This window comes from Anolis sagrei, chromosome 10 (assembly GCF_037176765.1).
Source record: "Anolis sagrei isolate rAnoSag1 chromosome 10, rAnoSag1.mat, whole genome shotgun sequence".
Classification (NCBI taxonomy): Eukaryota; Metazoa; Chordata; class Lepidosauria; order Squamata; family Dactyloidae; genus Anolis; species Anolis sagrei.
In genome coordinates, this window is record NC_090030.1 from 24,815,247 (window position 1) to 25,087,277 (window position 272,031).

General features: G+C 44.6%; 6 protein-coding genes across 6 annotated transcripts; all 6 read left to right on the forward strand.

The window, feature by feature from the left end:
• The first annotated feature begins 26,357 nt into the window (after positions 1 to 26,357).
• Positions 26,358 to 97,805, forward strand: ADGRG4 (adhesion G protein-coupled receptor G4). Its single transcript, XM_067471716.1, has 18 exons — positions 26,358 to 26,943; positions 28,350 to 28,406; positions 30,461 to 30,555; positions 31,883 to 31,947; positions 48,129 to 48,271; positions 52,958 to 53,090; positions 69,093 to 69,258; positions 69,387 to 69,536; positions 71,181 to 71,303; positions 78,889 to 78,934; positions 80,033 to 80,136; positions 83,157 to 83,281; positions 84,140 to 84,408; positions 86,954 to 87,050; positions 89,004 to 89,293; positions 91,249 to 91,347; positions 93,107 to 93,271; positions 97,777 to 97,805. The coding sequence occupies exons 1-18, from the start codon at positions 26,358 to 26,360 to the stop codon at positions 97,803 to 97,805; spliced, it is 2,742 nt and encodes a 913-aa protein (XP_067327817.1).
• Positions 97,806 to 112,537: 14,732 nt separating this feature from the next.
• BRS3 (bombesin receptor subtype 3) lies at positions 112,538 to 127,855 on the forward strand. Its single transcript, XM_060756554.2, has 3 exons — positions 112,538 to 113,081; positions 119,871 to 120,222; positions 126,806 to 127,855. Exons 1-3 carry the CDS (start codon positions 112,627 to 112,629, stop codon positions 127,202 to 127,204), a joined length of 1,206 nt encoding a protein of 401 aa, XP_060612537.2. The 5' UTR covers positions 112,538 to 112,626; the 3' UTR covers positions 127,205 to 127,855.
• Positions 127,856 to 138,350: 10,495 nt separating this feature from the next.
• HTATSF1 (HIV-1 Tat specific factor 1) lies at positions 138,351 to 162,475 on the forward strand. The gene is made up of 9 exons (XM_060756423.2): positions 138,351 to 138,648; positions 146,226 to 146,433; positions 149,604 to 149,651; positions 152,393 to 152,547; positions 152,797 to 152,960; positions 154,945 to 155,044; positions 155,140 to 155,229; positions 157,728 to 157,865; positions 159,695 to 162,475. Exons 1-9 carry the CDS (start codon positions 138,442 to 138,444, stop codon positions 159,974 to 159,976), a joined length of 1,392 nt encoding a protein of 463 aa, XP_060612406.2. The 5' UTR covers positions 138,351 to 138,441; the 3' UTR covers positions 159,977 to 162,475.
• A 5,317-nt stretch (positions 162,476 to 167,792) lies between these two features.
• Positions 167,793 to 190,346, forward strand: VGLL1 (vestigial like family member 1). Its single transcript, XM_060756424.2, has 4 exons — positions 167,793 to 168,243; positions 171,560 to 171,804; positions 178,002 to 178,382; positions 188,021 to 190,346. Exons 2-4 carry the CDS (start codon positions 171,591 to 171,593, stop codon positions 188,059 to 188,061), a joined length of 636 nt encoding a protein of 211 aa, XP_060612407.2. The 5' UTR covers positions 167,793 to 168,243; positions 171,560 to 171,590; the 3' UTR covers positions 188,062 to 190,346.
• Positions 190,347 to 204,269: 13,923 nt separating this feature from the next.
• Positions 204,270 to 229,132, forward strand: LOC132763069 (pinopsin-like). Its single transcript, XM_060756425.2, has 4 exons — positions 204,270 to 205,039; positions 212,276 to 212,607; positions 215,641 to 215,877; positions 228,630 to 229,132. Exons 1-4 carry the CDS (start codon positions 204,649 to 204,651, stop codon positions 228,924 to 228,926), a joined length of 1,257 nt encoding a protein of 418 aa, XP_060612408.2. The 5' UTR covers positions 204,270 to 204,648; the 3' UTR covers positions 228,927 to 229,132.
• Positions 229,133 to 243,834: 14,702 nt separating this feature from the next.
• CD40LG (CD40 ligand) lies at positions 243,835 to 263,019 on the forward strand. The gene is made up of 5 exons (XM_067471648.1): positions 243,835 to 244,131; positions 247,475 to 247,621; positions 257,111 to 257,144; positions 259,080 to 259,136; positions 262,366 to 263,019. Exons 1-5 carry the CDS (start codon positions 243,835 to 243,837, stop codon positions 262,734 to 262,736), a joined length of 906 nt encoding a protein of 301 aa, XP_067327749.1. The 3' UTR covers positions 262,737 to 263,019.
• Positions 263,020 to 272,031: the final 9,012 nt, after the last annotated feature.

Here is a 272,031-nt window from a genome sequence, read left to right on the forward strand (position 1 = left end):
GATTACCTGGGAAAGAATCCCACTTGAGCATTGCAGCGCACCCAAATACCTGGGAGTCACTCTGGACCATGCCCTGACCTACAAGAAGCACTGCCTGAATATCAAGCAAAAAGTGGGTGCCAGAAACAATATCATACGAAAGCTGACTGGCACAACCTGGGGATCACAACCAGACACAGTGAAGACATCTGCCCTTGCGCTATGCTACTCCGCTGCTGAGTATGCATGCCCAGTGTGGAACACACCTCACCACGCTAAAACAGTGGATGTGGCTCTGAATGAGACATGCCGCATTATCAGGGGGTGTCTGCGCCCTACACCACTGGAGAAATTACACTGCTTAGCCGGTATTGCACCGCCTGACATCTGCCGGGAAGTAGCAGGCAATAGTGAAAGGACCAAGGCAGAGACATGTCCAGCTCATCCCTTGTTTGGGTATCAGCCAGCACGTCAATGACTTAAATCTAGAAATAGTTTTCTAAGATCTACAGAGACACTTGCTGGAACACCTCAGCAAGTGAGAGTCCAAAGGTGGCAGGCTCAAACCCAAACCTCAACCAATGGCTGATACCAAATGAGAGACTCCCCCCTGGCCACACAGAAGACTGGGAGACTTGGAAGGCGCTGAACAGACTGCGCTCTGGCACCACGAGATGCAAAGCCAACCTTCAGAAATGGGGCCACAAAGTGGAATCCTCGACATGCGAGTGTGGAGAGGAGCCAACCACAGACCACCTGCTGCAATGCAACCTGAGCCCTGCCACATGCACAATGGAGGACCTCCTTGCGGCAACACCAGAGGCACTCCAAGTGGCCAGATACTGGTCAAAGGACATTTGATCAACTACCAAGCTTGCAAACTTTGTATTTTGTCTGTTTGTTTGCTTTGTTCTGTTAGAAATGTAATATAATATGACTGGTTGTCCTGACACGACAAATAAAATAAATAATACTGCATGGTAATACTACCATCTTTGCAGCTATAATACTCCTCCATGCAATCCTGTGACAAAGCCTTTAAATGGTGCTGTGCTACATCTGCATTTGTCACCTTGCATCGGGTGTCCTTGGCACCTAGACACCAGGAGATCTGTTTTTTCCCCATAGAAGGCAATATAATTCGGTGCATCCAGGCGGACAAAGGCGCTTCTCTTCATCTGGCGAACAAAGCCGAACACTGGAGCCTTGTAGCGACGATGACAACCACGTGCCGCCTTTTGGAGAAGCCGGGACAGAAGAGCCACAGAGAGACCCCCATATCCTACTTTCCTTCAGCTGTGCTTGAGGACAAGGCAGCATCTGTGACAAGGCAAGCACCACTGAATTGTGCATTGAAGCCTCAATCTGCTCCAAGGTCAGCCCCAAGTGATGCAAAGGACTATCCCTTCCTACAAACCCATCCATGTATGGCAGTGGTTCTCAGCGTTCCTAATGCCGCGACCCCTTAATTCAATTACTCATGTTGTGGTGACCCCCAACTCTAAAATTATTTTCGTTGCTACTTCATAACTGGAATTTTGCTACTGTTATGAATCGTCATGTAAATATCTGATAGGCAGGATGTATTTTCATTCTCTGGATCTTGGGAGTTGTAGTTGCTGGGATTTATAGTTCACCTACATTCAAACAGCATTCTGAACTCCACTAGAGATTGAATTGACCCAAACTTGGCACACAGAACACCCATGACCAGCAAAAAATAATGAAAGGGTTAGGTGAGCATTGGCCTTGAGTTTGGGAGTTGTAGTTCACCTATCTCCAGAAAGCACTGTGGACTCAAACAATGATAGATCTGGACTAAACGTGGCACGAATACGCAATACACCCAAATGTGAACACTGTGGGAGTTTGGGGAAAACAGACCTTGACATTTGGGAGTTGTAGTTGCTGGGATTTATAGTTCACCTACAATCAAAGAGCATTCTGAACTCCACCAGAGATGGAATTGACCCAAACTTGGCACACAGAACACCCATGACCAGCAAAAAATAATGAAAGGGTTAGGTGAGCATTGGCCTTGAGTTTGGGAGTTGTAGTTCACCTATCTCCAGAAAGCACTGTGGACTCAAACAATGATAGATCTGGACTAAACGTGGAACGAATACGCAATACACCCAAATGTGAACACTGTGGGAGTTTGGGGAAAACAGACCTTGACATTTGGGAGTTGTAGTTGCTGGGATTTATAGTTCACCTACAATCAAAGAGCATTCTGAACTCTACCAAAGATGGAATTGACCCAAACTTGGCACACAGAATGCCCATGACCAGCAAAAAATAATGAAAGGGTTAGCATTGGCTTTGAGTTTGGGAGTTGTAGTTCACCTATCTCCAGAAAGCACTGTAGACTCAAATTTATTATTATTACTACTATTATTATTATTTACAGCTTTTATATTCCACCCTTCTCACCCCGCAGGGGACTCAGGGCAGATTACAGTGGACACATATATGGCAAACATTCAATGCCAATTTTTGACATACAAACATATACAGACATACACAGAGGCTATTTAACTTTTTCTGGCCGCCAAGGGAGCTGTCGCTTTCTTCGTCCATCTGCGATGCTGATGAAGCACTTCCGCATTCCCCGCATGCTTCCCCACTTGAATGCTTTGCTGGAGTCTTCTTTATGGTCTCATAAATCAGTTAATTTAGCCTCCCCACACTTTAAGGTGGTACCTAATTTTCCTACTTGACAGATGCAACTGTCTTTCGGGTTGCAAAGGTCGACAACAGGCTACACACAATTGGTTGGAAACCCACTCCAACCCGGGCTGGCTTCGAACTCATGACCTTTTGGTCAGAGTGATCTTAATGCAGCTGACACTCAGCCAGCTGCGCCACAATCCCGGTGCAATGATAGATCTGGACTAAACTTGGCACGAATACTCAATATGCCCAAATGTGAACACTGTTGGAGTTTGGGGGAAATAGACCTTGACATTTGGGAGTTGTAGTTGCTGGGATTTATAGTTCACCTACAATCAGAGAGCATTCTGAACCCGACCAACGATGGAATTGGACCAAACTTGGCACACAGTTCTCCCATGACCAAGAAAATACTGGAAGGGATGGGGGGCAGTGTCCTTTGGTTTCGGAGTTGTAGTTCACCTACATCCAGAGAGCACTGTGGACTCAAACAATGATGGATCTGGACCAAACACGGCACAAATACTAAATATGCCCAAATGTGAACACTGTGGGAGTATGGGGAAAATAGACCTTGACATTTGGGAGTTGTAGTTGCTGGGATTTATAGTTCACCTACAATCAGAGAGCATTCTGAACCCCACCAACGATAGAATTGGATCAGACTTCCCACACAGAACTCCCATGACCAGTAGAAAATACTATGTATCCTGATGGTCTGTTTGGCCATCTTCGTGGGAACCTCTGACTGGAACATGGGAGAGGAAAGGTCTTGAATGCAGACCATAATAACAAAAACAACAGTGGTTTTTGACAGTGATGAAGAAGCTTGCAACCCTCCGTATCCATGGGTTTTTGTGCCCATGGATTCCACTATCCACAGCTTGAAAATATTCCCTAAAACAATGGATTCCACTATGGTTTGTGCATTTAGGCTGACCTTGGCACTACTCTTTTTTTGTGGATTTTGTTTTGTGTTTGACTGTGTTTTTTGGCTCAAAACAAATATATGCCGATGTGCGGAGACTTGACCAAATCTCGGGAGGAAGTCATTGACCATGACCACAGGAGGCGGTGAAGAACGGAAATGAGTCATGGAGTTTGCTTCCAACGGAAGCCCATTGAATAAATGAGTAGGGAGGATGGGGAAGGAAAAGAGGTAGAACTGAGAAAGCAAGGGGTTCCGGCAACATAGAATCATAGAATCAAAGAGTTGGAAGAGACCTCATGGGCCATCCAGTCCAACCCCTTGCCAAGAAGCAGGAATATTGCATTCAAATCACCCCTGACAGATGGCCATCCAGCCCCTGTTTAAAAGCTTCCAAAGAAGGAACCTCCACCACACTCCGGGGCAGAGAGTTCCACTGCTGAACGGCTCTCACAGTCAGGAAGTTCTTCCTCATGTTCAGATGGAATCTCCTCTCTTGTAGTTTGAAGCCATTGTTCCGCATCCTTGTCTCCAAGGAAGCAGAAAACAAGCTTGCTCCTGTGGCTTCCTCTCACATATTTATACATGGCTATCATATCTCCTCTCAGCCTTCTCTTCTTCAGGCTAAACATGCCCAACTCCTTAAGCCGCTCCTCATAGGGCTTGTCCTCCAGACCCTTGATCATTTTAGTCGCCCTCCTCTGGACACATTCCAGCTTGTCAATATCTCTCTTGAATTGTGGTGCCCAGAATTGGACACAACATTCCAGGTGTGGTCTAACCAAAGCAGAATAGAGGGGTAGCATTACTTCCTTAGATCTAGACACTATGCTCCTATTGATGCAGGCCAAAATCCCATTGGCTTTTTTTGCCACCACATCACATTGTTGGCTCATGCTTAACTTCTTGTCCACGAGGACTCCAAGATCTTTTTCACACGTACTGCTCTCGAGCCAGGCATCGTCCCCCATTCTGTATCTTTGCATTTCGTTTTTTCTGCCTAAGTGGAGTATCTTGCATTTGTCACTGTTAAACTTCATTTTGTTAGTTTTGGCTCATCTCTCTAATCTGTCAAGACAAGTCAAATCCGCATTTTGGACAGAAAAAACCAACCCGAGTCTCTGAAAAAAGCCCAAATTGGAGAGAAGAAAATGAACATCATGCCATACTGAAACTATCCATGAATGAAAATTTGGCAACAAAACGTCTCACTACACAAGGAGTGACCATCACTCATTTGGGAGTGTAGTTGCTGGGATTTATAGTTCACCTACAATCAAAGAGCATTCTGACCTCCACCAAAGATGGAATTGGACCAATCTTGGGACACAGGACTCCCATGACCAACGGAAAACACTGGGTTTGGTGGGCATGGTCCTTGAGTTTGGGAGTTGTAGTACACCTACATCCAGAGAGCACTGTAGACTCAAACAGTGATGGGTCTGGACCAAACTTGGCACAAATATTCCATATGCCAACTAGGAACACAGATGGAGCTTGGGGGAAATAGACCTTGACATTTGGGAGTTAAAGTTACTAGGATTTACAGTTCACCTAAAATCAAAGAGCATTCTGAACCCCACCAACGACAGAATAGGGGCAAACTTCCCACACAGAACCCCTATGACCAATAGAAAATACTTCAGACCATTCAGTCCAACTCCCTTCACCAGGGCAAGAAAATGTAATCAAATACTGTTTACCCACAAGCATAAAGAAATGACATATATTAGAAACCAACACTTTCTCATTACTTTATTTTCCAGATCACCAGACTGGGCCACAGCAACGCATGGTAGGGGACAGCTAGTCTAAAATAAGGCAAATGTGAGGACACATTATACAGTCTGGGACAGACGCTTCCAGCTGAATTCTGATATTCGCTGCTTTGCAAATCCTGTTTATGAATTTTGGGAACCAGAACTTTTGTGTAGCTGAAAGTGAGAAAAGGAAATCTTTCCAGATCTGTGTATGGAACTAAAGAGACTATAAGCTAATGGAAATTAGTACAACAGTGACCCCCGGAGGATAAAAGCAAAAAATGAGAATAAAATGATTTATTAAGCGCTTCAGTAACAGAAAAGCTCAGCTTTGCAGACCTTATAGATATTATTGCTTTCATTTTCCACTGCTGTGAGCCCAGCAAATTTTTCATACCAAAATATTAAGTTCAATTTCATTGCTGAATGTGTCTGCTTTATTGCTTGCTCAGTGTTTAGGCTATCAATACTGATCTTTCTTTCCTAAGAAATGGCAGCATCATGGGGGACCTTGTCAAAGGCCTTACTGAAATCCAGGTACGCTACATCCACGGCATTCCCCGCATCTACCCAGCTTGTAACTCTATCGAAAAAAAGAGATCAGATTAGTCTGGCAGGACTTATTTTTGATAATGACCGCAATCATTTCTAAGTGTTTGCAGACCACTTCCTTAACAATCTTTTCCAGAATCCTGCCTGGTGTCGATGTGAGGCTGACCAGACGGTAATTGTTTGGGTCATCCTTTTTCCCTTCTTGAAAATTGGGACCACTGCTGGTACTTATCCTGTTCTCCAAGAACTCTCAAAGATGATTGCCAATGGTTCTGAAATGACTTTCGCTAGTTCCTTCAGTACTCTTGGGTGTAGTTGATCTGGCCCCGGGGACTTGAACTCATTTAGAGTGGCCAGGTATTCCTGGACGACTTGTTTCCCAATTTGGGGTTGGATGTCCTCTAATCCCTCATCCACTCCATCTTGCTGAAGTTGAAGATGACTTTCTTTTTGTGAGAAGACCGAGGCAAAGAAGGCATTAAGTAGTTCTGCCTTTCCCTATCCCCTGTCAGCATTGCCCCATCTTCTCCTCAAAGAGGCCCTATCGCCTCCTTGTTCTTCCTTTTTCTACTGACATAAGAAAAAAACCCCTTTTATTGTTTTTAATATCCCTGGCAAGCCTGAGCTCATTTTGTGCTTTAGCCTTGCGAACCTTTTCCCTTCAGGAGTTGGCTATTTGTTTGAATTCTTCTTTGGTGATTTCTCTCTTTTTCCACTTCTTGTGCATGTCTCTTTTGAGTCTGAGCACAGTTAGAAGTTCTTTGGCCATCCATTCTGGCTTCTTTGCACTTTTCCTATTTTTTCTCTTTGTTGACACTGTTTGCAATTGCACCTTTAGTATTTCACTGTTGAAAAACTCCCATCCATCCCTTTTCTTTTAGTATCTGTGTCCACGGAATGCTGCTCAGTATTTCCTTCATTTTTTGGAAGTTAGCTGTCTTAGTTTCGGCCTTCCTTTGTACCCCAAACTGCAGGAGCACATGGTCACTTGCCCCTAAGGATCCGACCACTTCAACTGCATCGATCAGGTCCTCCACATTTGTTAGGATGAGATCGAGAGTAGCCCACCCCCTTGTTGCCTCTTCTACCTTCTGGACCATGAAACTGTCTACAAGGCAAGCAAGGAATTTGTTGGACTTTGTACTCTTGGCTGAGTTAGTTTTCCAGCAAATATCAGGATAGTTGAAATTGCCCATGACTACTACATCTCTTCTTTGTGCCTGTTTAGTCAACTGTTGACAGAAGACTTCATCAAGTTCTTCATCCTGGCTTGGAGGTCTGTAATAGATGCCTACAACGAGATCTTTTTGAGTCCCAGTTCCCTTGATTCTTATCCAGATGCTTTCAAGCTGGTTTCCTGGATTGCTGTCTTACATCTCTTCTACAGCATAACAGTTTTTGACATATAAGGCTATTCCTCCTCCTCTCTCCTTTGTTCTGTTTCCGTGGAAGAGGTATAGTCCTCAATGTCTACATTCCAGTGATAGGAGTCATCCCACCAGATTTCTGTGATGCCTATGACATCATATTTGTGGTGTTGTGCTAAAAGTTGGAGTTTGTCTTGTTTATTTCCTATGCTCTGTGCATTAGTGTAAAGACATGTGAGCCCCTGAGATCTTCCCCTGAGCTGTTTATTTGGGATTATTGTGCTTTCGGTACTTGGTCCTCGTGTTTGTGCAGCCCTCCGTTTAGCCTTCTGGCGGTTCCCTGACATTGTGGATAAAGTACTGTCTGCAAGGCTATTGTCCCCCTCCCCCGGTGGACGTAGTTTAAAGTGTGCTTAATGAGGTTTGCGAGTCTGTGAGCAAAAAGGTGTTTTCCTACTTGCGTGAGATACACCCTATCCCATGCCAGTAGGCCATCCCCCTGGAAAAGCAGGCCATGGTCAAGGAAGCCAAAGTGTTCCTCCTGACACCATTTTCTAAGCCAGTTATTGACCTGTATCAGCCAATATTATTATTATTTACACCATTACTATTACTATGGAACAACAAAATTATTGTATACCCACAATCATTATGAAATTACATATATTAGAAACCAGCTCTTCCTCTTGTCTTTCTTTTCCATTTAACCAGACTGAGCCACAGCAACGTGTGGCCGGTGACAACTAGTGTGTGTATATTTTATATATTTATGTATAAAAACATCTTTGGAGTATGAAGCCACCAATCACAACCTTGGTGACCTTTCGTCAGTACCTCATGACCCAGGAAACTCCTTTCAGCCATTTTCCTGGACATCAACTCAATCATAAAGGATCCAATAACCCATCACTCTTGGGGCCAATCCATTTCTCCTGGCCCCATAAATCCAGCTGTGCAGAGGACAACAGAAATTTGGGGTTCAGGCTGCCTGTCCTTTGTGCAGCTACTTGGACATTACAAAGACATCTTTCACCTGTCATGGCCACCCCAACACTGAGAAGGTCATGCCCTGTTTTCCACAATGACATTTCCCCTTTTCCCAGGACTGGATTTCTCATCCCATCCCTTTGGACGATACTCTGTAGGAAACACAATGGACATGGGCACTGTGAGTCACTCACATAAACAAAGGACATTCCATAAAATGCATGGGACCTATTGGCCCCTCTTTGTTTTGACCTTCATTGGGACAATGGTGACTCATTCGGAGTACTTACGATCCTTTGTTTTCTGGACCAGCCTGCTCCCTGTCAGCTATTGGAGGGTGAAAAACTGCATCTCTAAGAGAAAGGAAACTTTGAAACCATCAAGCTTCTGTACCTCAATAAACTTGTTACAGTTTCTTTTTAAAGTCAAGTCTATGTTACCATTCCCTTCCAAATCAAGTCATGCTACATATTGAAGAAAGACCAAAGCAACATTACAAGCTATTGGTTGTGACATCAATATAATAAGCCCTCACAAAGAGGTGACTCCTTTTACCAACTCTCTACATATTGGTAGCAGTTGTATTTATACATCCTTACAATTTTGTGGCATCATTACAAATTATCGGCCAAGCCTTTACAATTAGCAGCAGTAATATATGGGCTCCTTCACAGCATCCATTTCAGCTGACTTGAATAAAACACCTCGGTGGCTTCTTCTTCAACTTGGTAAGATTTCTTGATTGGGAATATTGGGTAGCTTCTTCGTCTCGCCAGGCACACAGATCCATGGGCGTCCCGCTGCTGGTATCCACTTATCAGAACTCTGAATCCATACTTAGGGTTTTGCTATCCACAGTCCAGATCTCACTATCCACGGTTGCTTTAAATTGCTCGATTTCAAGAGGGTTGATGCTCTAACAAACTACAACTCCCATAATTGTGTAGCATTAAAGTAGTATCAAACTAATTTGTTCCACTATTTCTCTATCCTCGCTGAACTTCCCTTTGGTTTTTATTGCATTATTACACTCATATAATAGTTTACAGCTATCTAGAAAGATTAGGTTTTATGGTCTAATACATCAGCTGTCATTGGTATAAACATGATTGTTTCAGCCTTTAATAGTGTTCATAGGTCAGAACCATCTGGTCTATTAATGTCACTCAGAAACTCACTTAGGGTGCATCTACACTGCAGAATTAATTCAGTTCAAGACCTCTTTCGCTGCCATGGCTCAATGCTATAGAAACCTGGGAGTTAAACTACAAGGTCCTTAGCCTTCTCTGCTAAAGAGGGCTGGTGCATCACCAAACTACAAATCCTAATATTCCATAGTATTGAGTTGTGGGTGTTAAAATGCTATCGAACTGGATCAATTCAACAATGTAGATGCACACATACTATCCAAGCTTTCCTTTGGCTTTTATTAGAACCAATGCCATCAAAGCCAGAATTGAAAAGTCGATGACAGATCCCAAGTGTAGGCTCTGCAAGGAAGCAGATGGAACAATAGATCCCATCCTCGCTGCTGCAAGAAGATTGCACAGACAGACTACAAGCAGAGGCACAACACCGTTGCTCATATGATTCATTGGAACTTGTGCCACAAATACCATCTGCCTGTGACAAAGAACTGGTGGGATAACAAGCCGGAAAAAGTTACAGAGGATGAACATGTCAAGCTACTCTGGGACTACCGAATTCAGACAGACAGAGTTTTGGAGCACAATACACCTGACCTCATGATCATGTTAAAAAACAAAGTGTGGATTGTCAATGTTGCAATCCCAGGTGACAGCAGGATTGAAGAGAAACAACTGGAAAAGCTGACATGATATGAGGATTTAGAGATCGAACTGCAAAGACTCTGGCACAAGCCAGTCAAGGTGGTCCCAGTGGTGATCGACACACTGGGTGCAGTGACTAAGGACCTTGGCCTGTACTTTAACACAATTGGCGCTGACACAATTACCATCTGCCAGCTGCAAAAGACCACCTTACTGGGATCTGCATGCGTTATTTGCCGATACATCACACAGTCCTAGACACTTGGGAAGTGTCCGACGTGTGATCCAATAAAACAGGCAGCAGAGTATTTGCTGTGGACTCATCTTGTTGTGTTTCAAATAATAATAATAATAATAATAATAATAATAATAATAATATGGTTTCAAAGGGAGCAAAAACATAATCTTAGAAATTTTTTACTTGCTGTAAGAGTTGTTGGAAAACTCCTTAAATGCCGCTTGCATCTTAATACAGAGATAAAAATAGGATACAAATTATTGTTATTGTTGTTGTTTATTTATTTATTTAAAACATTTATATTTCGCCCTTCTCACCCCGAAGAGGACTCAGGGCGGAGCACAGCATATACATGGCAAACATTCAATGCTGGGACACAAATTCACATACAATACATAAACATTAAAAAACATTTATCAAAATATTAAAATACACCATTTAAAAACCGTCCTAGTCATCCGTATCAAATCCAGTTGGCCCTGTCATCTTCCCTATTGCCGCTTCATTGCCTTGTCCTGAAAGCTTGGTTCCACAGTCAAGTTTTGACCATCCTTCTAAAGGACAGGAGGGAGAGGGCCGACCTGATCTCACCAGGAAGGGAGTTCCATAGCTGGGGAGCAATCACCGAGAAGGCCCTGTCTCTCGTTCCCACCAATCGTGCCTGTGACAATGGCAGGATGGAAAGCAGGGCTTCCCCGGAGGATCTTAATCTCAGCGATGGTTCATAGAGGGAGATGCGTTTGGACAGGTAATTTGGGCCGGGGCCGTTTAGGGCTTTATAGGCCAAAGCCAGCACTTTGAATTTTGCCCGGTAGCAAATTGGCAGCCAGTGGAGCTGGCGTAACATGGGAGTTGTATGCGCCCTGTATGCCGCCCCAGTTATTAACCTGGCTGCCTCTCGTTGGACTGTTTGAAGCAGTCTTCAAAGGCAACCCCACGTAGAGTGTGTTGCAGTAGTCTATCCTAGATGTAATGAGAGTGTGGACCACCGTGGCCAAGTCTGACTTCCCAAGGTATGGGCGCAGCTGGCGCACAAGTTTTAATTGTGCAAATGCTCCCCTGGCCACCGCTGCAACCTGGGATTCCAGGCTCAGTGATGAATCCAGGAGAACCGCCAACCTGTGAACCTGTGCCTTCAAGAGGACATCCAACCCCAAATTGGGAAACAAGTCGTCCAGGAATACCTGACTGCTCTAAACGAGTTCAAGTCCCCAGGCCCAGATCAACTACACCCAAGAGTATTGAAGGAACTAGCAGAAGTCATTTCGGAACCATTGGCAATCATCTTTGAGAGTTCTTGGAGAAGGGGAGAAGTCCAATCTTCAAGAAGGGAAAAAAGGATGACCCAAACAATTACTGTCCGGTCAGCCTCACGTCGATACCAGGCAAGATTCTGGAAAAGATTGTTAAGGAAGTGGTCTGCAAACACTTAGAAACAAATGCGGTCATCGCTAATAGTCAACATGGATTTATCAAAAACAAGACATGCCAGACTCATCTGATCTCTTTTTTCAATAGAGTTACAAGCTGGGCAGATGCTGGGAATGCCGTGGATGGAGCGTACCTGGATTTCAGGAAGGCCTTCGACAAGGTCCCCCATGACCTTCTGGCAAACAAACTAGTCCAATGTGGGCTGGGCAAAACTCCGGTGAGGTGGATCTGTAATTGGTTAAATGGACGAACCCAGAGGGTGATTCTCCCTAATGCTTCCTCTTCATCCTGGAAAGAAGTGACGAGCGGAGTGCCATCAACAGGGTTTCCTCCTGGGCCCAGTCCTGCTCAACATCTTTATTAATGACTTAGATGAAGGGTTAGAAGGCAGGATCATCAAGTTTGCAGACGACACCAAATTGAGAGGGATAGCCAATACTTCAGAGGACAGCAGCAGAATTCAAAATGATCTTGACAGATTAGAGAGATGGGCCAAAACTAACAAAATGAAGTTCAACAGTGACAAATGCAAGATACTCCACTTAGGCAGAAAAAACAAAATGCGAAGATACAGAATGGGGGACAATGCCTGGCTTGAGAGCAGTATGTGTGAAAAAGATCTTGGAGTTCTCGTGGACAACAAGTTAAACATGAGCCAACAATGTGATGTGGTGGCAAAAAAAGCCAATGGGATTTTGGCCTTCATCAATGGGAGTCTAGTGTCTAGATCCAGGGAAGTCATGCTACCCCTCTATTCTGCTTTGGTTAGGCCACACCTGGAATATTGTGTCCAATTCTGGGCACCACAATTCAAGAGAGATGTTGACAAGCTGGAATGTGTCCTGAGGCGGGCAACTAAAATGATCAAGGGTCTGGAGAACAAGCCGTATGAGGAGCAGCTTAAGGAGCTGGGCATGTTTAGCCTGAAGAAGAGAAGGCTGAGAGGAGATATGTTAGCCATGTATAAATATGTGAGAGGAAGCCACAGGGAGGAGGGAGCAAGCTTGTTTTCTGCTTCCTTGGAACCAGGACGTGGAACAATGGCTTCAAACTACAAGAGAGGAGATTCCATCTGAACATGAGGAAGAACTTCCTGACTGTGAGAGCCATTCAGCAGTGGAACTCTCTGCCCCGGAGTGTGTTGAGGCTCCTTCTTTGGAAGCTTTTAAACAGAGGCTGGATGGCCATTTGTCAGGTGATTTGAATGCAATATTCCTGCTTCTTGGCAGAATGGGGTTGGACTGGATGGCCCATGAGGTCTCTTCCAACTCTTTGATTCTATGATTCAAGGGGAGTGTAACCCCATCCAGCACAGGCTGTAACCTTATACCCTGTTTGGCCTTGCGACTCACCAGGAGGACCTCTGTCTTGTCTGGATTCAACTTCAATTTGCTCACCCTCATCCAGACCGTCACAGTGGCCAGGCACTGGTTCAGGACTTGGACAGCCTCCTTCGCATCTGGTGGAAATGAGTGATAGAGTTGGACGTCATCTACGTACAGATGGCATCAAACTCCAAAACTCCGGTTGATCTCACCCAGCGTCTTTATGTAGATGTTAAACATCATGGGGGACAATACTGAGCCCTCCGGGACCCCACAGGACAATGGCTGTGGGGCTGAGCAGGAGTCCCCCACCAACACCTTCTGGGTACGACCCTCCAGGAAGGACTGGAGCCACTGCAGAACAGGACCTCCAAGACCCATCCCCACAAGGCGCCCCAGAAGGATACCGAGGTCTACGGTATGGAAGGCCGCTGAGAGGTCCAGGAGAACCAGCAGGGACACACTCCCCCTGTCGAGCTCTCTGTTTTCTGAATCTTTCAAAATAATCCCAAAGCATTGCCATTTTGCTAGAGGAGAATTTTACTACTAGTCGTGGACCACAGCAGTAAAGTGGAACAACAGTGTGATAATTCTCCAGTGTGGACAAATCCCTTGTTGGATCACAGCCCGTATTTATGGCACCGCATTTAGAGTGGCTTCAGCCAAGGATGCGTTCTTCCTCTTTTATTATGGAGACAGCGTTATGGGCTGCTCATAAACAAGGAAACAAGGGTTTGAATGATGGAAAAGGGAAGAGAAGTCATAAAAGAGAAGTTGGACTGGAGACACACCACCTGGATTTCGTAGATCGCCTGAAAACTTTGCAGGAGAAACATTGTAGGCTGGAGAGGAACCTATTTTGAAAATATATGTGCACCAAAACTGCCCCAAACCAGACCTTTAAGTAAGAAATACTATTAGAGAGCATGGAAAACGCATTAGTTTTGGCAAAGTTGGATCACCGATCTCCTTAGCTGCTTTCTTGCCAGGTAAGCGCACTTCTTTCTTGGTAAGACTGATTGCTAAATTCATAAATGAAGAAGTAATGATGTGAATTAAACGTATGCAAGATGTATAGATTAATAAGAATGTTCAAAGGCCAACACTGCCACCAAAAATATTTTTATTTTTCATACTACAACTCCCAAAAGGCACGGCCATGTAGATTTTGGGAGTTGTTTTTTTTTTGTCGTGTCAGGAGCAACCTGAGAAACTGCAAATAGCTTCTGGTGTGAGAGAATTGGCCGTCTGCAAGGACGTTGCCCAGGAGGACGCCCAGATGATTTGATGTTTTATCATCCTTGTGGGAGGCTTCTCTCATGTCCCCACATGAGGAGCTGGAGCTGATAGAGGGAGCTCATCCGTCTCTCCCCGGATTCGAACCTGCGACCTGTCGGTCTTCAGTCCTGCCGGCACAAGGGTTTAACCCACTGTGACACCGGGGGCTCCTATTTTGGGAGTTGTAGTCCCCGCAAAATACATTTCCAAGTATTTGTTCTAACCTAAATAACAGAATAGTTACAAGATGGAAGAAATGTTCGATGTGCAAACTAAGACAGTTTTCCATGCGTTGGTTTGTCTTTATATTGTATTGTTTTTACCACTGTTCATCGTTTTGATTCCCTTCAAACAACAATAATGTGTTGTCGAAAGTTTTCATGGCTAGAGTCGCTGGGTTGCTATGAGTTTTCCAGGCTGTCTGGCCATGTTCCAGGAGCATTCTCTCCTGACGTTTCACCTGCATCTATGGCAGGCATCTGCAGAAGTTGTGAGGTCTGTTGGAAAGTAGGCAAGTGGGGTTTATATGTTTGTGGAATGAAGTCCAGCATAGGAGAAAGAACTCTTGTCTGTTGGAAGCAAGTGCAGCGCAGCTGCATTAAGATCACTCTGACCAAAAGGTCATGAGTTCGAAGCCAGCCCGGGCTGGAGTGGGTTTCCAACCAATTGTGTGTAGCCTGTTGTCGACCTTTGCAACCCGAAAGACAGTTGCATCTGTCAAGTACCCCATAACCATCAGAAAATATGAGGTCATGAGTTCGAAGCCAGCCCAGTTTGGAGTGGGTTTCCAACCAATTGTGTGTAGCCTGTTGTCGACCTTTGCAACTCGAAAGACAATTGCATCTGTCAAGTAGGAAAATAAGGTACCACCTTAAAGTGTGGGGAGGCTAAATTAACTGATTTATGAGGCCATAAAGAACACTCCAGCAAAGCATTCCAGCGGGAAGTATGCGGGGAATGCGGAAATGCTTCATCAGCGTCGCAGATGGACGATGAAAGCGACAGCTCCCCTGGCGGCCAGAAAAAGTTAAATAGCCTCTGTCTATGTCTGTATATGTTTGTATGTCAAAAATTGGCATTGAATGTTGCCATATATGTGTACATTGTAATCTGCCCTGAGTCCCCTGCGGGGTGAGAAGGGCGGAATATAAAAGCTGTTAATAAATAAATAAATAAGTGTGAATGTTGCAATTGGCCACCTTGTTTAGCATTGAATGGCCTTGCAGCTTGAAAGCCTGGTTGGTTACTGCCCAGGAAGATCCTTTGTTGGCAAGTGTTAGCTGGCCCTGATTGAGTCTTATCTGGAATTGCCCTGTTTTCTGACTGTTGCTCTTTATTTACTGTCCTGATTTTAGAGTTTTTAAATACTAGTAGCCAGATTTTCTTCACTTCCATGAACAATCCGGACAGTAAATAAAGAGCAAGACTGTGTGGTCTGTGTTCAGAGTTCCCCCCTTTCAGGACATTTCTGCCTCTTTTCAACCCTGGAACATGTGAAGAGCTCTGGGCTTTTCCTTGCTTGAAAAGATGCTAAACAGTGTCCTATCAGAGGGAAATGTCTCAGTGTGATGAGGTCGACTACTGGAGTTCCCTCCTTTCAGAACACTTCTGCCTCTTTTCAACCACGGAGAGCTACGCATGACGCCCAGAAGTAGTTTAACTAATGTGCCTCTCCATGCTTGGAAAGATGCTGAAGCATGCTAGGTAAAGGTTAAGGTTTCCCCCTGACATTAAGTCCAGTCATGTCCAACTCTGGGGGTTGGTGCTCATTTCCATTTCTAAGCTGAAGAGCCGGCATTGTCTGTAGACATCTCCAAAGTAATGTGGCCGACATGACTGCATGGAGCGCCAGTACCTTCTCGCTGGAGCGGTACCTATTAATCTACTCACATTTGCATGTTTTTGAACTGTTAGGTTGGCAGAAGCTGGGGCTAACAGCAGGAGCTCACACCGCTCCCTGGATTCGAACCACCAACCCTTTCACTTAGCAAGTTCAGCAAGACTGCATAACCCACTGCATCAGCAGGGGCTCCTGAAGTGTCCTGTTGTTGTTGTTCATTTGTTCAGTCGTTTACGACTCTTCATGACTTCATGGACCAGTCCATGCCAGAGCTCCCTGTCGGCCGTCACCACCCCCAGCTCCTTCAAAGTCAATCTAGTCACTTCAAGGATCCCATCCATCCATCTAGCCCTTGGTCGGCCCCTCTTCCTTTTTCCTTCCATTTTCCCCAGCATCATTGACTTCTCTAAGCTTTCCTTTCTTCTCATGATGTGGCCAGAGTACTTCATCTTGGCCTCTACTATTCTTCCCTCCGATGAGCAGTCAGGCTTTATTTCTTGAAGTATGGACTGGCTGGATCTTCTCGCAGTCCAAGGCACTCTCAGAACTTTCCTCCAGCACCACAGTTCAAAAGCACCTCTTCCTTCGCTCAGCGTTCCCTATGGTCCAGCTCTCACATCCGTAGATGACTATGGGGAATACCATGGCTTTGACTATGCGAATCTTTGTTGCCAGTGTGATGTCCCTACTCTTCACTATTTTATCAAGATTTGTGTCCTAAAATGGGGAAATTTCTCAATGTGAAAAGGTGGCTAGTCTCCAGAGCCATCATCCAAGGCACAAAACACAAAATATCTACAGGAGGGAAGTTCACGAATTATTCTTCTTGCTTCTAGATGATGCCTAGAGAATGGGAGGACAAGGGCTGTGTGTCGCCCGCATCCATCCGCTGAAGCTCCTTTGCGGCCTCCTCATCACTGCGGCTGCCTTGCTTCTTCTTGCAACCGGAGGTAAATTTTCTCAACTGGACAAATCCATGTGCATGTACCAAAACATGCTGGCTTAAGGTTAGGATCAATGCAGATTGATACCACTTGTAACTTTCATGGCTCAGTCCTATGGCATCTTTTGAGCTGCTATGTGGTCAAAGGACATTTAATCAACTACCAAGCTTGCAAACTCTGTTTTGTCTGTTTGTTAAAAAATTGTTAAAAATGTAATACAATTGTCTGGTTGATACTGACACGATAAATAAATAAATAAACCTCAGATAGGGTTAGGTTTCCCATAAGTCAGAAAGGACTTGATGGCACATAACACCAGAAAGTTCAACCATTCTCCTTTGAATTTGCAAAAAGATGTGGTGATAAAGGATCACACAAATGGGGGTACAATTTTCACGGTCGGTTTTCAACCTGCCATTCAAATGCATGGTTCCAAATGGACTGTGGCACCCAATAATATTGGGGGATATTTGCATTTGTTTTGAGTATCTCCTGGAAATGACGTGAGGCCACTCCTTTGATGAATGACTGATGTTCCGTCTCCCAGGTGTTTGATGTGCATTGCTCCATAGTTGTAGGAAATAGCACCCCTTTTCGCATTTCTTCCAGGGCTGTTACAGACTCAGCAACACCCTGATAGTTAACTATTAACAGAGGCTTGAAGCCTCTGTAAAGCCTTTGCTGCTGTTGGTTTGCAAAAGTATCTTTTTGATCTTGAGACCACTGTTGCAACTCAGAGTAAGCTTCGCCTTGCTTCCGAACACCACCACACAAGAGCTGTAGTTTTATAGTTTATTGAGGAAAAAGTCCAAGTCAGAATAAAGAATAAACATTGCAAAGTTCCAAAGATTTAGGTTAAATGCAGAATATAGTTCCAAAGATCTTCAGGTAAAAACAAGAAGCACAATCCTATAGGCAAAGTTCAAAACAGAGTCCAATATACAAGCAATGAAACAGTTGCCCCAAGAATCACAATGCAAGAAATCCCAAGCGTGCTGTTTTCCAGCTAAGGTTATTCCATGAAGCTTTCAAGCTAATAAGCTACGTTGAACTGACACTTTCACTCAGTTTGCAAGAAGCCTAAATACCTTTCTAACATGAAAACATTATGCTCTCACCAACATGAAAGCATTGCGATGACCTTTCCCCGAGCTGGCTAGGCAAGAACTTCTCCTGACCCGCAAATCAAGACGGACTTGCCAGGTCAGGTCACTATCAAGGCTTTCTGCACTTTCACTATCAGCGTGGGAAGGCTTCTCCACCTGTTCGCTATCTACTTCATTGTTGACATTCCTTTCTTCTGAGAACTGCTGTGTTGACTCCGCACTATCTGTGGGAGCCTCAGAAAAAGACCTAGAAGCAGGTCCATAGATCTGAGGCACAGAAAAAGAGCCAGGAATCTGAATCCCATCATCCTTATCATCAGAGAACATCTCAGCTACAACAACCGCCCCTTTTTCCTGGGGATGAAATCTCCATTTTGAGAAGCCCTTCTGCCTTCTACAGAATAGCAAAAGACTCAGATGTGCTTGTGGTCAAGCCAGGCCAGCTCAGACAAGCCATTGTAAGTACTAACCTCTTGCCTTTTAAACTAGTTCTGAGTTTAGATAGGGAAAGACCTGCTCTTTCTAAAATAGCAACTCAGCACTAGGGCAGAGAATATCCCAGGATTTCTCTGCCATTGGAAGAAACTCAAATTACTTTGCCTCTAGGCTAGCTTTTCCATGACCCAATCAATCCCTTCCACATCCAACACGAGTCCTGGACCTGATCCCATTTACCCTTTCCCCAACTCTTCCCTTCCCTATTCTACCCTACCTTCAATCCTAAAATCCCATTTCCCTCTTACTTTTAATTATACAACTGTAAGAAAACTCTTTAATAAAAAATTATATATAAAAAAATATAAGAAGCCACTCTCAGTGACCCTGGAAGGAGGAAATCTCCTGTTTGGAGAGAACTTTGTCAAAAGACATATTTGCATGGACAATACAATGGACTTTGACCCTGGGGCTCGGAGTATGGCCCCCCAGCAGAAGGTGCCCACTTGGCATGATTGATCATATCTCAACAGGACAAAGGGCCTTCGGAAAGCCACAATTTGTCCTGATCTGTTCTCTCAGTTATCTTCCATCCACCAAAACTACAGCCAGGATTACCCCATTGTCTCCATATCTCAGTTCAAGAAAAATCTGGATTCTGGCCATCTCGACAGACATCAACGTGGATTGCCACCCCTCAAGACAATAGGCTGGTTGGCTAGAAGGCCCCCTGAGGACTCGCTGACCACATGGACACCATATATTTCCATAATCCACTCCAGTTCTCATTGTTTCCCTCTCGTCTTGCCTCCTTCTCTCCTGATTGGCCAGGAGACCGAAGTGGCGTGAGCTCACCCATTGGTTAAGGAGCTCAGGAGGCGGCCAAGCCTCCTCCCAGCTATAGAGCGCCAACCAATCAGGCAGCTCTGTATATGTATAAAAAGGCTTTATTTTGTATTCAATGTATGCTTGCCTGATGAAATATCATGGCTTTGCGTCCTTTCCAGCTGGATCGCAATAAACAACTCAGTGGCTTTTCTTTAAGTTGGTGAGACCTTTTATTGGGAAAAATCAGGGAAAATATTGGGTGCTTCATTCTGTCTCGCCAGGGCAACGAACTCTTTGATGAGTCTGATAGGTCTCTGCCTCCTGGCAAAGACCCCTAAATTCTTGCTTGATATCAGTATTACGTAGCCATTGCATTGCGCCATTGCATATCATGGGCCTTGAGCGTCCATGGATTTGGGTATCCGCAAAGGGTTCTGGATCCAAATTCCAATGGATACCAGGGGCCCACTGTATAGCTAGGAGGACACTGATACGGAGATTAAAAACCCATCTAACTCTGTGAATGATGAATGATGCCAAATGTTGACATCCTATAAACTGCAAAGCCCCAACTCCAATCATACCTCTCTATCATTCCTTCATTTTTCAAAGCATCTGTATCCCTGTCTCTTGCAGTCTCTGTTGTGTCTATTTTCTGTATGAACAGCAAATAATCCAGTATGATTTACATTCTGGCAATGGACCCAGGCTTCTGTGGCGAGAGAATCAGCCGTCTACGAAGACGTTGCCTAGGGGACGCCCGGATGTCTTGCAATCCTGCGAGGAGGCCCCTCTCATGTCTACTGAATTGGGCATGGCCCTCAATAAATGTAAAAACGGCAAAGCAGCTGGCCTGGATGATCTACGGATGGAACAAATCAAGAACTTTGGCCCAAAAGCAAAGCGCTGGCTGCTGGAGCTGATGAACAACTGCACTGCATTCTGTCAGATCCCCAAAATCTGGAGGAAAGCAAGAGTCATCGCCATCTTGAAGCCAGGCAAAGACCACAATTACCCAAAAAGCTACAGACCAATCTCCCTGTTGTGCCACCTCTACAAAGTTCTGGAGAGACTTATTTTGCATAGAATTACGGAAAAAATAGACCCATGTCTGATCCCACAGCAAGCTGGCTTCAGGAAAGGCAAAAGCTGCACATCGCAAGTGCTGAACCTGACTCAGCACATAGAAGATGGCTTTGAAAGGCAGCAGATCACAGAAGCTGTCTTCATAGACCTGTCAGCAGCTTATGATACTGTAAACCACCACCTCTTCCTGAGAAAAATGTATAATATCACAAAGGATTACCACCTCACCCGCCTCATAGGAAACCTGCTACAAAACAGGAGCTTTTTTGTTGAGTGCCAGGGCCAGAGAAGCAGATGGCGGAAACAGAAGGACGGCCTGCCTCAGGGGAGTGTGCTTGCTCCATCCATGTTCAACATCTACACAAATGACCAGCCACTGCCAGAAGGGACAGAGAGTTTCATCTATGCTGATGATCGTGCCATCACCGCTCAAGCAGGGAGCTTTGAGATGGTAGAACAGAAGCTTTTGGAAGCTCTAGGTGCTCTTACTGCCTATTACAGGGAAAACCAGCTGATCCCCAACCCATCCAAAACACAGACATGTGCCTTTCATCTCAAGAACAGAGAAGCATCCTGAGCTCTGAAGATCACCTGGGAAGGAATCCCGCTGGAGCATTGCAGCACACCCAAATACCTGGGAGTCACTCTGGACTGTGCTCTTACCTACAAGAAGCACTGCCTGAACATCAAGCAAAAAGTGGGTGCTAGAAACAATATCATACGAAAGCTGACTGGCACAACCTGGGGATCACAACCAGATACAGTGAAGACATCTGCCCTTGCGTTGTGCTACTCTGCTGCTGAGTATGCATGCCCAGTGTGGAACACATCTCACCACACTAAAACAGTATATGTGGCTCTTAATGAGACATGCCGCATTATCACGGGGTGTCTGCGCCCTACACCACTGGAGAAATTACACTGCTTAGCTGGTATTGCACCACCTGACATCCACCGGGAAGTAGCAGCCAATAGTGAAAGGACCAAGGCAGAGACATGTCCAGCTCATCCCCTGTTTGGGAATCAGCCAGCACGTCAACGACTTAAATCTAGAAATAGTTTTTTAAGATCTACAGAGACACCAGCTGGAACACCTCAGCAAGCGAGAGTTCAAAAGTGGCAGGCTCAAACCCAGAACTTCAACCAATGGCTGATACCAGATCAGAGACTCCCCCCTGGGCACACAGAAGACTGGGCGACTTGGAAGGTGCTGAACAGACTGCGCTCTGGCAGCACGAGATGCAGAGCCAACCTTCAGAAATGGGGATACAAAGTGGAATCCTCGACATGCGAGTGTGGAGAAGAGCAAACCACTGACCACCTGCTGCAATGCAACCTGAGCCCTGCCACATGCACAATGGAGGACCTTCTTGCGGCAACACCAGAGGCACTCCAAGTGGCCAGCTACTGGTCAAAGGACGTTTAATCAACTACCAAACTCACAAATTATGTATTCTGTCTGTATGTTTGCTTTGTTCTGTTAGAAATATAATATAATATGACTGGTTGCCCTGACACGACAAATAAATGGACCCAGGGGTTTTAGAACGCCTTGTTCACTGGTCAAAGTTGGGATGGAGATGGATTGGAGAAAAACAGCCTTGAACCTGGCACCATAAAACCGTTCCCTGGCACTTCCCTTTTCAAAAACAAATGGTCTTTAATGGCCTTGATAAACTGCCGGGACAATCCCAGCTCGTTCAGTCTATGGCTGAAGGATAGTTTGCATTTCCAACCTTTCAAACTTTAGCAAGGAATGTGAGAAAGAGAGAGTGGAGAATGTGCTGTTGAAGGTTTTCATGGCCGGAATCACTTAGTTGTGGTGACTTTTCCGGGCTGCATGGCCATGTTCCCGAAGCATTATCTCCTGTTTTGCCCACATCTATGGTAGGAATCCTCAAAGTTGCAAGTTCTGTTGGAAATCCCACTTGCCTAGTTTCCAACAGATCTCACAACCTCTGAGGATGCCTACCATAGATGTGGGAGAAAGGTCAGGAGATAATGCTTCTGGAACATTTATTTATTTCGGTTTCTTCTACCCCGCCCTTCTCACCCTGAAGGGGACTCAGGGCGGCTTACAAAAGCAAAGGCACAATTCGATGCCCGCATCACATAACAGTCGTAAAACAAAATAGCATCAATTCACAGTTAAACAACAATTCCTGCATTACAACCATAAAACCAATAAAATCAAATAAAACCAATACAAACCCAATTCCTCCTCAAAAACGGTCAGCGTTCGCTATCTCATAGTTCCAATTTCAATTCCACATTGTCCGTCCTGTCAGTCTTACTCGTCTGATTGTCTTATCTAGTTGTCAGATTGCCCAAAGGCCTGGTCCCACAACCACATCTTTACCTTCCTCCTGAAGGAGAGGAGGGATGATGATGCCCTAATTTCCCCTGGAAGTGAGTTCCACAGGTGAGGGGCCACCACTGAGAAAGCCCTGCTCCTCGTCCCCACCAGCCTCACTTGTGACAGTGGTGGGGTCGAGAGCAGGGCCTCCCCAGATGATCTCAAACTCCGGGGTGGGACATAGAGGGAGATATGTTCGGACAGATACACTGGACCAGAACCGTACACAGTTTTGTAGGTCAAAACCAGCACCTTGAATTGTGCTCGGAACTGAACCGGCAGCCAGTGGAGCTGGCATAGCAAGGGGGTGGTGTGCTCCCTGTATGTCGCTCCGGTGAGCAATCTGGCTGCCGGTCGCTGGACCAGTTGAAGTTTCCGAACAGTCTTCAAGGGCAACCCCACGCAGAGTGCGTTGCAGTAGTCTATCCGGGATGTAACAAGAGCGTGGACCACTGTGGCCAGATCAGACTTCCCAAGAAACCTGGAAAACTCAAAGCAACCCAGGGAGGGGGGGACTTAGGATTGTTTTTTTAGCGATAGGATGGAGAAGAGGGGTACATCTACTGTAGAATGAATGTAGTTTGATGCTATTTTAATCACCATGGCTCAATGCAGTAGAATCATGAGATCTGTAGTTTGGTGAGGCACCAGCAGAGCTACGGAACAACTTTTGTTGTTCCATAGCATTGAGCCATGGCACTTAAAGTGGCACTAAACCACATTTATGCGGCGGTATAGAAATACCCTGTGTCTCCTTCCAGATATTGTTGGATTTCAGATTCCAACATCCCTACAGGATGATGGGAGCTTCATCCAAGCAATGCCTGGACAATGGTAATGGGGATGGTTCTTCTTCTTCATCTTCCTCGTCTTTCTTGTCTTCTTCCCCCTATTGCACCCCAGGCCTGGAAACACCTAGGACCACAGCGCCACACAAAAGTTCAGAATATAAGCAAACGGTATGTTGTAAAAACAAATAAAAGATATATAGAAAATCAGGAATAAAGAAAGAAGATGTATAATCCAAAAAAGGTTTAGCAACAGGTGGTAACCCAACAGGAATCCAAATATCTCATACAGATCCAAAGGCAACACAGTCTAGTTCAGGGGTCCTCAAACCTTTTGAACAGAGGGCCGGGTCACAGTCCCACAAACTGTTGGAGGGCCGGATTATAATTTGAAAAAAATATATGAATGAATTCCTATGAACTCTGCACATATATTATTTGCAGTGCAACCCCCCCCCAATAAAAAACAAAAACCCACACTTCTATATAAATAAAAATGTAATGTACGTTTGTGGGATTAACAGAACTCAAAAACCACTGGATGAATTGACACCAATTTTGGACACAAGACACCTAACAACCCAATGTATGTCCTTCACACAAAAAATTGATTTTGTCATTTGGGAGTTGTAGTTGCTGGGATTTATAGTTCAACTACAATCACAGAGCATTTTGAACCCCACCAACGATGGAATTGAACCAAACTTGGCACACATTTCTCCCATGACCAACTGAAAATACTGGAAGGGTTTGGTGGGCAGTGTCCTTTCGTCTTGGAGTTGTAGTTCACCTACATTCAGAGATCATTGTGGACTCAAACAATGATGGATCGGGATCAAACTTAGCACAAATACTCAATATGCCTAAATTTGAACACTGGTGGAGTTTGGGGAAAATAGAATCTTGACATTTGGGAGTTGTAGTTCCTGGGGTTTATAGTTCACCTACAATCAAAGAGCATTCTGAACCCCATCAACGATGGAATTGAACCAAACTTGGCACACAGTTCTCCCATGACCAACAGAAAATACTGGAAGGGTTTGGTGGGCAGTGTCCTTTGGTTTTGGAGTTGTAGTTCGCCTGCCTCCATAAATCACTGTGGACTCAATGATAGATCTGGACCAAACTTGGCACTGATACTCAATATGTCCAAATGTGAACACTGGTGGCGTTTGGGGGTTGTATTTGCTGGGATTTATAGTTCAATCAAAGAGCATTCTGAACTCCACCAATGATGGAATTGAACCACAGAACTCCCATGAACAACAGAAAATACTGGGTTTAGTGAGCATTGACCTTGAGTTTTGGAGTTGTAGTTCACCTGCCTTCACCATGCCGGCGTTCCCTGGCCACGCCCACCCAGTGCCACTCCGTCAATTGCGGACACCCTCTGTTCCGGCCGCTCTGCTCTGCAGAGGACCCACCTGGAAGGCTTCTCCCTCCCACACAGGCAGAGCGGCTGGAGCAGAGGGTGTCCGCAATTGACGGAGCAGCACCAGGTGGGCGTGGCCAGGCCAGGCCGCGCGGGCTGGAGAAATGCCTTCGGCGGGCCGCATACGGCCCACGCAGGGGCGGCTTGTCCATTACGCGAAGTAAGCGGTCGTAGAACACTTTTTTTTGCCAGGGGCACAGAGGCACCTCTGTAAATGCCCCTCGATCGCCACTTGAGGAGCACCCCCTCAGCTCACAACAGCCCTAGCAGTCCGGGGGGAGCCTCGGCTTTCTTGCCTCGTTGCCGGGCGATCCTCTTCCCAAAGGGGCCGGGCCCTTGAGCCTCGCCTCACCCCTCTCGTTCCTGCTCCACCCGGCCACCAGGTGTGCGAGCAGAGCCGGCACTCAATCGTTCTCCGCATTCGATCCCTTCCCCATAACTGGCTCCCTTTCCCGATCCCGCTGCACCTGGCTTGCTTCGGGGACGGAGGTGTGTCTGAAGACCCCAGCGTGCGCACCAAAAGTTGTCTCTTCTCCTGACTTTCTCTTCAGCCATTGGGACCAAGAGAGAGAGAGAGAGAGAGAGAGAGAGAGAGAGAGAGAGACCCTCCGGCTGGAGGTATCTCCCACCTCCGCTCCCTCCTTTGTTTTTGCGCCTACCTTCAGGAAAGGTGGGCATCTCCACCTCTCTCTCTCTCTTGGTCCCAATGGCTGAGGAGAAAGTCAGGAGATGAGGTGACTTTTGGTGCACACGCCAGGATCTTCAGGCACTCCTCCGGACCCAAAGCGGGCCAGGCAAGGGAGCAAGTGCGGCAAGTGTAGTCACTGGGATGTATAGTTCACCTACAATCAAAGAGCATTCTGAACTCCACCAATGATGGAATTGAACCAAATATGGCACACAGAACTCCCACAACAAACAGAAAATATATATCAATGATTGGGGTGGGGGGGGGTGCTAAAATACTGTTTGCTTACCGTTGAAAATTACCTAGGGCCGCCTCTGGGCCCACGGGCCGTAGTTTGGGGACCTCTGGTCTAGCTGATGTAATGAATTGAGGATGGAATATAAGAGTATTGAAGGTATTGATGTATTCTAAGAAAACCAAGAAAATATTTTTTTTTTAAAAAAAGAGTTGAGTAAAAGAGGGTTTTCTTTTCCCTTTCTTTCCTCCTGTTTATAAACAGAATGCAGCACCTCTCTCAAAGGGAAGCAGCTGGTTTATCATAACCAAATGGGGAAATACGCTTCCTTGCATGGTCACCCGGAGAATCAACTCTGCAGCTTTACGGTGTGCATTGATATTAACACAACCGATCGCAACCTGGCTACCTGGCCGGCATTTTCCTATGACGTCAACGGCTCCTCTGAGGACTTCACGAAGGCCGAACTGGCGCTGTCCATGAACAAGTCCACATTGCAAGTCTTCATCTTGGGCTACGTGGTCGAGATCAAGCAGAACCTCCCCGCCTTCAAGATGCACCGCCTCTGTTGCATTTGGGATGGTGAAAAGAGGCTGTTGGAAATCTTCCACGATGGGAGTAAGTTGAAGACCGTCAGACCCTGCAACGTGACACACGAGTGCCTCAGGCCCGGAGGGACGCTGGCATTGGGTCGCCTGCACAAGAACTTGAATGGAGTCATGGTCGCAGAGCAGTTATTTACCTTCACGGGCTTCCTGCACTATTTCCAAATGTGGGATTCCGTCAGGGACCAGCAGAAGATGACCCATTGTGACCGAGGGAATGTCATTAGCTGGCAGGACAGTTATTGGTGCTTGGATGGAATCCAAACAGAGTCTGCCCACGACCAACACTGCGGTGAGTCTCCTGACCGAATTTGGAACACTTCCAGTTGTCCTTATGGCCCCAGTTCCCATTGATCCCACAGTCAATGGTTAAGGATGATGGGAGTTGTATTTCAAAAATGTCTAAAGCAGGCATGGGCAACCTTTGGACCTCCAGGTGTTTTGGGCTTCAACTCCCACAACTCCACTTCCTGGGAGTTGAAGCCCAAAACACCTAGAGGGCCAAAGTCCAACGGGCGGCAGCTAGATTAGTAACTGGAGCGTCATACAGAGAGCATACCACCCCCCTGTTGTGTCAGCTCCACTGGCTGCCGATCCAATTCCGAGCATAATTCAAAGTGCTGGTTTTAACCTATAAAACTCTATACGGCTCCGGTCCAGCGTACCTGTCTGAACGTATTTCCTTCTACGTCCCACCTCGGAACTTAAGATCCTCTGGGGAGGCCCTGCTCTCGGCTCCGCCGTTGTCTCAAACACATTTGGCGGGGACAAGGGACAGGGCCTTCTCGGTGGTAGCCCCCGCCTGTGGAATAAGCTTCCCAGGGAAGGTAAAATCATGGTTGTGGGACCAGGCCTTCGGGCAATCAGGTTAAAGGACAATGGATAATATCTGAAGTGGATTTGGATAAGTGAAGCGGAGTTATCATTGTATTGTCGAAGGCTTTCATGGCTGGAATCACTAGGTTCTTGTGGGTTTTTTCGGGCTATAGGGCCATGTTCTAGAGGCATTTCTCCTGACGTTTCGCCTGCATCTATGGCAAGCATCCTCAGAGGTAGTGAGGTCTGTTGGAATTAGGACAATGGGTTTATATATCTGTGGAATGTCTGGGGTGGGGCAAAGAGCTCTTCTCTGCTGGAGCTAGGTGTGAATGTTTCAACTGACCACCTTCATTAGCATTTGAAGGCCTGGCTGAGCCTGGGAAAATCGTTTGTTGAGAGGTGTTAAGATGTGCCTGGTTGTTTCCTCTCTGCTGTTTTGCTGTTGTAATTTTAGAGTTTTTTAATACTGGTAGCCAGATTTTGTTCATTTTCATGGTCTCTTCCTTTCTGTTGAAATTGTCCACATGCTTGTGGACAATTTCAACAGAAACCAGGCACATCTTAACAGAGTTAAGTTAAGTTGGGGAGCCACCACCGAGGAGGCCCTCTCCCTCATCCCTACCAATCATGCCTGTGAAGGAGGTGGGAGCGTGAGCAGGGCTTCTCCAGATGATCGAAGAGATCGTGTGGGTTCGTACACAGAAATGCGGTCACGCAGGTAGGCGGGTCTCAAACCATCCATGTGTAGTAATATAGTCTTCAAAGTGTGGATTGGCACATTCTATTCTTTCCAATGTTTTATTGCAATGGCCAAATGCCTAATTTTGGTATATTATTGGTCTCTCTTTCCGCTCATGTGCTCTTTGTTCTCTCTGATAGGTAAAGAAGAAGCCACTCCACCACTCGCCAGCACAACACCTGGATCCGCAAGTACAGGTATGGATGGATGGAAGGGCTTGGGTGCATCTGCACTGTGGAAATAATGCAGTTTAAGGCTATGGAGTCCTGGAAGGTAAAAGGGAATGTCAACATTGATTCTTTTCATATAAAATACTAATTTATTGTATTTATCGTGTCAGGGGCGAATCAAATAGTTGCATTGCATTGTTTAACAAAACAAACAAACAAAACACAAAGTTTGCAAGTTTGGTAGCTGATTAAATGTCCTTCGACCAGTATCTGGCCACTTGGAGTGCCTCTGGTGTTGCCGCAAGGAGGTCCTCCATTGTGCATGTAGCAGGGCTCAGGTTGCATTGCAGCAGGTGGTCTGTACTTTGCTCTTCTCCACACTCGCATGTCGTGGATTCCACTTTGTAGCCCCATTTCTTAAGGTTGGCATCTCATGGTGCCAGAGCGCAGTCTGTTCAGTGCCTTCCAAGTCGCCCCGCCTTCTGTGTGCCCAGGAGGGAGTCTCTCATTTGGTATCAGCCATTGGTTGGGGTTCTGGGTTTGAGCCTGCCACTTTTGGACTCTCGCTTGCTGAGGTGTTTCAGCGAGTTTCTCTGTAGATCTTAGAAAACTATTTTTTGATTTAAGTCGTTGGCGTGCTGGATGATACCCAAATAGGGGGTGAGTCAGGGATGTCACTTACTTGGTCCTTTCACTATTGGTTGCTACTTCCCGGCGGATGTCAGGTGGTGCAATACCGGCTAAACAGTGTAATTTCTCCAGTGGTGTAGGGTGCAGACACCCCGTGATAATGCAGTATGTCTCATTAAGAGCCACATCCACCGTTTTAGTGTGGTGAGATGTGTTCCACACTGGACATGCATACTCAGCAGCAGAGTAGCATAGCGCAAGGGCAGATGTCTTCACTGTGTCTGGCTGTGATCCTCAGGTTGTGTCAGTCAGCTTTCGTATGATATTGTTTCTAGCGCCCACTTTTTGCTTGATGTTCAGGCAGTGCTTCTTGTAGGTCAGAGCACGGTCCAGAGTGACTCCCAGGTATTTGGGTGTTGTTGCAACCCAGAGCAGGAAACTGGACCCTCAGACAACCATCCACCACACTTGCCTTCAGGAAAATAATCCTTTTTTATTGATGAAAGATGAATACAAAATAGAGGAAAAATACAAAGGTAAAAAGTCACAGTAAAAATCAGCAACAAGAAATGTCCATAAACAAGATCATAAAACCCACAGCAAAACTGCTGAATCCTGGAACCTGTTAGCAATCCACTAACCGTACTCAGAACAACTGGAAAACCTCCGAGGAACAAGGCCACTTGAATCAGGAGACCTGCAAAAGCTTGTACATGAATCTGGAACGATGCCTGGTCTGAAGCTGCATTCAGGCCAGGCATACTTAAGGCCGAGAAATCTATTGCGAGACACGCCTGAAGTTTTTGTTTGTATTTCTCTCAATCTGTCTGACCTACATAAACTTTGGGCTTCTCCCCGGCTCGGCCAAATCTGCCCCCGCCTATCCTCATTAGGCAGACCAGGTGTCAGATTCTCTGGAGAACTAAGGCTGGGAGGAAAAGGGAGTTAAACTTCTCCGCTCGGAATGCATGTTCTCATGGGAATTTTGACTTTTACTTTCCAAGGCTGTAGGATTTTCACTACTCAAACCGTCATAATCTAAATTGGCTTTAGAATTCACATTGACATCTACATTGGCATCAGGAAATACAATCAGAGAATCAGGTTCAGGTTCAGGTTCACACACAGGCTGAACCCCAACAGGTGTGCTGCAATGTTCCAGTGGGATTCCTTCCCAGGTGATCCTCAGAGCTCGGGATGCTTGTCTGTTCTTAAGGTGAAAAGCACATGTCTGGGTTTTAGATGGATTAGGAATCAGCTGGTTTTCCCTGTAATAGGCAGTAAGAGCACCTAGAGCTTCAGAGAGCTTCTGTTCAACCATCTCAAATCTCCCTCCTTGAGCAGTGATGGCACAATCATCAGCATAGATGAAACTCTCTGTCCCTTCTGGCAGTGGCTGCTCATTTGTGTAAAATACTAATGAAAACTCATTTTCTTCTCCATTCTTGCAGAAACCTTCTATAAAATTCAAATGATATCTTCCATGTACTTCCCTTCTTCGGAGACATTTGATTATTATGATGCGATGGATCTTCTGAGAAAATTGGCAAGTTCTATTTCCCCAGTAAATGTAGAGGCTGGTTGTGTTCCTAGTAGAGGTTGGAAAAAAAAAGTATATTCCTGAACGACAACTCCCAAAATCCGTTTAGCTCCCTGGGGATTCTGAGAGTTGGAGTCTGAAAACAGAATTTCTCCGATCACCGATTATACCAATGAGGATTGTTGTTTTTAGAGAAATGGGGAATGATTTTCATCTTGGAATCAATTCAGGATCAAACTGCTTTGTGTCACAACAATAACAATTTAATAATAATAATAATAATAATAATTGTATTTATCATGTCTGAAGTGAATTGAGAATACAGTTATCTATATGAATAAAAATGTAATGTTCGTTTGTGGGATTAACAGAACTCAAAAACCACGGGATGAATTGACACCAAATTTGGACACAAGACACCTAACAACCCAATGTATGTCCTTCACTCAAAAAAATTGATTTTGTCATTTGGGAGTTGTAGTTGCTGGAATGTATAGTTCACCTACAATCAAAGAGCATTCTGAACCTCACCAACGATGCAATTGAACCAAAATTGGCACACAGTTCTCCCATGAACAACAGAAACTACTGGAAGGGTTTGGTGGGCAGTGTCCTTTGGTTTTGGAGTTGTAGTTCACCTACATCCAAAGATCACGGTGGACTCAAACAATGGTGAATCTGGACCAAACTTGGCACGAATACTCAATATGCCCAAATGTGAACACTGGTGGAGTTTGGCGAAAATAGTATATTGACATTTGGGAGTTGAAGTTGCTGGGAATTATAGTTCACCTACAATCACAGAGCATTCTGAACCCCACCAACGATAGAATGGGCCAAACCTCCCACACAAAACCCCCATGTGGGCCACAGCAACGTGTGGCAGGGGACGGCTAGTCTATATAAATAAAAATGTAGTGTTTGTGGGATTAACAGAACGCAAAAACCCCTGGACGAATTGAAGCTAAATTTGGCCACAACCCAAGGAGTGACCATCACTCAAAAAAAATGAACCTGTCATTGGGGAGTTGTAGTTGCTGGGATTTAAAGTTCACCTACTTTAAACTCTCTGTCCCTTCTAGCAGTGGCTGGTCGTTTGTGTAAATGTTAAACATTGATGGAGCAAGCATGCTTCCCTGAGGATATGAGAGAAACCTTCCCGTAGGATAGTAATACATTTGGGCAACGTCTTTGTAGATGGCCACATCAGAAGCGATTTGTAGTATGCAACCAACCAACCAAAAAAACCCTAATAATAATAATAATAATAATAATAATAATAATAATAATTTAATAATAATTTGTTTCTCTGTCTTCTCTTTCCCCTGTTCAGTTTCAGGAAAAACTCTATAATTTATCTTGCGTCATAATGAACATTCAAATCAAGCTAAATCTCGAGTAAGTATTTTATTCACTTTCAACAATGTCTAATCACTGCTTTTTGTCACTCAAATATCCATCAAGGAAAAAAAACTGAGGCGGGGGGGAGGGGGAGCCTTAGTTTGTTTGTGTCTGGAAGCTTCTTTCTTTTGATCTCCAATGGTGCCTCTACACTGCAGAATTAATGCAGTTTGATACCACTTTCACTACAATGGCACAAAGATATGGAATAATGGGATTATTCATTTGCAAGGTCTTTAGCCTTCGTTGCCAAAAAGGACTGATGCTTCACTAAACTATATTCCCATGATCTACAATGGTGCATATACACTGCAGAATTAATGCAGTTTGATACGACTTTGTAGTGAATCTTACCTAGTAGGCCAGAAAAGGAAGCCTGGATAACAGTATGGCAAACCTCCATTATGGGAGTGGAAGCCAGGGAGGCAGCCATCTTGAGTGAGGATAGATGGAAGAGGGGAGGTGTTTGAAGTCTCCTAGGATTGGCAGTTGAGAGGAGCTGTTGGGGTTCAGCCTGTGTGTGAACCTGGACCTGATTCTCTGATTGTAGTTCCTGATGTCCATGTAGATATCAATGTGAATTCTGAGGCCAATTTGGATGATGATGGTTTGAGTAGTGAAAATCCTTCAGCCTTGGAAAGCGAAAGTCAAGATTCCCATGAGAACATGCATTCCGAGCCGAGCGGAGACGTTTCACTCCCTTTTCCTCCCAGTCTTAGGTCTCCAGAGAATCTGACACCTGGCCTGCCTAATAAGGATAGGCGGGGGCAGATTTGGCAGAGTCGGGGAGAAGCACAATGTTTATGTAGGTCAGCTAGATTGAGAGAAATCCAAACAAAAACTTCAGGCGTGTCTCGCAATAGATTTCTTGGCCTTAAATATGCCTGGCCTGAATACAGCTTCAGACCAGTCATCGTTCCAGTTTCATGTGCCAGCGTTTGCAGGTCTCCTGATTCAAGTGGCCTTGTTCCTCGGAGGTTTTCTAGTTGTTCCAAGTACGGTTAGTGGATTGCTAACAGGTTCCAGGATTCAGCCGTTTTGCTGTGGGTTTTATGATCTTGTTTATGGACATTTCTTGTTGCTGATTTTTACTGTGACTTTTTACTTTTGCATTTTCCCTCTATTTTGTATTCATCTTTCATCAATAAAAAAGGATTGTTTTCCTGAAGCCAAGTGTGGTGGATTGTTGCCTGAGGGTCCAGTTTCCTGCTCTGGGTTGCAACAGGAGCCAAGTCTTAGGAGGGAAAAAGATTTCAGCTTCTGTGGTAGTTGAGAACTGGGAGCTGGTGTGTGAAGAAGGATTTTTTGAAACTGGGTTTTCAGGGAGAGAGTGTCTGTGTCAGACAGTGCTGTGAACTGACAGGAAAAAGGTCAGACAGCAATCTGATTTCTTGTGGGAGTTAGCACAAGAGATTGTCTCTCCAGGCTGGGTTAGTTACCTGGAAGAACTCTAGGGAAGAGTTAGTTAATAACCCAGGGGACTACCTAGGATAGGTTAGTCAGAACTCATTACTATTTCTCTGAAGTAGAGTGAGGGTTTTCATTACAAACAGGAAAATCTGTTTGGTTAGCTCTGTTTGTAACTAAGTGAAGAAACTTATTCAAGCAACCATCAAGCTGAAGTACTTTTGTAACAAGTCACGCTTGTTGTACCTCTCAGAAGTAGTTAGTTGTCTGTTTTTATAAAATAAATATTGTTCTATGTATTGTCGAAGGCTTTCATGGCCAGAATCACTGGGTTGTTGTAAGTTTTTTTGGGCTACATGGCCATGGTCTAGAGACGTTTCGCCTGCATCTATGGCAAGCATCCTCAGAGGTAGTGAGGTCTGTTGGAACTAGGAAAATGGGTTTATATATCTGTGGAATGACCAGGGTGGGACAAAGGACTCTTGTCTGCTGGAGCTAGGTGTGACTGTTTCAACTGACTGCCTTGATTAGCATTTGATGGCCTGGCAGTGTCTGGGGCAATCTTTTGTTGAGAGGTGATTAGATTTCCTTGTTTGTTTCCCCTCTGTTGTTTTGCTGTTTTAATTTTAGAGTTTTTTTTAATACTGGTAGCCAAATTTTGTTCATTTTCATGGTTTCCTCCTTTCTGTTGAAATTGTCCACATGCTTGTGGATTTCAATGGCTTCTCTGTGGAGTCTGACATGGTGGTTGTGAGAGTGGTCCAGCATTTCTGTGTTCTCAAATAATATGCTGTGTCCCGGTTGGTTCATCAGGTGCTCTGCTATGGCTGACTTCTCTGATTGAAGGAGTCTGCAGTGCCTTTCATGTTCCTTGATTCATGTCTGGGCAATGCTGTTGCGTTTGGTGGGCCCTATGTAGACTTGTCCACAGCTCCATGGTATACGGTAGACTCCTGCAGAGGTGAGAAGATCCCTCTTGTCCAGTATTTAAAAACTCTAAAATTAAAACAGCAAAATAGCAGAGGGAAAACAATCAGGGACATCTAATCACCTCTCAACAAAAGATTGCTCCAGGCACTGCCAGGCTATCAAATGCTAATCAAGGTGGTCAGTTGAAACATTCACACCTAGCTTCAGCAGACAAAAGTCCTTTGCCCCACCCTTGTCATTCCACAGATATATAAACTAGGGCTGGGCAATTCGTTTCGTTAATTCGTAATTCGTTAAAAAATTCGTTAATTTTTGAATTACAAAACGATTACAAAACTTATTTTTAAACCTGGAAGTGTTTTTAAATATCGAAACGGCAGGCGCCAAAAAATTTTGTATTTCTGTCCATTTCGGAAATACGTAAGATGGCCGCCTGGCTTGCTGGGAGCTCTCCTCTCTCGGCGCCGGCTGAGCAAGCGAGCGAGAGGGCGAGCGAGAGGGCGAGCGGCGAGCGAGAGGGCGAGCGAGAGGGCGAGCGGCGAGCGAGAGGGCGAGCGAGAGGGCAAGCGGCGAGTGAGAGGGCGAGTGAGAGGGCGAGCGGCAAGCGAGAGGGCGAGCGAGAGGGCGTGAGGGAGGTCTCCTTCTCTTTCTTTCCTTTTCTCTTCTTTCTCTCTCTCTCACCTTTCGCAGGGGGGTTCTGAGCTCTCTTCCAAAGAAGGCTCACTTGCTTCCTCTTCTCTCTCTCTCTCTCTCTCTCTCTCTCTCAATTCGAGGCAGGAAACCCCTCCATCCTGCAGCCATCTACACTGCAGCCTGGATGAGGTTTGGCACCACATTGGCTCAATGCTGTAGCATCCTGGGAGTTGTAGTTTGGCAGCCTGGGAAAAAGAGCCCCTCCTGGAAGGAACCCATCCTAGCGAGAGGGCGAGAGGGCGAGCGAGAGGGCGAGCGGCGAGCGAGAGGGCCCGCCAGAGTGAGTGCCTGCCTTCCCTCAATAATAATTTCTCCTCCCTATTCTACTAAATTAATAATTAAATTTAAAAAATATTGGAAAAAAAAGGGCGCCATCTTTACAAAATGTTTTGTAAATATTTACGAAATTTCGTAAATACCGAACTTTTTTTTTGGAAAATTTTGTAATTATTTTAAATATCGAAACAAAAAAACACCCCAATTACAAATCGATTTTAGAAACAAATTTTTGCGTTGTTACCCAGGCCTAATATAAACCCATTTTCGTACTTCCAACAGACCTCACTACCTCTGAGGATGCTTGCCATAGATGCAGGTGAAACGTCAGGAGAAAATGCCTCTAGAGACCATGGCCATATAGCCCAAAAAAACCTACAACAACCCAAATCTTGTTCTATTTAACTTTCAAAAGATCTCTATTGCGCATCAGTCAATCATCAAGCCTTTGTGATAGTTCCAGCATTTTAAACATCTTGTTACCACAGAAAAGCCTTAATAAAGAGTTGTTTGGGAGCCAGGGAAAAAGCAGTGTTGACAGGAGTGGGAAAAGTTTACCTCAAATACTTATTCATAAATCCTAAGGCAACTTAGGTTGGTGGCAGCTTTAATTCAAAAGGGAGATTATAGAAAAGCAGTGTTCACTTCGCTGTAGCACATATACTTCATCGTCTCGCTATCAGGGGTGGGATTTTTTTTGGAGAAAAGAAAATCTTTGGGGAAGATCCATCCTGCCCAGACATAATAATAATAATAATAATAATAATAATAATAATAATAATAAACCTTTATTTATACCCCGCTAACATCTCCCGAAGGACTCAGTGTGGCTTACAAGAGGCCGAGGCCCAACACATCAGTAAAACAAGAGCATAACAAATACAATAATAAATAAACTCATAAAAACAAAGCAATAAACATTAAAACAATAGCAATAAACATTAGACAATAACACCATGATGCATTTAAAAAACTAAGGCCAGGCCAAATGTAATGATTAGAAATCTTAAAAATGCTGGACATGACGAAGTGAAATGGATAGGTTTTTGGAGATAGGTGCAGTATGCAGACAATCTTAAATCTCTAGTAAAGTGCATTTGCTTGGAGTTTCCAATTCTGGGAAGGCACACTGGAACAACCACGTCTTCAAGTTTTTCCTAAAGACTGCCAACGTTGGGGCTTGTCTGATGTCCTTGGGGAGAGAGTTCCAGAGTCGGGGGGCCACCACAGAGAAGACCCTGTCCCTCGTCCCCACCAATCGCGCTTGCGACGCAGGTGGGATCGTGAGCAGGGCCTCTCCGGATGATCAAAGAGATTGTGTGGGTTTATATACAGAGATGTGGTCACGTAGGTAGGCGGGTCCCAAACCGTTTAGGGCTTTGTAGGTAAGCACCTGCACCTTGAATTGGGCTCGGAAAATGAACGGCAGCCAATGGAGCTCCTTAAACAGGAGGGTTGACCTCTCTCTGTAAGGAGCACCAGTTAATAACCTGGCCCCCGCCCGTTGGACCAGTTGGAATTTCCGGGCTGTTTTCAAGGGCAGCCCCACATATTATTATTATTATTATTATTATTATTATTATTATTACTTTATTTGTACCCCGCTAGCATCTCCCGAAGGACTCGATGCGGCTTACATAGGCCAAGGCCTCAAAACACAACACAACAATACAATACCTAAAGCAAATTAAAAACAGTTAAGCAGTATAAACAACAGCAATAAACAATACATCAAGACACTATAAAAACTGGGCCGGGCCAGAGTAATGGGTCCAAGATTAAAAGTGCTGATGTGGCAGGAGGTATGTAGGATTATAAAGTAAGTGCAGTGTGCGGTGTGCAGCAATCTTAGTTCTACTAAACTGCTTCTGGGACTTGGTATTGGAGATTCCTAATCTGGGAAGGCACATCGGAACAGCCAGGTCTTCAAGTTCTTTCTGAAGACTGCCAATGTAGGGGCCTGTCTAAGATCATTTGGGAGGGTGTTCCAGAGTCGGGGGGCCACCATAGAAAAGGCCCTGTCTCGAGTCCCCACCAAGCGTGCTTGCGACGCAGGCGGAATCACGAGCAGGGCCTCTCCGGATGAGCGAAGTGAACGTGTGGGTTCATAGACGGAGATGCGGTCACGCAGGTAGGATGGTCCCAAACGTAGAGTGCATTACAGTAGTCCAATCCGGATGTGACCAAGGCATGGACCACCCTGGCCAGATCCACCTTCACAAGGTACGATCGCAGCTGGCGCACGAATCTTAATTGTGCAAAGGCCCTCCCGGCCACTACTGACGCCTGAGCCTCAAGCGTAAGTGATGAATCCAGGAGGACACCCAAACTGCGGACCTGTGACTTCAGGGGGAGTGTAACCCCGTCCAACACAGGTTGCCTCCCTATACCCCGATCCGTTTTACGATCGACCAGGAGGACCTCTGTCTTGTTGGGATTAATCTTCAGTTTATTCGTCCTCATCCAGACAGCCACAGTGGCCAGGCACTCATCCAGCACTCGAGGGGCTTCCTTGGAATTAGGTGGAAAGGAGTAATAGAGTTGTGCGTCATCTGCATAGAGATGGCACCCAACTCCAAAACTCCGGATGACCTTATCAATAAGCCTCCAGCCTCTCGTCACCGGTTGTGATATACTCCTTCACAGTGGTGTTCAGCTGTGGGATATATATTATATATTATACATACTTCATTAAAGCAAGCAGCGTGATTTTATATTGATAATTCTTTATACACTTCCACTACAACGGCGCAAAGCTATGGAATAATGGAAGTTCTAGTTTTGTAAGGTCTTTAGCCTTCTCTGTCAAAGAGGGCTGATGCATCACTAAACTCCCATGTACTGAGCCATGTCTCCTTTATGGAGAGAAGAAGTATAATAATAATAATAATAATAATAATAATAATAATAATAATAATAATGGCAGTTAAAGTGGTGCCAAACTGCATTAATTAGACAGTGTAGATGCTCTCTAAAGTGGCCCATTGCATCTGGGATAAAATAGCAACAGCGTTACAATCATCCATCCCAAGTTTGTAACTTTGTCAATGTTACATATCACTTCTTTCTTTGATATCTCTCTTTATTATTATATTTATATTTATTATATTTATTTATATTATCTATATATATAAATCTGTTAGGTTGGTTCAACCGGACAGCAAAACTCCACAACCCCCCAACGAAACTGTACCAAAATTGCCATGCCCATAACACAACCCACAAGGTACAAACATATCTACTCAAAATGAAAAACAACACAACAACACACTCACAAAACGGCAAAACAACAAAACTCAAAAAAACCCAACGAAACTTAACCAAAATTGCCATGCCCATAACACAACCCACAAGGTACAAACATATCTACTCAAAATGAAAAACAACACAACAACACACTCACAAAACGGCAAAACAACAAAACTCAAAAAAACCCAACGAAACTTAACCAAAATTGCCATGCCCATAACACAACCCACAAGGTACAAACATATCTACTCAAAATGAAAAACAACACAACAACACACTCACAAAACGGCAAAACAACAAAACTCAAAAAAACCCAACGAAACTTAACCAAAATTGCCATGCCCATAACACAACCCACAAGGTACAAACATATCTACTCAAAATGAAAAACAACACAACAACACACTCACAAAACGGCAAAACAACAAAACTCCTAAACTCCCCAACGAAACTTAACCAAAATTCCCATGCCCATAACACAACCCACAGCAACGCGTGGCAGGGCACAGCTAGTTTATTATAAATATCTATATATATATAAATGTTCTGTGCATAATGAGTACCTTAAAAACAAAAGAACCAATGAACGAAATCACACCAAATTTGGCAACAAAACGTCTCACAACACAAGGAGTGACCATCACTCAAAAAATTATGATTTTGTCATTTGGGAGTTGTATTTGCTGGGATTTATAGTTCACCTACAATCAAAGAGCATTCTGAACTCCATCAACTATGGAATTGAACCAAACTTGACACACAGGACTCCCATGACCAACAGAACACACTAGAAAGGTTTGGTGGGCATTGACCTTGAGTTTTGGAGTTGTAGTTCACCTACATCTAGAGAGAACTGTGGACTCAAACAGTGATGGATCTGGACAAACTTGGCACGAATACTCCATATGCCCAAATATAAACATAGAAGGAGTTTGGGGGAAATAGACCTTGACATTTGGGAGTGTAGTTGCTGGGATTTATAGTTCACCTACAATCAAAAACCATTCTGAACTCCATCAATGTTGGAATTGAACCAAACTTGGCACACAGCACTCCCATGACCACCAGAAAATACTGGAAGTGTTTGGTGGGCATTGACCTTGAGTTTGGGAGTTGTAGTTCACCTTCATCCAGAGAGCACTGTGGACTCAAACAATGATGGATCTGGACCAAACTTGGCATGAATATTCCATATGCCCAAATATGAACACAGATGGAGTTTGGGGGAAATTGGCCTTGACATTTGGGAGTTGTAATTTATAGTTCACCTACAATCAAAGAGCATTCTGAACCCTACCAACGATAGAATTGGGCCAAATCTCCCACACAGAACCCCTATGTGGGCCACAGCAACACGTGGCAGGGGATGGCTAGTTTATTATATTTATTTATATTATTTATTATTTATTATATTTCCTTGTTTTTGATACAGAAGCATCCCACAAAGCGGTCTGCCTGCTAGAAACAAGGTAAATATTCTGTGTACTTTGAATAGAAGTAATCACCTGCATTTTTTCTTCCTCTTGTTTTTCGCACCTCTTAGAAATGAGTTTCACAGTTTGCCCTCCTTCCCTTTTTCTGTCTTGAGTTTCCTTGTCAAAGCAGAAGGAATTGCCATGGCAGCAGCGGGAAATATACCATGGCAACTAATATGGGGTGGTTAATAGTCACTTATGGCTTGGGATTTTGTGTGTGTGCGTGCATGTTGTTGATGTTGTTGTGTTTTCAAGTCGTTTCCGCCTCATGACAACTCTCCAATGAGGCTTAGTTGCCAATTTAGTTACTTACTAGCTTGGGGACCCGGCGCTGCCTGGGTTATTAGAGAAAGTGGGTAATGGAGGTTCTGTATGCCAAGTTTGGTCTTTATTGGTCATTGGATGACGGTTGCATTGTTTTCAGGAAGTGAGTGAAGTTGCTTGAAGTCCCATCATCCATGGTCCACCCTCCTTCAAACTGCAGGAGGATATAGAGTCGGTCATGGGGGCTCTGTGTGCCACGTTTGGTCTTGATCAGTCATTGGAAGAGGGTCGCAGTGGTTTCAGTCATTGAGTGAAGTTACTGCAAGTCCCATCATCCATGGTCCACCCTCCTCCAAACTGCAGCAGGATGTAGAGTGGGTCATGGGACTCTGTGTGCCAAGTTTGGTCTTGATCAGTCATTGGATGAAGGTCACAGTGGTTTCAGGAAGTGAGTAAAGGTACTACATGTCCCATCATCCATAGTCCATCCCCTTAAAACTGCATCAGGATGTAGAGTGGGCCATGAGTACTCTGTGTGCCAAGTTTGGACCTGGTCTATGATTTGTAGGAGCTACAACATTTTGTGGGAAGTGAATTGGGTGAAGGTACTGCAAATCCCATCATTCGTGGCCCATCCTGCCCTAAACCGCACCAGGTTGTAAAGTGTGCCAAGTTTGGTCCTGATCCGTCCTTGGTGTGGGCCACAGTGCTCTAAGGAAGTGAGTTAAAGTACTGCAAGTCCCATCATCCATGGTCCATCCTCGCTCAAACTACACCAGGAGGTTGATGTATTCTACGTGAACTATATTCTCAAGTTTATGGAACACTACTGTGTATTCCCAAGTTTGCTGAACACAATATGAATTGTTTCCACACCGAGTCCCTTGGGGAGATGGTAGCGGGGTACAAATAAAGTTATTATTATTATTATTATTATTATTATTATTATTATTATTGGAGTTCCTAAGACCATCAGAGATATAGATTTTCTGTTGGTCTTTGGCAAACCCTCTGAAACCCCCTCGTGACACCCCCCCCCAGGTGTCCCGAACCCCACATTGAGAAATGTGTTTGCATCACATATGGACTAATCTACAGTGACCGTATAATGCAGTTTGAAACTATAAGACTCAGATAATGCAGTTTGCCCCACACGGTGCCAATTCTGCAATGTAGACTGGAGATCTTCTGGAGGGGCCCTGCTCTCGGTCCCACCACCCTCGCAATCGCGTCTGGTGGGGACGAGGGACAGGGCCTTCTCGGTGGTGGCCCTTCAGCTCTGGAACTCTCTCCCGCTGGAGATTAGATCTGCCCCTTCCCTCCTGACTTTCAGAAAGCTGGTAAAATCTTGGCTTTGGAATATAGCATTTGCAGAATGATGATCGAGTCAATAACTGCTGACCACACTGCTGACCACACATGTTGATGAATTTGTGACTTTACTTTGACGACCTGGCTTTTTGTAATTGTATGATCTGTATTTTAATGTATTTTATGTATTAATGTATTACGATGCTATTATGTTTTATCCTACTTGTGTATGAATTTCCTGCTGTTAGCCGGCCTGAGTCTCTCTTCGGAGGTCGAGAAGACTGGGTTATAAAAGCTCTAAATCAATAAATATATAAATAATAATAGACGTACCCCAAATCATCATCATTGCACAGTGACTAACGTAAAGCTAGACTCTGCTGTTTATTTTGCTTAACACAGTTTGCCTCTTCTTCCTTCTTTCCTTCCTTTCTCTCTCCTGTGTTTTGCATCTTACAAACCGAAGAGGGAAGTCGCAGTGATCTCTCAAAGGTAGGGCTATTCATTTCCCAATGTTCTGTATTTTGGTGGTTTTTGCATTTTGGTGGCAATGCTGACAGGGGATAGGGAAAGGCAGAACTACTTAATGCCTTCTTCGCTTCAGTCTTCTCACAAAAAGAAAGTCATCTCCAACCTCAGCAAGATGGAGTGGATGAGGGATTAGAGGACATCCAACCCCAAATTGGGAAACATTATTATTACCTGGCCGCTCTAAATGAGTTCAAGTCCCCAGGGCCAGATCAACTACACCCAAGAGTATTGAAGGAACTAGCGGAAGCCATCTTGGAACCATTGGCAATCGTCTTTGAGAGTTCTTGGAGAACAGGATAAGTACCAGCAGTGGTCCCAATCTTCAAGAAGGGAAAAAGGATGACCCAAACAATTACCATCCGATCAGCCTCACATTTCCGAAACATTGGCAACCATCTTTGAGAGTTCTTGGAGAACGGGAGAAGTTCCAGCAGATTGGAGGAGGGCCAATGTGGTCCCAATCTTCAAGAAGGGAAAAAAGGATGACCCAAACAACTACCGTCCGGTCAGCCTCACGTCGATACCAGGCAAGATTCTGGAAAAGATTGTTAAGGAAGTGGTCTGCAAACACTTAGAAACGAATGCGGTCATCGCTAATAGTCAACATGGATTTATCAAAAACAAGTCATGCCAGACTCATCCGATCTTTTTTTTCCGATAGAGTTACAAGCTGGGTAGATGCGGGGAATGCTTGTATTGATGTATTGTGGGCTCGGCCTCATGTAAGCCGCACTGAGTCCCTTGGGGAGATGGTAGCGGGGTATAAATAAAGATTATTATTATTATTATTATTATTATTATTATTATTATAAACCTGGATTTCAGTAAGGCCTTCAACAAAGTCCCTCATGACCTTCTGCCAAGGAAACTAGTCCAATGTGGGCTGGGCAAAACTACAGTTATTGGTTAAGTGGACGAACCCAGAGGGTGATGCTCCCCAATATTTCCTCTTCATCCTGGAAAGAAGTGACGAGTGGAGTGCCACAAGCAGGGTTCCGTCCTGGGCCCGGTCCTGTTCAACATCCTTATTAATGACTTAGATGAAGGGTGAGAAGGCATGATCATCAAGTTTGCAGATGACACCAAATTGGGAGGGAGAGCCAATACTCCAGAGGATGGGAGCAGGATTCAAAACGATCTTGACAGATTAGAGATTGGCCCAAACTAACAAAATGAAGTTCAACAGTGACAAATGCAAGATACTCCACTTTATCAGGAAAAACAAAATGCAAAGATACAGAATGGGGGACAATGCCTGGCTCGAGAGCAGTACGTGTGAAAAAGATCTTGGAGTCCTCATGGACAACAAGTTAAACATGAGCCAACAATGTGATGTGGTGGCAAAAAAAGCAAATGGGATTTTGGCCTGCATCAATAGGAACATAGTGTCTAGGTCCAGGGAAGTCATGCTATCCTTCTATTCCGCCTTGGTTAGATCACACCTGGAAAATTGTGTCCAATTCTGGGCACCAGAATTGAAGAGAGATCTTGACAAGCTGGAATGTGTCCAGAGGAGGGCGACTCAAATGATCAAGGGTCTAGAGAACAAGCCCTATGAGGAGCGGCTTAAAGAGCTGGGCATGTTTAGCCTGAAGAAGAGAAGGCTGAGAGGAGATATGATAGCCATGTACAAATACGTGAGAGGAAGCCACAGGGAGGAGGGAGCAAGCTTGTTTTCTGCTTCCCTGGAGACTCCATTAATTTTGCAGCATAGATGCCGCCTTGGCTTCTATTAAACATGATGAAGGCAAGACTCGGAGCATCATGCAAGGCTGAGTAATATCCATTATGAATCACACCGATAAATGAACTCTGCTATCTATCCCGCCTTTAACAACACGAGAGTCAGAAGCTGGATTGTCCTCCTCCACATAAAACTTGCCTGGGATCTATACCAAACGTTAGATTTTCTTAACTGCTTTGAGCTTTGATGCCACATTGCCGGTGCTTCAAAAGATGTTCTTTCCAAAGAATCCTCTCTGTATGTGTGTTTCTACAAAGGGTGCATCTCCACTGTAGAGTTAATGCAGTTTTACACCATTTTAACTGCCATGGGTCAAAGCCATGGAATCGTGGAAGCTGCCATTTGACAAGGTCTTGAGCTTTGGCTTCCAAAGAGCATTTGGTACATCCTTAAATCCCCAGGCTTCCATAACATTAAGCCATAAACCTTAAAGTGGTGTCAAACTGCATTCATTGTATTGTCTGGACAACAGACTCTACTACAACATGGAAACACTGGGTTGTTGTGAGTTCTTTCCCCCATCCTGGACATTACACAGATATATGTAACAGCAGGGAGGAATCATAACTAAATTGGGTTGTTGTGAGTGTTCCGGGTTGTATGGCCATATTCCAGAGGCATTCTTTCCTGACGTTTTGCCTACATCTAGGGCAGTAATCCTCAGAGGTTGTGATGTCTGTCGGAAACTAGGCAAGTGAGGTTTATATATCTGTGGAATAATGCCCAGGGTGGGAGAAACAACTCTTGTCTGCTTGAGGCAGGTGTGAATGTTGCAATTGGCCACCTTGATTAGCACTGAATAGCCTGGCAACTTCAAAGACTAGCTGCTTCCTGTCACCCTGTACATTCCACAGATGTATACACCCCACTTGCCTTGTGCTGTTGCGCGCTGGGCCTATGACAATGTCTGTTTATAGGACGTGCTTTCTGTATGCCCAATGGGACGCCGGGGTGCCTCAGCTAAAGGGTCCCCAAAGGTTTCCCAATACAAAGTTCTGTAGAGGCTCAAAATAAGTCCAACAAAGTTCTTTATTAAGGCTTAAATTGTCGAACAAATGAATAAAATGTCACATAATCTTGAAAAACTGGTAGCTTTCTCGATCTGCCAACAAGGGACAGGCAACTGCTTGATCAACTGTTCCTGTCTTCTTTAGGGAAACCTTCCGACCCCTTCTTGGACAATCTTTCTTTACCCTGCTGGTGTGAGACTCCAACTCCCGGCTCCAAGCTGTGTTATGGATAGCCCGCGTGGTCCCTTACCAGGCAATGGTTGCTGCAGATCTGCCAGTCTGGTGTCCTTTTAGTTTCTCCACAAAGGATGTGGAACTGTAACTTTACTCTCCAGCAAAGCTGTAGAGCTTTTCCTTTTTCTCCAGCAAAAGTTGGCTGTAAATCTATATCTTTTGCCCCGGCAGAGCTTTAAGAAGCAAAGCTTTTTACAGGTGGGGTAGAGAAAAGCCCACACGTCCTACTGTAAGGCTCCAAACTGTGGGACTGAACTAAAAGTCCCCCTTTCCCTCCAAACCTGGGGAAAGGGGTGGGTGTAAAGGCTCTAACGATGATTGATAGGTTGTCGAAGGCTTTCATGGCCGGAATCACTGGGTTGTTGTAGATTTTTTTCGGGCTATATGGCCATGGACTAGAGGCATTCTCTCCTGACGTTCCGCCTGCATCTATGGCAAGCATCCTCAGAGGTAGTGAGGTCTGTTGGGACTAGGAAAAAGGGTTTATATATCTGTGGAATGACCAGGGTGAGACAAAGGACTCTTGTCTGCTGGAGCTAGGTGTGAATGTTTCAAATGACCACCTTGATTAGCGTATAATGACCTCTCAACAAAAGTTTGCTCTAGGCAATGTCATAGAATCATAGAATCAAAGAGTTGGAAGAGACCTCATGGGCCATCCAGTCCAACCCCCTGCCAAGAAGCAGGAATATTGCATTCAAATCAGGCCATTATATGCTAATCAAGGTGGTCAGTTGAAACATTCACACCTAGCTCCAGCAGACAAGAGTCCTTTGTCCCACCCTGGTCATTCCACAGATATATAAACCCTTTTTCTATAGATGCAAGCGAAACGTCAGGAGAGAATGCCTCTAGACCATGGCCATACAGCCCAAAAAACCCTACAACAACCCATTGATAGGTTGTTGGCCGTATGACTGCAACCTGGGGAAAGCTACCCAATCGCAAAATGCAAGGCCCAAATGGATTCATTCAAACTAATAGTGCAAGAAAAAGAAATTCAAATCTCCTGGCACAGCCATGCCAGCACATCGTTTCCAAGAGACCTCACAACCTCTGAAGATGCCTGCCATAGATGTGGGTGAAACATCAGGAGAGAATGCTTCTGGAACATGGCCAGACAACCCGGAAAACTCACAGCAACCCAGTTCAGTTATGATTCCTCCCTGCTACATATATCTGTGGAATGTCCAGGTTGGGAGAAAAAACTGGTCTGATTGAGGTAGGTATGAATGTTTCATTTGGCCACTTTGATTAGCATTTAATGGCTTGGCAGTTTCAAGGTCTGGCTTCTTACTGCCCAGGGGTATCCTTTGTTGGGAGGTGATTAGCTGGCCCTGATTGTTTCCTATTTATTTATTTATTTATTTACGACATTTATATGCTGCCCTTCTCAACCCGAAGGGGACTCAGAGCAGCTTACAAGGTATATATACACACAATACACTATACTATTAGCATAGTACAATATCAGAATTAAAAACTGCTATATTGTACTATGCCAATTATATTGTAATATTATTAGTAATATTACATGCAATATAAATGTATAATTACAATATATTATTATTATTAGTATTATATTGCATTACATTATAATATCATAAAGGTAAAGGTAAAGGTTGTCCCCTGACATTAAGTCCAGTCATGTCTGACTCTGGCGTGTGGTGCTCATCTCCATTTCTAAGCCGAAGAGCCGGCGTTGTCCATAGACACCTCCAAGGTCATGTGGCCAGCATGACTGCATGGAGCGCCGTTACCTTCCCGCCGGAGCGGTACCTATTGATCTACTCACATTTGCATGTTTTCAGACTGCTAGGTTGGCAGAAGCTAGGGCTGACAGCGGAAGCTCACGCCGCTCCCCGGAATCGAACCTGCGACCTTTCGATCAACATGCTCAGCAGCTCAGTGCTTTAACCCACTGCGCCACCGGGTTGTAAATGTATATACAATATATTATATTATATTGCTATCTGTTTTGAGTGTTGATCTTTATTTACTGTTATGATTTTAGAGGTTTTTTTTAAAATGTTGGTGACCAGATTTTGTTCATGTTCATGGTTTCTTCCTTTCTATTGACTGGACTGACCTTGAAGGAGCTGGGGGTGGTGACGGCCGACAGGGAGCTCTGGCGTGGGCTGATCCATGAGGTCACAAAGAGTCGGAGACGACTGAACGAATGAACAACAACAATTGAAATTGTGGATTTCGATGGCTTCTCTGTGTAGTCTGATATGAACTGCATTCATTTTACAGGGTAGATTGGGGAAAAACATCTTAACACACTAGAGAAAATAATCCACTTTAAATCCAGTTTCTGCCTCCTGCAGAATTCTGGGCTTTGTAGTTAAGAGAGGCTGTTAAAGTCTCCTCCCTAAACTAGGTTTTCCCCTGACATGAAGTCCAGTCGTGTCCGACTCTGGGGTGTGGTGCTCATCTCCATTTCTAAGCCGAAGAGCCGGCGTTGTCCGTAGACACCTCCAAGGTCATGTGGCCAGCATGACTGCATGGAGCACCCTAAACTACAAACCCCAAAATTATGCAGGAAGCAGAAACTAGATTTTAAGTGGATTTTATCTCTAGTGTGATTTTTTTTGTTGTGTCAGGAGCGACTTGAAAAACTGCAAGTCGCTTCTGGTGTGAGAGAATTGGCAGTCTGCAAGGACGTTGCCCAGGGGACACCCGGATGATTTGATGTTTTTATCATCCTTGTGGGAGGCTTCTCTCATGTCCCCGCATGAGGAGCTGGAGCTGATAGAGGGAGCTCATCCATCTCTCCCCGGATTTGAACCTGCAACCTGTCGGTCTTCAGTCCCGCCGGCACAGGGGTTTAACCCACTGCGCCACCGGGGGTTCCTCTAGTGTGATGAGACCCTGTATGCATTCAGTGAAACAGCCAAATAGTGTCCCATTTGGGATATGGAGACCATGCACTCTGCACATGCTCAGAGGTGCTTGCATTGACTTCATAGGATGTTAAGGTTTTTCCAAGGGGAAAAAAACCAACCATTGTTATCATTGGGTTTGTGTGTGTGTGTATTGTTGTGGTTTCAGATATTCCTCAAAGTCGATTGTCCGGATCACATCGAAAAAAACCAAAGATGAGATGAAAAAGAAGCTCGAAGACAGTCTAATCAGCGGTTGTGATGGATTTAATTGCTCAATGAAAGTGGAGGACATGAACATCTCTGACTTTGGTAAGAAGCCATCTGATTTCCCTATTGCTTTAAAAGAGTCATGAAGGATAACCTAGGACAGTGTTTCTCAACCTGGGGGTCGGGACCCGTGGGGGGTTCGTGAGGTGGTGTCAGAGGAGTCACCAAAGACCATCAGAGAATACAGTATTATGGTTGGTCATGGATATGCATGGGAGTTTTGACCTAATTCTATCGTTGGTGGGCTTCAGAATGCTCTTTGATTGTAGGTGAACTATAAATCCCAGCAACTACAACTCCCAAATGTCAAGGTCTATTTCCCCCAAACTCCACCAGAGTCCACATTTGGACATATTGAATGTTCGTGCCAAGTTTGGTCAAGATTGATCATTGTTTGAGTCCATAGTGCTCTCTGGATTTAGGTGAACTATAGCTCCCAAACTCAAGGTCAATGCCCTCCAAGCCGTTCTAGCATTTTCTGTTGGTCATGGGATTTCTGTGTGGTCAGGTCTGATTCAATTCCATCGTTGGTGTTCAGAAAGCTCTCTGATTGTAGGCGAACTATAAACCCCAGGAACTACAACTCCCAAATGACAACATTAATCTCCTCCAACCCCACCAGTATTGTGCGAAATTTGGTCCAGTGAATGAAAATCTATCCTGAATACCAGATATTTACATTACGATTCATGACAGTAGCAAAATTACAGTTATGGGGTAGCAACGAAAATAATGTTATGGTTGGCGGTCACCACAACATAAGGAACTGTATTAAGGGGTCGCGACATTAGGTAGGTTGAGAAACACTGACCTAGGACCTCATCCTATTTGGGGCAGAAAGTGTAGGAAATCGTCTTCTTTCCATAGCGTTTAGTTCCTTTTTGGTTTTAAGAAAACTTGATAATATATTCACCCCCATCACATACAGGTCAGTCCACATTATTTATATGTATACATACACACACACACACAAGCTGGGGGACCCAACAATGCCCAAGTTATTTGAGAAAGGCATTGTTTGTCTGTGCTCCAAGTTTAATCTAGATCCAATGTTGACTGGGTTTAGTGGGTGCAGGTGAACTATAGCTCCCATATGCAAGTCCCATCATCCATGGTCCATCCACCTCCAAACCACACCAAGATGTAGAGTCAGTCAGAGGGGCTCTGTGTGCCAAGTTTGGTCTTTATCAGTCATTTCTGAGGCTCACAGTGGAAGTTAGGAAGGTACTGCAAGTCCCATCGTCCATGGTACATCCTCCTCCAAACTGCGCCAGGATGTTGAGTTGGCCATGGGGGATCTCTGTGCCAAGTTTGGTCTTTATTGGTAATTGGATGAGGGTCGCAGTTGTCTCAGAAAGTGAGTAAAGGCACTGCAATTCCCATCATCCATAGTCTGTCCTTTTCCAAACTGCACCAGGATGTAGAGTGATTCATTGGGGCTCTGTGTATCAAGTTTGGTCTTTATCGGTCATTGGATGACGGTCGCCGTGGTTGCAGAAAGTGAGTGAAGGTACTGCAAGTCCCATCATCTGTGGTCTATCCTCTCCCAAACTACACCAGGATGTAGAGTGGGTCATGGGGGCTCTGTATGCCAAGTTTGGTCTTTATTGGTCATTGTTGGGGGCCACAGTGGTCTGTGGGAGCCAAAGCGTTTGAAATCCCATCATCCCTTGTCCATCCTCCCCCAAACCTCACCAGGACATAAATGGGGTCATGGGGGTTATGTGTGCCAAGTTTGCTCCAGGTCTGTCGTCTGTGTGGTCGGGTCATTGGTGTGGGTCACAGTGGTCTCAAAAAGTGAGTGAAGGTACTGCAAATCCCATATTTTGTGGTCCGTCCGCCCCCAAACTGCACCAGGGTGTAAAGTGGGTCATGGTGGGTCTGTGAGCCAAGTTTGGTCCTGATCTGTGATTGGTGGGGACCACAGTCGTTTGTGGGAACCAAAGCCTTTGAAAGTAGTGCAAATCCCATTATCCGCCATCCACATAGTAAAAGTGAGAATATGTATGTGTGTAGCTGGGGTGTCCACTTACACTGACAATCTCCCACTTGCCTAATCTAGTTAAAAGTAGATATTCTGAATTATAATCAGCATTCAGAAACTGGCTTATATGGCAGTGTATATGGGGCCTTAGACTCAGGATTAATTCAGACCTAATCTGGATTATATGGTAGTGTGAATCCAGTCTTAGTCTACTTGTTGTTGTGACTCAGCTTGACTCTGAGTCTGAAGCTGAGCTCTGTGGGCCTTCTGAGCCAGAATTCCTACAGGATGATGGGTTACAGATTTCTGTACATGCTTCAGACAGGGCTGACGGTGGGGCTGCTGAAGGAGAAACAGCAAGTCAGTTCCCAGGGGAAAGGAATGTTCGTGAGACGGATAACGAGAGTGAAATCCCACACGGCCAAGTGGAGACGTCTTTTCCTCCCCACAGTGATCCGGTCCAGCTGGACCAAGATAAGGGGTTACATAGCCTTGAAGATAATGAATTAATGAGCAGGCAAGATCGTCTGCAATTACGGCTCCGGAGAAGCACTCGCTTGGCTAGGAAGCGAGAAGCCAAGGGTGCCAAAGGTCAACGCAATGCGTTCATGTCTGCAAAGGGTATTTAGTAGGCTTGGTTGATCAAGATAAAAAGTGGTTCTAAACTCGTTTTGTATATAGGGGGCCCTGGTGTTTCGATTTTAAAATTATTTCTCAAATTTTCTTGAAAAAAAGATTGGAAATAGCAAAAATCTGAATAGCTTCGTTTACTTCGTTAATGGAAGGTGCCCCTCCCCTGTTAGTTTAAAATTTCGCCGTTTCCCTGGCCTCCCTGGCGATGCGGTTTCCCCCAGTGGCCGTCAAGAAGAGCTAGGCGTGGCTCTTCTTGAGCCATCTCCTCCCTCTGCCATCCATCGGCCGTTTGCAGTCACCTGGGCGTAGCCACGCCCACCTCATTCCCCTGCCTGCCAACCATCGCTGTTTGCAGTCACCTACCCAGGGAAGGGAAACTGCGAGATTTTAAAACTAATCTCGCAGTTTCCCTTCCCTGGGTGGGTGACTGCGATCGGCGATCGGTGACAGGGAAATGAGGTGGGCGTGGCCTTCAGGAAGAACTGGGCGTGGCCACGCCCACCTCACCCTTCCGCATCGCGGCTTGTTGCCAGGGGAACTGCGAGATAATGTAAACCTTGACGAGACATACGAAACTAATTCCGAAAAATGAGTAAATTGTTTCAATTCGTTATTACTCCTCACACTATTCCAGCATGGCTCGAAATTGTTTTATAAGTCATTTAAATACGAATTCATTCCGATTTTAGAAGCTAACGAACCTGATCAACCAAGCCTAGTATTTAGCCTTGTAGCTGACAAGCAGGGGCTGTCAGTCCAACATAGCTCTTTCCATGCAAACTTCTGTGGATTAACTTTGGTTTTTAGCACCACGCTGATGGCTTCCTGAGTCCGGGATTTGCGCCTTGTTTTCAACTCTTTACCATGGACTCTTGTTTGACCATTGCTAAAGGATTATGCTTCATGTTTTTGCCTTTGGATCTTGGGGACTTTGTCTTTAAATTTAAGCCTTTCTATTGCCTATGGAACTTTTGCATTTCTTTGACTGTGTTTTGATTTTGCCTTTTTCTCAATAAACTACAAAACCTACAGCTTTGGTGTGGTGGTGTCTGGAGCAAGGTGAAAGCTATCCTGAGTTGCAACAATAATCCAGTTTCTGAATGCAGATTACGATCCAGATTACCTGCTTTGAACTGGATTATATGGCAGTGTAGATTCACCTAATCCAGTTCAAAGCAGATATTCTGGATTATAATGTGCATTCAGAAATGGAATTATATAGCAGTGCAGATGGGGCCTTAAACACAGGAATAATCCAGACCCAATCTGGATTATAAAACAGTGTGGCTCAAGCATGAGTCTATACTACCATATAACCCAGTTCAAGGCAGATAACCTGAATTTTATATGGCATTGTAGTTCCAGTTTCATATAATCCAGTTCAAAGCAGAGACATGCACAAGAAGTGGAAAAAGGGAGAAATCACCAAAGAAGAATTCAAACAAATAGCCAACACCTGTAGGGAAAAGGTCCGCAAGGCTAAAGCACAAAACGAGCTCAGGCTTGCCAGGGACATTAAAAACAATAAAAAGGGCTTATTTTCTTATGACAGTAGAACAAGGAAAAAAAAGGAGGCAATAGGGCCTCTTCGAGGAGAAGATGGGGCAATGCTGACGGGATGATAGGGAAAAGGCAGAATTACTTAATGCCTTCTTTGCCTCGGTCTTCTCACAAAAAGAAGGTCATCTTCAACCTCAGCAAGATGGAGTGGATGAGGGATTGGAGGACATCCAACCCCAAATTGGGAAACAAGTCGTACAGGAATACCTGGCCACTCTAAATGAGTTCAAGTCTGACCTCACTACCTCTGAGGATGCTTGCCATAGATGCAGGCGAAACGTCAGGAGAGAATGCCTCTAGACCATGGCCATACAGCCCGAAAAAACCTACAACAACCCAGTGATTCCGGTCATGAAAGCCTTCAACTATATATCTCTGTATTGATTTGTGAAGTCACTGCTGATCCCATAAGCCAACTAATGAATGGGAATGACATTTAGATTTGAAACACATAGATAAAATCAAGACCATTATAACACATATATCAAAAGACAGGTGCATTGCATGCTCATGATCTAAGAAATGCCCTTATGTTCTCCACTTGCTCCAAGATCCCGAGAAGTGCCTTGAAGACGTAATCCAAACCAAGTACAAAGGGATCTTCCAATGGCCAGAAACGGCTCCTGCCGACGTGGCACAACTCTCCTGTCCGGACAACACGATGGCTTTTGCCGAAAGGACCTGGTGAGTTTGGGCCCATTGTTTTCCGCTCCTATCAGTGAGGTAGGAATAATTCCCCAAAGGATAACAGGGGGGTTTGAAAAATGGAAATCTCCATAACCTTTTGAAGATTTTATGATCTTTGGAAAGGCATGATCTTGTTAGAAGTCATAACCTTCTGTGAAAATGGCATTCATGCAATGCAATTAGGTTTCTCGGCTGTTAGACTGATGTACCTAGGTATGTCTTTGAACTGTTAGGAACAAAGATATGCCAATGCACAAAAAACCATACACACATCTGTAGCAGAGTTTCAAAAGTTTTCCTTTTAGTTGCCCCAAAACTTCTACTCTCCCTTAAAAAATATTTGCCTTTAAATCATGCTCTCAAGAGACAAAAATAAACAGACTTTCTTTGAAAGTCTGGATTACTCACAAACTTCATATGTTCAGCATACAGATGCTTTGCATATCAATTCAGTTAGAAATAGATTTGAAGTACTGTATATACTCGAGTATAAGCCTAGTTTTTCAGCCCCCTTTTAAGGCTGAAAAAGCTCCCCTCGGCTTATACTCGAGTCGAGGTTATTTATTCTTTTACTCTGTTATTAGTATTATTTTATTACATTTATTATTTTATTCTATTATTATTATATTTACATTATTTTGCTCTATTGTTATTCTATTTGTTATTTTGCTCTATTATTATTATTACATTTACTGTATTTTACCCTATTATTATTATTACATATATTATTTTATTATTATTATTATTATTATTATTACATATATTATTTTAATCTTATTATTATTATTATTATTATTATTATTATTATTATTACATTTACAGTATTTTACCCTTTTACCTCAATTAATGTAATTTTATTGCTGTCTATTTTTATTTGGAAATTGACCCACAGTGGATGCATTTCCCACCCTCGGCTTATACTCGAGTCAATTCTCAGTTTTTTGTGATAAAATTAGGTGCCTCGGCTTATATTCAAGTCGGCTTGTACTCGAGTATATACGGTAGTTTCTCACTGTAGGTAACACAGGGCATCATTCTTAGAATCAACAGTCCAAAGTCTAAAGCGTCTCTGTTGTAGTACAGCATGATAGTATCGTTACTACTACTGGTAGAAGGAATTGGCATTCTTGAGGCTTCTGGGTGTTGACAATCTCTCTATTTTGAGACTCTAACAGAGTCTCTGTAGTGTTTCAACTAACTTCTAAAAGCATACATTTATTTCTACTGAAGTCTCTAAACATACTGTTCCAAGGGTCCGATTCTGGGGGGTTGTGCTGATTTCCATTTCTAAGCTGAAGAGCCGGCATTGTCCGTAGGCGCCGCCAAGATCATGTGGCCGGCATGACTGCATGGAGCACCGTTACCTTCCTGCAGAAGCGTTACCTATTGATCTATTCATATTTGCATGTTTTCTTTCTTTAAAAAAAATTATTAAAGTTTTCTAAAACTACCAAAAAAAAAAAAAAACAGCGAAAGAGTGAGAACAATATCAATATAGAAAAGGAAAGGGAAAGAAAAGAGACAATTAAAAAAAAGGAAAAAGAAGAGAAAAAAATTAATTAAAAAAATAAAAAATAAAAAATAAAAATAAAAGTTGACTTCCATTCCATCTTATTGGTTAGTAACTTTCTTTCCCTTAAGTCCTTTAGGAAATAATAATAATAATAATAATAATAATAATAATAATAATAATACATATCTATTTTGCTTTCTAATTCTTCAACTTCTCCAGATAGCTGTGAAAAAGATCCCAATTAGTCCTTTTTAAAATATTTCCCATATTCTTCTTCAACAAAAATGGCAATTCGCCCATGTCCTTTATCTCCCTCATTTTCTCTAACCACAATTCTGTGGATGGATTTAATTCTTGCTTCCATTCCCTCGCGAAAACAATCCTGGCGGCTGTTGTAATGAATACAAAAAGTTTATCTTCATCCTCATTTAACTGTAAGTCTGAATCAGAAAATCCTAGAAGATAGTATTTGCATGTTTTCGATCTGCTAGTTTGGCAGAAGCTGGACCTAACAGCAGGAGCTCACCCCGCTCCCCGGATTTGAATCGCCGACCTTTTGGTCAGCAAGTTCAACAGCTTAACGCAGCGTTTCTCAACCTGGAGGTCGGGACCCCTAGGTGGGGTCATGAGGGGGTGTCAGAGGGGTCGCCAAAACCCATCAGAAAGCACAGTATTTTCTGTTGGTCATGTGTAGTAATTCTATCATTTGTGGGGTTCAGAACACTCTTTGATTGTAGGTGAACTATAAATTCCAGTATTCACATTTGGATATCCTGAGTATCCGTGCCAAGTTTAGACCAGATCCATCATTGTTTGAGTCCAGAATAATATTCAAATTTGGGTGTATCGGGAATGAACATACATCCTGCATATCAGATATAAACATTACGATTCATAACAGTAGCAAAATTCCAGTTATGAAGTAGCAACAAAAATAATTTTATGGTTGGGGGTCACCACAACATGAGGAACTGTATTCAGGGGTCGCGGCATTAGGAAGGTTGAGAACCACTGCTCTACACTGTGGAATTAATGCACTTTGATACCACTTTTGAACTTCTATGGCTCAATGCTATGGAATCATGGAAGTTGTAGTTTGGAAGGTCTTGAGCCAAAGAGGGCTACAACTCCCTGGACCTCATAGCATTGAGCCACGGCAGTGGAAGTGGTGCCAAACTACATTAAGTCTACCCAGAGTTATTGTAATCATGGCTGAAAGGCTATCAAAAAACCGGTTTGCTTGTTCATAACCTATATCCTTATTACTTTTTTCAGTAATATAAGTATTGTTATAAGATGGGTAGTTTAGTAATTTTTTATTTTAGTTTTATTTTAGGAATTTACTTTTTTTTTTTGGTCGTGTCAGGAGTGACTTGAGAAACTGCCGGATTCGAACCTGTGACCTGTCAGTCTTCAGTCCTGCTGGCACAGGGGTTTAACCCACTGCACCACCAGGAATTTACTAAAGCACCCTGTTACTGATGTTGATGATGGTGTATTTTTTTTTTAAATCCCACACTTTCAAATCTCTCTGTTCTCATTTAAAGTTTAATCAATATCCAGACTGAAAAAGCACTTTGGAGAAGACATAATGTGACCTCATGTCAGCTACTGGACAAATTGCCAGATAATATTATATCCCTTGAAAATGTGAACATCACAATAGGTAAGAGCTCCAGTGAGGTGTTGTTGTTGTTGTTGCTTCTGCTGCTACTGTGTGCCTTCAAGTTGTTTCTAACGTATGACAACCCTAAGGAAAAACTATCACTGGGTTTTCCTATCAAGAGTTGTTCAGGAGAGGTTTGCTATTCTGCGACAGTGTGACTTGCCCAAGGCCGGTGGGCATCCGAACCCTGGTCTTCAGAGTCGTAGAAGCACCAGGATAAAAATAATTTAGTTTCATGTAGCAAACTACCCAGTTTAACAAGAGTGTAATGAAGCCGCATTCCAACAATGTAATGGACTGAAATGATTGCAACAATAATAATAACAACAATAATGCAAAAAGTATCCAGTGTCTATTTACTTTTCTAGGATACTTTTAAGGTGGATTTTACGAGGTCTTTGGCAAGTATTTTTGAAGTTTCCACAAAGTAACAAAAAGCCTTCAAGTAACATAGCAAGATGTTTGTGATCAAGTGCAATAAATCATTTGTTAGTCTATGTACAGGAGTTGATTATAAATTGTATGATTTTAACTGTATTTGTGTTTAGATTGGCTGCAGTAATGCTGGAGCGGCCTAAGTCAGAGGAGTCCTCCATGTGCGTTGCCATGGAGACCGATGCAGGAGAGAGGGAAGTGGGAGGAGCTTAGAGGGGAGAGTTTGAAAAAACGACAGTTAAACATCAGTTAGGGTTTAGGTTTAGAGGAGTGAGCAGTCAGGAGTTAGGTTCAGAGGAGTGAGGAGTTAAGAGTTGGGAGAGAAGGAAAGGAAAGGTGGCGGAGTGACTTGTGAAGCAAAGCTTTGAGGCTTTGAAAAGCTGGGTTTGGCTATTGGAAGTTTCTCAGGCTAGTGCAGCCAAATGGTGAAACAGAGCTGGTATTCTTTTAGTCTAAGGAGAGGCTAAAGAATAGTTTACTTAATATTTGATCTAGGGAGGATGAAACAAGGGAAACATCCCTGTATTGAAACTTTGTCTGAAACAAGTGCTCTACGTCAGAAAGATACTGTGTTACTTGAAAGAATGAACTGTTAAAGTTACAAGTATTATTCCAAGTGCAACAAGGAAAAGTTACGTCTTGCAACCACACGCTGTGTACTTAATAAAATTGTTAAATTTTATTTGAAGATTGCCTCAGCTCCGTCTATTCTGTGTCCAAAGTGCCATTTCCCACAATATTACAACTTACCTCACGTGGTGGCAGAAACGCAGGGAAAAGTAACCAAATAAATCTACATTCTTCTCTCCAGTCACGCTACAATATATACAGTGTCATTGCTACTGAGTTATTACTTTCTTAATACAGGAGGAGGGGCAATAGAACAGCCTCCCTTCCAACTTGATGGTAAATTTGGTTCCTAATTGGCAACCTCCATTGCAAATCGGCCAGTTCTTTTTAAAATTGGGAACTGGGGTAAAATCTCCTGAATACTAGTTCCTTTCAAATTGGTGGCAACAATAAATCATCCCTCCGCTCCCTTGCTTCCTGTCTATTTACTTTTCTAGGATACTTTTAAGGTGGATTTTACAAGGTCTTTGGCAAGTATTTTTGAAGTTTCCACAAAATAACAAAAAGTCTTCAGGTAACATAGCAAGATGTTTGTGATCAAGTGCAATAAATCATTTGTTAGTTTACATTACTTACTTACTTAGGCGATCCCTCATTGGCAAAGTAGGATAGTCTTTCAGGATCAGAATTCTTGTGAGTTTGTAGGTGGCTGTGGAGCCCTATTCTTGATCTGCATCTTCTTCCGCAGTGAGGGCATTGGTTTCCAGGGGGAAGGCGGTCCCGGTCGGGGTTGGCTTTATGCGCCTTCCTCTTGGCACGTTTCTCTCTTTCACCCTCCATTCATGCCTCTTCAAATTTTGCAGTACTGCTGGTCACAGCTGACCTCCAGCTGGAGCGTTCAAGGGCCAGGGCTTCCCAGTTCTCAGTATCTATGCCAGAGTTTTTAAGGTTGGCTTTGGGCACATCTTTCAATCTCTTTTCCTGTCCACCAACATTCCGTTTTCCGTTCTTGAGTTCGGAGTAGAGCAACTGCTTTGGGAGACAGTGATCGGGCATCCAGACAACGTGGTCGGTACAGCGGAGTTGATGTCAGAGGACCATCGCTTCAATGCTGGTGGTCTTTGCTTCTTCCAGCATGCTGATGTTTGTCCGCCTGTCTTCCCAAGAGATTTGCAGGATTTTCTGGAGGCAGCGCTGATGGAATCGTTCCAGCAATTGCATGTGATGTCCATAGACAGTCCACGTTTTGCAGGCATATAGCAGGGTTGGGAGGATAATAGCTTTATAAACAAGCACCTTGGTATCCCTATGGATGTCCTGGTTCTCAAACACTCTCTGCTTCATTCGGAAAAATGCTGCACTCGCAGAGCTCAGGCGGTGTTGTATTTTGGTGTCGATGTTGACTTTGGTGGAGAGGTGGCTGCCAAGGTAGCGGAAATGGTCAACATTTTCTAATGTTACACCATTAAGCTATATCTCTGACATTGGTGAGGGGTTGGCTGGTGACTGCTGGAACAGCACTTTGGTTTTCTCGATGTTCAATGACAGGCCGAGTGCAAAACACTGCAGCAAACAGTGGGATAAACCATTTAGGATCCATCTGCATCCTTATGGCTTTCTTTTACTCCTTGCTATCCTTGTTGCTTCTCCCCTTCAAGGAGTAATTCTCTGATTTGGGGTTTTGAACTTTTAAGTCCTTTCCTCTTGTTGATGAAGGCAGGTCTGTTGCCCGATATGCCAATCTACCTTGAAAGACAGGAAAAATGTGACCGAGTTTGAAGGCAGAAACAGGCCCTAAACGACTCCGGCCCTGTTTACCTCTCCGAACGTATTCTCCCCTATGAACCATCAAGACCATTAAGATCGTCTGGAGGGGCCCTGCTCTCGGTCCCACCGCCTGCACAGTCATGGCTGGTGGGGACGAGGGACAGGGCCTTCTCAATGGTGGCTCCCCGGCTCTGGAACTCCCTCCCATTAGAGATCAGAACTGCCCCCTCCCTCATGACATTCAGGAAATTAACAAAGACATGGTTGTGGAACGTGGCATTTGGCAACTGATTTAATTCTTTGCCCACATGAAAGGAGGAGGATGAATGGTAGTTTGGGATTGCGATTGTGTGGACGATTTGGCTCTTATAACTGTGATTATAATGTTTTTAATGTTTATGGTGCTTATATTTTAATCGTGAAATGATGTTGCATTGTGTTGTTATTGTATATTTTTGTATGTTAACACATACTGTGAACCGGTCCGAATCCCTCTTTGAAGGTGAGAGGGTCGGTATATAAAACCTCGAAATAAATAATAAATAAATAAATAAACAGAAAGTTATTCATCTGGCCAGGTGAATATCGGAACAGCTTAATCGTCCAAAGAACTGACATAACTATATATATATCTTCTCCTCTTTGGAAGCCAGCCAAAAGACCCGCTCCCTCCTCTGATTGGCTCAGGAATGGTTGAGCTGGGATCTGAGCTTTTATTGGTTGGGGATTCCCTGTGATGTCAAAGGTGGGCGGAGCCTTCCCTGTGGCAGAAAAAATGGAGAGCTGCTCTTTGTCCATTTGACGCTGGAATAATTTGGAAAATTCTCCCAGGAGAAAAAGGGCAAGACTTGGGAAATGGACTGAGGCAATGTAAATAGCCTGGGATGGGATTATTGGAGTTTACAATAGGTGCCAGTCCCAGAGACAAAGGTGATGCTTATGTAAATACACAAAACTGATTTGAAAACATATAAAACATATAAGTTTCCAAGGAAGGAGCTTCCACCACTCTCTGAACTCTCTGTGGTGGAAACTGCTTCCTTGGAAACTTTTAAACAGAGGCTGAATGGCCATCTGTCAAGTATACTTTGATTGTGCTTTTACTGCATGGCAGGGGGTTGGACTAGATAGCCCATGTGGCCTCTTCCAACTCTATTATTCTATGATTCTATGAACACAATACAGATTTAACTGAGGCACATCTATTTGGTTTTTCTGAAACTCAGAATCTCATCTTACTTACATGTCTAAAGAGGCATTGCTTCCCTGAGGATATTTCAATGGATATTGGGTTGGCCTCCTGAATGTTCAACCCAACTGTTTTCCCAACAGCTTCCCAACCACATTATATATAGTTCAAGTTTGTTTGGGTGCCTGGGAATATGTCTGTGGTTGCACCCCAGTGCACACATATATAAGTCCTCCCCCCGCTTTGTTCATTTATATATATATATGTGTGTGTGTGTGTGTGTGTGTGTGTGTGTGTGCGCGCGCGCACAAGGGTTTTTCTCCAGTGGCAGATTGGAAAAGATAGTTATTTCAATACAGTTGTGTATAGTTTTCTTTTAGAGGCAATGGTAGCAGGGTAGAGAGGAAAATTAATTAGAGGAAGCAGATAATGGGGTCTAATTTTACATTGCATCATAAAATAAGACCTTTTGCTGTTTTCCTGCCAAACCAATTTTCAGTTTGTCTCTTAGGCTTGGTAGATGATTGGATTAATCCTCCCAGGAGTGTTTGGGGCTGGGCTGGGGCTTGAAACCCAACCAAGATCAATTTGTATGAGTCAGTAAAATATGTGATACATTTACAGTTATTATTAGAGGAGCAGGTTGCATTTTGATAACACTCTCGATAGCCTTTCCTCCTCCTCGGCCTTTCTCCTTTGCAGATAATGCTGAAAATCTCGTGGATCACATTTTGAGCCTGTTGAATTCTTCCACGTGGAGCCCAGCAGTAGTGGAGGTCCTTGTGAATAAACTGACTGCCATTGCCAATTGTGAGGAAGTCAGCCAAACATTGGCGCAGAAGTCATTGCAAATAATAGATGCCTTCATGACAATAGAAGTCCATGACCACTTGCAAGGGAAGCTTAACAGGTAAGGGATTGAGCGAGAGCATCAGTTGTCAAATAAAGGGATAACTGGAATGGGAAATTGAACCCTTTAAAGTTCACAAATGGAGCATGACAGTAGATTGAATAGGACAAATGAATTGGATGGAAACATTATGTTGGAATTGACTGCAAAGGCCATTCAGTCTATTCTGCCACAACTGTGAATAAAATAGTCATTACAGGAAGGAAATAGAAGATGCTGACTAATTAGCCATTTGGTGTCCAGTGTCACATTAACAGGGCTCTGCCTTATTTAGGTAGAGATGAATCAAACTCCCAGTTTTATCAAACACTTTAATTAAAACAGCACTTACTTGCTGGCTGCTTTAATAGACCAAAACATAAAGACAGCAAAAACAACTCTGTAGTCAAAAGGGTCCGATCCAGTCCAGTGGTCAAATGCCGAGAGTTCAATAAACAAAGTCCAGGGATCAAGAGTCTATACCGTAGTCAAAAGCCAGTCCAAAGGTTCAAGGTTCCAGGATTCCAAGATTACAGGAGACAGGTCAGGACACTGAAAAAGCCAACAGACCTGGGGGGAAAACCAGCAGCATCCACCACCAAAATACAACAGATACTTTTCTCCCAAATATTAGTCTCAAGGTTAGCTCCTTAAATCCAGTAACACCCAGCTGCAACCCGCCTACTGCACACCTCCACCCCTAATTGCTTTCACCCATGAACTCCCACTTACAGATTACCAAACCCTCTAGAACTAATACTCACATTAACCCTTCCATCACCAACCACCATCTACTGCAGAACATATGACATCCAGAGGCAGCCATCTATGAACTTCCAGATATCCACAGGGAATAGATAGAGGAGTCAGATTCCATGGCTAAGTGGGGATTTGATTCTGGATTTCCCAGAGACATAACTCAAGACTCAAGACTGGCTCTCAGTATAAGTTTTCATTCAGATGTGGTTTGCTCATGTCTTCCTGTTGGTTGGGACAGTGTGACTTGCCCAAGGTCACACAGTGGGTTTCCATAGCGAAATTCAAATCTTTGCCTCTCAGACACTCAAACCGGTACAATGTATTCTTCCTCATCTGTCCTATCTTTCTATCCTATCTTATCATTCTTATCTATCACCTCTCTCTTCCAATAATCTCTTTCATGTATCTCTCATTCCAGTCTATTCTAATCTATCCTATTGTTAGTTATCTAGTTATCTAATCACTCTCTTACTATCACCTCTATCTAATCTATCCCATCTATCTGTCTGTCTTTCTATCGGTCTATCAGTCTATCTACTTTTATGAATCTATCCAACCTATAATCTCGCTCCCCCCCATCCTATCCAGCTATCATTCTAATCTCTATCTATCTATCTATCTATCTATCTATCTATCTATCTAATATATATATATTATTAAGTTTATCATCTTTCTCTCTGTATTCATCCATTTTATAGCTATCATTCTAATCTGTCTATTTTCTCTCTCTCCATCATTTCTCTTATCAATCTATTCAGTCTATTATCGCTCTCTCTCCATCCACCCATCTCTCTTTCTAATCTAACTATCATTCTAATCTCTATCTATCTATCTATCTATCTATCTATCTATCTATCTTTTTATCTATCAATTCTATCTATCTATCTGTCTATCATCTAATATAGATCTTATCCAATCTATTTATCATCTATCTCTGCATCTATCCACATCTATCCATCATACAGCTATCATTTTAATCTATCTATCTATCTATCTATCTATCTATCTATCTATCTATCATCTTTTTATCTATCTATTCTATTATCTATCTATCATCTAATATAGATCTTATCCAATCTATTTATCATCTATCTCTGCATCTATCCATTTATTTATTTACTGTATTTGCGTACCGCCTTTCTCAGCCCATCGGCGACTCAAGGCGGTTTCTAACAAAACAGTATACAGCATCACAATACAATTTAAAAACATTACATTTACATAAACCACAGCAACAGTAAAAACAAGATCATTAGCGTCTCCTTATTGTCAAGCATTGTCCGATTCCATCATCAATCATCAATTTCCTATATCATTTATCCATATCCGTTACTCTGTGTTTGTGAACGCTTGCTCAAACAACCACGTTTTGACTTGCTTCCGAAACGTTAAGAGGGAAGGAGCAGATCTATCCATCATACAGCTATCATTCTAATCTATCTATCTATCTATCTATCTATCTATCTATCTATCTATCCTATTCTCTATCTATCTATCTATCTATCTATCATCTAATATAGATCTTATCCAACCTATTTATCATCTATCTCTGCATCTATCCATCATACAGCTATCATTCTTATCTATCTATCTATCTATCTATCTATCTATCATCTAATATAGATCTTATCCAATCTATTTATCATCTATCTCTGCATCTATCCATCATACAGCTATCATTCTTATCTATCTATCTATCTATCTATCTATCTATATCTATCTATCATCAAATATAGATCTTATCCAATCTATTTATCATCTATCTCTGCATCTATCCATCATACAGTGATCATTCTAATCTATCTATCTATCTATCTATCTATCTATCTATCTATCTATCTAGTGCCAGTTAACACCTCCAAACAAAGGATGCCTTCAGGCAACAACATTGATTGCAGCCTCATGGCTACTTAATGCTTTTCAAAGTTGCTCATTACAACATTTAAACTTGCTTCAAACAGACAAGGGTTATTTTCCTCACCCTGGAGAGTCCACAGATATATATACAGTTCACTTGCCTCATTGACCTTTGATGCTTGCCACAGATGCAGGCCAAACGTCAGGAAAGAATGCTACTGGAACATAGCCATACTGCCTGAATAACTCACAGAAACCCAGTGATTCTGGCCATGAAAGTCTTTGGCAACGTATCTATCATCTCTCTTACTATCTGTCTATCTGTTTATCTGACTATCTATCTAATATAATATATCTCTTATCAATCTATCCTGTCTCTATCTATCTATCTATCTATCTATCTATCTATCTATCATCTATCGACTCTATCTATCTGATCTGTCTGTCTCAAAATATGGTAATAGAAAGAAAAAGGAAAGTAGGACAAAGCAATCTGCAAACTTGCCAGATAAGGGTGTTTTTGCAGAGTCGTGATTTTCCCAGCGTCGCCTCCCTCCCACAAAAGCCTCCCAGGTCTACAAATTATAGTAACTAACTGCCCCCATTTCTCCACCAACTTGGCAGCCCAGCTCTTGTTAAATTTAAGCCCCGACTTGTGTTGGTGTAACATAAGAGGCAAGGCAGGCATCTCCTTTGGTGCAGCAAAACCCCAGAGGGTTATGAAACCCTAAAGATGCTCATCTTCGAACCTTGGAGGAAACAGAGATCTCTGCCTGTGTAAGGAGGAAGGGAAGCCAAACTTCCCTGTGTTTTTTCCATGCAAATGTTACCTGCTCTCCACCTCCTCTGTGGCATCTTTCTTGGCATGACTTTGCATAGCAGGTGGTCTGAGAAAATTGTGAATTTCGAGCCAAGATTCCCTAAAGAAATAATGAGGCAATGGCCACAAACCACTATGTAAATGCCAAACTTCTTTGAAATTAGATGCCTGTGAAATAATTCATTGAGTCATCTATTGAGTCATGCTGGGAGACCTAGAAAATCTTACAAAGGTGTTCAGTAGCCATGTCTGTATTTGCAGTTTTTCATTTTAATGGGAGTCCTGTGTCCTTAACCCCAGTGAAGGTGGAGGGATGGTGGTATACAGAGTTGGCCCTAGTAATTTTCAAAGGTAAGCAAACAGTATTTTGGCACCCCCTCCCCCAACCAATCATTGATATATATTTTCTGTTCATCATGGGAGTGTGCCATATTTGGTTCAGTTCCATCATTGGTGGAGTTCAGAATGCTGTTTGATTGTAGGTGAACTATACATCCCAGTAACTACACTTGCCGCACTTGCTCCCTTGCCTGGCCCGCTTTGGGTCCGGAGGCATGCCTGAAGACCCCGGCGTGTGCACCAAAAGTCACCTCTTCTCCTGACTTCCTCCTCAGCCATTGGGACCAAGAGAGAGAGAGACAGAGACAGAGACAGAGGTGGAGATGCCCACCTTTCCTGAAGGTAGGCGCAAAGACAAAGGAAGGAGCGGAGGTGGGCGATACCTCCAGCCGGAGGGGCTCTCTCTCTCGGTCCCAATGGCTGAAGAGAAAGTCAGGCGAAGAGGCGACTTTTGGTGCACACGCTGGGGTCTTCAGACATGCCTCCAGACCCGAAGCGGGCCAGACGCGGCGGCTCCGCCCCTTGGCCCACCCACGGATTGGGGAGAGAAGAGGAGCGGGTGGAGCGCCGGGGGATCGGGAAAGGAAGCCGGTCATGGGGAAGAGATCGAATGCAGAGAACGATTGAGCACTGGCTCTGCTCGTGCACCCGGTGGCTGGGTAGAGCAGGAACGAGAGGTGCTAGGCGAGGCTCAAGAGGATCGCCCGGCAGTGAGGCAAGAAAGCTGAGGCTCCCCCCGGACTGCCAGGGCTGTTGTGAGCTGGGGGGGGGGGGCTCCTCAAGTGGTGACCGAGGGGCATTTACAGAGGCGCATCTGCGCCCCTAGCAAAAAAATGTTCTGAGACCGCTTACTTCGCGTAATGGATGAGCCGCCCCTGGTGGTATAGCACTATAGTTCTATTGTAATTGCTATGGCTTCACCCAGAGCAATTGCCTGTTTGTGAATATGAGGCCATCCTCCTGGAAAAGCAGGCCATGGTCGAGGAAGCCAAAGCATTCCTCCTGACACCATTTTCTAAGCCAGTTATTGACCTGTACTATTTTTCTGGCCCTTGTAGGACCGTGTCTTACAACTGGGAGGAGGGATGAAAAGACCACCTGTTGTGTGAGAATTTGGAATCTATTGTGTAACTGCAGCTGAGCAGAAGTATTCTGGGGAGACTTCCTGGCCCTATGTCTCTTTCTAAGGGTGACATTCCTCCAAGCCTGAGGGTTGTCCACATCTGAAGTGATCTCCTCCTGAGCCTCCCCATAATGTTGGTTTGATGTGGGTTGCGTGTCTAGGACAGTGCGCTGTGTGGTGTCTAAGAACAGCTAGAGTTCCTGAATGTCCTTAAGGGTCTTAATACGGTGCTTGAGTTGTTGGATCTTCTGTTCCATGTGAGTGATCTGTTTACACTTGGGGCAGATGTAATTGAGCAATTTTTGCGTGAAAAAGCTGAACATGCCACAGCTTGTGCATGAGATGGGAAGATTTTGTGTTTGTTCCATCTGCAGGCTGCTAATTACCTCCCCTTTAGTGTGTTTTTTTATGTTGTTATCTGTATGCAGGGGTGAAAGTGTAGGTTAGTAAGTTCTTCTTGCTTCCTCAACTTCTGTGGGAGCACAATTGCCACTTGGGCTCAGGCCCTGGATTATATAGGTTAAACAGGAATGACTCACTGCCAGAACAATGCCAGGCTAAAAGAATTTAGCCTCGTCCTGCCTCTCAAATAAAGCAAACACTCACAGCAGCTAATCTTAAACACTCACTCAGATTCCTAGTGCCCTCTAAGACAAGGCTTACCTGAAGCAGGAGGGAACAAAATGGCTTCTTGCTCCCTCAACTTCTGTGGGAGCACAACTGCCACTTGAGCTCAGGCCCTGGCTTGTATAGGTTAAACAGGAATGACTCACTGCCAGAACAATGCCAGGCTAAAAGAATTTAGCCTCGCCCCGCCTCTCAAACAAAGCAAAAATTCACAGCAGCTAATCTTAAATATACACATAAAATTTTGCCTTTGAATCCCATCAATTCTTTTAATTTGGGAAATGAAGGGTCTGTGTCCCAAGTTTGGTTCAGATCCATCAAGCTGGGTAGGGGCCTTGATGGTCCAAACATACATACTTTGACACACACACACACAGATGTATGTATGTATGTATGTATGTATGTATCTTTGATATCTATCTGCCTGCCTGCCAGATTCAACTATAACCCTAACAGTGGTGAGATTACTTTACATCTCTATTAATTCATCTCTATTAATACATAAATTCATTCAAGAGAGAAAACATGAAAAAAGTGAGACAAAAGCACAGAATCATAGATCCTAGAGTTGGAAGATACATCATGGTCCATCCCATTTTTTCCCTTCTCGAAGTTAGATAGGGACTGTTGTGTCTCAGCTTGACTCTGAGTCTGAATCTGAGCTCTGTGAGCCAGAATTCTTACAGGATGAGGATGATGGGTTACAGATTTTTGTACATGCTTCAGACAGGCCTGACGATGAGGCTCCTGAAGGGGAAACAGTCAGTTCCCAGGGGTAAAGAATGTTAGTGAGACTTATAATGAGAATGATTTCCCACACCGCCAGGTGGAGATGTCTTTGCCTTTCCACAGGAGATGTCTTTGCCTTTCCACAGTGATCCGGTCCAGCTGGACCAAGATAAGGGTTTGCATAGCTTTGAAGATAATGATCAAGGGTCTGGAGAACAAGCCCTATGAGGAGCGGCTTAAGGAGCTGGGCATGTTTACCTGAAGAAGAGAAGGCTGAGAGGAGATATGATAGTCATGTATAAATATGTGAGAGGAAGCCACAGGGAGGAGGGAGCAAGCTTGTTTTCTGCTTCCTTGGAGACTGGGATGCGGAACAATGGCTTCAAACTACAAGAGAGGAGATTCCATCTGAACATGAGGAAGAACTTCCTGACTGTGAGAGCCATTCAGCAGTGGAGCTCTCTGTCCCAGAGTGTGGTGGAGGCTCCTTCTTTGGAAGCTTTTAAACAGAGGCCGGATGGCCATCTGTCAGGGGTGCTTTGAATGCAATATTCCTGCTTCTTGGCAGGGGGTTGGAGTGGATGGCCCATGAGGTCTCTTCCAACTCTTTGATTCTATGATTCTATGAATTAATGAGCAGGCAAGATTGTCTGCAATTAAGGCTCCGGAGAAGCTCTCGCTTGGCCAGCAAGCGAGAAGCCAAGGAGGCCAAGGGTCAACGCAATGCGCTCATGTCTGCAAAGGGTATTTAGCCTTGTAGCTGACAAGCAGGGGCTGTCAGTTCAGCGTAACTCTTCTCATGCAAACTTCTGTGGATTAACTTTGGCTTTTACCACCACGCTTCTGGCTTCCTGAGTCTGGGATTTGGGCCTTGTTTTCAACTGTGTTCCATGGATGCTTGTTTGACCATTGCTAAAGGATTATGCTTCATGTTTTTGCCTTTGGATCTTGGAAACTGTGTCTTTGCATTTAAGCCTTTGACCTGCCTATGGATTTTATGCATTTCATATGCTCTGTTTTGATTTTGCCTTTTTCTCAATAAACTACAAAACCTACAGCTTTGTGGTGGGGTCTGGAGCAAGGTGAAAATTACCCTGAGTTGCAACAGGGACCACATTTGCCCTCCTCCAAACTGCTGGGACTTGTCCCATTCCCCAAGAACTCTCAAAGATGATTGTTATGTCAGAGTAAAATCCAGGGTGCTACGCGCAGCGGATGAGGTGGTAGATCACACAGACACAAATCAGGATACTGCAGTCTTCCAGTTTAAAAAATAACATAAAGTTTACTTAGTACATCTCAATACACGTCTACTTCTAAACAGGCAAAATCAAGAACTACAAAGCACAGCTTCAGTACAGTTTCAGAACATCTGCTTATCAGGCTCTCTGGCTGTAAGCCGGTTACTCCCTATTTCTTCCCAGGAAGAGAAATTTGTTATCTAACTTCTGTCAAGGTCCCTTCTCTCTGTACCTCTCTGTCTCTTACAACAACAATTCCAACACAAAATTGAACATAACAGAATCCATCTTGAATACATATGAACACCATTCTTAATCATATAGAAGCACATTGAAAAACCATACATGCATACCTTCAATCATTCTGACATGTTAGTGGTTCCAAAATGACTTCTACTAGTTCCTTCAATACTTCTTCAATACAGGATAAAATTCAACTGACTGGATTGTGTCTTATATTTCCTTTCTTGTCTAGCATCCTACAGCTCACAGAACAGATAGGCTTCAAGATGTCCTTTAATGGGAGAAATGCCTCTATTGTGACACCCAAATTGGCTTTGGCCTTGTTGCGTCCGGATCCGGAGAATTTCCAAGGAATTGCTTTTGCGATAACGTCTTACGACTTCAAGACAGACCCAAAGGTAAAGCTTACTGTCATGTTCCAAAACGTAACTTTGGTGTGAAGGGGACCCATATTTGCTTTATTCCTATGTCAGCAGCGAACTGTAGAATCTTTTTTACCCCTTCGGATTATTTTTTCTCCCTGCAGCTCAAAATCCGCCAAGCCCCTTTCACTGCAGCCATGGCCTCCGTATTTCTACCTGGATTATTGAGAAACTTCTTGAAGCCGCAGTCTTTTGAGCCTGAAGATCACACCGAGATCCAGTTTAGCTTCTTTGGCACAACTACGCTGTTTCAGGTAAAAATGGCAGTCACTGAACATGTAAGAAGTAGAATCTATGGATAGTTACATCTACACTGTAGAATAATAAATTATTATTATTATTACTATTATTATTACTAGCTGTTGTAATATTGCTGTGGCCCACATGGGGGTTCTGTGTGGGAGGTTTGGCCCAATTCTATCGTTGGTGGGGTTCAGAATGCTCTGTGATTGTAGGTGAACTATAAATCCCAACAACTACAACTCCCAAATGTCAAGATTCTATTTTCCCCAAACTCCACCAGTGTTCACATTTGGGCATATTGAGTATTCGTGTAGAGTTTGGTCCACATCCATCATTGTTTGAGTCCACAGTGATCTCTGGATGTAGGTGAACTACAACTCCAAGACCAAAGGACACTGCCCACCAAACCCTTCCCATATTTTTTGTCAGTAATGGGAGAACTGTGCGCCAAGTTTGGTCCAATTCCATCATTGGTGGGGTTCAGAATATTCTTTGATTGTAGATGAACTATAAATCCTAGCAACTACAACTCCCAAATCACAAAATCATTTTTTTGAGTGAAGGACATACATTGGGTTGTTAGGTGTCTTGTGTCCAAATTTGGTGTCAATTTGTCCAGTGGTTTTTGAGTCCTGTTAATCCCACAAATGAACATTATTATTATTATTATTATTATTATTATTATTATTAGTTTGGGAAGTGTTCGACTTGTGATTTTGTGATACGAAATCCAGCATATATATCTCATTTGCTGTGACATACTGTGTTTTTGTGTCAGTAAAATAATAATAATAATAATAATAATACTTTTTCTGTGAGAAAAAAAAGACTTGAGAAACTACAAGTCACTTCTGGTGGGAGAGAATTGGCCATCTGCAATGATATTGTCCAGGAGACGCCTAGATGTTTTGGTGTTTTATCATCCTTGTGGGAGGCTTCACTCATGTCCCCGCATGGGGAGCTGGAGCTGACAGAGGGATCTCAACACGTTCTCCCTGGATGTTTTATCATCCTTGTGGGAGACTTCACTCATGTCTCCGCATGGAGAGCTGGAGCTGACAGAGGGAGCTCAACCCATTCTCCCTGGATTCAAACCGCTGACCCATTGGTCAGCATGAGAGACATCTGCAAGGACATTGTCCATGGGATGCCCAGATGTTTTGATGTTTTATCATCCTTGTGGGAGGCTTCACTCATGTCCCCGCATGGGGAGCTGGAGCTGACAGAGGGAGCTCAACCCATTCTCCCTGGATTCAAACCGCTGACCCATTGGTCAGCATGAGAGACATCTGCAAGGACATTGTCCATGGGATGCCCAGATGTTTTGATGTTTTATCATCCTTGTGGGAGGCTTCACTCATGTCCCCGCATGGGGAGCTGGAGCTGACAGAGGGAGCTCAACCCATTCTCCCTGGATTCAAACCGCTGACCCATTGGTCAGCATGAGAGACATCTGCAAGGACATTGTCCACAGGATGCCCAGATGTTTTGATGTTTTATCATCCTTGTGGGAGGCTTCACTCATGTCCCCGCATGGGGAGCTGGAGCTGACAGAGGGAGCTCAACCCGTTCTCCCTGGATTCAAACCGCTGACACATCGGTTCAAATCCAGCACAAGGGTTTATTTAATCCACTTTGCATTATTTCGCTCACAGGACAGCAGTTTTGAGGACACGAAGCTCAACTCCTACGTGGTGGGTGCCAGCCTTGAGGACACATCTGTCAGGAACCTCAAGGAGCCGGTGAATGTCATCCTGCAGCATTTGGAGCCCAACGTGGTAAGGCATCTCTTTGACTTCAAAATGCATTGGGTTGAATGGGGCACCACCAGTTAGGTTGAACTGCATAGCGCTGGCATTGAGATATTCTGGTTGAAGGAATGTCTATAAAGATTCAAGAGGGCGAATCTCGGGCAAGGGAGAGTTTTCTTCACTACAACAACTACAATCTCTCACCTGCCATATTCTGGGGATCGTGGGAGTTGTAGTGTGATCCTGGATTCATCGCTGAGCCTGGATCCCCAGGTTTCAGCGGTGACCAGGGGAGCATTTGCACAGCTTAGGCTCGTGCGCCAGCTGCGCCTGTACCTCGGGAAGTCTGACTTGGCCACGGTGCTACACGCTCTGGTCACATCCCGCCTTGACTACTGCAACGCTCTCTATGTGGGGTTGCCCTTGAAGACGGCCCGGAAGCTTGAGCTAGTCCAGCACGCAGCAGCCATGTTACTAACAGGAGCGGGACGCAGGGAGCATACAATGCCCTTGCTGTTCCAGCTCCACTGGCTGCCGATTTGCTACCGGGCCCAATTTAAGGTGCTGGTGTTATCCTACAAAGCCCTAAACGGTTCCGGCCCAAAATACCTTGCGGACCGCATTTCGGCCTATGAGCCCACGAGGGCCTTGAGATCGTCTGGGGAGGCCCTTCTCTCGATCCCGCCTGCTTCACAGGCACGTCTGGCGGGGACGAGAGAGAGGGCCTTCTCGGTGGTGGCCCCCCGGCTGTGGAACACCCTCCCTGTTGACATCAGACAAGCGCCCTCCCTTATGTCCTTCCGTAAGAGCCTAAAGACATGGCTATTTGAGAAGGCATTTAACTGAGTGCTACATTAACTGGTAACGACAACTGGAACGGAATATGGTTTACGAGATTGGTTATGATTCTACGATAAGACGGAGCGGATCATTTAGTGTAATTATATTATTGTGTATTAGTGATATTGCTTTATTGTAAATTGTTTTTATATGTTGTACACTGCCGTGAGTCGCCCTAGGGCTGAGAACGGCGGTCAACAAATGCAGCAAATAAATAAATAAATAAATAATAGTCCCCATGAAAAGGCATTTGTCTACACTCTGGTAGAGGGTTAACCTTCTGCGGAGGGACCGGTTGTTTTCAGTATCCTTACTTGCTTTGGGCCTGTTTTAAGAGAGAAAAAGCAGGATAATCTATATATATAAATCTGTTAGGTTGGTTCAACGGGACAGCAAAACGCAAAAAACCCCCAACGAAACTTAACCAAAATTCCCATGCCCATAACACAACCCACAAGGTACAAACATATCTACTCAAAATGAAAAACAACACAACAACATACTCACAAAACAACAAAACACAAAAAACCCCCAATGAAACTTAACCAAAATTCCCATGCTCATAACACAACCCACAAGGTACAAACATATCTACTCAAAATGAAAAACAACACAACAACACACTCACAAAACGGCAAAACAACAAAACGCAAAAAACCCCCAACAAAGCTTAACCAAAATTCCCATGCCCATAACACAATCCACAAGGTACAAACATATCTACTCAAAATGAAAAACAACACAACAACATACTCACAAAACAACAAAACACAAAAAACCCCCAACGAAACTTAACCAAAATTCCCATGCTCATAACACAACCCACAAGGTACAAACATATCTACTCAAAATGAAAAACAACACAACACACTCACAAAACGGCAAAACAACAAAACGCAAAAAACCCCCAACAAAACTTAACCAAAATTGCCATGCCCATAACACAACCCACAAGGTACAAACATATCTACTCAAAATGAAAAGCAACACAACAACACACTCACAAAACGGCAAAACAACAAAACTCTAAAAAACCCCCAACGAAACTTAACCAAAATTCCCATGCCCATAACACAACCCACAAGGTACAAACATATCTACTCAAAATGAAAAACAACACAACAACACACTCACAAAACGGCAAAACAATAAAACTCTAAAAAACCCCAATGAAACTTAACCAAAATTCCCATGCCCATAACACAACCCACAAGGTACAAACATATCTACTCAAAATGAAAAACAACACAACAACACACTCACAAAACGGCAAAACAACAAAACTCAAAAAACCCCAACGAAACTTAACCAAAATTCCCATGCCCATAACACAACGAAACTTAACCAAAATTCCCTGGAAGGAAGGAGGGAAAGCAGGAGAGAAAGAGGGAAGGTTGGCCACAGCAACACATGGCGGGTAAAGGTTGTTATTTCTATTATTATGATGCTATTATTCCTTGTTGTTGTTCATTCGTTCAGTCGTCTCCGACTCTTCGTGACCTCATGGACCAGCCTACGCCAGATCTCCCTGTCGGCCGTTACCACCCCCAGCTCCCTCAAGGTCAGTCCAGTCACTTCAAGGATGCCATCCATCCATCTTGCCCTTGGTCGGCCCCTCTTCCTTTTGCCTTCCACTTTCCCCAGCATAATTGTCTTCTCCAGGCTTCGCTGTCTCCTCATGATGTGGCCAAAGGACTTCAACTTTGTCTCTAGTATCCTTCCCTCCAGTGAGCAGTCGGGCTTTATTTCCTGGAGGATGGACTGGTTGGATCTTCTCGCAGTCCAAGGCACTCTCAGCACTTTCCTCCAACACCACAGCTCAAAAGCATCGATCTTCCTTCGCTCAGCCTTCCCTAAGGTCCAGCTCTCACATCCGTAGGTTACTACAGGGAATACCATGGCTTTGACTAGGCGGATCTTTGTTGCCAGTCTGATGTCTCTACACTTTACTATTTTATCGAGACTGGACATTGCTCTCCTCCCAAGAAGTAAGCGTCTTCTGATTTCCTGGCCACAGTCTGCATCTGCAGTAATCTTTGCACCTAGAAATACAAAGTCTGTCACGGCCTCCACGGTTTCTCCCTCTATTTTCCAGTTGTCAATCATTCTTGTTGCCATAATCTTGGTTTTTTTGACGTTTAGCTGCAACCCGGCTTTTGCGCTTTCTTCTTTCACCTTGATTAGAAGGCTCCTCAGCTCCTCCTCGCTTTCGGCCATCAGAGTGGTGTCATCTGCATATCTGAGGTTGTTAATGTTTCTTCCAGCAATTTTCACCCCAGCTTTGCATTCATCCAGCCCCGCACATCGCATGATGTGTTCTGCATACAAGTTAAAAAGGTTGGGTGAGAGTATGCAGCCTTGCCGTACGCCTTTCCCAGTCTTGAACCAGTCTGTTGTTCCGTGGTCAGTTCTGACTGTTGCGACTTGGTCCTTGTACAGATTCCTCAGGAGAGAGACAAGGTGGCTTGGTATGCCCATCCCACCAAGAACTTGCCACAATTTATTATGATCCACACAGTCAAAGGCTTTAGAATAGTCAATGAAGCAGAAGTAGATGTTTTTCTGAAACTCCCTGCCTTTCTCCATTATCCAGCGGATATTGGCAATCTGGTCTCTCGTTCCTCTGCCTTTTCTAAACCCAGCTTGAACATCTGGCAACTCTCGCTCCATGTATTGCTGGAGTCTTCCTTGCAGGATCTTGAGCATTACCTTACTGGCATGAGAAATAAGGGCCACTGTACGGAAGTTTGAGCAGTCTTTCGCATTTCCCTTTTTTGGTATGGGGATATAAGTTGATTTTTTCCAGTCTGATGGCCATTCTTGTGTTTTCCATATTTGCTGGCAAATGGCATGCATCACCTTGACAGCATCATCTTTTAAGATTTTAAACAGTTCAGCTGGGATCCCATCATCTCCTGCTGCCTTGTTGTTAGCAATGCTTCTTAAGGCCCATTCAACCTCACTCCTCAGGATGTCTGGTTCTAATTCATTCACCACACCGTCAAAGCTATCCTCGATATTGTTATCCTTCCTATACAGATCTTCTGTATAGTCTCGCCACCTTCTCTTGATCTCTTCAGCTTCTGTTAGGTCCCTGCCATCTTTGTTTCTTATCATACCAATTTTTGCCTGAAATTTACCTCCAATGTTTCTAATTTTCTGGAAGAGGTCTCTTGTCCTTCCTATTCTGTTGTCTTCTTCCACTTCCATGCATTGCTTATTTAAAAATAGTTCCTTATCTCTTCTGGCTAACCTCTGGAATTGCGCATTTAACTGGGCATATCTCCCCTTTTCACTGTTTCCTTTTGCTTTCCTCCTTTCTTGGGCTACTTCCAGTGTCTCAGCAGACAACCATTTTGCCTTCTTGGTTTTCTTTTTCTTTGGAACGTACTTTGTTGCCGCCTCCTGAACAATGTTGCGGACTTCTGTCCATAGTTCTTCTGGGACTCTGTTTACTAAATCTAGTCCTTCAAATCTGTTCTTCACTTCCACTGTATATTCGCTAGGAATGTTAGTGAGATCATATCTAACTGGTCTGTGTATTTTCCCTGAACTCTTTAGTTTTATTCTAAATTGGGCAATAAGAAGTTCGTGATCTGAGCTACAGTCAGCCCCAGGTCTTGTTTTCACCGACTGGATGGATGTCCGCCACCTTTGACTGCAAAGGATGTAGTCAATCTGATTTCGGTGCTGACCATCTGGTGAGGTCCATGTATAAAGCTGTCTTTTAGGTTGTTGGAAGAGAGTGTTTGTTATACACAGCGAGTTTTCCTGGCAAAATTCTATCAGCCTGCGTCCCGCTTCATTTTGTTCTCCCAGACCATGCTTGCCTGTGATCCCTGTTGTCATTTGACTTCCCACCTTGGCATTCCAGTCTCCTGTAATGAAAATAATGTCTCTTTTTGGTGTATTATCCAGTAGTTCCTGCAGATCCTCATAGAACTGATCTACTTCTGCTTCTTCAGCAGCTGTGGTTGGGGCGTATATTTGGATCACTGTGATGTTGAAAGGCTTTCCTTGCACTCGAATTGAGATCATTCTGTCATTTTTTGGGTTGTATCCAAGCACCGCTTTAGCGAATTTCTTATTAATTATGAAGGCTACTCCATTTCTTCGATGTTCCTCTTGTCCGCAGTAGTAGATCTGGTGGTCATCTGATGTGAAGTGGCCCATTCCAGTCCATTTCAGTTCGCTGACCCCCAGAATGTCTATCTTTAGTCTTGACATCTCACCAATAACAACATCCAATTTGCCCTGGCTCATAGATCTTACATTCCAGGTTCCTATGGTGTGTTGATCTTTAGAGCATCGGATTCGTCGTTCACCTGCAGTACCGTCGGCCGCTAGCCTTCCTTTCGGCTTTGAGCTAGCTGCGTCATCACATCTGGGGCTAGTTGAACTTATCCTCTGCTCCTCCCCAGTAGCATTTTGGCCATCTTCCGACCTGGGAGTCCCATCTTCCAATGGCATACCGACATATCTGTGGTTGTACTGGTCCATTTAGTTTTCTTGGCAAGGATACTGGGGTGGTTTGCCGTTGCCTTCCCCAGGGATCACGCTTGGTCTGACCTCTCTGCCACGACCGTCCCGTCTTGGGTGGCCCTTCACGGTTTCGCTCATGACATCATTGAGGTGCTCAAGCTCCAGCGCCCCGACAAGGCGGCGATCCTTTGCTGGAGGCTATTATTCCTCTGAGACCCTTTTAGGGGGAATGGGAGAGGTGTCAGGTCCTGGAGGCAATGCATTGCATTATTGTTATTGTTATGATGGTGGTGAAATAAAAGGAAATAAAAAGTGAAAGAAGGAAGCAAACAGGGAGGGAAGAAAGGCAAAGGAAGAAAGGGGGAGGGAATGAAGGAAAGAGAGAAGGACGAAACCAAGTAGTGAAAGAAGGAAAGAAAGAAAGAGGTAGAGAAGGAAGAAAGAAGAGAAAGGGGGAGGAAAAGGGGGAAGGAATAGGTAGGGACCTCTCTTTCATAATAGTCCAGATATCTACCTCAACTTTGATAAGTTTTACTATAGGCCACAGCAACGCGTGGCAGGGCACAACTAGTATATATATATAAATGCTCTGTGCATAATAAGTACCTTAAAAACAAAAGAACCAATGAACGAAATCACACCAAATTTGGCAACAAAACGTCTCACTACACAAGGAGTGACCATCACTCAAAAATTATGATTTTGTCATTTGGGAGTTGTAGTTGCTGGGATTTATAGTTCACATACAAACAAAGTGCATTCAGAACTCCACCAACGATGGAATTGAACCAAATTGGAACACAGAACTCCCATGACCAGCAGAAAATACTGGAAGTGTTTGGTGGGCATTGACCTTGAGTTTGGGAGTTGTAGTTCACCTACATCCAGAGAGCACTGTGGACTCAAACAATGATGGATCTGGACCAAACTTGGCACGAATACTCAATATGCCCAAATATAAACACAGATGGAGTTTGGGGGAAAGAGACCTTGACATTTGGGAGTTGTAGTCACTGGGATTCACAGTTCACCTACAATCAAAGAGCATTCTGAACCCCACGAACGACAGAATAGGGGCAAACTTCTCACACAGAACCCCCATGACCAACAGAAAATACTTAAGGCCATGCAATCCAACTCCCTTCATCAGAGCAAGAAAACATAATCAAAGTCCTCCTAACAAAGAGCCACCCAGCCATAGATATAGATAGATAGATAGATAGATAGATAGATAGATAGATAGAAACATAGAGTTCTAGAGTTGGAAGAGACCTCATGGGCCATCCAGTCCAACCCCCTGCCAAGAAGCAGGAATATTGCATTCAAAGCACCCCTGACAGATGGCCATCCAGCCTCTGTTTAAAAGCCTCCAAAGAAGGAGCCTCCACCACACTCCGGGGCAGAGAGTTCCACTGCTGAACAGCTCTCACAGTCAGGAAGTTATTCCTAATGTTCATCTGTCAAATTGACCAGTAGTGGTCACATTTCTCACCCTCGGCTTATACTCGAGTCAATAAGGCACGTACGGCAGCCATGATTCTAACAGGAGTGGAGCGCAGGGAGCATACGACCCCCCTGTTGCGCCAGCTCCATTGGCTGCCGATCTGCTACCGGGCTCAATTCAAGGTGTTGGCACTGGCCTATAAAGTCCTAAACGGTTCCGGCCCAAGATACCTATCTGACCGCATCTCGGCCTATGAACCCACCAGGACTTTGAGATCTTCCGGGGAGGCCCTGCTCTTGATCCTGCCGGCTTCTCAAGCACGGTTGGCGGGGACGAGAGATAGGGCCTTCTCGGTGGTGGCTCCTCGGCTGTGGAACGCCCTTCCTACGGACATTAGGCTGGCACCATCTCACATGGCATTCCGAAAAAAGTTGAAGACCTGGATGTTTGTGCAGGCGTTCGAGTAATCTAGTGCAATATTGGTAATTGAACATAGGAATGGAACAATGGACGATGAACCTGGACTACGCTTGGATGATGAGAAGATTGGGTTGGTTATTGTAATAATTGTTTAGTGCAATTGCTTGTTGTTTATTAAGTGGATAATGTGTTAAGTGGTCAATTGTTATATGCGCATTGAATTATTGCTGTTTTTATTGGGTGTAAACCGCTGCGAGTCGCCTTCGGACTGAGAACAGCGGTATATAAGCAAAGTAAATAAATAAATAAATAAATAAGATTTCCCATTTTTTTGTGGTAAAATTAGGTGCCTCGGTTTATATTCGGGTCAGCTTATACTCGAGTATATACGGTAACATCCTGAGCCCTTTCCTTTCTTGTTTGCAGAATAACGCTTCGGTGCATTGTGTCTTTTGGGACTTTAGTAAGAACGGTGAGTATGAAGAACGTCAAGCCAACCCCGAAACATTGGATTGGATGTCCCAGCAACCCCTTATTTCTGGGAAATCTCAGTTTAGACGTATTGGCTCCAGGTTGCTTCTTCCATTGCTCCCGAGAAGTAATTGTAATGAATGGAGTAAAAGGCAGAGAGGTGGGGATGCAACCCTATGGTTTGTAGCCACTGGGGGTGGGGGTTGTGGTGGAATTAAGAGACATATAGAGAAACAGAGCATATGGGATTTTGAGGGTTATATAGAGGTTTAGAAGGGTTGGGGGGCTGGAAAAGGGTGGGCGGAAAGCGCCTCTCATTTGAAAACAGAAAGACATTGGAAAGAGTTGAACCTTCTGCCCACGGAAGGAAAGTGTTGGGTATTTATAGCAGGGTTTGGTGCGAAATGCGTGTCTTTGGGAAGAGAAAGGTATATTCTGGGAGTTGTGTTTTTGTATTTTAACGAACTGTGCTGGAAATCCGCATTTCTCATTTAACATACTTTATACCACCCTTGTCTAATTTCGGAGGCTAAGGTTAGTACAGTTGTTCCCCTGTTTTTGCAGGGATGCCTTCTGCAGACGTAATAATGCTTGCTTTAAGAATATTTGGGTCTTCCAATGTGCCTCAGGGTTGCATGGGGGGACCTAGAAATTCCTAGAAAAGTGCACAGCTGAATATTAGGAACATCATCCTGATCATAAGAGCTAATCAACTCTGCCACAGAATCCATCAGAAGCTCCTTTTTTGGAGGCTTTTGAACAGAGGCTTGATGGCCATCTGTCGGGAGGGCTTTGATTGTGCTTTTCCTGCATGAAGGTGGAAGAGGATTGGACTAGACGGCCCCTGGGGTCTCTCTCTTCCAACTCTAGGATTCAATGACTCTAAGTGTTCTCTCAAGTGAAAAAAAAACCATAACTCTAAAGTTATCCAAACCGCTTGGAGTCAGCATTTTTGGGTTTCGGATGTTTGAAATCCCTGTATTTGTGCATATATCCCTAATGAGATATTTTGGAGGTGGGTCCCAAGTGTATACAGATAATAACAAAAAAATAATAATAATCATAATTGTGTGGAATATCCCATTTCCATGTGACGCAGGTGGCGACGGTGGCTGGAACTCATCAGGGTGCGAATCCGTGCATTCGGACGCCAATTACACAATCTGCAACTGCTCCCATCTGACCCATTTTGGAGTTTTGCTGGTAAGTTCTTGTTCCAGAAAGGCTCTTTTGGAATTAGAGACTTACGCCATACTATAAGTCTGTGTGTTGATGCTTTGGATGAGACCCAAGTAAAAAGGATTTCACCCATTTCACATATAATCCCCTTGAAATCTGTGAAATAGTCCCAAAGAGCTAGAAGCTTTCCCCAAAAGCTGAGGTAATTTCAGAGAAGTTAACCGGGTGTAAGCAACATTGCACTGACAAAGGACAGACTTCAATCGGATCATTAAATATGTTTCCCCAGCATGAAAGTATTGAAATAGGGAGCCCAAACAATTTTATACAAACTGATCCATCAACCAGCAATACAATCACATGGGCTGCACTTCCCAGTGGAAGATGGGTTATAGAATACAAACATGGGCAAGTGTGACCCATCTCTACCCGAAGAGCCATAAGAACTCGATAGGTTTAAGAACAGATGGAACTTTATTCATCTTCTGTCCCTCAATTTCATATTTTCCCCCAGAGTTAAGCTGCCAAGTTAATGCAAAACTATTCAATAACTTACTATTAATGTATTGTCAAAGGCTTTCATGGCTGGAATCACTAGGTTCTTGTAGGTTTTTTCGGGCTATTGGGCCATGTTCTAGAGGCATTTCTCCTGACGTTTCGCCTGCATCTATGGCAAGCATAGATTGCCATAGATGCAATCTATGGGCTACCTCTGAGGATGCTTGCCATAGATGCAGGCGAAACGTCAGGAGAAATGCCTCTAGAACATGGCCCTATAGCCCGAAAAAACCTACAAGAACCTAACTTACTATTAACTTTTCCATGACAGTTGTTAATATGATGCAAACAAGGACTCCAAAGCCCATCTGCCTGATGGCAAAAGTCAGATCACGATATGTATAAGTGGCACAACTTACATTGAATGAGAATGTTGCGCATCTGAATGTCCATCTGCATGGGCAATTGGATACACAAACCCGTTTGCGTTCATGTGCATTGCACTGGCAACAAACAGCCTGAGCTTCAGTTCCCATAATCCCCTCCTAAGTCCTGGAATTCTACATGCCACACCAAACTACAACTCCCTTATTTTGATGTGTATGTGATGGGAGGATTCGTTTCCAAAAAGGAAGAGAAGGACAGGCGGAGAGATCTTCAGCCTTCTCTGCCAAAGGGGTTCCTAAGACCATCTGAAATATGTGTCTTCTGATGGTCTTTGGTGACTCCTCTGAAAGCTCCTTGTGACCCCCAGATTGAGAAACGCTGCTCTAGGTCCTTTTGTGTGATTCTATGATCAGCTTCCAACAGAAGTTGACCATATACTTGTGCTGGAAGACCTAGACCAGTGGTTCTCAACCTCCCTAATGCCGCGACACCTTAATACAGTTCTCATGTGGTGACCCCCAAACATAACATTATTTTTGTTGCTACTTCACAACTGTAATTTTGCTGCTGTTATGAATCGTCATAACAGCAGGATTATTTTCATTCACTGGACCAAATTCGGCACAAATGCCTGATACACCCAAATTTTAATTCTAGTGGTATTGAAGGGGAGATTGATGCTGTCATTTGGGAGTTGTAGTTGCTGAGATTCATAGTTCACATACAATCAAAGAGCATACTGAACTCCACCAATGACTGAATTGAAGCAGTCTTGGCACACAGAACTCCTATTACCAACAGTAAATACTGGGAGGGTTTGATAGGCATTGGCCTTGACTTTTGGAGTTGTAGTTCACCTTTATCCAGAGAGCACTGTGGAGTCAAACAATGATGGATCTGGACCAAACTTGCCACGAATACTCAACATGCCCAAATGTGAATACTGGAGGAGGTTAGAGAAAATAGACCTTGACATTTGGGAGTTGTAGTTGCTGGTATTTATAGTTCACATACAATCAAAGAGCATACTGAACTCCACCAATGACTGAATTGAAGCAGTCTTGGCACACAGAACTCCTATGACCAACAGTAAATACTGGAAGGGTTTGATAGGCATTGACCTTGAGTTTTGGAGTTGTAGTTCACCTCCATCCAGAGAGCACTGTGGAGTCAAACAATGATGGATCTGGACCAAACTTGCCACGAATACTCAACATGCCCAAATGTGAATACTGGAGGAGGTTAGAGAAAATAGACCTTGACATTTGGGAGTTGTAGTTACTGGGATTTATAGTTCACCTACAATCAAAGAGCATACTGAACTCCACCAATGACTGAATTGAACCTATCTTGGCACACAGAACTCCTATGACCAACAGTAAATACTGGAAGGGTTTGATAGGCATTGACCTTGAGTTTTGGAGTTGTAGTTCACCTTTATCCAGAGAGCACTGTGGACTCAAACAATGATGGATCTGGACCAAACTTGGCACGAATACTCAACATGCCCAAATGTGAATACTGGAGGCGGTTAGAGAAAATAGACCTTGACATTTGGGAGTTGTAGTTGCTGGGATTTATAGTTCACCTACAACCAAAGAGCATTCTGAACTCCACCAACGACTGAATTGAACCTGTCTTGGCACACAGAACTCCTATGACCAACAGTAAATACTGGAAGGGTTTGATAGGCATTGACCTTGAGTTTTGGAATTGTAGTTCACCTTTATCCAGAGAGCACTGTGGACTCAAACAATGATGGATCTGGACCAAACTTGGCACAAATACTCAACATGCCCAAATGTGAATACTGCAGGAGGTTAGAGAAAACAGAACTTGGCATTTGGGAGTTGTAGTTGCTGGGATTTATAGTTCACCTACAATCAAAGAGCATTCTGAACTCCAACAATGAGAGAATTGGGCTAAACTTCCTACACAGAACCTCCATGACCAATGGAAAATACTGTGTTTTCTGATGGTCTTTGGCGACCTCTCTGATACCCCCTCGTGACCCCCCTAGGGGTCCCGACCCCCAAGTTAAGAAACACTGACCTAGATATTCCAGTAGTAATTTGTACCCAGGTGCAAGATAAATAGTCCGTATTTATGTTAGCAAACTTTAACTTGAGAGTCATGCATTTAACGTTGGTTTCTCTTAGGACATCTTCCAGAACCCAGTCGAAAATGAGGCCGATAACTGGAATTTAACATTGATCTCCAATGTGGGCTGTGGAATTTCCTCCATTTTCCTGGGCTTGGCACTAATAATCTACCTGTCCATTGAGTAAGTAGGATTGCCTTTTATGCTCATTTCAGTCCATGGTTTCATGGGAGGAATATTTGGGTCTTCTTTGATTTGCAGTCCACTGGCAAAGGGTTCTGACTCCCAATTGTTCAAGGAAAGGTAGTGAATTAATGTCAAACTGCATTACTTCTACTGTATAGATGCACCCCAAGTGCCACTCTGAGAGAAGAGAGGCATTTAAACCTTCTTGAATGGAGTAAAGGCACATGCAGAGTTTGGGAAAGTGGTCAACAAAAATGGAGAAGAGGAATGGGTTGTTGTGAATTTTCCAGGCTGTATGGCCATATTCCAGAAGCATTCTCTCATGTTCAGATTAGATCTGAACATGAGGAAGAACTTCCTGACTGTGAGAGCTGTTCAGCAGTGGAACTCTCTGCCCCGGAGTGTGGTGGAGGCTCCTTCTTTGGAAGCTTTTAAACAAAGGCTGAATGGCCATCTGTCAGGGGTGATTTGAATGCAATATTCCTGCTTCTTGGCAGAATGTGGTTGGACTGGATGGCCCATGAGGTCTCTTCCAACTCTTTGATTCTATGATTCTATGACGTTTCGCCTGCATCTTTGGCAGGCATTCTTAGAGGTTGTGAGGTCTGTTAGAAACTAGGCAAGTGGGGTTTGTTTATCTGTGGAATGTCTGGGTGGGAGAAAGAACTCTTGTCTATTTGAGGTAGGTGTGAATGTTTCAATTGGCTACCTGTTCATACATGATGGAGAGAAGGGGAAATTTTAAGCCCTGATTCAGCCCCAGGGCTTAAAGTTTCCCAATATTTACTTATGCTTCAGAAAGAAGGGTTGAATAGGAGAACAAGGCATTTCTCCACCTCTCTTTTCCAATTCCAGCAAGCTCCATCAGGACCACCCTTCCCGGATCCTGATCAACCTCTGCTTCGCCCTGTTGATGCTCAACCTCACCTTTCTGTTCGATCCGTGGCTGTCTTCCTTCCAGAAGCGTGGCCTCTGCATCTCCGTGGCCGTGGTCCTCCACTACTTCCTCCTGGCGTCCTTCACCTGGATGGGGCTGGAGGCCATCCACATGTACTATGCGCTGGTCCGGGTCTTCAACATCTACGTCACTCACTACATCCTGAAGCTCTCCGTCATTGGTTGGGGTAAAGATATGGGGTCTTTGAGCCCTTTTTTCCTTAACTGATATATGCGACTTTTTTCATGTCTGGAATGACTTGAGAAACTGCAAGTCACTTCAGGTGTGAGAAAATTGGCTGTCTGCAAGGATGTTGCCCAGGGGATGCCTAGATGTTTATATATATATACACACACACACTAGCCATCCCCTGCCACGCGTTGCTGTGGCCCACATGGGGGTTCTGTGTGGGTGGTTTGGCCCAATTATATCGTTGGTGGGATTCAGAATGCTCTGTGATTGTAGGTGAACTATAAATCCCAGCAACTACAACTCCCAAATGTCAAGGTCTATTTCCCCCAAACTCCATCTGTGTTCATATTTGGGCGTATTGAGTGCTTGTGCCAAGTTTGCTCCAGATCCATCATTGCTTGAGTCCACAGTGCTCTCTGGATGTAGGTGAACTACAACTCCCAAACTCAAGGTCAATGCCCACCAAACCCTTCCAGTATTTTCTCTCGGTCAAGGGAGTTATGTGTGCCAAGTTTGGTTCAATTCCATTGTTGATGGAGTTCAGAATGTTCTTTGATTATAGGTGAACTATAAATCCCAGCAACTACAACTCCCAAATGACAAAATCATAATTTTTGAGTGATGGTCACTCCTTGTGTCATGAGATATTTTGTTGCCAAATTAGGTGTGATTTCGTTCATTGGTTCTTTTGTTTTTAAGGTACTCATTATGCACAGAGCATTTATATATATATAGATCTGTGTGTGTGTGTGTGTGTGTATGTACATGTATATATTTTACCATCCTTGTGGGAGGCTACTCTCATGTCCCCGCATGGGGAGCTGGATCTGACAGAGGGAGCTCATCCACGCTCTTCCCAGATTCAAACCTCCGACCTGTCAGTCTTCAGTCCTGCCTGCACAAGGGTTTAACCCATTGCACCACTGGAGGCTCCATATATGGGACTGATAGCACTATGGGGTCACGTTTCTATTTGTCAGGATCCAGGGCTCTGCCTTATGCAGGCAGAGGTGATCCAAAAACAATACCTAGCTTGTCTCCAAAAACTATTTTACAAAAGGTATTTTAAATATTTCAAGGGTTTGGTGGGCATGACCTTGAGTTTTCACTGGACCAAATTTGGCACAAATACCCGATATGCTCAAATTTGAATACTGGTGGGGTTGGGGGAGGGTTTATTTTGTCACTTGGGAGTTGTAAATGCTGGGATTTATAGTTCACCTACAATCTGAACATCACTAATGATGGAATTGAACCAAACTTGGCACACAGTACTCCCATGACCAACAGAAAACACTAGAAGGGTTTGGTGGGCAAGACCTTGAGTTTAGGAGTTGTAGTTCACCTCCATCCAGAGAGCACTGTGGACTCAAACAATGATTCATCTGGACCAAACTTGGCACGGATACTCAATATGCCCAAATGTGATCACTGGTGGAGTTTGGGAAAAATAGACCTTGATATTTGGGAGTTGTAGTTGCTGCGATTTATAGTTCACCTACAATCTGAACTTCACCAATGATGGAATTGAACCAAACATGGCACAGTACTCCCATGACCAACAGAAAACACCAGAAGGGTTTGGTGGGCATGACCTTGAGTTTTGGAGTTGTAGTTGTTTGGAGTTTGGACTCAAACAATGATTCATCTGGTCCAAACTTGGCACAAATACTCAATATGCCCAAATGTGATCACTGGTGGAGTTTGGGGGAAATAGACCTTGACATTTGGGAGTTGTAGTTGCTGGGATTTATAGTTCTCCTACAATCAAAGAGCATTCTGAACCCCACTAATGATAGAATTGGGCCAAATTTGACACACAGTACTCCCATACCTTGAAGGAACACATTGACGTGAGCCTCTCTCCAGCCTCGCACACTCTCCTTCACCTGCACATGCGTACTATGCTGCCATGCGCCAAGCACACCTGCTCTCCCCTTCCTGCTTAGAGTCTTAATAACAGCCCTTCCCTTGTGTTTTCTGATGATGCTTGGTGACCCCCTCCCTGAAACCCCCAGGTTGGCGACCACGAGGTTGAGAAACACGGCCATATTGGAAAGCTTTGTTTTTAACTCAAAAATTCATAGTTAATAGGAAAATATTTTTGTGATATTTCCCAACCTCCCTTCATTCACAGTTGCACCCAGAGGCGGCCCTAGGTAATTTTCAGTGGTAAGCAAACAGTATTTTGCCGCCTCTGCACCCCAACCAATCATTGATATATATTTTCTGTTCGTCGAAGGAGTTCTGTGTGCCATATTTGGTTCAATTCCATCATTGGTGGAGTTCAGAATGCTCTTTGATTGTAGGTGAACTATACATCCCAGTAACTACAACTCGCATATGTCAAGGTCTATTTTCCCCCAAGAGCGCCTCAAGAGCGCCCCTGGGCAAAATCAACCATACTGCGAATGCTTACTTTGCATAATGGGTTGAGCCGCCCCTGGTTGCACCCATCGCCCTAAGAATCCTCACTTCCCTAAACCTGGCCAGAATCACATCTCTTTGGGGCCTAATAACACCCCTGTTTATATCACTAGGAATTCCCGCTGCTGTTGTGGCAACTGTCCTTGCCATAAGCAGAGACATCTATGGGACTGAACCTGTTTCTCGAAGTGCTGAGCCGCTGGAACTGTTGTGAGTCTCTCTTGTTAAACACACTCTTATTTGGAACAAAGAACTTTTGGAAAGGAAAGGGTTCTGATATCGAGCTGCTTTTAGGAGGGTCTCCCCAGCCGAGGAGATCCCTGAGGACCACACCAAAGAGAGTCCTGGAACCTTGGTGAGGCAAACGAAGCCAATTTCAGCGATTAGGCCTGGGTAACAACGTAAAAATTTGTTTCTAAAATTGATTTGTATTTGGGGGTTTTTTTTGTTTCGATATTTAAAATAATTACAAAATTTTCCTTTTAAAAAGTTCGATATTTACGAAATTTCATAAATGGTAAAAATTTAACGAATCGATTTCCGAAACAATAACGAATCGATTCGTTAATGGCGGACGCGACCGCGAAATACACTAAAAAACCTCCAAAACCTTCTGAAGCTTCCCTCTCCCTCTGTTGTTGACTGTTGGTGTGATATTATAATTTTTTTTCACTAATTAAACCATAAAACTGGCCCAGACATGCGGAAATAATAACGAAACGACCTCAAAACAATAACAAAACGAATACAATATCAAAATACGAAGCATTTACAAAACGTTTTTGAAAATTAGTTTTTTTTAATAATTGCTCGAGAATGGTTCGTTATCGTTTTGTAATTGAAAAAATTAACGAATTATTAACGAATTACGAATTAACGAAATGAAACCGCCCAGCCCTAATAAAAATATTAAAAATAATAAATCCTCACCAAAGTGGAAGAAGTTTCAGCGACTGAGGTGTTTTATTAGCGATTCAGCTGCAATCGGATGCATTGTAGGAATAGTTCCACTACAAGCATGCAGGAGCACAGTGATGCAGGCATATTTATACAATTTTTGAAAACCCAGAGTTCAAACTTCCCTCCCCGGCTCCTCTGATGTTCCCCGCTGTGATTGGGCAACAGGGCGAACAGCTGGGGAGGAGCCTCCCATCCCCTGGGCTCCTGGACCAATCAGGGAGCTTCAGGGGTGTGCTGGATCCAAGGGGGAGGGCTCCTGTCGCCCGCCGGCCAGCGAATCAGAAGAGGGGAGGCGGGACGACAGAACACAAAGAGAGTTCATGAATGGGTCAATGGAAACTGGCCATGTGCTCAGCGAAACAAAGGAAAAATGTCTCCAGCCGATGCAGCTTATTGTCCTTTGAGGGGTTTTGGTGAGGGAAACAAACAGGATCAGGGCAGCGGACCTCGGGGGGATCAACGCTGCCCTTTGTGAATCAATCATAATGTCCGTATTCCAAATAGACTTCCTCATCTCACTGGACCAACTCCGAGGGCGAGACAAAGGAAACCATAAATGGCTATTGTTCCATGCAGATGTGAAATAATCAAATAAGAAAGGGAACTAGTGGTTCTCCCTCAAGCATTTCAACAGTCCTGGGTCACATTTTCTAGGGCAAAAGGCAAAGGGGAAAGGCAATATTTCATAGCAAGATACATACATTCATAATCATAAGCATTTCATAGCAACAAAACCCTATCTTTGTCCCACATTCCAAGTATATTTAATAAGAGAATTAATTTTCATGAAGAAGCCTGAAGTCCAATGTTTTAAAAGGTCTTTGAGGAAAGTTCATGAGGGAGATAGTATGTACTGAAGTCCAAGACATGCAGGCAGAGAGTCCATGATCATTGGGAAGGCTGGCAGATGAAACCCCAGCTGTGCTGCAACTGATTCATGCTTTTGTTCCTTGGGAAACTACAATTCTCACAAAGGGCAGAAGTCCCAAGATCCAGCCATTTCCCAAAAGCCTCGTGGGGTCCTTATTGTTGTCAGTGCCTTGGCAATGTGACCAAGACTTAACCCTTGTTGTGTAGTCTGGTGCCCTTGCCCTTTGCAGAACTATAAGTCACTATCCCTTATTTGGGGGGCGGGGTGCTCGACATCAGTTCCTAATGTAGACCTAATGGGGCCTTTTTGTCCTGCTTGTTTGTCTCTTACAGTTGCTGGATTCGGAACGAAACAGCCTTTTACATCTCGGTGGTGGCCTACTTCTGCCTCGTCTTCCTGGTCAACGCCTCTGTCTTTGTCACCGTCCTCTTGCAGATCCAGGCCATGAAGGCCAAGAACCACTTTGAGGAGGGCAGCTGGGGCCAGGACTTGCTCCGCAACATGAAGCGGGTGGCCAGCCTGTCTTTCCTGCTCGGCTTGACATGGGGCTTTGCCTTCTTTGCTACGGGGCCCGTGCAGGTCTTCTTCCTGTATCTCTTTGCACTTTGCAACACTTTCCAAGGTAAGGGAGGCACGGGGGTGGGAAAACTTTAGCAGAAAGGAACTCAGTGGAGCATGTTGTCACTCAAACGCAGAGTCTGCTGTACTCTAACTGTTCTGTCGCATGCTGGGCCTGTAACAGCTGTACTTTTCTATAGGACGTATACTTTAAGCCCAGCGGGAAGCCAGGGGTGCCTCAGAGAGAGAGTCTTAGGGATTTTTCCGAAGTGATGGTCTTTAGAGTCTTTAATGATACAACAAAGTCTTAATTATGGAACAAACAAACAAATCTTCAATGGTTCAAACAAGACTCCAAGGCTTTCTTAGTCTAGTCCTCAATGGACTGGTACCTGACTTTTATTAACTGTACTTTCTCTGTAAGAAAAAACACTTTTTAACCTCTCTTAGGCTGTCTATTATCTATGCCTCATCGGTGTGGGTCCCCGGTGGCGCAGTGGGTTAAAGCACTGAGCTGCTGAGCTTGTTGACAGAAAGGTTGCAGGTTCGATTCCGGGGAGTGGCGTGAGCTTCCGCTGTCAGCCCTAGCTTCTGCCAACCTAGCAGTTCGAAAACATGCAAATGTGAGTAGATCAATAGGTACCGCTCCGGCGGGAAGGTAACGGTGCTCCATGCAGTCATGCCGGCCACATGAACTTGGAGGTGTCTACGGACAACGCTGGCTCTTCGGCTTAGAAATGGAGATGAGCACCACACCACAGAGTCAGACATGACTGGACAATGTCAGGGGACTACCTTTACCTACCTTTAACCTCTCCTAGGCTGTCTATTATCTATGCCTCATCGGTGTGGGTCCTACTACCGATTCCAAATGCGTCTGGGTATCGAGTAGACCTACCAGCAGAGGCTTGAATATATTTCAGCTGGAGTTCCGTGGATCTGTAATGCTGTCCTCCCTCAGAGAATTCTTTGAAACTTCAGGGCTGTTTTCCCTCTGATTGCTGTGAGGCTGAGAGGCTGTGAGCTCTCAGCCAGAGCCTTGGGACCTTTTCCCTGGAATTTCTGTTTCTGTGTCCCCAGATGTTCTTGAGAAAAGAAGCTTTTCTATGGGACGAGCAGGACTACATCCTATAGTATAATTTCCTTGTGTGTGACTGACCAAAAAAAGGCTCATTTCCCTCCCAGAGCCCAGAACAAGAGGCGGAACCAAAGCTTAATTATGATGGACAGGAGCCTGCCGTATAACTGCAAACAGATAACAGAAAGGAAATAAAGTTGGAGCTCCTGGTACAACCGTACCAGCACACTAACTGCGGAGCACCTTTTCACCAAGCACCTCACCGAGTCCAGAAGCAGCTAACTACAGTTTGTTTACAAAAAGCATGTCCAAAAGGGGAAATGGCAATTCCCCAAAATGCAGTAGAAAGGATGCTATGAAATAGCAGCAGTCCCAAATACAAAGATCAATAGTCCAAGATAGCAAGGTACAAATAATCCATGAAGTCATGGTACATGCAATCCATGAAGTCAAGAGCATAATAATAATAATAATAATAATAATAATAATAATAATACTTTATTTGTACCCCGCTACCATCTCCCCAAGGGACTCGGTGCGGCTTACATGAGGCCGAGCCCGAATACAATACAAGCAAAACAACAACAGTACAAGCAATTAAAATAAAACATAGACAATAAAATATACAACATTATCAATAAGATAACAGTGGGAAGGCCAAATGTAAAGTGGTCCCTTGGCTGAAGACCGACAGGTTGGGGATGAGCTCCCTCTGTCAGCTCCAGCTCCTCATGCGGGGACATGAGAGAAGCCTCCCACAAGAATGGTAAAACATCAAATCATCCAGGCATCCCCTGGGCAATGTCCTTGCTGATGGCCAATTCTCTCACACCAGAAGCGACTTGCAATTTCTCAAGTCACTCCTGACACGACAAAATAAATAAATAAAACCTCTTTGCTTGCAATTTGAATCCACCGGCTCTAAATTTCTCTTCTTACAGGGTTCTTCATTTTTCTCTTCCATTGCCTCATGAAGGAGAACATCAGGAAGCAATGCCGAATCCACTTCTGTTGCGGGAGGTTTCGTCTCAGCTACTCTCGTAAGACAAACCATCATTGGGGTTTCAGTTCCTCTTGGGGTGCATCTATAATGTAGAATTAATGCAGCTTGACACCCCTTGAACTGCCATGGTTCAATGTTGTTGAATCATTGTAGTTTTGCAAGAGTTCTTTGCCAAAGTGTCTGGTGTCTCACCAAACTAAGGCTGGATCTACACTGCCATATAATCTAGATCAGCGTTTGTCGACCTGGAGGTTGGGTCCCCTGCGGGGTCATGAGGGGATTTCAGAGGGGTCGCCAAAGGCAATCAGAAAACATATATTTCTGATTGTCTTAGGAACCCCTTTGGCAGAGAAGGATGAAGATCTCTCCGCCTGTCCTCCTCTTGCTTTTTGGAAACAGATGGTGGGAATCCTCCCACCAAAAGCCATCCTCTGCTGTGATTGGCTGGCCTCTCAACCTAGGGGAGGGCTGCTTCTGAGACTCCAAGTGGGAAGGGGAGAGCATGTGTGGTACACATGTGCAGGTGAGGGAGAGTGTGAGAGGCTGGAGGGAGGCTCGCACCATCGAGTCCCTTCAAGGCACGGTTCTGTGTGGGAAGTTTGGCCCAATTCTATCATTGGTGGCAGGGCCATAGCCAGAAAAAAAAATTCGGGGATGGTTGAAAATTTTGGGGGGTGGGGGTTGAAAATTTCGGGGGGGTGTGTGTGTTGAAACCAGTGTGCCTTCCCAGAATAATGAACTCTCAGCATTGTGCCCTCCAAATGCACTTTACATTGATTTAGGATTGTTGTACGCTCCCACTAATGCCCCATCTCTCCTACCTTATTCATGCCTAGCATTATTTTTAACTTTAATTGCATTTGGCCCAGCCATAGATTTTAATTGTGTGTTGTATTATTGTCATTGTATATTGCTTTTTTTGTTATGAGTTTGATTTAATTTGTTTTACTGTTGTTGTTATTGCTTGTATTGATGTACTGTGGGCTCGTCCTCATGTAAGCCGCACCGAGTCCCTTGGGGAGATGGTAGTGGGATATAAATAAAGTTTAATAATAATAATAATAATAATAATAATAATAATAATAACCTGCCTCCTAGCTCACACTGAAGCAAAGAGTACAGCAGGGGGCAGAGCAGCCTTCAATAGCCTGCAGACCACCTCCACCAAGTCTGGCCTCCTTAATGATAGCATTCAACATCCCCCCCCCCCCCCCCACACACACAACTTGGTTGCTTCGCTACATCGGCTATTGCTGCAAGTAATGACAGTGTGAATAAATTGTCAATATTTGCTTGAGATAGTGCTTGCAGTTCTGGAGGGACTCTTAATTTTTTTTTGCCTCTCATAGACTTAGCTTGGGAATTTGGTTAACCAGTTAAAATTCATGAGTAAACCAGGTTTTTTTTAACTTGGAAAATTTTGGGGGAGAGGGGGGTTGAACCCCTAACCCCCCACTCCCCACCCAGGCCTGGTTGGTGGGGTTCAGAATGCTCTTTGATTGTAGGAGAACTATAAATCCCAGCAACTACAATCCCCAAATGTCAAGGTCTTGTCATTGCTGGTGATTTACAAGCTGTTCTAAAGCCCAGTTTTATATGGCAGTGTTTAGCTCCCAGGGTTCCATTGCATTGAGCCGTGGCAGTTGAAAGTGGCATCAAAAGTGTCTTATTTCTGCAGGATAGATGCACCCAAAGTAGTCATTGGCACTGCACCGATTCTCACCCATCTGGGTTCCTCCCCAAGAATTGCAATCATTCTGTAATGCATTCTAACAGTCCATCCCTCTGTATTTCAGAGTGGGCCACTTCTGCCACCAACCTGGCCTATCCTACCATGAGGAACCTGGAGCGGAAACTGTCCTTCCTTTCCCTGAAGTCGCAGAAGTCTTGTGCCACCAACTCGACGTCCAACGGCTCAGGAAGCCTGGCAGGGAGCATCCAAGACATTGGGGCCAAAGCGGGTGAGTAGGCAGCCAACGGCAGAACATACAGAAAGCACTTCTTGAGATTCCTATCCAGGTCTACATTATTTGGAGGGCCATATTTGGAGCCGGCTTCCTTTCTGCTGCCCTGGAGACTAGGATTCAATGGAGCCATGGGTTCAAATGGCAGAAAAAGTGATTCCACTTCAACTTTAGGAAAAACTTCCGGATTGTAAGAAGAGCTGTTCAAGAGGGGAAGTCCCGTGAAGCCTCATTCTTGTAAACAGAGGCTGGATGATTATCTGTTGCGGAGGCTTTGTGCTTTTCTAACATGGTAGAAGAAGGTTGGACTAGATGGCCCTTGGGGGTCTCTTACCACTCCAATGATACTCTATGATTCTCCCTTGCCAAGCAGGCCATGCTTTCAGATCTTCTAAGGAGACTTAAGTAGATGCGCCCTAAGTGAGTTGTGAGTTCAGTATCTGCAAAATCAAGACAGTTATTAGTTCTGAGTTGTAAATTGGCATGTAACCTATAAAGACTTATATCATTACTTACTTACTTACTTACTTACTTACTTACTTAGGCGATCCCTTGTTGGACGAGTAGGATAGTCTTCCAGGGTCAGTATTCTGGTGGGTCTGTAGGTGACTGTGGAGCCCTATTCTTGACCTGCATCTTCTTCCGCAGTGAGGGCATTGGTTTCCAGGTGGAAGGCGGTCTCGTTTGGGGTTGGCTTGACGTGCTTTCCTCTTGGCACGTTTCTCTCTTTCACCCTCCATTCGTGCCTCTTCAAATTCTGCAGCACTGCTGGTCACAGTTGACCTCCAGCTGGAGCGCTCAAGGGCCAGGGCTTCCCAGTTCTCAGTGTCTATGCCAGAGTTTTTAAGGTTGGCTTTGAGCCCATCTTTAAATCTCTTTTCCTGTCCACCAACATTTCGTTTTCCGTTCGGAGTAGAGCAACTGCTTTGGGAGACAGTGGTCGGGCATCCGGACAACGTGGCCGGTCCAGCAGAGTTGATAGCAGAGGACCATCGCTTCAATGCTGGTGGTCTTTGCTTCTTTCAGCATGCTGACGTTTGTCCGCTTGTCTTCCCAAGAGATTTGCAAGATTTTCTGGAGGCAGCGCTGATGGAATCGTTCCAGTAGTTGCATGTGATGTCTGTAGACAGTCCACGTCTCACAGGCATATAGCAGAGTTGGGAGGACAATAGCTTTCTAGACAAGCACCTTGGTATCCCTACGGATGTCCCGGTCCTCAAACACTCTCTGCTTCTATGAAAAAAATCTAAAATTACAACAGAGAGGAAACAAACAAGGACATCTAATCACCTCTCAACAAAAGTTTGCTCTAGGCACTGTCAGGCCATTATATGCTAATCAAGGTGGTCAGTTGAAACATTCACACCTAGCTCCAGCAGACAAGAGTCCTTTCTCTCACCCTGGTCATTCCACAGATATATAAACCCTTTTTCCTAGTTCCACCAGACCTCACTACCTCTGAGGATGCTTGCCATAGATGCAGGCGAAATGTCAGGAGAGAATGCCTCTAGACCATGGCCAAATAGCCCGAAAAAATCTACAACAACCCAGTGATTCCAGCCATGAAAGCCTTCGACAATACTCTCTGCTTCATTTGGAAAAATGCTGCACTTGCAGAGCTCAGGCAGTGTTGTATTTTGGTGTCGATGTTGACTTTGGTGGAGAGGGGGCTGCCAAGGTAGTGGAAATGATCAACGTTTTCTAACGTTACACCATTAAGCTGTATCTTTGGCATTGGTAAGGGGTTGCCTGGTGACTGCTGGAACAGCACTTTGATTTTCTCGATGTTTAATGACAGACTGAGCTTCTCGTATGCTTCTGCGAAGGTGTTTAGAGTGGCTTGTAGGTCTTCTGAATGCGCACAGGTGACGTTGTCATCAGCATACTGGAGTTCTATAACAGATGTTGTTGTAACCTTGGTTTTGGATTTCAGTCTGCTGAGGTTGAATAGCTTGCCATCTGTCCGATAGATGATTTCCACTCCGTTGGGAATCTTCCCATCAACAAGGTGAAGTATCATAGAGATGAAGATGGAAAATAAGGTTGAGGCAATAACACATCCCTGTTTGACACCTGATTCCACCTTAAATGGGTCACTTTGGGGGCCATTGCTGTCCAGGACTGTTGCCATCATGTCATCATGGAGGAGCCGCAGGATGTTCACAAATTTGTTTGGTCACCCGATTTTGTGGAGGATGGCCCAGAGAGCGCTGCGATTCACTGTGTCGAATGCCTTTGCAAGGTCGATGAATGCCATGTACAGAGGTTGATTTTGTTCCCTGCATTTTTCTTGAAGCTGTCGTGCAGTGAAGATCATGTCCACGGTTCCTCTGGAGGGGTGGAAGCCATTTTGGGAGGGTCTCTTCTGAGAGGGGTAGAAGGCGGTTTGCAAGGATTGTTGCGAGGATTTTCCCAGCGGAGGTTAGGAGGGAGCTACCTCGATAGTTTCCACAGTCTGTTCCTTCCCCCCTTTTTTTGAAGAGGGTGATGATGGTGGCATCCTTGAAGTCTGCTGGGATTTTCTCGGTCACCCACACTTTTTCTGTGAGCCGGTGAAGTTGTTGTGTCAGCTCAGGTCCTCCCTCTTGAAAGATTTCAGCAGGGATCCCATCAGGTCCGCTGGCTTTGCTATTTTTTGTTGGCTGATGGCATTGCTGACTTCTAGGCAGTTCTGCAAGCTCATCCCTGGTTTGTTGTTGCGGGATTTGTGAGAGAACCTCTTTGGCCACATTGAAGCTGCGATTCAGGAGGCTTTGGTAGTATTCTTTCCAACGTAGTGCAATTGATTTTTTGTCCATTGCTTTAACTATGCGGATCTTTGTTGTCAGTGTGATATCTCTACTCTTCACTATTTTATCAAGATTGGTCATTGTATGTATGTATGTATGTATGTATGTATGTATGTATGTATGTGTGTATTCTCTCTCACATAATACAAGAAATTTAAGAATGTCATTTTTTTTAAAATTCATGGATTTTACTTTTATAGCGTTCTCTTTTTTATTATTTTATTATTAAACTTTATTTGTACCCTGCTAGCATCTCCCGAAGGACTTGATGCAGCTTCCAAAAGCCAAGGCCTCAACACACAATACAACAATACAAACCAAAGGCAAATTAAAAACAATTAAAGCAATATAAACAACAAGCAATAAACAATACACTAAGACACAATAAAACTGGGCCGGGCCAGAGTAATGGGTACAGGATTAATAGTGCTGATGTGACAGGTGGTATATAAGGCTTATAGGGCAAGTGCAGTGTGCAGCGTGCGGCAATCTTAGTTTTAATAAAGTGCTTATGGGACTTGGTATTGCAGATTTCCTATTCTGGGAAGGCACATCGGAACAGCCAGGTCTTCAAGTCCTTTCTAAAGACTGCCAGTGTAGGGGCCTGTCTAAGATCTTTGGGGAGGATGTTCCAGAATTGGGGGGCCACCACAGAAAAGGCCCTGTCTCGTGTCCCCACCAAACACGCTTGCGACGCAGGCGGGATTACGAGCAGGGCCTCTCCAGATGACTGAAGTGAGCGCGTGGGTTCGTAGACAGAGATGCGGTCACGCAGGTAGGATGGTCCCAAACTGTTCAGGGCTTTGTAGGTAAGCACCTGCACCTTAAATTGGGCTCGGAAAATAAACGGCAGCCAATGGAGCTCCTTGAACAGGAGGGTTGACCTCTCTCTGTAAGGGGCCCCAGTTAACATCCTGGCCGCTGCTCGTTGGACCAGTTGGAACTTCCGAGCCGTTTTCAAGGGCAGCCCCACGTAGAGCGCATTGCAGTAGTCCAATCTGGAGGTGACCAAGGCATGGACCACTCCGGCCAGATCAGCCTTCGCGAGGTACAGTCGCAGTTGGCGCACGAGTCTCAATTGTGCAAAAGCCCTCCCGGACACCGCCGATGCCTGAGCCTCAAGCGTAAGCGATGAATCCAAGAGGACTCCCAAACTGTGGACCTGTGACTTCAGGGGGAGTGTAACCTTGTCCAGCACAGGTTGCCACCCTATACCCCGGTCAGGTTTACGATCGACCAGGAGGACCTCTGTCTTGTCGGGATTGATCTTCAGCTTGTTCTTCCTCATCCAGATAGCCACAGCGGCCAGGCACTCATCCAGCACTCGAGAGGCCTCCTTGGAGTTGGGTGGAAAAGAGTAGTAGAGTTGTGTGTCATCTGCATAGAGGTGGCACCTAACTCCAAAACTCTAGATGACCTCTCCCAGCGGTTTCATGTAGATGTTAAATAGCATGGGAGACAGAATAGAGCCTTGCGGGACCCCACAGGTCAAAGGCCAGGGGTCCGAGCAGGCGTCTCCCAGCTTCACCATCTGGGATCGACCCTCCAGGAAGGATCGGAGCCATGACAAAACCTCTTGCTTCTAACCTTGGCAAATAAATAAAAAAGAACCACTGTAGGGTGAGGATAACTGTTCCTGACATGCCATGATTCCAGTTGACATTCCTCAGTCTATTTCCAAAATGCATTTTTCCCCTTTTTTTTCTTTTCTAGACCAGATTTGGCACAGCCCCAGCTCTTGACTCCTTGACTCACCAGAAGGCCCAGTTTCCTCATGTCAGAAGAATATCATGAATGGATGTCGGGCTACCATCGTTTTGTTCTTGGCTTCTTCTGGAAGACTGCTCTATTTAGATCAAAGTTGACCAACTGATCTTTTCAAATGCTATACATTGTTGTTGTTCATTCGTTCAGTTCTCTCCGACTCTTTGTGACCTCATGGACCAGCCCACGCCAGAGCTCCCTGTTGGCCGTCACCACCCCCAGCTCCTTCAAGGTCAGTCCAGTCACTTCAAGGATGCCATCTTGCCCTTGGTCGGCCCCTCTTCCTTTTGCCTTCCACTTTCCTCAGCATCATTGTCTTCTCTAGGCTTTGCTGTCTCCTCATGATGTGGCCAAAGTACTTCAACTTTATCTCTAGTATACATAAGAAATATCAATAAATCTGGACTTTTTTTGGGGGGGGGGGCGCAAAAGACTAACGGGATTGGAGACCATGATCAAACAGCATGAGAACCATCAACGTTACATAACAATCTATATAAATAAAAAGGTAGTGTTCGTTTGTGGGATTAACAGAACTCAAAAACCACTGGATGAATTGGCACCAAATTTGGACACAAGACACCTAACAACCCAATGTATGCCCTTCACTCATAAAAACACTGAAAAACACAGCAGAAGGAAATTAAAAATCCCAAAAAAGCTAAATGAGGAAAAGCTAAATGACGATACAGAAAAAAGGGAGTGAAGGGGAGAAAAAGAAAGAAAGAGAGAAAGAAAGAAAGAAAGAAAGAAAGAAAAAAGGAAAGGGAGAAGAAAACATGGAAGCAAAGAGAGAAGGAAGAAAAGAGGTAGAGAAGGAAGAAAGGAGAGAAAGAGGGAGAGGAAGAAAAAGGGGGGAGGAAGGAAAGTTAGAAAAGGAAGGAAGGAGAGAAGGAAAGAAAAAAGGGAAAGAGGAAGTGGAGGAAAGGGGAAGGGGGAAGATGTAGAGAAAGGGGGAGGGAAGGAAAGAGAGAAGGAAGAAAAGAGAGACAGCAGAAGAGAAAGAAAAAGGGGGAAGGAAGGAAGGAGAGAAGAAAGGAAGGAGAGAAGGAAAGAAAAAAGGGGGGAAGATGTAGAGAAAAAGGGAGGGAAGGAGAGAAGGAAAGAGAGAAGGAAGAAAAGAGACAGAAGAGAAAGAAAAAGGGGGAAGGAAGGAAAGAGAAAAAACGAAGAAGAAGAGGAAAGATGGGAAAGAAGGAAGGAAAGAGGGAGTGAAGGAAAGAGGGAAAGAAGGAGAGAAAGAGGGAAGGTTGCCCACAGCAACGCGTGGCGGGTACAGCTAGTCTATATAAATAAAAATGTAATGTTCATTTGTGGGATTAACAGAACCCAAAAACCACTGGGGGAATTGACACCAAATTTGGACACAAGACACCTAACAACCCAATGTATGTCCTTCAGTAAAAAAAATATGATTTTGTCATTTGGGAGTTGTAGTTGCTGGAATTTATAGTTCACCTACAATCAAAGAATATTCTGAACCCCACCAATGATGGAATTGAACCAAATTGGCACACGGTTCTCCTATGACCAACAGAAAATACTGTAAGGGTTTGGTGGGCAGTGTCCTTTTGTTTTGGAGTTGTAGTTCACCTACATCCAGAGATCACTGTGGACTCAAACAATGATGGATCTGGATCTACACAAATACTCAATATGCCCAAATGTGAATGCTGGTGGAGTTTGGGAAAAATAGAATCTTGAAATTTGGGAGTTGTAGTTGCTGGGATTTATAGTTCACCTACAACCAAAGAGCATTCTAAACTCCGCCAATGATGGAATTGGGCCAAACTTAGCTCAAAGGACTCCCATGACCAACAGAAAACACCGGAAGGGTTTGGTTGGCATTGACCTTGAGTTTGGGAGTTGTAGTTCACCTACATCCAGAGAGACTGTGGACTCAAACAATGATGGATCTGGGCCAAATTTGGCACAAATATTCCATATGCCCAAATATGAAAACAGATGGAGTTTAAGGGAAATAGACCTTGACATTTGGGAGTTGTAGTTGCTGGGATTTATAGTTCACCTACAATCAAAGAATATTCTGAACCCCACCAACAATGGAATTGAACCAAATTGGCACACAGTTCTCCCATAACCAACAGAAAATACGGGAAGGGTTTGGTGGGCAGTGTCCTTTGGTTTTGGAGTTGTAGTTCACCTACATCCAGAGATCACTGTGGACTCAAACAATGATGGATCTGGACCAAACTCTACACAAATACTCAATATGCCCAAATGTGAACACTGGTGGAGTTTGGGGGAAATAGAATCTTGACATTTGGGAGTTGTAGTTGCTGGGATTTATAGTTCACCTACAATCACAGAGCATTCTGAATCCCAAGTTTACCCATGCCTGGTCTATCTTGACCAAAGTTGACTGAAGGCACGCAAGGTCTGAGTGAAGCTAAATCCCATCTTCTCACCCTAATGCCCTCCTTTCCAGACTGTTCAGGTTCATTACCCAACTTGAGAACTCCTGATAATTGTTCTTTGGCACCCCCAGGATGACAACAATAGCGATGGAGCTCAGAGAGAGGGGATGGATGGAGCCATTCTTCCGAGCCTCCCTGCGTCTTGGGAGAAGCGTCATACAAAAGGATCTTTTATTCAAGAGAGCGGCTCCTCCTACGCAGCAATTATGGAGAGGAAGAGAAGGAGTGTGGGAGGAATAATATTTCGGCAGCATCTCTTGCCTTTCCTTGAAATTCGGCCTCTTCGGGGGATGCTTTGAACTGGGTTGGGTGGTAGCCAATGTATAGAAGGATATACAATGGCATGTAGTTGTGGATGGTTCGTCCCAAGTGAAGATGTACAGTGAATTGTACTCAGTTGTAATCTAAGCATCAATGGAACTATCCAAGGTGCTGAATCCAGTCCATTAAGGAAGCTGTCCAAGGTACTGAATTCTTGAGTCTCAGTGTTGAGTCACCTATCCAAGGAGATGAATGCTATCATTATCTCTTAGCATTGGAAAAGAACTTCCCAAGAGCCATCCAGTCCAACCCAATTCTGCCAGGCAAGACAACACCATCAAAACATCCTGACAGATGGCCACCCAGCTCTGTTTAGAAACCTCTAGAGAAGGAGTCTCTCCTGGACATTGGGAGGGATAGCCAAGACTCCAAAGGACAGGAGCCGGATTCAAAACGATCTTGACAGATTACAGAGATGATTGGCCAAAACTAACAAAATGAAGTTCAACAGGGATAAATGCAAGATACTCTACTTAGGCAGAAAAAACGAAACGCAAAGATACAAAATGGGGGACAATGCCTGGCTCAAGAGCAGGACGTGTGAAAAAGATCTTGGAGTCCTTGTGGACAACAAGTTAAACATGAGCCAACAATGTGATTAGCAGCAAAAAAAGCCAATGGGATTTTGGCCTGCATCAATAGGAGCATAGTGTCTAGATCCAGGGAAGTAATGCTACCCCTCTATTCTCCTTTGGTTAGACCACACCTGGAATATTGTGTCCAATTCTGGGCACCACAATTTAAGAGAGATAATGACAAACTGCCTGGAATGTGTCCAGGGGAGGGTGACTCAAATGATCAAGGGTCTGGAGAACAAGCCCTATGAGGAGTGGCTTAAGGAGCTGGGCATGTTTAGCCTGAAGAAGAGAAGGCTGAGAGGAGATATGATAGCCATGTATAAATATGTGAGAGGAAGTCACAGGGAGGAGGGAGCAAGCTTTTTTTCTGCTGCCCTGGAGACTAGGACGCAATGGAACAATGGCTTCAAACTACAAGAAAGGAGATTCCATCTGAACATGAGGGGGAACTTCCTGACTGTGAGAGCCATTCAGCAGTGGAACTCTCTGCCCCGGAGTGTGGTGGAGGCTCCTTCTTTGGAAGCTTTTAAATAGAGGAAAAGGTCTCACAGCCTCTCAGCCTCACAGCAATCAGAGGGAAAACAGCCCTGAAGTTTCAAAGAATTCTCTGAGGGAGGACAGTACTACAGATCCACAGAACTCCAGCTGAAATATCTTCAAGCCTTGACTGGTAGGTCTACTCGATACCCAGACGCATTTGGAATCGGTAGTAGGACCCACACCGATAATAGACAGCCTAGGAGAGGTTAAAAAGGGTTTTTTTCTTACAGAGAAAGTACAGTTAATCAAAGTCAGGTACCAGTCCATTGAGGACTTAACTAAGAAAGCCTTGGAGTATACATATAACAATAAACAATAGAATGAACTTTACAATAAAACATAAGTATCTCATAGAGCAGGGGTCCCCAAACTATGGCCTGTGGGCCACTTCCGGCCCGCCAAGGGCCCTGATCCGGCCCGCGGAGGAGGAGCGCCCCCCCCCACAGTGCCCCTCCGTTGGCTGGCTCACGCTGTCCATGGGGCCCGATGGACAGCGTGAGCCAGCCAAGGGAGGCTGCTCTGCGTGGTCTACTCGCGAGTAAAGCACGTCGTAAAGTGCTTTACTCGCAAGTAGGCCGCGTGGGCCTGCTCCCCCCTTGGCAGGCTCATGCTATCCGTCAGGCCTGATGGACAGTGTGAGCCAGCTAAGGGAGGCTGCTCCGCGTGGTCTACTCACAAGTAGGCCGCGCGGGCCTGCTCCCCTCTTGGCAGGCTCATGCTATCCGTCAGGCCTGATGGACAGTGTGAGCCAGCTAAGGGAGGCTGCTCCGCGTGGTCTACTTATGAGTAAAGCACCTCGCGAGGTGCTTTACTCACAAGTAGGCCGCGCGGGCCTGCTCCTCCCTTGGCAGGCTCACACTATCCATCAGGCCTGATGGACAGGGTGAGCCAGTCAAGGGAGGCTGCCCCGGCGCTACATGCAGTCATGCTGGCCACATGACCTTGGAGGTGTCTATGGACAACACCGGCTCTTCTACTTAGAAATGTAGATGAGCACCACAGAGTCAGACACGACTGGACTTCATGTCAAAGGAAAACCTTTAACCAGGAAAATTGTGGAAGATCCAGGGTGGGAGAAAGAACTCTTGTCTGTTGGAGGTAGGCATGAATGTTTCAATTGGCCACCTTGATTGCCATTTCATAGCCTGACAGTTTTTAGGGAGAATCCTTTGTTGAGAGGTGATTAGCTGGCCCTGATTGTTTCTTGTCTGGAGTTCCCCTGTGTTTGAGTGTTGTTCTTTATTTACAGTTATAATTTTAGAGTTTTGTTTAATACTGGTAGCCAGATTTTGTTTAGACTAGAAATAGGAAGATTTCCCATTCTCTGCTCCTGGAATTACTGCCTAAAGAGGGCTAGGAAGAACCCCCTCCCTCGAAGGGCCCTTCCACACAGCAAAATAAGATATGTGCTTTACTCCCATTTTCCATCTTCTGCCTAACAGCTCTCGTGACCTGCGTTTACAACTCAAGTATGTCTTATTTTTGCTTCAAAAGTGGCATTGTTCTGGTTGTCAGCTGGAATGAAGGGATGTAATTTTCTGATAAAGCACAGGTAATATCTCTCCATCCGGTGTTTTTTTGTTCATTCTGTCTTGAAGCTGACATCTTGTCACTGATTATCCGGAGACACTGGAGAAGTGGTGGTCCAGGGAGGGATTTGGGAGTCGGAGAGAAGCGGAAAGCAAAAGAGGGAGCAATTACACTTCTTGAACTTGTGAGTCATTTGCTGATCATCCCAAATGGGGGGAACCAACTTCAACACGTTGAAAAGTCATGAGGTGGGAGGGCACATTTTGCATTCGGAGAATTACGATGGGAATCACAGCGGCGCACGAAAACATGTTTATTACGATGCAGATTGTATGGCTCTGGAGATGTTCCAAACTCCCAGTAATGACATGTTTACCTTTTTGACTGCAAACTAAAAGAGAAAATGTTCCTCGCTGAAGATTGCCTTCAGCCAAGCACCTGAATATATAATGACCCCATTAAAAAGATGGTTTTATGGCATAGGCATCAGAACCGTAATTTTTATTTGTCATGTCAGGGCAACCAGTCAATTATATTACATTTCTAACAGAACAAAGCAAACAAACAGACAAAATACAAAATTTGTGAGTTTGGTAGTTGATTAAATATCCTTTGACCAGTATCTGGCCACTTGGAGTGCTTCTGGTGTTGCCACAAGGAGGTCCTCCATTGTGCATGTGGCAGGGCTCAGGTGGTCAGTGGTTTGCTCCTCTCCACACTCGCATGTCAAGGATTCCACTTTGTAGCCCCATTTCTGAAGGTTGGCTCTGCATCTTGTGGTGCCAGAGCGCAGTCTGTTCAGCGCCTTCCAAGTCGCCCAGTCCTCTGTGTGCCCAGGGGGGAGTCTCTCATTGGGTATCAGCCATTGGTTGAGGTTCTGGCTTTGAGCCTGCCACTTTTGGACTCTCGCTTGCTGAGGTGTTCCAGCAAGTCTCTCTGCAGATCTTAGAAAACTATTTCTAGACTTAAGTTGTTGACGTGCTGGCTGATACCCAAACAGGGGAGGAGTTCTTGGTGGTATGGGCATACCAAATCACCTCATCTCTCTCTGTATAAGGACTAAGTAGCAACAGCAAGAACTGACCATGGAACAACAGACTGGTTCAAGATTGGTAAACTATTTCTTGATTTAAATCGTTGACGTGCTGGCTGATACCCAAACAAGGGATGAGCTGGAGATGTCACTGCCTTGGTCCTTTCACTATTGGCTGCTACTTCCCGGCGGATGTCAGGTGGTGCAATACCGACCAGACAGTGTAATTTCTCCAGTGGTGTAGGGGGCAGACACCCCGTGATAATGCGGCATGTCTCATTAAGAGCCACATCCACTGTTTTAGTGTGGTGAGATGTGTTCCACACTGGGCATGCATACTCAGCAGCAGAGTAGCACAGCGCAAGGGCAGATGTCTTCACTGTATCTGGTTGTGATCCCCAGGTTGTGCCAGTCAGCTTTCGTATGATGTAGTTTCTAGCACCCACTTTTTGCTTGATGTTCAGGCAGTGCTTCTTGTAGGTCAGAGAACGGTCCAGAGTGACTTCTAGGTATTTGGGTGCTCTGCAATGCTCCAGTGGGATTCCTTCCCAGGTCATCCTCAGAGCTCAGGATGCTTGCTTGTTCTTGAGGTGAAAAGCACATGTCTGTGTTTAAGACGAATTAGGGATCAGTTGGTTTTCCCTGTAATAGGCAGTAAGAGCACCTAGAGCTTCGGAAAGCTTCTGTTCAGCCATCTCAAAGCTCATGAGGAAGAACTTCCTGCCTGTGAGAGCCGTTCAGCAGTGGAACTCTCTGCCCTGGAGTGTGGTGGAGGCTCCTTCTTTGGAAGCTTTTAAACAGAGGCTGGATGGCCATCTGTCAGGGGTGATTTGAATGCAATATTCCTGCTTCTTGGCAGGGGGTTGGACTGGGTGGCCCATGAGGTCTCTTCCAACTCTTTGGTTCTATGATTTTATGACCATAAAATTGTCTGCAAGGCAAGTGAGGAATTTGTTGGACTTTGTACTCTTGGCCGAGTTTTTCCCTCCAGCATATATCAGGATAGTTGAAATCAGAAATTTGAAGAGAAAATGCAGTCTCGGCATCCAAAGTAGAGGGGCAGGCAACGTTTGCAAAGGGTGAATACAGACAATTTAAGAGTTCTAAGTGTGCATGCCTCATTTTATGCAATGATAAAAAGTAGGAGACAGAAGGAAAATGTCATCTGCAGGGGCGGAATTCCTAAATTCCTACCTAAGGTTTGGAGAAATGCTCTTCTCCCATCAAGACCAAGGATCAGTGGATTAGTCTTGTTTTCTTCCACGAGAAGATCGATCCTGGGAAGAGATAACACCTTCCCACTCATGCGTTCAGTGTCGCTGCCAGTTGGCAGGCTTTCTGTGAATTGCTGTTGGGAGAATTCATGCTCAACTATTCATCCCAAGCTGAATGGCAGCCAAAAGATGGTGCACAGATGTGTTCAGGGACAAGGTGAAGTTTCCACCAAGTTCTCTGGAAAGCAAAGGGAGAAGCATCCTTTGCCAAGATATACCTGCTGGATTAGAACAGGGTTACTACACAATACTTTTTATCATTCATATATACAGAGGCTCTTTATCTTTTTCTGGTCGCCAGGGGAGCTGTCGCTTTCCTCGTCCATCTGCGACGCTGATGAAGCACTTCCGCATTCCCCGCATGCTTCCCCGCTGGAATGCTTTGCTGGAGTCTTCTTTATGGCCTCTTAAATCAGTTAATTTAGCATCCCCACACTTTAAGGTGGTACCTTATTTTCCTACTTGACAGATGCAACTGTCTTTCGGGTTGCAAAGGTCGACAACAGGCTACACACAATTGTTTGGAAACCCACTCCAACCCAGGCTGGCTTTGAAATCATGACCTTTTTGGGCAGAGTGATCTTAATGCAGCTGACACTCAGCCAGCTGCGACACAATCCCGATCCAATGTCAGTGGATCTTGGAGGGGTGGGAGAAAGTTTACATTACACTGATACAGTCCCCATATCCACTGTTTCATTTATCTATATCTGACAAAATATGCCTGCTCTGGGCATTTCTAGGGCTTCCAGTACAACTCTATGCAACAGAAAGTGCTATCTGGTGCATCTTGTTTTTAGAAAGAATTTCAGTAGAAAGTGTATTCTGTGTACCTCATTAACAAAGCTAAAACAATGTAAGGTACACGTGGTCTTTTCATCCCTCCTCCCAGTTGTAAAGAGCTACAAGGGTCAGAAAAATAGTACAAGTCAATAAATGGCTTAGAAAATGGTTTCAGGAGGAACGCTTTGGCTTCCTCGATCATGATCTACTTTTCCAGGAGGATGGCCTACTAGCAAGAGATGGGGTACATCTCACACAAGTAGGAAAACACCTTTTTACTCACAGACTCACAAACCTCATTAGGCACACTTTAAACTAGGTCCACTGGAGGAGGGGGACAACAGCCAGAAGGCAGAAGAGGCAACAAGGGGATCAGCTACTCTCGATCTCATCCTAACAAATGTGGAGGACCTGATCGATGCAGTTGAAGTGGTTGGATCCTTAGGGACAAGTGACCATGTGCTCCTGCTGTTTGAGATACAAAGGAAGGCTAAAACTAAGACAAGTCAAACCTGCATTCTGGACTTTAGGGAAGCTGACTTCCAAAAAATGAAGGAAATACTGAGCGGCATTCCGTGGACACAGATACTAAAAGACAAAGGAGTTACTGATGGATGGGAGTTTTTCAAGAGTGAAATACCCAAGGCTCAATTGCAAACAGTGCCAACAAAGAGAAAAAATAGGACAAGTGCATAGAAGCCAGAATGGATGTCCAAAGAACTTCTAACGGTGCTAAGACACAAAAGAGACATGCACAAGAAGTGAAAAAAGGGAGAAACCACCAAAGAAAAATTCAAACAAATAGCCAACTCCTGTAGGAAAAAAGGTTCGCAAGGCTAAAGCACAAAATGAGCTCAGGCTTGCCAGGGACATTAAAAAGAATACAAAAGGCTTCTTTTCTTATGTCAGTAGAAAAAGGAAGAACAAGGAGGTGATAGGGCCTCTTCGAGGAGAAGATGGGGCAAGGCTGACAGGGGATAGAGAAAAGGCACAACTATTTAACGCCTTCTTTGCCTCAGTCTTCTCACAAAAAGAAAGTCATCTTTTGTGTGACTCGAGAGGAGAAAAAGATCTTGGAGTCCTTGTGGACTACAAGTTAAACATGAGCCAACATTGTGATGCAGCAGCAAAAAAAGTGTCTAGATCTAGGGAAGTCATGCTCCCCCTCTCTTCTGCCTTGGTTAGACCACACCTGGAATATTGTGGCCAATTCTGGGCACCACAATTCAAGAGAGATGTTCAGAAGCTGGAATGTGTCCAGAGGAGGGCGACTAAAATGATCAAGGGTCTGGAGAACAAGCCCTATGAGGAGTGGCTTAAGGAGCTGGGCATATTTAGCCTGAAGAAGAGAAGGCTGAGAGGAGACATGATAGCCATGTATAAATATGTGAGAGGAAGCCACAGGAAGGAGGGAGCAAGCTTGTTTTCTGCTTCCCTGGAGACTAGGACACGAAACAATGGCTTCAAACTACAAGAAAGGAGATTCCATCTGAACATGAGGAAGAACTTCCTGACTGTGAGAGCCGTTCAGCAGTGGAACTCTCTGCCCCGGAGTGTGGTGGAGGCTCCTTCTTTGGAAGCTTTTAAACAGAGGCTGGATGGCCATCTGTCAGGGGTGATTTGAATGCAATATTCCTGCTTCTTGGCAGAATGGGGTTGGACTGGATGGTCCATGAGGTCTCTTCCAACTCTTTGATTCTATGATTCTATGATGCGGTCACACAGGTAGGTGGGTCCCAAACCATTTAGGGCTTTGTAGGTAAGCACCTGCACCTTGAATTGGGACTGGAAAATGAACAGCAGCCAATGGAGCTCCTTAAACAGGATGTTTACCTACACCCAGAAAGAACTGAGGACTCAAACAATGATGGATCTGGACCAAACTTGGTACAAATTCTCAGTATGCCCAAATGTAAACACTAGTAGAGTTTGGGGGAAATAGACCTTGACATTTGGGAGTTGTAGTTGCTGGGATTTATAGTTCACCTACAATCAAAGAGCATTCGAACTCTACCAAGGATTGAATTGGGCCAAACTTCCCACACAGAACCTCCATGACCAACAGAAGCACTGCTCTGACCTACAAGAAGCACTGCCTGAACATCAAGCAAAAAGTGTGTGCTAGAAACAATACCATACGAAAGCTGACTGGCGCAACCTGGGAATCACAACCAGATACAGTGAAGACATCTGCCCTTGCGCTATGCTACTCTGCTGCTGAGTATGCATGCCCAGTGTGGAACACATCTCACCACGCTCAAACAGTGGATGTGGCTCTTAATGAGACATGCCGCATTATCACGGGGTGTCTGTGCCCTACATCACTGGAGAAACTACACTGCTTAGCAGGTAGTGCACCACCTGACATCCGCCGGGAAGTAGCAACCAATAGTGAAAGGACCAAGGCAGAGACATCTCCAACTCATCCCCTGTTTGGGTATCAGCCAGCACGTCAACGACTTAAATCAAGAAATAGTTTTCTAAGATCTACAGAGACACTCGCTGGAACACCTTAGCAAGCGAGAGTCCAAAAGTGGCAGGCTCAAAGCCAGAACCTCAACCAATGGCTGATACCAAATGAGAGACTCCCCCCTGGGCACACAGAAGACTGGGCGACTTGGAAGGCGCTGAACAGACTGCGCTCGGGCACCACGAGATGCAGAGCCAACCTCAAGAAATGGGGCCACAAAGTGGAATCCACGACACGTGAGTGTGGAGAAGAGTAAACCACTGACCACCTGCTGCAATGCAACCTGAGCCCTGCTACATGCAAAATGGAGGACCTCCTTGCAGCAACTCCAGAAGCACTCCAAGTGGCCTGATACTGGTCAAAGGACATCTAATCAACTACCAAGCTTGCAAATTTTGTATTTTGTCTGTCTGTTTGTTTGGTTCTGTTATTATTATTATTATTATTATTATTATTATAACTTTATTTGTACCCTGCTAGCATCTCCCAAGGGATTCGATGCAGCTTACAGCAGACCGGAGCCCAACACAATACAACAATACAGTACATAGCAAATAAAACAGTTAAAGCAGAAAACAATAAACAATAGCAATGCAACAGGACAATTATTAAAAACTGAGCCGGCCGGAGTAGGGGTACAGAATTAAAAAGTGTTGAAGTGTCGGAGGGATATGGGATTAAAATCAAGTGCAGTGTGCGATGAGCAGTGATCTTGGCTCTACTAAAGTGCTTCTGGGCTTTGGTAGTGGGGTTCCTAATCTGAAAAGGCACGTTGGAACAGCCAGGTTTTCAGATTCTTTCTGAAAACCGCCAAAGTAGGGGCCTGTCTGAGATCTTTCGGGAGGGCATTCCAGAGGCGGGGGGCCACCACAGAGAAGGCCCTGTCTCGCGTCCCCACCAAACGCGCCTGTGACGCGGGCGGGATCACGAGCAGGGCCTCTCCTGATGCCTGGAGTGAGCGTGTGGGTTCGTAGATAGCAATGCGGTCACGCAGGTAGGGTGGTCCCAAACCGTTCAGGGCTTTGTAGGTAAGCACCTGCACCTTAAATTGGGTTCGGAAAATGAACGGCAGCCAGTGGAGCTCCTTAAACAGGAGGGTTGACCTCTCTCTGTAATGGGCCCCTGTTAACATCCTGGCTGCTGCCCGTTGGACCAGTTGGAATTTCCGAGCTGTTTTCAAGGGCAGCCCCATGTAGAGCGCATTGCAGTAATCCAGTCTAGAGGTGACTAAGGCATGGACCACCCCGGCCAGATCAGCCTTCGCGAGGTACAGGCGCAGCTGGCGCACAAGTCTCAGTTGTGCAAAAGCCCTCCTGGCCACCGCCGACGCCTGAGCCTCAAGCGTGAGCGATGAGTCCAGGAGGACTCCCAAGCTGCGGACCTGTGGCTTCAGGGGGAGTGTAACCCCGTCCAACACAGGTTGCCACCCTATACCCCGGTCTGGTTTGCGATCGACCAGAATGGAATACAATTGACTGGTTAGAATTGTAATACAATTAACTGGTTGCCGTGACACGACAAATATTAGGCCTGGGTAACAACGGAAAAATTTGTTTCTAAAATCGATTCGTTTTTTGGGGTTTTTTGCGTTTCGATATTTAAAAGAATTCCGAAATTTTCCTTAAAAAAAGTTCGATATTTACGAAATTTTGTAAGTGGTAAAAAAAATTACAAAACAATAACGAAACAATAACGAATCGATTCGTTAATGGCGGCCGCGATCGCGCAATACGCTAAAAAAACTTCTGAAGCTTCCCTCTCCCTCTGTTGTTGACTGTTGGTGTGATATTATAATTTTTTTTCACTAATTAAACAAAAAACAACTATAAAACTTGCCCCAGACATGCGGAAATAATAACGAAACGACCTCAAACCAATAACGAAACGAATACATAACGAAATACGAAGCATTTACGAAACGACTTGAAAAATTCGTTTCGTTTTTAAGTTGCTCCAGAATGGTTCGTCATAGCTCCGTTAACAAAAAAATAACGAATTTTTAACGAATTACGAATTAACGAAACGAAACCGCCCAGCCCTAACAAATATACCAACAGAAAATATTTATTTATTTAGTACACTTGTATACCGCTAATATCTCAGCCTGTGCGGCGACTCATTGCGGTTTACAACATATTTAAAAATACAATATTCACTTTAAAAATATAAAATAAAATATAAAAATACATACATATACATACATAGTATTGGGCCACCAATACAGACCGGAACATCTCATAGTTAAAGTCGTAATCCAATTCGTTATCCTTGATTGCTAGTCCATGATCAAAACATCATCACATCGGAATTAGTTGAAAACTTGCTCGAACATCCAAGTTTTCAGTTTTTTCCGAAATGCCATTAGCGAGGTGGCTGATCTTATTTCAGTAGGGAGGGCATTCCAAAGCCGGGGGGCCACCACAGAAAAGGCCCTATCTCTCGTTCCCGCAAGCCGCACTTGTGAAGCAGGCGGGATGGAGAGAAGGGCTTCTCCTGAAGATCTTAGGGTCCTGGTGGGCTGATAGGCCGAGATACGTTCGGATAGGTATGTAGGGCCAGAACCGTTTAGGGCTTTAAAGGTCAAAGCCAGCACTTTGAATTGGGCTCGGTAGCTAATCGGTAGCCAGTGGAGCTGGTACAGCAGAGGAGTTGTATGCTCCCTGCGCCCTGCTCCTGTTAATACCATGGCTGCCGCCCGTTGGACTAATTGGAGCTTCCGGGCCGTCTTCAAAGGCAACCCCACGTAGAGAGCGTTGCAGTAGTCAAGGCGGGATGTAACCAGAGCGTGGACTACCGTGGCCAAGTCAGACTTCCCAAGGTACGGTCGCAGTTGGCGCACGAGTCTTAACTGTGCGAATGCTCCCCTGGTCACCACCGAAACCTGGGGATCCAGGCTCAGCGATGAGTCCAGGATCACACCCAAACTGCGAACCTGTGTCTTCAGGGGGAGTGTGACCCCGTCTAACACAGGCTGTAACCCTATACCCTGTTCGGCCCTGCGACTGACCAGGAGTACCTCTGTCTTGTCTGGATTCAATTTCAATTTGTTTGCCCCCATCCAGACCGTCACAGCGGCCAAGCACCGGTTCAGGACCTCGACAGCCTCCTTAGTAGCGGGTGGGAAGGAGTGACAGAGCTGGACATCATCTGCGTACAGATGACACCGCACCCCGAAACTCCGGATGATCTTGCCCAGCGGCTTCATGTAGATGTTAAACAACATGGGGGACTGTGTTTTCTGGTGGCCTTTGGTGACCCCTCTGACACCCTCTCGCGACCCCCCGAGGTTGAGAAACACTGCCTTACAACCTTGTCGTAAAGATGCCCAAATAGAACAGAGGAATCATAGAAGCATATAGACGACGTGCTTCCAAACTCTGCGCATCAGCAAGCAATGAAACACAATGGTTCCTTTCCCTCAAAGATGCTTACTGCTGCGTCTTTGAGAGCAAGATGTTCCCTCCCTCCAAATGTTCGACAGAGACGTTCCCCACTTTTTATAGGAGGAGTCGACTCACTCTGAAAAACACGCGGAGAACCATCAAAGGCAAAAAACCAAAGCATGGTTGACAGGGTAACAGCTGGGGAGGGGGAAAGGAACACATCTTTCTTCCCTCCTCCTCCTCCTTTTCCCCCCACAAGGCATATTTAAATCCTTTTTTAAAAGTTCCCACCTCCCACTCAGTTCAGTAGTGAATCTCTCTGTGCATCCCTCCTTCTTCTGCTTCGAGGCTCCTCGGGGAGAAGAAAAGAGCTCAGTGTCTCATCTCTGTTTCTAACTCACTTGGATAGAAAGCGGCCAGGTGAGGCTTTGGGATTTTGGAGCAACCTAATGCTCACCTCCCATGACAAGATGTCTACGGCTCCATTGGTGGCAACGAATACAATTTTGTACGAATTGACAAATGCCACAGAACCCTTGCCCCATGGAGAGAGCAACCACTCAATGGACGAAATGTGGCTCGAAGAGGTCCCCCTTGGTTTGGGAATCCTCTGTGTCATTTACGTGGTGTATGCCACCATCATCTCGGTGGGTCTCCTGGGTAACCTGATCCTCATCAAGGTCTTCTTCAAGATCAAATCCATGCAGACGGTGCCCAACATCTTCATCACCAGCCTGGCCTTCGGGGACGTGATCCTCCTCCTGACCTGCGTCCCGGTGGATGCGGCCTGCTACATGGTGGAGACCTGGCTCTTTGGGAGGGTCGGCTGCAAGATGCTCTCCTTCATCCAGCGCACCTCCGTCGGGGTCTCCGTCTTCACTCTGACGGTGCTCAGTGCAGACAGGTGAGCCAAAGAGCTTCAAAACATGGGTTTTAATAAGGGTGGTTGCAAAGAAAATAGGAAGGAAGGAATGAGAAGGAGAAAGAAGGAAGGAAGGAAGGAAGGAAGGAAGGAAGGAAGGAAGGAAGGAAGGAAGGAGACAATAAGGAAGGAAGAAATAGGAAGATAACGGAGGGACCTAGGTAATTTTCAATTTTATTTTATTTATTTATTTGGAGTGCTTTTACCCTGCCCTTCTCAACCCCCTAGGGGGGACTCAGGGCGGCTTACAAAAGGCACAATTCGATGCCTAACAATTATAACATACAATACACTATATAATACACAAATTTACCACATAATATCACAGTTATAACGGATTAAAACCATCAGACAGTACACTAGCAGCAATAAACATTTTGTGGTCAGTGTTCACCAATCCAAGTCCGTAAATCGTTTAGCATCGTCAATGTCCTTTCCTACTCTGGTCATTATTGGTTGTCTTTGTCCATCTGCCAGCTTACCCGAATGCTTGGTCCCACATCCAGGTTTTTAGCATCTTCCTGAAGGAGAGGAGGGATGTTGATGTCCTAATTTCCCGGGGGAGTGAATTCCACAGGCGAGGGGCCACCACCGAGAAGGCCCTGTCTCTCGTCCCCACCAGTCTCGCTTGTGATAAAGGTGGGGCCGAGAGCAGGGCCCCCTCAGCAGATCTTAAACTCCGAGGTGGGACGTAGAAGGAGATACGTTCGGACAGGTACGTTGGGCCGGAGCCGTAAAGGGTTTTGTAGGTCAAAACCAGCACTTTGAATTGTGCCCGGAATGGTAAGCAAACAGTATTTTGGCGCCCCCCCCCCCCCAAATCATTGATATATATTTTCTGTTCGTTGTGGGAGTTCTGTGTGCCATATTTGGTTCAATTCCATCATTGGTGGAGTTCAGAATGCTCTTTGATTGTGGGTGAACTATACATTCCAGTAACTACACTTGCCACACTTGCTCCCTTGCCTGGCCCACTTTGGGTCCGGAGGCGTGCCTGAAGACCTCGGTGTGTGCACCAAAAGTCACCTCTTCTCCTGACTTTCTCCTCAGCCATTGGGACCAAGAGAGAGAGAGAGAGAGAGAGAGAGAGAGAGAGAGAGGTGGAGATGCCCACCTTTGCTGAAGGTAGGCGCAAAACCAAAGGAGGGAGCGGAGGTGGGAGATACCTCCAGCCGGAGGGGCTCTCTCTCTCTCTCTCTCTCTTGGTCCCAATGGCTGAAGAAAAAGTCAGGAGAAGAGGTGACTTTTGGTGCGCACGCTGGGGTCTTCAGACATGCCTCCGGACCCGAAGCGGGCCAGGTGCGGCAGCTCCGCCCCTTGGCCCACCCACGGATTGGGGAGAGGAGAGGAGGCAGGTGGAGCCAGTCATGGGAGCCGGTCATGGGAAGGGATCGAACATGGAGAACGATTGAGTGCCGGCTTTGCTCACGCACCTGGTGGCCAGGTGGAGCAGGAACGAGAGGCTAAGTCCGGCCCCTTTGGGAAGAGGATCACCCGGCAGCGAGGCAAGAAAGCCGAGGCTCCCCCCGGACTGCTAGGGCTGTTGTGAGCTGAGGGGGCGCTCCTCAAGTGGCAATCGAGGGGCATTTACAGAGGCGCCTCTGCGCCCCTGGCAAAAAAAGTGTTCTGCGACCGCTTACTTCGCGTAATGGATGAGCCGCCCCTGCGGAGGGAAGAAGGAAGGAAGGAGAAGAAGGAAGGAAGGAAGGAAGGAAGGAAGGTAGAAATAAGACAAGAAGGAAGAAGAGAGAAGGAAGGCATACATAATAAGAAAGGAAGGATAGAAGGAAGGAAGAGGACGAAGGAAGGACAAAATGAGATAATGAATGAAGGGAAGAGGTGATGATGAGGAAGGAAGGAAGGAGACAATAAGGAAGGAAGAAATAGGAAGATAATGGAGAGAAGAAGGAAAGAAGGAGAAGAAGGAAGGAATGAGATGCTAACGAAGGTAGAAATAAGACAAGAAGGAAGAAAGGAGAAGAAGGAAGGAATAAACAATAAGAAAGGAAGAGGACGAAGGAAGGACGAAATGAGATATTGAATGAAGGGAAGAAGGTGATGATGAGGAAGGAAGGAAGGAGACAATAAGGAAGGAAGAAATAGGAAGATAACGGAGGGAAGAAGGAAGGAAGGAGAAGAAGGAAGAAATGAGATGCTAAGGAAGGTAGAAATAAGACAAGAAGGAAGAATGGAGAAGAAGGAAGGAATAAATAATAAGAAAGGAAGGATAGAAGGAAATAAGAGGATGAAGGAAGGACGAAATGAGATAATGAATGAAGGGAAGAAGGTGATAATGAGGAAGGAAGGAAGGAAGGAAGGAAGGAAGGAGTCAATAAGGAAGGAAGAAATAGGAAGATAAGGGAAGGAAGAAGGAAGGAAGGAGAAGAAGGAAGAAATGAGATGCTAAGGAAGGTAGAAATAAGACAAGAAGGGAGAAGAAGGAAGGAATCTATATAAATAAAAATGGAATGTTCGTTTATGGGATTAACAGGACTCAAAAACCATTGGACGAATTGACACCAAATTTGGAAGGAAACAGACCCTGATATTTGGGAGTTGTAGTTGCTGGGATTTATAGTTCACCTGCAAACAAAGAGCATTCTGAATCCTACCAACAATAGAATTGGGGCAAACTTCCCACAAAGAACCCTTATGACCAACAGAAAATACTGTGTTTTCTGATGGCCTTTGGTGACCTCTCTGACACCCCCTCGCAACCCCTCCAGGGGTCCCGACTCCCAGGTTGAGAAACGCTGGTGTAAGCGGACACTCCGGCTACATACACACATACATATCTTTTATTATGTGGACAGACAGACCGACAGATAGATAATCCCTTTTATAAAATTCTCATTCAGTTCCCAAATTGCAAGACATAAATCCACAATAATTCAATTTAACTTTGTATATGCTTATGATTAGAAAGAAACCTCTCTTTCTCTTAAATACAGTCTAAAGGAAAGGAGGGATCTATATTGCATTTTGGTGCTATCTAGTGGTGCCTTAAAGCAATTAATGGACTTTGGAAGCAGAATAGCGCAAAGGACTGGAAACATTTGCAGCTCATTCTTTGGGGATAATGGAGTCAAACTAAAAAAAAAGCTTTAGCTCCATTAACTAAACCATCTGCTGCTCAATAGACCGAGACCAACAAAGCCAGTATTCAAAGTTTATAGACAGATAACAAAATTCCCTGAGTTTGGTGATGCATAACCAAAAGCATCCTTGTGGAGCCCCTGGTGGTGCAGCAGATTAAACCACTGAGCTGCTGAATTTGCTGACTGAAAGGAGCAGGGTGAGCTCCTGCTGTTAGCCCCAGCTTCTGCCAACCAAGTAGTTTGAAAACATGCGCCAGCTGCACCCGTACCTTGGGAAGTCAGACTTGGCCACGGTGGTCCACGCTCTCGTCACATTTAGGATAGACTACTGCAACAGTAGTAGTGATGAGACGCTAGCGAATGGCTATTGGTGTTAATTGTATATTGTTCTTAATTGTATACTTTTCTATAATATGTTATGATGTTAACTGTTTTTTATACCGTGTTATGGTAGCATTGAATTTTTGCTGTTCTTGTTGTTAACCGCTGTGAGTCGCCTAAGGGCTGAGAACAGCGGTATACAAATAAAGTAAATAAATAAATAAATAAATAAACACACTCTACGTGGGGTTGCCCTTGAAGACTGCTCGGAAGCTTCAAATAGTCCAATGAGAGGCAGCCAGGTTAATAACTGGGGCGGCATACTGGGAGCATACAACTCCCATGTTATGCCAGCTCCACTGACTGCCAGTTTAATACCGGGCACAATTCAAAGTGCTGGCTTTGGCCTATAAAGCCCTTAACGGCCCCGGCCCAAATTACCTGTCTGAACGCATCTCCCCCTATGTACCATCGCAGAGATTAAAATCCCCCGAGGAGGCCCTGCTTTCTGTCCCACAATTGGTGGGGACGAGAGACAAGGCCTTCTTGGTGATTGCTCCCCGGCTATGAAACTCCTTCCTGGTGAGATCAGGTCGGCCCCCTCCCTCCTGTCCTTTAGAAGGATGGTAAAGACTTGGCTGTGGGACCAAGCTTTCAGGACAGGACAATAAATCGGCAATAGGAAAGATGACCAGGCCAATGATTTGACATGGATGACTATGGTGTATTTTAATATTTTGATCATTTTTTAAATGTTTATGTATTGTATGTGAATCTGTGTCCCGGCATTGAATGTTTGCCATGTATATGCTGTGCTCCGCCCTGAGTCTCCTTCGGGGTGAGAAGGGCGGAATATAAATGTTTTAAATACATAAATACATAAATAAATAAATAAATAAGTAGATCAATAGGTACCACTCCGTGGGAAGGTAACGGTGCTCCATGCAGTCATGTCAGCCACATGACCTTGGAAGAAGGTAGGACACACAGAGAGAAGAAACAGAAGAAAGGGAGAAAGAAAGGTAGGTAGGAAACACAGAAAGAAAGGTAGGAAACAGAAGAAAGGGAAAAAGAAGAGTAGGTAGGAAACAGAGAGGCGAAAGAAAAGTAGGAAATAGAAGAAAAAGAAAGAAAGGTATGTTGGAAAAAGAGGGAAAGAGAAAAAGAAGGAAGCAAGGTAGATAGGAAAGAGAGAGGGAAGAAAGAGAAGAAAGGGAGAAAGAAAGGTAGGTAGGAAACACAGAGAGAAAATAGGAAACAGAAGGAAGGAAGGAAAGAAAGAAAGGGAAAAAGAAAAGTAGAAAGGAAAAAGAGAGGTGAAAGAAAGGTAGGAAATAGAAGTAAGAAAAAGAAAGAAAGAAAGAAAGAAAGAAAGAAAGAAAGTTAAGTTGGAAAAAGAGGGAAGGAGAAAAAGAAGGAAGCAAGGTAGATAGGAAACAGAGAGGGAAGGAAGAGAAGAAAAGAAGAGAGAAAGGTAGATAGGAAAAAGAGAGGGAAGGAGAAAAAGAAGGAAGCAAGGTAGATAGGAAAGAGAGAGGGAAGAAAGAGAAGAAAGGGAGAAAGAAAGGTAGGTAGGAAACACAGAGAGAAAATAGGAAACAGAAGGAAGGAAGGAAAGAAAGAAAGGGAAAAAGAAAAGTAGAAAGGAAAAAGAGAGGTGAAAGAAAGGTAGGAAATAGAAGTAAGAAAAAGAAAGAAAGAAAGAAAGAAAGAAAGAAAGAAAGAAAGTTAAGTTGGAAAAAGAGGGAAGGAGAAAAAGAAGGAAGCAAGGTAGATAGGAAACAGAGAGGGAAGGAAGAGAAGAAAAGGAGAGAGAAAGGTAGATAGGAAAAAGAGAGGGAAGGAGAAAAAGAAGGAAGCAAGGTAGATAGGAAAGAGAGAGGGAAGAAAGAGAAGAAAGGGAGAAAGAAAGGTAGGTAGGAAACACAGAGAGAAAATAGGAAACAGAAGGAAGGAAGGAAAGAAAGGGAAAAAGAAAAGTAGAAAGGAAACAGAGAGGTGAAAGAAAGGTAGGAAATAGAAGTAAGAAAAAGAAAGAAAGAAAGAAAGAAAGAAAGTTAAGTTGGAAAAAGAGGGAAGGAGAAAAAGAAGGAAGCAAGGTAGATAGGAAACAGAGAGGGAAGGAAGAGAAGAAAGGGAGAGAGAAAGGTATGTAGGAAAAAGAGAGGGAAGGAGAAAAAGAAGGAAGAAAGGTAGGTAGGAAACAGGGAAGGATGTCAAGAAAGGGGAAAGGTAGGTTTGAAAAAGAGGAAGGAGAAAAAGAAGGAAGCAAGATAGATAGGAAAGAGAGAGGGAAGGAAGAGAAGAAAGGGAGAGAGAAAGGTAGGTAGGAAAAAAGAGAGGGAAGGAGAAAAAGAAGGAAGAAAGGTAGATAGGAAACAGAGAGGTAAGTCAAGAAAGGGAGAGAGGTAGGTGGAAAAAAGAGAGGGAAGGAGAAAAAGAAGAAAGAAAGGTAGATAGGAAACAGAGAGGGAAGGAAGAGAAGAAAGACCACCAGAATTTCACAGCCTTTGATCAGCTTTCTTTTCTCGGTGTGAGAGATGTAGGTAAAAGATGTAGAGAAAGATGTAGAGAAAGAAAGGTAGGTAGGAAAAAGAGAGGGAAGGAGAAAAAGCAGGAAGAAAGGTAGGTAGGAAACAGGGAAGGAAGTCAAGGAAGGGGAAAGGTAGGTTGGAAAAAGAGAGGAAAGGAGAAAAGGAAGAGAGGTAGGTGGAAAAAAGAGAGGGAAGGAGAAAAAGAAGGAAGCAAAGTAGATAGGAAACAGAGAGGGAAGGAAGAGAAGAAAGGGAGTGAGAAAGGTAGGTAGGAAAAAGAGAGGGAAGGAGAAAAAAGAAGAAAGGTAGGTAGGAAACAGGGAAGGAAGTCAAGAAAGGGGAAAGGTAGGTTGGAAAAAGAGGGAAGGAGAAAAAGAAGGAAGCAAGGTAGATAGGAAAAAGAGAGGGAAGGAATCCGTAAAGTGTAGGTAGGAAACAGGGAAGGAAGTCAAGAAAGGGGAAAGGTAGGTTGGAAAAAGAGAGGAAAGGAGAAAAGGGAGAGAGGTAGGTGGAAAAAAGAGAGGGAAGGAATCCGTAAAGTTTATTGCAATGGTTTGAATCTCGGACTGTGGCTCTGAACTCACTGGGTGTCTTTAGCCAAGTCCCACTCTCCCAACCTCTGAGGAAGACAAAAGCAAACCGCCTTTGAATAAATCCTGAGAAGAAAACTCAGAGTGAGGGTTACCTTTGGGTCACCCTGAGTCTGAAACGACTTGAAGGCCCGCAACAAGATCAATAAAGCCTGAAGGACCCTGAACTGGCCCTCTGTTAACAACGTTTGAGGGTCCCTGTTCTAATCCATGACTTCTGATCCTCAGGTACAAGGCAATTGTCAAGCCGTTGGAGCTTCAAAGGGCAGATGCCGTCCTGAGGACCTGCTTGAAGGCCACCTGTGTCTGGGTTGTCTCCATGCTGCTGGCCGTTCCAGAGGCCGTGTCCTCCGATCTGTATGCTTTCCACCTTCCGGATAAAAACAGCTCCTTTGAGACCTGCGCCCCTTACCCGGTCTCTGAAAGGATCCTGCAAGAAGCTCATTCCCTGGTCTGCTTCCTGATATTCTACATCATCCCGCTGGCCATCATATCCATTTACTATTTCCTCATTGCCAGAACGCTGTACCAGAGTACATCCAACATGCCGGCAGAAGACCAAGGCCATGCTCGGAAGCAGGTGGGTTGGGTTCATTTATTTATTATTTATTATTAACTTTCTTTATACCCCGCTAACATCTCCCGAAGGACTCGGTGTGGCTTACAAGAGGCGGAGGCCCAACACATCAATACAACAACAGCATAACAAATACAACAATAAATAAACTCATAAAGCAAAGCAATCTATATACATATAAATGCTCTGTGCATAATTAGTACCTTAAAAAAATTATAACAGCTAAACAACAGAGAGGAAAAAACCAGGCACAGATTAACACCTCCCAGCAACAGATTTTCCCAGGCTCAGGCAGGCCTTCAAATGCTAATGAAGGTGATCAGCTAAACATTCACACCTAACTGCAGCAGGGAAGAGCTCCTTGCCCCACCCCAGCCATTCCACAGATATATAAACCCATTTTTCCTACTTCCAACAGACCTTCTCAACCTCTGAGGATGCTTGCCATAGATGCAGGCGAAACGTCAGGAGAAATGCCTCTAGAACATGGCTCTATAGCCCGAAAAAACCCACAAGAACCTAGTGATTCCAGCCATGAAAGCCTTCGACAACAAAAGAACCAATTAACGAAATCACACCAAATTTGGCACCAAAATGTCTCACAACACAAGGAGTGACCATCACTCAAAAATTATGATTTTGTCATTTGGGAGTTGTAGTTGCTGGGATTTATAGTTCCCCTACAATCAAAGAGCATTCTGAACTCCACCAATGATGAAATTGGGCCAAACTTAGCACAAAGGACTCCCATGAGCAACAGAAAACACTAGATGGGTTTGGTGGGCATTGAGTTTGGGAATTATAGTTCACCTACATCCAGAGAGCACTGTGGACTCAAACAATGATGGATCTGGACCAAACTTGGCACAAATGTTCCATATGCCCAAATATGAACACAGATGGAGTTTGGGGAAAATAGACCTTGACATTTGGGATTTGTAATTACTGGAATTTATAGTTCACTACAATTAAAGAGCACTCTGAAACCCACAAACGACAGAAATTTATTATTTATTTATTTATTTATTTATTTATTTAATGCACTTATTAACCGCCATTCTCAGCCCGTTCGGGCGACTCATGGCGGTGTACAAATACATATAGAAGACAACTTACAAAGAACATATAGACTATACACAACCACAGACAACACTAAAAATCCGCTTCGTCTCTTAGTAGAATCATAACCAGTCTCATATTCCTTGTTCCATTCCGATCTTCTTTGCCATATTGTCATATCGTTGTTGCACATTAATTGAATGCCCTCTCGAAAAGAAATGGGGCAAACTTCCCACACAGAACCCCCATGATCAACATAAAATACTTAAGGCCATGCAATCCACCTCCCTTCGTCAGGGCAAGAAAACATAATCAAAGTCCTCCTGACAAAGAGCCATCCAGCCATCGAGATAGATAGATATAGATATGATTCACACACACACAGATATGGTATCATAGATTTGAAAGGGACCCTTAAAGAAGGACAATGATATGTTGCATGTTCCAGAGTAGTCAAACCAGACAATCTCCACATCAACACTGACAAAGAAACAGCAAGAAATACTGTTTACCCACAAGCAGAAAGAAATTACATATATTAGAAACCAACACTTTCTCTACTTTATTTTCCAGATCAACAGACTGGGCCACAGCAACGCGTGGCAGGGGACCGCTAGTAAACATTAAAACAATAACAATAAGCATTAGACAGTAACACCACGACGCAGTTAAAAATTGAGGCTGGGCCAAATGCAATGGATAACATTTTTAAAATGCTGGACATGACAGGTGAAACGGATAGGTTTTTGGAGATAGGTGCGGTGTGCAGACAATCTTAAATCTCTAGTAAAGTGCATTTGGGACATGATGCTCGGAGTTTCCTATTCTGGGAAGGCACACTGGAACAGCCACGTCTTCAAGCTCTTCCTAAAGACTGCCAATGTTGGGGCTTGTCTGATGTCCTTGGGGAGAGAGTTCCAGAGTCGGGGGCCACCACAGAGAAGGCCCTGTCCCTCGTCCCCACCAAACGTGCTTGCGACGCAGGTGGGATCGTGAGCAGGGCCTCTCCAGATTATCAGAGAGATCATGTGGGTTTGTATACGGAGATGCGGTCACGCAGATAGGCGGGTCCCAAACCGTTTAGGGCTTTGTAGGTAAGCACCTTTACCTTGAATTGGGACCGGAAAATGAACGGCAGCCAATGGAGCTCCTTAAACAGGAGGGTTGACCTCTCTCTGTAAGGAGCGCCAGTTAACAACCTGGCCACTGCCCATTATACCAATTGGAATTTCCGGGCAGTTTTCAAGGGAAGCCCCACGTAGAGCGCATTACAGTAGTCCAATCTGGAGGTGACCAAGGCATGGACCACCCTGGCCAGATCAGCCTTCACGAGGTATGGTCGCAGTTGGCGCATGAGTCTCAGTTGTGCAAAAGCCCTCCCGGCCACCACCGACGCCTGAGCTTCAAGCGTAAGTGATAAGTCCAAGAGGACACCCAAACTGCGGACCTGTGACTTCAGGGGGAGTGTAACCCCATCCAGCACAGGTTGCCACCCTATACCCCGATCCGGTTTACGATCGACCATTTATTTACTCATCCATTTTTTTTTTGTATTATGCCATCTATAACATCTACGATTCCAGAGAATTGAATTATATCAGTTAAAGTGGTGTCAAATTGCACGAATTCTAAGGGGTAATTGAACCCAAGAGAGACTTTTGGGTCTCTGGAAGCTCTAGACCAGGGGTCCTCAAACTAAGGCCCGGGGGCCAGATACGGCCCTCCAAGGTCATTTACCTGGCCCTCGCTCAGGGTCAACCTAAGTCTGAAACTACTTGAAAGTACACAACAACAACAACAACAACAACCCTATCTCATCAGCCAAAAGTAGGACCGCATTTCCCATTTAAATACTAATAAGTTTATTTATTATTCATTTATTATTTATTTTCAGTATTTGTATTCCATCCTTCTCACCCCACAGGCAACTCAGGGCGGATTTCAATGTACCTATACATGGCAAACATTCAATGTCATAGACACACAACATATATAGACAGACACTCAGAGGCTATTTAACATTCCAACTTCTGGCCACCAGGGGAGCTGTTGCTTCACCATCCGTTTGTGACACTGATGAAGTACTTCCTCATTCTTTGCATACTTCCTGGAGATTTTTATGGCCTCGTGAATCAGTTAAATTATATTTCTTAAAATTGTTATTCATTTAAATTATTGTATTTTTTTTATTTTTTTTATTTTTTTGCACTACAAATAAGATATGTGCAGTGTGCCTAGGAATTAATTCATGGTTTTTTCAAATTATAACCCATCCCTCCAACAGTTTGAGGGACTGTGACCTGGTCCTCTGTTTAAAAACTTTGAGGACCCCTGCTCTAATCCTTTCCCAACCATGTCAATCATCCCAGTGAGAAAATTGGATGTAAAATTAGGAACCATGTCCATTGGGACAAACTGTCTATCCTGATCCATAACTCATTCTCATCATTAAGGAGAAGCCCAACCTAAAGGCATTTGAAAGCCCAATGAGGAAGTTGTAGTTCAATCAAAAATGGGTAAGATTTCCAAACTCTGCTCAGCTTTCTGAATGGTAAACTGTGTGTTTGGCTTCCTTCTGCATCAACAAGACTTTTTTTTCTTAGTGGCAGGAATGAACCTCCAGCTTAGCAAAGGCAGACTCCACCCAGCTGTGTTTCTTTACTGATAAGGTTCGAGGAGAACATATGTTTTCCAAAGCTGGTAACTGGGCTAATCTGCTGTAGCCAAACCAACTATGAATGCATTAGAAACAAATGCGGTCATCGCTAATAGTCAACACGGGTTTATCAAAAACAAGTCCTGCCAGACTCATCTGATCTCTTTTTTCGATAGAGTTACAAGCTGGGTAGATGCGGGGAATGCCGTGGATGTGGCGTACCTGGATTTCAGTAAGGCCTTCGACAAGGTCCCCCATGACCTTCTGGCAAACAAACTAGTCTAATATGGGCTGGACAAAACTTCGGTGAGGTGGATCTGGAATTGGTTAAATGGGCGAACCCAGAGGGTGATTCTCCCCAATGCTTCCTCTTCATCCTGGAAAGAAGTGACGAGCGGAGGGCCACAAACAGGGTTCTGTCCTGGGCCCGGTCCTGTTCAGGATCTTTATTAATGACTGATGTGCGGGTACGGCTGTACCAGGAGCTCCAACTTCCTTTTCTTTCTTTGAGTATTTGCGTGTATTCAAAAGTTCCATGCATTTTGCAGTAAGGTGGCTTCCCTTGATTTGCAGCCACCTGCCTATCATTGTTGGGTTTTGTAGTTCCGCCCCTTTCCCCAGGGTTCAGGAAGGAAAGGGAGCCATTTTAGCTCAGTCTTATAGTTGAAAGCTTAGCTACAGGATGTGAATCAGCTCCACCTGTAGAGAAGCTTTGTTTCTTATGAAATTCCGGGGGAAAACAGTTCCAAAGGACTCCATCTGGAGAATCTACAAAGCCTTGACTGGTAGGTCTACTCGGGACCCAAGAAGCATTTTGGAGCCGGGAGTAGAGCCCACACTAGCAAAGTTTAGAAAGTAGATCGCCCAAGGAGGGTTAAAAAGGGTTTTCCTCTTAAAGAAAAGAAACAGTTCACAAAAGCCAGTTGCCTGTCCCTTGTGGACAAGATTAAGAAAGCCACCAGTTGATTCAAAGCCTTGAAGTATTTGTTTGACCTGTTGAAGATCTGAGAAGAATTTGATTGTTTTGTTGAAGACCTAAGCAATAATAAAGGACTTTGTTAAGCTTTTCAAGCTTTTAAAGACTCTGTATAGGAAAATCCTTAGGGCCTCTCACTCGAGGCACCCTGGCTTCCCGCTGGGCACAAAGAGCACGTCCTGTTCAAAAGCCAATTGCTATAGGCTCAGCGTGTGACAGCACAACTTAGATGAAGGGTTAGAAGGCATGATCATCAAGTTTGCAGAAGACACCAAATTGGGAGGGATAGCCAATACTCCAGAAGACAGGAGCAGGATACAAAATGATCTTGACAGATTAGAGAGATGGGACAAAACTAACAAAATGAAGTTCAACAGGGACAAATGCAAGATACTCCACTTAGGCAGAAAAAAACAAATGCAAAGATACAGAATGGGGGACAATAACTGGCTCAAGAGCAGTACGTGTAAAAAAGATCTTGGAGTCCTCGTGGACAACAAGTTAAACATGAGCCAACAATGTGATGTGGCAGCAAAAAAAGCCAATGGGATTTTGGCCTGCATCAAGAGGAGCATAGTGTCTAGATCCAGGGAAGTAATGCTACCCCTCTATTCTGCTTTGGTTAGACCACACCTGGAATATTGTGTCCAATTCTGGGCACCACAATTGAAGAAAGATATTGACAAGCTGGAATGTGTCCAGAGGAGGGCGACTAAAATGATCAAGGGTCTGGAGAACAAGCCCTATGAAGAGTGGCTTAAAGGAAGCAGAGAACAAGCTTGCTCCCTCCTCTCTGTGACTTCCTCTCACATATTTATACATTGCTATCATATCTCCTCTCAGCCTTCTCTTCTTCAGGCTAAACATGCCCAGCTATTTAAGGGCTTGTTCTCCAGACCCTTGATCATTTTAGTTGTTATAATGTTTTAGCTGATGTGACATGCTTTAAGGCACCATGGAGGTCCGATCGTAAGCCACCTTGAATCCCCCTCGCGGTAGAGAAAGGCGGTATATAAATAAGGTAAATAAATAAATAAGGCCATGCACCTTCTCTTCAAAAGAATGCTGGTACCTCACCAAACTACAAATCCCAGGATCCATTAAGCATGGCAATTTAATTAGAGATGCGGTCCCTCAAAGAGAAGCTCCTGAAGCAGCTTCCCCTTTGGCTTTGGCTCAACACTAAGATCACTGTATGATGCGAATCTAATTAACATCCTGATTCTGGCAAGATCATTTTGAAATGGCAGGGAAGAGGTCTGAGTAAAAGAAACAAAGAGCGGTCCGGAGGTCTCAAAAGCACGGATCTTATTTCCAGCTGGGACTCTGGTGAGGAGTTGTGTCCAAATGCACCAGAGCCCCGATATAGGTGTTGACTATGGCTTTTATATCCTCCAATTGCAGTCAAAGAACATGCTTCTACATATATTGACATCATTCTCTGCGTCATTTTAGCATCATAGGAATATTAAATTCTACCTTTCAACACATGAAAGGCATGTCTCTGTGTCTTTCTAAAGAGCAAGCATGCAGCTTATATTCATCAATCAAGGGGCCTACTTTGAGTTGTCAGGAGAAAGGAGATATAGGCTCTCCTTACTTAGTACCAATCTCTCTCTCTCTGGGATGTACAGATAACATGCCCCCCTTTTCCTCCCTCCTGCCCATGCCTTGGACACAGATCTCCTTTGGCATTCTTTCTAATACAGAGAGAGAACCTGATTTTTCTATACATTTCAGTGCTTGTAAAGTACATATAATTTATGCATAAATAAATATCTATTTTTCCAATATCTCCTCATCAATTTAGCCCAATAAGGTGAGCATTAGATTTGAATAAATATGGGTAGATCATTACTGTTGGGGTCACTGATGATGATGGATGTGTTTTCCAGATCGAATCCCGCAAGAGGGTTGCCAAAACAGTCCTGGTCTTGGTCGGCTTGTTTGCTCTCTGCTGGCTCCCAAACCACATCCTCTACCTGTACCGCTCCTTCACGTACCACGCCTCCATCGACACCTCTGCCTTCCACCTGGTGGCCACCATCTTCTCCCGGGCCTTGGCCTTCAGCAACTCCTGCGTCAACCCTTTTGCGCTCTATTGGCTCAGCAAGGGTTTCCGCCAGCATTTCAAGAAGGAGGTGATGTGCTGTAAGCGCAAGGCCCCCACCACACGCCGCCCGAGCATCACCCAGAACTACACGCCGACCAGGACGATGTCAGTAACTGGCTCTGAAATCAGCGTCACTTTCCTCACAGATTACAGCATCACAAAAGAAGAGGAGAGTGTTTAACTCCGTTGGATTTGAGAAGTAGTGAAGAGTTCCACCACCCAAGGATGCTGAGATCCAGACCAAAACTGGAGCGACACTCGAGTCAGATCTCTGCATCTGTACGCTGCCATGTAATGCCGATTAACTGCTTTGATCTGTATTACATGGCAGGGTGTAATCCACTTCAATGCAGTGAAACTAGGCATGGGAAAACTTTCTAACTTGGGGGATGCATAGTGGGCTAGAATGGGCCAGGAAAGAGTGGGTTCTCCCCAAGTCCTCTCCCTGCCTTTTCCTCCCCTTGTGTAGGCAGAAAGTCAAGGAAAGACGGAAAATATTTGGATCCCAAAAGGGTTGGCCTTGGTCAGGATGAGATGATGGACGGTTGAGACCAAGTGTATCCATCAGACCCATATTGTCTACTCCTGATATAGAATCATAGAATCCTAGAGTTGGAAGAGACCCTCTAGGGCCATCCAGTCCAACCCCCTGCCATGCAAAAAGGCACGCTCAATAGACAGCCTCTGCGGAAAAGCCTCCATAGAAGGAGAGTCCACCACTCTCCCAGGTGGCCTATAGCACTCTCCAGGAAGTTCTTCATAATCTTTTCAGTCAACTTTATTTCCCTTCCATTTGAACCCATTGCTCCCTTGTGTCCTGGTCTCTAAAGCAGCAGAAAGTTAGTTTCCCCCCTCCCCGCTTCCTCCTCAATGGGACATCCTTTGAAATCTTGAAATATGGTTCTCATGTTCCCTCTCCAACTTCACTTCTCCAAGATAAACATCCCCCAGGAAGAAAGGAGGAAGGAAAAAGAGAAGGAAAGAAGGAAGGTGGAAGGGAATGGAGGGAGCTAGGGAGGAAATGGAGGGAGCTAGGGAGGGAAGGGAGAGAGGGAGGAAAGGAGGGAGGGAGGAAAAAGAATAGGAAGGAAAGACAAAATGGAAGGAAGTGAAGGAGGAAGAGAATGATGGATGGATGGAAGGGTGAAAGGGAATAGAGGGAGGGAGGGAAGGTAAGGAGGGAGGGAGGGAGGAAAAAGATATGGAAGGAAAGACAAAAGGGAAGGGAGGGAGGGAAGGTAAGGAGGGAGGGAGGAAAAGGGGAGGGAGGGAGGAAGAGAACAATGGATGGATGGAAGGGTGGAAGGGAATGGAGGGAGGAAGGGAAGGTAAGGAGGGAGGGAGGAAAAAGTTATGGAAGGAAAGACAAAACGGAAGGAAGGGAGGAAGAGAATGATGGATGGATGGAAGGGTGGAAGGGAATGGAGGGAGGGAGGGAAGGTAAGGAGGGAGGGAGGAAAAGGTTATGGAAGGAAAGACAAAACGGAAGGAAGGGAGGAAGAGAATGATGGATGGATGGAAGGGTGGAAGAGAATGGAGGGAGGGAGGGAAAGTAAGGAGGGAGGGAGGAAAAAGATATGGAAGGAAAGACAAAAGGAAGGGAGGAAGGGAGGAAAAGAAGGATAGAAGGAAGGGTGGAAGGTAAAGGAGAGGGGAAGGCAGGGAGAAAGAGGGGACAGAGGAAAGAGAGAAGTAAAGAAAGACAAAAAGGAAAGATGGGAGGGAGGGAGAGAATAATGGATGCATGGAAGGGTGGAAGGGAATGGAGGGAAGGAAGGTAAGGAGGGAGGGAAGGAGGAAAAATATACGGTAGGAAAGACAAAATGGGAGGGAGGGAGGAAGAGAATGATGGATGGATGGATGGATGGATGGAAGGAAGGCTGGAAGGGAATGGAGGGAGGGAAGGTAAGGAGGGAGGGAGGAAAAGATATGGAAGACAAAAGGGAGGGAAGGAAGGGAGGAAAAGAAGGATAGAAGGAAGAGTGAAAGGTAAAGGAGAGGGCAAGGCAGGGAGAAAGGGCGGATGGAGGAAAGAGAGAAGGAAGGAAAAACAAACAGGAGGGAGGAAGGGAACGATGGATGGATGGATGGAAGGAAGAGAAGAAAGGAATAGAGGGAGGGAGGGAAGGGAAGGAGGGAGGAAAGAGAGAAGGAAGGAAAGACAAAGGGGAAGGAAGTAAGGCAGGGAGGGAGGAAGAGAAGGATGGAAAGGAAGGGGGAAGGGAATGGAGAGAGGGAGAGAGGAAGTAGGATATAGTGTGTGTGTGTATAATTTTTGTAAATAATATAAATACTACTACTACTAATAGTATGTCAAGGGGCTGGACTGGATGACCCTAGCAGTCCCTTCCAAGTCTATAGTTCTATAAAAAAATGTGAAATCCGAAATGTGAAATCCAAAACACTGGATAAGGGATATCTAACGTGTACATTCTTGTTATGCTTTGATAGACTCATATGGCAACTTGTTTGAAAATGTTCCCAAACTCAGGGTTAGCTCTCCTACTTTCTAGCCCTGCACTTCCAGGCCTTGTTCTAATTCAGTGTTTCTCAACCTTCCTAATGTCGTGACCCCTTAATAGAGTTCCTCATGTTGTGGTGACCCCCAACCATAACATTATTTTTGTTGCTACTTTATAACTGTAATTTTGCTACTGTTATGAGTCGTAATGTAAATATCTGATATGCAGGATGGATTTTCATTCAGTGCGCCAAATTTGGCACAAATACCCAACACTCCCAAATTTGAATACTGGTGGGGTTGGGGGGGGGGGGGTTGATTTGCCTTCAGACCTCATTACCTCTGAGGATGCTTGCCATAGATGCAGACAAAACGTCAGGAGAGAATGCCTCTAGAACATGGCCATATAGCCCAAAAAAACCTACAACAACCCAGTGATTCTGGCCATGAAAGCCTTCGACAATATATTTGCCTTTTTTTCCAAAAAAGGGAAGGACAGGCGGAGAGATCTTCAGCCTTCTGTGCCAAAGGGGTTCCCAAGACCATCAGAAATGTGTGTTTTCTGATGGTCTTTGGTGATCCCTCTGAAACTCCCCTTGCAACACTCAGGTTGAGAAATGCTGTTCTAATTTAAAGCAGAATCATGAAAAGAACTATTGCTGCGACGGTTGGGTACCTGGAAATGCCATTCACTCAAATGCCTCTCACTTTGTTATATTGCACCATTTGGGAGCGAAACCGCTCCCAAATGGTCTCCATGGTTCCTCCAAATGGAAATGCATGACCTTCTGGCAAACAAACTAGTCCAATGTGGGCTAGGCAAAATTACGGTGAGGTGGAGCTGTAATTGGTTAAATGGATGAACCCAGAGGGTGCTTCTCCCCAAGGCTTCCTCTTCATCCTGGAAAGAAGTGACGAGTGGAGTGCCATCAGGAGGGTTCCGTCCTGGGCCCGGTCCTGATCAGGATCTTCATTACTGACTTAGATGAAGGGTTAGAAGGCAGGATCATCAAGTTTGCAGATGACACCAAATAGGGAGGGAGAGCCAATACTCCAGAGGACAGGAGCAGGATTCAAAACGATCTTGACAGATTAGAGAGATGATTGGCCAAAACTAACAAAATAAAGTTCAATGTATTGTTGAAGGCTTTCATGGCCGGAATCACTGGGTTGTTGTAGGTTTATCTGGGCTATATGGCCATGTTCTAGAGGCATTTTCTCTTGATGCAGGCAAAACGTAGCCTGGAAAAACCTACAACAACCCAAAATGAAGTTCAACAGTGACAAATGCAAGATACTCCACTTAGGCTGAAAAAAACAAAATGGGGGACGATGCCTGGCTCGAGAGCAGTATGTGTGAAAAAGATCTTGTAGTCCTCGTGGACAGCAAGTTAAACATGAGCCAACAATGTGATGTGGTGGCAAAAAAAGCCAATGGGATTTTGGCCTGCATCAATAGGAGCACAGTGTCTAGATCTAGAGAAGTAATGCTACCCCTCTATTCTGACTTGGTTAGACCACACCTGGAATATTGTGGGCATCACAATTGAAGAGAGATATTGAGAAGCTGGAATGTGTCCAGAGGAAGGTAACTAAAATGATCAAGGGTCTGGAGAATAAGCCCTATGAAGAGCGGTTTAAAGAGCTGGGCATGTTTAGCCTGGAGAAGAGAAGGCTGAGAGGAGACATGATAGCCATATATAAATATGTGAGAGGAAGCCACAGGGAGGAGGGAGGAAGCTTGTTTTCTGCTTCCCTGGAGACTAGGACACGGAACAATGGCTTCAAACTACGAGAAAGGAGATTCCATCTGAACAGGTTGAGAAACATGAGGAAGAACTTCCTGACTGTGAGAGGTGTTCAGCAGTGGAACTCTCTGCCCCGGAGTGTGGTGGAGGCTCCTTTGGAGGCTTTTAAACAGAAGCTGGATGGCCATCTGCCAGGAGTGCTTTGAATGCAATATTCCTGCTTCTTGGCAGGGGGTTGGACTGGATGGCCCATGAGGTCTCTTCCAACTCTAGGATTCTATGATTCTATGACCCGGAGATATCTCTAAAAGCAGACGGTCTAAAGCAGGGATCTTCAAACTAAGGCCCGGGGGCCAGATGCGGCCCTCCAAGGTCATTTACCCGGCCCTCGCTCAGGGTCAACCTAAGTCTGAATTGACTTGAAAACACACAACAACAACAATCCTATCTCATCAGCCAAAAGCAGGCCCACACTTCCCATTGAAATACTAATAAGTTTATATTTGTTAAAATGGTTCTTCATTTTAATTATTGCATTGTTTTTAAGTGTCTTTTGCACTACAAATAAGATATGTGCAGTGTGTGTAGGAATTCATTCATGTTTTTTTTCAAATTATAACCTGGCCTTCCAACAGTTTGAGGGACTGTGACTTGGCCCTCTGCTTAAAAAGTTTGAGGACCCCTGGTCTAAAGGTTACTGTCAGTCTGTATATTTACATCATCCTGTGATAGCTTGTTGACCACACTTTTCAAAGCTTCCTCACTCCAGGATTTCCCTTCTTGGATTATTATGATGATGATGATTATGAATATATTGATATATTTGCTCTTGGGATTTTGATCTTGAAACCCAAGTCACTGCATGCCTTTCCCACCAAAGAGGATCCGGTTTGATTTGCACGGTATTTATTATGATTCATTTGCTAAACAAGAAACTTATGTGTAAATCTATATTCTATCTATATAAGTAAAAATATGTTTGCTTGTTTTTTTGTTCTATCTACCTACCTATCTTTGTATGTATTTTTCATGATAACACCCAGGATGTTGGGAGTTGTAGTTCAACCCACATCCAGACAGCCGTGATGCCAAACAATGATGGATCTGGACCAGCGGTGGCAAACATAACCCATTATTAATTTCCAACATTTCTACCCTGCCCTTCTCAACCCCTGAGGGGGGACTCAGAGTGGCTTACACCAGCAACAATTCGATGCCACAACGTACAAAACAATTATAACAGATATAACAACAATTTAAAACAGTAAATAAAACAATGTTAAAAACCAACTTTAAATACTGGCAGGGTTTGGTAGCAATGACAGAGCCTGATGGGAGTTGTAGTTCACCCATATGAGAAGAGTGCTGTGAACTCAAATGATGGTGGGTCTGGACCAAACTTGGCACACAGACCCATCAAGACCCACTATAAATAATGGCAGGGTTTTGGGGGGCAATGACTGAGGATCATGGGAGTTGAAGTTTATTTATTTATTTTATTTAGGGCTTTTCTATCCCGTCCTTTCTCAACCTCCGCAGAGGGACTCAGGACGGCTAACAAAGAGGCATCCCATGGCACCCACATCAAAACATAAATATACAATCAACAGCAATGTAATAATCTATATATATATAAATGCTCTGTGTGTAATGAGTACCTTAAAAACAAAAGAACCAATGAATGAAATCACACCAAATTTGGCAACAAAATGTCTCACAACCATCACTCAAAAATTATGATTTTGTCATTTGAGAGTTGTAGTTGTTGGGATTTATAGTTCACCTATAATCAAAGAGCATTCACCAACGTTGGAATTGACCCAAACATGGCACATAGGACTCCCATGACCAACAGAAAACACTAGGAGGGTTTTGACCTTGAGTTTGGGAGTTGTAGTTCACCTACATCTAGAGAGCACTGTGGACTCAAACAATGATGAATCTGGACCAAACTTGGCACAAATACTCAATATGCCCAAATATGAGCACAGATGGAGTTTAGGGGAAATAGACCTTTACATTTGCGAGTTGTAGTTATTGGGATTTATAGTTCATCTACAATCAGAGCATTCTGAACCCCACCAATAGAATTGGGGCAAACTTCCCACACAGAATCCTCATGACCATCAGAAAATACTTAAGGCCATCCAGTCCAACTCCCTTTACAAGGGCAAGAAAACATAATCAAAGCCCTCCTGACAGAGAGCCATCCAGCCATAGATCTAGATAGATAGATAGATCGATAGATAGATATCATTCACACACACACAGATGTAGTATCATAGATTTGAAAGGCACCCCTAAAGAAGGACAATTATGTGTTGCGTGTTCCAGAGTAGGCAAACCAATCTCCACATCAACACTGACAATGAAACAGCAAGAAATACTATTTACCCACAAGCATAAAGAAATTACATATATTAGAAACCAACACTTTCTCATTACTTTATATTCCAGATCACTAGACTGGGCCACAGCAATGCGTGGCAGGGGGCAGCTAGTAACAATATAAAACAGTATAAAACGTATGAACAATATAAATCAATATAAAAACAGACAACAAATAGTCAGTGGTTGCCGATTTAAATCATTATCCAAGGGCAGTCATCAGTTCTAAATAAGTCAACACGTCAGTAGGTCAGCCTATTCTCCAAAGGCCTGATCCCATAGCCAGGATTTTACTTGTTTCCGGAAGGTCAAGAGGGATGCAGCAGATCTAATTTTGTAGGGGCAATGAAACCAAAATATTTCCCAAAAAAGGCAGAAGCCCCCTTTCCAATTGGGAGGGCAAGGATGGACACGAAAGTTGAATCTTTTAAACTGCAAAAAAAAAAACCTATTTATTGCGTGGCCATAGCAATAACGACAAACAAGCATACAGGGATGCAATCAAAGGGTTTGTCGCAACCCCCAATGGGGCTGCACAGCATTTATAGTAAATGGTATATATTTTCATTGGTTCCTAAAGACAAATCATTTCATTGGTCTAAGTTAGCTATACAGTTGTTCATTTGTTGTTTATGATTTTGATTGACATTATAGCACAAGTGGGATACTAACAATGGCACAACTATAACATAACTATAGTCCATTGTTCTCTGACCATGACTGTATCTTATCTGTTAGTCTGTTGCAAACAGACTGGGAAACTTCAGAGCAACTGGGAAACTTGGGGGTTCTAACTAGCCAACAGCTAGCTGCTTTTGTCTGGATATACTGTTATCCTTGTATAGTAACTTCTTTTTTGGAGCACTGATTTCTCAAACAATCAGCATTTTCTGTAAACATAGGCCTACTGCAGAAATAAGCCAATACGGCAGTAAATCATGACATATGGGCATTGGGAAGATCTCTGAAAATTCCCTTTTTAAAACCACGTCCCCTCCAATTTCACTCGGGAGGGAGTTCCATAGGCGGGGGGCCACCACAGTAAAGGCCCTGCCCCTTGTCCCTGCCAGATGAGATTGTGACAATGGGAGGACAATGAGCAGGGTCTCCTCAGATGATCTTAGGGCCCTAGGTGGATCATAGTGGAAGATATGTTCAGACAAGTAAACTGGGCCAGAACCGTTAAGGGCTTTATAGGCCAAAGTCAGCACTTTGAATTATGCTCGGAAGTGATAGGCAGCCAGTGGAGCTGGCGTAACAAGGGCGTTGTGTGCTCCCTGAACCCAGCCTGGCTGCCGAACGTTGGACGGAGGCAGTCTTCAGAGGCAACCCCACGTAGAGTGCGTTTCAGTAGTCTATACGGGATGTAACCAAAGCGTGGACCACTGTGGCCAAGTCAGACTTCCCAAGGTACAGGCACAACTGGTGCGCAAGCTTTAAATGTGCAAAAGCTCTCCCGGCCACCTCTGAGACCTGGGGTTCCAGGTTCAGCGATGAGTCCAGGATCACTCCCAAGCTGCGGACCTGCGTCTTCAGGGGGAGTGTAACCCCGTCTAACACAGGCTGTAACCCTATGCCCTGTTCGGACTTACGACTGACCAGGAGGAACTCTGTCTTGTCTGGATTAAGTTTCAATTTATTCGCTCTCATCCAGTCCGTTACAGCGGTCAAGCACAATTCAGCCTCCTTAGTAGCAGGTGGAAAGGAGTGACAGAGCTCCTTGTGCACCAGTTGCGCCTGTACCTTGGGAAGTCGGATCTGGCCACAGTAGTCCACGCTCTTGTTACATCCCGAATAGATTACTGCAACGCACTCTACGTGGGCTTGCCTTTGAAGACTGTTCGGAAACTTCAATTAATCCAGCAGGCGGCAGCCAGATTAGTCACTGGAGCGTCATACAGGGAGCACACCACCCCTTTGTTATGTCAGCTCCACTGGCTGCCAATCCAGTTCCAAGCACAATTCAAAGTGCTGGTCTTGACCTACAAAACCCTATACGGCTCCGACCCAGCGTACCTGTCCGAACGCATCTCCCTCTACGTCTCACCTCGAAGTTTAAGATCTTCTGGGGAGGCCCTGCTCTCGGCCCCACCTCTATCACAAGTGAGATTGGTGGGGACGAGGAGCAGGGCCTTCTCGGTGGTGGCCCCTCACCTGTGGAATTCACTCCCCGGGGAAATTAGGTCATCGACATCCCTCCTCTCTTTCAGAAGGAAATTAAAAACATGGTTGTGGGACCAGGCTTTCGGGCAATCTGGCGGTTAGATAAGGACAATGACGACCAGAATCGATAGTATGTGACAATGTGGAATGAATTTACGGACTCTGAGATGGCGAATGATGAGGCATTAGATTGTTTTTATTGATTTTGATTTATATACTGTCTTAATTGTTATAATTGCTGTTTACATGTTTTATCCATTGTTGTTTATGCTGGCATCGAATTGTGCCCTCGGGGGTTGAGAAGGGCGGGGTAGAAATGCGCAAAAGAAGAAGAAGAAGAGCTGGACTCATGGGAAGCGTGCTGTGAATCCTAATGATGGTGGATCTGGACCAAATGTGGCATACAAAACTATCATGGCCACCTTTAAATACTGGCGGAGTTTGGGGGCAGTGGGAGTTGTAGTTCACCCATACGAAAAGAGCGCCGTGAACTCCAATGATGGTGGATCTGGACTAAACGTGGAACACAGATTCATCATAGAATAGAATCCTAGCGTTGGAAGACACCTCAGTCCAACCCCCTGCCAAGAAGCAGGAATATCATGACCAACTTTAAATTCTGGTGGGGTTTAGGGAGCAATGAGAGGGGACAATGGGAGTTGTAGTTCACCCATATGAGAAAAGCGTAGTGAACTCCAATGATGTTGGATCTGGACTAAAGGTGGAACACAGATTCATCATGACCAACTTTAAATTCTGGTGGGGTTTGGGCAGCAATGAGAGTGGACAATGGGAGTTGTAGTTCACCCATATGAGAAGAGCGCTGTGAACTCCAATGATGGTGGATCTGGACTAAAGGTGCGACACAGATTCGTCATGACCAACTTTTAATTCTGGTGGGGTTTGGGGAGCAATGGCAGGGGACAATGGGAGTTGTAGTTCACTCATATGAGAAGAGCATAATGAACTCCGATGATGGTGCATCTGGACTAAAGGTTATTTATTTATTTGTCGTGTCAGAGCAACCAGTCCATTATATATTACATTTCTAACAGAACAAAGCAAACAGACAGAAAAATACACATCTTGTGAGTTTGATAGTTGGTTAAATGTCCTTTGCCCAGAATCTGGCCACTTGGAGTGCTTCCGGTGTTGCTGCAAGAAGGTCCTCCATGGTGCATGTGGCAGGGCTCAGGTTGCATTGCAGCAGGTGGTCAGTGGTTTGCTTTTTTCCACACTCGCATGCCGAGGATTCCACTTTGTGGCCCCATTTCTGAAGGTTGGCTCTGCATCTTGTGGTGCCAGAGCGCAGTCTGTTCAGAGCCTTCCAAGTCGCCCAGTCCTCTGTATGCCCAGGGGGGAGTCTCTCATTGGGTATCAGCCATTGGTTGAGGTGCTGGATTTGGGCCTGCCACTTTTGGACTCTCGCTTGCTGAGGTGTTCCAGCGAGTGTCTCTGTAGATCTTAGAAAACTATGTCTAGATTTAAGTCGTTGGCGTGCTGGCTGATACCCAAACAAGGGATGAGCTGGAGATGTCTCTGCCTTGGTCCTTTCACTATTGGCTGTCACTTCCCGGCGGATGTCAGGTGGTGCAATACCGGCTAAGCAGTGTAATTTCTCCAGTGGTGTAGGGCGCAGACACCCCATGATAATGCGGCATGTCTCATTAAGAGCCACATCCACTGTTTTAGCGTGGTGAGAAGTGTTCCACACTGGGCATGCATACTCAGCAGCAGAGTAGCACAGCGCAAGGGCAGATGTCTTCACTGTATCTGGTTATGATCCCCAGGTTGTGCCAGTCAGCTTTTGTATGATATTGTTTCTAGCACCCATTTTTTGCTTGATGTTCAGGCAGTGCTTCTTGTCAGTAAGAGCATGGTCCAGAGTGACTCCCAGGTATTTGGGTGTACTGCAATGCTCCAGTGGGATTCCTTCCCAGGTGATCTTCAGAGCTCAGGATGCTTCTCTGTTCTTGAGATGAAAGGCACATGCCTGTGTTTTAGATGGGTTGGGGATCAGCTGGTTTTCCCTGTAATAGGCAGTAAGAGCACCTAGAGCTTCCGAGAGCTTCTGTTCTACCAACTCAAAGCTCCCTGCTTGAGCAGTAATGGCACGATCATCAGTATAGATGAAACTCTCTATCCCTTCTGGCAGTGGCTGGTCATTTGTGTTGATGTTGAACATGGATGGGGCAAGCACACTCCCCTGAGGCAGGCCGTTTCATCTGCTTCTCTGGCAGATGGTGCATCTGGACTAAAGGTGTAACACAGATTCATCATGACCAACTTTAAATTCTGGTGGGGTTTGGGGAGCAATGACAGAGGATGATGGGAGTTGTAGTTCACCCATGTGGAAGAACCCCAATGATGGTGAGGGGGGAAAGGAAGGGGCCTGAGGCTGTTAGGAATGGTGGGAGTTGAAGTCCAAAACACCTGGAGGGCCTGAGTTTACCCATACTGGGTCTATCTGAAAGGACTTCCGGTCCTGCGCAGTGAGTGTGATGAAGGAAGGAAGGCAGGCGGGGAGGCGCTGGGAGAGGCGGAGTAGCGCATGCGCTGTACGGGAGGCGAAGCGCGCATGCGCAGTGGGAGGCGGCGGGCCTGCTACAGTGAGGCGCTGAGGCGTTTGCTTTCCCTTCAGGAAGAAGGAGGGACGCCATGAGCCAGGCCAACGAGGAGTTCCACCGGCAGCTGCGGCTCCAGGAGCTGTACGCCAAGAAGAAGAAGAAGAAGGAGCAGGAGGAGGAAGACGAGGACGACGACGAGGAGGACGACGACGAGAGCGAAGACCCCTTCACGTACACGGACCCCGCCGACGGCACCGAGTACGAGTGGGACCGACAGAAGAGGGCCTGGTTCCCCAAGGTGAGCCGAGGGGGCGGGGCCTCGGGACGGAGGGGCGGGGCCAGGCCGGGGATGGGGCGGGGCTTGGCGCGGCATCACGTGACGGGGCCAAAACAGGAAGCCAGCCTGCCTGGAACACTTGGCTATCTATCTATCTATTCTATGCTTTTTTATCTATCTATTCTATCTATTCTATTCTATCTAAGTATCTATCTATTCTTTTCTTTCTATTCTTTTCTATCTATTCTATTCTTTTCTATCTATTCTATTCTACCTATTCTATTCTTTCTATTCTATCTATTCTATTCTTTCTATTCTATCTATTCTATTCTTTTCTATCTATTCTATTCTATCTATTCTTTTCTATCTATTCTTTTCTATCTATCTATTCTATTCTTTTTTATCTATCTATTCTAACTATCTATTCTATCTATCTAACTATTCTATCGATCTATCTATTCTAGCTATCTATCTATTCTATCTATTCTATTCTTTTTATCTATCTATTCTATCTATCTATCTATCTATCTATCCTATTCTTTTTTATCTATCTATTCTATTCTATCTATCTATTCTATCTATTTATTCTATTTTATCTATTCTATTCTATCGATCTATTCTATTCTTTTTTATCTATCTATTCTATCTATTCTATCTATTCTATCTATCTATCTATCTATTCTATCTATCTATTCTATTCTTTTCTATCTACCTATTCTATCTATCTATCTATCCTATTCTTTTTTATCTATCTATTCTATCTATCTATTCTATCTATTCTTTTCTATCTATCTATTCTATTCTATCTATTCTTTCCTATCTATCTATCTATCTATTCTATCTATCTATTCTATTCTTTTCTATCTACCTATTCTATCTATTCTATCTATCTATTCTATCTATTCTATTCTATCTATCTATCAATTCTATCTATTCTATTCTATCAATTCTATCTATCTATTCTATTCTCTATAAATAAAAATGTCATGTTCATTTGTGGGATTAACAGAACTCAAAAACCACTGGGTGAATTGACACCAAATTTGGACACAAGACACCTAACAACCCAATGTATGTCCTTCATTCAAAATAAGTTGATTTTGTCATTTGGGAGTTGTAGTTGCTGGGATTTATAGCTCACCTACAATCAAAGAGCATTCTGAACCCCACCAATGATGGAATTGAACCAAACTTGGCACACAAAATGTATTCATTTATTTACTTTATTTGTGTTCTGGAATAGCTGTTCCAGGAGCTCCAATTTTATTTCTTTGAATTAAATGTTGGTTTGCAATCCCAGGCTTGGGATTTTGCAGCAGGGTGGCTTCCTGTTATAATTTGCATTCATAGGACAAGCCACCCGTCAATAACAGATTCCCTGGTCCCGCCCCTCTCTGGGTTTTTTTGGAGGGAAAGGGCCATTTTCCAGTTAGTCTCAAAAAGGAAGTCAATGCAGAGGATGTACACAAACGTCCTCCTGTGCAAAGCCTTCGTCTCTTAAGACTTCCCAGGGGAGAACAGTTTTAAGAGCCTCTACAGATTCCCAAAAGGTTCCAGGGAAACAGCTTTACAGCCCTGAGGACTTCCGAAGGGAATAACAGCTCTGCTCATCTCCAGTGATTACAGACCTGTTGGCACGTCTGCTAGGTTCTGAGACACAGTTCAGCCGGTAGTGGACTCAAGTCAGTCAGGTTTAGGTTCACAGCAGCCTGGGAGGAGCTAAAAGGGGGAATTTTCCTTTGAGCAAAGTTTTTGAAGATAGTGCCTGTTTCCTGTAAACAAGATTGCAAGACCTAATAGTCTGTTAAGAAAGCTTACAATTCCTGTTTGTTCATTAATAAAGAACTGTTATATTTAAGCTCAAGCCTTATAAAGACTGCTTAATAAGGGGAATTTTCCTAAAGGCTTCTTTTCGGGGGGCCTGGCTTCCCGCTGGATGCAAGCTCTCTTAAAAGCACCTCATTTCGGCTCCAGCGGCGACAGAACAATTGTATACCGCTCTTCTCAACCCTTAGGTTACTCAGAGCGGTTAACAACACAGTTTCAATATACATAGTACAATATCATTGGACATTTAAAGCAATAGTAAACAATTAATTAAACAACAAACATCAAACATCAATATAACAAATCCATCACGTCTCATAGATAGAATCAGATTCCAGTCTCATTATCCTTGTTCCATGTTCCAATATCGATTACACTGCCTAGTCGAATGCCTGTTCGAAAAGCCAGGTCTTCACTTTCCTCCGGAATGCCAACAGGGAGGGGGCCGATCTGATCTCTATAGGAAGGGTAGCTGAGGGGCCACCACTGAGAAGGCCCTGTGTCTCATCCCCACCAGGCGCGCTTGTGAAGGTGGCGGGATCGAGAGAAGGGCCTCCGTAGACAATCTTAATGTCCTAAACTCCCCTGACCAACAGAAAACACTAGAAGGGTTTGGTGGGCATTGATCTTGAATTTTGGAGTTGTAGTTCACCTACATCCAGAGAGCTTGGTGGACTCAAACAATGATGGATCTGGACCAAACTTATTATTATTATTATTATTATTATTATTATTAACTTTATATGTACCCCGCTAACATCTCCTGAAGGACTCGGTGCGGCTTACAAAGGCCAAGGCCCTCAATAAAACAACAGCATAACAAATACAACAATAAAACTCATAAAGCAAAACAATACACATTGAAGCAATAACAGTAAAACATTAAAACAATAACATCATGACACATTTAAAAACAAGGTGCCGGGCCAAATGCAATGAATAAAATTTAAAAGTGCTGGACATGACAGGTGAAATGTAAAGGATTTTAGAGGTAGGTGCGATGTGCAGACAATCTTAAATCTCTAATAAAGTGCGTTTGGGACATGATGCTGGGAGTTTCCTATTCTGGAAAGGCACACTGGAACAGCCAGGTCTTCAAGCTCTTCCTAAAGGCTGCCAGCATTGGGGCTTGTCTGATGTCCTTGGGGAGAGAGTTCCAGAGTTGGGGGGCTACCACAGAGAAGGCCCTGTCCCTCGTTCCCACCAAACGCGAGTATAGTTTAGGCTGAAAGAGTTCCCCTCGGCTTATACTCGAGTCAAGGTTATTTATTATTTTACTTTCTTATTAGTATCATTTTATTACATGAATTATTTTAATATATTAATTATTATTATAATATCTACATTATTTTACACTATTATTTTATTACATTTATTATTTTACTCTTTATTATTATTACATTTATTATTTTACTTTTACTGTTACTGCATTTATAATTTTACTCTATAATTACTGTTATTGCATTTCCATTATTTTACTCTATTATTATTATTATTATTATTATCCTGATATGACCCAACAAATGAGGTATATATGCTGGATTTCATTATTATTATTATTATTATTATTATTATTATTATTGGAGCCCCCAGTGGCGCAGTGGGTTAAAGCCCTGTGCCGGCAGGACTGAAGATTGACAGGTCACAGGTTCGAATCCGGGGAGAGGCGGATGAGCTCCCTCTATCAGCTCCAACTCCCCATGCAAGGGCATGAGAGAAGCCTCCCACAAGGATGATAAAACATTGAAAAACATCCGGGCGTCCCCTGGGCAACGTCCTTGCAGACAGCCAATTCTCTCACACCAGAAGTGACTTGCAGTTTCTCAGGTCGCTCCTGACACGACAAAAAAATATATATTATTTTACTCTCTTTATTATTATTGGAAGGATACACAAGCACATTTACACTGAAGATTAGAATAATGATTTAATCAAAGCTGGACAGTCTTATCTTAACTTACAGTTTTATGTAAATATTCAAAAACATTTCAACTACTGATGCCTCAATTAATGTATTTTTATTGATATCTATTTTTATTTTGAAATTTACCAGTAACTGCTGCATTTCCCACCCTCGGCTTATACTCGAGTCAATAAGTTTTCCCAGTTTTTTGTGGTAAAATTAGGTGCCTCGGCTTATATTCAGGTTGGCTTATACTTGAGGATATACGGTACTTTATTTTTAATAATGCAAACTGCATTCAATAAAAACAGGAGCAAAATATTAAAAATTATTATTATTATTATTTATATCCCGCTTTTTGATTTAGATCCATCAAGCCTTTGTAGTACAAACAAACACATGTACTTTGAGTTATATGTATTATTTAATATTATTAATATTATACTAGCTGCCATGCGTTGCTGTGGCCCAGTCTGGTGATCTGGAAAATAAAGTAATGAGAAAGTGTTGGTTTCTAATATATGTAATTTCTTTATGCTTGTGGGTAAACAGTATTTCTTGTTGTTTCTTTGTCAGTGTGGATGTGGAGAGTGTCTGGTTTGCCTACTCTGGAACATGCAACATATCATAGTCCTTCTTTAAGGTTCTCTTTCAAATCTATGATACTATATCTCTGTGTGTTTGTGAGAATCATATCTATCTATATTTATGACTGGATGGCTCTTTGTCAGGAGGGCTCTGATTACATTTTCTTGCCCTGGTGAAGAGAGTTGGACTGGATGGCCTTAAGTATTTTCTGTTGGTCATGGGGGTTCTGTGTGGGAAATTTGCCCCATTTCTGTCGTTTGTGGGTTTCAGAATGCTCTTTAATTGTAGTGAACTATAAATCCCAGTAACTACAAATCCCAAATGTCAAGGTCTATTTCCTCCAAACTCCATCTGTGTTCATATTTGGACATATGGAATATTTGTGTCAAGTTTGGTCCAGATCCATCATTGTTTGAGTCCACAGTGCTCTCTGGATGTAGGTGAACTACATCTCCCAAACTCAAGGTCAATGCCCACCAAACCCTTGGGTGTGTTCTGTTGGTCATGGAAGTCCTGTATGCAATGTTTGGTTCAACTCCATCACTGGTGGAGTTCAGAATGCTCTTTGATTGTAGGTGAACTATAAATCCCAGCAACTACAACTCCCAAATGTCAAGGTCTATTTCCCTTAAACTGCATCTGTGTTCATATTTGGGCATATGGAATATTGGTGCCAAGGTTGGTCCAGATCCATCATTGTTTGAGTCCACAGTGCTCTCTGGATATGGGTGAACTACAATTCCCAAACTCAAGGTCAGTGTCCACCAAACCCCTTCCAGTTTTTTCTGTTGGTCATGGGAGCCCTGTGTGCTAAGTTTGGCCCAATTGCATCATTGGTGGAGTTCAGAATGCTCTTTGATTGTAGGTAAACTATAAATCCCAGCAATGACAATTCCCAAATGACAAAATCAATTATTTTGAGTGGAGGACATACATTGGGTTGTTAGGTGTCTTGTGTCCAAATTTGGTGTCAATTCCCCCAGTGGTTTTTGAGTTCTGATGGTATCACAAACGAACATTACATTTTTATTTATATAGATGTACATGTATCATATCAGTAGTGACAAGTCTGATTGAACCATTTGAGCAAGAAGGTGTTCTCCTCGTCATTATCCTTATTAACCCCCTTTCTCTCCGGCAGTGGCTTGTCTCCATAATCTGAGCCACCCAAAGACATTTCTGCCTGAAACTGGAATCCAGATCCGGTGCCAACATTGTAGCCGCATAACTGAGCTCTCAGAAGCAGGTCACACTGTTCGGCGGCTGAATCATTTATAAACACATTGCTCTGGGAAACATAGAGGCTTCTTTCAGCCAGGCGCTGGGTGAAGTTTCACAATGTGTGATATACGTCGGGGCAAACTCCAAAGAATCTTGAGAGAGATAGCATTACAGGAGAAACGTCGGGGACAAATGCGTCCCACGCAGAATTGAGGATGACTTTATCTCCTAGGCATGCACAGCAGCTGCAGTTTACAAGTTGGCTAATTCTAAATCTAATATATCGAATATATCCTTACCCTGCTGCCCTTTTCTGCTGTGATGAGAATTCTCCCACTGTACAGCATTAAACATGGAACATGATCTGCATTGGGTTATTGTGAATATTCGGGGCTGTGTGGACATGTTCCATTCTCTCCTGATGTTTCGCCTGCATCTATGGCAGGCATCTGTTGAGATCTTCAAAATTCAGCAGCAGATCAGTTGCACAACTTCAGCGCTTTCCAGTAGCTTCTTCCTGCACAGTATTTTCAGTCAACTGCTCCCACAGCCTGCAGTCAGTCTGGAACCTTCTACAGACACTTGAGCACATGCCCGGCCATTGTCAGTTTTACCATTGTCTTTCCCCCAGTCTAGATGATATTACAAACTTACCACAGCATACAGTTATATCTTGTCTTAGCAGACAGTTTCTTTTAATTACATATAGCCTTCGACGAACAACATTACAGCACAAGGAGAAATATACACTGTACACGACTTCCTTATATACAATTCATTTGCACATAGCACTCTCTGATTGGTTCCCAACTCATTGACTCAACTCAAACCCAGGATTACATCATTCACAATCACCTGGACTAGGCCAGAACACATTCCCCAAATGATTCCCTATATACAGTTAACGCATGACTCAGCATTTCCAATAGAAGCCCATTAGCAGTGCGTGACTCAGCTATATTACATTACAATACATTGTAAAACCTGACAGCATCATTAGAAGTTGTGAGGTCTGTTGGAAACTAGGAAAATGGGGTTATATATCTGTGGAATGTCCAGGTATATAACCCCATTTTCCTAGTTTCCATCAGACCTCAGAACCGCTGAGGATGCCAGCCATAAATGCAGGCAAAACGTCAGTAAGGAATGCTTCTGGAGCATGGCCAGACAGCCCGGAAAACTCACAACAACCCAGTGATTCCGGCCATGAAAGCCTTAGGACAGCGTTTCTCAACCTGTGGGTTGGGACCCCTGGAGGGGTCGCGAGGGGGCGTCAGAGGGGTCACCAAAGACCATCAGAAAACACAGTATTTTCTGTTGGTCAAGGGGGTTCCGTGTGTCAAGTTTGGCCCAATTCTATCATTGGTGGAGCTCAGAAAACTCTTTGATTGTATGTGAACTATAAATCCCAGTAATTACAAATCCCAAAGATCAAGGTCTATTTTCCCCAAACTCCACCAGTGTTCACATTTGGGCATATGGAGTATTCGTGCCAAGTTTGGTCCAGATCCATCATTGTTTGAGTCCACAGTGCTCTCTGGATGTAGGTGAACTATAACTCCAAAACTCAAGGTCAATGCCCACCAAACCCTGCCAGTATTTTCTCTTGTTCATGAGAGTTATGTGTGCCAAATTTGGTTCAATTCCGTCATTGGTGGATTTCAGGATGCTCTTTAATTGTAGCTGAACTATAAATCCCAGAAACTACAACTCCCAAATGACAAATGACTCCCCCCAACCCCACCAGTATTCAGATTTGGGTGTATTGGGTATCTGTGCCCAGATTGATCATATATTTACATTACGATTCATAACAATAGCAAAATTACAGTTATGAAGTAGCAACGAAAGTAATGTTATGGTTGGAGGTCACCACCACATGAGGAACTGTGTTAAGGGGTCACGGCATTAGAAAGGTTGAGAATCACTGCCTTAGGACAATACAATGATCTGTGTTGTTTGCACCAGAGACCAGAGTTTGCATTAATTTGCTTCCAGCAGCAACTGAGGCTCCATCTTTGATTCTGCCTCTGGACTCATCTTCTGCGTTCATTCTCAGGTCACCGAAGACTTCCTGGCGAACTACCATGCCAACTATGGCTTCCCCAGTGAGACGTCACAGGAGTCGTCTGGCTCGGCTGCAAAGGCTGGCTCTAAACCGACTCATGGTCCAAAGGCAGCGGCGGGTGTCCGGCGGCCGACGGAGCCTAAAGCTTCACAGCTGACGGATCAGAAACAAAAAGGAGAGAAGAGAAAACCTGATGCAGGCAAGAGCGCTAGTTGTGCATTGCTTAGAAATACTGTATTTCATCGCGTAATAGTCACCACCATGTGATAGTTGCACTCCCAGTTTTTGGGTGACAAAATTGGTTGTTTTTTTTTGGGTTTTTTGCCATGTCAGGAGTGACTTGAGAAACTGCAAGTCACTTCTGGTGTGAGAGAATTGGCCATCTGCAAGGATGTTGCCCAGGGGGCACCTGGATGATTTGATGTTTTTATCATCCTTCTCTCATGTCCCCGCATGGGGAGCTGGAGCTGATAGAGGGAGCTCATCCGCCTCTCCCTGGATTCGAACCTGTGACCTGTCGGTCTTCAGTCGTGCCAGCACAGGGGTTTAACCCACTGCACAACTGGGGGCTCCTTTGGCAAAATTGGTAATGTCTGTGTTCCTCGCATAATAGTCGCAGAAACATTTCAGCCTGATTCTCTCTTCCTTTTTTCTCCAAAGGCAAGATGGTGTAAAAACTATTAAATGGAAGTCTCTGGAGCTCCACTCTTCCCTGCTTCCTCCGAGGCCTTAATAATAATAATAATAATAATAATAATAATAATAATAATAATAATTTTATTTATACCCCACTTCCATCTCCCCAAGGGACCCGATGTGGCTTACATGAGGCTGAGCCCACAATACATCAATAATAAAAACAATCACAACAAGTAATACAAAGCAATAAAAATAAAACTCATAACAGAAAAAAAGCAATAAACATTAACACAACGACGTTTTAAAACCTATGAATGGGCCAAATGTAATAATTAAAATTTTAAAATAATGCTGAGCATGAACAGATTAAATATGATAGGATAGAGTTTTCAGAGAGGGATGGGCGTGCAGACACTCCTAGATCAATAATAAAGCACATTTAGAGACATATTGTTGAGAGTTTCCTTATTCTGGGAATGCACACTGGAACAACCATGTTTTCAGACTCCTCCTAAAGACTGCCAGAGTTGGGGCATGCTTGATGTCCTTGGGGAGTGAGTTCCAGAGTTGAGGGGCCACCACCGAGAAGGCCCTCTCCCTTGTATCCACCCTGGACCACCCTGGCCAGATCCACCTTCACGAGGTACGGTCGCAGTTGGCGCACGAGTCTTAATTGTGCAAAGGCCCTCCCGGCCACTGCCGACACCTGAGCCTCGAGCGTAAGCGATGAGTCCAGGAGGACACCCAGACTGCGGACCTGTGACTTCAGGGGGTGTGCAACCAGGCACTTGTCCAACACCCGAGGGGCTTCCTTGGAGTTAGGTGGAAAAGAGTAGTAGAGTTGCATGTCATCTGCATAGAGATGGCACCCAACTCCAAAACTCCGGATGACCTCTCCCAGCAGTTTCATGTAGATGTTGACAAGCATGGGAGACAAAATGGAACCTTGCGGGACCCCACAGGTTAAAAGCCAGGGGTCTGAGCAGGTGTCTCCCAGCTTCACCATTTGGGAATGACCCTCCAGGAAGGACCGGAGCCACAACAAGGCCGTGCTTCCAAGGCCCACCCGGAGAGTCGTCCCAGAAGGATACCATGATCGATGGTATCGAAAGCTGCTGAGATGTGCAAGAGAACCAACAGGGTCACACTCGCCCTGTCCAGCTCCCTGTGGAAGTCATCCACCAAGGCGACCAAAGCCGTCTTAGTGCCGTGACCAGGCCTGAAGCCAGACTGTGACTGGAGACGGGTGTTTTTAAAGTCTCTTCCTCAGTCCCCTTTCTCCTCTTAGCTGGCTTGAGGGCAGGGGGGAGGGGAGGGGAGCAGCAGGATTTCCTCCTTCTCCTCCTGAGGTGGCAGGCAGTGTAGTAAGCAACAGCCAGGAGACAGGAGTTTTTAAAGCCTCTTCCTCAGTCCCCTTTCTCCCCTTAGCTGGCTTGGGGGGGGGGGGGGGGGGAGAACCAGTAGGATTTCCTCATTTTCCTGAGGTGGCAGGCAGATGTAGTAAACAACAGCCAGGAGACAGGTGTTTGTAAAGTCTCTTCCTCAGTCCCCTTCCTCCTTTTAGCTGGCTACGGGTGGTGGGGAGAGAAGCAGCAGGATTTCCTCCTTCTCCTCCTGAAGTGGCAGGCAGATGTAGTAAGCAACAGCCAGGAGACAAGTGATTTTAACGTCTCTTCCTCAGTCCCCTTTCTCCTCTTAGCTGGCTTGAGGGCTGGGGGGGGGGGGGGGGAGAGAGAAGCAGCAGGATTTCCTCCTTCTCCTCCTGAGGTGGCAGGCAGATGTAGTAAGCAACAACCAGGAGACGGGTGTTTTTAAAGTCTCTTCCTCAGTCCCCTTTCTCCTCTTAGCTGGCTTGAGGGCTTGAGGGCTTGGCGGGGGGGGGGGGGGGGGGGGGGGGGAAGGCAGCAGGATTTCTTCCTTCTCCTCCTGAGGTGGCAGGCAGATGTAGTCATGAACTCCACTTCGTAGCCCCATTTCTTAAGTTTGTCTCTACATCTTATGGTGCCAGAGTGCAGTCTGTTCAATGTCTTAGAAAGCTATTTCTTGATTTAAGGCCTTGGCTTGCTGGTTGGTATGGGTGGACTGGAGATGTCAATGGAGATGTCCTTTCATTGCTGGCTGCTACTTCCCTGCGGATATCAGGTGGTGCAGTACTGACTAAAGAGTATAATTTCCCTAGTGGTGTAGGGCGCAGACATTCTGTGATAATGCGGCATGTCTCATTAAGAGCCACATCCATGTTTTAGCATGGTGAAATCTATTCCACACTGGGCATGCTTATTCAGCAGCAGAGTAGCAAAGCGCAAGGGCAGATGTCTTCTCTGGTCTGGTTGTGATCCCCAGGTTGTGCCAGTCAGCTTTTGTATGATAGTATTTCTAGCACCCACTTTTTGCTTGATAGTCAAACAATGCTTGTAAGTTAGAGTACGGCCCAGAGTGACTCCCAAGTATTTGGGTGTGCTGCAATGCTCCAGTGGGATTCCTTCCCAAATCCCAGATTTGATTATGTATGGACTTGATTAAAAATGTTCTCTTTAGGGATCCTTTTTTAAATCTCTAGAAATTCCTAAAGAGGTTAAAAATAGCAATTTCCATATTCTTGTACTCATTCTTTTCCACAGTATGAATGTTAAATCATCAAATTACACTTAATAATTTATGTTTTTTAAACAAAAGAGCTGTTATTTTTGTTTGTCCTTGTGACGTTGATCCTCCTAATCTTCCCTTTAGGCTGGTTTCATGTGGAAGAACAGAAGAACACTAATGTATATGTAACAGGTAAGGAGCAGCATTTCTTTACAAATTCATAAAATAGTGTTGTGGGATGTGATCTGCATATGGTTAGAAAGATATGGTTGAAAGATGATGCTGTCAAGGTGATGCATGTCATATGCCAGCAAATATGGAAAACACAAGTATGGCCATCAGACTAGAAAAAAATCAACTTATATCCCCATACCAAAAAAGGGAAATGCAAAAGACTGCTCAAACTTCCATACAGTGGCCCTTATTTCTCATCATGCCAGTAAGGTAATGCTCAAGATCCTGCAAGGAAGACTCCAGCAATACATGGAGCGAGAGTTGCCAGATGTTCAAGCTGGGTTTAGAAAAGGCAGAGGAACCAGAGACCAGATTGCCAATATCTGGATGCTGGAAAATGGAGAAAGGCAGGGAGTTTCAGAAAAACATCTCTTTCTGTTTTATTGACTATTCTAAAGCCTTTGACTGTGTGGATCATAATAAATTGTGGCAAGTTCTTGGTGGGATGGGCATACCAAGCCACCTTGTCTCTCTCCTGAGGAATCTGTACAAGGACCAAGTAGCAACAGTCAGACCTGACCATGGAACAACAGACTGGTTCAAGATTGGGAAAGGCATGTGGCAGGGTTGTATCCTCTCACCCAACCTACTCAATTTGTATGCAGAACACATTATGTGATGTGCGGGGCTTGAGGAATGCAAGGCTGGGTTGAAAATTGCTGGAAGAAACATTAACAACCTTAGATATGCAGATGATACCACTTTGATGGTTGAAAGTGAGGAGGAGCTGAGGAGCCTTCTAACCAACCATTTGTAGGGGTCGCAGTGGCCTGTGAAAGTGGCAGTCAATCAGAACGCTGCCACATACACCGCCCGCCACATACAAACACTGACTTTTATTATATAGGTAGATATATGGTAATTGAAAATATAGAGCAGAATCTGCTGCAGGATGTTCTCCTGCAAATACAAAGTTTTTGCAGTTTAATAAACTTTTCCCATGTTTTTATGATAGAGCCAATTAGGAAATGACATTGATAACCTAGGGACAAAAATTGTGTAGCAACCCTCATTCATACTTAGAAGACTTTTGTATTTTGACACTTAGGGAAATGTGGGACTTTGTGCACTAACCCCATGGATCCATATGAAACATTATAAATTTCAACTCCCAGTTTTCTGGTGTGTGTGTGTGTGTATCTTTTTAACCAAAATAATGGATGTGATGGGAATGGACAAATTTACTCTGCTTATACAATTGCCAGGCCCTGGCAAATGTAAAGCAGATTGACAGCCGTTTAATGGATTTTTGTGAACATAACAAACTTTAAGTAATGATGGAACTTTTGGGGGTTAATGTGGCATGATGTGAGTTGTAGTTCACCCACAACCTTATGCATTTTGCACAATTAAACAACTGACTTTTTCAAATAACCTGGGCAACGCCGGTTACCCAAGCTAGTATGTAAAAAAATATAAAATGGATACATACTGTATATACTCGAGTATAAGCCTAGTTTTTCAGCCCCTTTTTTAGGCTGAAAAAGCTCCCCTCGGCTTTTACTCGAGTCAAGGTTATTTATTCTTTTACTCTGTTATTAATATTATTTTATTACATTTATTATTTTACTCTATTATTTTTAATTTTTTGCTCTATTATTCTATTTATTATTTTGCTCTATTATTATTACATTGACAGTATTTTACCCTATTATCATTATTACATTTATTATTTTAATCTATTTATTATTATTATTAGATTTACAGTATTTTACCCTATTATTACTACATTTATTATTTTACTCTATAATTACTGTTTTTATTGCATTTTCATTATTTTACTCTATTATTTTTATTATATTTACTAGCTTGGGGACCCGGCGATGCCCGGGTTTTTTGAGAAAGGAATTGTGTATCAAGGTTGGTCTTTATCCGTTATTTATATGGCTCACAGTGGTCTCAGGAAGTTAGTGAAGGTACTGCGGGTCCCATCATCTGTGGTCCATCCTCCACACTGCACCAGGATGGAGAGTGGGTCATGGGGGCTCTGTGTGCCAAGTTTGGTCTTGATCAGTCATTGGATGAGGGTCACAGCGGTCTCAGAATGTGAGTGATGGTACTGCAAGTCCCATCATCCATGGTCCACCCTCCTCCAAACTGCAGTAGGATGTAGAGTGGGTCTTGCGGGCTCTGTGTACCAAGTTTGGTCTGTATTGGTAATTTTCTGACACAGCCTTAGGCCTTTTCCTCTCCTCTGTCACCTCAGAATCTAGGAGTTTTGAAGCTGGCCAATCAGAGACCATATGCAAATAGTACCACGGTTGCAGCCAATCAGAACGCTACCACATACACCTCCCTCCCATCCTTCCTCCGCATAAAAACACTTTTATTATATACATAGATAGATTGTTTTAATAATAAGTACATTTACATTGAAGTAGGTTAGCATAATGGTTTAATAAGAGTTGGACAGTCTTATCTTAAATTACAGTTTTATGTAAATATTCAGAAACATTTAGCCTATTGATGCCTCAATTAATGTAAGTTTTTGGTATCTATTTTTATTTTGAAATTGATCCATAGTGGATGCATTTCCCACTCTCGGCTTATACTTGAGTCAATACATTTTTCCAGTTTTTTGTGATAAAATTAGTGCCTCGGCTTATATTCGGGTCGGCTTATACTCAAATATATACGGTAGTTAGTTCTGTGGCACTGATGGGTGTCCCTATTGCATTTGTGTGTATTTATTTCCCTAGGTTTGCCGCCAGACATTACAAAAGATGAGTTTGTAGAGGTCATGTCCAAATGCGGCATCATTATGCGCGATCCACAAACAGAGGAGCCCAAGATCAAACTGTACAAAGACAGAGAAGGGAATCTTAAAGGAGATGGACTCTGTTGCTATTTAAAGGTCAGTTTCATGCTTTGGTTCTTAATTTCTTCATTTGTTTGTTTACCAATACGCAAGTCTTTTTAAAAAAAATATTGCTGCTTGACGTTTGTTTTTATCCTGTCCGGCCACAGGTTTCTTCTATGTTATTAATTAATTAATTAATTAATTAATTATTATTATTATTATGTAAGGGATCCTTTTTAATAAGTGTACTATCTGTTAAATTTTGTAACCATAGCTCTCTCCTCCACCCTCCTTCTTTGTTAGAGAGAATCTGTTGAACTTGCCTTAAAGCTGTTGGATGAGAATGAAATCAGAGGCTACAAACTTCATGTGGAAGTTGCCCAGTTCCAGCTCAAAGGGGAGTACGACGCCAGCAAGAAGAAAAAAAAGTGCAAAGACTACAAGAAGAAGATGTCTCTGCAGCAAAAGTGGGTATTTGTTTCTGGAATCCATGTTTTTATTTTCCTCCTCCTCCTCCTCCTTATTGGATACATAACAATATTACTTACTTATTGCATACATAACAATATTACTTACTTAGGCGATCCCTCGTTGGACGAGTAGGATAGTTTTCCATGATCAATATTCTTGTGGATCTGTAGGTGACTGTGGAGCCCTATGCTTGGCCTGCATTTTCTCCCGCAGTGAGGGCATTGGTTTCCAGGTGGAAGGCGGTTTCGGTCCGGGTTGGCTTGACGTGCCTCCCTCCTGGCACGTTTTTATCTTTCACCCTCCATTCGTGTCTCTTCAAATTCTGCAGCACTGCTGGTCACAGCTGACCTCCAGCTGGAGCGCTCAAGGACCAGGGCTTCCTAGTTCTCAGTGTCTATGCCAGAGATTTTAAGGTTGGCTTTGAGTCCATCTTTAAGTCTCTTTTCCTGCCCTCCAACATTCTGTTTTCCATTCTTTAGTTCGGAGTAGAGCAACTGCTTTGGGAGACGGTGGTCAGGCATCCGGACAACATGGCTGGTCCAGCGGAGTTGATGGCGGAGGACCATCGCTTCAATGCTGGTGGTCTTTGCTTCTTCCATCACGCTGATGCTTGTCCGCCTGTCTTCCCAAGAGATTTGCAAGATTTTCCGGAGGCAACGCTGATGGAATCGTTCCAGGAGTTGCATGTGACGTTTATAGACAGACCACGTCTCACAGGTGTATAGCAGGGTTGGGAGGACAATAGCTTTATAAACAAGCACCTTGGTATCCCTACGGATGTCCCGGTCCTCAAACACTCTCTGCTTCATTCGGAAAAATGCTGCACTCACAGAGATCAGGCGGTGTTGTATTTCGGTGTCGATGTTGACTTTGGTGGAGAGGTGGCTGCCAAGGTAGCGGAAATGGTCAACGTTTTCTAATGTTACACCATTAAGCTGTATCTCTGGCATTAGAGAGGGATTGGCTGGTGTCTGCTGGAACAGCACTTTTGTTTTCTTGATGTTCAATGACAGGCCGAGCTTCTCGTATGCTTCTGCAAAGGTGTTTAGAGTGGCTTGTAGATCTTCCGAATGCACACAGACGACGTTGTCATCAGCATACTGGAGTTCTATAACAGATGTTGTTGTGACCTTGGTTTTGGCTTTCAGTCTGCTGAGGTTAAACAGCTTGCCATCTGTCTGATAGATGATTTCCACTCCTGTGAGAAGTTTCCCATCAACAAGGTGAAGTATCTTAGCAATGAAGATGGAGAGTAAAGTTGGAGCAATAACACATCCCTGTTTGACACCTGATTCCACCTTAAATGGGTCACTTTGGGAGCCATTGCTGTCCAAGTCTTGAACAATATTAGTACACAGCAGATCACTATGCTGGCTTTTGTATTCGGTCACATGTCGGACACTTCCAAAGTGTCTTGGACTATGTGATGTTTTGGTGAATAATACATGCAGATCCACGTAGGTTGGAGCTGACAGATGGTCATTTGTCAGCACCAATTGTTTTTAAGTGCAGGCCAAGGTCTTTAGGTACTGCACCCAGTGTGCCGATAACTGGGACCACCTTGACTGGCTTGTGCCAGAGTCTTTGCAGTTTCGTCTTTAAATCATCATCATCATTTCATAATAAATAAATCATTATTTATGACCGCATCTCCGTTTATGAACCCACGCGCTCCTTTCGTTCATCCAGAGAGGCCCTGCTCGCGATCCCACCTGCGTCGCAGGCGCGTTTGGTGGGGACGAGGGACAGGGCCTTTTCTGTGGTAGCCGCCCAACTTTGGAACACCCTATTAAATTAAAACCTATTCATGGCTACAACTGCGGCACCCTCTGATGTGATCTTAAAAACAAACTGTCAGCCATTCCTGACCTTGCAATCGGAAAAGTACGGAATGTGTGTTTATTTCCAGCAAATACTTTTAGAAACCAAAGAGCTGAGCTCCTTTGTCAACAACCTCTTGCTGCTGCTTCCTTTTACTAGGCTCCTGGATTGGAGGCCCGAGAAGAAAGAGGGGAGTGTCCGGATGCGGCACGAGCGGGTTATCATAATCCGGAACATGTTCCACCCTAAGGATTTCGAGGTAGGTAAAAAACACCTCCAAAACCCCAAAAACATTTATCATGTATTGCTTAGAAATTCAGAGAAGCAGAATATTAACAGCCTGTCTTTTTGCAGGAGGATCCCTTAGTCCTAAACGAGATCCGAGAAGACCTTCGGTCAGAATGCGAGAAATTTGGACAAGTGAAGAAAGTCATAATATTCGATGTAAGGATTTGTTGCCAAAGATGGATCTGATCGCAAGTGGCTAAGTACCTTTTGACCAAAAACTGACAACAGCGACAGCATCGTCTGTAGAATGAAACAGTTCTTCTTCTGTACTCGAGGCAGGGCATGATGGGCAAGCATAGAGATGCAGAGTTGTTTGTTCTTCTCCACAGTCGCACAAAGTGGAGGATTCATCTGGGTCATGCCATTTTGCCAGGTTGTCTTTTGTAAAATCGTGGTCCTGGGTAATATGGTAGACTTAATGCGGCATTTTCCTATGTTGGACCATGTCATAGGCTGCAGTAAGGTCCACAAAAACTGTTTCCATAATGCAGCCTTTCTCATATCCTTCCTCAATGTATTTAGTCAGATTAAGAATTTGGGCTGTACAGTTTTCCCTGGTCTGAAACTTGCTTATTGTACAACAACAACAACTTTATTCTATCCCGCCTCCGTCTCCCCCAAGGGACTCAGGGCAGCTCGCATGGGGACTAAGCCCAATATTAACAAGGTTACAAAGAACATACCATATATTCTGGTGTTGTTGTTGATCATTCGTTCAGTCGTCTCCAACTCTTCTTGACCTCATGGACCAGCCCATGCCAGAACTCCCTGTCGGCCGTCACGACCCCCAGGTCCTTCAGGGTCAGTCCAGTCACTTCAAGGATGCCATTCATCCATCTTGCCTTTGGTCGGCCCCTCTTCCTTTTGCCTTCCACTTTCCCCAGCATCATTCTCTTCTCTAGGCTTTGCTGTCTCCTCATGATGTGGCCAAAGTACTTCAACTTTGTCTCTAGTATCCTTCCCTCCAATGAGCAGTCGGGCTTTATTTCCTGGAGGATGGTGTATATTCTGGTGTATAAGACTATTTTTTTAAAAAATAAATTTTATTGAAAGTACATATATAATAACATAAAATCAAGGAAAGTGGGGGAATATTTTGAAGAAGATATTAAAGATATTAAAGTAGGAAATAAGAAGAGAGAGGAAAAAAGGGGGGGAAAACCCTACTTTTTAACCCAAGAAAATCTTCTCAGAAGTCAGGGGTCGTCTTATACGCGGGATCGTCTTATACACGGGAGTCACCTTATAGAGCAGGTGCTGAAACTTCCAATCGGATTGGAGAATCTGTGGTTGCCGCATATGGTAGGGGAAGCTCAAAAATGGCTGTGGCCACGTCCCTGCTGTATGCAGCGACTGTATGAAAGCATTAAGGGCGACGCTGTACAAGTACGGTAGAAGAAAATCCATTCATCAGGATTCGTGGACTTAATGCGGTCCCGATGGTGAGGTGAAGGGATGCCTAAGCGGGAAGGTGTAAGTGAAGGGCGGAGCAAGCTGCAGGCATCCGGGGTGCCCGGGGAATGGAAAAAAGAGGTAGAGTGGCTCTGGGCCCAGAAAAACACACCTCTTTTACCTGTCTGGCCTGCCCTTGTATCCTATTCCGGTACCTTCTCCTCTGCCTCTTAGATCTCGCTCCTGAAGACTGCAGTGAAGTGGTGCAGGTGTGCATGTGCGAGATCTGAGAGGCAGAGAAGGAGGGACAGTAGTAGGAAAATTACCATATTGACATCAAATTGGATGCTTTTAAAAATTTTATTTGGTGTGCGTTGGAAGAGGGGTAGTCTTATACGGCAAATATACCCCAAACTCTATATTTTACCTGGAATAGTTGGGGGTCATCTTATACGGCCAGTCTTATACACCGGAATATGCGATAATTAAAAACGTATACAGTGAAATATATTCAAACAGTAAAACCAATAAAATATAAAACATAATAAAACATAAACCAAACAACCAGTAGCTGAGAAAAGTGGCCAACAATGTGATGTGGTGGCAAAAAATGGGATTTTGGCCTGCATCAATAGGAGTCTAGTGTCTAGGTCCAGGGAAGTCATGCTCCCCATGCTCTATTCTGCCTTGGTCAGACCACACCTGGAATATTGTGTCCAATTCTGGGCATCACAATTCAAGAGAGATATTGACAAGCTGGAATCTGTCTAGAGGAGGGCGACTAAAATGATCAAGGGTCTGGAGAACAAGCCCTATGAGGAGCGGCTTTAGGAGCTGGGCATGTTTAGCCTGAAGAAGAGAAGGCTGAGAGGAGATATGATAGCTATGTATAAAGATGTGAGAGGAAGCCACAGGGAGGAGGGAGCAAGCTTGTTTTCTACTGCCCTGGAGACTAGGACGCAGTGGAACAATGGCTTCAAAGTACAAGAACGGAGATTCCATCTGAACATGAGGAAGAACTTCCTGACTGTAAGAGCCATTCAGCAGTGGAACTCTCTGCTCTGGAGTGTGGTGGAGGCTCCTTCTTTGGAAGCTTTTAAACAGAGGTTGGATGGTGTTTTGAATGCAATATTCCTGCTTCTTGGCAAGAGGTTGGACTGGATGGCCCATGAGGTCTCTTCCAACTCTAGGATTCTATGATTCTATGTATGCAAACCCAAAGAGGAGTGCAATTGCTGATGGTTTCTTCTCTGTTCTGACAGAGACATCCAGATGGAGTGGCTTCGGTGTCCTTCAAAGAGGCCGAGGAAGGCGATGTCTGCAAGCAGGCACTTGACGGGCGGTGGTTCGGTGGGCGCCAGCTCAGTGCGGAAACGTGGGATGGCGTCACCGATTACCAGGTACGCCCGTCTCTCCATTTTCTTCTTGTGGCTTCTTGTTTGGTTATTGTGGGGATAAAAAGTGGCGTAGTCTGAAAGCTGGCCTTCAGTTTGATCCGGTGTCACTGTTCTTGCACTTTTAAGCCGTGGTAAAGCTTTCCCTTTGACATTAAGTCTAGTCTCCTGAGTACTCTTTGTTACACTCTCAGCGTTTACAGGTTATTCATGAAGCACTTGCGGCTTTTTGCCGCTGCAAAGAGAAATTTGGACACCTGTTCTGTTATCCTTTTGTCAAGATCAGACAATAAATAGGTACAGTACCAACTTAGGGATCTTCCTTGCCACTTGGTTAGTAGAGGGGATATTAACCTTAGTCTATCATCCTTGTAAATTGAGCAAATAAAAAGTATATGTATTACAGTTTCAATTTTACCCTCCCTGCAAGGGCAAACTCTGTGTTCGTATTCAGTCCCTTTGCATCTACCCTCTAGTATGGCTGATTTAAGGTTATTAAATGTGGCCCAACTGAAAGCAAGGTGAAATTTGGGATATTTAAATTTTCTAAATATTTGGTACCTCCCAAAGAGTTAAATGTTAGGCCTAAACTCAATGGAGAGCATGTGGAGCACACCAGAGTCATTGAGGCCTGCCTGTCTATATCAATGATTCGTTCCACTAAGATGTGTGTTGTCTTTTTATGCTCAAAACCACTAAATATGTTTTCTGAGAGGCCTATCTGCATACGTTTCTGGTTTTATTTATCGTGTCAGGGGCAGACCAAACAGTTACATTGCATTTTTTTTAACAGACGGACAAAACAAAACGTTTGCAAGCTTGGTAGTTGATTAAATGTCCTTTGACCAGTAGCTGGCCACTTGGAGTGCCTCTGGTGTTGCCACAAGGAGGTCCTCCATTGTGCATGTGGCAGGGCTCAGGTTGCATTGCAGCAGGTAGTCTGTAGTTTGCTCTTCTCCACCCTCACATGTCGTGGATTCCACTGAGAATACTGACTGGGTTGTTGTAGGTTTTTTCTGGCTATATGGCCATGTTCTAGAGGCATTTTCTCCTGACGTTTCGCCTGCATCTATGGCAAGCATCCTCAGAGGTTGTGAGGTCTGTTGGAACTAGAAAAATGGATTTATATATCTGTGGAAGGACCAGGGTGGGACAAAGGACTCTTGTCTGCTGGAGCTAGGTGTGAATGTTTCAACTGACCACCTTGATTAGCATTTGATGGCTTGGCAGTGCCTGGAGAAGCAATCAGGCACATCTAATCACCTCTCAACAAAGATTGCTGTTGATACTGATATATCTTCTTACCTGGAACTCCTCCAGCTCCTCCACGAGGACCTGGGCGGACTCTCTTTCCTTTATCCTTCCCTCCCTCTCCCTTTCCTTTCTTCTCTTCTCACCTTCCTTCTCTTTTTCCTTCTTCCATCCTCCCCTTCCACCTTCCCTTCCTTTTTGTCTTTCCTTCCTTCTCTTTCATTTATCCTGCTCTTCTTCTTTTCCTTCCTTCTGTTTTTTCTTCCTCCTTCCCTTCCATCCTTCCTTCCTTCCCTTTTGTGTTTCCTTCCTTCCCTCTTTACCCTCTCCTTTCCTCTCTCCCTCTTTCTCCTTCCATCCTTCCTTTCCTCCTTTTTGTCTGTCCTTCCTTCCCTCTTTTCTTCCACTTTCCCTTCCTCCTCCTGATGGAGACTGCTAGCATGCTGCTCCCAAGTTAGAAAGTTTGCCCATGCCTGCCTTAGACTATAGTTGACGTAGTCTAAGGTTGTACTACTTTAAGAAAAGAGCTCTCTTTCCCTCCTCTTCAGTGAAACATTGACATGACTATTTGTATACGAATGCAGGTTGAGGAGACCGCAAGAGAACGAGAAGAGCGGCTGAAAGGCTGGGAAACGTTTATCGGCAATCCTGCTACAGAAATGCCCAAAACCGCATCTGAGGCGGATTCTTCAGCAACCGGGAAGCAACTTCCGGAAGGAGTCCATCCGTCGAAAGATAATGGCGCCTCCGAAGGTGAGGCGAAAGATGAACCGGTGGAGAAAGAAGACGCCAATGAAGACGTCACGGCATCCACAGACAGCAGTGCCGCTGGCAGTGAGGAGGAGGAGGAGGAGGCAGAGACTTAATGTTGCAAACTCCTTTGCAAAAGCATGTCTTTAGGGTAACCTTTAGGAATTCTGTTATCCTGTGCTTTGGAGCAGCTACAGGCAGCATCAACACGGATATATATATATATATATATATATATATATATGCCCATTTTTGTCCTCAGCGTGGTTTTGGGATATTATTCCCAAACCCGTATTTAATATTGATCATTCATATATATATATATATATATATATATATATATATATATATATATATAGGCTGCTATTTCAAGCTCTGTGTGTATGTGTCCTAAGTTGCCAAGAGCCCTGCTGAACCGGCCAGCCATCGTAAGTCGTCACTGTTCAGAATCCATCAGTGCAAGTGAAGTACAAACCTGCAGCTCCATCGACTGCTCACTTTAGAGAGAGAGAGAGACAAATGCTTTTTTGGGGAGTTTTTTTTTTGCTCATTTGTTTTAATCCTCCTGTCCTATCCTGCTTGTATGGCATACATCCGTTATTCTGACTGTACAAGGATTGGGGGGGTATTCCTAATAATAAATCTTTTACACTAAGAGGATGCCGAAGATACAGTGCTGAGTATCATACATATCCAGGGGAGAATTCTGCCTCTGGCTCTCCTCTAAGTCTCCCCTCACAACTGTGTTTTCCTGCCCCAAATCTCCCATAGAAAGTATTGGAGTAGGAGCTGGCTATGTTCCTGCATCCAGACACAAAACAAAGTGTCTGCCTGTATCCATGTCATCAATCCATGCCTGGCTATGTTCCAGTGTGTCTGCCCGTATCCAATTATGTGATTTAGAGGAGTCTGCAGATGATGTCATCCGTCTGTGCTTGGCTATGTTCCTGTATTCAGGCGCAATCTAATGTGTCTGCCCGTATCCAGTTATGTGATTTAGAGGAGTCCGCAGATGATGTCATCCATCTGTGCCTGGCTATGTTTCTGTATCCAGGCGCAAACCAATGTGTCTGCCTGTATCCAATTATGTCATTTAGAGGAGTCTGCAGATGATGTAATCGATCTGTGCCTGGCTATGTTCCTGTATCCAGGCGCAAACCAATGTGTCTGCCCGTATCCAACTATGTGATTTAGAGGAGTCTGCAGATGATGTCATCCATCTGTGCCTGGCTGTGTTCCTGTATCCAGGCACAAACCAATGTGTCTGCCCGTATCCAATTATATGATTTAGAGGAGTCCACAGATGATGTCATTCATTTGTGCCTGGCTATGTTCCTGTATCTAGGCGCAAACCAATGTGTCTGCCCCTATTCAGTTATGTGATTTAGAGGAGTCTGCAGATGATGTCATCCATCTGTGCCTGGCTATGTTCCTGTATCCAGGCGCAAACCAATGTGTCTGCCCGTATCCAATTATGTGATTTAGAGGAGTGTGCAGATGATGTCATCCGTCTGTGCCTGGCTATGTTCCTGTATCCAGGCACAAACCAATATGTCTGCCCGTATCCAATTATGTGATTTAAAGGAGTCTGCAGATGATGTCATCCATCTGTGCCTGGCTGTGTTCCTGTATCCAGGCGCAAACCAATGTGTCTGCCCATATCCAATTCTGTGATTTAGAGGAGTCCGCAGATGATGTCATCCATCTGTGCCTGACTGTGTTCCTGTATCCAGGCGCAAACCAATGTGTCTGCCCGTATCCAATTATGTGATTTAGAGGAGTCCGCAGATGATGTCATCCATCTGTGCCTGGCTGTGTTCCTGTATCCAGGCGCAAACCAATGTGTCTGCCTGTATCCAATTATATGATTTAGAGGAGTTCGCAGATGATGTCATCCATCTGTGCCTGACTGTGTTCCTGTATCCAGGCGCAAACCAATGTGTCTGCCCGTATCCATTTATGTGATTTAGAGGAGTCCGCAGACGATGTAATCAGTTCCCACCTGTCTATGAGGACATAGGCAAATACTTCGATCTCCACCAACCTTAGGATAGAGGAGGCCATTGGTGCTCCACAGTAATGACTCCTGGCTGGATTTTGGATCTTGCAGAGAAAATGGAAGGTAATCACATAATAAAGGACATATGAACCTACAAGGTGAAATAATGCCAGTGTTTGACACCGAGACATAGTCAGTCTGAATGTGCTTGTCCACTGAATGGGGAAATACAGCAATGTCACACCGCAATTAAGCAAAATCAGCGAGGTGTTCTCAAGACACCAACTGAATCGCAAAAGTCCCATGTCTTTCCCCTCCCTATTCCCATTTATGATGATGATGAGAGGCTTGGTAGGGAATGGAAAAAAATGTAAATAAGATTAACCAATCTTTGTTTTTAAATTGGTTTCTATACATTTATTTGGGGAAAACATGCAGAGAGCTTGTGTGGAGAAGTGTGAATCCCTTCTCTATTTTTTGCCCTGCTGATATTTCTTGTGTTCACATGTAATTAGGTTTCAAGCGTTCGTTAGGAATGAACTCTGTGTGGGATATGTTCTTTTATACTTGGATTGACTACAAGAGAGACTATGAATAAAATTGTTTTGAAATCCAATCTCAACAGGTATTTTATTTGTTGTGTCAGGGCAACCAGCCAATTGTATTACATTTCTAACAGAACAAAACAAACAAGCAAACAGAAAAAACACAAAATTTGCAAGTTTGGTAGTTGATTAGATGTCCTTTGTCCAGTATCTGGCCACTTGGAGTGCTTCTGGTGTTGCTGTAAGAAGGTCCTCCATTGTGCATGTGGCAGGGCTCAGGGTGCATTGCAGCAGGTGGTCAGTGGTTTGCTCCTCTCCACACTCGCATGTCGTGGATTCCACTTTGTGGCCCCATTTCTTGAGGTTGGCTCTGCATCTCATGGTGCCAGAGCGCAGTCTGTTCAGCGCCTTCCAAGTCGTCCAGTCCTCTGTGTGCCCAGGGGGGAGTCTCTCATTTGGTATCAGCCATTGGTTGAGGTTCTTGGTTTGAGCCTGCCACTTTTGGACTCTCGCTTGCTGAGGTGTTCCAGCGAGTGTCCCTGTAGATCTTAGAAAACTATTTCTAGATTCAACAGGTACTGAATTCTTTTAAAGGTGGTTTCCAAATTCTCCTGAATTCATTTTCCATTACCTTTAATCATTTATTTCAACTTGGCTTTATCATAGTAGAAGATGAAACTGTGATTTATCTCAGAACTTGGGGAAACTTTTGTCTCTTTTTGCACTACAACTCCCAGAACTTCCTAACCAAAATGGTGACATGGATTAGAAGAGATATATGAAGGGCATTCATTAAAGATTTCCCCTGACCCACTTCCTGTGGATTGAGAGCAATGAAACTTGGTCCAGTTCTGAATCCTCTCCATCGGGAAAAAAGGATGACCCAAACAATTACCATCCAGTCAGCCTCACGTCGATACCAAGCAAGATTCTGGAAAAGATTGTTAAGGAAGTGGTCTGCAAACACTTAGAAACAAATGCGGTCATCGCTAATAGTCAACACGGATTTATCAAAAACAAGTCATGCCAGAACTCATCTGATCTCTTTTTTCGATAAAGTTACAAGCTGGGTAGATGCAGGGAATGCCGTGGATGTAGCGTACCTGGATTTCAGGAAGGCCTTCGACAAGGTCCCCCATGACCTTCTGGCAAGGAAACTAGTCCAATGTGGGCTAGGCAAATCTATGGTTAGATGGATCTGTAATTGGTTAAGTGGACAAACCCAGAGGGTGATTCTACCCAATGCTTCCTCTTCATCTTGGAAAGAAGTGGCGAGTGGAGTGCCACAGGGTTCCATCCTGGGCCCGGTCCTGGTTAGGATCTTTATTAATGACTTAGACGAAGGGTTAGAAGGCATGATCATCAAGTTTGCAGACATCAAATTGGGAGGGATAGCCAATACTCCAGAGGACAGGAGCAGAATTCAAAATGATCTTAACAGATTAGAGAGATGATTGGCCAAAACTAACACAATAAAGTTCAACAGGGACAAATGCAAGATACTCCACCTTAGGCAGAAAAAACGAAATGCAAAGATACAGAATGGGGGAACGATGCCTGGCTTGAGAGCAGTACGTGCGAAAAAGATCTTGGAGTCTTCGTGGACAACAAGTTAAACATGAGCCAGCAATGTGATGTGGTGGCAAAAAAACCCAATGGGATTTTGTCCTGCATCAATAGGAGCATAGTGTCTAGGTCCAGGGAAGTAATGCTACCCCTCTATTCTGCTTTGGTTAGACCACACCTGGAATATTGTGTCCAATTCTGGGGACCACAATTGAAGAGAGATATTGACAAGCTGGAATGTGTCCAGAGGAGGGCGACTAAAATGATCAAGGGTCTGGAGAACAAGCCCTATGAGGAGCGGCTGAAAGAGCTGGGCATGTTTAGCCTTGAAGAAGAGAAGGCTGAAATGAGATATGATAGCCATGTATAAATATGTGAGAGGAAGCCACAGGGAGGAGGGAGCAAGCTTGTTTTCTGCTTCCTTGAGGACTAGGATGCGGAACAATGGCTTCAAACTACAAGAGAGGAGATTCCATCTGAACATGAGGAAGAACTTCCTGACTGTGAGAGCTGTTCAGCAGTGGAACTCTCTGCCCCGGAGGGAGTGTGGTGGAGGCTCCTTCTTTGGAAGCTTTTAAACAGAGGCTGGATGGCTATCTGTCAGGGGTGATTTGAATGCAATATTCCTGCTTCTTGGCAGAATGGGGTTGGACTGGATGGCCCATGAGGTCTCTTCCAACTCTTTGATTCTATGATTCTATGCTCTGGATTCCACTGGGTTCATTGCCAAACCTCACGCCACTTCAGCACCTGTAACATCAATACTGTGATCAGTTCTGAGTTGTAAATGGGTACGTAACCTAGAGAGACGTATTGTGACACGTGCAGTTTCAGTGTCCTGTGATAAGTAGAAGTGGGTCAGGGGAAATCTTTAATGAATGCCCCTCGTAGTCCCATCCTGCCACCAAATTTTATTTGGGTTTCGAAAGGTCGTGGAAAGCATTAACATTATTGACCCCCCTTTTCTCTTTCCATGCAAAGAGAGGAAAAGAAAAGCTTTGATTTTCTGTTTTACTCTGGAGAGTTACAATTTTGCCCTCCAGCTTCCTGGTTTGTAAGCAAAGTTTTGTGCAAGCCCTCATCAGCTGATGCCTCCAGATGTAACAAAATGAGTAGAAGTTTATCTCCTTTTGTATGAAAAGGAGTCGTTATGAACACATTGGATTTTATTTCTCAGTGGAGTCCGCTATCGCCGGAAAATTTGGAAATGCAAAATAGGCTGGTGAGTTGAATAGTCCTTTGTGTAATAAACTGAATAATTTAATGTATTGTCGAAGGTTTTCATGGCTGGAATCACTGGGCTGTTGTAGGTTTTTTTGGGCTATATGGCCATGTTCTAGAGGCATTCTCTCCTGATGTTTCGCCTGCATCTATGGCAAGCATCCTCAGAGGTAGTGAGGTCTGTTGGAACTAGGAAAAGGGGTTACAACAGCACAACAACAGAGAGGAAACAAACAAGGACATCTAATCACCTCTCAACAAAAGTTTGCTCCAGGCACTGTCAGGCCATTATATGCTAATCAAGGTGGTCTGTTGAAACATTCACACCTAGCTCCAACAGACAAGAGTCCTACTTTTCCTCTGGATGGATCTTTGTCTTCACTCTCGTGGCTTGTTCTCGGTTGTCTTGCAGCTCTTCTGATGTCTGATGTCTCAGGGACATCTAATCACCTCTCAACAAAAGTTTGCTCCATGCACCGTCAGCCCATTATATGCTAATCAAGGTGGTCTGTTGAAACATTCACACCTAGCTCCAACAGACAAGAGTCCTACTTTTCCTTTGGATGGATCTTTGTCTTGACTCTCGTGGCTCGTTGCAGCTCTTCTGATGTCTGTTGTCTCAGGGACATCTAATCACCTCTCAACAAAAGATTGCTCCAGGCACTGCCAGGCTATCAAATGCTACTCAAGGTGGTCAGCTGAAACATTCACACCTAGCTCCAGCAGACAAGAGTCCTTTGTCCCACCCAGGTCATTCCACAGATATATAAACCCTTTTTCCTACTTCCAACAGACCTCACTACCTCTGAGGATGCTTGCCATAGATGCAGGCGAAACGTCGGGAGAGAATGCCTCTAGACCATGGCCATATAGCCCAAAAAACCCTAAAATAACCCACTGAATCATTTAGCTTATGGCATTTGTGATTAGCTTATCAAGAAGTTTTAAAGAGAGAGGGGTTTGCATTACATTCAAGCTCCTTTAGATATGAACTTGCTGCTAATACAGTTTGGTACTCTGTTAACTGCTATGGCTCAGTGCTATGCAACCCTGGGTGTTGTAGCTTGATGAAGCACCAACACTGCTTGCAGAACTACAACTTTCATGATTCCATAGCACAGAGCTGCAGCAGTTAAATGGCATCAAACTGAATTCATGCGACAGATCAGTATTTCTCAACCTAGGGGTCGGGACTCATCGGGGGGGGGGGGGGTCCTGAGCGGGTTTCAGAGGGGTCGCCAAAGACCATCAGAAAACATATATTTCCAACTAGCTGTACCCTGCCATTCTGTATCTTTGCATTTCGTTTTTTCTGCCTAAGTGGAGTATCTTACATTTGTCACTATTGAACTTCATTTTGTTAGTTTTGGCCCATCATCTCTCTAATCTGTCAAGATCGTTTTGAATTCTGCTCACATGGCTTACATGAGGCCAAGCCCAAAACAACAATTACAATAAAGAAAAACCAAGACACAACCGAAAACGCGAACAGTAAACAATAACATCATAATTACATAAACATATTGATACATAAGGTAAAGGTAAAGGTAAAGGTATGCCCCTGACATTAAGTCCAGTCATGTCTGACTCTGTGGTGTGGTGCTCATCTCCATTTCTAAGCCGAAGAGCCAGTGTTGTCCATAGACACCTCCAAGGTCATGTGGCTGGCATGACTGCTTGGAGTGCCGTTACCTTCCCGCCGGAGCGGTACCTATTGATCTACTCACATTTGCATGTTTTCGAACTGCTAGGTTGGCGGAAGCTAGGGCTGACAGCGGAAGCTCACGCCACTCCCCGGAATCGAACCTGCGACCTTTCGATCAACAAGCTCAGCAGCTCAGTGCTTTAACCCACTGCGCCACCGGATATGCTATTGGATACATAGCAATGTAAAAATTACAATAGATACAGTCATGGAAGATCTGCAAAGATTGGTTCAATTCCATTGTTGGTGGAGTTCAGAAGTCTCTTTGATTGTAGGTGAACTATAAATCCCAGCAACTAGAACTCCCAAATGACAAAATCAATCCCCCCAACCCCACCAGTATCCAAATTTGGGCATGTTGGGTATTTGTGCCAAATTTGGTCCAGTGAATAAAAATACATCCTGCATATCAGATATTTACATTACGATTCATAACAGTAGCAAAATTATAGTTATGAAGTAGCAACAAAAGTAATTTTATGGTTGGGGGTCACCACAACATGAGGAACTGTATTAAGGGGTTGCGGCATTAGGAAGGTTGACAACCCCCCAACCCCACCAGTATCCAAATTTGGGCATATTGGGTATTTGTGCCAAATTTGGTCCAGTGAATGGAATTACATCCTACGTATCAGATATTTACTTTACGATTCATAACAGCAGCAAAATCAAAGTTATAAAGTAGCAACAAAAGTAATTTTATGGTTGGGGGTTGCCACAACATCAGGAACTGTACTAAGGGGTTGCGGCATTAGGAAGGTTGACAAACACTGCTATAGTTTGGCGTCACATTAGCCACCATGACTCAAATGCTATGGAGTCGTGGATTTTATGGTTTCAGAAAGGCTTTGCTTCCAAAGTGTGTAAACAATTCTCCAGATTGCTTAGCGTTGAGCCGTGGGCAATGGAAGTGCGTGGATTCTATCAGGGAGATGCTCCCCAAATGGACTCCTCCTTTCTACTCTGAGGACTTGCACTGTGACCCCTGACAACACAATCGGTGCCTTGCGAGACTTGTTGCCTTTGAGAAACACACCAAACAAACCCTCTCATTTTCCTCGTTCCTGAAACCTCCAAACCCGGTGGACTTGCCGGGGTGCATTGCACGCATTCCTGCCAGCGAGGCTGACGGATACGCCTTGCTGGCTCCCTGTCGCTGGAAGCGCACCAATCGCACACCAAGGAGCTGTGGCCTTTGGACGGATGTGACACCCCGGTCTTGCAGTGCAGACGGAGGCTGGCTAGGCTGCGGCATGAACCCCACACTCTCCAAGGCAACCAGGCAGAAGTTGGGACATTACTAGGCCCAAGAGACAGAGCCGGGCCCTCCAGAGTTTGGGATAAAAGGTGGGTCAATGTATCACGTTGGGGTCAATGGGCTTGCGCTCGGGACATTTCCTCAGATGGATGACCGCTCCCATCATCCCCCGGTTGACGATGCTGGAACACCCAGTCATCGTGCAACACCATACAAAGGTATCTGAAAGGAAAACACTCTCCGGGGTTATGACCTGATCTGGGGAAATGATTGCAAGGTCATGATTGGGTAAGGGGAGATTAAATTAAAAATTGTAAATAATTTAAAACCATGTTATTCCCAAATTATGGAAGAAGAGGAAGAAGAAAAGGGGCAAGGAAAAGGAGAGGAGGAGGAGGAAAAGAGGCAGGAAGGAGAAGAGAAGAGGAGCAGGAGGAGGAGGAAGAAAAGAGGCAGAAAGAAGAAGAGGATGAGGAGAAAGGAGAAAAGAGGCAGGAAGAAGAAGAGAAGAGGAGGAAGAGGAAGAAAAAAGACAGGAAGAAGAGGAGGAGGAGGAGAAAGGAGAAAAGAGGCAGGAAGAAGAGGAGAAAGGAGAAAAGAGGCAGGGAGAAGAGGAGGAGGAGGAAGGAGAAAAGAGGCAGGAAGACGAGGAGGAGGAGGAAGGAGAAAAGAGGTAGGAACAAGAAGAGAAGTGGAGGAGGAAGAGGAAGAAAAGAGACAGGAAGAAGAGAACAGGAGGAAGAGGAAGAAAAGAGGCAGGAAGAAAAACAGAGGAGGAGGAGGAGGAAGAAAAGAGGCAGGAAGAAAAAGAGGAGGAGGAGGAAGGAGAAAAGAGGCAGGAACAAGAAGAGAAGTGGAGGAGGAAGAGGAAGAAAAGAGATAGGAAGAAGAGAACAGGAGGAGGAGGAAGAAAAGAGGCAGGAAGAAAAAGAGGATGAGGAAGAAGAAAAGAGGAAGGGAGAAGACGAAGAGGAGGAGGAGGAGGAGGAGGGAGAAAAGAGGCAGGAACAAGAAGTGGAGGAGGAAGAGGAAGAAAAGAGACAGGAAGAAGAGAACAGGAGGAGGAGGAAGAAAAGAGGCAGGAAGAAAAAGAGGATGAGGAAGAAGAAAAGAGGAAGGGAGAAGAAAAGGGGATGAGGAGGAGAAGAGAGGCATGAAGAAAAGAAGAAGCAGAGGGAAAGGAAGAAATGGAGGAAGAGAGGAAGAGGTGGGTGAGGGAAAAATGAAGAAAACTTTGGCCCTACAGATGTTTTGGACTTCAACTCCCACAATTCCTAACAAGCAAAGGATGGCCCACTCAAAGCAGCCAACCTGAGGGTCATCCCACTCAAATACAGTTGGTCACCCAAACTAGGCCAGCAATGGATCGTCAAACTCAATGATCATTAGACGATCAATTGATTTTTCCATTGAGTTGGATGATTGATTCAGTTGTACCATCCATTGATTTTCCATTAAATTAGATGATCCATTGGGTTGGATGATCCATTTATTTTCCATTGAGTTGGATGCTCCATTGGGTTGGACGATCCATTGATTTTCCATTGAGTTGGGTGATCCATTCAGTTGGAAAATCAATGCATCGTCCAACTCAATAGAAAATCAACGCATCATCCAACTGAATGGATCACCCAACTCAATGGAAAATCAATGCATCATCTAACAGTTAGATGATGCATTGATTTTCCATTGAGTTGGGTGATCCATTGAGTTGGATGATGCATTGATTTTCCATTGAGTTGGGTGATCCATTCAGTTGGACGATGCATTTATTTTCCATTGAGTTGGATGATACATTGATTTTCCATTGAGTTGGATGATACATTGATTTTCCATTGAGTTGGATGATACATTGATTTTCCATTGAGTTGGATGATACATTGATTTTCCATTGAGTTGGATGATGCATTGATTTTCCATTGAGTTGCGTGATCCATTGAGTTGGACGATGCATTTATTTTCCATTGAGTTGGATGATACATTGATTTTCCATTGAGTTGGACGATGCATTGATTTTCCATTGAGTTGGATGATACATTGATTTTCCATTGAGTTGGAAATGCATTGATTTTCCATTGAGTTGCGTGATCCATTCAGTTGGACGATGCATTGGTTTTCCATTTAGTTGGAAATGCATTGATTTTCCATTGAGTTGAGTGATCCATTCAGTAGGGCGATGCATTGGTTTTCCATTTAGTTGGATGATGCATGAATTTTCGATTGAGTTGGGTGATCCATTCAGTAGGACGATGCATTGATTTTCCATTGAGTTGGGTGATCCATTCAGTAGGACAATGCATTGATTTTCCATTGAGTTGGGTGATCCATTCAGTAGGACGATGCATTGATTTTCCATTGAGTTGGGTGATCCATTCAGTAGGGCGATGCATTGATTTTCTATTGAGTTGGGTGACCCATTCAGTAGGGCGATGCATTGATTTTCCATTGAGTTGGGTGACCCATTCAGTAGGGCGATGCATTGATTTTCCATTGAGTTGGGTGATCCATTCAGTAGGACGATGCATTGATTTTCCATTGAGTTGGGTGACCCATTCAGTAGGGCGATGCATTGATTTTCCATTGAGTTGGGTGACCCATTCAGTAGGGCGATGCATTGATTTTCCATTGAGTTGGGTGACCCATTCAGTAGGGCGATGCATTGATTTTCCATTGAGTTGGGTGATCCATTCAGTAGGACAATGCATTGATTTTCCATTGAGTTGGGTGATCCATTCAGTAGGACGATGCATTGATTTTCCATTGAGTTGGGTGACCCATTCAGTAGGGCGATGCATTGATTTTCCATTGAGTTGGGTGACCCATTCAGTAGGACGATGCATTGATTTTCCATTGAGTTGGGTGACCCATTCAGTAGGGCGATGCATTGATTTTCCATTGAGTTGGGTGATCCATTCAGTAGGACGATGCATTGATTTTCCATTGAGTTGGGTGACCCATTCAGTAGGGCGATGCATTGATTTTCCATTGAGTTGGGTGATCCATTCAGTAGGACGATGCATTGATTTTCCATTGAGTTGGGTGACCCATTCAGTAGGGTGATGCATTGATTTTCCATGGAGTTGGGCAAACCATTCAGTAGGGCAATGCATTGAGTTGGGAGATTCAACGAATTGGACGATCCATTGATTTTCCATTGAATTTAGGCATGGGCAAACTAAATTTGTCGATAACACAGCACTTCTTGACTCCACGCTTTGGCATCTTTTCAGGCTTCTTTTCCTCTCGACCAAACTTTTCCCAGGAATTCTGCAATCTGGGAACTTTTCTTATCTTTGCGTGGCTCCACATTCTGCAAGCATGATCTCCTCTCAGTCTTGCAGCTATTTCTATCCCTCCAAAAAGAGGAAAGGAATCCACTAGTTTGACTCTTCCTTCTCTTTTTAGGCACAGACAGGGGAAAAACAGATCCACAGCTATGGAGGACAGGAAGGAGGATGCTGCCAAGCTGGGCAAAAGCAAGCAGCCGGTGAAGACGGAGTGGGGAGCCCAATATGTCGTCTTCACTTACTTTCAGGGAGACATTAACAGCGTGGTGGATGAACACTTCTCTCGGGCCCTGAGTTCAACCAAAATTCCCCAGGATTTGAGCAGAAAAGGCAACGGAGGAGGAGACGTCATGGTCAAATCAGGTGAGCGTTTCCCTGGGAATCAGGTTCAGGTCACTTGCATAACCTCTCATTCTCATAGTCTTGATTAAATACAATAATTGCAACATTCACACCTACATCCAACAGACAAGAGTTCTTTCTCCCACCCTGGACATTGCACAGATATATAACACCCACTTGCCTAGTTTCCAAGAGACCTCACAACCTCTGAGGATGCCTGCCATAGATGTGAGTGAAATGTCAGGAGAGAATGCTTCTGGAACATGGCTAGACAGCAACCCAATAATAATAATAATAATAATAATAATAATAATAATAATAAGAAGAAGAAGAAGAAGAAGAAGAAGAAGTAAAGATAGTACTGCAAACTCTGCTATATATCTATATGTTTTGTGCATTGACATATCTTTGTTCCTAACAGTTCAAAGAGATATCTGGGTATATCAGTCTAACAGCTGAGAAACCTAATTGCCTTGAATGAATACTAGTGGGTATTCACCACTAAGGACGTTGACTCAAACGAGTTTTTAACTCTAATAATAATAATAATAATAATAATAATAATAGTAATGGTAATGATAGTAATAATAGTTATAGTAGTAGTAGTAGTAATAATAATAATAATAATAATAATAATGGAAAAGCAACTGGAAAAGCTTATGAAGATTTAAAGATTCAACTGCAAAGACTCTAGCACAAGCCAGTCAAGGAGGTCCCAGTGGTGATCAGCACACTGGGTGCAGTCTCTAAAGACTTTGGCCTGCACTTAAAAACAATCAGCGCTGACAAAATTGCCATCTGTCAGCTAAAAAAGGCCACCCTACTTGGATGTGCACGCATTATTCGCCGATACATCACACAGTCCTAGACACTTGGAAAGTGTTCGACGTGTGATCCAATACAAAAGCCAGCATAGTGATCTTTTTTGCTGTGTATTATTAATTATTAAACTTTATTTATACCCCGCTACCATCTCCACAAGGGACTCGGTGCGGCTTACATGAGGCCGAGCCCACAATACATCAATACAAGCAATAACAACAGTAAAACAAATTAAATAAAACTCATCAACAAAAAGCAATATGCTAATATGTACTAATCTTGTTGTGTTTCAAATAATAATAATAATAATTATTATTATTATTATTATTATTTGGGGTATTCATATTTCCATAAATATATATTCATTCTCTCTCTCTCTCTCTCTCTCTCTATATATATATATATATATATACTAGCCGTCCCCTGCCACGCATTGCTGTGGCCCACATGGGGGTTCTGTGTGGGAGGTTTGGCCCAATTCCATCGTTGGTGGGGTTCAGAATGTTCCGTGATTGTAGGTGAACTATAAATCCCAGCAACTACAACTCCCAAATGTCAAGATTCTATTTCCCCCAAACTCCACCAGTGTTCACATTTGAGCATACTGAGTACTCGTGTAGAGTTTGGTCCAGAACCATCATTGTTTGAATCCACAGTCATCTTTGGATGTAGGTGAACTACAACTCCAAAACCAAAGGACACTGCCCACCAAACCCTTCTAGTATTTTCTCTTGTTCATGGGAGAACTGTGTGCCAAGTTTGGTTCAATTCTATCGTTGGTGGGGTTCAGAATGCTCTTTGATTTTAGGGGAACTTTAAATCGCAGCAACTACAACTCCCAATTGACAAAATCATTTTTTTTTAGTGAAGGGCATACATTGGGTTGTTAGGTGTCATAGAATCATAGAATCAAAGAGTTGGAAGAGACCTCATGGGCCATCCAGTCCAATTTCCTGCCACGAAGCAGGAATATTGCATTCAAATCACCCCTGACAGATGGCCATCCAGCCTTTGTTTAAAAGCTTCCAAAGAAGGAGCCTCCACCACACTCCGGGGCAGAGAGTTCCACTGCTGAACGGCTCTCACAGTCAGGAAGTTCTTCCTCATGTTCAGATGGAATCTCCTCTCTTGTAGGTGTCTTGTGTCCAAATTTGGTGTCAATTTGTCCAGTGGTTTTTGAACATTACATATATATGTGTGTGTGTATCTATATATATATGTGTGTGTGTGTGTGTGTGTATGTGTGTGTGTGTATATATCTATATATATATGAGATATAAAAGGTAAAGGTTTCCCCTTGACTTTAAGTCTAGTCGTGTCCAACTCTGTGGGTTGGTGCTCCTCTCCATTTCTAAGCTGAAGAGCTGGCGTTGTCCATAGACACCTCTAAGATCTTGTGGCCGGCATGACTGCATGGAGCACCGTTACCTTCCCGCAGGTAACGGTGATCTCACATTTGCATATTTTCAAACTGCTAGGTTGGCAGGAGCTGGGGCTAACAGCAGGAGCTCACCCCGCTCCCTGGATTCGAACCGCTGACCTCCCAGTCAGCAAGTGCTGCAGCTTAGCGGTTTAATCCACTTTGCCTCCGCTGACCAGATGGGAGATATCTATAATATTTATTTATATCCCACTTTATCTCCCTTGAAGTAGACTCAAAGCGGCTTAACATAAAAGCATCAACATAACCATTTAAAATATACAAATATGCAAACATTAAAACAGGATTAAATATAAACAGTATTTTTAAAAATCCCAGTTTACAGATTCAAAGTGGAAAACCACAGCATCCAATATAAATCCTAAAATCTATTCAAGACAATGAATTATTGAAAGTCCTACCGGAGACTAGGACGTGGAGCAATGGCTTCAAACTTACAGGGAAGATGATTCCATCTGAATATAAGGAAGAACTTCCTAACTGTGAGAGCTGTTCAGCAGTGGAACTCTCTGCCCCAGAGTGTGGTGGAGACTCCTTCTTTGGAGGCTTTTAAGTAGACTGGATGGCCATCTGTCGGGGGTGCTTTGAATGCAATTTTCTTTCTTCTTGGCAGAATGGGGTTGGACTAGATGGCCCAAGAGGTCTCCTCCAACTCTACACACACACATACGTGTACGCATGCACGCACACACACAAGGGTAAGGACACGGCGATGCCCAGGTTAGGGATTTTGTTAGGATAAGCATAAGCATTATTCATTGTTGGGTTTTGGATTTTAGGAATGGACCCATTAGAAAATGTATTAGGATGTGGGTAAACTACAACTCCCATCAATCTGTGTCAATTCTACATCTCTCCAGTAATTAAAGTTGGCTATGATGGGTCTGTGTATCAAATTTGGTTAAGATCCACTTTCAGTTTGGGCTCTTTGGATGTTGGTGACTGCAATTCCCATCATTCTCTGTCATTGCCCCCTAATTCTCCCCAGTACTTAAAGTTGACCATGATGGATCTGTGTGCCAAGTTTGGTCAAGATCCACTTTCAGTTTGGGCTCTTTGGATGCCGGTGACTACAATTCCCATCATCCTCTGTCATTGTCCCCAGAGGTGGCCCTAGGTAATTTTCAACAGTAAGCAAACAGTATTTTGGCGCCCCCCCCCCCCCCAAACCAATCACTGATATATATTTTCTGTTCGTTGTGGGAGTTCGGTGTGCCATATTTAGTTCAGTTCCATCCTTGGTGGAGTTCAGAATGCTCTTTGATTGTAGGTGAACTATACATCCCAGTAACTACAACTCGCATATGCCAAGGTCTATTTTCCCCCAAGAGCGCATCAAGAGCACCCCTGGGCAAAATCAACTATACTGCAAATGGGTTGAGCCACCCCCGATTGTCCCCCAAACCTCCCCAGTACTTAAAGTTAGCTATGATGGGTCTGTGTGCCAAGTTTGGTCCAGATCCGTCATATGTGGAGTTCACAGTGATCTCTGGATGTGGGCAGATTGCAGCTCCCATCATCTTGAGTCCATCCTCCACATCTCACCAGTATGGATGTGGGATGGACTATAACTCCCAAAATCCATTTTTTTTCTGTTGGTCGTGGGAGGTCCATGTGCCAAGTTCGGTCCAGATCCATCATCGGTGGGAGCCACAGTGCTCTCACAAATATACATACAAACATAGATTAGGAAATGACTATTATAGCCCAGGAACAAAAATCGTGTTACGTAGTGTAATCTATATAAATAAAAATATAATGTTCGTTTGTGGGATTAACAGAACTCAAAAACCACTGGGCGAATTGACACCAAATTTGGACACAAGACACCCATCAGGCCAATGAGTGACCATCTATATATATAAAAATGCTCTGTGCGTAATGAGTACCTTAAAAACAAAAGAACCAATGAATGAAATCACACCAAATTTGACAACAAAACGTCTCACAACACAAGGAGTAACCATCACTCAAAAAAATTATGATTTTGTCAATTGGAAGTTGTAGTTGCTGGGATTTATAATTCATTCTGAACTCCATCAACGATGGAATTTAACCAAACTTGGCACACAGGACTCCCTTGACCAACAGAAAACACTAGATGGGTTTGGCGGGCATTGACCTTGGGTTTTGGAGTTGTAGTTCACCTACATCTAGAGAGCACTCTGGACTCAAACAAATGGATCTGGACCAAACTTGGCACTCAATATGTCCAAATGTGAACACTGGTGGAGTTTGGGGAAAATTGACCTTGACATTTGGGATTTATAGTTCACCTTCAATCAAAGAGCATTCTGAGCCCCACCAACGATAGAACTGGGCCAAACTTCCCACACAGAACCCCCATGATGGTCCTGGTGGTCTTTGGTGACCTTTCTGACCCCTCCAAGTTGAGAAATTCTGCCTTATTACTATCTATCTATCTATCTATCTATCTATCTATCTATCTATCTATCTATATCTATGGCTGGATGGCTCTTTGTGATGAGGGCTTTGATTACATTTTCTTGCCCTGATGAAGGGAGTTGGACTGGATGGCCTTAAGTATTTTCTGTGGGTCATGGGGGTTCTGTGTGGGAAGTTTGCCCCGATTCTGTCATTCATGGGGTTCAAAATACTCTTTGATTGTATTTGAACTGTGAATCCCAGTGACTACAACTCCCAAATGTCAAGGTCTATTTCCTCCAAACTCCATTACTGGACGTATTGAGTGCTTGTGCCAAGTTTGGTCCAGATCCATCATTGTTTGAGTCCACAGTGCTCTCTGGATGTAGGTGAACTACAACTCCCAAACTCAAGATCAATGCCCACCAAACCCTTCCAGTGTTTTCTGTTGGTCAGGGGAGTCCTGTGTGCCAAGTTTGGTTCAATTCCATCGTTGATGGAGTTCAGAATGCTCTTTGATTGTAGGTGAACTATAAATCCCAGCAACTACAACTCCCAAATGTCAAGGTCTATTTCCCTTAAACTCCATCTGTGCTCATATTGGGTATATGGAATATTTGTGTAGAGTTTGGTCCAGATCCATCCTTGTTTGAGTCCACAGTACTCTCTGGATGTAGGTGAACTACAACTCCCAAACTCAAGATCAATGCCCACCAAACCCTTCCAGTGTTTTCTGTTGGTCAGGGGAGTCCTGTGTGCCAAGTTTGGTTCAATTCCATCGTTGATGGAGTTCAGAATGCTCTTTGATTGTAGGTGAACTATAAATCCCAGCAACTACAACTCCCAAATGTCAAGGTCTACTTCCCTTAAACTCCATCTGTGTTCATATCTGAGCATATGGAATATTTGTGCCACGTTTGGTCCAGATCCATCATTGTTTGAATCCACAGTGCTCTCTGGATGTGGGTGAACTATAATTCCCAAACTCAAGGTCAATGCCCCCCAAACCCTTCTAGTGTTTTCTGTTGGTCAGGGGAGTCCTGTGTGCCAAGTTTGGTTCAATTCCATCGTTGATGGAGTTCAGAATGCTCTTTGATTATAGGTGAACGATAAATCCCAGCAACTACAACTCCCAAATGACAAAATCCATTTTTTTTATAGTGAAGGACATACATTGGGCTGTTAGGTGTCTTGTGTCCAAATTTGGTGTTAATTCCCCCAGTGGTTTTTGAGTTCTGATGGTAGCACGAACTAAAATTACATTTTTATTTATATAGATTATTATTATTATTATTATTATTATTATTATTATTATCCTTTTCTACTTCATTCTTTTGTTAGGTGTCTTGTGTCCAAATCTGGTGTCAATTCGTCCAGTGGTTTTTGAGTTCTGTTAATCCCACAAACGAACATTACATTTTTATTTATATAGATTGTATATATTGTATCTTTCACTAGATATTAGAAGGATTTCACTGTGACCATAAAATACATTGAAGACAATTGTTGAAGGCATGAATTCATCCTTAACTCTTTTTCTCGTCCTATTTTCGTTTCTCTCCATGGACAGAGAGCCACCCGCCTCAGCCCCAGCAGTGGAGTTATTCGCCCCAATGGGCCAAGCCCTACCAGGGGCCCCTGAGTGAGAGTCCATCCGCTTTGGCCAATGCTGACCCCTTCCCGTCTCCCGTCCTGCGGGGCGGCCCTCCTTCGGCCATGGAGCTGTGGCACTTGCCCTCCGGAGGGACCCCTGCCCCGGGATACCCGCCCTCCATGCCTCTTGCGCAGGGCCCCCTCCATGAAGCCAAGTACGGAGGGTCCTTGCTGGGCCTCTTGCACCAACAAGAGAGGGGCCCCTCTTCCGTCCAGGAGCCAAACGAGTCCGGATCCACCTGTCTTTCCGGCTCTGCCAGATTGCAAAACATCGGCCAGAGCTTAACTGCTGCGGGAAGTAAGTACAGACTGGTTTGCTTTGGATCCCTGGGCCTTTTGCAGACAGACACACACATATATACTAGGCCTGGGTAACAACGCAAAAATTTGTTTCTAAAATCGATTTGTAATTGGGGTGTTTTTTTGTTTCGATATTTAAAATAATTACAAAATTTTCCAAAAAAAAAGTTCGGTATTTACGAAATTTCGTAAATATTTACAAAACATTTTGTAAAGATGGCGCCCTTTTTTTTTCAATATTTTTTCAATATTTTTTAAATTTAATTATTAATTTAGTAGAATAGGGAGGAGAAATTATTATTGAGGGAAGGCAGGCACTCACTCTGGCGGGCCCTCTCGCTCGCCGCTCGCTCGCCGCTCGCCCTCTCGCTCGCCCTCTCGCCCTCTCGCTAGGATGGGTTCCTTCCAGGAGGGGCTCTTTTTCCCAGGCTGCCAAACTACAACTCCCAGGATGCTACAGCATTGAGCCAATGTGGTGCCAAACCTCATCCAGGCTGCAGTGTAGATGGCTGCAGGATGGAGGGGTTTCCTGCCTCGAATTGAGAGAGAGAGAGAGAGAGAGAGAGAGAGAGAAGAGGAAGCAAGTGAGCCTTTTTTGGAAGAGAGCTCAGAACCCCCCTGCGAAAGGTGAGAGAGAGAGAAAGAAGAGAAAAGGAAAGAAAGAGAAGGAGACCTCCCTCTCGCCCTCTCGCTCGCCCTCTCGCTCGCCCTCTCGCTCGCCCTCTCACTTGCCCTCTCGCTCGCCGCTCGCCCTCGCCCTCTCGCTCGCCCTCTCGCTCGCCGCTCGCCCTTGCCCTTTCGCTCGCCGCTCGCCCTCTCACTCGCCCTCTCGCTCGCCCTCGCCCTCTCACTCGCCGCTCGCCCTCTCGCTCGCCGCTCGCCCTCTCGCTCGCCCTCTCGCTCGCTTGCTCAGCCGGCGCCGAGAGAGGAGAGCTCCCAGCAAGCCAGGCGGCCATCTTACGTATTTCCGAAATGGACGGAAATACAAAATTTTTTGGCGCCTGCCGTTTCGATATTTAAAAACACTTCCAGGTTTAAAAATAAGTTTTGTAATCGTTTTGTAATTCAAAAATTAACGAATTTTTTAACGAATTACGAATTAACGAAACGAATTGCCCAGCCCTAATATATACAGTAGAGTCTTGCTTATCCAACATAAACAGGCTGGCAGAACGTTGCATAAGCAAAAGTGTTGGATAATTGGTCATTCCTGGAGGGTCGATCTCAGAAGGTGTTGTTGGGGGACACCTGTTCAACCCCACAACCATTGTCTTGTGGGGTTCCTCAGGGCTCAATATTGTCTCCCATGTTGTTTAACATCTACATGAAGCCGCTGGGGGAGATCATCCGGAGTTTCGGGGTACGGTGTCATCTGTATGCGGATGATGTCCAACTCTGTCACTCCTTTCCACCTGCTACTAAGGAGGCTGTCCAGGTCCTGAACCGGTGCTTGGCCGCTGTGACGGTCTGGATGAGGGCGAACAAATTGAAATTGAATCCAGACAAGACAGAGGTACTCCTGGTCAGTCACAAGGCCGAACAGGGCATAGGGTTACAGCCTGTGTTGGACGGGGTCACACTCCCCCTGAAGACGCAGGTTCGCAGCTTGGGTGTGACCCTGGACTCATCGCTGAGCCTGGAACCCCAGGTTTCGGCGGTGACCAGGGGAACATTTGCACAGCTAAAGCTTGTGCGCCAGCTGCGCCCGTACCTTGGGAAGTCTGACTTGGCCACGGTAGTCCACGCTCTGGTTACATCCCGTTTAGACTACTGCAACGCTCTCTACGTGGGGTTGCCTTTGAAGACAGCTCGGAAGCTCCAACTAGTCCAACGCTCGGCAGCCATGATTTTAACAGGAGCGGAGTGCAGGGAGCATACAACCCCCCTGTTGCGCCAACTCCACTGGCTACCGATCTGCTACCGGGCTGAATTCAAAGTGCTGGCGTTGGCCTTTAAAGCCCTAAACGGTTCCGGCCCAAGCTACCTATCCGACTGCATCTCTGCCTATGAACCCACCAGGAGTTTGAGATCTTCCGGGGAGACCCTGCTCTCGATCCCGCCTGCTTCTCAAGCTCGGCTGGCGGGGACGAGAGATAGGGCCTTCTCGGTGGTGGCTCCTCGGCTGTGGAACGCCCTTCCTACGGACATTAGACTAGCACCATCTCTAATGGTATTCCGCAAAAAGGTGAAGACCTGGATGTTTGTGCAGGCGTTTGAGTAATTTAGTGCAATCTGGTAATGGAAGATAGGAATGGAACAATGGACGACGAACCTGGACTACGCTTGGGTGATGAGAAGATTGGGTACGGTTGTTTTTTGTAATAACTGTGCATTGTAATTGCTTATTGGTAATTTATGGATAATGTGTTAAGTCAATTGTTATATGTTGTATGGAACCACTGCTGTTTCTACTGTTTTTACTGTTTGTGAACCGCCGTGAGTCGCCTTCGGGCTTGAGATACAGCGGTATAGAAGCAAAGTAAATACATAAATAAATAAATAATAAGAAGGGATTAAGGAAAAGCCTATTAAACATCAAATTACATTATGCATTGTCGAAGGCTTTCATGGCCGGAATCACTGCGTTGTTGTAGGGTTTTTCGAGCTATATGGCCATGTTCTAGAGCAGCGTTTCTCAACCTGGGGGTCGGGACCCCCGACGGGGTCGCGAGGGGGTGTCAGAGGGGTCGCCAAAGACCATAAGAAAACACAGTATTTTCTGATGGTCATGAGGATTCCATGTCGGAAGTTTGAGCCAATTCTATCGTTGGTGGAGTTCAGAATGTTCTTTGATTGTAATGAACTATAAATCCCAGCAACTAAAACTCCCAAATGTCAAGATCTATTTTTCCCAGACTCCACCACTGTTCACATTTCGGCATATTGAGTATTCGTGCCAAATTTGGTCCAGATCCACCATTGCATGAGTCCACAGTGCTCTCTGGATATAGGTGAACTACAACTCCCAAACTCAAGGTCAATGCCCATCAAGCCCTTCCAGTGTTTTCCATTGGTCATGGGAGCCAAGTTTGGTTCAAATCCATCGCTGGTGGAGTTCAGAATGCTCTCTGATTATAAGTGAACTATAAATCCCAGCAACTACAACTCCCAAATTACAAAATCAGTCCTCCCCCAACCTCACTTGCATTCACATTTGGGTGCATTGGGTATTTGTGCCCAGTTTGGTCCAGTGAATGAAAATGCATCCTGCATATCAGATATTTACATTATGATTTATAACAGTAGTAAAATGACTGTTATGAAGTAGCAACAAAAACAATATTATGGTTGGGGGTCACCACCACATGAGGGACTGTATTAAGGGGTCACGCCATTAGGAAAGTTGAGAACCACTGTTCTAGAGGCATTCTCTCCTGACGTTTCGCCTGCATCTATGGCAAGCATCCTCAGAGGTAGTGAGATCTGTTGGGACTAAGAAAAGGGGTTTATATATCTCTGGAATGACCAGGGTGGGACAAAGGACTCTTGTCTGCTGGAGCAAGGTGTGAATGTTTCAACTGACCACCTTGATTAGCATATAATGGCCTGACAGTGCCTGGAGCAAACTTTTGTTGAGAGGTGATTAGATGTCCCTGAGACATCAGAAGAGCTGCAAGACAACCGAGAACAAGCCACGAGAGTCAAGACAAAGATCCATCCAGAGGAAAAGTAGGACTCTTGTCTGCTGGAGCTAGGTGTGAATATTTCAACTGACCACCTTGATTAGCATATAATGGCCTGACAGTGCCTGGAGTAGAAAAAGGGGATTATATATCTGTGGAATGACCAGGGTGGGACAAAGGACTCTTGTCTGCTGGAGCTAGGTGTGAATGTTTCAACTGACCACCTTGATTAGCATTTGATAGCCTGGCAGATCTTAACAGCATCCACCCAAACATCCAATTCACCATGAAAAAGGAAAAGGAAGGAAGACTGCCTTTTCTAGATGTTCTAGTCATCTGTAAACCAGATCAACAATTGTGTCACACCATTAACAGAAAACCCCCACACACAGAGAGATATCTACATAAAAACTCCAACCAAAGGTCTCTTGTGTGCTGGAGCTAGGTGTGAATGTTTCAACCGACCACCTAGATTAGCATTTGATGGCCTGGCAGTGCCTGGGGCAATCCTTGGTTGAGAGGTGATTAGATGTCCTTGTTTGTTTCATCTCTGTTGTTTTGCTGTTGTACATCAAGGGAACCACTGACCGCAGAGGGAAGCTGATGAGGAAACACAACATACAAACTATCTACAGACCCACCAAGAAAATCCAACAAATGCTACGTTCAGCAAAGGACAAGAGGGATCCTTTCACTTCTGCAGGAGTCTACCGTATACCATGCAGCTGTGGACAAGTCTACATAGGGACCACCAAACGCAGCGTGGCCCAACCACGAATCAAGGGACATGAAAGGCACTGCAGACTACGTCAAGCAGAGAAGTCAGCCATAGCAGAGCACCTGATGAACCAACCTGGACACAGAAATGCTGGGCCACTCTCACAACCACCATGTCAGGCTACACAGAGAAGCCATTGAAATCCACCAGCGTGTGGACAATTTCAACAGAAAGGAAGAAACCATGAAAATGAACAAAATCTGGCTGCCAATATTAAAAAAACTCTCAAATTACAACAGCAAAACAACAGAGGGGAAACAGTCAAGGACATCTAATCACCTCTCAACAAAAGGTTGCCCCAGGCACTGCCAGGCCATCAAATGCTAATCAAGGCGGTCAGTTGAAACATTCACACCTAGCTCCAGCAGACAAGAGTCCTTTGTCCCACCCTGGTCATTCCACAGATATATAAACCCCTTTTTCCTTGTTGGAATTTGTGTCCCGGCATTGAATCATAGAATCAAAGAGTTGGAAGAGACCTCATGGGCCATCCAGTCCAACCCCCTGCCAAGAAGCAGGAATATTGTATTCAAATCACCCCTGACAGATGGCCATCCAGCCTCTGTTTAAAAGCTTCCAAAGAAGGAGCCTCCACCACACTCTGGGGCAGAGAGTTCCACTGCTGAACAGCTCTCACAGCCAGGAAGTTCTTCCTCATGTTCAGATGGAATCTCATCTCTTGTAGCTTGAAGCCATTGTTCCACGTCCTAGTCTCCAAGGAAGCAGAAAACAAGCTTTCTCCCTCCTCCCTGTGGCTTCCTCTCACATATTTATACATGGCTACCATATCTCCCCTCAGCCTTCTCTTCTTCAGGCTAAACATGCCCAGCTCCTTAAGCCGCTCCTCATAGGGCTTGTTCTCCAGATCCTTGATCATTTTAGTCGCCCTCCTCTGGACACATTCCAGCTTGTCAATTGCTATAGCTTTGTTCCTAGAGCTCGAAAATCATTTATGATCTTTTGAAAAGTATGCCTAGCAGTATCATTGGTTCCTACATGAATCAACATGTTTGCCATGTATATGCTGTGCTCTGCCCTGAGTGAAAAGGGCGGAATAGAAATGTTTTAAATAAATAAATAAATAAATGGCCTGGTACAGTAGGTCTCAAAGTGTCGGAAGCAACTGAACAAATAAACAACATCAAGACTAGGGTTGGACTGGATGGTCCTTGGTGTCTCTTCCAACCTTATGATCCTATGATAACTGGAAACACAGTGTCCTTAAGAAAAACAAACTAAGCAACAAATATGCCCTTGGGGTTCATTTCTCCTCCAAAGATTGTATAGGGAGATGGTTCAAAACACAACTGGGGATTGTGTGACATTTTTGCGGGGAGTTTAACCCTGAAGGGAGGCAGCGGCACTCCTTTGAGACCAAGTTGGTTTGGGGAAATTGGGCTTGTATTCGTTGTTGTTGCTTTTATTGGGTTTCAGGGTTTCCAGCTTTTATGATGCTTGGATAACTTTTCAGCTTTAGTGTCCTGTTCATTTTGAACTAAAGCTGGATCGCTGCCCTATACTGCAGCTCGGACTGGCTTGCAGTGTAGACCCAACCGAGGTTTAACTATCACTATCTGTCTTGATTGATTGAAAAAAGGGCCGGGCTTTAGCACAGCGGGTTAAACCATCAGCTGCAGAAAATCTTGCCAATCAAAAGGTTGGCAATTCAAGCCATCAGCCCAGTTTCTGCCCACCTAGCAGTTCGAAAACAGCAATGTGAATAGATAAATAGGTGTCGCTTTGGTGATGATCGTGCCATCACAGCTCAAGAAGAGATCTTTGAGATGGTTGAACAGAAGCTCTCTGAAGCTCTAGGTTCTCTTACTGCCTATTACAGGGAAAACCAGCTGATCCCTAATCCATCTAAAACACAGACATGTGCTTTTCACCTCAAGAACAGACAAGCATCCCGAGCTCTGAGGATTACCTGGGAAGGAATCCCACTGGAGCATTGCAGCACACCCAAATCCCTGGGAGTCATTCTGGACCGTGCTCTGACCTACAAGAAGCACTGCCTGAACATCAAGCAAAAAGTGGGCGCTAGAAACAATATCATACGAAAGCTGACTGGCACAACCTGGGGATCACAACCAGAAACAGTGAAGACATCTGCCCTTGCGCTGTGCTATTCTGCTGCTGAGTAAGCATGCCCAGTGTGGAACGCATCTCACCACGCTAAAACAGTGGATGTGGCTCTTAATGAGACATGCCACACTATCACGGGGTGTCTGCACCCTACACCACTGGAGAAACTACACTGTCTAGCCGGTATTGCACCACCTGACATCCGCCAGGAAGTAGCATCCAATAGTGAAAAGACCAAGACATCTCCAGCTCATCCCTTGTTTGGGTATCAGCCAGCATGTCAACAACTTAAATCAATAAATAGTTTTCTAAGATCTACACTCACTAGAACACCCCAGCAAGCGAGAGTCCAGAAGTGGCAGCCTAAATCAATGGCTGATACCAAATGAGAGACTCCCCCTTGGACACACAGAAAACTGGGTGACTTGGAAGGCGCTGAACAGACTGCGCTCTGGTACCACGAGATGCAGAGCCAACCTCAAGAAATGGGGCTACAAAGTGGAATCCACGACATGCGAGTGTGGAGAAGAGCAAACCACTGACCACCTGCTGCAATGCAACCTGAGCCCTGCCACATGCGCAATGGAGGACCTTCTTGCGGCAACACCAGAGGCACTCCAAGTGGCCAGATACTGGTCAAAGGACATTTAATCAACTACCAAGCTTGCAAACTTTGTGTTTTGTTAGTTCGTTTGTTTGTTTTGTTTAAAATGTAATACAAATGTCTGGTTGCTCCTGACACGATAAATAAATAATAAATAATATCGCTTTGGCGGGGAGGTAATAAAAAGCGCCCATGCAGACATGCTGGCGATTCGATTGGGAGAGCGCCTAAGGACAACAAAACTCCTTGGCATGGAAGAAGGAGCAACAGCGCCCCCCATGGCTGGAGTTGAGCACAGCCTCCAGATGCCAGAGACAGAAAAAGACGGGAAGCCTTTACCTCTGTTTATGTACTGTCTGTCTTTGTTAATTGTATAACGGCATTGAATGTTTGCCGTATATGTGTTCTGTTGTGACTCAGCTTGACTCTGAGTCTGAAGCTGAATTCTGTGGGCCTTTTGAGCCAGAATTCCTGCAGGATGATGAGGAGGCTGATGGGTTACAGATTTGTGTACATGCTTCAGACAGGGCTGACGGTGGGGCTGCTAAAGGGGAAACAGTAAGTCAGTTCCCAGAGGAAAGGAATGTTAGTGAGACTGATAACGAGAGTGAAATCCTACATGGCCAGGTGAAGATGTCTTTTCTTTCCCACAGTGATCCTGTCCAGTTGGACCAAGATAAGTTGTTACATAACCTTGAAGATAATGAATTAATGAGCAGACAAGATCATCTGCAATTAAGGCTCCGGAGAAGCACTCATTTGGCTAGCAAGCGAGAAGCCAAGAGGGCCAAAGGTCAAGGCAATGTGTTCATGTCTGCAAAGGGTATTTAGCCTTGTAGCTGACAAGCAGGGGCTGTCAGTCCAATGTAGCTCTTTCCATGCAAACTTCTGTGGATTAACTTTGGCTTTTATCAGCACGCTTCTGGCTTCCTGAATCTGGGATTTGGGCCTTGTTTTCAACTGTTTTCCATGGACTCTTGTTTGACCATTGCTAAAGGATTATGTTTCATGTTTTTGCCTTTGGATCTTGGGAACTTTGTCTTTGCATTTAAGCCTTTGTATTGCCTATGGAACTTTTGCATTTCTTTGACTGTGTTTTGATTTTGCCTTTTTCTCAATAAAATACAAAACCTACAGCTTTGTGGTGGGGTCTGGAGCAAAGTGAAAGCTACCCTGAATTGCAACATGTTCTGTAATCTGCCCTGAGTCCCGTCAGGGAGATAGAGTGGAAAATAAATAAAGATTATTATTATTATTATTATTATTATTATTACTAGCTGTCCCCTGCCACACATTGCTGTGGCACAGTCTGGTGATCTGGAAAATAAAGTAATTGTAAAGTGTTGGTTTCTAATATATGTAATTCCTTTATGCTTGTGAGTAAACAGTATTTCTTGTTGTTTCTTTGTCAGTGTTGATGTGGAGAGTGTCTGGTTTGCCTACTCTGGAATATGCAACATATCATAGTCCTTCTTTAAGGGTCCCTTTCAAATCTGTGATACTATATCTGTGTGTGTGTGTGAGAATCATATCTATCTATCTATCTATCTATCTATCTATATTTATGACTGGATGGCTCTTTGTCAGGAGGGCTCTGATTACCTTTTCTTGCCCTGGTGAAGAGAGTTGAACTGGACGGCCTTAAGTATTTTCTGTTGGTCATGGGGGTTCTGTGTGGGAAGTTTGCCCCATTTCTGTCGTTTGTGGGTTTCAGAATGCTCTTTAATTGTAGTGAACTATAAATTCCAGTAACTACAAATCCCAAATGTCAAGGTCTATTTCCTCCAAACTCCATCTGTATTCATATTTAGGCATATGGAATTTTTGTGTCAAGTTTGGTCCAGACCCATCATTGTTTGAGTCCACAGTGCTCTCTGGATATAGGTGAACTACAACTCCCGAACTCAAGGTCAATGCCCACCAAACCCTTCCAGTGTGTTCTGTTGGTCATGGAAGTGCTGTATGCCATGTTTGGTTGAATTCCATCATTGGTGGAGTTCAGAATGCTCTTTGATTGTAGGTGAACTATAAATCCCAGCATCTACAACTCCCAAATGTCAAGGTCTATTTCCCTTAAACTCCATCTGTGTTCATATTTGGGCATATGGAATATTTGTGCCTCGTTTGGTCCAGATCCATCATTGTTTGAGTCCACAGTGCTCGCTGGATGTGGGTGAACTATAATTCCCAAACTCAAGGTCAATGTCCACCAAACCTTTCCAGTTTTTTCTGTTGGTCATGGGAGACCTGTGTGCTAAGTTTGGCCCAATTCCATCACTGGTGGAGTTCAGAATGCTCTTTGATTGTAGGTAAACTATAAATCCCAGCAACGACAATTCCCAAATGACAAAATCAATTTTTTTTTAGTGGAGGACATAAATTGGACTGTTAGGTGTCTTGTGTCCAAATTTGGTGTCAATTCCCCACTGGTTTTTGAGTTCTGATGGTAGCATGAACCAACATTACATTTTTATTTATATAGATTATTATTATTATTATTATTATTATTATTATCCTTTTCTACTTCATTCTTTTGTGTTTTCCAGGTCTCCCGGCTAATGACAGAAGACGAGATTTGTTCTTCTAGAAAACGGACATGTGTATTCATGATTCCCACAAAAAAGGACATTTAAAAAAGGAATTACAGCTGTGAATAAGAGAAACTGAAGAAGACCAAGATGCTTGGATGCTTTACCTCTCATGCTGACTTGGGGTAATGGAAGAAAATTGGCCAGGATTTTGGCTATTTAAGGCTATTTTTTCCCAGTGGGAAGTCACCTAGTCGTCAAAATATTGGGGCACATCTCTGTTGTACATGGAAAATGTGTATATAACCTAGAGCAGGGGTCCTCAAACTTTTTAAACAGAGGGCCGGGTCACAATCCCTCAAACTGTTGGAGGGCCGGATTATAATTTGAAAAAAACATGAATGTATTCCTATGCGCACTGCACATATCCTATTTGTAGTGCAAAAAAACACTAAAAAAGTGGTTCTCGACCTTTCTAATGCTGTGACCTCTAAATAAAATTCATCATGTTGTGGGGACCCCAACCATATTTTTGTTGCTTCTTCATAACTGCTACTGTTATGAATCGTAATGTAAATATTGGATATGCAAGATGTATTTTCATTGTTACAAATTGAACGTGCGTAAAGCATAGCGATTAATCACAAAAACAATATGTTTGGGGGAGTATGGACAATTAATAATGGGATTGCCAGTACATTCAACCTGTACAGGAGTTGATTATAAATTGTATGATTTAACTGTATTTGTGTTTAGATTGGCTGCAGTAATGCTGGAGCGGCCTAAGTCAGAGGAGTCCTCCATGTGCGTTGCCATGGAGACCGATGCAGGAGAGAGGGAAGTGGGAGGAGCTTAGAGGGGAGAGTTTGAAAAAACGACAGTTAAAAATCAGTTAGGGTTTAGGTTTAGAGGAGTGAGCAGTCAGGAGTTAGGTTCAGAGGAGTGAGGAGTTAGGAGTTGGGAGAGAAGGAAAGGAAAGGTGGCGGAGTGACTCGTGAAGCAAAACTTTGAGGCTTTGAAAAGCTGGGTTTAGCTATTGGAAGTTTCTCAGGCTAGTGCAGCCGAATGGTGAAACATAGCTGGAATTCTTTTAGTCTAAGGAGAGGCTAAAGAATAGTTTACTTAGTATTTGATCTAGGGAGGATCAACAAAGGGAAACATCCCTGTATGGAAACTTTGTCTGAAACAAGTGCTCTACGTCAGAAAGATACTGTGTTACTAGAAAGAATGAACTGTTAAAGTTAAAAGTATTATTCCAAGTGCAACAAGGAAAAGTTATGTCTTGCAACCACACGCTGTGTACTTAATAACATTGTTAACTTTTATTTGAAGATAGCCTCAGCTCCATGTATTCTGTGTACCAAGTGCCATTTCTCACAATATTACAACTTACCTCACGTGGTGGCAGAAACGTAGGGAAAAGTAACCAAATAAATCTACATTCTTCTCTCCAGTCACGCTACAGTATATACAGTGTAATTACTACTAAGTTATTACTTTCTTAATAAAGGAGGAGGTGCAATTGAATAGCCTCCCTTCTAACTTGATGGTAAATTTGGTTCCTAATCGGCAACCTCCATTGAAAATCGGCTAAGTCTTTTTAAAATTGGGAAGTGGGGTAACATCTCCTGAATACTGGTTCCTTTTAAATTGGTGGCAACAATAAATCATCCCTCAGCTCCCTTGCTTCTTTTCACAACTGATTCAGCTCTGACTTCCACAGACCACTGAGACCCCCCACGAATTACCGACCTGGAGCAAACTTGGCACACAGAACCCCCATGACCAACATAAAATACTGGAGTAGGTTAGGAAAAACTGACAGTCATTTGCAGGAGATGTAGCTCACCTACATCTGGAGAGCACTGTGAACCCAAACGACTGGATCTGGACCAAACTTGGCACAAATACTCAATATGCCCAAATTTGAACACTGGTCCAGTTTGGGAAATATAGAACCTGACATTTGGGAGTTGCAGTTGTGGGATTTATAGTTCACTTGCAATAAAAGAGCATTTTGAGCTCCACCAACAATTGAACTGAACCAAACTTGGCATACACAACTCCCAGGAGCAACAGAAAATATTGGAGAGGGTTGAGGAAAAAAGACCCTGACATTTTGGAGTTGCAGTTGTGGAATTTATAGTTTACCAGCCATCAAAGGGCATTATGAGCTCCACAAAATACTGGAGGGGTTTGGGGGAGGATGTAGAACAGATGATGGGATTTGCAGTACCTTCAATGGCTTCATGTCTACATCCAAATCACTGGACTCCCTCCCACTGCCTGGAGGCACAGCTGATAGGAGAGGCATCCTTGCTGGCCCCCAGCACAATGCAGCCATGTGCAGGAAGCATCCCGATGGCGACCTCTTTCCTTGCACATTTGCATTTCCTGGTGGAGGGGGCGCGGCCAGGGGACAGTGGATGGAGCGCGCTCTTCCCCCCACCCGCTTACGAACACAGGGAGAGGGACACTCTGGTGTTGAAACGTATGCGAGGGAAGAGACCTGGAGCATGGTACACGTTCCCTCCACCGGCCCTTCCCCCGCACACTTGCGAATGCTGGGAGAAGGACGCTCTCCGGCACTGGCAAGTGTAATGAACTCATACCTTTTCTTCGTAGGCCGTAGCCTGGAAATCAGTGAGCTGGCCTCCATGTTGGGAAGGCAGCTCAGGATGGCAGACATGATGTTATAGGCAGAGAGGCAAGGGGAGGAGTCAGCTAACTCCTGATTGGTTCAGACCCCAAGGGGAGGAGTTGAAGGAGAGTGTAAATAGGCTGTCATTTCTGACAGAAGAGAGAGAGAAGGATTTGATCTAGCAGAGAAAGGATTAGGATTTCAGACAGGGAGAAGACAGCTTCTTAGTGAGCTAGGAATTAGACTGTTAGGGAATAATTAAAGAGCAAGTGCTTCTGTATAGCTTGACTAGGGCAGTCAAAGTGAAGGCTTGTTTACTTGTATTAGGACAGAATACAAGTGGGTTTATTTCCCTAAAGTTCAGAGTAGTCCAGGGAAAACCTAGATACTCTGGAAGGCAGCCAGGGGCGGCTAGTCAAAGAAATGCACTGATACATATTACATGATGGTATGAGGAAAGTAGCTCATGTTAAGGAAAAGTTACTCCTTCTAAAGAAACCATTTGCTTAATAAGTCTGTGCTTCAGAAACAAGTTACACGTATGTACCTCTCAGTAGTCAGTTGTTTGCTTCAAATACTTCAATAAACCTGTTCTCTAGTTTACTGTTAGTCTGCCTCAGCCTTGTTTCATCATATAAAGTTAGATTCAGTAATCCTCCACATCTCTACAGTTCAGTCACCAGAAAGGGAGCCAAAAGGAAGAGCCGGTGTATAGGGACATTTAACCTCAAGTACAACAACAAGACAATTCCTCAAACTGTAATTTGGGGTGGTGGCAGCAAACCTACCATTACACACTCACGTTATAACAACAACACTCGGGTTGAAGCGCTTTGGGTCTGACAGGAGGGATTAGAGACGGTGTGTGTTCTCTCCTGCCTGTAAGAATACACGATCTTCTTTACAGTGGTGGCAGTGGTGGGATTGAAAAGAAAGGTTCCCCCCTGTCACATGTAATACAAGACCCTTATTTTCGTTACATTGGTGGCAGTGGTGGGATTGAAAAGAAAGGTTCCCCCCTGTCACACATGCAAATGGAGACTCACCCTTCTCCACACCCTGCGGGCCGGATAAATGCCCTCGGGGGGCCGGATACGGCCCGCGGGCCTTAGTTTGAGGACCCCTGATCTAGAGTTTCCACTTTTGTGTCTAGAATTTATTTTCCGAATGGCAGGAAGCACTATGTCTTGTTTCCAGCTCTGTTTTCTTTTGCTCGGAAAGAGAAAACCCCAAGGCCTAACAACTTGGCTGCTGTCGAGATGTTGTCATGCGTTCTGACGGTGTTTTTGCTCTGTTCATCTCTATATGTTTCCCTCTCTCTCAAGAAGGCAAAATATTGCATTATATTGAGTAGTTACCATCTGGTGTTGCCATATATAATAATTCATTCCTTTCCTCTTGATTCCAATCTGGTCCTGTTCGTAATGCCAACTTCTATCTGATGAGAGCTGTTCCTTTATATCCTGGATGAACTCCTGTATCCAAAAGAAGAGGGGAATTTAGACATCTTGTTTAACCTTCATGCACCAGAATAAGATAATAATAATAATAATAATAATAATAATAATAATAATAATAATTTATATAAATAAAAATGTAATGTTCGTTTGTGGTATTCACAGAACTCGAAAACCACTGGGGGAATTGACACCAAATTTGGACAGAAGACACCTAACAACCCAATGTATGTCCTTCACTCAAAAAAAATATTTTGTCATTAGGGAGTTGTAGCTGCTGGGATTTATAGTTCACCGACAATTAAAGAACTTTCTGAACCCCACCAACAATGGAATGGAACCAAACTTGGCACACAGTTCTCCCATGACCAACAGGAAATACTGGAAGGGTTTGGTGGACAGTGTCCTTTGGTTTTGGAGTTGTAGTTCACCCACATCGAAAGATGACTGTGGACTCAAACAATGATGGATCTGGACCAAACTTTACAAAAATACTCAATATGCCCAAATGTGATACCTCTTTAAATGCCACTTCTCCATGTCTCTGTCCTGCAGAATTCCAAGATTTGTAGTTTCCCGATATCTTTCCTCGAATGCTCTCTCTTCAACGACAGAATGGGAAATCCCTGGCAGAGAAATATAATGATTTCTATATGTTGATGACTGCTTCTTACCAAACACGTAACTGCTTCAATAAATAATGTTCACTGTCTTTGTGACTTCAATCCAACATCCTTTCGGTGTAGCATAAATAATAGGAATGGGCAATCCATGGTTCCAAATGGTTCTAAAGTACTTACAAAACTACAGTTCTGGTGGTGAGCACTAGGGGGCTCTGGTGCTTTGCTAAAGTTCTGGTGGTGAAAATTTCAGAACACTAACAGAAATTTCAAAATTTCATTATTATTTCATTATTGGCAATGTTTATGACAGAACCAATTAGGAACTGTCATAAATTCCTACATTAGGAATTTATAACGAAATTTTGAAAATGTTGTTAGAGTTCTGAAATTTTCACCACCAGAACTTTAGCAACACTGTAGAAGCAAAGCACTAGTGCCCCCTAGTTTTCACCACCAGAACTTTAGTTTTGTAAGTACTTTAGAACCATTTAGAACAGTGTTTCTCAACCTGGGGGGGTCACGAGGAGGTGTCAGAGGGGTCACGAAAGACCATCAGAAAACACAGTATTTTCTATTGATCATGGGGGTCCTGTGTGGGAAGTCTGGCCCAATTCTATCATTGGTGAGGTTGAGAGTACTCTTTGATTGTATGTGAACTATAAATCCCAGCAACTACAGTTCCCAAATGTCAAGGTCTATTTTCCCCAAACACCATCAGTGTTTACATTTGGGTATATTGAGGATTCATGCCAAGTGTGGTTCAGATCCATCATTATTTGAGTTCACAGTGCTCTGTGGATGTAGGTGAACTACAACTCCCAAACTCAAGGTCAATGCCCATCAAACCCTTCCGGTATTTTCTGTTGGTCATGGGAGTTATGTGTGCCAAGATTGGTTCAATTCCATTGTTGGTGGAGTTCAGATGCTCTTTGATTGTAGGTAAACTATAAATTCCAGCAACCACAATTCCCAAATGACGAAATCAATCCTCCCCGCAACCCCATCAGTATTCAAATTTGGGTGTATCGAGTATTTGTGTCAAATTTGGTCCAGTGTATGAACATACATCCTGCATATCAGATATTTATGTGACAATTCATAGCAATAGAAAAATTACAGTTACGCAGTAGCAACAAAAATAATTTTATGGTTGGGGGGTCACCACAACATCAGGAACTGTATTAAGGGGTCGCGGCATTAGGAAGGTTGAGAAACACTGATTTAGAACCATGGATTGCCCATGCCTAATAAATAATATTCATATGCAGAGATGCGCAATTCCCATACAGAATAGCAACGTAGCACAAGACATGCTTATGACTATAGTGTTGTATGCAATAAGCAACCGTTCTGTGTGTGAAACTGATTCCAAGCGTGCCAACACAATATGTCTGTTGGGTGAATAAATCCCCATACATGAATACACGCACAGCTTATGCTATCATCTGTCACTGATGGGATGCCAGTCTATGGGTTTGTGAGCTCGCTTCATGAATCTCAAGTTTGGGTCTCAAATAAATGGTACGGCAGGCCAATTTGCTGGTGATTTCTTCCTGGCTTGCTTTTCTGTGTTTTAAAGCCAAAGTGCTGTTGCAACCCAGATCAGGAAACGAGTCCATAAGATTAATCCACCACACTTGACTGTAGGGAAAAAAAAACATTCCTTTTTTATCGATGAAAAATGGTTACAAAATAGAGGAAAATACAAAGTCAAAAAGCCACAGTAAAACTCAGCAGTCAGGAATATCTCAGAACTAGATCAAAATTCCAAAAGCAATACTATAAAAACCTGGAACCTGTTAGCATTTCACTAACCGTACTTGGAAACTAGAAGCCTCTAGGAATGCAGGCCATGGGGAACGGGAAATCTGCCAAGGTCTTGCCTTAGTCTAAATGATGCTTGATCTAACGAGATGGCCCGGGGAGAGACACTTAAAACTAAAGAAACTGTTTCGGGACACGCCTCCAGGCTTTGAAGCCTGTGCTTCCCTTTCCTTTAATCTGCTTGACCTTTGCAGACTCTGTGATTCACTCCTGTTTTTCCAAATCTGTCCTTTTCTATCCTCATTTTAAAAAAAAGGCAGGTGCTATCACTGGAGAGCTATCACTGCCTGAATCTGAAACATTCTCATCAGGATGTGCAGTTTCACTTTCCAAGCCACTGACCTCAGAATCAACAGTTTCCAAACCATCAGGGAAAACTTTATGTTCAGTAGCCTGTTCAGTTGCATCAGGAAATACAATCAGAGAATCAGGTTCAGGTTCACACGCAGGCTGAACCCCAACAAGTGCATTAATTCTACCATGTAAATCAGGACTGGTGTGCTGTCACGCGCTGGGCCTATAATAATTGTCTTTTGAACATGACGTGCTCTTTGTGCCTAGCGGGAAGCCGGGTTGCCTCGGCTGAGAGGCCCTAAGGATTTTCCTATACAAAAATCTTTAGATTGCTTGAAAAGTTTAACAAAGTTCTTTATTGTTGCTTAGATCTTCAACAATTTAAACAAACACTTCTCAGATCTTCGACAAGTCAAACAAATGCTGTATTGTCGAAGGCTTTCATGGCTGGAATCACTAGGTTCTTGTGGGTTTTTTTGGGCTATAGAGCCATGTTCTAGAGGCATTTCTCCTGACGTTTCGCCTGCATCTATGGCAAGCATCCTCAGAGGTTGTGAGGTCTGTTGGAAGTAGGAAAAATGGGTTTATATATCTGTGGAATGGCTGGGGCAGGGCAAGGAGCTCTTCCCTGCTGCAGCTAGGTGTGAATGTTCAGCTGATCACCTTCATTAGCATTTGAAGGCCTGCCTGAGCCTGGGAAAATCTGTTGCTGGGAGGTGTTAATCTGTGCCTGGTTTTTTCCTCTCTGTTGTTTTGCTGTTATAATTTTAGAGTTTTTTAATACTGGTAGCCAGATTTTGTTCATTTTCATGGTCTCTTCCTTTCTGTTGAAATTGTCCACATGCTTGTGGATTTCAATAGCTTCTCTGTGTAGTCTGACATGGTGGTTGTTGGTGTGGTCCAGCATTTCTGTGTTCTCAAATAATATGCTGTGTCCAGGCTGGTTCATCACCATTAAAATCCACAAGCATGTGGACAATTTCAACAGAAAGGAAGAGACCATGAAAATGAACAAAATCTGGCTACCAGTATTAAAAAACTCTAAAATTATAACAGCAAAACAACAGAGAGAAAAAAACCAGGCACAGATTAACACCTCCCAGCAACAGATTTTCCCAGGCTCAGGCAGGCCTTCAAATGCTAATGAAGGTGATCAGCTAAACATTCACACCTAACTGCAGCAGGGAAGAGCTCCTTGCCCCACCCCAGCCATTCCACAGATATATAAACCCATTTTTCCTACTTCCAACAGACCTCACTACCTCTGAGGATGCTTGCCATAGATGCAGGCGAAACGTCAGGAGAGAATGCCTCTAGAACATGGCTCTATAGCCCGAAAAAACCCACAAGAACCTACAAACAAATGCTTCTTAACTTGCCCAAATGGACAGGTAACTGGCTTCGTGAACGGTTTCTTTTCTTTTAAGAGGAAAACCCTTTTAACCCTTCCCAGGCAATCTACTTTCTATGCTTGCTGGTGTGGGCTCTACTCCTGGCTCCAATTGCTTCTGGTTACCCGGTTAGACCTACCAGCCAAGGCAGCGGTTCTCAACCTGGGGGTCGCGACCCCCAGGGGGGTCGTTTGGCCATTTTGGAGGGGTCGCAAGGCCGCCTCCTTAGGCCCCACCCCCAATGCCACGACCCAGCCAAGGGCCTCGTGCGAAGCCTCCCTCAGATGCCTTGGGGTCTTGCCAGCCAGCAAGACCACGAGCCAGCTGAGGGCTCAAAAGGGCAAGACCTGGCCCTCGCCTGGCTCTCGCCACTTGCCAGCCGGCAGGAATGTGAGTCAGGCAAGACGCTCCATGTAAGGCCAGGCAGCGTGGTGGATGCTCTCACGTCCGGCTCTCACCACCTGCTGGGCTTGTCGGAGGCATGAGCCTCCCTGTCGGATGTGGGCCCATACTCCTCCATAATGCACCAAGCAACAACAACTTCGTAATGTCAAGGTATGTATATTTTCCCCAAGGTATGTATATTTTCCCCAGTGTTTTATGTTGGTCATGGGAATTCTGTACGCCAGGTTTCCATAATTGTTGGAGTAATAACAGTGCCAAAGCAAGCAACTGCAACTCCTAAATGTCAGAGTATATTTTCCACAAACCTCTGCAGTATTTTCTTTTGGTCATGGGAATTCAGTATGACCAAGTTTGGTTCAATTCCATGGTTGTTGGAATTGCTCTTTAATGGAATGCAAACTATTCAGCCAAGCAACACAACTCCCAAATGCCAGGGTCTATTTCCCCCAAACTCCGCCAGTGTTCAGATTTGGGCATATTGCATATTCGTGCCACGTTTGTTCCAGATCCATAGTTGTTTGGGTTCACAATGCTCTCCAGATGTAGCTAAACTACATCTCCCTTACATCACTGTCAATTCCTGCCAAACCATTTTTCGTTTGACATGGGAGTTCTGTGTGGAGGTCTCACTGGTCTATGGAAGTCAGAGCTGAATTGGTTGAAGGTACTGCAAATCCCATCATCTGTTTTCCATACTCCTCCGAACATATTTTTTCTTATTAATCATGATGCTTTAATTATGCTGAATTTGTAACAATGAAAACACATCCTGCATATCAGATATTTACATTACAATTCGTAACGGGAGCAAAATTAGTTATAAAGGAGCAACGAAAATAATTTTATGATTGGGGGTCACCACAACATGAGGAACCATATTTAGGGGTCACGGTGTTAGAAAGGTTGAGAACCACTGAGCCAAGGCTTTGTAGATTCTCCAGCTGGAGTTCTTTTGGATCTTTTCCATGAAAGATGTGGAGCTGTTTCCCCCCGGATGCTGCGAGAAACGAAGCTTGTCTACAGACGGAGCTGATCCACGTCCTGTAGCTAAGCTTTCCACTATAACACTGAACTAAAAATGGTTCCCTTTCCCTCCCAGAGCCCTGGAAAAAGGGGTGGAACCAAAACTTAACCATGATAGACAGGTCATTGGCCCTATAATTGCAAACCAAGGGAAGCCACCTTACTGCAAAATGCATGGAATCTTGGAATATATGCAAACACTCAATAGAAAGAAAATGAAGCTGAAGCTCCTGGTACAGCCGTACCAGCACAACTGGGCAAACCTTTTAATTTGCGGGCTGCATGCCAGCATTCCCTGCTGGGAGGACTGCCCGCCCAGTGATGGAAGGAAGGGAAGGAGGAAGGAAAGAGAGAAGGAAGGAAGGATGAAAGGGAGGAAGGGAAGAACTGAAGGAGAAAGAGGGAGAGAGGTAAGAAGAAGGAAAGACAAAAGAAAAGGAAGGAAGAGTGGAAGGGAAGAGAAGGAAAAAGAAAAAAGAAAGGGAGGAAGAAAAGAAAAGGAGGGAGGGAAGGATAAAGGAAAGAGAGGATGAAAGAGAGGAAGGGAAAGATGGATGGAGAAAGAAGGAGTGAGGAAAGAGGAAGGAAAGACAAAAGAAAAGGAAGAAAGAGTGGAAGGGAAGAGAAGGAAAAAGAAAAAAGAAAGAGAGGAAGAAAAGAAAGGGAGGGAAGGAAGGATAAAGGAAAGAGAAAGAATGAAGGATGAAAGGGAGGAAGGGAAGGATGGAAGGAGAAAGAGGGAGTAAGGAAAGAGGAAGGAAAGACAAAAGAAAAGGAAGGAAGAATGGAAGGGAAGAGAAGGAAAAAGAAAGGGAAGAAGAAAAGAAAGGGAGAGAGGGAAGGATAAAGGAAAGAGGTAAGGAAGGAAGACAAAAGGGTTGAAAGGAAGGAGAAATGGGGTGGGAAGAAGGAAGTAAAGAGAGAAGGAAGGACGAAAGGGAGGAAGGGAAGGATGGAAGGAGAAAGATGGAGAGAGGTAAGAGGAAGGAAAGACAAAAGAAAAGGAAGGAAGAGTTGAAGGGAAGAGAAGGGGAAAAAGAAAGGGAGGAGGAAAAGAAAGGGAGGGAGGGAAGGAAGGATAAAGGAGAGAAGGAATGAAGGATGAAAGGGAGGAAGGGAAGGATAGAAGGAGAAAGAGGGAGCAAAGAAAGAAGAAGGAAAGACAAAAGAAAAGGAATAGTGGAAGGGAAGGGAAGGAAAAAGAAAAAAAGGATGGGAGGAAGAAAAGAGTGCTTCAGGCACTTCCAGGCCATCAAATGGTAATCAAGGTGGTCAGTTGAAACATTCACACCTAGCTCCAACACACAAGGGTCCTATGTCCCACCCTGGTCTCTCCACAGATATATAAACCCATTTTCCTAGTTCCAACAGACCTCACTACCTCTGAGGATGCTTGCCATAGATGCAGGCGAAACGTCAGGAGAGAATGCCTCTAGAACATGGCCATATAGCCTGAAAAAACCTACAACAACCCAGTGATTCCGGCCATGAAAGCCTTCGACAATACATTCCCAGGATTCCATGGCATTCCATGGTCTTCTGCCAGGATGGTATAGTAGTTTAAGCATTGTGTTCTGGAAACCATGATTGAATCCCTCTTTGAATCCCTTGTATTCCTTGCTTCCCTTCTGAGCTGTGAATAACTTGTCAAACAGTCAGCTCTTATCAAGGTGATAGTTATCCGCTCGAGGGAAAACTCATGATCTATGCCTTGCCTTGTGTTTGCTACACACTGACTTGATCACAAACTCCGTTCAAATATTGTCTTTGTTATTATGAGATTGCTTAAAACAATTTTGGCATTCATGAATGTGCCTTTGGAACATTTCTCATTCTCATGCAAGAAGAGGCTTTCCTCATATGATCTTTCAACGCCTCTTATCTTGTTGTCTGATCTTTCAAAGCTGGCCCTCAAAAGACTTGGCAGAATTTCTGTTTGGACTGGACTGCCCAGCATCCCCAGTTCAAGCTGCTGCATCTCATTCTCCGTTGCAGCTAGAACAGTGGTTCTCAACCTTCCTAATGCCGCAACCCCTTAATACAGTTCCTTATGTTGTGGCCGCCTACTTACACTGAGGTATTTCTCCCACTGAGGACTTCTCACACTGAGGGCTTTCTCAGACTGATGCCTCTCATATACTGAGCCCTACTAACACTGAGGCCTACCTCACACTGAAGGCTCTCTCAGACTGATGTCGCTCATTTACTGAGGCCTACTAACACTGAGGCCTACCTCACACTGAGGCCTTTCCTTTCTACCATTGAGGCCTTCTCACACTGAGGGCTTTCTCAGACTGATGTCGCTCATATACTGAGCCCTACTAACACTGAGGCCCACCTCACACTGAAGGCTCTCTCAAACTGATATCACTCATATACTGAGGCCTACTAACACTGAGGCCTACCTCACACCGGGGCCTTTCCTTTCTGCCACTGGAGCCTTCTCACACTGAGGGCTTTCTCAGACTGATGCCTCTCATATACTGAACCCTACTAACACTGAGGCCCACCTCACACTGAGGCATTATCACACTGAAGGCTCTCTCAGACTGATGTCGCTCATATACTGAGGCCTACTAACACTGAGGCCTACCTCACACCAAGGCCTTTCCTTTCTGCCACTGAGGCCTTCTCACACTGAGGGCTTTATCAGACTGATGCCTCTCATATACTGAGCCCTACTAACACTGAGGCCCACCTCACACTGAGGCATTATCACACTGAAGGCTCTCTCAGACTGATGTCGCTCATATACTGAGGCTTAATAACACTGAGGCCTACCTCACACCGAGGCCTTTCCTTTCTGCCACTGGAGCCTTCTCACACTGAGGGCTTTATCAGACTGATGCCTCTCATATACTGAACCCTACTAACACTGAGGCCCACCTCACACTGAGGCATTATCACACTGAGGGCTTTCTCAGACTGATGCCTCTCATATACTGAGCCCTACTAACACTGAGGCCCACCTCACACTGAGGCATTATCACACTGAGGGCTTTCTCAGACTGATGCCTCTCATATACTGAACCCTACTAACACTGAGGTCCACCTCACCCTGAGGCATTATCACACTGAAGGCTCTCTCAGACTGATATCACTCATATACTGAGGCCTACTAACACTGAGACCTACCTCACACCGAGGCCTTTCCTTTCTACCACTGAGGCCTTCTCACACTGAGGGCTCTCTCAGACTGACACCAGGGTTGCTGTGATTTTTCCAGGCTGTCTGGCCATGTTCCAGAAGCATTCTCTCCTGATGTTTCACCCACATCTATGACAGGTATGCTCAGAGGTTGTGAGGTATGTTGGTAACAAGGGAAGTGAGTTTTATATATCTGTGGAATGTCTAGGATGGGAGAAAGAACTCTTGTCTCTTTGAGGCAAGGGTGAACGTTGCAATTGGCCACCTTGATTAGCATTTAATGGCCTTGTAGCTTCAAGGCTTGGCTGCTTACTGCCTGGAGGAATCCTTTGTTGAGAGGGTCAGCTAACACTTTCCTGGACAGTGTTCTGACCTACAAGAAACACTGCTTGAATATCAAGCAAAAAGCGGGTGCTAGAAATAATATCATACGAAAGCTGACTGGCACAACCTGGGGATCACAACCAGACATAGTGAAGACATCTTCCCTTGCACTTTGCTACTTTGCTGCTGAATACACATGCCCAGTGTGGAACACATCTACCCACGTTAAAACAGTGGATGTTACTCTTAATGAGTCATGCCGCATTATCACAAGATGTCTACATTCAACACCACTGGAGAAATTATACTGTTTAGCCAGTATTGCAACACCTGACATCTACCAGGATTAGCAGCCAATAATGAAAGGACCAAGGCAGTGACATCTCCGGCCTACCTCCTGTTTGGATAACCAGCATGTGAACCTACAATCAAAGAGCATTCTGAACTCCATCAATGATGCAATTGAACCAAACAGAGCACACAGAACTCCCGTTACCAACATAAAATACTGGAAGAGTTTGGTGGGCACTGACCTTGAGTTTGGGAGTTGTAGTTCACCTACATCCAGAGAGCACTGTGGACTCAAAAAATGGCACAAATACTCAGTATGCCCAAATGTAAGCACTGGTGGGGTTTGGGGAAAATCAACCTTGATATTTGGGAGTTATAGTAACTGGGATTTATAGTTCACCTACAATCAAAGAGCATTCTGAACCCCACCAACAATAGAATTGGGACAAACTTCCCACACAGAACCCCATGACCAATAGAAAATACTGTGCTTTCTGATGATCTTTTTGGTGACCCAACTGACACTCCCTCGCAACCCCCGCAGGGGTCCCGACCCCCAGGTTGAGAAACACTGGCCTATTACAATGCAGTCTGAGCCCTGCCACATGCACAATGGAGGACCTTCTCACAGTGATACCAGAGGCACTCTAACTGGCCAGATACTGGTCAAAGGACATTTAGTATCATGCCAACTTCTTAAATTTTGTGTTTTATTAAAATACATTACTGTACCCTCGGTTTGCTTCTGATACGACAAATAAATAAATAAATAAATAAATAAATAAATAAATAAATGCCTTGGAATCTTATTGATGACCAGCCTTTCCAGAATAGGAAAACTCCAATAACAAGTCCCAGAAGCACTTTAGTAGAAATTAAGATTGCTGGCACACTGCACTTACCCAAAAATACTACATACCTCCTGTCATATCAGCACTTTTAATCTGTACCAATTACTCTGGCCCGGCCCAGTTTTATTGCGTCTTGGTGTACTGTTTTATTGCGTTGTTGTTTTTAAAATTTGCTTTAATTGTTTTTGATTTGCTTTAAGTTATGTATTGTTATGTTGTGTTTGAGGCCTTGGCCTTTGTAAGCCTCATCGAGTCCTTCGGGAGATGCTAGTGGGGTACAAATAAAGTTAATAATAATAATAATAATAATAATAATAATAATAATAGCCGTCCCCACATGGGGGTTCTGTGTGGGAGGTTTGGCCCAATTCTATCGTTGGTGGGGTTCAGAATGCTCTTTGACTGTAGGTGAACTATAAATCCCAGCAACTACAACTCCCTAATGTCAAGATTCTATTTCCCTCAAACTCCACCAGTATTCACTTTTGAGCATATTGAGTAGTTTTGTAGAGTTTGGTCCAGATCCATCATTGTTTGAGTCATCTTTGGATGTGGGTGAACTACAACTGCAAAACCAAAGGACACTGCCCACCAAACCCTTCCAGTAGAATCATAGAATCATAGAATCATAGAATCAAAGAGTTGGAAGAGACCTCATGGGCCATCCAGTCCAACCCCCTGCCAAGAAGCAGGAATATTACATTCAAACCACCCCTGACAAATGGCCATCCAGCCTCTGCTTAAAAGCTTCCAAAGAAGGAGCCTCCACCACACTCCGGGGCAGAGAGTTCCACTGCTGAACGGCTCTCACGGTCAGGAAGTTCTTCCTAATGTTCAGATGGAATCTCCTCTCTTGTAGTTTGAAGCCATTGTTCCGTGTTCTAGTCTCCAAGGAAGCAGAAAACAAGCTTGCTCCCTCCTCCCTGTGGCTTCCTCTCACATATTTTCTGTTGGGAGAACTGTGTGTCAAGTTTGGTTCCATTCCATCGTTGGTGGGGTTCAGAATGCTCTTTGATTGCAGGTGAACTCTAAATCCCAGGAACTACAACTCCCAAATGACAAAATCAATTTTTTTTTGAGTGAAGGACATACATTGGACTGTTAGATGTCTTGTGTCCAAATTTGGTGTCAATTCTTCCAGTGGCTTTTGAGTTCTGTTAATCCCACAAACGAACATCACATTTTTATTTATATAGATTCAAGGAAATCTATTTATATGAAGCCATCCCAAAGCCAATTCCCACACCCATCAGAAACAGTGTGGGGTAGGCGAAAATCCCTTCAATGCAAACTTGGGAGGGGGAAAACTGGCACAGCCAGTTTATACTCACACTGTCCATAGGGCCATCTGTCAGGGGTGATTTGATGCAATATTCCTGCTTCTTGGCAGGGGGTTGGACTGGATGGCCCATGAGGTCTCTTCCAACTCTTTGATTCTATGATTCTATGATTCTAGGGCGAGAGGGTGGGTCACGAAGCAGCCTCCTCCAACTTGTTGCTCTGCACCCTCACATGCATGGGCCAGCAAACCAGCCGGCTCCTTCATGGGGTCATTCAAACTGCCCCCCCCCCAACAGTAAGTTTTGTTTGGCTGCGGGTGGGGCTTGGGAGTGAGGGCAGAAAGGAGGCCAAAGCTGCTCAGTGCTCAACTCGAGGAACAGAAGGCAGGGAGAGATGCAGTGCGTCCAAGCCGACTTTCCTTTCCAGTTCCACACTTTTTGACTCGGGATACACGTCGAAGGATACACGTCGAAGGATGCGAGTTCCATTGCCTCGACTGGAGTGCAGTTAGGCACTTGATAAGTCCCTCAAGAAGAAAGGGAATGAAGGATTGACTACCATCTCCAGATCTGACCAAAGCCAAGGAGAAAGAGAGCGCAAAGAGAAAGAGAGAGAGCGCATAGTTGCGCCTCCAACGCGTCCTGGACTTTTCTTTGTTTCTGATCCTTAAAACGGGTTGGAAAAGCCGATTCCTTTTCCGGATTGGGGAGGATTGGGGAGGATTGGGTCCAACGAGACTCGGTGCAGAGGGAAGGCATCCCTTTCTGGATTGAATCTACCAAAAAACGGTGCTGGGAAGTCTCCTTTCAAAGCTGGTTTCGGATCAGAAAGGCGCACTTGGAGATCCTTCCTCTATCCAAGAAGGGGGCTGACTAAAGGGTGAAGTTTGGAGGAAAAAAAACCACAATTCAGGGGAAAAGAAGCCCACGGGGGAGAGGCAAGAGACAGTGCCAAGAAGGGGTTGTTTTGGGAATAGATTTGCTGAGAAAGGAAAGCGCAAAAAGTCGTGCGTAAAAGCGCAAAAAAGTCGTGCGTAAAAGCGCACAGCCAAGTCATTTCGCCTCCAAGGAAGCTCGCTTTTGAGCCTCGCAGGGATGCGTTTGGAGCTGGGCATCCAACCCCACAAGCTCTCCAACCAGAGCCAGGACCCCGGGGCCAAAGAGGGCCACTTGGAGACCCTGCTGGACTGCTCCCTCTTGGCTTGTGTGGCCGGCAGTTTGGGTCGTGTGGGGCACTTGGCGGTGGCGGTGTGCCTGGGCGGGATCCTGCTCCTGGGTGGCCTCAACAACCTGCTGGTGCTGCTGCTCTTCGCCAAGTTCCCGGCCATCCGGACCCCTCTCAACCTCCTCCTGCTCAACCTCAGCCTCAGCGACCTCCTGGCCTGCCTCTGCGGGACCTCCTTCGGATTCGCCTCCAGCCTCGAGGGCAGGTGGCTCTTTGGGCAAGCAGGCTGCCGCTGGTATGGCTTCGCCAATGCCCTCTTCGGTAAGCCCTGGGCTTGGGGAATCTCACTGCTGGAGGAGACCCAAAGGGGCCCGGGGGTCCTTTAGGAGGCCCCAAGCTCTTGCTTTTCTGGTCAATTCAAACGAGAGAGGCTTCAAGCCTGATCTTGAGAGAGTCCCTAATAATAATAATAATAATAATAATAATAATAATAATAATAACTAGCTGTCCCCTGCCAGGCGTTGCTGTGGCCCAGTTTGTTGATCTGGAAAATAAAGTAATGAGAAAGTGTTGGTTTCTAATATATGTAATTCCTTTCTGCTTGTGAGTAAACAGTATTTCTTGTTGTTTCTTTGTCAGTGTTGATGTGGAGAGTGTCTGGTTTGCCTACTCTGGAATATGCAACATATCATAGTCCTTCTTCAGGGATCCCTTTCAAATCTATGATACTATGTGTGTGTGTGAATCATATCTATATCTATGACTGGATGGCTCTTTGTCAGGAGGGCTTTGATTATGTTTCCTTGCCCTAGTGAAGGGAGTTGGACTGGATGGCCTTGAGTATTTTCTGTTGGTCATGGGGGTTCTGTGTGGGACGTTTGGTCCTATTCTGTCGTTTGTGGAGTTCAGCACACTCTTTGATTGTAGGTGAACTATAAATCCCAGTAACCAGAACTCCCAAATGTCAAGGTCTATTTCTCCCAAACGCCATCTATGGGCATTTGGGCATATGGAATATTCGTGCCAGGTTTGGTCCAGATCCATCATTGTTTGAATCTAGGTTCTTGTGGGTTTTTTCGGGCTATATGGCCATGTTCTAGAGGCATTTCTCCTGACGTTTCGCCTGCATCTATGGCAAGCATCCTCAGAGGTTGTGAGGTCTGTTGGAAGTAGGAAAAATTTATTTATTTATTTATTTATTTATTTATTTATTTCTTGCATTTGTTAGCCGCCGCTCTCAGCCCTAGGGCGACTCGCGGCGGCGTACAGTACAAAAGGACACTTTACAAAAGAATCAACAACAATTAACATCACTAATACATACAACAACTTATACTAAAAATCCGCTCCGTCATGTTTAAGGAATCGTAGTCAATCTCGTCGTCGTAGTTCAGTCCGGTTGTCTTTACCCGTAGCATAGCACTTAATTGAAAGCCTGCTCGAAGAGCCAAGTCTTCAGGCCCTTACGAAAGGCCATGAGGGAGGGGGCCTGTCTGACATCAGCAGGGAGGGAGTTCCACAGCCGGGGGGCCACCACCGAGAAGGCCCTCTCTCTCGTCCCCGCCAGACGTGCCTGTGAGGCAGGCGGGATCGAGAGAAGGGCCTCCCCAGATGATCTCAAGGTCCTCGTGGGCTCGTAGGCCGAGATGCGGTTCGCAAGGTATTTTGGGCCGGAACCGTTTAGGCTGCCGCGCGCTGGACTAACATGGCTGCCGCGCGCTGGACTAGCTGCAGCTTCCGGGCCGTCTTTAAGGGCAGCCCCACGTAGAGAGCGTTGCAGTAGTCAAGACGGGATGTGACCAGAGCATGTACCACCGTGGCCAAGTCAGACTTCCCAAGGTACGGGCGCAGCTGGTGCACAAGCCGAAGCTGTGCAAATGCTCCCCTGGTCACCGCTGAAACCTGGGGGTCCAGGCTCAACGATGAGTCCAGGGTTACACCCAAGCTGCGAACCTGCGCCTTCAAGGGGAGTGCGACCCCGTCCAGCACAGGCTGTAACCCTATACCCTGCTCGGCCTTGCGACTGACCAGGAGTACCTCTGTCTTGTCTGGATTTAATTTCAGTTTGTTCGCCCTCATCCAGACCGTTACAGCGGCCAGGCACCGGTTCAGGACTTCGACAGCCTCCTTAGTAGCAGGTGGGAAGGAGTGACAGAGCTGGACATCATCTGCGTACAGATGACACCGCACCCCGAAACTCCGGATGATCTCACCCAGCGGCTTCATGTAGATAGGGTTTATATATCTGTGGAATGACCAGGGTGAGACAAAGGACACGACAACAGAGGGGGAGCAGGCAGGGACATCTAATTACCTCTCAACAAAAGTTTGCTCCAGGCACAGTCAGCACATTTTATACTAATCATGGTGGTCAGTTGAAGCATTCACACCTAGCTCCAGCAGACAAGAGTTCTTTGTCCCACCCTGCTCATTCCATAGATATATAAACCCCACCCCAGCCATTCCACAGATATATAAACCCATTTTTCCTACTTCCAACAGACCTCACAACCTCTGAGGATGCTTGCCATAGATGCAGGCGAAACGTCAGGAGAAATGCCTCTAGAACATGGCTCTGTAGTCCGAAAAAACCCACAAGAACCTAGTGATTCCAGCCATGAAAGCCTTCGACAATACATTGTTTGAATCCACAGTGCTCTCTGGATGAAGGTGAACTACAACTCCCAAACTCAAGGTCAATGCCCACCAAACCCTTCCAATATTTTCTGTTGGTCAAGGGTGTTCTGTGTGCCAAGTTTGGTTCAATTCCATCATTGATGGAGTTCAGAATGCTCTTTGATTGTAGGTGAACTATAAATCCCAGCAACTACAACTCTCAAATGACAAAATCATAATTTTTTGAGTGATGGTCACTCCTTGTGTTCTGAGATGTTTTGTTGCCAAATTGGGTGTGATTTCGTTCATTGGTTCTTTTGTTTTTAAGGAAATCATTATGCACAGAGCATTTATATATATATAGATAATAATAATAAAAAAACTTTATTTGTACCCTGCTACCATCTCCCCAAGGGACTCGGAGCAGCTTACATGAGGCCGAGCCCACAATCCAACAATAAAAACAATAGCAACAGTAATACAAACAATAAATAAAACTCATAAACAGAAAATAAGCAGTGGGTTGTAGGTTTTTTCGGGCTATATGGCCATGTTCTGGAGGCATTTCTCCCTACATTTCCCCTGCATCTATGGCAAGCATCCTCAGAGGTAGTGAGGTCTGTTGGAACTAGGAAAATGGGTTTATATATCTGTGGAATGACCAGGGTGGGACAAAGCACTCTTGTCTGCTGGAGCTAGGTGTGAATGTTTCAACTGACCCCCTTGATTAGTATTTGATTGCCTGGCAGTGCCTGGAGCAATCTTTTGTTGAGAGGTGATTAGATGTCCTTGTTTGTTTCCTCTCTGTTGTTGTGCTGTTTTAATTTTATAGTTTTTTTTAATACTGGTAGCCAGATTTTGTTCGTTTTCATGGTCTCTTCCTTTCTGTTGAAATTGTCCACATGTTTGTGGATTTCAATGGCTTCTCTGTGTAGTCTGACATGGTGGTTGTTGGAGTGATCCAGCCAGGCATGTAGCTGGGGACGGGGGGGGGGGGGGGGGGACGGGGGAGACGGGGGGGCTGGGGGGCTTCAGCACCCCCCCCCATAATTCTCATGGTGGTCCGCGAGAAGGCCTTACTGGTACATTATTTAAACTGTTATGTTTATTCATATCATGATCTGATCACCATGCTCAATATATCCCATATGCATGGGGTATTGGGGTAATGATACAAAAGATTTGTTAGGATAGACCCTCTTTCACTCAGACTCAGCCCCCCCCGAACCAAACTCAGCCCCTCCCCCCCCCCCGAATCAAAATCCTGGCTACGGGCCTGGTTCCAGCATTTCTGTGTACTTGAATAATATGCTGTGTCCACACCTAGCTCCAGCAGACAAGAGTCTTTTGTCCCACCCTGGTCATTCCACAGATATATAAGCCCTTTTTCCTAGTTCCAACAGACCTTACTACCTCTGAGGATGCTTGCCATAGATGCAGGCGAAACGTCAGGATAAATGCCTCTAGAACATGGCCGTATAGCCCAAAAAAACCTACAAGAACCCAGTGATTCCACCCATGAAAGCCTTCGACAATACTGAAAATAACCAGTAAACATCAACAATAACACAACGACGTTTAAAAAACCCATGACTGGGCCAAATGCAATAGTTAAAATTTTAAAAATAATGCTGAGCATGACCAGGTGAAATACATAACTAGGACAGAATTTTTGGAGAAGAATGGGGCGTGCAGACAATCCTAGATCACTAATAAAGTGTGTTTAGGGACATATTGCTGGGAGTTTCCTTATTCTGGGAAGGCACACTGGAACAACCACGTTTTCAGGCTCCTCCTAAAGACTGCCAGAGTTGGGGCATGCCAGATGTCCTTGGGGAGTGAGTTCCAGAGTCAGGGGGCCACCACCGAGAAGGCCCTCTCCCTCGTCCCCACCAATTGCTCCTGCGATGGAGGTGGGAGCGCGAGCAGGGCCTCTCCAGATGGCTTGGGGAATCGCACTGCTGGAGGAGACCCGGAAGGGCCTGGGAAAGAAAGAAGGGGCCCGGGGGTCATTTAGGAGACCCCAAGCACTTGCTTTTCTGGTCAATTCAAATGAGAGAGGCTTCAAGCCTGATCTTGGGAGGGTCCCTACTAACCAGGGCTGCAGTCCAAAAGGCCCTCATCATTTTAAAAAAATTGGTACTCAAATAATAATAATAATCATCATCATCATCTTTATTTGTACCCCACTACCATCTCCCCAAGGGACTCGGTGCGGCTTACATGAGGTCAAGCCCAACGACACATCAATAAACAAAACTTCAATAAACAAAACATCAATAAAACAATCAATACGATACAAATAATATAAATCACATAAACAAAAAAATAGGCAATAAACAATCAACAGTAACATACAAGCATTTAAAACCAATGGCCGGGCCAAATGTAATAGATTAAAATTAAAAAAAATAATGCTGACGTGAACAAGGTAGGATATAACTGGGGTAGGATTTTGAGAGAGAAATGAGGGAACGCAGTCAGTCTTAAATCAGTGGTAAAGTGCATTTTGGGGGCATATTTCTGAGAGTTTTCCTTATTCTGGGAAGGCACACTGGAACAACCACATTTTCAGACTCCTCCTAAAGACTGCTAGAGTTGGGGCATGTCTGATGTCCCTGGGAAGTGAGTTCCAAAGTTGGGGGGGCCACCACCAAGAAGGCCTTCTCCCTCGTCCCCACCAATCGCACCTGTGAAGGAAATGGGAGCACAAGAAGGGTATCCAGATGATTGAAGAGATTGTGTGGGTTCGTACACAGAAATGCAGTCACGCAGATAGGCGGGTGCCAAACTGTTTAGGGCTTTGTAGTAAGAACCTGCACCTTGAATTGGAACCGGAAAATGAACGGCAGCCAGTGGAGCCAATGCAATTCTATCTATCTATCTATCATCTATCTATCTATCTATCTATCTATCTATCTATCTATCTATCTATCTACACCCCGCAGGGGACTCAGGGCGGATTACAATGTACACATACATGGCAAACATTCAATGCCATAGACACACAGCACATATAGACAGACAGTCAGAGGCTATTTAACCTTCCAATTTTCTAGCCACTAGGGGAGCTGTCGCTTCACCATCCATCTGCGACACTGATGAAGTACTTTCCGCATTCCTCACATGCTTTTGCTGGAGATTTTTTTATGGCCTCATAAATTTGTTAAATTAGCTTCCCCACACATAGGTGGTACCTAAATTTCCTACTTGACAGATGCAACTGTCTTTTGGGTTACAACAAGCTACACAATTGGTTGGAAGCTCACTCCGACCCGGGCTGGCTTCGAACTCATGACCTTATGTTCAGAAGTTAAGTTAGAGAAGGAAGGAAGGAAGGTGAGAAGGGAAAAAAGGGAAAGAAGGAAGGAAAGAGGGAGTGAAGGAAGGGGTGAAGATGTAGAGAAAGAGGGAGGGAAGGAAACAAGGAAAGAAGGAAGGAAAGAGAGACGGCAGAAAAGAAAGAAAAAGGGGGAAGGAAGGAAAGAGATAGAGAAGGAAGGAAGAAGAGGAGGAAAGATGGGAAGGAAGGAAGGAAGGAAGGAAGGAAGGAAGGAAGGAAGGAAAGAGAGAGTGAAGGAAAGAAGGAAGGAGGGAAAGAAGGTGTGAAAGAGGGAAGGTTGGCCACAGCAACGCCTGGCGGATACAGCTTGTGTGTGTGTGTGTGTGTGTGTGTATGTATACATATACATATACATACACACAGAAAACTATGTGTAAGCACACACAAATATACACATATATATACACATGCACACATACATATACACATATATTTACATATACACATGCACACATACACATATGATGGAGCCCCCGGTGGCGCAGTGGGTTAAAGCACTGAGCTGCTGAGTTTGTTGATAGAAAGGTCGCAGGTTTGATTCCGGGGAGCGGCGTGAGCTTCCGCTGTCAGCCCTAGCTTCTGCCAACCTAGCAGTTCAAAAACATGCAAATGTGAGTAGATCAATAGGTACCGCTCCGGCGGGAAGGTAACGGCGCTCCATGCAGTCATGCCGGCCACATGACCTTGGAGGTGTCTACGGACAATGCTGGCTCTTCGGCTTAGAAATGGAGATGAGCACCACACCCCAGAGTCAGACATGACTTGACTTAATGTCAGGGGACTACCTTTACCTTTACCTTACATACACATATATAAATACACACATATATATACACAACCAAACACATATACTCAATATACACATACACATATAAACACAGAAATAGACAAATATATACACACACATATGCACACACACATATACATCTATCTATCTAGCTATCTATCTATCTATCTATCTATCTATCTATCATCTATCTATCTATATACAAACACACATATATACACATATACACAAATATATACACACACATAAACATATATATATACACACATAAACATATACACAGACTGGGCCACAGCAATGTGTGGCAGGGGACGGCTAATAATAATAATAATAATAATAATAATAATAATAATAATAATAATACACTTTATTTATATTCCGTTCTATCTCCCCGAGGAGACTCAGAGCAGATTACAACATAAACAGAAAGGTAAATATTCAATGCCTGTAATATAGTGAGATAAAAATAACACATAAATACACAGAACAAAGGTAAAAGCTTCCCGTTTCATCTCCGGCTTTCTGGAGGCGGTGCTGAACTCTTGCCATGGGGAGATGCTCTTGTTCCATTTCCAAGCCAAGGAGCCTGTTGTCCATAGACACTTCTGGGTCATGTTTTGCTGGCCTGGCTGCCATTCTATACTTTCCCATGGTACATATTGATCTACTCACATTTGCATGTTTTTGAACTGAATAAAACAACCAAGTTCAGACTAAAACTCGGAGCGAATTCTCCGAGACAGGAACTGCTTCCTGCTGCTCCCCCAAAGTGACCCTGTCACCTCTGACCCGCTCTCTCTCTCTTTCCAAGGCATTGTTTCCATGCTTTCCCTTTCCATCCTCTCCTACGGACGTTACATGATGGTCCTGAGGAAGCCCTCCAAGAGCATGACCGCTAGCTACTCCAGATCCTTCCTCTGCATCGGGGGCATCTGGCTCTACTCCTTGTTCTGGACTCTGCCCCCGCTTTTCGGCTGGAGCAACTTGACCCACCAAGAATCCGGGGAGAGCTGCTCCACTACTTGGTCCCTCAAGACGGCCCTCAACTTTTCCTACGTCATTTGCTTCTTCGTCTTCTGCCTCATCTTGCCGCTGGTGGCCATGACCTATTGCTATGGCCGGATCCTGCAAATCATCCGAAAGGTAAGTGAAAGGCCTGTCAGTGGAATGGTGGCAAACCTCTTGGAGCATGTGAAAATCAGCTGGTAAGCATGTTAACTGAAAAATGCAAATCACGAAGCTGATTGGTTGGGCCGTGCCTGAGAAGCTAGCTGAGTCTGGGAGTTTTGGCAACAGTTACATGTCTAGGTTTTCTGTACAGGGAGCTTACCAAGACAGTTAGCATTTCTCCTTCTGGGCTGCTGGGAGAAAGAGTCTTCACATGGACAGGTAAGGACCATTTGAATCTCTCTCAAAGGACATTGTGTGAGTCAATGCAACTGTTCACATGTGGTTTCGGAGTCGGGCCGCCAGACAAAGGATTTCGCTTGGCAAACTTTTGATCACTTCACACTGGGGGCAAAAGACCCTCGAAAAGTCTTTTTCCTCTGAAACTGTTTCTTGCATTCAAAACTCTACACAGCGGACATCCACCCCAGCCTCTTCATTGTGTCATATCTGATGGCGACAGGAAAAACCGGATTAAGTAATCATTATTTATCACCAACCCATCAAAGGACAATAGACTTGGCTTCTTTCACAGGCCAGTTTTCAGACTCAAGAGCTCCAAGGCATGAAAATCCCATAATCCACTCATGAAAGCATTGTTTCTTCTTCATCCTGCCTCCTCTCCTCCTGATTCACGAGAGCGCCGAGGCGGTGGGAGCTTCATAATAGGCTCCTGCACAGCGGAGGAGCTCTGTGATTGGCTCTGGTGTGGGGAGGGCGGCTGTGCCTTCTCCCAGCTGTTATCGCGTCAACGAATCACCTTTGAGCCGGGAGGAGGGTGGGGAGCGGGAATTTTGAAACTTCTAAGCCTGTATTTCCTATAAAAATGCCTCTGATCTCTGTAACCACATGCTCTGTAGGTGAATGATTGCTACATTGCATCCTTTTCAGCTGAATCGCTAATAAAAACACCTTGGTGCCGCTTCTTCAACTTTGGTGAGATTCCTTTTGGATTTTTAAGGAAATAAAATTGCTGAAAATCAGGCTTCTCCTAGCTCGCCAAAGTAGTGATCCTTCTTTGGTGGGGTCCCAGGGTCTCTCCTCCTGGGGCAGACTCTCCTAAAGTTCCTATCGACTTAACTGCATACATGTTGCTCTGCATAACAAAGAGTACACATTTTGTTCTTTACTGATCATCTGCAAAACGGTGGCGCAGTGGGTTAAACTGCTTTGCTGGCAGGACTGAAGACCGATAGGTCGCAGGTTCAAATCCAGGGAGAGGCGGATGAGCTCCCTCTGTCAGCTCCAGCTCCTCATGCAAGGACATGAGAGAAGCCTCCCACAAGAATGATAAAATCATCAAATCATCTGGGCGTCCCCTGGGCAACGTCCTTGTAGACAGCCAATTCTCTCACAAAAGAAGCGACTTGCAGTTTCTCAAGTCGCTCCTGACACAACAACAAAAAAATCTGCAAAACTAGCAAAACAGTGTGTGAATTGGTAAAGACATGAACTATGCATGATCTTCATTCCACCACAAAACCCACTCCAGAATTTAATCCAGACTTCCAAGTGTGGAAGCAATTGCCATACTGTGTATCAGAGGCCTCCTTACATGGACACTTGATTCAAAACATGGGGTACATCCACACTGTATCATTAAAATGCAATTTAACATTGCTTTCACTCTTGTGGCTCAGTGCTACATAAGAGTTGGACTCCTTAGTGGATGATCTACAAAGGGAACTGGACAGGAGGAATGTTTCCCTGTTGGTTCTCTTGGACTTCTCAGTGGCCTTTGATACCATAGACCACAGTATCCTTGTGAGACGCCTCATGGGAATGGGACTTGGAGGTACTGTTTTATTGTGGTTCCGGTCCTTTCTGGAGGGCTGCTCTCAGAAGGTGTTGCTAAGGGAATCCTTCTTGGCCCCACAGCCTTTGTCCTGTGGGGTCCTGCAGGATTCATTTTTGTCCCCCATGTTAACATTGATATCAGTGTATTGTCGAAGGCTTTCATGGTCGGAATCACTGGGTTGTTGTAGGTTTTTTTTTTAGGCTATATGGTCATGTTCTAGCGTCATTCTCTCCTGATGTTTCGCCTGCATCTATGGCAAGCATCCTCAGAGGTAGTGAGATCTGTTGGGACTAGGAAAAGGGGTTTATATATCTGTGGAAGGACCAGGGTGGGACAAAGGACTTGTCTGCTGGAGCTAGGTGTGAATGTTTCAACCGACCACCTTGATTAGCATTTAAGACGAAAGCGGCAGCGACAAAACCCAAGGCACGAAACCAACACTTTGCCTTCTGCAAATATTCTCCGTTTCAGAGCCTACTTTTATCTTACACCTCATCATCCGAAGATGAGCTGACCTCCGCCCCGTCATAATCTCTTACAGCTGTCCTTGACTCCATACGTGAACTCCGACGCCCATCCCTCCAACTTCTCCATCTTCTGTCAAGACTTAGATTCCCCCCAAGACCCAGAAGTGTCTCCCGACTGCCAATCCCCACCACCAGAAAACCCCACAAATGTGTCACTAGACGTTGGCTCTGCACATACATCTTGTACCTCTTGTACCTTAGTCCAATCCAGTGTGTCATCCCCATCCTCATCACTCCCAGATCCATCACTCCTAGAGAAACCCATGAATGATTCCTCATCTGTAGGAGCAGTAAGTATATCCTGGATCTTCTTCCTTTGTTGCTCCCGAGTAACCCTCTTAGTTACTCTTAGTTCACATCCACTGTATCTCCTTCCTCTCCCTCACTCATTGACCCTTTGCTATCAGAAAACCCTTCAAATGAGTCTTCATCGGTAGGTGCCATAAGTATATCCCGGATCCTTTTCCTTTGTTGTTCCTCATCCAACTCTTGCTCACGAGCACCCCTTTTACCCCTTCTGACACCCATACTACCACTTGCAATGTTATTTACAGGCTCTACTACAACAGTAGTAGTACAGTAAATTAATTAATAAATAAGTTGTGTTTTCCAAAGTGAAACCTGCAATTGTTCGAGGCAGTGTCTTGTTCTGAAATCAAATCAGTCTCAAATCTCTCCTTGTAGCAGGTCTCTCGGTTTCCGGTGACGGCTGTCCAACGACGGGAGCAACGTATTTTGTGTATGGTGGTCACCATGGTCACCTGCTACTTCTTCTGCTGGGTGCCTTATGGAATCGTGGCGTTAATCGCAGTCTTCGGAAAGCCTGGGACCATCACCCCAGTGGTCAGCACCGTCCCATCCATTCTGGCCAAGGCCAGCACCGTTGTGAATCCCATCCTCTATGTCCTTCTGAACAAGCAGGTGAGCACCTTCCCTTGTTGCCATCATGGGCCCTTAAGTCGACTCCAACGGGTGACCTTCCTCCTGACTTTCCTTGGTGAGATTTCTTCAGAGGGGTTTAGCCTTCCTCTGTAGCTGAATGGGATTTGAATCTGCTTGAGCAAGTGTGGTGGTTTGGACACTGAACCTTGGAGACCAAGGTTTTGAATCTCCACTAAGTGTTGGTGGCCTTGGACCAGGCACACACTCTCAAGCTCAAAGGAAAGCAAAGGCAAAATACTTCTGAGCAAATCTTGCCAAGAAAAACCCATGGGACACTCTGTCGGTCAGAGGTAACTTAAAGGTACACAACAACATTAATGATTAAGGGTCTGGAGAACAAGCCCTATGAGGAGTGACATAAAGAGCTGGGCATGTTTGGCCTGCAGAAGAGAAGGCTGAGAGGAGACATGACGAGAACCATGTCTAAAGAGGTATTTTATTTATCGTATCAAAAGCAAACAGAGGGTAGAGTTGTAATCTATATAAATAAAAATGTAATGTTCGTTTGTGGGATTAACAGAACTCAAAAACCACTGGAAGAAATGACACCAAATTTGGCCACAAGACACCTACTAACCCAAGGTGTGACCATCACTAAAAAACCCCTGATTTTGTCTTTTGGGAGTTGTAGTTGCTGGGGTTTATAATTAACCTACAATGAAAGAGCATTCTGAACTCCACCAATGATGGAATTGAACCAAACATGGCATACAGGACTTCCATGACCAACAAAACACACTGGAAGGGTTTGGTGGGCATTGACCTTGAGTTTGGGAGTTGTAGTTCACCTACATCCAGAGAGCACTGTGGACTCAAACAATGATGGATCTGGACCAAACTTGACACAAAAATTCCATATGCCTAAATATGAACACAGATGGAGTTTGGAGGAAATAGACCTTGGCATTTGGGATTTGTAGTTACTGGGAATAGACCTTGGACCAAATGCCAAGGTCTATTTCCTCCAAACTCCATCTGTGTTCATATTTAGGCATATGGAATTTTTGTGTCAAGTTTGGTCCAGATCCATCATTGTTTGAGTCCACAGTGATCTCTGGATGTAGGTGAACTACAACTCCCAAACTCAAGGTCAATGCCCACCAAACCCTTCCACTACAATTAAAGAGCATTCTGAAACCCACAAATGACAGAAATGGGGCAAACTTCCCACACAGAACCCCCATGACCAACAGAAAATACTTAAGGCCATCCAGTCCAACTCTCTTCACCAGGGCAAGAAAACATAATCAAAGCCTTCCTGACAAAGAACCATCCAGTCATCAATATAGATAGATAGATAGATAGATATGATTCTCTCTCACACACACATATATCATATCCTAGATTTGAAAGAGACCCTTAAAGAAGGACTATGATATGTTGCATATTCCAGAGTAGGCAAACCAGACACTCTCCACATCAACACTGACAAAGAAACAACAAGAAATACTGTTTACTCGCAAGCAGAAAGGAATTACATAGATTAGAAACCAACACTTTCTCATTACTTTATTTTCCAGATCAACAGACTGGGCCACAGCAACGCGTTGCAGGGGACAGCTAGTCTATATAAATAAAAATGTAATGTTTGTTTGTGGGATTAACAGAACTCAGAAACCGCTGGGAAAATTGACACCAAATTTGGACACAAGACTGCACACAAGGCAATCTATGTCCTTCACTCAATAAAACCAAAAAAAAATAATAACTTTAACCCCCCTCCCCCCCAAAACCAAGAATTCATAACAGCACATGCGCAAGTGTTCCCCCCCCCCCCCGCCCCCAAGGAAAATCCGTTGCAAGCCAAATCCAACGGGCTCCTTTTTCCTGCCGCAGCCGCAGGGTGCCTTTCATGTGACCCTGCCTGCGTGCCCAACCGGTAAACAGGCGGGAAGGCGCCCCGCAGCCATGGCAGAAAAAAGAAGGGCCGATGCTGGGTGAGCAAGGCCTGCCTCCAGGCCCGTAGCGAGGGAGTGGTTTTAGGGGTTCAACCTCCCCCTCCCCCCGAAATGTTTCAGATTTTTTTTAAAAAAACCTGGTTTACTCATGAATTTTAACTGGTTAACCAAATCCCCATGCTAAGTCTGAGATGCAAAAAATCAAGAGTCCCTCCAGAACTGCAAGCACCATCTAAAGCAAATATTGACAATTTATTCACACTGTCATTACTTGCAGCAATAGCCGATGTAGTGAAGCAACCAAGTTGGGGGCCAGACTTGGTGGAGGTGGTTGACAGGGGCGGAGCTGCAGGCTATTGAAGGCTGCTCTGCCCCCTGCTGTGCTCTTTGCTTCAGCGTGAGCTAGGAGGCAGGTTTCAACCCCACCCACCCCCAAAATTTTGAACTCTCCCCGAAATTTTCACCCCCCCCCCCAAATTGTCAACCCTCCCCGAAATTTTTTTCTGGCTACGGCCCTACTTGCCTCAAAAGCGCCTTCCACCTGCTCCACTCCTGGCTGTGAGGCTCCCTTCCTGCCAGCACCCAGGCAAGAGGTAAAGAAGAGAAGGAAGGGAAGAGGGAGAGAAGAAGGAAGAGAAAGAAAGAGGGAGGGAAAGAAAGCAAGAAAGAGAGAAGGAGGGATGGAAACGAAGAGCAAAGGAAGGAAGGAAAGAAAGAGGGAGAGAAGGAAGAAAGGAGAGAGGGAAGGAAAATAAAAGAAAAGGAGGGAGGGAGGGAGGAAAGAGAGAAGGAAAGGAAAAAAGGAAGGAACGAAGGAAAGAGGGAGAGAAGGAAGGAAGAAAGGCGAGAGAGAAAGAGGGAGGGAATGTTTTGTGTCTTTAATATAAGACCTAATCTGTTTCACATGCGGTTGTAGAAAGGAGTCAACAAATTACCCAGTAGGGCTGGGTAACCACGGAAAAATTTGTTTCTAAACTCGATTCGTTTTTAAGGGGTCCATCACGTTTCGTTTCTTTAAAGAATTCCGAAATTTTCCTTTTAAAAATTTCGAAATATACGAAATTTCATAAATTTCGAATCGATTCGTTAATGGCAGACGCGATTGCGCAATATGCTAAAAAAAACTCAAAATATGCTAAAAATATGCTGAAAAAAACCTCCAAATGGGACAGGGGGAACTTCTGAAGCTTCCCTCTCTCTCTGTTGTTGACTGTTGGTGTGATAAAACAAACAACAACTATAAAACTTGCACCAGGCATGCGAAAATAATTACGAAACAATTTCGAAACAATTTCGAAACAATTTTGAAACAATTTCGAAACAATTTCGAAATAATTACGAAATAAATGGAAACATTGTTTCAAATCTATTTAACTCCTCACACTATTCCAAAATGGCTCAATATCGGATCGTAAGCTAATTTAAATACGAATTAATAACAAATTACGAAATTAACGAACGAAACCGCCCAGCCCTATTAGCCAGTGGTTCAAGAATGGAACCAGAACCAGACACTATAGGTCGGCCTACCGGGGGTCTAATATTTTTGTGTATTTTAGGCAATGTATAAAACACAGGGATACGTGGATGTGATTTTGACAAACTGTGATTTTGAAAAAAAAGGTGGCCTGACAAACTGTGTGTTGCCGTGGACAAATTTTACCTAATCAAGAAGCTCTGAATTAAGAGACATGTAAAAAGGTTCACAAACTGTGTATTGTTATTGACAAATTTATTTTCGGAAGAACTTTAAAACGGATGTGTATCTTGCTGTGAGAATTTGCTGTTTATACTGTTGTTGTTCATTCATTCAGTTGCCTCCGACTCTTCGTGACCTCATGGACCAGTCCACGCCAGAGCTCCCTGTCGGCCGTCACCACCCCCAGCTCCTTCAAGGTCAGTCCAGTCACTTCAAGGATGCCATCCATCCATCTTGCCCTTGGTTGGCCCCTCTTCCTTTTGCCTTCCACTTTCCCCAGCATCATTCCCTTCTCTAGGCTTTGCTGTCTCCTCATGATGTGGCCAAAGGACTTCCACTTTGTCTCTAGTCTCCTTCCCTCCAGTGAGCAGCCGGGCTTTGTTTCCTGGAGGATGGACTGGTTGGATCTTCTCGCAGTCCAAGGCACTCTCAGCACTTTCCTCCAGCACCACAACTCAAAAGAATCGATCTTCCTTCGCTCCACCTTCCCTAAGGTCCAGCTCTCACATCCGTAGGTGATTACAGGGAATACCATGGCTTTGACTAGGCAGATCTTTGTTGCCAGTCTGATGTCTCTACTCTTCACTATTTTATCGAGACTGGACATTGCTCTCCTCCCAAGAAGGAAGCGTCTTCTGATTTCCTGGCCACAGTCTGCATCTGCAGTAATCTTTGCGCCTAGAAATACAAAGTCTGTCATGGCCTCCACAAAATGTGGAGGCTGTTTATACTACACTAGATAAATAATTTTTGGTTTAGATAACTGTATGCTGTATAACTTGTACTGGATTTCTCTACGTTGAATATTGTGGCAATTAAGCCAAGACATAATATACATAAGTGTTTCACTCTTGGTCTTCAGGGACCTTTTGCCTCTTCCAATGGCTTCAAACTACAGGAAAGGAGATTCAACTTAAACATTAGGAAGAACTTCCTGACTGTGAGAGCTGTTCAGCAGTGGAACTCTCTGCCCCAAAGTGTGGTGGAGGCTCCTTCTTTGGAGGCTTTTAAACAGAGACTGGATGGCCATCTGTCAGGGCATTTTGAATGTGATTTTCCTGCTTCTTGGCAAAATGGATTTGGACTGGATGGCCCACGAGGTCTCTTCCAACTCTAGGATTCTATGATTCTATAAGTCCTAGGCCGTCACTCCATATCACCGCACCAGCCGTGATCCCATATTTTCCAATTTGGCAGGGAAAAAATCCTGATTGGACTCCTGTCATCCCACTTTTTGGACTTCTTGGAAAACATCCCATATTTAGAAGTAGGAAATATGAAATTTTAGAACCAAAAAGTCATCAGGGACAATGCCATTGGTGGCCACAAGGAGACAGTCAGACGTAGCTTATGGGATTTGTACACCTTCTTCTTCAAGATTTGATGGTTGATCATTATTGGTTACAGGTTGGCATAGTTATTGTGTTCCTCTAGTTTGGATTGTGCTTAACGTTTTGACTTAAGATGTTTATAGTAGATCCAAAGGACTGCAATGACAGATCTGGAAGCAAAGTGGTAGATAGATACCACCTAAAGCAGTGTTTCTCAAAACCGCTGACCTGCTGAACTTGCTGACTGAAAGGTTGGTGGTCCGAATCGAGGGAGCGGAGCGAGCTCCCGCTGTTAGCCCCAGTTTCTGCCAACCTAACCGTTCGAAAAAATGCAAATGTGAGTAGATCAGTAGGTAGCACTTCTGCGGGAAGGTAATGCCGCTTCATGCAGTCATGACCTAAGAGGTGTCTACGGACAATGCCAGCTCTTTGGCTTAGAAATGGAGATGAGCACCAAAGGTTCAGGGGAAACCTTTACGTTTACTTTACTAGTCCAGCCCCATTCTGCCATGCAGGAAAAGCACCATCCAATTCTACATTGCTACTTCAACTCCCACAATTCCTAACAGCTGGTGAAAAAGCTTCACAGATTCTTTTCTCATTGAGGAAAAGGGAATTACGCATCATTTTTAAAAGCTCCATTCCACAGTTGAGCACATTTCTACACAGTCAGGATCATAGGCTGCACCAGTATCTAAAATTTCATAAAACAAGAAGAACAAGCTGAGGATCAATCTCGACAAGACAGAGGTCCTCCTGGTCAATCGTAAGCCAGATCGGGGTATAGGGTGGCAACTTGTGCTGGACGGGGTTACACTCCCTCTGAAGTCCCAGGTCCGCAGTCTGGGTGTCCTCCTGGATTCATCACTTACGCTTGAAGCTCAGGCGTCGGCAGTGGCCGGGAGGGCCTTCTCACAAGACTCGTGCGCCAGCTGCTACCGTACCTTGTGAAATTGGATCGAGCCAGGGTAGTCCATAGAATCATAGAATCAAAGAGTTGGAAGAGACCTCATGGGCCATCCAGTCCAACCCCATTCTGCCAAGAAGCAGGAATATTGCATTCAAATCACCCCTGACAGATGGCCATCCAGCCTCTGTTTAAAAGCTTCCAAAGAAGGAGCCTCCACCACACTCCACGGCAGAGAGTTCCACTGCTGAACGGCTCTCACTTCCCAAGGACATCAGACATTCCCCAATTCTGTCAGTCTTTAGGAGGAGCCTGAAAATGTGGTTGTTCCAGTGTGCCTTCCCAGAATAAGGAAAACTCTCAGCAATATGCCCTCAAAATGCATTTTACCACTGATTTAGGACTGACTGCGTTCCCTCACCTCTCTTTGAAAACCCTATCCCAATTATATCCTTGTTCATGCCCAGCATTATTTTTTAAATTTTAACTATTACATTTGGCCCGGCCTTAGGTTTTTAAATGCTTGTGTGTTACTGTGTATTGTCTATTGTTTATTTTGTTTATGTGATTCATATTAATTGTATTGTATTGATTTTTTTTTTGTTATTGCTTTTGTTTTTGATGTACTGCGAGCTTGGCCTCATGTAAGCCGCACCGAGTACCTTGGGGAGATTGTAGTGGGGTATAAATAAAGTTTTATTGGGTTGTTGTAGTTTTTTTCGGGCTATATGGCCATGGTCTAGAGGCATTTTCTCCTGACGTTCCGCCTGCATCTATGGCAAGCATCCTCAGAGCTAGTGAGGTCTGTTGGAACTAGGAAAAAGGGTTTATATATCTGTGGAATGACCAGGGTGGGACAAAGAACTCTTGTCTGCTGGAGCTAGGTGTGAATGTTTCAACTGACCACCTTAATTAGCATTTGATGGCCTGGCTATTGTTTGGTGTGGCTTGTTAGTGCTTGGGGCAATCTTTTGTTGAGAGATGATTAGATGTCCCTGATTGTTTCCTCTCTATTGTTTTGCTGTTGTAATTTTACAATTTTTTAAATACTTGTAGCCAAATTTTGTTCATTTTCATGGTTTCCTCCTTTCTGTTGAAATTGTCCACATACTTAGGGTTTATATACTGGTCTGGCTACCAGTATTAAAAAAACTCTAAAATTACAACAGCACAGCAACAGAGAGGAAACAAACAAGGACATCTAATCACCTCTCAACAAAAGTTTGCTCCAGGCACTGTCAGGCCATTATATTTTAACCAAAGTGTTCAGTTGAAACATTCACACCAGCTCCAGCAGACAAGAGTCCTTTGTCCCACCCTGGTCATTCCACAGATATATAAACCCCTTTTCCTAGTTCCAACAGACCTCACTACCTCTGAGGATGCTTGCCATAGATGCAGGCGAAACGTCAGGAGAGAATGCCTCTAGACCACGTTCATATAGCCCGAAAAAACCTACAACAACCCAGTGATTCCGGCCATGAAAGCCTTCGACAAAGTTTTATTATTATTATTATTATTATTATTATTATTATTATTATTTGCTCCGCTGAGGGCACATGCTTCTCAGATGTTCCAGCCCTAAAATAAACCAGGGGAGAAGCTTGGGGAGATTAAATTCAGTGATTAATGCCTTGGCAAAAGTGAGAGAAAGAACAAGATGTTTCCAAAGCGATGCTCACGAAATCAATGTTCGGGCTTCTCTGTCTCACCTTTGCATTTTTTGGTGCTGAAAATCCAGATGTGTCTCACTGATAAGCCTTCACCTGACTTTCCAGGGTGAGTCAAGAGGCAAAAGGCTCTACCCTTAGTCAGGGATCTACAATAATCAGGCAAGGGGTTACCAGAAATCCTCTGTGAGCAAACCAGAAGCTCTTTCATCAGGCGGCATCATGAGGCCGCGCCGTGCCTCATGGGTTGTTCTGCTTCAAGGTGTCAAACCTCAGCTCCTTTGTGTAGAAAACCCTTCAGTTGTGGTTGTGCACCTTTTGGGTGCCATTAGCCTTGACTCGGCTGGCACTTTGGCTTCCCACCCTTGAGGCTGTCGATTGGTAAGAAGGGTGCCCTCCAAACCAAAGACGCAGTTCATATACTGTAGTGTTTCTCAACCTGGGAGTCGTGACCCCTGAGTGGGTCGCAAAGGGGTGTCAGAGGGGTCGCCAAGACCATCAGAAAACACAGTATTTTCTGATGGTCATGGGGATTCCATGTGGGAAGTTTGAGCCAATTCTATCATTGGTGGAGTTCAGAATGTTCTTTGACAGTTGGTGAACTATAAATCCCAGCAACTACAACTCCCAAAAGTCAAGGTCTATTTTCCCCAAGCTCCACCAGTGTTCAGATTTGGGCATATTGAGTATTCGTGCCAAGTTTGGTCGAGATCTATCATTGTTTGAGTCCACAGTGCTCTCTGGATATAAGCAAACTATAACTCCAAAAGTCAAGGTCAGTGCCCACCAAATCCTTCCAGTATTTTTTGTTGGTCATGGGGGTTCTGTGTGCCATGTTTGGTTCCGTTCCAATTTTGGTGGAGTTAGAATGCTCTTTGATTTTAGGTGAACTATAAATCCCAGTAGGAGCCCCCGATGGTGCAGTGGGTTAAAGCACTGAGCTGCTGAGCTTGTTGATCGAAAGGTTGCAGGTTCGATTCCAGGGAGCGGCGTGAGCTTCCGCTGTCAGCCCTAGCTTCTGCCAACCTAGCAGTTCGAAAACATACAAATGTGAGTAGATCAATAGGTACCGCTCCGGCGGGAAGGTAACGGCGCTCCATGCAGTCATGCTGGCCACATGACCTTAGAGGTGTCTACGGACAACGCTGGCTCTTTGGCTTAGAAATGGAGATGAGCACCACACCCCAGAGTCAGACATGATTGGACTTAAGGTCAGGGGACTACCGTTACCTTTACCTATAAATCCCAGTAACCACAATTCCCAAATTACAAAATCAATCTCTCCCCCCCCCCCCAACAACACGTATTCAAATTTGGATCTATTGGGTATTTGTGCCAAATTTGGTCCTGATCAATCATTGTTGGAGTCCAAAGTGGTCTCTGGATGTAGGTGAACTACAACTCCCAAATGTAAAGGTCTATTTTCCCCAAGCTCCACCAGTGTTCACATTTGGGCATATTGAGTATCCATGCCAAGTTCGGACCAGATCCACCATTTCATGAGTCCACAGTGCCCTCTGGATATAGGTGAACTACAACTCCCAAACTCAAGATCAATACCCACCAAACCCTTCCAGTGTTTTCCGTTGGTCATGGGAGTTCTGTGTGGCAAATTAGATTCAATTCCATCATTGGTGGAGTTCAGAATGCGCTTTGATTATAGGTGAACTATAAATCCCAGCAACTACAACTCCCAAATTACAAAATCACTCCTCCCCCAACCTCACTAGCATTTACATGTGGGTGTATTGGGTATTTGTGCCCAGTTTGGTCCAGTGAATGAAAATACGTCTTGCATATCTGATATTTACATTATGATTTATAACAGTAGTAAAATGACTGTTATGAAGTAGCAACGAAAACAATATTATGGTTGGGGGTCACCACAACATGAGGGACTGAATTAAGGGGTCACGGCATTAGGAAGGTTGAGAACCACTGATATACTGTGATCAGGGTCACCTTTGAAGACCTTTGGAGAACTTCTACTTACCCCAGTGTTTCTCAGCCTTCCTAATGCCGCGACCCCTTAATACAGTTCCTCATGTTGTGGTGACCCCCAATCATAACATTATTTTAGTTGTGAATCGTAAAATGTAAATATCTGATGTGCAGGATGTACTTCATTCACTGGACCAAATTGGACATAAATACCCAAATTTAAATACTTGTTGGGTTGGGGGGGGGGGGATTGATTTTGTCATTTGAGAGTTGTAGTTGCTGGGAGTTGTAGTTCACCTACAATCAAAGAGCATTCTGAACTCCACCAACAATGAAATTGAATTAAACTTGGTACAAAGAACTCCCATGACCAACAGAAAATACTGGAAGGGGTTTGATGGGCATTGACCTTGAGTTTTGGAGTTGTAGTTCACTTACATCCAGACAGCACTGTGAACTCAAACAGTTATGAATCTGGACCAAATTTGGCACGAATGCTCAATATGTCCAAATGTGAACACTGGTGGAGTTTGGAGGAAATAGATCTTGACATTTGAGAGTCGTAGTTGCTTGAATTTATAGTTCACCTACAATCAAAGAGCATTCTGAACCCACCAACAATGGAATTGAACTAAATTGGCACAAAGAACTCCCATGACCAACAGAAAATACTGGAAGGGGTTTGATGGGCATTGACCTTGACTTTTGGAGTTGTAGTTCACCTACATCCAGACAGCACTGTGAACTCAAACAGTTATGAATCTGGACCAAATTTGGCACGAATACTCAATATGCCCAAATGTGAACACTGGTGTAGTTTGGGGGAAATAGACCTTGACATTTAGGAGTTGTAGTCGCTTGAATTTATAGTTCACCTACAATCAAAGAGCATTCTGAACCCCACCAAGGATGGACTCGACCCAAACTTGGCACACAGAAATCCCATGACCAACAGAAAATACTGGAAAGGTTTCAAGCTTGCTACATCACACTCTTGTTCAATTTGTTGTCTACTAACACTCCAAACCAGTGTTTCTCAATTGGGGGGTTGGGACCCTGGCGGGGGGGTGGGGGCTACAAGGGGGTTTCAGAGGTGTCGCCAAAGACCATCATAAAATAGTCAATATGCCCAAATGTGAACATTGGTGGAGTTTGGGGAAAATAGACCTTGACATGTGGGAGCTGTAGTTGCTGGGACTTATAGTTCACCTACAATCAACGAGAACTCTGAACCCAGGACACAATGGATGTGCACCAAACTTGGCACACTACCAACATTGAATACTGGTGGGGTTGCGACGGGCTCTTTTTGAATTCTGATGAGCTGTAGTTCACTAATACCTATTGTGGTTGTTATTGCTTGTATTGATATATTGTGGGCTCGGCCTCATGTAAGCCGCACCGAGTCCCTTGGGAGATGGTAGCGGGGTATATATAAAGGATTATTATTGTTATTATTGTTATTATTATTATTATTATTATTATTATTAAGGACAAGTGGAGAGATTTTCAGCCTTCTCTGACAAAGGGATTCCTAAGACCATCAGAAATATGTCTTTGTGCCAAGTTAGGTCCAGATTTGTCATTGTTTGAGTTCACAGTGCTCTCTGGGTGTAGGTAACTACAACTCCAAAACTCAAGGTCAATGCCCACCAAACCCTTCCAGTATTTTCTGTTGGTCATGGGAGTTCTGTGTGCCAAATTTGGTTCAGTTCCATTGTTGGTGGAGTTCAGAATGCTCTTTGATTGTATGTCTCAATCCCAGCAACTACAACTCCCAAATGACAAAATCAATCCTCCCCGAACCCCACCAGTATTCAAATTTGGGCAGTTAGGACATTTGCACCACATTTGGTCCAGTGAATGAAAATACATCCTGCACATCAGATATTTCCATGATGATTGATAACAGTAGCAAAATTCCAGTTATGGAAGTAGCAACGAAAATAATTTCATGGTTGGGGTCACCACAACATGAGGAACTGGATTAAGGGGTCGGGGCATTAGGAGGGTTGAGAAACCCAGCTCCAAACAAACATAATGGTGCTTGTTTGTTCCAAAAACTGTTTCTAATGAGGGAGATCATTTGGAGTTTTGGAATTAGGTGTTATCTCTACGCAGATGATGTCCAAATCTGTCACTCCTTCTCACCTGTCACCAAGGAGGCTGTCCAAACCTTGAACCGGTGCTTGGCAGCTGTGTCGGACTGGATGAGAGCTAGCAAATTGAAACTGAATCCAGACAAGACAGAGGTCCTACTGGTCAGTCGTAAGACTGAACAGGGCATAGGGTTACAGCCTGTGTTAGATGGGGTTACACTCCCCCTGAAGACGCAGGTTCGCAGCTTGGGAGTGATCCTGGACTCATTGCTGAGCCTGGAAACCCAGGTCTCGGCGGTGGCCGGGAGAGCTTTTGCACAATTAAAACTTGTGCGCCAGTTGCGCCTGTACCTTGGGAAGTCAGATCTGGCCACAATGGTCCATGTTCATGTTACATCCCGAATAGATTACTGCAACACACTCTACGTGGGGTTGCCTTTGAAGACTGTTCAGAAACTTCAGTTAGTCCAGCGGGAGGCAGCCAGATTACTCACCGGAGCATCATACAGGGAGCATACCACCCCTCTGTTATGTCAGCTCCACTGGCTGCCGATCCAGTACCGAGCACAATTCAAAGTGCTGTTTCTGACCTACAAAACCCTACACGGCTCCGACCCAGCGTATCTGTCCGAACGCATCTTCCTCTACGTCCCGCCTCGGAGTTTAAAATCTTCTGGGGAGGCCCTTCTCTCAGCCCAACCTCTATCACAAGTGAGATTGGTGGGGACAAGGAGCAGGGACTTCTCGGTGGTGGCCCCTCACCTGTGGAATTCACTCCTTGGGGAAGTTAGGTCATCGACATCCCTCCTCTCTTTTAGAAGGAAACTAAAAACATGGATATGGGACCAGGCCTTTGGGTAATCTGGCAGATAGACAAAGGACAACGATGACTAGAATTGATAGGATTTGACAATGTGGAATGAACTTACGGATTCTGAGCTGGCGAACGTTGAGCATTAGATTGGTTTTATTGATTGTGATGTATAATTGATTGTTTTAATTGTTTTATAATTGCTGTTGATATGTTTTATCTTATTGTTTGTGTTGGCATCGAATTGTGGCTTTTGTAAGCCACTCTAAGTCCCCCCTCGGGGGTTGAGAAGGGCAGGGTGGAAATGTGCGAAATAAATAAATAAATAAATAAATAAATAAATAATTTACTGTGTTGGATTTCTTTCCTTCTCAGTTTTACCGATGTTTCACTGTCCTCATGAACTGTGACCCGCTTCCGAAGCACCTGGAGATGACTTTGTATTCGAAATGGAGCCGAAATCCCAACGTAGAGAGCCGGGAGGTTCCCGTTCGCTTGATAGGCATACAGAGAAGACTAGGGAGCACCAAAGTGAGGCCGAATCCTTCGGGAAGAAGCCCAAAAGACTTGCCACTTGCAACAGCTAGCACTTCGCCAAAGACCCTTTCAATGTCTTCCTCCAAGAACGAACGACCGCCTCTCAATTCTGCAGACCAAATCCTCAAAAGTTGACAGACTGAAATGGGAACCTTCTTTCTGCGAATGTGACAAAGACACAAATGCATTTGGATAGAGAGCCGCTTATTGACATGAGACGGCATTTCCTTGGAGGCATGAAAGTGTGGTGCTTTTATGGCAGCCGTCTTCCAGTTTAACCATCATGGATTCTTCCCCCAAATTGCCAGAGACCTCACTATCTCTGAAGATGCTTGCCATAGATGCAGGCAAAATGTTAGGAGAGAATGCCTCTAGAACAGCGTTCCTCAACCTGGGGGTCGGGACCCCTGGGGGGGGGGGTCGCGAGGGGTTGTCAGAGGGGTCGCCAAAGACCCATCAGAAAGGTGGAAGGTGAACTACATCTCCCCTAAATCACTGTCAGTTCATCCCAAATCCCTCCAGTACATTCTGTTGGTCATGGGGGTCCTGTGTTGGAAGTTTGGACTAATTCTATCATTGGTGGGTTCAAGGGACTCTTTGATTGTAGGTGAACTATAAATCTCAGCAACTACAACTCCCAAATACAGAGCTTTAATTTCCCCAAACTCCACCAGTGTTCACATTTGGGCATATTGAGTATTCGTGTGAAGTTTGGTCCAGATCTATTATTGTTTGAGTCCACAGTGCTCTCTGGATGTAGGTGAACTACAACTCCAAAACCCAAGGTCAGTGCCCACCAAACCCTTCCAATATTTTCTGTTGGGCATGGGAGTTCTGGGTGCCAAATTTGGTTCAATTCCATTCCTGGTGGAGTTCAGAATGCTCTTTGATTTTAGGTGAACTATAAATCCCACCAACTACAACTCCCAAATGACAAAATCAGTCCCCCCACCCCACTCCACCAGTATTCAAATGTAGCCATATCGGGTATTTGTGCCAAATTTGATCCACTGAATTAAAATACATCTTACATATCAGTTATTTACATGATGATTCCTAACAGTAACAAAAATGCAGTTATGAAGTAGCAACGAAAATAATTTCATGTTTGGGGGTCAGCGCAACATATAGAACTGTATTAAGGGGTCGTGGCATCAGAAAGGTTGAGAACCACTGCTCTAGAACATGGCCATACAGCCCGAAAAAACCTACAACAACCCAGTGATTCCGGCCATGAAAGCCTTTGACAATACATTGCCAGGGACCTGTTTCCCATGTAGACAAAACAAGCTTTCCCGGTATTCTCTGGATCATAATTTCCACTCCTGTGTCAAAATAAATAGAGAAACATGTGGCCAAGCAATATCAGAGGGAAAAGTTATGAATGAATAAAAATATATGGACTTGGAGATGCTGCCGTGGTTTGCTTTTGCCTGAGCCGACTGGGAAGGACATCGTTTGCCATTTGCCATTTGGACTCCCTTTGCGGCTACTGGAGCAAGACAAAAATGAAGGAGGAAAACAATAGGGAGAAACAAAGCAGATTATCATTTATCGTGTCAGAAGCGAATTGAGAAGACAATTATAATGTATAGAAAAACCACAAACAAGGTTTATTTATTTATCTATCGTGTCAGGCAATTGGACAGTTATATTACATTTTTGACAGAACAAACAAACAAACATACAAAAGATACAGAGTTTGCAAGCTGGGTAGTTGATTAAATGTCCTTTGACCAGAAGCTGGCCACTTTGGAGTGCCTCTGGTGTCGCTGGGAGAAGGTCCTCCCTTGTGCATGTGGCAGGGCTCAGGTTGCATTGTAGTAAGTGGTCTGTGGTTTGCTCTTCTCCACACTCACATGCCACGGACTCCACTTTGGCGCTGCACCACGTGGTGCCAGAGTGCAGTCTGTTCAGTGCCTTCCGTGTTGTCCCATCTTCATTGTGCCAGGAGGGAGTTTCTCATCTAGTATCAGCCACTGATTGAGGTTCCGGATTTTAACCTGCTACTTTTGGACTCCAACTTGCTGAGGTGTTCCTGTGAGTATCTCTGTAGATCTTTGGAAGTTCAATATTCCACAGATATATAAACCCCTTTTCCTAGTTCCAAAAGACCTCAGTACCTCTGAGGATGCTTGCCATAGATGCAGGCAAAACGTCAGGAGAGAATGACTCTAGACCACGGCCATACAGCCTGAAAAAACCTACAACAACCCAGTGATTCCGGCCATGAAAGCCTTCGACAATACTTTGGAAGTTCTTTCTTGATTTAAGGCATTGGCTTGCCAGCTGATATCCAAACAGAAGATGTGCCGGAGATGTCACTACCCTGGTCCTTTCATGACTGGCTGCTACTTCCCAATGGATATCAGGTGGTTTAATACTGGCTAAACAGTATAATTTCTCCAGTGGTGTAGGGCGTAGACATCTTGTGATAATATAGCATGTCTCATTAAGAGCCACATCCACTGTTTTAACGTGGTGAGATGTAATCCACACTGGGCATGCGTATACAGCAGCAGAGTAGCAAAGCACAAGAGCAGATGTCTTCACTGTGTCTGATTGTGACCCCCAGGTTGTGCCAGTCAGCTTTCATGTGATATTCTTTCTAAGCACCCACTTTTTGCTTGATATTCAAGCAGTGCTTTTTTTAAGTCAGAGCATGGCCCAGATATTTTGGTATGCTGCAATGCTTCAGGTTTGGGACCTGTCTACCTGCGTGACTGCATTTCTGTATACAAACCCACACGATCTCTTCGATCATCTGGAGAGGCCCTGCTCACACTCCCACCTCCTTCGCAGGCGCGATTGGTGGGGACGAGGGAGAGGGCCTTCTCGGTGATGACCCCTCGACTCTGGAATTCACTCTCTAAGGACATCAGACATGCTCCAAAGCTGGCAGTCTTTAGGAGGAGCCTGAAAATGTGGTTGTTCCAGTGTGCCTCCCCATAATAGGAAAACTCTTAGCAATATGTCCTCAAATGCACTTTAATATTGATTTAGGATTGTTTGCGTGCCCTCATCTTTCTTTGAAAACCTATCCATCTCACCTGTCATGCCCAGCATTTTTTAAATTTTAATCATTACATTTGGCTCGGCCTTAGTTTTAAATGCATCGTGGTGTTATTGTCTAATGTTTATTGCTATTGTTTTAATGTTTATTGCTTGTTTTATGAGTTTATTTATTGTTGTATTTGTTATTCTGTTGTTTTTTGATGTGTTGGGCCTCGGCCTCTTGTAAGCCGCACCGAGTCCTTCGGGAGATGTTAGCGGGGTATAAATAAAGGTTTACTATTATTATTATTATTATTATTATTATTATTATTATTATTATTAATTAAAATAATAAATGCTCAGAAAAAGAAAGGACAGAACGAAGAAGTCCTCGTGGACAACAAGTTAAACATGAGCTAACAATGTGATGTGGCAGCAAAAAAAGCCAATGGGATTTTGTCCTGCATCAATAGGAGCATAGTGTCTAGATCTAGGGAAGTCATGCCCCCCATGCTCTATTCTGCCTTGGTTAGACCACACCTGGAATATTGTGTCCAATTCTGGGCACCACAATTCAAGAGAGATATTGACTCTAAGCTGGAATGTGTCCAGAGGAGAGCGATAAAATTATCAAGGGTCTGGAGAACAAGCCCTATGAGGAGCGGCTTAAGAGGCTGGGCATGTTCAGCCTGAAGAAGAGAAGGCTGAGAGGGGATATGATAGCCGTGTATAAATATGTGAGAGGAAGCCACAGGGAGGAGGGAGCAAGCTTGTTTACTGCTTCCCTGGAGACTAGGATGCGGAGCAATGGCTTCAAACTACAAGAAAGGAGATTCCATCTGAACATGAGGAAGAACTTGCTGACTGTGAGAGCCGTTCAGCAGTGGAACTCTCTGCCCCTGAGTGTGGTGGAGGCTCCTTCTTTGGGAGCTTTTAAACAGAGGCTGGATGGCCATCTGTCAGGGGTGATTTGAATGCAATATTCCTGCTTCTTGGCAAGGGGTTGGACTGGATGGCCCGTGAGGTCTCTTCCAACTCTTTGATTCTATGATTCTATAAGCGAAAGAAAAAAAGATTAAACATATGTAAAACACGGTAAGACTCTGACCTCCCTCTCCATTCATAACAGTAAAGAGAAGAAAATGAAAAATAATATTATTTCCAATTAAATGATCATATAATAAAAGTGAAAATATGTATGTGTGTGTGTGGCTGGAGTGTCCACTTACACAGGCAAACTCCCATTCCACAAACAGCTCTCGCTCCCACCACTCAGGGGACACCAATGGCCCTCCTTCCAATGACATTGCAGGTTATAGCAAGTGTCCAAGAGCCCTGCCAATGTCCTCCACACACACCACACTACCCACCACCCAAGTGTGTAGGCAGAAAGTAGTGAATGAAACAAACACACACACACACCTAACAATATAATAATCTATTATGATAATTATTAGTAATTATTAGTAAGTAGCTTTGGAACCCGGCATTGCCTAGGCATTGTCTTTCTTTGTGTGCCTTCAAGTTATTTCTGACTTGCCCAAGCACAGCAATACTACAATCTGCAGAAAACTACCAAAATGTTGTCTCATCCGGAGAAGCCCCATGACGGATCCAAACCACACCTAACAACCCAATGTATGTCCTTCACTCAAAAAAATATGATTTTGTCATTTGGGAGTTGTAGTTTCTGGGATTTATAGTTTACCTAACAATGTAATGTTCGTTTGTGGGATTAACAGAACTCAAAAACCACTTGATGAATTGGCACCAAATTTGGACACAAGGCACCTAACAACCCAATGTATGTCCTTCACTCAAAAAAATATGATTTTGTCATTTGGGAGTTGTAGTTTCTGGGATTTATAGTTTACCTAAACATGTAATGTTTGTTTGTGGGATTAACAGAACTCAAAAACCACTTGATGAATTGACACCAAATTTGGACACAAGACACCTAACAACCCAATGTATGTCCTTCACTCAAAAAAAATATGATTTTGTCATTTGGGAGTTGTAGTTTCTGGGATTTATAGGATTTAAAGGATTGGGGTCTTGGGCGTAAATCGTTGCCTGGCATCTGGTTAGGAACATGCACACTAGGCCTGTGCGGTTTCATTCATTAATTCGTTATTTCGTTATTAAATCGTTATTTTTACCATATCCGAAGCGATTTCAAAACACATTTTCAAACCCGGAAGGGTTTAAAAATATCGAAACAGCAGCCCCATATATTTTACGAGCTTCAGCTCGTGTCGTTAATGGGATGGAGGCTGCGAGTGCTGCTGGTGCCTGGGAGCCAATCCGGCGCTCCCAAGCACCCCAGCAGTGCACCGTGGCAGGAGCCGGAGCCGATTGGATGGCGCGCGCGCGCTCACCCTTACAACCGGCCTCCGCGCGCCATCCAATCGGCTCCGGCTCCTGCGCCCCCCCCTCCTCCTCCTCCTCCTCCCAGCTGTGTTGCAGGAAGTGCTAGGAGGAGGAGGAGGAGGAGGAGGAGGAGGGCGCAGGAGCCGGAGCCGATTGGATGGCGCGCGGAGGCCGGTTGTGTGAGTTTTCAGGGCTGTATGTATGACCATGTTCCAGAAGCATTCTCTCCTGACATTTTGCCCACATCTATGGCAGGCATCCTCAGAGGTCTGTTGGAAACTAGGCAAATGGAGTTATCTAATATCTATGGAATGTCCAGGGTGGGAGAAATGAAAGCCATTCAATGCTAATCAAGGTGACCATTACTGCAACATTCACACTTACAAAATGTTTTGTAAATATTAACGAAATTTCGTAAATAACAAAACATTTTTTTGGAAAGTTTTGTAAATATTTTAAATATCGAAACAAAAAAACACCCCAATTACAAATCGATTTTAGAAACAATTTTTTTCTTGATCAAACAGGCCTAATGCACACATGCAAGTGTGGTTGATATGGCCTTCCATACCGTCAACCACCGTATCCTCCTGGGACGCTTCGCTGGAATGGGCCTGGGGGGCACTGTTTTACAGTGGCTCCAGTCCTTTCTGGAGGGTCGCACCCAGAAGGCGTTGTTGGGGGACACCTGTTCAACCCCGCAAGCTTTGTCTTGTGGGGTTCCTCAGGGCTCAAAACTGTCTCCCATGTTGTTCAACATATACATGAAGCCGCTGGGGGAGATCATCCGGAGTTTCAGGGTGTGGTGTCATCTGTATGCGGATGATGTCCAACTCTGTCACTCCTTCCCACCCGCTACTAAGGAGGCTGTTCAGGTCCTAAACTGGTGCTTGGCCACGATCTGGATGGGGACGAAAAAATTGAAATTGAATCCAGACAAGACAGAGGTACTCGTGGTCAGTCGAAAGGCCGAACAGGGCATAGGATTACAGCCTGTGTTGGATGGGGTTCCACTCTCCCTGAAGACGAAGTTTTGCAGCTTGGGAGTGATCCTGGAACCTGGAACCCCAGGTTTCAGCAATGACCAGGGGAGCATTTGCACAGTTAAAACTTGTGCGCCAGCTGTGCCCGTACCTTGAGAAGTCACACTTGGCCATGGTAGTCCACTCTCTGGTTACATCCCGTATAGACTACTGCAACGCTCTCTACGTGGGGTTGCCTTTGAAGACGGTCCGGAAGCTTCAACTAGTCCAACGAACAGCAGCCAGGTTGCTAACAGGAGTGGCGCTCAGGGAGCATACAACCCCCTTGTTGCCCCAGCTCCACTGGTTGCCCCAGCTCCACTGGCTCCAATTCAAAGTACTGCCTTTGGCCTATAAAGCCCTAAACCAGTGTTTCTCAACCTGGAGGTCAGGACCCCTCGGGAGGTCGTGAGGAGGTGTCAGGAGGTCACCAAAGACCATCAGAAAACAGTATTCTCTGTTGGTCATGGGGGTCTCTGTGTGGGAAATTAGGTGCAATTCTATTGGTGGGGTTCAGAATTATCTTTAATTGTAGGTGAACTATAACTCCCAGCAACTACAACTCCCAAATGTCAAGGTCTATTTTCCCCATACTCCACCAGTATTCACATTTGGGTATATTGAGTATCCATGCCAGGTTTGGTCCAGATCCATCATTATTTGAGTCTACAGTGCTCTTTGGATGTAGGTGAACTACAACTCCCAAACTCAAGGTCAGTGCCCATCAAACCCTTCCTGTATTTTCTGTTGGTCATGGGAGTGCTCTTTGCCAATTTTGGTTCTATTCCATTGTTGGTGGAGATTCAGAATGCTCTTTGATTGTAGGTGAACTAACTCCCAGTAACTACAACTCCCAAATGAATAAATCACCCCCACCCAACCCCACCAGTATTCAGATTTGAGCTTATCGGATATTTGTGCCCAATTTGGTCCAGTGAATGAAAAGACATCCTGCTTATCCTATATTTATATTACGATTTATAACAGTAGCAAAACTACAGTTATGAAGTAGCAATGAAAATAATGGTACGATTGGGGGTCACCAAAACGTGAGGAGCTGCATTAAGAAGGTTGAGAAACACTGCCCTAAATGGTTCTGGCCCAACTTACCTGTCTGAACATGTCTTCCCTTATGAACCATCGAGGACTCTAAGATCATAGAATCATAGAATCATAGAATCATAGAATCAAAGAGTTGGAAGAGACCTCATGGGCCATCCAGTCCAACCCCCTGCCAAGAAGCAGGAATATTGCATTCAAATCACCCCTGACAGATGGCCATCCAGCCTCTGCTTAAAAGCTTCCAAAGAGGGAGCCTCCACCACACTCCGGGGCAGAGAGTTCCACTGCTGAACGGCTCTCACAGTCAGGAAGTTCTTCCTCATGTTCAGATGGAATCTCCTCTCTTGTAGTTTGAAGCCATTGTTCCATTGCGTCCTAGTCTCCAAGGAAGCAGAAAACAAGCTTGCTCCCTCCTCCCTGTGGCTTCCTCTCACATATTTATACATGTCTATCATATCTCCTCTCAGCCTTCTCTTCTTCAGGCTAAACATGCCCAGTTCCCCAAGCCGCTCCTCATAGGGCTTGTTCTCCAGACCCTTGATCATTTTAGTCGCCCTCCTCTGGACACATTCCAGCTTGTCAATATCTCTCTTGAACTGTGGTGCCCAGAATTGGACACAATATTCCAGATGTGGTCTAACCAAGGCAGAATAGAAGGGTAGCATTAGATCATCTGGGGAGGTCCTGCTCTCGGTCCCGTCTTCATCTCAAGTATGTTTGGCAGGGACGAGAGACAGGACCTTCTCAGTGGTGGCCCCTCAGCTATGGAACACCCTCTCTAGGGAGATTAGATCGGGGGTGCTTTGAATGCAATATTCCTGCTTCTTGACAGGGGGTTGGACTGGATGGCCCATGAGGTCTCTTCCAACTCTTTGATTCTTTGATTCTATGATTCTATGAGCCGTGGCAGGCAAAGTGGTGTCAAACCGGATTCATTCTATGGTATAGATCAGGAAAGGGCAAATTTTGGCCCTCCAGGTGTTTTGGACTTCAACTCCCACAATTCCTAACAGCTGATGAAAAAGCTTCACAGATTAATGTATTGTCGAAGGCTTTCATGGCTGGAATCACTAGGTTCTTGTGGGTTTTTTCGGGCTATAGAGCCATGTTCTAGAGGCATTTCTCCTGACGTTTCGCCTGCATCTATGGCAAGCATCCTCAGAGGTAGAGGTCTGTTGGAATTAGGACAATGGGTTTATATATATCTGTGGAATGGCTGGGGTGGGGCAAGGAGCTCTTCCCTGCTGCAGTTAGGTGTGAATGTTCAGCTGATCACCTTCATTAGCATTTGAAGGCCTGCCTGCGCCTGGGAAAATCTGTTGCTGGGAGGTGTTAATCTGTGCCTGGTTTTTTCCTCTCTGTTGTTTAGCTGTTATAATTTTAGAGTTTTTTAATACTGGTAGCCAGATTTTGTTCATTTTCATGGTCTCTTCCTTTCTGTTGAAATTGTCCACATGCTTGTGGATTTCAATGGCTTCTCTGTGTAGTCTGACATGGTGGTTGTTGGTGTGGTCCAGCATTTCTGTGTTCTCAAATAATATGCTGTGTCCAGGTTGGTTCATCAGGTGCTCTGCTATGGCTGACTTCTCTGGTTGAAGGAGTCTGCAGTGCCTTTCTGTGGACAAGTCTACATAGGGACCACCAAACGCAGCGCCCAGACACGCATCAAGGAACATGAAAGGCACTGCAGACTCCTTCAACCAGAGAAGTCAGCCATAGCAGAGCACCTGATGAACCAGCCTGGACACAGCATATTATTTGAGAACACAGAAATGCTGGACCACACCAACAACCACCATGTCAGACTACACAGAGACGCCACTGAAATCCACAAGCATGTGGACAATTTCAACAGAAAGGAAGAGACCATGAAAATGAACAAAATCTGGCTACCAGTATTAAAAAACTCTAAAATTATAACAGCTAAACAACAGAGAGGAAAAAACCAGGCACAGATTAACACCTCCCAGCAAGAGATTTTCCCAGGCTCAGACAGGCCTTCAAATGCTAATGAAGGTGATCAGCTAAACATTCACACCTAGCTGCAGCAGGGAAGAGCTCCTTGCCCCACCCCAGCCATTCCACAGATATATATAAACCCATTGTCCTAATTCCAACAGACCTCACTACCTCTGAGGATGCTTGCCATAGATGCAGGCGAAACGTCAGGAGAAATGCCTCTAGAACATGGCTCTATAGCCCGAAAAAACCCACAAGAACCTAGCTTCACAGATTCTTTTCTGATTGGGGAAGGGGAACTGAGCATCATTTTTTTAAAAGCTCAATTCAATAGTCAAGTACATTCCTACAATTTCAGGATCATTTATTTATTTATTTATTTATTTTGCTTATATACCGCTGTTCTCAGCCCAGGGGCGACTCACAGCGGTGTACAACATAGAAAGAACAAGATACAAAATTCAAAACACAGTCTAAAATATCCAGGTCCAGCATTAACAAAAACATCATCATCAAAAAACATCATCATTTCTACAAAAGCCATTCCGCGTCGTCTCATCGTCCAAACCACAATCCAGTACCATTTTCCGTTGTTCCATTCCTTCGTCATTACCAGTTATTGCACTTCTTGTTCGAATGCCTTCTTGAACAACCAAGTCTTCAATTTCCTGTAGAATATCAACAGGGAAGGAGCCAGTCTGATGTCTACGGGAAGGGTGTTCCACAGCCGAGGAGTCACCACCGAGAAGGCACTATCTCTCGACCCCACCAGCCGTGCCTGTGAGGCAGGCGGGATCGAGAGCAGGGCCTCCCCGGAAGATCTCAAAGTCCTGGTGGGCTCGTAGGTCGAGATGCGGTCAGATAGGTATCTTGGGCCGGAACCGTTTAGGGCTTTATAGGCCAACGCAAGCACCTTGAATTGAGCCCGGTAGCAAATCGGGAGCCAGTGGAGCTGGTACAAGGGGGTTGTATGCTCCCTGCGTCCCGCTCCTGTTAGTATCATGGCTACCGCACGTTGGACCAATTGAAGCTTCTGGGCCGTCTTCAAGGGCAACCCCACGTAGAGAGCGTTGTAGTAGTCTAAACGGGATGTAATCATAGGCTGTGTCAGTATTTAAAATTGTGGGTTTGATTTCATAACATCTGAGAAGGAACAACCCATCCTTCTCAGATGTTCCAGCCCTAAAATAAACCAGGGGAGAAGCTTAGGGAGACTGAATTCAGTGATCAGAGAGAGAAAGCACCATATCTTTCCAAAGCGATGGTCATGGAATCAAGGTTTGGCTTCCCCAGGCTTCTCTGTCTCACCTTTGCGTTTTTCGGTGCTAAAATTCCAGATGTGTCTCACTGATAAGCCTTCACCTGACTTTCCAGGGTGAGTCAAGAGGGAAAAGGCTCTACCCTGAGTCAGGGATCTACAATAATCAGGCAAGGGGTTACCAGAAATCCTCTGTGAGCAAACCAGAAGCTCTTTCATCAGGTGGCGTCACGAGGCCGTGCCGTGCCTCATGGGTTGCTCTGCTTCAAGGTGTCAAACCTCAGCTCCTTTACGTAGAAAAACCTTCAGTTGTGGCTGCGCACCGTTTGGACGCCATCAAGCTTGACTCAGCAGGAGCCAGTTCAAAGCTGGCACGTTGGCTTCCCGCCCTTGAGGCTGTCGGTTGATAAGAAGAACGTTCTCCAAGCCAAAGACTCAGTGATCGAGGCCACCTTTGTAGACCTCTGGGCAACTTCTACTTACTGGCTCCTCCATTCTCCAGCCCAGACCACTATATTACTGTGAGGGAGGTTTTCAGTTGGAAAGGACTGAGTTAATATTCAATGGGGAACAAAAAGGCTGTGCCACAAGGCTTGGTGGAGATTTTGGGAAGGCTAGATCTCAGTCATTGTCTCCTAATTCAAGAAGCAAATGTTGACTTCAAAGCCATGACAGGGTCAGTCTTATGAGAAGACCAAACACAAACCTCCAATTGAGGTCGAACATGAAAGAAAGTAACTTATAGTTTTGCTTACTTACTTAGGCAATCCCTCGTTTTCTGAGGATGATTGTCTTCCAATATTCTTGTGGGTCCGTATGTGGCTGTGGAGCCCTATTCTTGCTCTGAATCTTCTTTCGCAGTGAGGGCATTGGTTTCCAGGTGGAAGGCGGTCTCGGTCGGGGTTGGCTTGGCACGCCTTCCTCTTGGCACGCTTCTCCCTTTCGCCCTCCATTCGTGCCTCTTCAAATTCTGCAGCACTGCTGGTCACAGCTGACCTCCAGCTGGAGCGCTCAAGGGCCAGGGCTTCCCAGTTCTCATTGTCTATGCCAGAGTTTTTAAGGTTGGCTTTGTGCCCATCTTTCAATCTCTTTTCCTGTCCACCAACATTCCATTTTCCGTTCTTGAGTTCGGAGTAGAGCAATTGCTTCGGGAGACGGTGGTCGGGCATCCGGACAACATGGCCGGTCCAGCGGACCATTGCTTCAATGCTGGTGGTCTTTGCTTCTTCCAACATGCTGGTGTTTGTCCACCTGTCTTCCCAGCAGAGTTGATGGCGGAGGACCATCGCTTCAATGCTGGTGGTCTTTGCTTCTTCCAGCACGCTGTTTGTCCACTTGTCTTCCCAAGAGATTTGCAGGATTTGCATGGATATGACTTTTAGTATGATTTCTGTATTTCTATATTTCCCCTCATGTATCTGACCTTTTCCTGACCCTTTTGCCCCATTCCCATCTCTTTGAGAAAAATGTGTAAGGAAGTCGCTTTGCCCTGGGAAAGAAAGCATTTAGCGATTGTAGAAACTCTTATCTAAGAACATTCCTTGCATGGACCATAACAAAGAAACATCTCCCTGACTTCAGAGGATTTGGCCATCAGGGAGATGATTGCTTGGCAGAATTTTACAATAGGATAAGGGAGAGCCTTTGGAAAGTTCCTCCCTCCTGACCTGTTTCCATTCAAGCCCATCCCATTGAAGACATTCACCTCTAGTCTCCCCCATTGTACCCCTGCCTTATCATAAGAGGAAAACCCGGATTAAGTGATATTGTCAAAATCAATGTGTCAATCACAACACAATAGTCTAGCTTTGCTTGTAGGCCATTTTAGGACTCGCCAAGCCCCTCGACATTTCCTGATACCATAATCCACTCAAGAATGCATTGTATTCCCTTGTCCCGCCTCCCTCCCTCCTGATTCGCTGGAGCACCTAGGCGGCAGAAGCCTCCTGATTGGCTCTGGCGCACTGCAGAAGCCCTGTGATTGGCCCAGGCGCTCGGGGGGGGGGGACTGAGCCTCCTCCCAGCTGTTAGCTCACTGTTGGTCATGGGAGTTCTGTGTGCCAAGTTTGGTTCAATTCCATCATTGGTGGAGTTCCAAATGCTCTTTGAATGTACATTAACTATAAATCCCAGCAACTACAACTCCCAAATGACAAAATCAATCCCCGCAACCCCACCAGTATTCAAATTTGGGCATATCGGGGTTTTGTGCCAAGTTTGGTCCAATGAATGAAAATACGTCCTGCATATCAGATATTTATATTAGCAAAATTACTGCTCTGCATCGCCTCTGGGCTGAGAAGGGCGGTATATAGCAATGAAAATAATTTTACAGTTGGGGGTCACCATGACATGGGGGACTGTATTAAGGAGTCACAGCATTAGGAAGGTTGAGAACCACTATGCTAAGGGAAAAAAAGGTAAAGGTAGTCCCCTGACATTAAGTCCAGTCATGTCTGACTCTGGGGTGTGGTGCTCATCTCCATTTCTAAGCCAAAGAGTCGGCGTTGTCCGTAGACACCTCCAAGGTCATGTGGTCGGCATGACTGCATGGAGCGCCGTTACCTTCCCGCCGGAGCAGTACCTATTGATCTACTCACATTTGCATGTTTTCGAACTGCTAGGTTGGCAGAAGCTGGGGCTGACAGCGGAAGCTCACACCCCTCCCCGGAATCGAACCTGCAACCTTTCGATCAACAAGCTCAGCAGCTCAGTGCTTTAATCCACTGCGCCACCGGGGGCTGTGCTAAGGAAACAGCGTGTGATATTGAATGTTCCCAATTTTATACACATAGTGGGTTAGTGTGCTAAAGTCTATGGGTGCTTCTGCCGCCAACTTCATTCTTACAGTCAGGTATTTATTTGTCGTGTCAGGGCAACCAGTCAATTGTATTACATTTCTAACAGAACAAAACAAACAAACAGACAAAACACAAAATTTGCAAGCTTGGTAATTGATTACATGTCCTTTGACCAGTATCAGGCCACCTGGAATGCCTCTGGTGTTGCCGCAAGGAGGTCCTCCAATGTGCATGTGGCAGGGCTCAGGGTGCATTGTAGCAAGTGCTCTATAGTTTGCTCTTCTCCGCACTCGCATGTCGTGGATTCCACTTTGTAGCCCCATTTCTGAAGGTTGGCTCTGCATCTCGTGGTGCCAGAGCGCAGTCTGTTCAGCGCCTTCCAAGTCGCCCAGTTTTCTGTGTGCCCAGGGGGGAGTCTCTCATTTGGTATCAGCCATTGATTGAGATTCTGGGTTTGAGCCTGCCACTTTTGGACTCTCACTTGCTGAGGTGTTCCAGCGAGTGTCTCTAGATCAGTGGTTCTCAACCTTTCTAATGCCGCGACCCCTTAGTATAGTTCCTCATGTTGTGATGACTCCCAACCATAACATTATTTTCATTGCTACTTCATAACTGTAAGTTTGCTACTGTTGTGAATTGCAATGTAAATATCTGATATTCAGGATGTATTTTCATTCACTAAACCAAATTTGGGACACAGTCATTGATTAAGATTCTGGGTTTGAGCCTGCCACTTTTGGACTCTCGCTTGCTGGGGTGTTCCAGCAAGTGTCTCTGTAGATCTTAGAAAACTATTTTTAGATTTAAGTTGTGACGTGCTGGCTGATACCCAAACAGGGGATGAGCTGGAGATGTCACTGCCTTGGTCCTTTCACTATTGGCTGCTACTTCCTGGCGGATTTCAGGTGGTGCAATATCGGCTAAGCAGTGTAATTTCTCCAGTAGTGTTGTGCGCAGACACCCTGTGATAATGCAGCATGTCTCATTAAGAGCCACATCCACTGTTTTAGCGTGGTGAGATGTGTTCCACACTGGGCATGCATACCTAGCAGCAGAGTAGCATAGCGCAAGGGCAGATGTCTTCAGTGTGTCTGGTTGTGATCCCCAGGTTGTGCCATTCAGCTTTCATGTGATATTGTTTCTAGCGCCCACTTTTTGCTTGATGTTCAGGCAGTGCTTCTTGTAGGTCAGAGCACGGTCCAGAGTGACTCCCATTGCACTGCAATGCTCCAGTGGGATTCCTTCCCAGGTAATCCTCAGAGCTTGGGATGCTTGTCTGTTCTTGAGATGAAAAGCACATGTCTGTGTTTTAGATGGGTCAGGTTGCATCAACCTTCTCTTAGCAGCGGTCTCCATCTGATCTTACTCTCTTTTCTTATGATCACAGATGGAGATCATGGGAAAAGAGACTAAGTAGAGGAAAGAATGGTAGTAGAGAAGATAGGATGAACTAATGAAAGAGCAGCACACACACTTTTTTTCGGGTCGCAATTGACGTGAGCCTCAAATACCGAGTTGAAATAGCTATTTGTTTTTGCTGTTGTTGTGGGAGAAGACTGTGAACACATCTCCCCACAATGGAAGATGCGATTGTTCCCCAGGAAGTTGTGGGCAGGCACAATGATGTGCTACCTTTCTCATTGCCTTGCGCAGTGCCTAAGAACCAAGGCAGCCTTGATGTTCCTCACACAGCCAAGGCTTTGGAAGGCACCAGACGTATGGAAGCTGGAGACGCGTACTCCCCTCCTAGCCCCAGGTCCTCCGGCTCAACCGTCACCATGAAGGCCTTCCTGGGCCTCATCACCGCATTTGTGATCGCGCAGCTGGTCGGGACCGCCATGTTTGGCTTGTATCTGCACATGAAGTTGGACAAGGTAAGGCTGAACTCAGCAGATGGAGTTGCCAGGACAGGCTCCGAGAGTAACCACATTTTCATGGGTGGGCGCCATCTTTGGCTTACCATCCAAGGACAAAAGGAGATCTTTAGAGGTCCTAGAATCATAGATTCAAAGAGTTGGAAGAGACCTCATGGTCCATCCTGCCAAGAAGCAGGAATATTGCATTCAAAGCACCCCTGACAGATGGCCATCCAGCCTCTGTTTAAAAGCTTCCACCACACTTCGGGGCAGAGAGTTCCACTGCTGAACAGCTCTCACAGTCAGGAAGTTCTTCCTCATGTTCAGATGGAATCTCCTTTCTTGTAGTTTGAAGTCATTGTTCCATTGCGTCCTAGTCTCCAGGGAAGCAGAAAACAAGCTTGCTCCCTCCTCCCTGTGACTTCCTCTCACATATTTATACATGGCTATCATGTCTCCTCTCAGCCTTCTTCAGGCTAAACATGCCCAGCTCCTTAAGCCGCTCCTCATAGGGCTTGTTCTCCAGACCCTTGATCATTTTAGTCGCCCTCCTCTGGACACATTCCAGCTTGTCAATATCTCTCTTGAACTGTGGTGCCCAGAATTTGACACAATATTCCAGATGTGGTCTAACCAAAGCGGAATAGAGGGGTAGCATTACTTCCCTAGATCTAGACACTAGGCTCCTATTGATGCAGGCCAAAATCCCATTGCTTTTTTCTTTGCCGCCACATCACATTGTTGGCTCATGTTTAACTTGTTGTCCACGAAGACGCCAAGATCTTTTTCACAAGTACTGCTCTCAAGCCAGGCATTGTCCCCCATTCTGTTTCTTTGCATTTCGTTTTTCCTGCCAAAGTGGAGTATCTTGCATTTGTGACTGTTGAACTTCATTTTGTTAGTTTTGGCCAATCATCTCTCTAATCTGTCAAGATCATTTTGAATCCTGCTCCTGTCCTCTGGAGTATTGGCTCTCCCTCCCAATTTGGTGTCGTCTGCAAACTTGATGATCCTGCCTTCTAACCCTTCATCTAAGTCATTAATAAAGATGTTGAAGAGGACCGGGACCAGGACGGAACCCTGCTGATGGCACTCCGCTCGTCACTTCTTTCCAGGACGAAGAGGAAGCCTTGGGGAGAATCATCCTCTGGGTTCGTCCACTTAACCAATTACAGATCCACCTCACCATAGTTTTGCCTTGCCCACATTGGACTAGTTTCCTTGCCAGAAGGTCATGGGGGACCTTGTCGAAAGCCTTACTGAAATCCAGGTACGCTCCATCCACGGCATTCCCCGCATCTACCCATCTTGTAACTCTATTGAAAAAAGAGATCAGATTAGTCTGGCATGACTTGTTTTTGATAAATCCATGTTGATTATTAGCGATGACCGCATTTGTTTCTAAGTGTTTGCAGACCACTTCCTTAACAATATTTCCCAGAATCTTGCCTGGTGTCGATGTGAGGCTGACCGGACAGTAATTGTTTGGGTCATCCTTTTTTCCCTTCTTGAAGATTGGGACCACATTGGCCCTCCTCCAATCTGCTGGAACTTCTCCTGTTCTCCAAGAACTCTCAAAGATGGTTCCGAAATGACTTCCGCTAGTTCCTTCAATACTCTTGGGTGTAGTTGATCTGGCCCTGGGGACTTGAACTCATTTAGAGCGGCCAGAGCTTAAAATGTTTCGATTGCGTTGGTTGTTCTATCAGGACAGGATCCAAAAGGAACTAAATTCTGATCATTTTTAGTTAACCATCCAAGCTCAGATAAAGATCTTTAGAGAACCTAAACTCTTCAAACATTTGGGTGTCATTGGTTGCTTGGTCAGGAGAGGATCCAAAAGGAACCACATTTGCATGGGTTGGACGCCATCTTCGGCTTACCATCTGAAGTTGGATGGAGACCTTTGGAGGTTCTACTCACCACTTAGATTCTCTTGATCTTGTGTTCTTCTTTCTTAATAACCTTCCCTAACTTGGCCACTTTCTGATCTTGCTTTGTCTGTTTTTCCATCTGTGAAATATTGAAAGCTCTGGGTCTTTCCCCTAGCTATTCCCTAGCTCATGTTTGAGTGCCAACTCACTGGGTTTGGCTGCCTCAGCCAAGGCCGTTCTAGATACGGAAGCTGAAATTGCTAATGGAACAGCATCTTCCATGACGCGATGTCATCCTAAACACGCCAACTTTGCCCAATTTTGGATGTTAACCAATGGATGGCAGACCATCAGGGAACTTTCCAGAGTTTTGGGAACTATTCTTTCCTAGAGGTTGGTGGAGCTGAAGCTTCAGAGATAGATGGGCCAAGGGTCTGACTCAGTTTGAGACAATGCGACTAAAATGATCAAGGAGGGCGACTAAAATGATCAAGGGTCTGGAGAACAAGCCCTATGAGGACCAGCTTAAGGAACTGGGCATTTTTAGCCTGAAAAAGAGAAGGCTGAGAGGAGATATGATAGCCATGTATAAATATGTGAGAGGAAGCCACAGGGAGGAGGGAGCAAGCTTGTTTTCTGCTTCCTTGGAGACTAGGACGCGGAACAATGGCTTCAAACTACAAGAGAGGAGATTCCATCTGAACATGAGGAAGAACTTCCTGACTGTGAGAGCCGTTCAGCAGTGGAACTCTCTGCCCCGGAGTGTGGTGGAGGCTCCTTCTTTGGAAGCTTTTAAACAGAGGCTGGATGGCCATCTGTCAGGGGTGATTTGAATGCAATATTCCTGCTTCTTGGCAGAATGGGGTTGGACTGGATGGCCCATGAGGTCTCTTCCCACTCTTTGATGCTCTGATTCTAATGCCCTTTGCTTCTTGGGGAAGATAAAGTGAGCCCTTGTTCTCCGCTGGATTTGTTTCCATAACGTATCTATATCTATAGATGGTTAAGTTCCATGATATAGCAACATTGTGTCCCTTGTATAAAAGGGCACAGTCAAGGTTAGCATTTTGGGATATTTTCAAGTCATGGATGGTTGAATCCCTGGATGCAAAATTTGTGAATCTGGAGGTCAACTGCACAATTTTGACCTTCTAGGACAGGGGTCCTCAAACTACGGTCTGCGGGCCACTTCCGGCCCGCCAAGAGCATTTATCCAGCCCGCGGAGGAGGAGTGCCCCCCGCCTAGTGCCCCTACCTTGGCTGGCTCATGCTATCCGTCAGGCCCGATGGGCAGCATGAGCCAGCCAAGGGCAGCTGCTCCGCGCGGCCTACTCGAGCGTAAAGCACCTCGCGAGTATTATTATTACGCCTCCCAGGATCCCATAGGTTTGGAAATTTGAGTGGAATCAAACTGTATTCGTTCTGCAGTGTAGATGGACGACTTGCTCATCTATAGATGTCTCAGGCTGAACTGTCTCTTTCCTCAGGTAGGAGAGGAAATGAGTTTAGGAGAAGATGTTCTGTTTCTCCGAAGATTGCAGAAGTGCCGGAAACCGCAAGATGGTGGAGCAACCCTCCTGGATTGTGCAAAGGTTTTGAAAAGCTTCCAGGATCTGCAGGATCTAGCAAGCAAGGTAAGGACACAGCCTTATGAAGGCTTATGAGCAGAAAGGGAGCCCTCCAGGATGTATTTCCGAGAGGAAGAGACTCAATGCAACTATTCCATGATGACATGTTCATACTATTTGTACTACTGTGGCTCCAGCCAACGGAATTTGTAGTTTGTGGACAGGCCCGTAGCCAGGATTTCGTTTCGGGGGGGGGGGGGGGCTAAAAAAATTTCAGGGGGGGTTTTGGGGGGGGCTGAGTTTCGGGGGGGGCTGAGTCTGAGTGAAAGAGGGTCTAGCCTAGCAAACCTTTTGTATCATTACCCCAATACCCCCATGCATATGGGATATATTGAGAATGGTGATCAAATCATGATATTAATAAACATAACAGTTTAAATAATGCACCAGTAAGGCCTTTTCGCGAACCACCATGAGAATTTGGGGGGGGGGGGGGGGCTGAAGCCCCCCGAGCGCCCCCCCCCCCCCCCCCCCCCCCCGGCTACATGCCTGTTTGTGGAGAAAATGGGGATTGTGGAGATTCTCTGCTCGAAAGCTCCACTTCACTCCTCGGGGCACAGAAATTCCAAGCATCTCACACAACTGCAAATCCCAGAATTAAAGGGAGCAGAGCTACAAAAGTGGAATGGAATCATCATCATCATCATTGTATTTAGTTATAACACTTTAAAATACACAGACACAGGCAAATATTCTGTTCTGTCATGCGCTGGGCCTGTGAAAGAGTCTGTAGACAGGACGTGTTTTCTGAATACCCAACAAGATGCCGAGGGTGCCTTGGCTGAGAGGCCTTTCGGATTTCCCCACACAAAATTCTTTTAAAGACATAGAAAGTTCAACAAAGTTTTAATTGGGTTGTAGGTTTTTTCGGGCTATATGCCCATGTTCTAGAGGCATTTTCTCCTGACATTTCACCTGCATCTATGGCAAGCATCCTCAGAGGTAGTGAGGTCTGTTGGAACTAGGAAAAAGAGTTTATAGATCTGTGGAATGATCAGGGTGGGACAAAGGACTTTTGTCTGCTGGAGCTAGGCATGAATGTTTCAACTGGCCACCTTGACTAGCATTTAATGGCTTGGAAGTGCCTGGGGGGAATCTTTTGTTGAGAGTGATTTGATGTGCCTGATTGTTTCCTCTCTGTTGTTGTGCTGTTGTAATTTTAGAGGTTTTTTTTTAATACTGGTAGCCAGATTTTGTTCATTTTCATGGTTTCTTCCTTTCTGTTGAAATTGTCCACATGCTTGTGGATTTCAATGGCTTCTCTGTGTAGTCTGACATGGTGGTTGTGAGAGTGGTCCAGCATTTCTGTGTTCTCAAATAATATGCTGTGTCCGGGTTGGTTCATCAGGTGCTCTGCTATGGCTGACTTCTCTGGTTGAAGTAGTGTGCAGTGCCTTTCATGTTCCTTGATTCGTGTTTGGGCGCTGCATTTGAAACATTCACATCTAGCTCCAGCAGATAAAAGTCCTTTGTCCCACCCTTGTCATTCCACAGATATATAAACCCACTGGCTGTCCCCTGCCACACGTTGTTGTGGCCCAGTCTGTTGATCTGGGAAATAAAGTAATGAGGAATTGTTGGTTTCTAATATATGTGATGCTTGTGGGTAAACAGTATTTCTTGCTGTTTCTTTGTCAGTGTTAATGTGGAGAGCGTCCAGTTTGCCCACCCTGGAACATGCAACATATCAGTGTCCTTCTTTAAGGGTCCCTTTCAAATCTATGATACTATATCTCTGTGTGTGTGAATCATATCTATCTATCTATCTATCTATCTATCTATCTATCTATCTATCTATATCTATGGCTGGATGGCTCTTTGTCAGCAGGATTTGCCCTGATGAAGGGAGTTGGACTGGTTGGCCTTAAGTATTTTCTGTTGGTCGTGGGGGTTCTGTGTGGGAAGTTTGCCCTGAATCTGTTGTTCGTGGGTTCAGAATGCTCTTTGATTGTGGGTGAACTATGAATCCCAGTGACTACAACTCCCAAATGTCAAGGTCTATTTTCCCCAAACTCCATCTGTGTTCATATTTGGGCGTATTGAGTGCTTGAGCCAAGTTTGGTCCAGCTCCATCATTTGAGTCCAGAGTGCTCTCTGGATGTAGGTGAACTACAACTCCCAAACTCAAGGTCAATGCCCATCAAACCCTTCCAGGATTTTCTGCTGGTCATGGGAGTTCTGTGTGCTAAGTTTGGTTCAATTCCATCATTGATGGAGTTCAGAATGCCCTTTGATTGTAGGTGAACTATACATCCCAGCAACTACAACTCCCAAATGACAAAATCATAATTTTTTGACTGATGGTCACTCCTTGTGTTGTGAGATGTTTTGTTGCCGAGTTTGGTGTGATTTTGTTCATTGGTTCTTTTGATTTTAAGGAACTCATTATGCACAGAGCATTTTTATATATATAGATTTTCCTACTTCCAACAGACCTCACTACCTCTGAGGATGCTTGCCATAGATGCAGGAGAAACGTCAGGAGAAAATGCCTCTAGAACATAGCCATATAGTCTGGAAAAACCTACAACAACCCAGTGATTCCGGCCATGAAAGCCTTCGACAAAAGTTTTTTTATTGTTGCTTAAATTTTCAATAAATCAAACAAATACGTCAAGGCTTTGAATCAACTGATGGCTTCCTTAAATCTTGTCCACAAGGGACAGGCAGCTTTCTTCATAAACTGTTTCTTCCTCCTACAAGGGAAATCCTTGACCCCTCCCTGGGCAATCTGACTTAAGCTCTGTTGACGTGGGCCCCTACACCCGGTCCCAATTTGCGTTATGGCTGCTGCGAGTGGCCCTTACCAAACAGAGTCCTTTAGTAGATTTCCAAGAGGAAAGAAGGCTTTCAATTCCCAGCAAAGGCTGGCTGTAGAGTTGTGGAACTACATTCCCCAACAAAGGCTATGCTGTAGTTCTCTGTAGCGCTGTGGGACTGGATCTCCCAGCAAAGCTATAAAAGACGAAGCTTTCTACAGGTGGAACTGATTCACGTCCTGTACGAAAGGCTTGAACTAGAGGTCCCCTTTTTCCCTCCTTAACCCAGAAAAAGGGGCGGAACTAAAGAACATAATGATAATTGATGGGTCATTGGCCCTATGATTGCAAACCAAGGGAAGCCACCTCATTGCAAAATGCATGGAACTTTGGAATACATGCAAACACTCAATAGAAAGGGAAAGAAGTTGGAGCTCCTGGTACAGCTGTACCAGCACATATTCAATGCCTTGTTATAATGACAATACAGTGAGACACAAATACACAGACAAAAGCAGAGGCTTCTCCTTTCATTTCCGGCTTCTGGAGGTGGTGCTCTCATTTTCGGTTCTCAGTTTCCAAGCTGAAGAGATTCTGATTGTCCATAGACACCTGGTTGTGTGGCCGGCATGAGTGCATGGAGCGTCCTGTTTGCCTTTCGTAGCCAAAGCAGTACCTATTGATCTACTCACATTTGTATGTTTTTGAACTACTAGGTTGGCAGGAGCTAGGACTAACAGTGGGAGCTCACCATTTCCCGCAGATTCAAACTGCCAACCTTAAGGTCAGCAGTTCAGCAGCACAAGGGTTTAACCCAGTGTTTCTCAACCTTCCTAATGCCGCGACCCCTTAATACAGTTCCTCATGTTGTGGTGATCCCGCCAATCATAAAATTATTTTCGTTGCGACTTCATAACTGTAATTCATAACTGTTATGAATTGTAATGTAAATATCTGCTATGCAGAATGTATTTTCATTCACTGAACCAAATAGGGCACAAATACCCAATAAGACCAAATTTGAATACTGGTGGGGTTGGAGGGGGATTGATTTTGTTATTTGAGAGTTGTAGTTGCCAGGATTTATAGTTCACCTCCAATCAAAGAGCATTCTGAACTCCACCAATGATGGAATTGAACCAAACTTGGCACACAGAACTCCCATGACCAACTGAAAATACTGGAAGGGTTTGGTGGGCGTTGACCTTGATTTTTGGAGTTTTAGTTCACTTACATCCAGAGAGCACTGTGGCCACAAAAAATGATGGATCTGGACCAAATTTGGCACGAATACTCAATATGCCCAAATGTGAACACTGGTGGAGTTTGGGGAATATAGGCATTGACATTTGGGAGTTGTAGTTGCTGGGATTTATAGTTCACCTACAATCAAAGAGCATTCTGAACCCCAACAATGATAGAATTGGGCCAAACTTCCCACACAGAAGCCACATCACCAACAGAAAATACTGTGTTTTCAGATGGTCTTTGGCGACCCCTCTGGCACTCCCTCAAAACCCCCCTCCCAGGGGTCTTGACCCCCTGGTTGAGAAACGCTGGTTTAACACATTGTGTCAACCTTGGCCCCATATACCCTGTTTTTCTCTCTTTATTGAGACCTAAAATAGTTGACAACATTAAAACAATGCAATGTAAAAACTACAATATACAGTGAACTCTCAAAAAAGAGAGTGAAATTGTTCTGGTACAGCTCTAACTTTATTTGCTTTGTATTAAATGTTTGGTTGCAGTCCTGGGTTTCAGGGACTCTGCAGATAGGTGGCTTCTTTGGTTGCAGTCATAGGGCAAGTCACCTGTCCATCTTTGTTAAGTTTTGGTCCCTCCCCTTGCTCAGGGCAATTGGGAAGGGAAGGGAGCCATTTTTTAGTTAGTCTCAGCAAGGAAAACTAATGTACAGGATGTGTGCAAGCTTCCCCTGTACAAAAGCTTCAACCCTTAAGACTTTCCGGGGGGAAACAGTCTTAAGAGCAAACCAGAGAACTCCAGGGAAGCCTCCCCAAAGCTTTGAGGACTTTCCAGGGGAGAATAGTCTTAAGAGTCTCCAAAGATTTCAATGAAAACAGCCCTAAAGACCAAAGAACTCCAGCTGGAGAGTCTACTGCCTTGCTGGTAGGTCCACTCGGCGTTCGAGACGCAGTTCGACCTGGTTGCGGAGGCCACATCAGTAAGGGTTAGATTACAGTCAGCCTGGGAGAAGTTAAAAAGGGGGTTTTCCTTTAAAGAAGAAGTTATTGAAGACAGTTGCCTGTCCTTCGTGGGCAAGATTAGAAAGCTACCAGTTGCATAAAAGCCTGGAATCATTTGTTTAACTTTACTGAAGACAAGAGACTTTGTTATACTTCACAAGCCATCTAAAGACTATTTGTGGTGGAAAACCTCTGAGAACTTCTCTTTGGGCCCCCTGGCTTCCCACTGGGCAAAGGTTGCACGCCCTGTTCTAAAGACAATTCTTTACAGGCCCAGCGCATGACAGAACAGAAATAATTATTTAAATAAAAATAAAATCCCTTTTTAGCAGAAATGTGACGTGAAGTTAGGTTTGTCTTTACTGGTCTTCATTTGGTTTCAATATTAATATCAATACAAAGTTTATGATGCATTATAGTATTAATTAGGCCTATTTGTAATACCAAAGCTCAAGCAACCAACATTATTATATTATTATTATAACTTTATTTGTACCCCGCTAGCATCTCCCAAGGGATTCGATGCGGCTTACAACGGGCCGAGGCCCACACAATACAACAATACAAACAATACAGTGCCTAGCAAATAAAACAGTTAAGCAAAAACAATAACAAAAGCAGTACAACAAGACATTATTAAAACTGAGCCGGCCAGAGTAGGGGTACAGGATTAAAAGTGCTGATGTGTCGGAGGGATATGGGATTATAGTATAAGTGCGGTGTGCGGTGATCTTGGTTCTAACTAAAGTGCTTCTGGGATTTGGTACTGGGGTTCCTAGTCTGAAAAGGCACATTGGAACAGCCAGGTTTTCATATTCTTCCTGAAGACTGCCAATGTAGGGGCTTGTCTGAGATCTTTCGGGAGGGCATTCCAGAGGCGGGGGGCCACCACAGAGAAGGCCCTGTCTCGTGTCCCCACCAAGCGCGCTTGTGACGCGGGTGGGATCACGAGCAGGGTCTCTCCAGATGACCGGAGTGAGCGTGTGGGTTCGTAGACAACGATACGGTCATGCAGGTAGGGTGGTCCCAAACCGTTCAGGGCTTTGTAGGTAAGCACCTGCACCTTAAATTGGGCTTGGAATATAAACGGCAGCCAGTGGAGCTCCTTAAACAGGAAGGTTGACCTCTCTCTGTAGTGGGCCCCAGTTAACATCCTGGCTGCTGCCCCTTGGACCAATTGGAGTTTCCGAGCCATTTTCAAGGGCAGCCCCACGTAGAGCGCATTGCAGTAATCCAGTCTGGAAGTGACTAAGGCGTGGATCATGCCTTAGCAATCCCCATGGGTGCTGGTTAATTGAGAGTTCATCCATAGGATTTTTTCCCCCCTCATGTTAGGAGCGACTTGAGAAACCGCAAGTTGCTTCTGGTCTGAGGGCATTGGCCGTCTGCAAGGACATACCCCAGGGGACCTCCAAATGTTTTGATGTTTTGCCATCCTTTGTGGGAGGCTTATCTCATGTCCCCATATGGGGAGGTGGAGCTGACAGAGGGAGCTCATCCACGTTCTTCCCGGATTCGAACCTCCAACCTGTTGGTCTCCAGTCCTGCTGTCACAAGGGTTTAACCCATTGCGCCACCAGGGGCTCCATTTCCATAGATGAAGGCCTGGAAGTGGTGCAAATTTGCTCCAATGGTGCAGTGCGGATGCACCTCTGCATTTGCATCCTTTGCAGAAGTCTCCTTGAACTCAAAGGAGCGTGCACTTCCCCACATGAAATGAATGGTGACGGGTGAGATGCCGTTTGCAACCGTTTATGCTTACCAGGCATTAAAAGCTTGCAACTCAAGAAAAGGGGTTCGAATTGGGAATGAAGGAGGAAACCAGAAAGGCGACACTTGCCACTTGCCCTTTGCGTTTTCACACCCTACTTTGACTCACACACAACAAGTCATTCTTGTAGTTGGGTTGCTAAATGTAGACTTTCAGGTCCCAGCGTTTTCATGATGCAAAACCCAGCAGGGAAGTGGGACTTTCTTTTTGATTTCTTTGCAAAGCAATCACTTCTTCTGTAGAGAACCTTTCTAGCAAAATAGCACTCAGAGCCGATGAGAAGGTGAAGTCGATAGGAATTTTAGGAGGGTCGTCCCCAGGAGGAGGACCTTGAGACCCCACCAAAGAGGGATCGCTACTTCAGCGAGCTAGAGAAGCCTGATTTCAGCAATTTTATTGAATTAAAATATTCAAAATAAATCTCACCAAAGTTAAAGAAGCGGCACCGAGGTGTTTTTATTAGCGATTCAGCTCAAAAGGATGCAATGTAGCAATGTAGAAATTTCAACAGAAAGGAAGAAACCATGAAAATGAACAAAATCTGGCTACCGGTATTAAAAAACTCAAAAATTACAGCAGCAAAACAACAGAGGGGAAACAAACAGGCACATGAAATCACTCTCAACAAAGGATTCCCCCCAGGCACTTCCAAGCCATTGAATGCAAATCAAGGTGATCAGCTGAAACATTCACACCTAGTCCCAGCAAACAAAAGTCCTTTGTCTCACCCTGGTCATTCCACAGATATATAAACCCATTTTTTCTACTTCCAACAGACCTCACTACCTCTGAGGATGCTTGCCATAGATGCAGGCAAAATGTCAGGAGAAAAATTGCCTCCAGAATATGGCCATATAGCCCGGAAAAACCTACAACAACCCAATGTAGCAATCATTAGAGTCAAAAATAATTTGAAGAAAGTCCAACAGTCACAAAAGGGTGCTTGATGATTTTCCACTGAGCCAAAGAATGGATTCCTGCAGTGCCTGGTTTGATCTGGTCCTTGGTCCTTGGGAAACTACAACTCCTTCCAAGCACTGGGACCCCAAGGCCAGGCTCTTTCCTGAAAGTCTCATGGGGTAGCCGCACCGAGTCTCAAGGTCAGGGGCTTGGCAGAGGCGATGGAATGGCGAAGCGCAGAGCAACGGAGCTGGCTTTTTGACAATCAGCTGCTTCTTGTAAAATATATTCTTAAAACTTAAATCATTATTCCCCGGGTGTAGATGCCCGAAATACAAAAAGCGAGATAGCAGATAGTGTTAGAATTAAGCTAGGAAAAATATGGCATCAAAATGGAGGCGATCCGCCATCTCGCGGATACAGGGATCCCTGGGGGTTTCCGTATCCGCGGTTTGGGGGAGCACAGATTTGGCCTCCCCGGAACTCCAGAAAGGCATTCCGGGCAGGCCTGCAGTCTCCCGCAGCCTGGAAAAGGTTCGTTTCATGCACTGGGATAGTTTCAGGCAAGAAGAGACACAAAGTATCAAGCTAGAGGGTTAAAAGTTGCAATTTCATTAATCTCTATTTGGGAATTTGTTACAAAGTTGGGGCTGGGTAGGGAAGTGAAAGGAAAGAGCCTACGGCTGTGCAGAGTCCTCGGTTGAACTTGCTGTTGGGGCACATTTCATCAGCTTGGCCCAATCTTTGCATCCAGGAACTGTGGAACTCCCTGCTGCTTGAAGGCAGGGGCCTGGGATGCCCTCGGTGACAAAGGGGCGCATTGACACTGAAGAATGAATGCGGGTTGATGCCACTTTAATAGCCATGGCTCAATGCTAAGCCTGGGAGTTGTAGTTTTGCATGGTCCGCAGCCTCTCTGCTGCTGGTCACACCAGCTTGAAGGCAGGGGCCTGGGATGCCCTCGGTGACAAAGGGGCACATTGACACTGAAGAATGAATGCGGGTTGATGCCACTTTAATAGCCATGGCTCAATGCTAAGCCTGGGAGTTGTAGTTTTGCATGGTCCGCAGCCTCTCTGCTGCTGGTCACACCAGCTTGAAGGCAGGGGCCTGGGATGCCCTCGGTGACAAAGGGGCACATTGACACTGAAGAATGAATGCGGGTTGATGCCACTTTAATAGCCATGGCTCAATGCTAAGCCTGGGAGTTGTAGTTTTGCATGGTCCGCAGCCTCTCTGCTGCTGGTCACACCAGCTTGAAGGCAGGGGCCTGGGATGCCCTCGATGACAAAGGGGCGCATTGTCACTGAAGAACGAATGCGGGTTGATGCCACTTTAATAGCCATGGCTCAATGCTAAGCCTGGGAGATGTAGTTTTGCAAGGTCCGCAGCCTTCTCTGCCAAAGAGCGTTTCCAGATTGTATCTAATCATATGCACACGTGCAATGAAATTGCCAGTCTAGGCAAGCGGGTTTAGGCAAGTGAGTTACACTGTTGAGCTGTTGGATTTGCTGACTGAAAGGTTGGCGGTTCAAATCCGGGGAGTGGGGTGAGCTCCCGCAGTCAGCCCCAGCTTCTGCCAACCTAGCAGTTCGAAAACATGCAAATATGAGTAGATCAATAGGTTCCACATTGGCGGGAAGATAACAGCACTCTATGCAGTCATGCTGGTCATATGACCTTGGAGGTGTTTACGGACAACGCCAGCTCTTTGGCACCAACCTCCAGAGTCGGACACAACTAGACTCACTGCCAGGGAAAAACCTTTACCTTTACCTTATATATTGAGCTGATGTTATTCTGTATTTAATAATATATATTGTTCTCTCTCTCTCTTTCCCAAAATGAATTTGTCTAGGTTCCCCAAGAAAGTGCTCTTGCCATGCAAAAAGGTAAGCGGTTGCCTTTATTTTGGAAAGTTTCAGAGGAAGGAACTGGCAAAAACACCTCTGAATGTATTGTCGAAGGCTTTCATGGCCGGAATCACTGGGTTGCTGTATGGCTGTATGGCCATGGTCTAGAGGCATTCTCTCCTGACGTTTCGCCTGCATCTATGAGGTCTGTTGGAACAAGGCAAAAGGGTTTATATATCTGTGGAATGACCAGGGTGAGACAAAGGACTCTTGTCTGCTGGAGCTAGGTATGAATGTTTCAACTGACCACCTTGATTAGCATACAATGGACTGAGTGTGCCTGGAGCAAACTTTTCTTGAGAGGTGATTAGATGTCCTTGTTTGTTTCCTGGACACAGCATTTTTTTTGAGAACATAGAAATGCTGGACCACTCTCACAACCACCATGTCAGACTACACAGAGAAGCCATTGAAATCCACAAGCATGTGGACAATTTCAACAGAAAGGAGGAAACCATAAAAATGACAAAATCTGGCTACCAGTATTAAAAAACTCTAAAATTGCAACAGCACAACAACAGAGAGGAATCAACCAGGGACATCTAATTACCTCTCCACAAAAGTTTGCTCCAGGCCCAGTCAGCCCATTGTATGCTAATCAAGGTGGTCAGTTGTAACATTCACACCTAGCTCCAGCAGACAAGAGTCCTTTGTCCCACCCTGATAATTCCACAGATATATAAACCCCTTTTCCTAGTTCCAACAGACCTCACTACCTCTGAGGATGCTTGCCATAGATGCAGGCGAAACGTCAGGAGAGAATGCCTCTAGACCATGGCCATACAGCCCGAAAAAACCTACAACACCTCTGAATATTCATTGCCTAGGTGGGGGGGAATCCTGAAGTTAATTGGGTCACTATGGTTGGATTTATATTGCCATATAATGCCATTTGGAATGGCATTATCCAGTGAGTGTAAACCTTTCTAATGCTGCACCCCCTTCATACAGTTCCTCATGTTATGTTTTGTTTTGTTTTTTGTCATGTCAGGAGCGACTTGAAAAACTGCATGTCGCTTCTGGTGTGAGAGAATTGCTCATATGCAAGGACGTTGTCCATGGGACGCCCGGATGATTTGATGTTTTTATCATCCTTTTATCATGTTATGGTGACCCCCAGCCATAAAATTATTTGCCCGCCAAACCGGAAGGGTTTGGTGGGCATTGACCTTGAGTTTGGGAGTTGTAGTTCACCTACATCCAGAGAGCACTGTGGACTTGAACAATGATGGATCTGGACCCAACTTGGCATGAAAACTCAACATGCCCAAATGTGAACACTGGTGGAGTTGCGGGAAAATAGACCTTGATCTTTGGGAGTTGCATTTGCTGGGGTTTATAGTTCACCTACCACAGTGTTTCTCAACCTATGGGTTGGGATCCCTGGGGGGTTGCAAGAGGGCTTTCAGAGGGGTCACCAAAGACCATCAGAAAGGGGATCTTTGATTGTAGATGAACTATAAATCCCAGCAAGCACAACTCAAGGTCTATTTTCCCCAAACTCCATCAGTGTTCACATTTTGGCATATTGAGTATTTGTGCCAAGTTTGGTCCAGATCCATTATTGTTTGAGTCCAGAGTGCACTCAGGATGCAAGTGAGCTACAACTCCAAAACTTAAGGTCAATGCCCACCAAACCCTTCCAGTGTTTTCTGTTGGTCATTGAAGTTCAGTATGTCAAGTTTGGTTCAATTCCATCATTGGTGGAGTTCAGAATGCTGTTTGATTGTAGGTGAATTATAAATCCCAGCAACTACAACTCCCAAATGACACATAGGACTCAGGGTGCATGTAAGCTGATAGGATTGATGCAGTTTGACATCATTTAAGTTGATTTCTAGATGTGTCTATGAGAGTTTGGTGAAGAAATGAACACAGGAAAATGAACGCTTTCTAAAAAATATATCATTTCAGGTGACAAGAGGCCATCCGCAACCATTCACCTGGCAGGTTGGAAGGACAGCAACAAAGGTGAGCATCAAGGGTGAATACAAACCGAAAAAGGATCAAAATGTTCCTCTTTTCTATCTTTCAATCCTGTCAAAACCAAGCTCAGCACTTAGTGCTGAGCTTGGCTAGAGGCTCAGGCGTCGGCGGTGTCTGGGAGGGCTTTCGCATAACTGAGACTCGTGCGCCAACTGCGACCGTACCTCGCAAAGGCGGATCTGGCCGGAGTGGTCCATGACTTGGTCACCTCCAGATTGGATTACTGCAATGCGCTCTACGTGGGGCTGCCCTTGAAGACGGCTCGGAAGCTCCAACTGGTCCAACGATCAGCAGCCAGGATGCTAACTGGTGCTCCCTACAGAGAGAGGTCAACCCTCCTGTTCAAGGAACTCCACTGGCTGCCATTTATATTCCGAGCCCAATTTAAGGTGCAGGTGCTTACCTACAAAGCCCTGAACGGTTTGGGACCAGCCTACCTGTGTGACCGCATCTCCATCTACGAACCCACGCGTTCACTTCGGTCATCTGGAGAGGCCCTGCTCGTGATCCCACCGGCGTCGCAAGTGCACTTGGTGGGGATGCGGGACAGGGCCTTTTCCGTGGTGGCCCCCCAACTCTGGAACACCCTCCCCAAAGACCTTAGACAGGCCCCTTCATTGGCTGTCTTCAGAAAGAACTTGAAGACCTGGCTTTTCCGATGCGCCTTCCCAGATTAGGAAATCTCCACTACCAAGTCCCATAAGCACTTTATCAGAACCAATGATTGTTGCACATCGCACTTGCCCTGGAAGCCCTATATACACCTCCTGTCACATCAGCACTTTTAATCCTTGTACCCACTTTTGGCCCGGCCCAGTTCTATTGTGTTTTAGTATATTGTGCCTGTTGTTTATTTTGCTTTATTCTGTTTTTAATTGTTTGATTTGCTTAGATTGTACTGTTATGTTGTGTTGTTGAGGCCTCGGCCGCATCGAATCCTTCGGGAGATGCTAGCGGGGTACAAATAAAGTTTAATAATAATAATAATAATAATTAATAATAGTGCAAAGAGCAAACATTCAGGAAGAATTTTTAATACTGGCAGCCAGTTTTTGTTCATTTTCAAGGTCTCCTCCTTTCTGTTGAAATTGTCCACATGTTTGTGGATTTCAATAGCTTCTCTGTGTAGCCTGACATGGTGGTTGTAAGAGTGGTCCAGCATTTCTGTGTTCTCCAATAATATGCTGTGTCCAGGTTGGTTCATCAGGTGCTCTGCTATGGCTGACTTCTCTGGTTGAGTTAGTCTGCAATGCCTTTCGTGTTCCTTGATTCGTGTTTGGGCACTGCAGACTACTTCAACCAGAGAAGTCAGCCATAGCAGAGGACCTGATGAACCAACCTGGACACAGCATATCAGTTGAAATCTCGCCTTCCTTCCTTCCTTCTCTCCCTCTTTCCTTCGTTCCTTCCTTTTTTTCCTTTCCTTCTCTCTTTCCTCCCTCCCTCCCTCCCTCCCCCCTTTTCTTTTATTTTCCTTCTTTCTCTCCTTTCTTCCTTCTCTCCCTTTCCTTCCCTTGCTCTTCGCTTCCATCTCTCCTTCTCTCTTTCCTGCTTTCTTTCCCTCCCTCTTTCTCTCTCTCCTTTCTTCTCTGCTGCTTCCCTTCTTTACCTCTTGCCTGGGCGCTGGAAGGAAGGATCCTCGGAGGCGCTTTGGAGGCAGGCCTTGTTCACCCAGCGCTGCCCCTTTTCTCTGCCATGGCTGTGGGGCACCTTCTCGCCTGTTTGCCGGTTGGGCATGCCGTTGGTACCTCTTGCGCTGGCTGTGCTGGCGCAGCGGGGGTGAAGGGAAAAGAATGGGTTTGAACGCAATTAATTTAAGGTCTTACTGTTTTTTGGGAGGATTTTTTTTGAGTGCAGGACATAGATTGCTCTGAATGCTGTGTTGTGTCCAAATTTGGTGTCAATTCCCCCAGTGGTTTTTGAGTTCTGTTAATATCACAAACGAACATTACATTTTTATTTATATAGATTACTAGCTGTACCCGCCACGCGTTGCTGTGGCAAACCTTCCCTCCCTCTTTCTCCTCCTTCTTTTTCTCTCTCCTTCCTTCCCTCCCTCCTTCCTTCTTTCCCTCTTTTTCTTTCTCTTCTTCTTTCTTCCTTCTCTACCTGTTTCTTTTCTCGCTTCCTTTGCTGTTTGGTTTCATCCTTCCTTGTCTCTTTCCTTCCTTCGTTCTCACTTTCGTTCCTTCTCTCCTTCCTTCCTTCTTTCACTTTTTATTTCCTTCTCTCTTTCCTTCCTTCTCTACCTTTCTTTCTTTCTTTCCTTCTCTCCTTCTTTCCCTCCTCCTCTCTTTCCTTCCTTCTCTATCTTCCTTCCTTCCTTTCCTTCTCTCCTTCTTTCCCTCCTCTCCCCTTCCTTCCTTCCTTCTCTACCCTGCTTTTTTCTTTCCTTCCCCCTTCTTTCCCTCTTTCTCTCCCTCCTTTCTTCTCTATCTTTCTTTCTTTCCATCGCTCCTTCTTTCCCTCCTCTCTTTCCTTCCTTCTCTATCTTCCTTTCTTTCTTTCCTTCTCTCCTTTTTCCCTCCTCTCCCCTTCCTTCCTTCTCTACCCTACTTTCTTTCTTTCCTTCCCTCCTTCTTTCCCTCTTTCTCTCCCTCCTTTCTTCTCTCCCTTTCTTTCTTTCTTTCTTTCCCTCCTCTTCTCTTTCCTTCCTTCTCTATCTTCCTTCCTTCCTTTCCTTCTCTCCTTCTTTGCCTCCTCTCCCCTTTCTTCCTTCTCTACCCTGCTTTCTTTCTTTCCTTCTTTCTCTCCTTCCCTCCTTCTTTTCCTCTTTCTCTCCCTCCCGTTTCTTGTCATTTTACTTGCCCTCAGCGGCCCCCCGCAGCTCCCATGCCCTCCCCGAGTGTGAGTGCTTACATCAGTCTGGTGGGCTTTCTCAGGCTGGGCTCGTGTAGAGGGAGGCAGGCAGATGGCAGTGCGCATGCAGAGGGAGATTTGGGCGCGGGGGAAGCTGGGAAATGGAGTCCTTCCTCATTGTTTTCCTCCCGAGGCCTCTGCACATGCTCCATGTTTTTTGGGTATTGTGCATTTGTGTTGTTGCGTATTGGTGTTTTGAGGGTTGTTGGTCATACCTTGGGGGAAGAGGTATTAGCAGGGCAAATGTGGTGAGATTTCGTCCGGTGGTTTAGCCGTTTTTGACCGCCTAATTACGACCTTAAGGTTCTTATATATATAGATGCGGAATACAACCTCTACTTATTCTTTCCCATAGTTTTGCAATGGAAGAAGACCATCTACGCCCCAACGGATGACGCATTTTCTTACCAAGATGGAAAATTTACCGTAATCCGAGGAGGGCGATACTATATCTACTCCCAGGTGGCCTTTTGCGCCAACCCGGTGCCCCATGTGCCGTTCAGTGTCAACCTGTACCTTCACTTGCCGTCTGAACGTGATAAGCTCCTACTGAAAGGCGTGGGGACTCAAGGCGGAACGAACGACATTTGCGGCTTGCAGTCCATTCACCTTGGGAGAGCCGTCGAACTCCAGCCGGGACACGCCATCTTCGTGAATGTGACGGACTCTTCTAGAGTGAACTACAACCATGAAAACACGTACTTTGGCATGTTCGAACTCTCCTAGGAGGAGTGGCCTCGCTTTGCTGAGCAAAGCCATGTCCCCTACCCCAAATAATATTTATAACTTCCTCCCTTCTTCTTCATTGTATAGTTTATTTTATTTATTCATGTTAATCCTGGGAGCTGAAATGTAATGCTGCAACACCATACTACTCCAAATGTGTTGTGATAGTTGCTAGTTGCGTAACATTGTGTGAGGGTTAACATGCTCTCTCCCTAAGAGCTTGTGTGCGGGCATAACAAGTCTTAGGATTGCTGTCCCTGTTGTTTATATCCCATTATCTATCTATCTATCTACCCATCCTTCCATCCATCCATCCACCCACCTACCCACCCACTCATCCATCCATCCACCCATCCACCTACCTATCCATCCACCTACCTGTCCATCCATCCACCCACCCACCCACCCACCCATCCATCCATCCATCCATCCATCCACCTACCTATCCATCCACCTACCTATCCATCCATCCACCCACCCACCCACCCATCCATCCATCCATCCACCTACCTACCCACCCACCCACCCACCCATCCATCCATCCACTCACCCATCCATCCACTCACCCATCCATCCACTCACCCACTCACCCATCCACCCACCCATCTGATTTGCAACCCTTCTGGTACTAATGTTGGAGAGTGGTCCCTGGTCAAGTGGTCCCTGGTCAAAAGAAGGTCGGGAACCACTGCTCTACACTGACCATATAACACAGTTTCAAGTGGCAAGTTCACTTTATTACGGGCAATGGCCAGCTCATGAGAATTATATGGAAGTGTAGATAGTGCCATAGTTCTTCTTCCCCCATAGCTTATATCCCATAATACAAATCAGAATGCATCTTATATTTCAGAGGTGTTGGCGACCTATGTATGCATAGCACTGCCATATGTTCTTTCCCCCCCAATATTGTGAAGGAAGATTTAATACCTCCTTGTGCAATATCCATAGCCAGTGCAGACCTGACACAACAAATTTTGAGCCTGCTCCCCATGTTGCTTAGACCCCATAATACAAATCGAAACAAAACATTCATTTCAGAGCTATAACTTACCAGAATTATGTTGGTGACCCATGGAAACATTATTTTTGTTTGTGGATATTGCAAAGGAAAATGTAATACCTCCTTGCGCAATATCCATAGCCAGTGCAGACCTGACACAACAAATTTTGAGCCTGTTCCCCATGTTGCTTAGATCCCATAATACAAATCGAAACAAAACATTCATTTCAGAGCTATATTATATTGGTGACCCATAGAAACATTTTTTTTTGTTTGTGGATATTGCAAAGGAAAATGTAATACCTCCTTGCACAATATCCATAGCCAGAGTAGGCTTAGCAAAACAACTCTTCAGTTTGCTTCCCCTGTTGCTTATATCCCATAATACATATCGAAATGCAACTTCTATTTGGAGGTATGACACATCAGAATATGTGGTGCATGTGTAACAGAAGTGTATGCTCTTTTTGGGGGGGGGGGGGAGGGAATTGACAAAGGAAGATATAATACCTCTTTGTGCAATATCCAGAGCCAGTCTAGGCCAATGTGAGAAATCCTGTTGACTCCAGAGTCAAATGTGTGTGTGTGTGTATATACACACACACACACATACATATGACCTTTGAGTCAGCAGGATTCCCCACATTGGCCTATACTGGCTCTGGATATTGCACAAGGAGGTATTATATGAAATCTTGAATAATAGTAAGTAATAATAGTAATAATAATAACTATTTTAAAATTTACCGTGCTGTGTACCATAAAGGGCTGGTATGCGTAACACAGGTGTACATTCCTTTTTTGGGAGGAATATTGCGAAGGAAGGTTTAATAGCCACAGCAAAGGCAGGTGATATTGCTGATCCCAATGTGTATATATATTATATATTTTCAAACTTCTTGAATAATATTATTAATAAATATATATATTTTTAAATTCATGCTGCTGTTTGGTATAAAAGGGGAGATAATGTATAATGTATAATCTAAGTCGAACTGAAGGCCATAATGTCTTAATTTTATAAAAGAAATGAAAGCCGACCTGTATAATATCGTTATCATTGTTATTAAAATAAAGATAAAGGTTTTCTCTTGACATTAAGTCTAGTGGTGTGAAAAGGAAAGTAGGTATATAGTATGAAATATTAAGTTCAATATATGTAATAAATGTCTTCTTCTATAGTTCTTCACATGAAGGTATTCAATTTAGCAACACTTCACACAAGTATTACCATAACATTGTTACACTTTCCAGTTTAAATATCAATACTGTCAAAAAGGAAAAATGAAAACAAACAAACACAGTTTTACTACAGACTTGATAATATTCTCAACATAGAGTTGCTCTTGGATAAGTCCTTTACCAATGTGTAACAGAGTTGTTGTTTCCCAATGTGTAACAGAGTTGTTGTTTCTGGACGTCAGGGATGGCCAAGTAATCTGTAATGCCGGGGTGAATACAACTGGTTTCCCGGGTACAGACCAGTTTCGATACTTCTTCAGGTAATCTCTCTGCCTTCTTATTTCTTCTTATACATATGAAAATAAAAAGGAGAACTAACTAATATACTAAGTAGTAAAGTCAGACTAATATATACCATACTAAGAATAGACATGTAGGAAAACACCCCAAACTGATGTTATATATAATAAATAATGATCTTAATATTATGATTATAACTTACATGTCCTTGCAGGATCTTTACATGTAGTGTTCTTTATTCAGTTGCGAGCAATCTGTTGAGGTACAGCAAGTTCTTAAGTACTACAGGGTCATTAAAGGTAACAGCTGAATTCTAGTTTGTCATTCAAGCCTTGAGGTGTTAATGTCTTTAATTTGTGGATCCAAAAGGTCTCCCTGCAGAGAAGTGATTTCTTGATGTCCATATGAGTAGGGGCTTGTAATTTCTCTAAGACATAATACTTAAGGTCATTACTGGAATGAGAACTATCCTTAAAGTGCAAGTACAATGTGGATTCACAACTCATTCTCTTGATTCTAGATCTGTGTTCTTGTATCCTTGTTCTTATAGGTCTAATTGTCATGCCAATATATAACATTTTGCAAGGGCATAGAATGATGTAGATCATGTTTTCTGATGAGCAGGTGGTGTAGTTTTTTAATTTGATACTAATGTTTAACGTGGGATGAATAAATTCTTTAATTGGGGGAATATTGCGAAGGAAGGTTTAATATCCACATCAAAGGCAGGTGATATTGCTGATTCCAATGTGTATATATATTATATATTTTCAAACTTCTTGAATAATATTATTAATAAAAATATATATTTTAAAATTCATGCTGCTGTTTGGTATAAAAGGGGAGATAATGTATAATGTATAATCTAAGTCGAACTGAAGGCCATAATGTCTTAATTTTATAAAAGAAATGAAAGCCGACCTGTATAATATCGTTATCATTGTTATTAAAATAAAGATAAAGGCTTTCCCTTGACATTAAGTCTAGTGGTGTCCGACTCTGGTGGGTGGTGTCCATTTCCATTTCTAAGTCAAAGAGCCGGCATTGTCCATAGACGCCTCCAAGGTCCATGACTGCATGGAGTGCTGTTACCTTCTGGAGCAGTACCTATTGATCTACTCACATTTCTATGTTTTCTAACTCCTTGTTGGAGTTCAGCCTGTGATTGTTTCTAATGATAAGGGTACTCTGGATATTGGGAGTGTCAATGAGGTTCATGTGTCTAATGATGAGGTTGCTCTAGTTGCAGAGAATGACGATGGGGTTCCTGTTCAAAGGGACTTTTCTTCTGGGGATGTTCCTGAAGGGTTTGGGGATGATGGGCCTGAATTGTTACCAGAGAATTCCCAAGGCTTTGAGCCTGAGAAAGTCTCAGCACCTGGGCCAACTGCAGAAAATAATGAGCCAGTAGATAGGAGAAATGCTTTCAGTCAGCAAAGACAAGCAAACCAGGCTCTCAGGCCCCTGCCAGATTGCAGGAGAGACTGATAACGAATTCAAGGCTGAAAATAAACCCATTCCTGGCTGCTTGTGATATATGGTAGATTAGGGGATAAAAGTGGCAAGTACAGAATCTGTAGCTAGACGAAGCAACGTTGGAATTGAGTCAAGACTTCGTCTCAGGTCCTGGAAGCCTTGCCTTGGACAGATTCCTGTGTTAAGTGCCTTGTTTGATTCATGCTCAAGTTTTGGGGTTTTACCTTGGAAGTTCCAGTATTTGTTTTCATGAACTCTGATGGACTAATTTCCTGGGGTACTTGTTTCTATCTATTTTTCTACCTAATTGGATTTGCCTATTTTTGTGGATTGCTTTTTACTGCTCCTGCTTTTCAATAACTTCAATAAACTGCTTGCTTTTTAGTCGGCTGTGTGGTGTTTAAAGTCAGAGGGCTTCCTGGTCTGGAGTGGAACACTGCTAGGTGTCAGAAGCTGGAACTAACAGTGGGAGCTCACCTCACTTCCCAGATTTGAACTGCTGAGCTAGGAGCCCCCGGTGGCGCAGTGGGTTAAACCCTTGTGCTGGCAGAACTGAAGACCGACAGGTCACAGATTCGAATCCCGGGGAAAGCATGGTGGGCAGAAGCTGGGGCTAACAGTGGGAGCTCACCTCACTTCCCAGATTTGAACTGCTGAGCTAGGAGCCCCCGGTGGCGCAGTGGGTTAAACCCTTGTGCTGGCAGGACTGAAGACCGACAGGTCACAGATTCGAATCCCAGGGAGAGCATGGTGGGCAGAAGCTGGGGCTAACAGTGGGAGCTCACCTCACTCCCCCAGATTTGAACTGCTGAGCTAGGAGCCCCCAGTGGCGCAGTGGGTTAAACCCTTGTGCTGACAGGACTGAAGACCAACAGGTCACAGTTTCGAATCCTGGGGAGAGCACGGATGAGCTCCCTCTATCAGCTCCAGCTCCCCATGCAGGGACATGAGAGAAGCCTCCCACAAGGATGGTAACACATCAAAAAAACATCCGGGCATCCCCTGGGCAACGTCCTTGCAGACGGCCAATTCTCTCACACCAGAAGCGACTTGCAGTTTCTCAAGTCACTCCTGACACGTCAACCCCCCCCCCAAAAAAACTGCTGAGCTTTTGGTCAGCAAGTTCCTCAGCTCAGCGGTTTAACCCGCTGCACCTCCAAGTGCTCCTATCATTGATATTTCTTTCCTTTAAGGGATCTTTCCATGATAGAGGTTGGAACGCGGATATAATGAAGTGTATTATTCTTATCTGTATGAATAATAAGAAGAATTGTGTGTCTGAATCAAAACTTTGGCGAAAGGTTTCAGGATGTATACCATGTATGGGCAAACTTTGGTCCTCCAGGTGTTTTGGACTGCAACTCCCACAATTCCTAACAGCCTACCGGCTGTTAGGAATTATGGGAGTTGCAATCCAAAACACCTGGAGGACCAAAGTTTGCCTGTGCCTGATGCATACAGTAAAAAAACACACATATGTTGTTCTATTTCTTTAAAACCCTTCTTTATTGTGTCGAAAACCACAATTTAAAAATTGCTCAAAATAAAAACAGGTTTAGAAAAAAGTGTAACTTGCATCAGTCATCCTGACAGCCAACGAAAACAATAACATGACAAGAGGGGAAAAAATGGAAGGCAAAGGGGAGAACAGGAGCTTATTTACAAAGAGCTTGTAAACACATTACGCGTCGGGAACACTGCAATCAGATCGACATGGCTTTTCTTCCTTTCTAGGATCGCCTTGGCTTTCACAACGCAACCTTACCGAGGCCTGTTTGGAAGTTACGTCTCTTCCTTTTGGAAGGGTGTGTCTGCACTATAGAACTAATGCAGTTTGGCACCACTTTGACTGCTCTTGGCTCAATGCTATGAAATCATTGGGAGTTGTAGCTTGCTCTCTTTGGCAGAGGAGACTTTGTCAAACGACAGCTCCCATTGTCCTATCATGCTGAGTCACGGCAGTGAAAGTGTTGCCAAACTGAATTAATTCTACAGTGTAGATCAGGCATGGGCAAACTTGGGCCCTCCAGGGCCCTTCCTGAACATTAGGAAGAACTTCCTGACTGTGAGAGCCGTTCAGCAGTGGAACTCTCTGCCCCGGAGTGTGGTGGAGGCTCCTTCTTTGGAAGCTTTTAAACAGAGGCTGGATGGCCATCTGTCAGGGGTGATTTGAATGCAATATTCCTGCTTCTTGGCAGGGGGTTGGACTGGATGGCCCATGAGGTCTCTTCCAACTCTTTGATTCTATGATTCTATAATTCTAGGTGTTTTGGACTCCAACTCCCACCAATAACTTCAGAGCAAAAACCAGAGTACAATGTCTTTTAGCAATATTGCCTCTTCCAAAGGGCCTGAAAACAACCCACTAACTTAAGTCCTCCAAGCCACCCATAACATTATGCCTCACGCACCTGGATCTCTTAGCCTTATCTCTGAGCTTCTGTGAAAATCTTATTTGCTGACTTTTAACACATGGAAATCTCAGATCTAGTTTAATTTACCTTCAAACCACCCCCACCTTAGCCCAAGCCCTGAACGGTTTGGGACCCGCCTACCTGCGTGACTGCATCTCTGTGTACGAACTCACACGATCTCTTCGATCATCTGGAGAGGCCCTGCTCTCGATCCCACCAGCATCGCAGGAGCGATTGGTGGGGACGAGAGAGAGGGCCTTCTCGGTGGTGGCCCCTCGACTCTGGAACTCACTCCCTAAAGACATCAGACAGGCCCCAACTCTGGCAGTCTTCAGGAGGAGCTTGAAGACGTGGCTGTTCCAGTGTGCCTTCCCGGAATAATGATCCCATAGCACTTTAGTCCTCCAAAGCACTTTACATTCTTTAGATCTGCTCGTATGCCCTTCCACAAATCACCTTTCGTCCATGTTCCAGCATTATTTCCAATTTTAACTCTACATTTGGCCTTCCCACTGTTTTTATTTGTGTGTTGTCTTATTGATAATGTTGTGTATTTTATTGTCTATATTTTTTAATTGCTTGTATTGTTGTTATTATTGCCTGTAATGTTGTGTTTTGGGCTTGGCCTCATGTAAGCCGCACCGAGTCCCTTGGGGAGATGGTAGCGGAGTACAAATAAAGTATTATTATTATTATTATTATTATTATTATTATTATTATTATGTCTCCAGGGAACTGGTACTTTCATTTTCCCCTTTTGCCGGTGAATGAGTTACCTGGAAGGCCCAAGTTTGCTCATGCCTGATGTAGATGCACCCCTGGAAGGCATTTGTGACTCCAAAGTCTTTAGAATCGCAGGCTTAACATTTCCTTATCATACATACATAGTCATACATATAGATTTTAACATTTGGTGCATACAGTGCAAGTAAATATTGGGGTTTGATAGTGAGACGATCAGCATTTACCAACTATTTAATTCCAAAGAGAGACATTAGACTGTGAATGGAGAGCATAGCAAAGTGGTATCGTCCTATCTCCTCCCTCGCTGGCAGCTGGGGACGATGGGAGATGTAGTCCAGCCACATCTATACAAGGCTGAGGCAGATTGCATGAAGGTTTGAGCCGGAGAAGAAGGAAAGAGTTGGATGGCGACTCCCAGCCAAAATGACCCTCCCCAAGATTCTGGGACTTGTTGTCCCCACTTTAAGGTTTCTTCATTGTTTACTCTTCCTGATATATTGGGATCATTTCCACCAGGAATTCTTCCACTCCAGCTATCGAGGAAATATAACTCTGCCAGCCAAACCAGTGAAATGTAATAGAGGGAAGACACAACACCATGCGAAGATCCAGGTGTCAATGCAGCGTGCGGGTTGGAATTATTATAGACAGGGCTGATTCATTTGCATATTGTGTCATCGAAGGCTATCATGGCCGGAATTACTGGGTTGCTGTGAGATTTCAGGGTTGTCTCGCTATTTTCCAGAAGCATTCTCTCCTGACATTTCGCCCACTACTATGGCAGGCATCCTCAGAGGTTGTTAGGTTTGTTGGAAACTAGGCAAGTGGGGTTTATATATCTGTGGAATGATGCCCAGGCTGGGAGAAAGAGCCAGAAAGCAGCCAGGCTTTGAAGCTGCAAGGCTATTCAGTCCTAATGCTGTTGTTTTATTGATGTGTTGGGCCTCGGCCTCTTGTAAGCCACACCGAGTCCTTCGGGAGATGTTAGCGGGGTATAAATAAACAATTATTATTATTATTATTATTATTATTATTATTATTATTATCATCATCATCATCAAGGTGGCCAACTGCAACATTCATACCTGCTTCCAACATACAAGACTTTTTTCTCCCATCCTGGATATTATTCCACAGTTATAATAATATAATAATAATAATATTTTTATACCCCGCCAACCATCTCTCTTAGGGGACTCGGGGCGGCTTACAAGGGACACGCCCAAGATTACAATTAAAACACACATGTAAAACACTTTAACCAATTTTTTTTTGTCGTGTCAGGAGCAACTTGAGAAACTGCAAGTCGCTTCTGGTGTGAGAGAATTGGCCGTCTGCAAGGACGTTGCCCAGGGGACGCCCAGATGTTTTGATGTTTTATCATCCTTGTGGGAGGCTTCTCTCATGTCCCCGCATGGGGAGCTGGAGCTGATAGAGGGAGCTCATCCTCCTCTCCCCAGATTCGAACCTGCGACCTGTCGGTCTTCAGTCCTGCCAGCACATGGGTTTAACCCACTGTGCCACCGGGGGCTCCTTTAACCAATTAAAACATCAGATTAAACAAATAACAACACAATTGAAAGCAAATTTTTTTTGTCGTGTCAGGAGCGACTTGAGAAACTGCAAGTTGCTTCTGGTGTGAGAGAATTGGCCGTCTGCAAGGACGTTGTCCAGGAGACGCCTGGATGTTTTGATGTTTTATCATCCTTGTGGGAGGCTTCTCTCATGTCTACGCATGAGGAGCTGGAGCTGATAGAGGGAGCTCATCCGCTTCTCCCCGGATTCGAACCTGAAACCTGTCGGTCTTCAGTCCTGCCAGCACTGAGGTTTTATATTGAAAGCAATATAAAAACAATACGGCTGAAAGAAACATAGCTGAGGTACAGTTCAATGTTTCTCAACCCTGGGGTCAACACCCCTGGGGGGGTCGTGAGAGGGTGTCAGAAGGGTCACCAAAGACATCAGAAAACACAGTATTTTCTGGGAGTTGGAGTGAGGGTTCTGCGTGGGAAGTTTGGCCCAATTCTATCGGTGGTGAGGATCACAATGCTCTTTGATTATTGGAAGAAAGGAGATTCCATCTGAACATGAGGAGGAACTTCCTGACTGTGAGAGCCGTTCAGCAGTGGAACTCTCTGCCCCGGAGTGTGGTGGAGGCTCCTTCTTTGGAAGCTTT

What these genes read in the sequence shown, in the direction of transcription:
- ADGRG4 (XM_067471716.1), top strand. Translation starts at nt 26,358, where the DNA reads ATGGGGAAATACGCTTCCTTGCATGGTCACCCGGAGAATCAACTCTGC. An exon ending in GCACAACTACGCTGTTTCAG is followed by an intron (nt 69,537 to 71,180) that starts GTAAAAATGGCA and finishes TTTCGCTCACAG; the next exon opens with GACAGCAGTTTTGAGGACAC. An exon ending in AGCATTTGGAGCCCAACGTG is followed by an intron (nt 71,304 to 78,888) that starts GTAAGGCATCTC and finishes TCTTGTTTGCAG; the next exon opens with AATAACGCTTCGGTGCATTG.
- BRS3 (XM_060756554.2), top strand. Translation starts at nt 112,627, where the DNA reads ATGCTCACCTCCCATGACAAGATGTCTACGGCTCCATTGGTGGCAACG. An exon ending in ACGGTGCTCAGTGCAGACAG is followed by an intron (nt 113,082 to 119,870) that starts GTGAGCCAAAGA and finishes TCTGATCCTCAG; the next exon opens with GTACAAGGCAATTGTCAAGC. An exon ending in AAGGCCATGCTCGGAAGCAG is followed by an intron (nt 120,223 to 126,805) that starts GTGGGTTGGGTT and finishes TGTGTTTTCCAG; the next exon opens with ATCGAATCCCGCAAGAGGGT.
- HTATSF1 (XM_060756423.2), top strand. Translation starts at nt 138,442, where the DNA reads ATGAGCCAGGCCAACGAGGAGTTCCACCGGCAGCTGCGGCTCCAGGAG. An exon ending in GAAGAGAAAACCTGATGCAG is followed by an intron (nt 146,434 to 149,603) that starts GCAAGAGCGCTA and finishes TCTTCCCTTTAG; the next exon opens with GCTGGTTTCATGTGGAAGAA. An exon ending in CACTAATGTATATGTAACAG is followed by an intron (nt 149,652 to 152,392) that starts GTAAGGAGCAGC and finishes TTATTTCCCTAG; the next exon opens with GTTTGCCGCCAGACATTACA.
- VGLL1 (XM_060756424.2), top strand. Translation starts at nt 171,591, where the DNA reads ATGGAGGACAGGAAGGAGGATGCTGCCAAGCTGGGCAAAAGCAAGCAG. An exon ending in AGACGTCATGGTCAAATCAG is followed by an intron (nt 171,805 to 178,001) that starts GTGAGCGTTTCC and finishes CTCCATGGACAG; the next exon opens with AGAGCCACCCGCCTCAGCCC. An exon ending in GAGCTTAACTGCTGCGGGAA is followed by an intron (nt 178,383 to 188,020) that starts GTAAGTACAGAC and finishes TGTGTTTTCCAG; the next exon opens with GTCTCCCGGCTAATGACAGA.
- LOC132763069 (XM_060756425.2), top strand. Translation starts at nt 204,649, where the DNA reads ATGCGTTTGGAGCTGGGCATCCAACCCCACAAGCTCTCCAACCAGAGC. An exon ending in CTTCGCCAATGCCCTCTTCG is followed by an intron (nt 205,040 to 212,275) that starts GTAAGCCCTGGG and finishes TCTCTTTCCAAG; the next exon opens with GCATTGTTTCCATGCTTTCC. An exon ending in TCCTGCAAATCATCCGAAAG is followed by an intron (nt 212,608 to 215,640) that starts GTAAGTGAAAGG and finishes CTCTCCTTGTAG; the next exon opens with CAGGTCTCTCGGTTTCCGGT.
- CD40LG (XM_067471648.1), top strand. Translation starts at nt 243,835, where the DNA reads ATGGAAGATGCGATTGTTCCCCAGGAAGTTGTGGGCAGGCACAATGAT. An exon ending in TGCACATGAAGTTGGACAAG is followed by an intron (nt 244,132 to 247,474) that starts GTAAGGCTGAAC and finishes CTCTTTCCTCAG; the next exon opens with GTAGGAGAGGAAATGAGTTT. An exon ending in TTGGAAGGACAGCAACAAAG is followed by an intron (nt 259,137 to 262,365) that starts GTGAGCATCAAG and finishes TCTTTCCCATAG; the next exon opens with TTTTGCAATGGAAGAAGACC.